The 229,343-nt window shown below is 43.0% G+C and overlaps 1 protein-coding gene across 1 annotated transcript; it reads left to right on the forward strand.

The window, feature by feature from the left end:
* Positions 1 to 14,922: 14,922 nt before the first annotated feature.
* adarb2 (adenosine deaminase RNA specific B2 (inactive)) lies at positions 14,923 to 221,828 on the forward strand (the record flags this gene model as incomplete). The annotated part of the gene is given in 12 exon segments (XM_083995243.1): positions 14,923 to 15,025; positions 25,588 to 25,596; positions 25,599 to 25,676; positions 151,147 to 151,233; positions 152,223 to 153,175; positions 190,861 to 190,975; positions 200,794 to 200,962; positions 204,338 to 204,489; positions 206,544 to 206,712; positions 210,544 to 210,725; positions 218,587 to 218,768; positions 221,628 to 221,828. Coding segments are annotated over 12 exon segments (2,400 nt in total).
* Between the last annotated feature and the right edge of the window lie 7,515 nt (positions 221,829 to 229,343).

The raw sequence follows: 229,343 nt of genomic DNA on the forward strand, positions 1-229,343 counted from the left end.
TACAGCGCCTCTGAAGGTAACTTTAGCCCTCAAGAAAGACGGATGTGGAGGTTTGTCATGCAGGTTTTCTCAGAGCCACGACATAAATCTTGACCGACAGCGGAGAAAAAAGTACAATAAGTTCACGAACACCGTCAACATCACGCACAATTACAGCTCAATTGTCACCGTTTCTCCCGAGAAAAGCAACATGTAAACTAAGTGCACGTGACTTCCTGAAGTTGGGATTGGTGTGATGTCTAATCCTGTTGTTGATGCAGACGGTCGGAGCGACTTTGAGGATGAGCTTACAGGGGTTTGCTGTGAGTTAAAGACTCTCATGCTGTCAGTTATACGTATATAGCTTACCGAGAAACTTCCAAAACATTTTGAAGAGTTGTGGGATTACAGCATTACACGATCTCAACTCTGTGTGTTAGAGTGTGTGTGTGTGTGTGTGTGAGGCGCAGGAATTAGAAAGAGCAAGACAGGCTGAGAGTGCAAGCTGCTTTACTCTCCCTGATAAACATACAGTCCAGACTCAAAGTGTTTGGACTGTTCCACTTTGTTTGTTTGTCTTCGAGCTTTAGCTCAGTTCAGTATGAAATGAAATAACGGGAGACGACGTTTTGTTAAAATGTTGAGTCTCGGCTTTGATGTGAGTGGAGTTACTTCACTATACTGTACAAAGAAACGTGTGGGAGATATTACACTTTTAACACTTAGTGAAGTCTTTTGCACTCATTGGTTCTTTGTATCTTGTGATGGCAGCTTCACTCAGCTCCTGTTTGTTGTACCGCTTTGTTCCAGATCTTCTCCGGTCTCTTCTTTTTTATGATTTTGTGAACTTTTCTATCCGTGGTTTTCCATGGTTTTCCACCTTGTAGTGAATCCTCTGAGGTTCTTAAAGTGTGACATCTTCTTCTCTTGATTGTTGACAGAGACACACGTCTCCGCCTCCATCCTGGAGAGGCTTCTTCACTTGGCTTGTTTCATTTTCTGGTTGTCATGTCAGCGCTTTATTTCCTCTTAGCAGGAACCCAACTGTTGTTTTTTTTCTTTCTTTGCCAAACCAGAAACCTTTGACATCTCTCTGATTGATATTTGCATGTTTTATAATCTTCTTCCTCTCTTGTAGCGTCACCTCAGCGCCCACACAGTTTTCATGGAAACCTGTAACAAATTAAATCTGATGCTTAGCATTTCAGTTCCGTTTCCAGAGAACATGAAGAACAAAAACAAAAGAAACTGTCCTCATACCTGCGGTCGGGACCGTAGATAACACTAAAGGGCAACAGTGTATTGCTTTACACAGTGAAAAACACAACCTGAATCAATTTCACAATTAGCCAGTTCAATGTTTTAATTAAAAAACAACAGTCGCCTTTGAAGAAATCAATTCCAACTAAAGAGGCAAAAGAGAGAATTCCCCTGTCAGTTTCCCATCCCTCAGCACTGTCAATTCAAAGACACGCTCAAAGACGCTGTCGGGCCTTTTCGTCTCTACACATACATTAAGGCATTAAACAGCTGGAGAAAAAAAATGAAACGGCCTCAGTGTTTGTGGGGAGGATTTCTGATATTATCTCTCCTGAGAGTTGAAAGGAGAACCCAAACTAGATATTCACACAGGCAGCGATGTGACTGAGCTGTACAGTACAAATTGTACAGTGTTGTGTTGAATATAGTGTATTTTTAAATATCTCTTAATTGTGTAATAATTCCTTCACTGCAAGATGATTTATTCTTATTCGATAAAAGCAACTTTGATGTTTAAATTTCACACAGTTCTTCTCAATGAAAGTCTGTTTATATGTTTTGTATTCATATTAATGAAACACTTTATGCAGGAAACGTGACGCTAAGTTGTTGCCTGTTGATAAATTTAACACTGGTGGATTGAAATTGTCCGTTTCTCCGTCAGATTACATGGAGAGTCTGGTGTTTGTACTGTATGTGCTCTGACAGGGCTTTGGTTCCCACAGTTATTGATCTGCCAGCTTTAATTTCCATCGACAGTGCCTTTATCCTCCTGCACTTGAGCAACTACACACACACACACTCTCTCTCTCTCTCCATCACATGTTGTCAGCTCCTTCCCTTCCTGAACTCCTCCCGTGTCCATGCATGTCTGGCATGTCAAGTGACAGCCATGCATCCTGGATCCTGCTCAGCTGCTGCCGCTCCCGAGCGCCTTCGTCCATTTTGACGGAGGGGGGCTGCTCACCTCGATGTGTGGTTTAGTGAAGGAGGGTGGTGGGGGCGGGGGGGCGGGGGAGGGAGGGTGGAAACTTCAAACACCGCGGCTCTCTGACGCACGGATAAACCCTGCCTGATGAAAGACTGGAGCTTCAAGAGAAGGAGGAGGTGATGAGCTTAACTTGGGGGATTTAGCAGCTCTGTCTTTCCCTTTCCTGCGTTTTGTCAAACACTGTTTAGCCTTCATGGCTGATTGTTAGTAACAGGGGAAGTAATGACTCTTGTCTTTGATCCATGGAAAATGTTAACACAGGCGTAAATGAAGATATTTGTATATGTGGAGACCGAAACAAGAACATCATGCACATGTGTTCTGCAGAATATAGTTTATAATCAATGTGGTTATTCTAAAATATCATAATCTCTTTAGATATAATAAATGAAAACTTAGATAGAAGAAATAAAACCAAACAAAATGCAAAAAGAGATTCTGTGTTGCAGGTCTGAGGAGGTGTTGTGTGTCTCTACAGTTTGCTGTCCCTGTCCCAGCTGCATGTAAAATGTTTACTACCACCATCTACTGTTCACTTGCAGGAGTTGACTTCTCCACAACCCAGAGAGCACTTTATTCACACGACTCCTTCAGGAATGTGTGAATAAAAAATAAGGACGCAGTCGTGACGGCTGAGAACACGTCGCTCCCTAAGAGACGTTGTGGAAAGTGATTCACTTAAGATGTAAACGTGTGGCCTTCAAGAATGAACATTATCTCTGGTTTAAGTGTTCACGCTATTCAGAAAGAATCAGAAAAATGTGGTTAATCCCTTTCACTCAAAATACAACAAGTTACAATTCTTCTATAAAAAAAACTCCGGCCTTTGTGCCAGATAAAATGCTACGAATGAGTTTTCCGGGTAAAAGTCGTTCATTATTGTCCAAGGTCTCGTGTTAAATAGGATGTCCATTACACACATACTTTAAAAACTTTTCATGAATGCAGTCAGACATAGTTTCACTCACATGATTTTTACTTTTACTATAAGTTAAATATAGATAACTGTGGGCTGCACAAGCGATGGCAAGTTGTACTAAACAGAAGTAGCAGCAGAAGGCAACAGGAGTTGTGAGAAATGTAGAAACAGTAGCAGTGTAGCGTCTCTCGCATATGGACTATCATCTTGTTTTAAAGGTGCATTGCCAATGTGAGTTTCTGGCGAACACACAAACACACACACACTCTGAATCAGCTGCCGTTGACCTGGAGCAGTGATGGACGGACAGAGGAGACGGATATTCAGCAGCGCTCAACTAAATTCATTTCAGTGAGTCACTGCTGCTCAGAGCATCTCTTTGTCACAGCCCCCGGTCTCCTGGGAGCCCTTTAACTCCGGCCTCATCAGAGCCCCACAGAGACCTCTCTGTCAGTCACCCGGTCGCCGACCTCTGATTGGATCAAAGATTGATTACACCCTATTCATGCAGCGCCATCATTGGAGGACAGAAACGCATGCACTGCCGGTCAATGGGGCCTTGTAATCAGTGCCAATGCAGAGAGGTGTCGGCGACATGACGGCCGCGGTGGGGTAGGAAAATCGCTGGGCTGATTTCAGCAGCGCCCGACACATACATACCGAACGGAGCGCTGTAATTTCAGTCCAAATCCAAAACTGCCGTGTCCTCAGTGCATACAAAGTTAATTGCCAAGCAAGGATTCAGTTTGTAAAAAAGCTTTGAGTGATTTCCAGTCGTGTCTGGCAAAAGCAGAGAAAACCGTCCTGTAAAGCTAATCCTCATTAATCTTGAGATGTATTATGTGCACACCACAAGCTTGATGCTCGTTTAGTCAACAACTTCATAATATCATTGCACTACTTAGTCTCATTTCCATGCAAGGAGAAATTCAAAAGCCACAATGCAGTCAGTGCAGCCCCATAACAAGACCATGTCAGTCTGATCATTCCTGCAACATGACAGAGATTCATCAGAAGGATGTTTTAATGATAAAATCCCCACAGCCATCTGTTGGCGTGATGAAATGTCTGGCGCAGACAGAAGATCTGGATGACCTCTCACTATCCACAGGCAGCATATGCTGTTTTTTTTTTTGCAGTGGAGTGAAAGCCACAACCTTTTCCAGTCCTGACGGCCATCAGCAACCTCATAATCATCCAAACCTCATCTGTTACATTCATAAATCCCCACGCCGGTCTGGATTCTTGAGGATTTGCAAAACAGATCGCACCATATGCTACCACGCTTGCACGCGCACGGTCTTGTGAACAAAGACAGCGAAATTAATTAAAACTGTAGCGTGCTCGTTTGATTTCTTTCTCTCTTTTTTTTTTCCTGTAAGACCTGCAAATATCACAGGAAAACAACAACAGCACCCTCTCTGATCTGTTTTATTCCAGGAGGTATTAGAGTTGGAGATAGAGCAGCAATCCACAAGTGCTAAGACTCGAACGTAGCCAAGCTACCAATTCTCCCTGCATTGTGGGATTAAGAAACTCAACTCCTCGCCGAGCCGAGCAGAGCAGAGCGACACGAGAAAAACATCATTGTTACTTTCCGTGCTCGCTGCCACTCACACAGCTGTGACTCTGCAATACTTCAAACGCCTGCAAGACTTAGCGTAATTCTGGATGTTCGCTTTTAAGTGCTAATGGGCTGGATATTAGTGATGTAGTAAAGTGCATGAGTGTGTGTGTGTGTGTGTGTGTGGTACGAGAGGGGAGAGGCCTGTTTGACTTTATGTGGTAGTATCCTTGGTGCGTAAGCGTGTGAGGGGGGAAGAGTGGATGCTGACTGAGATGCTGTTGCACCAAGCAGAGGCAGTTTCAAGGATTACTGTCGGGGCGGAAAAGAGGCAATTAATCTCTGTCTTCCAAATGGGATACAGCTGAGCTTCAAGGCCTTTTTAGATCTTTTTTGGAAATGATAAGCTCCTGTTTACTCATTTTCCCCCATGTGGTCGTGTTGACGGTGACGTGTTGCGAATATGTGTCAGACATCCGAACATGCACGTGAGTATGTGCAATTATAGGTCAGTTAAAAAAGCAGGTTTACTGATTAAACACATTCGTTGGTGTGTTTTTTTTTTTTTTTTTAAAGAGACATGCATGAGAGCACCAATGTTTGTTTGATTTTGTTTTGCTCATTTTCAATTACAGGCAGTTCCCGAGCGGCTGCAGCGTCCTGGGTGCTATCAGTTTGAACAGGATGTTTGAACTAAGAACTAAGCTCTGCTGACATTTAATGTTTTTTTAGTTTTTTTTTTTACTTACGTCCTTGTCTCGCTCTCTGTTGTCAGGTCAAAACCAGAACAGCTCATAATGTCTGCATGAGGTGTACAACAACAAACACAGTGCAAGGAAACGTGCAGTTTGTCCACAGCACAGAGTGAGAGAGAGAGAGAGAGAGAGATTCGTAACTTTCGTGAAATATATGAAATCTGCCGTCGGAGAAGTCGGGGGAGTTTTTCAGCACTGTACATGCCTGACACCAAAACCCCTCTGGGCTGCTGAATTCAGCCTGATCAGACCTGGCATAACAAGCATCTTTACCTTCAGGAGCTCCACAACCGTTCTCTCCATCTGTCTGTGCAGATATAACTCTCCATCCGCCAGATAACACAAACTACAAGAGGATCAAACGGGGAAATCTGTGGCGTGAGCTGCTGCTGGTGAATGTGTTGGTCTCTTTTGTAGCACAAAACACAAAGTGAATTTTGGTTAATAATTGTACATGAACTTATGTATTTTATTGAATCAGACTAAAAACCTGAATTCTCACTTTTTGCATGTGATGTGCGTGCGACAGGCCTGAGGGGAGGGGGCTGAGTTTCCAATGAGGAAGTGCTCTCACTCTGACTTAATATGTTGTGTTGGTCACCTTGTGCATTTTAGCAGTTTTATAACATAACATACATAATGTGAGAAGAAAAACCTCCCATAGCTCACACGTAATAATCTTATAACAGAAGAACTAAAAGGCCAAAACATGTTTATGGGACCTCATTTGAAAGGCAACATCTTCTAGTTTCTGTAAATGTGCTTGGTTTGGATCTGACTATTGGCCTTTTTCCACAGCACAGTTGCAACTCTACTTGGTTCGACTCAGTTTAGGTCATTTTCCCATTACAAGTAGTTCATAGTTCCTCCTTAACGTGGGTGGGGTCGTCATTGCATGGCTGCTACAGTTGCTCCGTCTTGCTCTCTTTTTTGGATCATCAGCTCCAAACGCACTTGTCTGGTTTTCCTGCACAGCACCAATTTAACTCATGTGAAAGAATAACATCAGTCTCGGTACAGATCAGTGGTCGCTGTTGCCGGTGTGTTTTTTAAAAATAGCGGTTTTGAATCTTGTGTCAGATGTTGAGCTCACAACTCTTCCAGGCCAATCAGTGGCCGGCAGTCGGTTGACATCATGTTGAAGTATCTTGACTTGCTTGAAACCCCGGCTGAGACATTACCAAAATTATTGTCTTGTCTTAAAGGGGACATATTATGGAAATATCACTTTTTGAAGGCTGTTGTATGAGAATTGACCTAGGCAGGCTCCCTAGGTTGACATCCATGTGGGTTTACAAGCTGTTCTCTCAGTTGTCTTCCAATGATGTAACTAGGTTTCAAATTTGCATAACCCCACCCCTACCTGGGACCAGTAGAAGGGGCGGGGCAAGTAGTGGTTAATTTGCATTTAAAGGGACAGGCACTGAAACCAGCCATTCTGAACAGGGCTGTTTTGAGGGGGTGAAAAGAGCGGTGATGTTTGATCCTTGGGGGATTTTGACCGAAGCATGTCACAGACATGTGACATGCCATAAAACTTAACCTGAACAATATAAGCTCATACAGTACATGGTATTTAAGTTATCTCATTGCTGAGGCAGAACCAGGTCACAAATAGTTAAGTTATTTCTAATCTGAGGCTCTGACAAAAAATGTCATATTGATGTCAGACTGTTTGGAGAAGGAATCTGTGGCTGGTGAGAAATGGCTCTGATAATTATTTTGGTGACTAAGCTGCAAAAGTATTGGTCATAATTGCTCATAGTCTCTGCTAATAGTTTGTAAGAGCTTGAGTATAAACACAGTGAGGCTTTACAGATGGACTGGTAGGATGGTAAATTGGATTTCCTGTTGTGACGATGTTAAATGTCTCCGACAACCTCTATTGTTTCATTTCGCTTCTTTTTCTAACAAATATGTTTTGAGTTGGGTGTTTCCTGATGTATTTTATTAAACCATCCAATCAAAAACCTATTAAAAATAAAAAGCCTTTACAAAGCCAAAGTATTTACACGTTTTGTAAAAGCACAACATCAACGATCTCTTCTGATTTCGTGGCACGAATGAATTTTTGATTCCGGCCGAACAAAGTGTCTGAATCCGTCATTGTGCGGCAGAACTATTTTTGTGAAATCTCTCCCGCAGCTAAACAGAGATTGAATTTACTTTTATTCTATTCATTTTCTCCTTTCCTGTCTTTCACTGATAAGCCCCCCTCACCACAGAACACAATGGCTCCATTGTACTAAACCACAGAGCTGATAATGTTACGTGACATTAAGGGCAATGATGTTAGTTCCTATTCAGGGAGACATTTTGATTGGAATGTAGACTCACAAAGAGCGCTATAATATTCAATGCTTTCAGAAATTAAGGAATCCAATATTAACACACAATCACCATTGATCTGCACAGACGCAGGCTCTCTATTAGCCTTCATGTCAGGAGATATTTGGTTTTCCAGATAGGGGAAATGTGAAGACTAACTAATGCAGCCCTAATATTAGGAAGATTTAATGATGATCTTATTCACTCATACGTTTTGCAGCAGCAGCAGCAGCAGCAGCAGCAGCATATATCAAGTCAATATGTGGAGTCTTTTGCTTCCAGGACATTGATTTGAAACCTACCCAAGCAATCTATCCACAGCAGCAGCAGACGACGACGACACAGTGAGAATTCCCAATGTCATTCAACTCCTCTGAAGTAGGAACTCAATTGTTTTTCCTCCTCTTTTTATGTATAATAATATTCATATTCTCCTGAACGGCTGACCTGTGAAAAAAGGGGGCTATTTCAGAGCTGTCAGTGCAACGTCTTTATCTCCGCTCTCCAAATGTTGGGGTCAGCCAAGACTTGACGCTCAGCAGACAATTCTCCCAAAGACCTAATGTGATTAATGGGTGTCACTTAAGAGGGGTGGGTGAGGTTGAAAAAGAAAAAAAAAAGAAGTAGAAGAAGAAAAAAGTCATCCAAGGAGATTGTTTCGGAAGAAAAAGGTACATTAGAGGCAGTTCATCAGCAAAATTTACCCCCCTCCCCTCCTCCCAACACCTCTGGCTGTAGCTTTACACTGTAAAATGAAATGTTCAATGTCACCTACAGAGTTTAAATACAGCCCGGGAAAAAATGCAACCTTGAAATGAGGCCTGGGCCAAGAGTTTACAGCAAGCAATTAGCGCCCTTTATGTTGGTGATGTTTGCAAGGTACATTAAGGCATAGCTGGCTCAAATTCCTGACATTGCTATCCCCCCCAAAAAATAGAAAAAAATAAAAAAATACAGCATTCCCTGGCACAACTCCAGCTTTGCAATATTGCCTCCATTTGCCGGCCTCCTTTACCACAGGTGGTGGGGTATTATAACCATGCAAGTGTGTGTGTGTTTTTTTTCTTTAAAAAGACGGTTTCCTCTCACAGCTGTCCTTCGCTTGTCCTCCTCTTTCACTCTGCCGTCCTGCCATCTTTGCATTAGCGGCCCTCTGCAAAACTGGAAAGTGTAAAGTTTGGATCCAAACGAGGACGACGGCCAAAAGCCAAAAGCCTGCCCCCCCCCCCCACACACACACACCTGCTGTTAAAACATTTGTCTATCTGCTTCCTCGATGTAGGCAGATTATACTCACAGCTGGACCCAGATTTCTTATTCATTTTTGCAAAAATCCAGTTTGCCACAAATGTCACTTCCTCTCCTCATCTTGACATCTTTTGAAGCTTGTTTTGATTTTTTTTCATTATTCCGGCGGCAATATTCTGACAATCCAGCCTGTGAAGTATGTTGCTTAAAATGCCTGCCACCTGTTTGAGGCATCTGTTTTCTGGGTTGATTTTTTTTTTTGTTAGTGTTGGGTTTTAAATGGGGATTTTGGAGATAAGGGGGCTGTCATGTTCAAATATGTCATCAGGTTTCTGTTGGGTATCTAAACCATGTGTGCTGTGTTTTACTCCTGGATTTGTTTTGCATTGATTGCATTTGATTTTGCATTTTTTTTTCTGTTTGCTGGAGTGCAAGCACTTTACAATATTGATATCTGTTTGCTTTCTGTATAAAAGTCTCAACATTAATTGTTACAAAACCAACATTTGCCACATGATATTCAAAATCCCAATAAAGTATTAATCATAAAGTAAAAAAAGAAGCCCAGCAGCTTCAGGTAATGTTGATGACAGGGAGCAGCAGGGGATGATCCTACCTGTCTCTTTCAGTGATATTTTTCCGGTGATCCACACCTGAAGCTCTGACGTTAGTGGAAAACATTGTTGTATTTTGTTGGAAAATAATAATTAAACAAATGTTGATTGAGACACAGCAACTTTACAAATCTGTTAAAACACTGCATATAATTCACTTTACTACTGCAACACAACGTAAATCCAGCAGGGACAATTATTATTATTATTATTATGAAACCACAGTTTTAACAATACAACTATAATTAATCACATTAATTAAGACATGTTGAACACCTGATAAGCCGACCACCACCTAAACTAACGGCCCTGACCCACCCACATGGGGGAGGGGAAATGGAAAAGCTTGACGAGGGAGAGGGGGGGGGTCTCCAAGGCCTCCACCTCCACCATGTTAACCAGGCTGGTGGGGTTGATAAGCAGAAAGGAATTACATCATTTCCACCGGGAGGAGAAAACTTAACAACCTCAACTTGTAAAATACATTTATTTTGGGGGGTAATTGGACGTTTGCGTTTCTTTTTTCAATAATTTGCCTGTATTAATCTGCAAAAACAATACAAAGCAGCATAAAGCATTTTAAAGATGTCACTGTTAACACTATACATGTATTTAATATTGCCTTAAACTCTCTTGTGATATAGGACAGCTTCCTCTTCTCTGTCTCTCTACTGCGAGTTAAGAAAAGTAGCTACAGTATTAATTACTGTGTTTTGATTGGAGAGCAACAGATGTATTACCATGGAGACAGTCGTATACCTGCACAGAGACCTGCTGTCAAATGGATTATTCCATTATTAATGAAACAGAGAGGAGAAACAGGTAGTAACAGTGTCTCATACCTTAAAAATCATAATCCAAAAGAGATGGAGGAGGATGAATGTGTCTGAGCAGCGACGTGCTGATTGGTCCGTCTTATCTGTAGATTGCAGGTGTCTGATTTGATCATGGGGGAGAAAAAAAGCAGAGTTGTTGTTGCCATGTGTTTGTTGTAATCTCAGTTAAAATCTAATTCTTTAATCCATAGACATGACATCAAACTAATGCCAAGTGTTAATGGTTGTGGGCTAAATAAGTAAACACAGGAACAGAGAACTGGTTTCATAACTTATAATACTTTTATTTCAGATTCAAATGAACAGATCCTGAAATAAGACATACATTTATATTCAAATGCTGAAAATAAATCAAAATCCAGCATAGACAGTTCAAAAGACATGGTCATAAATCAGGCATTGTTGGTTGAGGAAAAGATGCTATTGCGTTGCATTATGGGAAATGTAGGAAGCAGTCCTTCCCCTTCCCATATTTAAAGTCACAGCTTGGCCTCGAGCTCAATAAAAGACTGACGCAGCCTTTAAACCTTCAGCCTTTAATTACTGAACCTTAGATCATCATTAACCCGATTATAACAGTCATAAACATCCACGTACGCTATAGGTCTTCAACAAAGTACAAGCAATTAATCACCAAGTGTATTGACAGAAGGTGCTCATAACGATTGGAGGCGGATTTCAAGCATCAAATGTCACAAACTCTGGGAAACAGTTAAAAGTTGATTTATTATTAACTGATAAATAAATAATCTTCAGCATCGTTCTACATTATATTTAACTGCAGCATGCAGCTGATTGATAACTGTTTACTTCAACGGTGTTTGGGCACCACTTTGTGTCATTTGCTGTGTTTCTAAGTGCTAACATGCGTCTCACAAATGTTACAGGTCCCCTGTCCCTCATCATACTCATCAAATACACCATCCAACAACTCCAAAACGCTCTCGTGGACACGTTGTGACCTGCACATTCACCACGCTATGAGATAATAATGTAACCCTTTTTTTTAAAGCAGAAGTAAGTGATATATTTGTGTTAATATAAGTCTTAAATAGTTATATCTTCTGACAGCAATCACTTACATAGAGTGTTTGGTCTGAATCACGGGTCTGTCAGTCACTCTGCTCTGCTCTGAGCCGAGGAGAAAACATTTATCGTATCCTACAGTTTTTATCCAATGAGGAGAGAGAACGGCATGCAGGGCTGTGTGTGCAGCCAAGGGACGCCGTGAATGTGGCGACGTAGGGACGAGGACTGTTATGGTGCGTTCAAGGAAACTCGTATTTTTCCGACCATGAAGTCGTACCAGTTCGATCTGGTACGAGTTCACCGGTCGGAAGTTACGAGTGGCCGTTATAGTGACTTTCACCGGTAAAACAGGTCGGAAAAACACGAGTGGGTTGCCTGAAACGCTACAAAGTCGTAAGTTGTGACTTGAAGCTGTAATTTACGATTTCAAAAGCCTGCCTGGAACGCAGCATTAGCGAAAACGACCAGACCACTTACTTCTGCTTTAATGTATGATTTGTCTAAGTATGATATGTGTTGAGTGGGATTGTGGGGATTTCCCAAAAACAAATTTCCGTAAGGACAATAAAGGTCTTTTAAGTTTATTACGAGACAGAGTTGTTTTAGAGGCAAATGCGTGATTTCAAAAGCGCAAGTTCCAAGTATTTGCTTCATGTGTTGTAATGTTACATAATTATACATGATTACTTAATAGCGTGGTGAATGTGCAGGTAACAACTTTTGGAGTTGTTGGATTGTGTATTTGATGAGTATGATGAGGGACAGGGGACCTGTACGATGCTCACGTCTCTGCCCCGCCGATCTCAAGACAACATGCACCGATAATTAAAGGTAATGAACCCACTGCTATGACAGGGATTACGGCAATAGGTAAATTTGCCAAAATGTTAAACTATAGGAAGGAGCTATGCTTAGATTTTTACCTTAATTAAACAGCTTCGGAACAATTGTGATGGTTAAATGGGCGAGTATGAAGGCGCCTCTGACCCGTTGTCCCAGCCCTTGTCTCGGCGGCGCCACGACACAGCGAAAAAGCGACTGCACTTGCATAGCTCCCCTTTGAAACATGGAGCTTTTAAAGACTTGTGTGTTAACAGACGTGCAAACATGTGACCTGCACATACAAGAACAAACACACATGTAGCAGCATGATGATCATCCAGGTTAGTTTGAACCTTCGGTGGGAACTTTGCATCCAAACAACAACTTCTGACCTTGCTGCTGAAGTGTGTGTGTGTGTGTGTGTGCAACTACACGCGCCTCTAACCTGTACCTCCGCCCCACCCATCCTGTTTGCTGTTATCTATGTACGCTCCAGCCCCCCCCCCCCCCCTCCAACCACCAGCACACCTTCATTACTGCCCCAGATAGTGGCATTGGCAACTTGTCACTTGTATTGATTTCTCTTAAACTGCAATTTACATGGATATTTGTGGGCGTCCTGAGGGCAGGCTGCAGCCTGGCAGACGGCCCCGGCCTCCTCTCTCTCTCCCCCCCTCCCTCTCTCTCTCCCTCTCTCCCTCAGGCCGGAAGGAAATGTTTCCACCCAACAACAGAGCCTCAAAGTGACTTTTCAATCTGACATCAGCAAACGTGTCGCCGAGGTTTGTTTTTTCAAAGCCAAAATGGGGAGAGCTGCTTTTTACAGCCAGTGGAAAACAGTTTTTTAATCCTTTTTTTATTTTTAGGAATCATTTACTTACATAAATACAAACTAACACAATAAAACAGGTAGGGAGCCAGCCGGATGACACACAGCAAGCTCTTTGAGGCCTTTACAAATCTGCGTCTCTTTTTTTCCACTGTGCCGGCCACTGTGGCAGTGTGTGCGGCAGCGCCATAGCGCCTCCTCCCAACACACACCTGACCTTCCGCTGCAGAGGCCGAGGGAATAACAACAATAACCTGCAGCTACGGGAAAAAAAAAAAAAAAGCCACAAATGCTTTGTGAAAGCCTCGACACTGCGCTTTCACACAAAAAATGCCAAAATGTCACAATCTTCAAACTTTGCGGCTGCAGCACTCTGTCAGTAGCAGTTTTGTGCTGAAGGTCGCCTGCAAACCCTGCAACCACCCTTTCAAAATAAAAGCAGACATTTATTAAGTCATATATTTTGGTAATTATGAAAATTAGGCTGGTGTAATTATAAAGCGGGAGAGTTAAATAGAATATGTCACACACAGTATATCAAAGATGTGTTTGATGTAAGTGAGTTGTTATTGAATGTGTGGGGAAGCCAGTTAATTGAAAAGCATCTTAGCTCAGTATAATCTTCCTTTGTGGACTTGACAGTGACTTTAGAACAGAGAGCGGCGGGAATGAGAGCGACTTTGCTTCAGATCCATAATCCTGTAAGGAAATTATAAATGACAAAAAAAAAAAAAAAGTACAGCACACAAGGAGAAGAAGGATTCAGAACTGAGTTTGTGTTTTCTGTCTCTTTTTTTTTTTCCTCCTCAGAGTCGAAAATATCCCATCATGCTGTTCTTCAAGCCTGTGTGAGCTTACAGCAGGGTGGCAAACGGAAGCAGCCAGAAACCCATATTCACCCCCCACCCATCCTCCTCATCATCACATGCTGGTAAACAGCCGACCTGCTTAAGTGCCCTTGAGCAAGTATCCCTACCAGGGGTGACCTCTGACCCCCTCCAGTGGAGAGCGGAAGAGAACAGACTTCCCCTGCAGTGTGGAGAAGGGAAAAAAAAAGTGGAGGAACATTGTGGAGGAATAAGTCAAAATGTAAAAAAAGAAAAGAAAAAAAAGAAAGATAGAAAGAAAGAAGAAGCAGCAGCGGGTGAATAAGGGGTGTGGGCTGGTGGGTGTCGCTAGTGATGTCACACCTCCCAGACAGCCAGGATTGGACCCTAATTAGAAAGCTCGGCAGCAAATAGATAGGAGTCCCGCATGATTGAATTCAAAGTGGCTGATGCCAAAAAATTTCTTCAGAGGCGCGCGGGGAAAACTGTGGGAGAGAGAGAGAAAGAGAGGGAGAGAGAGAGAGAGAGAGTGGCGCGCGGACAGACAGGGCGCCGTCAGGTATCGGTGCAGCGGAGAGCGGCGGCTGCACGCGGCGCTGAGGCTGAACAGTCTCCCCGCGAGCTGGAGGCGAGCTGGAGTTTCAGAGGTGATACGCGAACAGCAAGACGCGCTTCCCACCTCCCCCCCAACACCCCCCAACACCTCCCAACACCACCACCACTCCAGGTTTGGAGGGATAAAAAAAAAGGGAAGGAGGGAGAAGCTGAAAATCTAGTCCGAGTCTACGTCAAACCCGAGGACGCTGCTGCTGCGTTACCAGAGAGCAGCGGAGGCTGAAGCGAGACAAGTACAAAGGAGAGTCGAGCCGCCGAGTCCAAGTTATTCCTCCGCTGCTGCTGCGCTGCTGCTGCGCTGCGCTCATGGCATCCGTACTTGGAAACAACAGCCGCGCGTCCGGGGCTCAGGGCGGCCAGGTCAAATGCAAGCTGAAGAAGAGGAGGAGGAGGCGATCGAAGAGAAAAGGTAAAACTTTACAACACTTACTTGTTTTGTTTTGTTTCCCTCCCTTTTCTTTCTTTTTCTTTTTCTTTCTTCCATCTTCCTCCGAGCAGAGGTCGTGCGCACCTTGGCAGCCGGGGCGACTCCTCTCCTCTCCGCTCAGGCGGCACCAGCGGCGGCGGCTGCTGCTGTTTCCTCCTCCTCACACCTCGAAACAGAGCAAAGAGTGAACATAAAGAAATGTCACCTGCTCTGTGAAGGAACAGTAAAAAACAAAACAACAAAAAAACCTCTCGTAGCATCGGCTCTGAATGACGCATTGTCTTCCCCTGCTGAAGCTGAAGCTGAAGTTGCCGCTGCGCTTTATTGTCTGTTCTAAAAGCCTCCAGTGTCTCAGACATCCAGGACCACGGTGATAATAGTTTGAATCAACGCAGCGCGTGTGGGAAGCGGCTCGGTTTTGACCGTTTAACACCAGTTTCTTTTTTTTCTTTTTTTATGCAGAGGAATAAAACGCTACGTGGCACCAGAGCCGTTTAACTTCCTCATTAAAAAGAAGCAGTTCTCTCATTTCTACGTCTTTTGTTAATAACTTAAAGGAATTAAACTCGAGGTTAAGGAGTAAAGTAAAACCCAGCATTCAAACTGCAGCAATTTAATTACATATTACATATAACTGATACCTCGCCTTAGATATTCTTCATACTCTCTCAGAGCTTCTTTCTTTTTCCTGTTGAGTCTTATAGAAACACTTTCTACCTAATTAGAGGCTTGAGCTCCAGAGCTTTAATTCAGCTCCACTCAATACTAAAATAGCTAAAGTTTGAGAATCAGCGGTGGGGCCTGAAACAGAGAGACAGAGGAACTGAAATGTTTTAATTTCAGGTTAATATATTCATTCATATGTTGTGATTTTTTTTATTATTAATTATGAGCTCAGCTGTAAACAGGAGAAGTGTTACTAATGAAGAAGTGCAAGTAATTAAAATGGAAAAGCATCACAAACTGTGACATTTTTCCAGACACTCTTCGTCTTCGTCGTCGTCTCTTTCTGTTTCTGCAGCCGAACTGTAACAGAAGCTGCTGACCGCAGGTTCATGCTCAACAAATCCCACCTCCTCCTCCTCTGCCATTGTGGGAATCAAAGCACACATTTCCATCCTAACACTCTTCAATTTGATGTTCTTTTCTTTTATTTCAAAATTGTCACAATTTACCAGACATTTTTTTAGTTTTTTTTTGTTGTTGTTCACTCACTGTAATTTTTTTTTTCTTTTTTACACCGTGTTATTTCATCTTCACTCCACAGTCAGAAAAATGGAGGGAATGGCATTTTGAAAAGAGATTAACAAGAAAGTTATTTTAGATATGAAACCTTTGATAGCTTAAAGCTGCCTGTAAAGATATTATCCCCCCTCTGATTCAGTCCTCTTGATTATCCCCTGAGGTGTTTTTTTTCTCCTTTTTTTTTGGCTAATTAACAGTAAATTACTCAAACTAAAGCATCAAACCACTTATTTGCTCTGGCAAAAAGCCCCAAACACTCCCAGACTGAGAGTGTGTTATTTCTCTTATTCTAACATTTCCTGGCACCTCCATAAGAAAACGAAGGAAAGAGATCTGAATAAAATATCAACGACACATTTTTTGTTATTTATTTATGGCTGTAACAGACGATAACACAACTGTTTGTGTTGTTTATGCTTGAAGATACTGACGTGCCACCCTCTTCATCGCATTGTGGAATATGGATGAATGCTCGGAGCGTGTTGACGTATCCGACTGCGATTGAATGCATAACGAGCTTTTCATAAACACTTTGCACTTGTCATCAAACTACAAACAGACAACTGCAACCTCATTTCCATAACCTCTTGATTTTTAATAGCCCAAGTAATTGAGACAAGGCAGACAATACATAAAATATAGTGCTGAGGCAAATGTATTTACATAATGGAAAACGACAGAATTGGTTCCACAACATTAAGCATTGCATATGAGTATCACACAAACGCGTGCACATTAGCTGACAGGCCTTCGCCGCGTGCTCCCTCCGAACGGCTAATTTATCAGTGCTGCTGATTCATTCTGATAACACGGGACATTAGGGGCCCAGTTCAGGGGGGACCGGCTGGAAATGAACTGTGTCTTTTAGTGTGGGGGGGGGGGAGAAAGTGCTGATGCTGGTCGCTGACTTCTTCCAAGAGCTGCAGGAGGTTGGATGCTCTGCAGCTGAGACGTTCACTCTGCTCCTGTCCAGTCCTCTGCCTTTTTTTTTCTTCTTTTTTTTAATACCCGTCCCTAAATGTTTCAGAGTAAATCCCACAATTTAGGATTGGAAGATTTTTTTTTTCCCTACTTCAAACTTAAGCACAAATCACATAAAGATTAAACAAGCCTCTTTTTATTTTATATCTTTTATATTCCTTCATCTCAAATGTGATCATCTTGAGATTTCACACAATTATTTTCACAGACCTTAAGGCAGAAAGTCACAGAGGGATTATTGCTTGGCATTTGAGGCTTAATCCCTAGAAAAGGCTGCAGATTATTTGTAGATGGACTCACTAAAACCTGTGTGTGTATGTGTGTGTGTGTGTATTGAGGTTTTTTTTTTTTGGTGAGGCTGTAAGCAGATTCATCATCCTCACAACTTCTACTTTAATTTTTTTTTCTTTCTTTTTTCCTTCCCACCAAACTCTTCTTTGCAATTGTTCATTTCTTTTTTTGGGGGGGGTGGATGGACAAAAACAAATCATTACACAGAGGAGATTACAGGCCGGACTTTGTAGAAATCCCACACTTTCCTAAATCCCGTCAGCTGTGTGTGTTGTGTGTGTGTGTGTGTGCTGCTGTTTGCCAACCAGCTGCCTCCCCGCGTTGTTCACTTCAGTTGCGGACGTACATGTACATACACCTCGCTCTGGATGTGTTTGCCCCCCCTCCCATCCCATCCCACCCCCCACCCTCCACTTTTAAAGCGCAGTGTGTGACCGGTGTCATCGCTCCTAGAAGAAGGATTCATGGACTTACACCGTGTCTAATTAATCACAGTCGATGATGTGATTTACGGTTAACTCTCCAAAGGGACTTCGTCGTCGTCGTCGTCGGCGCCACAAATAAATTCCTTTTTGGAGGTGTGTGACAGTCCAGTGCAGTGATCTACAGGAACATGTGCCATTTTATTTTATTTTATTTATTTATTTTTATTCCTACCTGTCAATCACCACTATCACATGACCTCTGTCCCTCTCATCTGACTTTAAGTGCACCATAAGTACTGTGTGTTTTTTTATGAAGCAAAATGAGCACAGTAGAGATTTATAGACCAACATTTTTATTTTTATATATATTTTATTTTTTACAACCGTACTTATCACCCTGTACTCTGCAGGGCACACTACAGTATATCAGCAAATCATCAAGATACACGCCAAGGGGGGAAACGTGAAAAACACAAAGAGTGTAACATGATTTATGTAGCAATTACTGTTTATGCTGTCGTTGTGAGTGAGGTGGCGGCAGAGGGGTCGGTGTGTGCAGAAAGCACCAGGCGGGGGTGATGGCGGTGGCGGCGTACGGAGGAGAGCAGGGCAGAGGGCGAGGGGGTCATCGCCGTCTAAGGAGGCCGGGGGGGGGACGAGGGGGGGTCGGACACGTTGATGGGCGTCAGGCAGACTCGTCACGGAGGAGGTTCTCTGACTGTCTGACCTGCAGACGAGCAGAGAGGGAGGAAACGCCGGTATCAGCCGCTTCCCCCCGTAGCCGTGGTGACAGTGACAGAGGGAGTGTGGAGGCGAGGGACGAGGAGAGGACTGCGTTAAGGATTTAACTGGTTTTCAAAAAAGATATAAAGATAAGCCAGGTATGTTTTGTAAATTATCTGATTTATTAACAAATCATGTAAAGTGTAGCTTCCATCTCCCAAATCCTGTGTGTTGCAACGTTGTCATGAACTTCTAAAAATAGCTTTGTTGTGGTCAGATGACGACACATGTTTGAGATTACACTACCAGATGTTTTCATGTGCTTCCAGTTGTGATAGCAGTGTTGTATGTAAACACTGAGTTTCATCTCGTTGCTGTCGTACTCTGCAGATGTCTTCGTTTCCATTGAATAAGAAAAATAGTTTGTTTGTAAAAGACTTTGTACAGACGGAAAAGCAGCAGGTTCCCATTGTGGTCCATCACAGAGCACTAAATGAGTGTCTTGCAGTTTTATATGTCACCTTCTGCTGATCTAAAACCCCATATGTCTACGGCTAATGGTGCAAACTGCATGGCATTAAGATACAACTTTGTAGCTGAGTTTGTAATCGGTGCAAACTTGGTTCAGTTGTTTGTTGTGCAGCTTTTATGTCTTTTTCTCGATGCACTGAAACTTAAAGTTGAAGTAAAACTGCAACCTACTGTAAAAGCAATGTGCCCGGTTTGGCATGTCTCCCCTCATTTCCTGTCTGTCTCTCATGTGTCCCAACAACAGTGGGGGGAAAAACAATCTTTAAAAACTGCAGCTTCAAGATTATTTCTTTTCAACTCAAACAGCAGAATTGCAAAGAAATAATACAAACACACAGTTCAGTTCCCACGTGTTAGAGCCTGACTGGCTGCATCAGTATAAAATAAAAAAGCTGCTTGGTGCCAGACAATGCTACAGTGAGATCATATTGAAAAATAGTTCCGTTGAAGTGGAGTGATGTGGTTCAGGAGGAGTTCAGGTGAAATGACCTGCTTAGTTTTTGTCAGTGTCTTAGATTTCCTGTGCTTCGCTGCCAAACGGGTGTAACGGCGCCTGTAAACCTGTCCACATGAGTTGTAATGGTACAGTATATTTCCTGCAACGACCCTGTGTTTACATTCATAAATAAAAACCCTAGTGCAGCAGCAGCAGCAGCAGCAGCAGACAAAGAGCTTTAAATGAAAACACTTCTTGTAAATTGTTCATGCTAATGTGGGTTTGTTTGTTTACAGTGTAGTACAGTACAGTAGGTGGTGGTTTACTGGTTCTTGGAGCAGAGTAGTTCCTCGTGCTGGTGGTTTCCATATCGGGACAGCCCAATGTCACGCAGCCTCTCTGTGTGAGTGTGTGTGTGTGTGTGTGTGAGGCGAGAGGAGCTGCGTTTCCCCAGATGCTCCAGTTTTTAGCCCTGAAACACTTCTGTCACATTTGTTTGTGTTTGTGCTGATAACCGCATTAAGAGCTGCGACAGGAACACCGCTGGCATTTATGAGGTTAATGAAGGTCAGTGCCAACGGAGGCGGCGCGGCGCGGCGCGGCGCGGCGTGGTCTCTCCCTCTGCACATGCACCGCTCTGTGAATTTACAGGCACTTCCTGATTAAGGGTAGCCGTGGCGACAGCGACGGCGGCGGCGGAGGAGTCGCCGGTTTAGGACACAGCGTCCTCTGACTGACTGAGGGAAAAAGGTTTTTACTACTGACTGTCGTCTCTGGAGGCCGCAGATAAAATGACCAAGGAAAAAAAAAAAAGGAATAGCACAACTTTAGCACATTAGCATAATTAGTAATTATCTCGTAATAGTCCCTCTTGGATTTCTTCTTTTTTTTGCAGTGAGGGATTGTACTTAAAGTTCAGGCACGGAAAAACAAAATTTTATCCGGAAAACACACGAGCAGCTGAAAAAGAAAAAGTATATATATTAAAAAAAGCACAGGTAAAATAATAATAATAAAAAAGGTGACACTTAAGTTAATTAGTCTGTTGTTTGACGACTCCCACAGGAGGAGAGATAAAGGTATGACTCACATCACAAATAACTTGTTGCACACCGTTGCCATGACAGCAAAAACAGGAGTTTTACAGTATAGTAATTGTGTTACGCTCTTGTCGAAACATTACACATCACTACTTTTTTGGGGGCATTTAAAAAGGTGTTACACTGATAGAGTTTAACTGTGCTAATGTATGCAACCCAGAGACTGTATCAGTGTGTTAATTTGTTGTGTGTGTGTGCATGTGTGTGTGTGTGTGTGTGTACAGTACAGTACAGTATGTGTTGGTGTACTCCCGTTCACTGCGAGCTGTCAGTCCTCATAAACAGAGATGTAGCGCAGCCAAGTCGGCAGCGTTGTTGCTTCCTGTCAGTGTTTGTGTGTCTGCAGTCCACAACACAACACAACACAACACAACATGAGAGAGAGAGAGAGGGAGAGGGTTGAGGGTTGAGGGTTGAGGGAGCTGCTGCCTCGGATCAGCTGTCAGACAGATTCAGAGTCGGCGTCGGTCGGACTTTTATAGAGAACAAAGTGGAGTCGAAGCGGAGAGTTGCTGCTGGTTGACTGACGGCTCCGACAGTTTGTGACTTTGTGTAACAAGTGTCGACGTTACAACAGTTTAGTTGTCACATGGGAGAAAGAAAAAAAATCTGTGATGTTTGAGGAGCAACATTTGGTTTTTATTCGAAGTGTTGCTTCATATTTGTGTTTTTTAAGCAACCAAAACCATCTTGGTGTTGTTTTTACTTCTCCTCTCTGGAGCTCTGGTAACAACAGGTTGACGAGCCAATCAGGAGACAGGATGCCGTGAAGGCTCTCCTCTGATTGGCTCAGAACTTAGACCACTTATATACATATATATCTATATAAAGTGATTTTACCCTCTCACACTCCTGGATTCTTGAAAAGGTAAAACGTATTTTACTTAATTATTCCCCTATACCTTTTAAAAACTCATCCTGCTTGAACCTCTGTCCTGCAGGATTCACTGTACTGTATTATTACAGTTTTTTCTTTCTCTCTCTTCAGCTTCAGACAGAAACAGTTGTGCAGTGTAGATTAACGGCAGCGCAGCTTGACTCCCACTCTGCAGCACTGATAGGTCAAAACATCTTAACACCATTTAACTGTAGCACCGAGCCTCCAGAGGAACGTTTATTCAGCTTCTGGCACATTTCACTATTTGTTCTAATGGATTTTTCTTTCTGTTTTTTTGGGGCTTGTGGTCCCTTAATAGCCGGCGTATGACAGGAAGAGTGTTTATGAGTTGTGAGCAGTTCATTCATCTCCTCTCAGTCTGTTATTATGTTGGTTTGAATCAGTTTTTATTTTACAGTTTAACCCAGGTCAGAGGAAAGATAGAAAAATATAAACACAATCTTGTGCAACAGGATTAATATTATTATTATTATTTTCTACCCCTAAAATCATGTCGCAACCCATTTGACTCATCCTGCGCCCACTTGTCTGGGTCCTGACCCCCCAGGTTAGAAACCACTGACTTACAGTATGTTTCCAAATGTCGAATAAAATGTCCTTTTCATGCCTGGTCGGCCATCTTCAGACAGGAACCCAGGGCGCCGTCTGCTGTGTCTCCTGACTTTACGTCTGTTAACTCTTTGTTGACCTGCTTCAGTTGTGTTGAGCCAAAGCACAAATTGTTCATTAATCAATTTATTGGTGCAGATTGATGCAAAAGTTGACAAAAAAATCCAACTGCCACAACTTCAATTTGGACATTTTTATTCCAATTTTCTTACATTTCATGAGCTTAACATGTCAAAAAATCAAAAGTATAGACAGCAGATCAACTATTAAAGGGACAACGAGGAATTTTGGAAAAGCGAAGCGTTTTCACACTACATTTATAAGCCTCCGTGCGCACCGTGAAATTCTTTGACCGGTGCAAGACAGACTCATGTTTTCATTCATCAAGAATTAAAGTCAGAGGTACGAAGACGATCACATACCGTCGTAGTTCCAACCATAAACGGCGATTCGGCAGCGTTATTCTCATGACTCGCCACGAAACCGAAAGTAAAGAAACGAGACAAAACGATATATTTATCGAAAATGGGCCCGTTAACAAATGTGGGTAGCGTAGATTCATCCACATTAACGTGAGACTTTTTTATAACCAAATAGAAACTCCTCGTTGTCCCTTTAATTAATACAATATATAGAAACAGCCTGACCTTTCATGAACACAGACAGCTTTAAATCGTAAATCTCCTTTCAGTGTGACTTTTATCAGCTCTATTATTTCCATCCTCGATATGATTCAGTCAAATGTAGCTTTTGACTCATGATATCATCACATCTACAGTCCGACCACCAGCAGCAGCAGCAGCAGCAGCGTTGGAGTTGCCCCACACATCGCGGTGGAAAAACATTTCTCCAGTTTATGATCCTAATTAGCTCTAACTGTGCCGCCGTCCCTGAGTCATCATGCCTGGAGAGAGGCCAGATCATTTGACGCTCTGCAGTTTCACACTTCCTTGATCCCTCTTCTGTCTTTCTTTTTGTTTCTTCTCCCATTTCTCTTGTCAGCAGAGCACACACGTTGTTGTTGTTGCTGTCGTCGTCGTTGTTGTTGTTGTTGTCCTCTGGCTTGCCTTGTGTGTGCTCGCAGCATGGGAGCTGCTACTGTGAAAACTGGACATATTTCATATGCAGAAAATAGCAGAAGTAGAAGGTGTTAGAAATTTGTGCACCAAAAAAAAAGGAAAAAAGTCCAAACTATGGCAAGTCATCCGTGAAATGTGTTTAGCTGCCATTTGAGTGCATTTGAAAATTAAAAATTCCAAACACATGAATGCTCTCGGACGGCATCTGATCAGCTGCTCGACTCCCCAGTGACTTAAAACCTCTGCACCGATGTCAGCTTCATGCTTCAGCCACATGACGGCACAACTGCTCCCCCCCCCACCGCACCAATGTGTGCTGTGCTGCTGTGCTGACATGGCAAAGTTAGCACTGATACCCCGCCTCATATGGAATAATGAAATTGGATGAAGCAGCTTAACCTATCCCTTCCCTCGCCATCAGACTGGGCGCCTATTTGGAGATAACGTTAATGAAGGGGACTTTAGCCAAGAATAGACACGTCTTATTGCTGCAGGGTAGGGGAGTGGGGGTGGGGTGGGGGGGGGGGGTACAGGCGACGAGGAGGGGGTGGGAGCTAACAGCATTTATTTCCATTAATAAGATGGAGCGTTTTACAAGAGGGCCTCTCCCGGGGGCTCTCTCTGGAGGTCGGAGACAATCCTACACCTGAACAACGTCCCGACGAGTTCATTTCACCGAGCCGGCTCCTCTTCCATCCTCTCCTCTTCCTCTCCTGCTGTTCACCTTCACCTGGCTACACACACACACACACACACACACACAACTTCAACTCAAGTGGACACACCACAATCGCTGCTGTCCATCACCGATACGTCGATTTCCTTTATAGGTAATTAATACGAATCTGAGCAGCTGGAGAAGACTGTAGCGTGGTATTACTGTGTGTTACAGTCACTCTAGGTCAGGGGTGACAAAGTCATTTTAGTTCATTGTAGGGGCCACATGCAGCGTAATTTGATCTCAAGTGGAATTAAAATAATAGTATAATAACCTATAAATAACAAGAACTCTAAACTTTTCCCTTTGTTTCAGTGCAAAGAAGTACATTATTAACTGTTTACTGTCCTTTTACAAACTAATTATGAACAACTTGAATCTTCTTGAGTAAAATATGTGCAATTTCAACAATGTTATGTCTCTTCTGTCTTGTATATACTTTTTACACTTGGCAAACTCATCCCGCAGGTCTGAAGTCTGACACCCCTGCTCTAAGTTTTCTGTTCTTGTGATGAACATGTGCTGTTCACTGTTTTTTTAAATGCTCTTTTGGTTTCAGAGAGCAGATAAAGTCTTGATTTATCTCAGTTGCTTGGTTTTACAGTATAGGCTGCAGTGAGCCAGCTAATGCAGTTTACGTTGAGTTGTTTCCTTATGTTTTCCATTTTTTCCTCAGTGTAAATGCAAACAGGTTGGATTTCAGCTTTTGCACAAGTTGAAGCTGAACTATTGTTGCTGCTTTGAAGATGCTGTAGAAATAGTTTGGAGAAACAAAAGAGAAAGAGAGAGAGGAATGCAAAGTGTTTTGTTCCTGCAGTGGTCAAAGTTTAAATGTTTGTCATGTTGTTGTGCAAAAGCCAGAAGCCAAACTGCATGAAAATGTGCATGGAAGTTGAACTGAGTTTAAACAAAAGTCTAAAACCAAACAAACAGGTTGAAAATCCAGACACACACTCTCTCTCTTTACACAGTTACGCTGCTCTCTCTGCAGCTCCAAATGATGCAAAGCATGATGGACCTTCTGTGTCTACTTATGGCCGCTCTGATTGGCCAGTTAGGGGGTTTATCAAACGGACATATTCCTCTTTATAGTTTACCCGCAGAGGATTGTTAAGGCACTAAATGCTAAGTGGTTAGCATTATCTCTCTGCCATAAAGAGATGTGTGTGTGTGTGTGTTTCTGTGTGTGTGTGATGAGCTGTGTGCATGTTGTTTTCCAGCTCTGTGATATTTTCTAGACGAGCAGCGATCTCTTTCACTTCTTCATTCCTCCGTGTGTGGCGGTGCTGGTGGTTGATTCACAAAAATATACTAAGTAATACAGTTGCATCCAGTGCACATTAGATCCATATGGCTGATGGAATTGCTTAATGGCAGATTAGTGCATTGATGATGACGAGCCGCCGCTGCCGCCGCCGCACACATGTGAGCTTTCCCCGCCTGCTTCCATATTCACTTCACATCACACGAGCATTAAATAACAGTTTTTCCTCCTCTTCGCCCTACAGTAAATCCTCTCTCATCCATCGATTCTCGCATCCTTTAGGGGTTCCTTCTAGGAGAGACCGACAGGCTTATCTTGCAAATCCTTTAAAAGGTATTTAGAAAAAAAAAAATCTTTGCCTGCATTAACTCTGTCTGATGTTCTGCGTATCACCGGGCGATGGCCGAGTCGGGAGTTTTTATATACCTCCGGGGGCCGATCCGTTTTCCGATATATACGAAGTCCTGTTTTTCCCCCCTAAGTTCTTAACAGTCACACGGCGTGGTGTTTATTTTCCCCGCTTGCTTTGCCGCCGCCGCTTTTTTTGATTTTGATTTGTACAGCTTGAAGTGGTGGAGCGTAATAGATGTGTTTGCATTTTGCCCGAAAAAACTGAGAGTCCCAATCACTCATCCGTCGCCTTTGATAGCTCAGAGTGTATTTGGCTTCGCCCAGATAAGGCCTGAGTATACATCGAGTCGGATTCAGTTGGATTGTTTGTACACACATGGTGCTTTGGCATGGGTCTGCTTGGATGGGCTTTGGCATGATGGAGAATTTCATCCACATCCCTCCCTCCTTCCCTCCCTCCCTCATCCTCCCTCCCTCCCTGACGATCCCACAGTGGCGCTGTGGGGCTGGAGCTGTCGGTGAAGGGTGAAGGGTGTGTAGGACCCCGGGCTATGAATGTTGCCTTGCGTAAAGGACAAAGAGAGGGTGGAGAGAGAGGGATGTCTCTGGAAAGGAAAATGCTGGCACAGATGAACCGGCGTACTCACCGCCGCCCTTCCACATTTAGACACAAGGTATATTGTGTATATGTCCCCATCAGAGAGACAAAAAAACTAAAATAAAATAACACAGTCCCAATGTCGGCCGGCGTTCCTGTGTGGGAGAGATCCAGCTGTACGTCTGAAGAGCAGCAGTGTTGTCAGCTGCTCAAACAGCTTTGCTTCACTTCAGCTCGAATCTTTCTTCCATTTCTCTGAATAACAACAAGCAGCAGCAGCAGCAGCAGCAGCAGCAGCAGCAAACAACTTCAAATGTCATACAGTATATAAGCAGTCAGGGTGTAAATGAATATGAATGCAAACACACGACGCGCTCTGAACGGATACGAGCAGCCTTGTTTCTCTAGTTAGATTCATTCTTATCCAGTTGACACAATTTGCTACAACAGCATCACTTCTTCTCAGAGTCAAATAGGAACACACACACACACACACACACACACACACCAGTTGATACCGGTTGTATCAGGGTCTCTGATATCGTCTTGTATTTCCTGATCTTTGCTCCTCATCATCATCGGTTTCCTCAGTGTCAGTGTGTAATCCAGGTGCTTGTACAGTGTAGAACCTAACACACTCAAGGAACTTCTACTCTGCTGTGTTTTCACTTGATGATCTATTCCTGATCTCTATTTTCATTTTATGTTATTGACTGTGAAGGGATTGACAGGTTTTGTCAATAGTTTACTCATTTTTCATAACAAATTTCTAGTGAAGCAGCTAATTTAATCAGTTGACTCTCCCCCACATTACGACTCAGCTCCTTTAATAATTAGGTTTTAGTATATTTTATCCCAATTAAAGTCACTGTAACACCACCATTAACACACCATTAAACCAAACAGGACTGGGTGATTTGGTTTAATGATGTTAGCTTCATATTTATGAGGTTTTATTTATGTCATGCATATATATACAATAGGTGCAACCAATTTTTCATAGATGTAGAGTTGATTACTAGCTATTATATACATTATATCACTAATATAATGAATTTAAAGTCCAAACACTTGTGAATTATGTCTGTCTTTATAACTGTCCTTCATTATTAGAGATATACATATTGGATATACATCTAATAATTACAAGTGTTTAGACTTTAAATTAATTTATTTGTGTCAAGAAAAACTTAAAAGAGTAACTAAGTGTCCTGTTACAGAGGCAGCTACAGGTTTTGTTAATATTAATTACATTCACATTAGATGTGCTGCAGAAAACCGTTGAAAATGCTGAAATAGATCAAAACATAAGGTAGCCACAGGGTTTTGTTTTTTAACTCCTGCACAGCTCACACTTTACAGTTAAACGTTTCATTAGCTCCAGATTATATTTAGTTGTTTTCCAAAATACACATCATTTCCCCCTGAATGTCCAGATGTGCTTAATTGAAATCAAAGGAATGAAGTGTTGCAGTGTTCACCGCGTGCCGGGGTTTCTGCCGCTAAAAACGCCGGCTCTGAGCTCAAACTCCAACTTGTGCTGCAGTGAACTCACTGTGCGGAGTGGCAACTGGGTTTAATGATAATAGCCCCTGACGATAGCGGTGATAATCCTCCTGCTATTCCTGCTGACTGCAGAGAGCTGGCGCTTTGTTCTCCGCTCCTTCTATTAGTGTGATGGAAGTTCATTTTAATTTGAATGGACCATCGGTTGGATAAGGAGAGGGAAAAAACGCTCGCTTGGTTGGCCGTGTACGTACGCGTGGTGGTGCAGACCCGCGTGGAAGACAAATCGAGCATGGAGGGAAATATGTGCACATGAGAGGATGCATGCACACACACACAGTCTGTGCTCCCAGACAATGACTCAACAATAGAGAAGTCCCTGCAGGTCAGAGCGGTGACCTCTCCGGGCTGCAGGTGCTATTATCTTCTTGGCACTGGATCCAGGAGAGTTTTCTCCAAACTGTCGGCTGCAACTGACACCAAAACGCCCGACAAAGAAGAACTGGAAACAACACAGGGACAGGAAGCTGCCATGTTGCTCTGAAGGCGCTGTTTGTATAGATGAGATAAGATAAAGTTTATTTGCCATTTGTACATTTGTTAAGGTACATAGGAATTCTTGTGCAGAGGACACTCGTAGGTGAAAGAGTAAAAAATGCGATAAACAAGTGCACACAATTATAAAAAATATGTAGAAGGATATAAAAAATAAATAAATATCAACTGCACCTAAGGATATTGCACATTTCCCATGTCCATGAACATAGGTAGGTGACGTCAGGAGGACTTGTATCAGGGAAGAGCAGCGAGGTGCTGGAGGAGAAACATTTCCCACTTTTATTGAACAGTAAACAACAAGCAACCAGGTTGGAAAAGACTGTGGCATTAAAATGTGTGGGTTGTCGTGTGTGTAAAGTCAGTCGCACATTCCACATTTAAATTACAAAGTCATGTTGTTTTTAAGATTTTTTTAGCCCTGCGGCCCTTCACCCACCTGGGGTGTGAGCTCTCCCAGGAGCAATGCCACAGATTTCAAGGGGAGAAAAAAGAAAAGAACAAAAAATAATAACAATTCTTACAAGCGCTCACCAAAAAACTCAATACATAAATCTTTTTACAAACATGTTTGTCCTCCTGTCACTGTCCTGCCTGTTATATTGTCCGTTACTATTTCAAGTGAAATCACCAGGGCTGTAATTATTCAAGTACTGTAATATTTAGATAAAACTTGTGTCTCATGTGGTAAAGAACGAAACAAGCAACAATAATGAACTTGTATTTCATCCATTCATAATTCCTCCTATTATCCCCACAGTGTGTGTGTGTGTGTGTGCAGTAAATGAGTGTACATGCTTTTTAATCCTCGGTGAATCTCTGATCCTGATCAGATGATTCCCGTGGGATTCTGGGAAACTGAATCTGATCCTGTGGTGAAGGAAGTGGTTGTTTATGAGTGCCAAGTGTGTGTTGTTAATAGAGACAATTTGTGGTTTGTGTAGTGATGATATAAAAGCGGCTTCAGGGGCTTTTTCACACCGACAAGGATTCACCACCTGGACGACATCTTGGCTTTTAGAAATCATTATTTTTTTGTTGCTTATCATAACTTGTACACTACACACACCTTTGTACTGTAGGACACTGGATCTACAGTATAAAACACCGTATGCATTAGTTAGTGCAGTAAAACTCAGTTTTAAGTTGCCATCGTGTCTGAGACAGTTTCCTGTTCTGAGCTGACCCTGGGTTTTCGCAGCAGCAGCAGCAGCTCCCTGTGGCACAGTTGGAGTTTGTCGAGTCCTCGTGTTGGTGCTCAATGGGCAGACAGTATAAACAAGGCTCAGCCCTGGCTCTGTGTGTGTGTGTGTGTGTGTGTGTGTGGGTAGTTTGTCATCACTGTGACTTCAGGGCTATCTAAATAGCAGCGAGCGGGCGCGTTCATCATCACATTCATCCTCACCCGGGTAAGAGATGGATGCCCCACCAGTCCACCAGGTCATGAGTTATCACCCACCAGGGGCTGCTGGTTCATACAGAGGTCAAAGGACCATTTGTCTTCAGGCAAGTATGCCTTTCAGTTTGAGCCCTGAACTGCTTGCACACACACACAGACACACACACACTCCCACTCGTAGCCACAGCCACATACCTGAGGACTCCTCTCTTCCTGCCTGCATCTATTAATTTCATGCTGCCATGTTTTATTTGCTACGTCCTGTTCTGCCAGGTTTACACCTCCTGCAGTTGTCTGATCATTTCTCTTGTGTATGCTGCTTCATGATAATCACACTCAGGCTCGTACTGTACTGTACGTGTTTAAAGGAGTAATATGACATCTAAGAAAAACATTTATTCGCCTGGTTGCTGAGAGCAGGGCATAGGCGGTCGCCTAGAGCGCCATCTGCCCCCAGTCACCCTCAGTAGGCTAATAATTTGCAATGCCCTTCCTTCATGTTCTGTCTTGAAAATAACAAATACTGTACCACAACCTGTTTTAATCTTTCCAAAATTTTAACCCCCCTCTCATGACTCACAATGGTTTGGTCCAACCAACCCCGCTGTGGCCGCAGTCACACACACAGCAGAGGTACCTGCAGTGAGTGCTGACTCAAAGGTGTTTTTTTTGTTTTGTTTTGTTAGAAACACCAGAGTTTAAAGAGGAACTACGCAAGTCTGGTTGCTTTTCCGCTGTTTTGCTAACCCTCCACCTGACCATGTGCATTTGTTTACAATGAAGCCGGCGAAAAATCAATACATGGAGCGGTGGATAACGTTATAAAAAGTTACAATGTGTGTATTTGTGTAGTCTTAACTGTCATAAACAAAAGATTATGGGTTATGGGTAAGAGTGCGTTTGTGTCGCGGTTTTCAGCCATGAGACGCCAGGTGGAAGACAGAGAGCCTCCGTTCTCACTCGTAACAAGTTACATGTCATGTAGTTAACTATCACAATTACTCCGGAGCTTTTTAATTTAGGTTAAAATGTAGCAAAGCCACAGGAAAGATCCTGCTAAATTCCTCTTTAAACTATTTGTGAGGATACTTGTTTGCCTTAAAAAGGGAAACTGTAGTAAAAGGGTGTAAACGAGGATCTAGACGAGTCTTGAATCCATAGTTGAATGGATGTTCCAGGTTTGATTTTTAAGTGCTCACTGAATTTGTTGCAATATTATTACTTTGAATTTGGGGTGCCAGGGAGTAACCTTGCCTAGGGAGCCAAAATGTCTAGAGCCGGCCCTGACTGAGAGTTAGATGAGGCCAACAGGTTGTTAGCTTTGTGTAACTTAGCTTCGCTGATCCTTGTTCCTTATTATACATTTCTGGCAAAGAAAACATTAATATATTTCATTTTCTACCATTACTATGTGATGTCGGTGTAATATTGACGGCTTTAAAGGGCGACACTTTCCAATAAAACATCTCAATCATGATGATCAGAAGGACGCCGCTCTGCTGTATTGTTGTCAGAGCGACGGTGTTAGAGGAGTAGAGCTATGACAGTAAATCAGCCCAAGGGTACACACACAGAGACACACACACACACACACACTAGTACACAATTTACCACAGATTAGCTCTAAAATGAAAAGCCATTTGAATTAGAGCAGGTTTGTTGTTTGTAGATTTTAAATGTCATCATCATCACACCGCCGCTCATTCACAGACGGCCTCGTTGTTTATTATTATAATGATGATGTCAGTGCATTGCGTGTCAGAGCGCACACAGGGGGGAGGCTGGTTTTTAATGTTTTAATGTTTTAATGTGCTTCTCCTCTCTTACAATGATGCCGTAATGGAAATGTGAACACACACACAGACAGATTAGCTGTTAGCCTCAGCAGCGTTATGTAATGAGTCAGAGGGCACAGAGATCGTTTCTTTGTTCAGACGGGAAGAAGAAGACATTATCATTAGTCTGGTTAACAGTGAAGGAACCTGCATCAACACTGAATGGTAAATAAACAAATAAATAGATGCATTGTCTTTCATTTTCCTCCTATTAGACGACTGGTTTTTCCACTCACAGCGAGAATTTACCTTTTCTAACATCAGGCACTTTTCTCCCAGCTGCTAACGTCACCTGCTCAGATAAGATAAAATTACAGGAGACTTCAATGATCCCTGTGTCGCTGCTGCTGCTGCTGCTGCTGCCAGTTGAAACAGGATTATCATGACAATGTGTGTGAGTTAGGGGGATATAAAATTAATATTAAAGCCCAGACCATGTTCAACAGGCGTGGATAAATAAAATGACAAAATACTAATTAATGTTTTACTATGATAAGAAAAAACAACCTGGAGACCAGAGAGGAGGAAATAAAATAAAAAATATAGGCTAGTTTCTACTGTGAGAGATTTATGAGATACTGTACACATGACACGAGTAACTTCATCCCCACTGAGCTTTTATCAGCAATTTACTGGATTTTATTTCACTGTGATTTGATTTTAAGTAAAAACAACTTTTCTTGAGTGATTTACAGTTCAAGTTTTTGTTGAAAATCCTATTTTCAAAGAGTTTTTCATTAGACGTATCAGTGTTTACTAATAGGTTCTGATATAAAATGTAGATTTATAATTAGCAAATGCACTGTAGATTGAAAGTAATGTCCAGTCACATTCCTAATCTATACAACATACACAATAACTGAGACCTAAAGTGTTTATAATGTGTGGATCGGGTCACCGATAACATGTCTGGAGGTTCGATAGAGGAACACACACTGGTTTTATTATATTGCATTTTATTTAATGATGTTTCTAATATGTAAATAGTGAGGACAAAACTATTATTAGAAACACCTCTCACAGTAGTTTAGTCCTCAGTATTAAACGCATAATTTAATTTCCAACGTAATTAACTCAGTAGAATTAGCCATCACACTGTATGGCCTCACACATTTGTCTGTAATAAATCACAAGTCGCCGCAGTAGGACTTTAAATCGCTGTCTGCCTGAAAATGGTCCCTGAAAACAAACTGTAATAATCAGACCATTATATTGTCACGTTCTCTCTCTCTCTCTGCTGCTCATCATCAAACAGCCTCGGCTTCAAGTCCTCCACACACCTGCTTGTTGTCGCCTGCCTCTCTTTGCCAAGATGGTAATCTCATCCTCATTGGCTGGCGCATTTGGCCCAAAACCGCAGCGATTGCCCATTATCGCGCGCTAAGCAGGTGCCGAGACGTATCGCTCCTTGACCACAATGCAGATCCCGCGCCACGCGTACGTCGAGCAATCCATTTTTCAATTTGGTCTCCTGCCTGAGATAAATTAACAGATGTCGATTGATTTTTCCTTCCTGTGCAACTGTGAGCCTTGTTTACACCTGACAGCCAGGGCGTTATACCTGAGTGGCTGTTTCAGAGACGAACGCACATTATAATTAGCGTTTTTTCTTTTTTTTTTTTTTTTTTTTTTAATTAGACTGACAACTGGCAGGAGACTGTGGCGACGGTAACTTTGACATGTTTTACTTTTCTTACCTTTTTCCTCAGCTAATCGACAGATTGCAAAGTGAAAGACGAGGTGTTGCAGTGAGTTAGAAGGCAGAGTGTGTCACGATCACACACACACACACACACACACACACACACACACACACACACACACACACACACACACACACACACACACACACACACACACACACACACACACACACGCACACACAGATAAATGAGTTTCCATTGCTTTTATTATATATTATCACTTGTATGATATCAGAGTTAAGGACATCGCTCTTCATTTCCTCCTCTCTTATTGTACGTCTTAATCATACTAACAACAGCAACAGCAAAGACTTCATTGTCACTTATCTTCCCCCGGAGCGTCAGGCTCAACTTGACGCGATCACAGACCCCCCCTCGCCCCCTCGCCCCCTTGCCCCCCCCACTTCACCCCTGTAGCGCCTTCACAGCCATCTCTGTTCACCAGCTGGTTATTATTGCTAAAAATACGCTTATAAAACTGGTGTAGCCTGGCACCATCACACCCTAATGACGGGAGTCAAGTGGCGCGCGGCAGATATGCCCTCACATGCGCGCTGTCACAAGCCATTTAATTGAACTTGAGAAACTGAGAGCCAGTGCTGCTTTGCTCTAAACCCCCCCAACCCCCCCTCTTACTCCACTTCACCACACACACACACACACACACACACATACACATCCGACCCTTTTCTCTCCCCGCGAGGCGAGATGCACTAATATGCCATCTTTATTGCCATCATCTCAGTGATCATGATAGTTTTCCCATAGTGAAGATCTGATATTATCTCCCCCATGTTCCCTCTTCAGGCTTGTCGAGCTATATTCACTGTTATTATGAGGGGAAGGAAAAACATCAATGTGTAATTTGAGGCTCATTGAAGGTTAACAAGGAACAATTCAGCTGTAAGTAACTGACGGAGAAACTTTAAGGCCCCGAAAACTTCTGTCCGACTTTTTCACTGTAACTTTACTAATGTTCAAAAGTTAGAGTTTAGTTTTAACTTTTTGTCTCGGATTGACCTTAGATAACATGTTCAGTGTTTTCTACATGATCCAGCTCTACTTGAGTCTACTTGTCTCTATAGCTGCTTTCCTACTAAAATGAACTGTTTTTTTAAACAACAGTCGGCATCATTATCATCAGTGTGACAGGAAACAGAAAAGTAAACAATAGAAAGCAGCATACATGTCCTGCCTTTACCCCACGGATCATCTTATTTCGCTGTCTTGTCAGAGCTGTACCATGTTGATTGAGTGCAAACAAAGCGTCTTTGGTGCGGGGTATAAGACGGGACTGGTGTGACATTATCTATGTATTCTTTTTGTGTCTGCTAACTAGCAGGAACCAGAGCTCCAGTCTTTGCCCCTAAAATTTGAGACAGTGCAAGTAAATTTATAATAAACCTACTTGCACATGTGAGACCAGTAAATTTGCTGTTTTTTTTTAACACTGGTGAAACGTGGAAGAGACGACTCAAAGTATCTGGAATGTGTGTGAGGATTATAAATAAAAAGGAAATGTGAATATTTGCTTTGAAAGTTAATTTACAGTGCGCGCCCCTGCATTTTTTAAGTTAGAGGCCACTGTGCTCCCAGTAAAAAAGTTAGTTAGTTAGTTAGTTAGTTAGTTAGTTAGTTAGTTAGTTAGTTAGTCTGCAGCAGATTAAAACCTGTGTCGATTGCAGAGTCGTTTGACGCGGGTGGATGCGTCGGTAGCCGATTGTTAGTAGTTTAAACAGGTGCTTTTTGCCAGTGGGAAAGGGGTATATGTGTCACAGTGTTTGTTACAGACTTGTAACCTGTCCAGGTCGTACCCAGCCACTTGCCCATTGTCAGCTGGGATTGGGGGCAAAACAATGCCAGTGTTGTGTCGATATTTACTGTATGGGTACATTTATTCTATATTTTCTATAGTTTCTCCAGACCACAGTTTCCATAGAGTCTGTCGCTCTCTGCCTCAAACAGAAAATGTCCCCCACGCTCTTCTTCAACTCTAAAAAACTTCAGCTCCCTCTGAACTTCAAGGAGTCAGAAGCTGACAGTCTCCATGCCACTGGTCTTGTTTGCTCGCCGTAGTTATTCAAATAATTCTGGCGGTGATTTTACGTGAGGAATTGAAAATATCTTCTTCACTGCAGACAAACCTGACTGCACCTGCTGGTCCAGAGTGACTACAGCCTGGTTTTAGTAATAAAAACACCACATTTCTACAGTATATGGAAACTCTCCCTCTCCACCCGAGGGAGGTCGGAGGTCAGTGCCAACTACAGAACAACAGCTCCAGACCTGGTCGGGATTCAGCGTCTTGTTCAAGGACGCTTGCCAACACCGGCCCCGGCCAGAAAGCCCATAAACGTCCCATAAAGCCAAGGCATTGTCTCAGGAGCTCCGGCTGCCTTTCAAGTGGTTATCCATCCATGTCTGTGAGCATGTACCCTGCCTGCACCCCTGCTTGGTTACCTGAGTGTGTGTGTGTGTGTTGTCCTGCTAAGAAAGCACAAAAAGAGTTCAGGGAAGGTCTACGGGGAGGAAGCCTGGAAAGTGGAGCAGCGTCGGGTCGCACACACTCACGCGGTGACGGAGCGACGGGGTGATAGATGGAAAATGAGGGTGATTCCAAGGGAGCTGTGCAAGAGACAGGGTAGATAAAGTGAGCATGTTAGTCGTTTGTGTGTGTGTCGACGAGTGTGTGACAGTTGGGACAGCTGCCAGAACATGTGTCCCCCCCCCAAACTCGGAGGTTAGCAGCGGGTATCACACCTGAGCAACCTGAGGGAAAGGAAAGGGGAAACGGAGACATGTTGAAGGAGGTCTGGAGAGGTGGATGATTGAGCTGAGGAGGAGAAGAGGGGTTAAGCACCGGGGTGACAAGCTCTCCTAGTTTAGAGGGCGACAGTTTGATGGATGAAGAGAGAAAAAGAGAGAGAGCTGGAGGAGAGGAAGGAAAAGGTGCAGCGATGGAGTGTGAGTTCGTCTGGAAGGATGGAGAGAAGGAAGGCCAACAAACTGTTTTTTGTTTTGTTCTTGTTTTTTAATTCAGCTTAGATGAGGCTTCCCCTTTGAAGTGTCACTCACTTTTTCTTCCTCACTGCAAAAACTCAAATATTTGTCTTATTTCTAGTCAAAATGTCATTTCTAGTCAAAACAAATCTCATTATACTTAAAATAAGACTCATCACATAAGAAGTTGCTTGTTTTTAGACACTTTTTTTTACTTCTTTCAAGGATATTTTCACTTGAAATAAGTAGAAAAATCTGATAGTGGAGCAAGTTTTTCCTCCTTATTACGAGCACAAAAAACTTGCCTTCACTGGCAGATTTTTCTACTTATTTCAAGTGAAAATTTGTTAGAAACAAGTGAAAATGATCTAAAAACAAGTTAATTTTGAGGTGACGAGTCTTATTTTAAGTGGAAAGAGATTAGTTTTGACTAGAAATGAGACATTTTGACAAGAAATAAGACAAATATTCTTGGAAAGATTTTGAGTTTTTGCAGTGCTTTTAGTGTCCAAGAAGAACAGCAGTCATAAAAGCAGCAGCAGAAAGAGAAGGAGAATAAGAAGAAGAGCGGCTGCAGCCTGTGTACTTCTCAAGGTCCATTGAGTGCAATTACACAGAACAATAGAGACAGCATGGTGCTAGCTGACTGTGCTAAACACTGCTCCTCTCTGACACGAGAGGAGGCAGAGCGGCTGAGCCGGATCGAGATGCGAAGCCTCCAACCCGGCTCCTTTTGTTCTTCCCCCTGTTGTTTCGCGTCGGCGCCGCAGCCAGGAAACGAGGAGGATGGTGGGATTATGTTTGGCTGATTTGAGGCCAATTGCTGGTTTTGCCGGCGCATCAGATGAGAAAGAGGAGGGAAGGGGATGTCAAAGAGAGATGCCGAGCGTCTGTGATTATTAGAGGGGTTGAGAGGGGTGACGGAGGGAGAAGACTAAAGCGTCTCCTCGCTGGGTCTCTCAGCTTGAACATGACAGACACAATCTACGCCGACACGCGCTCCGCCTGGCTGGTGGTCGGGGGCGTCGGAGTGGGTGTTCTGGGCCTTTGATGATGCCTCGCGGTCCCGTCGTTGAAAGTCTGTTGTTGTTGTTGTTGTGACAGCGCGTCGAAATTAACACTCAGCCACGACTGTAACTGCTGAACACGTAGGAAAAAAAAACACAAAATACTGAACTGAACCGTGCACGGTGACGTTTTGCCGGCGTCTTACCTGCTGGAGTGATGTGCAGCTTGTTTTGGGGCTTCCCAGGTGTGTGTGGATCTCTTTCACTTCAGAGCACCAGACTGTTATACTGTTATTTTCCAAACAAATCGCAGCGTAGTCTGTCTGTCTGCTTTAAAGTGGGCGACACCTCTTTTTTTTTTTTCCCAGGTAGGTAGTCTCGGTCGGGTTGTTTAGTCTGCAGTTTGACTGACGGCCAAACAAGTGAAGGCACCGAGCTTAAATAACAGGTTAAAGATGAAAAACACCCAAAGTTTTCACATGCAGGGATCAGACTCTCTGCAGCGTCTTCAACCATTTAAAGCAAAGAAACATTTTGAACCCTGACAAATAAAGTCTTTTCCTGCTTGTTTGACAAATAAAACTGTGTGATGCACCAATCTACATTTTCGTTTTTTGTCTTGCTAGCAAGCAGGAACCAGAGCTCCAGACTTTGCCCTTGAAATTTGAGACAGTGCAAGTAAATTTATAATAAACCTACTTGTGCATGTGCAACCAGTAAATTTTCCTGAAACGTGGAAGGGACGACTCAAAGTATCTCAATGTGTGTGAGTAACATGAATGGAAAAGGAAATGTGAATATTTGTCTTTCAAGTCGATTTATAGTGTTCGCCCCTACATTTTCTGCTTGTTGCTCCTAAAATTTTAAGTTATTAGTATTATTATAACCTTTATTTATTCTCGAAGACCATTGAGGAAAGTCATCATTTGCAATGGTGTCGAGAAAACAACAATTACAGCAAGAAGAACAAAGGTTTACATTAGAAAATATTGGGAAACAAGTAAGAAAAGTTCCATCCATCCATCCATTGTCCGCCGCTTATCCGAGTCCGGGTCGCGGGGGCAGCAGTCGGAGCAGGGATCCCCAGACTTCCCTCTCCCCGGACACTTCCTCCAGCTCTTCCGGGGGGACCCCAAGGCGTTCCCAGGCCAGCCGAGTGACGTAGTCACCCCAGCGTGTCCTGGGTCTTCCTCGGGGCCTCCTCCCGGTGGGACATGCCCGGAACACCTCACAAGGGAGGCGTCCAGGGGGCATCCTATACAGGTGCCCGAGCCACCTCAGCTGACTCCTCTCGATGTGGAGGAGCAGCGGCTCTACTCCGAGCTCCTCCCGGGTGACAGAGCTCCTCACCCTATCTCTAAGGGAGCGCCCCGCCACCCTGCGGAGGAAACTCATTTCGGCCGCTTGTATCCGGGACCCCGTTCTTTCGGTCATGACCCAGAGTTCATGACCATAGGTGAGGGTGGGAACGTAGATCGACCGGTAAATCGAGAGCTTTGCCTTTCGGCTCAGCTCCTTCTTCACCACGACGGACCGATACAATGACCGCATTACTGCGGCCGCCGCACCGATCCGCCTGTCAATCTCGCGCTCCGTTCTCCCCTCACTCGTGAACAAGACCCCGAGATACTTAAACTCCTCCACCTGAGGCAGGAACTCTCCCCCGACCTGGAGGGTGCAAGCCACCTTTTTCCGGTCGAGAACCATGGCCTCGGACTTAGAGGTGCTGATTCTCATCCCAGCTGCTTCACACTCGGCTGCAAACCGCCCCAGTGCATGCTGAAGGTCCTGGCTCGAGGGAGCCAACAAGACCACATCGTCCGCAAAAAGCAGAGATGAGATCAAGTGGCTCCCGAACCGTACCCCCTCCGGCACTTGGCTGCGCCTAGAAATTCTGTCCATAAAGATAATGAACAGAACCGGTGACAAAGGGCAGCCCTGCCGGAGTCCAACACGCACCGGGAACAGGTCTGACTTACTGCCGGCCATGCGAACCAAGCTCCTGCTCCGGTCATACAGGGACCGTACAGCCCTCAGCAGAGGGCCTCCGATCCTATACTCTCGGAGCACCTCCCACAGGATGCCACGTGGGACACGGTCGAAAGCCTTCTCCAGATCCACAAAACACATGTGGACTGGTTGGGCAAACTCCCATGCACCCTCGAGCACCCTGCGGAGGGTGTAGAGCTGGTCCAGCGTTCCACGGCCAGGGCGAAAACCGCATTGTTCCTCCTGAATCCGAGGTTCGACTATCGGCCGAATTCTCCTCTCCAGCACCCTGGAATAGACTTTCCCCGGGAGGCTGAGGAGTGTGATCCCCCGGTAGTTGGAACACACCCTCCGGTCCCCCTTTTTGAAGAGAGGGACCACCACCCCGGTCTGCCAGTCCAGAGGCACTGTCCCCGACTGCCACGCGATGCTGCAGAGGCGTGTCAGCCACGACAGCCCCGCAACATCCAGAGACTTGAGGTACTCAGGGCGGATCTCATCCACCCCCGGTGCCTTGCCACTGAGGAGCTTCCTGACTACCTCAGTGACTTCAGCTTGGGTGATGAATGAATCGACCTCTGAGTCCCCAGCCTCTGCTTCCTCGATGGAAGACGTGTCAGTGGGATTGAGGAGATCCTCGAAGTATTCCTTCCACCGCCCGACGATATCCCCAGTCGAGGTCAACAGCTCCCCTCCTCCACTGTAAACAGTGTTGGCGGAGCACTGCTTCCCCCTCCTGAGGCGCCGGATGGTTTGCCAGAATTTCCTCGAGGCCGACCGGTAGTCCTCCTCCATGGCCTCCCCGAACTTTTCCCAGACCCGAGTTTTTGCTTCCGCGACCGCCCGGGCCGCCGTCCGCTTGGCCTGCCGGTACCCGTCAGCTGCCTCGGGGGTCCCCCGAGCTAGCCAGGCTCGGTAGGACTCCTTCTTCAGCTTGACGGCATCCCTTACTTCCGGGCTCCACCACCGGGTTCGGGGATTGCCGCCACGACAGGCGCCGGAGACCTTACGGCCGCAACTCCGGATGGCCGTGTCAACAATGGAAGTGGAGAACATGGTCCATTCGGACTCAATGTCTCCGGCCTCCCTCGGAATCTGGTCAAAGCTCTCCCGGAGGTGGGAGTTGAAGACCTCCCTGACAGGGGATTCTGCCAGACGTTCCCAGCAGACCCTCACGATACGCTTGGGTCTTCCAGGTCTGACCAGCTTCCTCCCCTGCCAGCGGATCCAACTCACCACCAGGTGGTGATCAGTTGACAGCTCAGCCCCTCTCTTCACCCGAGTGTCCAAGACATACGGCCGGAGGTCAGATGACACGACTACAAAGTCGATCATTGACCTCCGTCCTAGGGTGTCCTGGTGCCACGTGCACTGATGGACACCCTTATGCTCGAACATGGTGTTCGTTATGGACAGACTGTGGCTAGCACAGAAGTCCAATAACAAAACACCGCTCGGGTTCAGATCGGGGAGGCCGTTCCTCCCAATCACACCTCTCCAGGTAACACTGTCGCTGCCCACGTGAGCGTTGAAGTCTCCCAACAGAACGATGGAGTCCCCAGTTGGGGCACTTTCCAGCACCCCTCCCAGGGCCTCCAGGAAGGCCGGGTACTCTGCACTGCCGTTTGGCCCGTAGGCCGAAACGACAGTGAGAGACCTATCCCCGACCCGTAGGCGCAGGGAAGCGACCCTCTCGTTATGCGGGGAGAACTCCAACACATGGCGGCTGAGCTGGGGAGCTATGAGCAAGCCCACACCAGCTCGCCGCCTCTCACCATGGGCAACTCCAGAGTGGAAGAGAGTCCAACCCCTCTCAAGGAGTTGGGTTCCAGAGCCCAGGCTGTGCGTGGAGGTGAGCCCGACTATCTCTAGTCGATACCTCTCAGCCTCCCGCACAAGCTCAGGCTCTTTCCCCCCCAGCGAGGTGACATTCCATGTCCCTAAAGCCAGAGTCGTCATCCGGGGATTGGGTCGCCGGGGCCCCCGCCCACGGCTGCCACCCATATCACACGGCACCTGCCCCTTATGTACCCTCCCGCGGGTGGTGGGCCTACGGGAGGGCGGGCCCACGTCGCTCGTTCGGGCTGCGCCCGGCCGGGTCCCGTGGGCCAAGACCCGGCCACCAGACGCTCGCCTGCGAGCCCCGACCCCAGGCCTGGCTCCAGGGTGGGGCCCCGGTAACGCCAGTCCGGGCGACGTACACGTCCTTGCTGTTACTTTTTTCATAAGGGGCTTTGAACCGCTCTTTGTCTGACCCGTCACCTAGGACCTGTTTGCCTTGGGAGACCCTACCAGGGGCATTAAGCCCCGGACAACATAGCTCCTAGGATCATTCGGGTACTCAAACCCCTCCACCACGGTAAGGTGGCGGTTCAAGGAGGAGAAAAGTTAAGACAGTCAAACAATCTTGATCAGATGCAAGTAAAACAATTACAATCCAGTGAAACCAGGTTTGAGACGTTAGGGGGCCACTGTTGAGTCTGGAGCCCTGAGGAACTAACTCCAAACTAAAGACATGTTGAGTTAGTCAACAGTTAACAATCCTACCTGACTGTTAAATATGCAAACTATGCAGTGGTGATGTGAATCAGCGCTGTCAGTCCAATATTTGATAAATAAATCAAGTCAATCTTGGACCCGATACCTAGTACATATTGGACCGGATCGTTTCCATCTATCAACAGGACTTGCAGAGCGTACGGTTCCTGTCAGACTCAGGTTTTCCCTCTATCACACAAACATACTGCGCTGAAAAAAGAGCCACATTGTCATTCTGGACATTCATTTGTTACTGGGCAACTATCAAACTAATACAGTTCAGTCTGATCCTGGCATTAAGCTCAAAGGATGTTGTCCTGCGGTTGATGCCAACTTCTAATCTCCCTGGTGTAATTTCCCCTCCGGCATCAATAAGGAATCACTGCCTTCATTATAATTTAAAGCAGCACACAGTCACGCCCCCCCATGTACGGCGCTGACACTGCCTTGCCCTTCGGCAGCTATCTAAATAAGCTGTCGTATCAGTAAACACCTCGCTGTTCGTGTTAGGTGTGTGCTCCACTTCCTAAAGAGAGAGGGTATGTCTGCTCTTTGTAATATCACACAGCGCTGTTCGCAGCATATGCTGTATTTTTAATTCAACAAGGGCGTTTTGGAAAAGTCTTGTAGCATGTCATACACTGGGAGCTCGCGGTGGCGTTCCCCCGACGCCGACAGAGAAATCAAACGTAAAATGGAGCACCAGAGCGAGCGAATGAACGAGCGAGCAGCAGATACAGAACAGATGTTTGCGGGAATGTTGACTTTTTGTTTGGCCCCTTATCTTCGACGCTGCCATCCTCCGATAAAGTGAGTGACGGAAGAGGAGAGAATAAAAAACAGAGAGGGAGGGGGAGGAGGAGGAGGAGGAAAACAAAAAAGGGGGGAGAAAAGCTGTGCTGTTGGTAGAACTAAGTGGAGGCAGTGTTGGCAGGCGGGGTGTTCGATGGCAGGAAAGTGGGACAGCCACACAGCTGTGTTTTGGCGTCGAGGGACCCCCCGAGATTGGTGTCACTGTATTTCATTGTCAGGCAGAAGAAAGGGAGAGAAACACTAGAGACATTGTGATGTACAGAGAGAGAGAGGGAGAGAGTGAAGGATCGTGCATGGGGTGAGGCTGGGAGGGAGGGAAAAAAATGAAAATAAAAAGCGAGACAGACCCCGGAGCAGCTGCTCTTATATTACCTGCTGGTGCCGAGTCGACAGGAGAGACGGAGAGAGGTGGTGGTTCAGTCGCAGGGTGTCATTTCAACCGGGTGAGCGCGGAGGAGAACAGCATTTCCCATGATTCAGCTGCTTCCTCTTCTTTTTCACGTGCTGCTGTGCTGACATCTTTAAGATCGGCCTGACAGTTTTGCTCACTGCCTCACAATAAAAAGCTCTTCTGAGTTATATAACACCCGCTGTGATCCGTAAGAATTTACGATCGGCCCATTATTTCATCCTTACAAGGTGATGAATAGGGCGATAAATTCCTGTGGCGGAAGTCACGGCGGGGTCAGGCCTCTTTCTGTGTTAGCTATTTCATGTTTATTTTTTATTTTTACACAGTTATCTGTCAAGGTGAAGTGTTGGGAGTTTAATGCGGCTGAAGCAACAAACTGAGGTCAAACCGACTCTCCTTTGCAGACGTTGCAGAGAAAATCTCACCTTTTTTTTTTTTTCTTTGTCGAGCCAGATGGAGAGGAAACATCCGCCGCAGATCGATGTCTTATCACTCACGCAGCTGCTAAAAGTCGCAGACCCGGGGCGGGGAGTAAATGCGGTGCCATTGTGGCCGTGATTGCTTACCGCAGCACTTGCAGCAGCAGCGGCGGCAGTCGCAGAGAGGCTCTAAGGGACTCGGACAGAGTGAATGATGGCGGGTCTGATTCACACCAGAGCGTAGATATATGGGACAGCTGAGGTGAGGGCAGATAAACTAGACCGAGGAGAGGGAGGGAGGGAGAGGTGAGGGAGGGCCTCTTCACGTCTCATCCCCAGATGTTTCATCTTAAATTATCACCCTCGTTTAGGACCCTACTGTAAGACACTTTCTTTCTTTTTTCTTTTTTTACACCTGAGCCCAGAGGTGCTGTTTAACTTCTCTCACTCCTTCTTTTATCGCAGTAGGCAGAAAAAAGCAAAACAACAGCAGGTGAATGTGGAAAAACAGCCCACCCCTTCCTATAGCACACTGCTGGTAAACAGCGCGTGAACAAGCGAGCTGCAATTTTGAACGCAGCTTTATTTTCCGCCGTTTATTTAAGCCCAAAATGGGTCCTGATGGAGTCATCAGCCCCCACTCGCCGGCTAATGGTTTAATTATGTCCATCTGGAGGAGGCTGGAAAGGGGAGCTCGCCTTACTCTCCAGTCATTCCTCTGGTAATTTGTCTTCCCCCCGCGCGCCCGCTGACTGGCGTGCTGATGGTGCCGAGGAGCGGCGAAGCATTCTGGTGGTGGATCGGCCTCCTGTCTCCTAACGTCTCCTAATGCTTCTGCTGCCTCCGTGGGCGCGCAGCGAGACGCCACGGGCGGCGTTATGCTATGTGATCCCTGACCTTACGGAGGCTAAGCCGGGTTTTCCTAAAAGCGAGTTAGCGCCGCGATCAGCTCTTTATGTGAATGCAGATAAAATCCTCTGTGACTGAGCCATGGAGACTCCACATAAGGCTTAAATGTGATTATTGCTATCTCTTGCATAATAAAGTAATAATCTCACCACACATTTCCACATACTGTACAGTAAATGAATGAACCTTTTTGCTGCACTCTCTGGCCGGATAATGCAACACAACACGCTGATCCAACCTACAGCAGTTACAGGGAAAACAACATGATATCAGAGGAGAGCTACTCAGGAAAACAAATCCTGACTTCAACAACAAATACTGTTGTAGTAAAGAGGAAGAAGTGTAAACACGACCTGATCTCATTCATCTCAAAGGGAAATCTTAACCCTCCTGTTGTCCTCCTGGGTCAAAGAAGGAAGGGAAGGAAGGAAGGAAGGAAGGAAGGAAGGACGAAGGGATAGAAGGAAGGAGGGACAAAGGGAAAGATGGGAGGAAAGAAGGAAGGGTAAAAAGGAAGGAAAGATAGATAGAGAGAGGGAACAAATTGGGTCAAAAAGGAAGGAAGAAGTAAGGACGAAGGAAAAGAAAGAAGGAAGGGGTGGAAAAAGGAATGTGGAAAGAAGGAAGGGAGAAAGGAAGGAAAGATGGAAGGATCGAGGAAGGGAACAGATTGGATCAATTTGACCCAGAAAGACAACAGGAGAGTTAAATCAAATTTTGAGGATTTAGAGCTTAGATTTTACATTTGTATGTTAAATAAAGGTCTGGGTATCGCTACAGATTTACTGAATCGATTCAATTCTGATTCACAAGTTCTCGATTTGATTCGATCTCCAATTCGATTACATTTTGATTCATTTAGAGATATTTCAGTTTTAATACCAGTTTTGCTTGGTTATGATATAGATTTTCACAGAACTAAATGCTGCAAGTTGTGCAAAGATGGTACACTACTAACCTGGTGCAGCAGTTACATTAATGCACATTTATTTAACATGACCCATTACAGAAGTTTATAGTACAACTCTTCAGAACAGTCGTGGGTGATAATTCAAGTACAGTACTGTAATCAATGTGCGCGCTGCTCTGTGATCTTTTCCAAAATCGTGCGAGACTTTGGAATTAGCTACATTAAAAGATCGATCAAAGGATTTTATGAATCGATATCAGATCATTCAAATGAAGATTGATATGAATTGGAAAATCGTTATTTAACCCCGACTGTAGTTGAATATGAAGCTTTGTCCAATTGACGGTTAGTTTAGCTTTGTGTAAAGACTGGAAAGATGGGATAATGGTTAGCCTGGCTCTGTCTATAGATTAAAAACACATTTTGCACTGTTAAGAGATTTAAAGAATCGTTGTGGTGTTCACTAAATGAGCAATGCTAGAATCTGCAGAAGAAAAATGCGAAGGCTCCGTAAACGTGACTTCAGAATTTGAGAGATGATTTAAATTTTGTTTACCCTCCACTGCAGCTGTGTTATAAATCAGTAGAAGAAGAAGAAGTGTTGGGATCAGCAAACAATACTGTAGATTGAGCAGGTAAACAATGTACGGGGAGAAGAAATGACTCTCACATTCATTCGTGAGCTCAAACACTTGACAAACCACAGCATTAACCCTAAAGATGGCACCAACATAAGAAAAATAATTTTAATTTTCTCTCTCTGAACTTTCAGCAGTCTGACCTCTGCTCCCCCGTGTCTCCGTCTCGTCGCCGTACGGATCGGGCTTCACGGCTGGTTTGTACATAATGCTGTTGTCTCATCTGAGGAAGTTTGTTTGAGCTCGGTGGCTTTTGTTAGAACATCATTACTTAGTCGTGCTATTGTCTCAGGCAGAATAAGCTGTATTCCCCTGCCAGGAAGATGACATTGAATTACTTGTTGAGGAACTGGGTCAATAATGAGCATCAGCAGCAACAGTATGTGTGTGTGTGTGTGTGTTAGTTAGAGAGAGGCAGCCTGTCTGCGTTGTGGTAAAACTCACATGACAGATGCAGATACGTCATATATACTGTGTCGGTGTGTTTTCAGGTTTTCTCTCCGTCTCAGATTCTGGGTCACAGTGTCTTGTTTCCGATGGTTCGGTTTAACTGCCAGGTATTATTATTATTGCAGCCATCACTTCAGCAATGCATGCAGAAATGGCTCATTCCTTTTGCAAGGTGATTTAACATTTGAATACGGGGTCTGTTCTGCACAGGTGACCTAGTTACCTTTTTTTTTACTCCTTTTTTTTACTCCTGACAGCACACAGGTTTGAAGGTCGCAACCACGCATTGGGCATAATATGCTGCGAGGGCATAACGGTAAAGTGCTGCGGTCACAGGCTCATGTGTTTTTATCAGCTCCCTCTTTGAATGAAAGGAAAGCGAGTGCTTTAGCTTTAGCTCTCCTTATCTGTTGTTCTCAGTGAGGAAACTATTTCACTGTAGATTTCCTCCTCTGTTTGTCGACTCCTCAGAGGTCGCCGGTGCCACAGCCCCGAAAAAGCAGCTTCCTCCTCCCTCCTTCCTCCTTCCGCCTCCTCCTCCTCTTCGTCTCGCCTGTGTGCATAAATGTGGAGGATTTATCGTTAGCAGATAGGTTTTTCCGCTAATAGACGAGAGCAAGGACGTTGTTCCAGCTCGTCAGCCGTTCTCACCTTCGCTGGCACCTCAAAGAGCACAGTCTTCTGTTTGACATCGCCGCCGATCAAAGGAGGGAAAACACTGTCAACCTGCAGTCTGAGCCTTTGAAAGTTCAAATCACTTCCTTCCTCTGTCTGACAGAAGAAGATGACTTTGATTCCTGGTAAAGGAGCAACGTCTTGGTAAAAACATCTCACTACTTTAATAAACATTGTCAAACACATGGAATTAAGACAATCAGACGTCCTTGGAAACGTTATGTTTGTCTTCAGGTATGGGTATGGGAGCAGCTGCTAATTTAACAATAATAAAAATGCGCCTCATTCATGAACTGTTCTTGAGAACAAATTTGTCCTTAAGTCCCAAGATTTGTGGCATTCACAAATGTTTTCTTACCCAGGATTTGTTCTTAGCTATGAACAAAATCTATGCACACTCAAGAGCATGCACACTTAGGCACATTTGAGAGCTGACACTTGTGCAAAATAATTGATTGTTGCATTTTCTTCTGTTCTACAGTTGTATAATATTATATGATTTGAATTAGAATCATTTTCTTATCATTTATGATGTTTTTTAATAATGATTTAAATTATTTTACAACTCATTGTGGTCTCTTAAGAAACAGTAAAGACACTTAATTCACATCAGTTACAGTATGTTTATTGGGAAGATTTGAGAGCAAACGATTTTTCTTTACTTCGTCAGTAGTGCGTCTAAGAACACGTTAATGAATCTGACGTGGAGTTTTCTTAAGAAATTTCGGAAACCCTTTAATTTACAGGCCGCTAAAATGGCCGCTAAAATAGCCAAGAAATAACAGTCAATTACGAGGACTTCGTGGAGAAAAATTCTGGCCTTTCGCCAAAAAATTCAAAGCATGAAAAGCATGTGTAATCTTTTGCCTTTATCAGGGTATCCGCGGGGTCTTGAAAAGTATTAAAAGGTGATAAATCAATTTGGGGAAAATTAAGACCCTTAAAAAGTATTAAAAAGTCTTTTCCGACTTTATAAAGTCTTAAATTTTGAAGGTATTTTTTCTGAATTAGCTGTCCAAGAGTTTGAGTCCTAAAAAACATTGTGAAAGTGTGTGAATTTATTCATTTTATTAAAAAACAAAGATGAACCGGTACATAAAAAAAGAAAAGAAGATTGTTGTTTTTCTTTTTTGAGAGTGGAGCAATGTTTTTTTGTTTTGTTTTTTGGATAAACTTTGCCTTATCCTAGCCTATTTTGAATTCCGTAGCATCATAGTGGTTTAGAGTCTTTATCACAAATTAAAACTGCATGTTACGTTAAAAGTGTCACTGATGTAAATGGTTACAGCTTGAAGTAGTGGTGAGGTATTGAAAAATATTGAGAAGGTCTTGAAAAAGTCTTAAAAAGGTATTCAAATTAACTTCAAGATCCCTGTATATACCCTGTTTATGAAAAACATGACATTACTATGAAATTGACTGTTATTTCTAGGCTATTTAATGAGATTACTAGGCAATTACTTGTTATTTCTTGGCTTTTTCTTGACATTATCACATAATTTACCAACATTTCTGAAGAATGACTTAAATATGTATTTAAGAAAATACTGAATGAGGCCCAATGATAATTTATCGACCTTCAAAAAGTTTGTAAACTTGCGATTCGGCTGTGGCTGTAGCGAACTGTCAACCAAACACTGACGGGTCTGGTGCTTTCTCTTAGCCTGACCCAGGGAGAGGGTTTGTGGTTAGTGATAAGGACACAGAGGAAGATAAAGCGACAGGAGGAGGAGGAGGAGAAGAGGAAGAGGGGGAGGTGGTTGTGAGGGAGGAGGAGGGGGGAGAGAGAGTTGAAGCACTGTAAGTTGGCAGCCATGGGGGAACGGTATCGGCCTCAATTATGACGGGCAGTGGAGCGCTGCTCAGGAGCAGATGAGCTGAGAGCCGGCCCCGGCGGAAAAGTCAGCGGTTGATAGCTGATAATCCCCGGGAAGAACCGGGACAAACCGGTCACAGATGGAGCCGTCCTATGGTCAGGTGTGACGCCAACGGCTGGCAGTGCTGCTGCAGGGATATGTGGCAAATGGTGGAGGGAAGGAGGGGAAGAGGGGGAAGGTATTTGTGGGGTAAAGAGAGCAGCAGAGTCGGGGTTACTGTGTCAGCCAACATCCACTCTGCTGCTGGAGTTTCTTTGAGCCGGATGGGAGGATGAAAAGAAAACAGTTTCCATGATTTCAGCTTTTTGTTACTTCTCATTATTGACAATATCTGTGATGTTGTAGTACGAGATGAGAGCACACACATTATAAACACTAAAGCACATTGTATGTCCTTGAGGTCAAACACTTGAACTGTTTTTCCTTCCTCATCATGAAGCAAATACTGAAACTATATACAGATAAAATCCAACATTTATCTTTTGTTGATGCACTGCTGTGTTGGTTGGTACGTTACCACCACCTGTTGATTTGTCTCACATGTATGAACACGCTCATTAAAACAAGACTTCATACTGTAGGTTGCTGCATATTAACAAGATCAACCAGTGTTCACACACACATTGTCACTTTCTGTTTGAGGTTTACGACCTTATGTCCGGTTTAAAACCCTCCACATACAGTATGTTCGTCCAAATACACAAAAACAATAACAACATGACAAAGCAGGTTACTCGGGGTGAAGGCTTATAAATCCATGAGAGTCCACCAAAACGTTATAAAACAATCCAGATTTGGAGATTATATACCCGCTCTGTGCAGACGGAGTGGTTCCTCCATTCAATAGAAAAGCTAAATCATTCTTCTTCATATAATCTATGTATTGTCTCCAACGTTTTTAAATAACAGTTGTTCATCATTAAGAGTATATGTGATTATTCCCAAAGCTAAAGATAGTTGCATTTATATTGAGTTTATAATCACATTGATACACTCCTAATGCTGAGGCAGCTGTCTACCTCCCTGTCAGACCTGACACAACCACATCTCATCACTAACATGAATTATCACCTTTTACTTGCCTGAAATCAGGTGTTTCATCTGCCCTACCGTACTGTAATGATCGCTCACTGGGATTTAACACCAGTTTAAGAAAGTGTTCGCTGCTGCAACCTGTTTTCACCTGTTGAAACTTCCAGAAATATCATCCCGGCGCTGCCTCTTGAATACGGAGGAAAACAGCTGCTCTTTGGAGGGAGGAAAAATTCCTTGAGAAAGAAATTGCAGCTCTTTTAAAGGTAAAATGTGTAGGAATTCCCCCCATCTAGCGGTGCGGTTGCATATCTGAACGTATTCTTGATGTTGCATTCACCTGAAATCGGGCAGACGTCAGACAGACAACAGACGCTGCATGTAACAGGATAAACAAGCGTCTATGTAAACAAGTGGTCCGCCAGCACGAGGAAAAACAATACAGGCGTGACAATATGTTGTCATGGTGATGTCGTATTGTTTTACCATCTTCCTCTCGTGGAGTAAAATGACATCCGGTTGGTCTGCCTGACTGCACCTGAATGCAACACCAGTGCCTCCGTCCTTCCTCACACTACACAGTGGTGACAGTTTTAACAGGCCGAGCCCACAGCTCCGCTGAGTTTCCGTGGTTACCTACGGCCACGCTGCCACTCAACGTAAAAAAAATGGCGATGCAACATGGCCGCCTCGGTTCGGTGCGTCGCCCACTTATGTATTTGTAACAACTTGTAACAACTCATTCTAAGGTACGAGAAAGCTTTCATTTGTATGCAGGTGTGATTCGACTTCTGTGAAATACGTATTTATGAAAGCAATATTTGATTTTTACTAATAAAAAGCCAAATAAGTTACACACTGCGGCTTTAAAACACAGCACCACCACCACCAACAAGCGAAACACTTTTTTGAAATTGCATTTCCAGTGAAGACGGCCGTCATAGTTTGTGGCACAAGATTGGATGGAGGCAGTCGCCCAATGCGGGGGGAAAAAAAACAAGCACCCTGCTGCTTTCTCAGCCTCCGCTGCGGTCACTGGCGCTGTGCTGCGTTACCACCTTCTGTCAGTGAAAATGGAGGATATCCAGGTCATCGCTGACACTCCGCCACCCAGCACAGTCAGGGAAAAGGAGCTGCACCAGAAACTGCTTCGTTGGCCTTGTTCAGACAAGAGCTGCACATTTCCATTAGCAGAAAACAGATTTCTTCTTTACCCTTTCTTGTTACTGTTGAAGCAAACATGCAGCCCACCCCCCACCTCAACGTTGTCGCTCCACATATGCTCTTGATGACTCATATAGAGGCGTCTTATAAAAAAAAACATGACGTTTCCTGAGCAAAAAGAAGCAACAAGCCTCGGTCGAATTAATTCTGTGTCACATGCCTGCAGCAAGAAAATAAAAGATGTGTTTCATTGATGTTTTTTTTTTTTTTTTTCTTTTTCTCCCACTGCCATGAATCACAAAGCTGTACTTGAGAGGAAAGTCAAGTACCAAGCATCAATAGGAAATGTCGTTTGGGAAAGGTACTTGTGATAAAAACAGTTCCAACACCTCCTCAAACAGTTATACCCCTGATGAAGTGGAAAGGACTTGTTTTGAGTTGCTCGGGGATGTCCTCAAGTCTGAGCTCATGCTGCTGAAGTTGGAGTATTCAAACAACCGCTGTGTGCTCGTTTTTTTGTTTTGTTTTGTCTTTTCCTCCTCCCATGTAAATGTACTTTGTTGTTATGGTGGATGCAGGATTTCTATTGTCATGGATCAGCAAACTAAAAGTTGTGCATTGACAATCTTTGCTGCTGTGATTAACGCCAAGGTTATTATAGTTTTTATTTCGTTTTTTAGTTTGTTTTTTTATTTCAGTTTAGTTTTAGTTAGTTCAACAAGTGTTCATTTTTATTTTTGAGGAATTTACTAGTTTTTATTTAGTCTCAGTTTTACTTTTTCAGGTTTTAGGAGAAAGCCTCTGTGAGACCTCTGAAGATGAACTTCCAAATCTGTGGGATTTTTCCCTTTTAGTTGCAATGCATCCCATAATGTTCCCATCAGTCCTCATCACGTTACATTCACTCTTATCTACCTGTGGCTTGTACTCCAAGTTGTCCCGCATTGAGCTGTGGCGTTTTTATTCCTGCAACTTTAACTGTCTCTAAGAAAACTACAGCTAAGCTGATGTTATCTGACGTTCAGATTAGTTTTAGTTAGTTTTGCATTGTTCATTGTAGTTTTTATTTAGTTCTCATTTTGGGAAAAATTGTCAATTTTATTTTTATTTCAGATTAATAAATTATTTTTTCACTGCTAGTTTAGTTTTAGTCTTATTTTTTGTTAACTACAGTAATCCTGGTTAACGCAGGTGTTAACAGGACGTCAAGTGTTTGGCGCTTGTCAGTTCTGCCCTTGTTTGTGATTTGTTTTGGTAACTCTTGGATGGAGAAATTACAGATGAAGAGACCAAGGTAAATATTACTAACTACAACTTAGAGTCTAAACATTAACCCTTTATTTTGATTCATGAGAAATAAAGGACATGTGTACGCTGAAATGACTGCTCACAATTAGAACAGACATTAACTTGTTCGAATTTTGCAAAAACATTTATTTGGATATTTATTTTATGTAGATAAACTGACACGTCCAAACACTTCTGGTCATAATTCAGCGCTGCAGCTCAGGATGTGGATGAGATTTTGATATTTTTCCAGTTTGCTGCTCTCAGTCAGTTTTATTTACTCTGAACCAGCTGCTGCTGTTGCTGCTGCAGTGCAGGATCTACTGTATCTCTTGTGTATCGTGAATGGTTACACTCCCTCACACACACACACACACACACACACACACACACACACACACACACACACACACACACACACACACACACACAGATCCAGCTGTGATTGTCCATTAGTTATCAGACAGCAGCATGTCTGCCTGTGCTACCTGGCTCACTTATAACACAACAGCAGAGTCCAATGCAAACATTAGGTTTCTGGGGGACTTCCTCTGTTCGTGTAAAATGCATATGTGTGTGTGTGTATTGTGAATATGTGTGTGTGTGTGTGTGTGTGTGTTATCATTATAGGGGAGCCGAGTCGCCTCATCAGAACACAGATGCGCCCTGATTAAGGGCGAGCGCAGCAATGACAGAACTGCATTAGTGTGATGTATGTGTTGTTAGCCAGCAAGCAGCTAATTCCAAATTTAACACCTGATTCGCACAATGCAGTCACACCTGAGTGCAGGCCAAGATTTACTACCCTTGTCAGACCACTGATGGCTTTTATAAGTAATTTTTCGGAGTCCCCGATTCATTCTCTCACGGCGTCGCTGATAATGAATTATGATTCTGGGTCAGGATTCAGCTTAAAAGCAAAATTATAGTCATTTGGAAACTGGGTTGGCGTCGGAGAGTCACTTCTTCGCTGGAGGGGAACCCCCCCCCCCACACACACACACACACACCTCCTCTTACCTCCCTCCCTCCCTCCCCCATCCGTGAGGTTTTTCTCGAAAGGCAGAAACCAGAAAACTAAAGGCAAAAACACTGTTTTTTCATGCACTGATCAATTTTGAGATTTTGGGCTATTTTTCTTCCTTAACATGTATTCTCTCAGAAAAGTCAAAAGAAATGGTAGAACATCCACATTAAGGTGGTTGTTTTACTTCATTTTGTCTCTTTTGTTGGTAGATTTCTTCTAAATTCGGCAAAAGTTAACATGCTACTGTGGCATACTGTGCTGTGCTTGTTATCTGACCCATGTCATGTCAGGTATCGTTGTAAAGCTCTCTCTCTGCTGAACTATGATGTGGGCTCCAAAAATTGTCATTTCCTCCGTATCCGCAACCAATCGTAAAAGTACAATTTACATTAACAATCTATGGAATTTTACAGTACAAGTCTTTAAAGGCTGTTTTCTCAAAATGAGTTTTTGAGCCCGAAATCTCCACTTCAGCAGCACCTACAGACACCAAACCTTCCAGTTTTATCCCTTTCTATATTCTGAAGGTTTTTACAGAGGGGATTGTTGATATATCATTCACAGCCTGATTATACAACATTTTATTCCTAAAAACATGGCAAAAATATGATTTTTTAGGGCTGGTGACAGTATGTTCTCATTTACAGAGTGATAAAAAGAGATATCCAAAATCCCCTCTGTAAAAACTTCTGACTCTAATATGGCAACAAAATAAAACCAAGAATTTTGCAAGTTGCAAGCATTTTTTTTTTTTTGCAAGCATTTTTCAGATATCGGTTCTGGAAACGTATGCAAATTAGCGCATATTTCATCAGATATTGCCTCATTTACATATTTAAACATCAAATTTGACAAAACTCGTAATGCAAATAATATTTGTCTTAATGAAAGTGATAAACTTGGGAAGTTTCATGGTGATATCTGTTAGTTAAATTTTTTTACCCTATTCACCTATACAGTAGTGTAGACAAATTCATCTTCATTTCAGCCCGATGCAGAGCGAAGTCGACGTTTACACACACACACACACACAACCAGAGAGTTTCCCTCCGCTCACGTACTGGGTGCAGACAAAGCTAACAGGCATCGCAGACAGAGACCTCCCCGCTCCACGCTCACGTCCGTCCCCTGATTCATAATGACAGTGTGTGTGTGAGGTCGTCATGACGGAGAACACGACTCCCGTTCATGTTCGTGTGTGTGTGTGTGTGTGTTTCTGAACAGGTGTATGTGCTGCCTTGTCCCATCTGGCCTTGGTATATTTCCCAACCTGCTATTTGTCCCGTTTTATACCTCTCGCAGTGAAATGGCCATGTGTCGGTGTGTGTGTGTGTGTGTGTGTCGGTGTGTGTGTGTGTGTAGCTGTTAGTGGTGTTGTTCCAGGTCAAGCTGGTCCTGTATAATCACGGTTGTGTCAGCAGCACGACGCTCATCACCGCACAAGGATACCAGCCTCTGACTTTGACCCCCTCCTCGACCTCGCCCACCTTCTCCACACACACACATACATACACACACACACACACACACACGTACACTTATACACACAGGGTTATTATACTGTGTGTGTGTGTGTGTTAAATTAAAACAGTGGCCCTCGTTGCCACAATCGGCTCTGAGATGAGCGGAGGTGACTCAGGTTCAAGGTTCGTGGCGACATCGAGCGTCACTGTTTTGCTGAACGCTGCACTTTCCTCTGTCGTCTCACACGTCGACCAGATGAATTGATTTGTGTCAGCACACGCACACACACACACACACACACACACACACACACATGTACCGTAGTCGGGGAAGCTCAGTTACGGTGAAGAAGCAGCTTTACCTGTAGACTCATGAAGATTCAGCAGTGACTCGGGTGCTAAAGAGACTGAATTAGTTCAATCAGGACAGACTCATTACTACAAAGAGAGACAGGTGAAGACAGGTCAAGATGAAGATGAAATTACATTTATTGTGTATGGCAGACTGTGATTGGATGAATTAGGTGGAGCGAGAGGATGGCGGGAAAACTGGGAAGAGGCTTAAAGAGATCCTCTTCCTGTCTGAACTTTCGCTTAGCTCCATTTCAATTAAAATGAAAAAAGTATGAAAAAAAAAAGATCCACCCATAGAGTTGGTTCCACATTAACATATCTATATCTATATACAGAAATCATAACCTTGGTGAGCTGGTACATTGAATATTGAAAGCTGCATGAAATCGAGCGCAAATTAAAGGGATACTTCACCGAAAATCGATAATTCACCAATTTTCTACTCACCGTCATGCCAAGGAAGGGTTTGGAGAACTTTCGGAGTCATCAAAACGCTTTAGGAGTTCCAGGGGGGGTCCGGCTGGCAGCGGATTTTCATATAATGGCGGCGGATAGAGTTCACTTTTGAATGGTCCAAAACACACACTATGAAACATCCAGATACCTCCATACTGCTCGTCCGTACTGACCCAAGTGTCCTGAAGCCACATCAAAAATCTGTTCTGAATAAATTAATGTGATCTCTGTTTTTAGCCTTGTTGTAGTAGTAGCTCAAACTGTAGTTGTTATGGTTACCAGCTGGATAAATGGTAGAAATACCTGAGTAAAGGTTGTCAGCTATGTTTTATTTTTAACGTACAGTTACTATACAAACGGCTGCTGCATCTGAGCTCATTGGAAATATTTGTTTGCTGCTGTGTGTGCGTTTGCTGCTAAGTGTGTGTGTGTGTGTGTGTGCATCAGTGGAGGCTGGTCTGATTGAGTGTGCAGCTGCATGTCACTTGATTAGCTTACACACAAATGGATGCATACATTCACACACATACACACACACACACACACACACACACCCCTAAAAGTTGTTGTATTTGTTTGTGCCTGTTTTTGTCAGCAAATGTGTTTTCTTTGTGTGTTTGTGTGTGTTTGCGTGCATGCTTGTGTGTGTGTGTGTGTGTGTGTGTGAGAGAGAGCTCCTGCTTGTGTCTGGGTGCGAGTGTGTGAGGATTTGCCTGAGGATAGCAGTCATGCTCCATTAATTAGCACAGCAACCTGCTGACTTTCAAGTGGCAGTGGCAAAATTAACCCTGCATCTCTGAGAGCCGCCTGGAAACGCTCCGTTATTGCAGCCTTGATTACCACACTTAATACTGGGCACACACACACACACATTGTTGCTACATGCATATATAGCACTGTGCACACGCTCATGTGTGTGTTTATGTGCGTGTCGTGCCATCAGATAGCATCTCTCAGCTGGAGATCCCCTGCTGAGCGCCGGGGAGAGAGAAAGAGAGAGAAGGGAAAAAAACGACTGGCTTTCCTTTTGTTAAGAATCCCATCAGATTGGAAAATGCAATCATAACAAAGTGGCAGCTAAATTGTTTTTTTTTTTATTCTTCTTTCTTGAGAGGAGGAGGGGTGACTGTGTGTGTGTGACTGTGTGAGCGGTGGATATGAAATAAACAGATTTCTGATGCATGCGGAGACAGACGACTGTTAAATACTCGCTACATTAACATTTCATATTCAGCAGGAGATCGTCGGGATGCATCCACACTAATACGCTTCAGTTTCAAAAAGTCTACACAAATCTGTATACATTATATATAACGAGATTTTAAACCTCTGAAACTGGGACTTTTGGAAAGTATGGCATCTGCGCAAATTAAGACCTTTACAGACAATGACTTCCTGGTTACATCTGATCAGTCAGGACGCGTTCATCCTGCTGCATTTATCTATGTCAAGAAAACAAGCAGAGGAGAGGAGGCACCGAGCTGATGTGGTGATTGATTACTTGTCCAGGTGGTGGGCGGAGCTTGGTGACTTCTTCCTTGTGACGTCACAAAGTTGCAGAAGTCCGTACGGCTCAGTTTCTGAACACTGGCTGTGTGTTTTTCTCTGACACTTTCTAGGGATGTTCGTTACCCACTTTTTTTCAGACAGAATACTCAGAGTACTCACCGATACCGTGTACCATTACCACGAGTACTAGTATGTGTATATTTATATATGTAGAGATTATAGACATTAAAGGACATGTGGTGTTAAACTTTAGGGCTATAATAATAACCTCATCAGCGTTGTGCATTGATAAGCCCAGCGTCGGCCAGTGGGTTGAGACATTAAACAAGGTTTATTATTTGTTGTGTGTCTGCCCCGACCTGAGTCTGAAGCTGTGGTAATAATTAAGAAGTGGCAGGCCGCTGCTGCGTTAGGTTACATAGCAGAAACCCTGGTATTTGTATAAAGGAATGAAAGAAACTCGATTATTTTGCCTTGAGAATCGGCAGCTGGTTTCGGTATCGTCCCGATCCCGATACCTGGTGTTGGTTCTCACCCATCTCTAAGCGCTTTCACAGAATTAACACCGAACCTAGACCTGGTGTATATTTACACTACACGTGCACATCCACCTTCATACAATGTGGTACCTTTAAAAACAAAAAAAAAGAGAGACTGTTTTGAAATGAAATCGATGAGTGTGGACGAAGCCTCGGGGAGGTGGAGGTGGACGGCTGCTTCTTGACAGCGCTGCTTACTGGAGTTTCGCCGCAGTAACTCACCGATCCTCCTTAAATCGATGATTGAAGTCGAAACACGAGGGTCGGCCTCGAAGTCATAGGTTCTCATATCTGTCAATGGTGCTCCCTCCTCTCCCTCTCACCCCCCCCATCTCCCATCCTCCTCCCCCCTCATCTCCCATCCTCCTCCCAGCATTTGGCTGCCTAAAAGTCTTGCGAGATGTCACCCTGCATTACAGCACCATCCCACACCTCCCTCTGGTACAATTACTGACTGTCAGGATGTGTATTGACCTCACAGTACAGAGCTACACCCAGCGGCTGCCTCACCCCCCCCTCATACTCCATACTCCACATAAACACACACACACACACACACACACACACACACACACACACGGCGCTACATGGGGGAGCGATGCCGACAGCAGCACAAGGTGGAAGAGCTCGGTCTCTGTCTCGGGGCTGTGACTGGTTGTGCTGTTGATTGTTCGTCCTCCGAGGTGAGAGAGTCGCTCTGTGGGAAGATTAATGCTGATTTTCAGCTCCGTTAGTCATAGAGCAGATTTTGTTTATTAAGTTTTTAAAGCCACACTGTGTCATTTTTTTTGTAGAAATTACACATCCTTCCTCTTCACTACAAGTGAGAATTTCAATTAATAAGGAAACGTTCAGAGTGAAATGTTTAATTCACTGCTCTCAGTGTAGTTTTGTTGCTGCTACGACCTCTCCAGGTTTTCTATGAGCAAACAGACATACACACTTTATGACTCTGTGTTTATGCTGTTTAAACACTGCCCTCTAAGTAGCACCAGATCTCTTTATGTTTTAAAATGTTATAGAATAACACCAATGACTCATTCTTAGGGTTGTATTCAAAGATTTTATTATCTTTCATTTTCAATTTCTTAATTATTTGTTAGTAGTTTTGTCTATGAATGGCCAAAATCAGATTCAGGGTTATTCCAAAGTCGATTTTCAATGAGGAATTTAGTTTGCTGCTTCCATGCATAATGATAAAAGATGATTTGCATATGTATCAACAGGTTTTTCAGGTTTTGGATGAAATATTTTGTATGTGTGTGAGTATGGAAATATGCAATAGTTACAGTATAGAAAACTGGTAGCGATTCTTACCAAAGATCCCAAAACTCAAGTATATTTAGTTTCCAAGGGTTTAAAACCAATTAAAACATATACACAAATCATATACTGATTTAATTCATTGACTAATTGTTTCAGAGCGAGAGATATTTTTCTTTCCAGCCTGTTGCGACTCCGTCTCTGTCTGCTCAGCCGTTATAGCTATCACTTTCACTTTCTAACGCCATTTGCTCCGTCATCCGTCCATCTCTTTAAACAAAGCACATTTTTTGCTGCAGGAACTGTTAAAGTTAAACGCATCACTTCCTGTCTGTCTGTCTGTCTGAGCGAAATGGAAAGCCGGAGAGAAACCGTCCCTAATGTTTTGAAGGCGCCTCTTGTGACATCTTGTCCTCACAAATAACAGATTATCACAGTTTTTCTGATGGGATGGGGCTGCAAATATGAAGAAAATAAGAGTGTGCGTGCGTTACTGTGTGTGTTAGTGTGTGTGTGTGTTGAGTGGTGCCATGAGAAGTGGTGTTTGGCTGCTGTCTGCTGTCATCAGTGTGGCTCCTCAGTGAGTGCTGCTGACAGTCGAGCTGGCCCGGGTGCTGTCACATGTCCTTGTCAGTCCACTCAGAGTTCGGGGACGCACCTCGCTATTGTCAGCTTCTATTACCTCTTCACACAAGCACACACACACACACACACACACGCACACATATACACACACATACACACAGACACACACTATCTTCACTCTCAATACAGATTTTGCTTCAAATACGTGCTGCATAAAAACACACAGAGGAATTTCAGTCTCTCTCTTCTATCACACGCCAACGGTGCTTGCACTCTCTAGATTTGTTGCACACACACACATCCTTGTAAAGCTATCTTTGTGAGGACACTCATTGACATAATGTATTCCCTAGCCCCTTACCCTAACCTTAACCATCCAAAACAAATGCCTAACCTTAACCATTACTCTTAATATAAACCTAATTATAACCTCAAGTCTTAACCCTCAAACGGCCCTTGGAAAAATTGAGGACCAGCCAAAATGTCCTCACTTCCCAAAAATACAGTCCTCACTCTGTTGGTTAAAAACTCTTTCCAGTCCTCACAACGTAGTAAGTACAAGAACACACATACACACTTACACACATTTACACACACACACTTCCAGAGGGACCTTGTGACCTTCCCTGTCTGCCCCATCCTGCCCCTGTCCATGTAAAGTGTCAGCTCTCTCATGCCATCCCGCCTTCAGCTGCCGCTCCCTCAGGGCCGGATCAGAACCGCCGTGTTGGGCCGGCCAGCCAGAAATCCCCCCGCCAGCAGTCTGGACGCCGCCGTCACCACTGTTGCTGCTGCTTCTGCTTCTGCCACACATTTACCACCTTTCCCCTTTAGAAATCAGCACCTTAAAGAGGAACTAAGCAGGATTTCTCCCGTGGTTATGCTACATTTTTACCTTTTTTATTAAAAAGCTCCGGAGTAATTGTGATCGTTAAAGCAGAAGTAAGCGATCCGGTGGTTTTGGCTAACTTCCTGTCATCGGATGGAGTTAGCAGTCCCCGCCCTCGTCCCTACGTCACCACATTCACGCGCATCCCTTGGCTGCACACACAGAGAGGACCGCCCCTTTATGCCGTTCTCTCTCCTCATTGGATAAAGGTTGTAGGATACAAGGAAAGTTTTCTCCTTGGTTTACAGCAGAGTTTCGGACCAAACACTCTATATAAGTGATTGCTGTTGGAAGTTATAACTATTTAAGACTTATATTAACACAAATATTCCGCTTACTTCTGCTTTAACTACATGACTTTTGACTTGTTGTGAGTGAGAACGGAGGCTCTCTGTCTTCCACCTGGCGTCTCATGGCTGAAAACCAACCTTGCAACATCAGTGTAGTAGCTACCTGGCCGCCGCCTCGGTGTCCCAGCTCTCGTCTCTGCTGCACCGCGACACAAACACGCTCTGTAACCCGTATTCTTTTGTTTATGATGGTTAAGACTACACAAACACACGCACCGTAACATCGTATATATTATGTAACGTTATCCGGTAGGGCTGGGACGATATGCTTTTCTCCCGATTCGATTCTTCTACGATTTTTTGGATGGCGATTCGATTTAAATTGCGATTCTACGATATTGCGGATTCTCTCGATTTTTAGTCGCATTTTTAACATTTATCTGCACACAAATACTGTAGGAGCCTATAAATGAACATACTCCATTATAAAGTGAACTTAAACCCTTTTCAAAGCCTGTACTCTCTGTATGTAAAAGAGGGTAACAAATACACATTGCACAATATTTAAAAAATTCCAAAAAAAAAAAAAAAAAATTCCAAAATTTTTTTTTTTTTTCAAAAAAATAAATCGATTTTTGACAAAAAAAATCGATTTAAAAATCGTCAAAAAAGATATCGCGATATCTATGTGAATCGATTTTTTCTCCCACCCCTATTATCCGGCGGAAAAGCGAGCAGACTTGCATAGTTCCCCTTTAATTGTCTTATTTTTCCAACACCAATGATAAAGAAGAAGAAGAGGAGAGGAGTCCCAGGGAGAGAGGAGAGGAGCCTGCGCCTGGAACAGTGATTGAAACAACCGAGGGGTGATGCTCGCTTGTCGCCTGAGCTCATTTCCAGACGTTTGGCGTCTAGCGTTCGCGGCACAGATCAGGCTCGCCTCTGGTGGAATATAAAACGTTGCCTTGTCTCGCACTGACAGCAGCGTTGTCACATGAAGACTCAGGAGAAGTCAATAAGGCTGTCGAGTGTTTCACAGGTCCTGCAACTCATCAGATTTGAGTTTTGTTTCGTTTTTTTTTTCTTTCTTTCTTTCTTAAATCCAAATCATTTTCAGTTGTTTTTTTTTTGGGGGGGGAGGGGCGGTTTGGCTCAGTTAGAGTTCAGTGTTTTCTCATTTTGAACTGTCACAACTTGTGAGCATGTGTTCGTGACGTGTGGATGGAGTGTGTGTTATCACGGTGTGGGGATCTACAAAGCCTGGCATCCAATTTCCACACGCTTATACCCAACACACACACACACATACACACACATAATGTTTCTGTCCACGTTTTTTTCCGTTTCCAGTTCAGTAACTTTCCTGGTATGTCTGTTTATCTGAGCACTGATCCATAACTTTTGTATAAATGGCATTACTCCCATGTTCTCGGCGCCCAGTGGAACCACAACTGTGGATTTGATGATCTGATTTAATGAATTTTTAGAAGCTACAAGCTTAAATAAATACAAATATTCATTTGTGTGGATGAGGTCATGTTACAGGGTGATGCCATGACTTTGAATCTATGTTGAAACTTCCTACTGCCCAACTCTCTCCTCTAGTACAGTAGATATGTTTGAGTTGGTGCGATGGCTCTGTCATTTCATTTATATGGATTGACTCTGAATGTTTGTAGTTTTGTGGATTATGAGTAAATATACCTGTACATTTGACAAATCACCCCAGTTCACTCGTATACAAACCGTTGTTCAGCTCCGTTCTTGCTCTCAGTGTGTTGTGTTGGTAAAACCGTGTTGTGTCGCTGTCCGTGGTGCTGAAGTACTTGTATTTTTATAAAAACTCCTCTTCTCATATTAAATTGTTTCTAAAGCGAACATCAAGTTCTCTCGGGACATTTTAAGAGATGTATTGTAGCGCTGTAGAGAGCGACCTCGGTCTCCTGAAGAAGTGGAGCATCTGTTGTTACAGTTCAATGTTGCCTGTTGATCTCTGATTTCCGCCACTACAGCCACTGGTGTATAGTGTATAAACCTTCGCTTTTGCGGTACTAAGATCAAGGACAGTTTATACCCATGTGTTTTTTTGGTACTCATCATTGATAAGCACTAACTCTATTTATAAACTTCATACTAATGAGTGTTCATGCGTTATAAATTAAGAATTCAGTATTTATTAATGCTTAACTAATGCTTAATAGTGTGTACTACTACACATCCTCTCTGCAGAAGCTACTTCAGCCTGCTTGCTTACATTAGTGCGTCCAAACATGTTATCTGAGGCAGCGTTGCATTAAATCAAAACATGTCATTCGATTTAATGATTTAAACGAGTGATTTTACTAATTTCTTGTAGTTTAATATCATCATGTGATGTGGCTCAGGGTATTTTCACCTCTGGCTCCATCCTTCTCTCTTCATCAGTATCCTCCGGTCTTTTTTAGATAAAGATATAAACTCATGTCGCCAACATCTTCTACATTTGCTCGAGGACGACGTCTAGAGATGTTTGTTGTCGGCTGTGGTGACAGACTCTCCTGTGCATCATCAGCAGCAGCAGCAGCAGCAGCACAAGATGTAACTGAAAGTCTTTTTTAATGACTCACAGTCACAGGATCTGACGCTGGTATGATAAGCTAAGTTGGTCATTTAACACATTGACACAAAGTCCAATTATATTTATCAGTAATGGAGAAATCAGAGGATAAAAATTCACCAGAAAAGATCCTGAGTGCAGGAAAAATATATCGAAACAAAGATTTATGATTGTGCCGATTAATATGTTCATCCAGCAGCAGCAGTATCGTGTCAGTCATCAGCCGTCGCTTCACTTAATCATCAGTGATTTAGCTGATAAAAGTGAGTTTTGATGATTTGATAACAAATTATATCAGATGCAGAGAGAGAGAGAGAGACTGGTGTTGAAGAGAGATGTTAGGAGAGGGAAAAAAAGAAAAAAAGAAAAAGAAATACCCCTCAGAGCGACACCACAATAATTAGCATAGCGGGAGAGAGAGGCGCAGTGCGGGAGAGATAATCATAGCGCCTTAATGTCTGCTGAATGCTATTAATCAGCAGCATTACCCATAGTGCCCTGGCTTTTCTTCACAGTTATCTCACGGTGCGGGTTGATGATGAGCCTCCCCTCTTGATCCATAGCCATGTCAGCCTGATGAGTGTGTGTGTGTGTGTGTGTGTGTGTGTGTGTGTGGTTATTTTATGACATTATATTTAAAAAAAATTTCTCCTCCATATCTGTTTTCTTTGTTTCCTCTCTCTCACACACACACACACGTCGGTCTCAGAGGTCCTGAGTGTCTTGGAGAAGCAAACAGGCATCGCTGCCTAATCTGGATAAGTGGCCCAGTGCTGCAGCATGTGTCGATCCGTCCTCCCACAATGCACGGCGTGTGCGGACGGGTTAAATGAGCCGCCGGTTGCCTGGAGGTTTGAGCAGCTCTGGGAGGTTTTCTGACCGGAGCCGATGAAACGCTGAGTGAGAGCAGGGACACTTTTTTATTTTTATTTTGGAGGGGGTGTTACTATAACCTCCTTCCTGAAACGTGCCTTGTTTTACTTCTGCTCCCTTTAGTGTCGTCCTACATTTCCCAGAGTGCTCTTCAGCAGCCTCACAGGACTCGTTCAAATGTCGATTTTTTTTCACACAGGGAAGAGGAAGATGCACTAAGATGTCAAGAGTTTTGCTGTTTTGACAGGAAGAAAAGAAATCAACAGTGTGAAAACACAGCCTGTCTCCGATCTGCACTGAATCCTGGTCTATTGAGGCCCGTGTCACTAGGAAAAACAAAAAAAACTGACATCCTCTTTTATAATAGATTTCTCCCTCTGTCATTGCTTGTCAGTGCTAAACAGGTGAGTAAAAAAGAAGCCCGTGTTCTTTGATTTCAGCCGACTTGACACCAAAAACTTGGCATCCACTGCTGTTGTTTCAGAAGCAGTAAAACATTTTGTCATATCAAACGACAACTGTGGCTGTGAAGCATCTCGACACGACGCTGCCATGTTTCCACCATGTCTGACCAAATATCCACAAAGGAAGCAACGCAAACACTGACAAAAACAGAAAACTGGAGATTCCTTTAGAAATGCGCTACAGCTTCACTGGATGATCAGTAGTTTATCTACAGAAGCTCTGCTCTTTTGCCCTTTTTGATTTTGGATTGTGTCCAGTTTAAATCTGACGGGGGAAAAGAAAAAAAATCACTGAAAAGTTTTTCACGCTCGACTGGAGTGGAAAAAAAGGAAGAAAAATGCAAACTTATGATAGAGGCTGATGGAAACATGCGGAGATCCCTGCGGTGCATCTCGGCCGGACTCACCTCTACACATCATTTATCACTATAAACATTGCTCATTGCTCCCAGCGCAAATATGTTTATTGTTGTCATTCACTCATAGGCCATTTATTTAATGTGTTTTCTCCCCCCCTCTCCCCCTCTCTCTCACTCTCTACATCTCTGTTCATTGTGAGCGGTGAGTGCATTGTGAGGAAATCAAACGCGTATTTAATGATAATGGACTGATGTGCGAGTGAATGGAGGGAAATTGGAACAGAACAGTGTGCTGAATCAGATCCCAACATCTCCAAGGTACAAACATAATAGGAAGTCAAAAATAATGCCTTCGCGCCTCAGCTGTTGTGAATTCTCCTTTTGTCAGTCGGGGCCCGGCCATCTCTGCCATTGTTCTGCTTTTTAGAAAAGGAATTGGATTTTTTCTTTCTCTTTTCTTTTTTTTTTCAGCGTTTTTTTTTCTTTTTTCTTCCTCCTGCCTTGTGTCGGTGGCTGACTTCCCCTCACTCGCCAATGGGCAGACTTAATTAGGACATTTCTGAGTGATTTATTCACAAAAGGACGTTGGCTGTACCTCTGACCAATTCATTTTGAATAGAGAGTGGGGGGGACAATGCCTTTCCCCAGAAATTGCTAATGGCATGTCGGGAAACGTAAGCAATCAAGCCTGTGGTGGGCAGTGATTTATCAAAATAAATTTCGGGCTTTAGATGAACTGCAACCTGTTGTTGTGGTTGTTGTTATTGGTTTTCCAATATGCTCTGATCACTTTAATGAAGTCTGGGGGATTGTGGGAAATCTATAAAATGACTGAACCGACGACCGCAGGGATGGAGAAAAGGTTGCTGTGATTTCAGACATGTCGTTTTCCACTCCACGGTTCCTATAATAAACTGTGTGGAAGCATTGAGACAGTGTAAATGTGTGTGTGTGTGTGTGTGTGGAGCTCGTATGTTGATTCTGTAAAATGACATATTGCCCTTTACCTCACCACAGTGCAAATACTCAATCATGCTAACCAAGTTAATGCAAGTTATTATGGCATTTTGCCAAAACACTCGCACACACACACACAGAGACACGGACTCAGACCGCCATCGTCGCCGTCGCGAAGGGAAAAGGTCAGCGTTTTAATGGCTTTGCTCCCTGTGGTAATCGCCTTTTTGGTTAGCCGTGCAAACTAAATGAAAAGATGTCGGCCCACGTGCGGGGGTTAACCTACGCTGCTCCATTTCAATAAGTGACGTGCCATTAGCCTCGCCCTCCACTGTGAACTCTGTGAAATCGGGTAATCCACTGACTCTCCCCGCTGCCCATCAGCGAGTGGCTGGGGGGAGGAGATTTCCCTATTAAACTCTCATTTCAACCACCATTGTCACAACATGACTCTTCTCCACCATATGGCTGCAGAGCTCGGGGAATGTGTGTGTGTGAGAGTGTGTGTGTGTGAGGACTGGGTTCATCTGATGGACGCACAGTCGGAGCGTGACGTTGTAACGTTCATCGTTATGTACACTTTGGTGTGCTACAGTAAGTGTGCCGAAGGGTTTATGTTAACTCGCTGTGGAAATCGTTGTTAAACAGTTGTTAAGCACCTAAGTCGGTTAAACAAACAAAAGAGCATTAAAAATTAAACAGCGTTTTTTTTTTCAATAATCAGATCCTGGAACAGCAGCAGCAGCGTTTAAAGAACGACTCCGAGCTTCATTTCCACATGTTTTTTCAGTGTAAATGATTGATAACCGTTGGGTGGTTCTTGGTTTACCATTCAATATCAAACAGGGTTTGTGTGAGTTGAGCTAAAAGTGCTTACAAACCTTGTTGCAATACAAGGCCAAAGGCAAGAATGTGTAGTTTAAAGTTGTATTGGGAAAATCTTGATTGAAGTTGGTCTCAAAAAAAAAAACGGACTGTTTTGACGACCACACTCACCAACAACAACTATAAAACAAAGCCCTATGTCAAATTTAGGAAATGTCTTTCACAATAATTATATAATGTAATAAACATACACAAAAAAATATTTAATGCAATTTACTTCAATCTGTCAGATTCAGTCCAATAAATCCAAGTGATGTGTGCGACCAAAAAATTTGGAAATTGTTTGACTTCTGTACAACCCAGAAACATTGTGAGACTAACCAATGGGACCAAATGACTACTGTATGTCAATATAGTTGAACAAAAAACAAAACATTTATAGCTTTTTTGGGGGAAACAAAACATGTTGTAATACTGCAACAGTCAGTCTCAGCAGAAACAGCCATTAAAAAAGCAGTAATTTTTATCTCATAGGACACAGGAGTTGCTCGTCTACTGCTGCCTCCATCAGTTAGTTTTTTGTGGTTAAACATTATTGACTTTTCTTGTAGAGAGTTAGATGAAAAGATCAAGGCTGTAATTGGCTTATCTTATCATGCAAACTAGAAACAAGTTCTGTTCAAACGCAACACCGGCTTCACCAGAGGACCTGCACCCAGAGCTCTTTGCATAATGAATAAGGTGACTGACTGACTCCACTCATGTGTGTGCGGTCTTTTTTTCTTTCTTTTTTTAAGTAAAGGCTGTCGGCATGTCACGCTGCCAGTAAAATGCTGCTGAGTGTAATTGCAGTTTTGGATTTCTTCATGTCTTTATTGAAGAGTGTGGATGTTGCCAGACAAACAAGGCGAGATTAATTCCCCCAAAATCTGCATTCAAGGTTCTAGACATGGAAGAAAAAAAAAAGAAAAAGAAAAAAGCCGAACTAATATGAGTAAATAGAGTAAGACGAGTCCTCTGAATGTACTAAAAGTGCATCGGCGCTCCCCTCCTGCTGCAGCTCAAACCCTCCTGATTGGTTTAAGAATGCACGCTTGCACCGATAATCAGCATAAATCCATGTGGAGAATTTCACAAAGTCCACAAGTGGTGCCCTTCAGGGGGAAAGGAGAGAGGAGTGACAGAGGGGGCTCCGTAGTCAATGTTGTTTCCACACTAGCTGGTGCGCGTCACATCCTAATCCTTCCCCCTGGAACCCAGGCAGCGTTAAACTAGCTGGAATGAGTGCCATGCAGGGAGTAAATGGAGGGAGACGGCCGTCCACAATGGGCCTGGAAAGTGGCTGCTCTTGTAAACGGGAGGATTAGAGGCAGAGAAATCCTCGTCTCCTTGTGTAGGCGTGCCCACAGAGACAAAGCCCAGTGTTTACACTCTTTTTCCCTGCAACCCAGAGTCCTCGAAGCCCCCCCGAGTCCACTGTGTGATCAACTGCAATGTGAGTTAGGACTGAGGGATAAACCACTCGCAGCGTCTCATTGTGTTTATAATATACTGGACCCTGAGCTGCTCTCAGCCGCCTCGTTATCAGCCTGTCTCTCTCCTCTGTCTGTGTTTACACCGCTGTATCTCCACTCCGGCTAGATAAACCAGTGACTTTTCTGGATTCAACTTTGTGAAATATCATGATAACTGTTGCGTGACTTTGGCCTTGTCCACACGAAAACAGAGCTTCACCCAAAATGATCTTTTTCTCCAAGAAATAATCTGCATACACACAGATCCACTGGAAACAACTCAAAATGCTACATATTGCAGGCCTGTGTGGTGCTGTAACGCTGTATCACATAAACAAAGAAGACAGAAAGCTTCCCCGCTGGGAGTCGTTTTAGTGTAAATATGACGATCAATGATGATTTAACAGATGTGAGTCAGCAGCAGTGTCCGAGAAAGTGACAGTAGTCGGCCGTTGTTGTAGTTCTTACATTACGTCATAGACTTTATACGTGTAACGGTGAGTCTCAGGTCACAGGTGAGAGCGGTGGGGGGTATGACATACGATATGATACGATAAACTTTATTGTCCCGCTCAGGGAAAGTTGTCTTGGACTCTGCGCTATGAATGCCTTGACAGCCACAATGACAACAAACAATACATCCTCAGCCATACCAACACCAACAATTACATAACAGTATGGCACATATCCCATAACATAACACAAACATACACCTCTTATATAATACATGCTAAAAAATCACAATAATAGAGCTCTATAAAAATCATTGCACAAACTTCGGCCTCAAGCAGCATTGTTAAAAGATTTGATGGAAGTTCTTGAATGAATTCTTAACACGGCTGAGTTCGCAGTGAGGGAGTCTGTATCGTCTCGTCGGCCCGAGGGTCGGAGGTCATATTCTGAATGAAGAATATGTGAGGGGTCATTTACTATCCTCTGGGCTTGCCTAAGAACAGTTTGTTCGTTTCACAAAAGATCCGTTTTTGGCGTCTTCACGAACACACTGGGGCGGCGTTTTCAGATTTTCCCACTCTGGGACCTGTTTTCACCCCCCCAAAAAATCAGCGAAACGATAAAAACCGTATGCTGATTCATTAAATCTCTTTAGCTGCAGCTTCACCTGTGCAGCAAATGGTAGATTTAAGCATTTATTTAATGTATTCTCAGAGTTTTGTGATTTGTTTCAACAACTCTTGGATGGATTAACGTGAAATTTTGTCATTTCCTTTTTCCTCCGTTTCTATAATCCAATCTAAATCCTACATCCTATATTCTTTTTTTTTTCTCTTCTCTTAGCTCTAATCCTCAGTCGGTTAATAAATCACCTCGTCTCCGTGCCGACTCCCACCTCTCATAACATCTTATTATTATTCCGTCACTCCTCATTCTCACTCTCCAGCACAAATCAAGCAGTTTGTGGCTAATCACACGGCCATCGTCTTTCGCTGTCGCATTAGCACTTTAAAGTGGAGCTCATTAAGTGTCAGACCTCCAGGTCTCTCAGATGAGCAGGTTACAAGCACATTAGCATGTTTCAGCTCTGAACTGCAGCGCTTTAGTTTAGCAGTTTTTAAGCCCCTGAAACTGAGACTTTTGAGACAATAATTGGATTTTAGTCTCGATAGGAAGACGTGATGACACACGGACACAAACACGACCTCCCCCTGTTTCCTTAATTTACCAAATTCAGTCACATGGAGGGAAATAAATGACATTAAACACAGTGGTCATGTGATATTCAGAGATTATTCTGATACCAGGCTGAAATCAAAACATGTTAGTCATCCACATTTACACACCTGACCTGACAAATTGGATCCAGACTTCTTCGAGGGAACGTGGACAAGCATGACTGGAGAAACCAGAGCAGTCCACCACCTCTTTCCAGCCAAACACTTCACTGATGCTCCACTTCCTTTTTTTTCTGCCCTGCTGCACTCTGCTCTTTCTCACCTCCTGCTCCTCCTTCTCCTTCTCCTCATCCCTCCTTTTCATGTCACTCGCTCATTCTTGTCTGTTTGATTTTTTAGCTTTTTTTACCTACTCTGCATCCGCTGCTGCTGCTCTCCTGCTTTTCATCTGCTGCTCTCTACTATTAGCAAATGAAAACGATCGTGCACTACAGTCTCCTTGCATGTTTGCTGTATATTCACACTGTCAATAGATGCATCTCCTTCCTCTTTTTTGGTGGCATTTAAAGTGAGCTGAGAGCAAAAAAAAGGGCTGTGGTGGAGCAGCCAAGCTGCGGGGCCATTGTTGTGAGTCAGCGTGTACAGGTGCATCTCGATAAATTAGAATATTATGGTAAGGTCAATTTCTGGTAGTTCAAGTCAAATCGCCCCAACCAAGTATTGAGTGCATATAAATGGACAGGCTTTTCAGAAGGCCGACATTTCCATTTCCATTTTTTGTTTTGTAATATTCAAATTTTTTGAGATACTGAATTTTAGATCTTCAATAATAGAACGAATCGCCTTGTTGTTTACAACTACTTCCGGGTAGAAAACCAGTATAAGAACAATAGTGACAGACGAGATCTCATTTTTCACGTTACTATATCACCGTTGAGACTAATCTGATGTTTGTAAAGTCTATAAAACCAATGATTGGACAAACATTACTATTTGTGTGTGCACGTTTTTTTAATTAGTCATGGTTATCGTAAATTGGCAGGGAGAACCGTTAGCTACCTGTTTAACTTTAATAACTCAGTGACTCAATAAACAGTCCATGGAAAACAATTTTTTCCAGCAGATATCTTAGTTACAACATGATTGAGCTAACTGGAGTAGTTTCATGTCATGTCCGACAACGGGAGGGTTTTAACAGTTGACGCCCTGATGTTAGCTTAGCTACCGCCGTTAGCTTAGCTACTGCTGTTAGCTTTGCTACTGCTGTGTGCAGCCACTGATGCTTTCTAGACACCTTGATTCCCCAAAACTGAATAAATACCACACATAGCAACACAAAACTGCTTTGGTCTTGCACACAGAAATAGTAATGTGTCTTAAATCATATTAGATTTGTTTAAATTGTGATAGATGTGTCAAAAACATGATAGGCTAGCTAAACTCTCGTCCGTTACTATTGTTCTCATTCAAATTACGTGCTGGTTTTCTACCCGGAAGTAGTTGTAAATAACAAGGCGATTCATCCTATTGTAAGCCATAATCATTACAGATAAAAGAAATTAAATAAATAAAGTTAAGTAAATGTTTCATTCCGTACTAATGGATCTATATCACTTTTTGAATTGAATTACTAACTAAACGAACTAAATAAACTTTTCCATGTTATTCTAATGTATTAAGATGCACAGTAGACACCTGATGGTCTATTGGCAGATCCATACAGCTAACCAGCACCTCATTTTCAGGTCTTGCAGCATCCGATGGCACATAAATAACAGTGCATTTCATTATGATAATGTTAACCTTGTGTTCCCAGTGTGTGTGTGTGTGTGTATGTGTGTATGTCACACAGCACAGCAGACGATGTTTGGTTGATGGAGCCGTTCAGTCTCGTAGAAATGCCCCCCAGAAACACCGTCTGCTAATGTCTCCGCTCTTCCAAGGTGTCTGCACTGAGATACCAGCCGGCCTCCTTCCTCCCTCTTCTTCACTTTCCATTTCCTGCACAACAAAGAGCCGTGAAGCCTCATTCTCAAATTGAAAATTACACACATGCAGCAAACTGGGTTTTTTTTTTCCCAATCACTGCAGGCCTTGGTTGTTGTTTTTTTTGTTTTTTTTTTAATGTGGCATCTAATCAGTGATGCTCCTCAAACATTGTCAAAGATTGGCTCCCAAATGTTCAGAGAGTTACAAAGTATAGTGGAGCGAAACGTCGAACACATGTTCATTAATAACAAGTCTTTGGTGTAAATATGGAAGCTAATCAGACAAACCTCGTCTTATGAGGTAATCAGGAGATACGTGTGCGTGTGTGCATGTGTGTGTGTGTGTATGGGTGCGTCAGTGTGTGTGATGGGGCTCCCAGGTAATTATAGCAGACAGCTGCCATGGCATCCTGGATCAGTCCCACGTCAACAAGCCGCAAACACACACACACACACACACTTGTACGTGTGCACAAAACAGGTCGCACATCAACATGGCATCATTATTAGCGCGCTGATGCCCAGATTTGTTTCATTTTATTCCACGTCTCAGATAAGCCCGAGCAAAAAGAGTGGTGGGCTTGTTGCTTGTACTCGGAGATGAGACGTCGTCGTCGTCGTCGTCGCACCTGCTGCTGCCGCTGAAACCGCCGCCACCGCCGCCGCCGCGGAGCGAAGCGCGGCAGACAGACGGAGCTGTCGAGATAGCAGCTAGACAATCATTTCAGAGCTCACCGTGAAGAGGTGCAGGATGCAGCCGCTGTTAAACAAAACATCCGCTACCTTGTTGTGTACAATGCAAGAGGAGATACTGTAGGACGGCCGCTCGGTTTTAAGAAAAAAGCGGTATATAGTTTTCCAGCTTTATTCTTTCTTTTTCTCCTTTTTTCTTCACAAACCTGATTTTTCTCCCCCTGATCTGTCAGAACACCCTCCCCTCTGTCTTTCCTCCCTCCCTCCCTCCCTCCCTCCCTCCCTCCCTCTCTCCCGTCTGTGCTGTGTTCGCCAGGCTTGGTGTGGTATCATGGCTGCATGCATCATGGACCCGCTAACAAATTACATAGAGTAGCCACTCTGCTTCCCCTCTCACTCAGCTGTCAAGTGGAGCCACTGAAGCATCCTCCCTCCACTCCTCTCCACTTCCACCCATCCATCTATCTATCTATCTCTCTCTCTCCCCATCCAGTCTTTTCCCTCTCTCCTGGCTCACTCCTTCACCTGCTCACTCTTGTGATCCCTCCACCCTCACCCGTCCACCATTTCCCCTTACACACCTGCACCTACACCCGTCACGGCTGCAGCAAAGCAAAGCCAAGCAAAGCAAAGCAGCGATCTCCCTTTTCTTTTCTTCGTCCCTCTCTTCGTCTATCCATCCGTGTATCCATCCCTCTCTCGTTACTTCATCTTTCCCTCCTCTCAGCACTCCATCCTCCCACACAGACTCAGGCTCGTCTACACACTCGGTGTCCTGCTGAGTGTTTGTTAAAGACACTTTTTTCTTTTCTAAAACATTAATTCCACCTCATCATCAACATGAGTCAATAAATGCTAAGCTCAATTACAGCTGCGTCCTGCAAAAAAAGAAAAAAGGTTGTTAGATGTTTAGTGTGATAAAGACAGGAAGAAAAAAAGAAGAAGGATGAGAGATAAAGTGTTTTCTGCCTCAGTAACAACCGTATTCATGGCCTGTTGGCTGCAGGAGGTGAGTAAGCACTTTAGTCATCAAGCACTCACTCACATATAATCCAGCAAAACTTCATTTATTTACACACGATTATCCTTAGAAATGTCTCGAGGTTATAAAGGAAATCTGATAAACCCAGAAAGGACTCACATTGATTACATTACAGGGACCTTTTTGCATCGTGCACCAGTGATACGATCAGCTTGGTGTTCACATGTGAATCGATTGCGCGCTCTCCTTTTTTTTTAAGGGGTTGGAGGAGGAGATTGGATCTGCCTTGTTGTTGAGGCCCACGCTCGGTGCAAATGTGGCTGAACCTGAAGGTGTTCTGAAAGTGAAGGTGGGGTGAAAAGACTATGAACTATGCAAGTCCGGTCGCTTTTTCCTCCGTTTTGCTAACCCACGTGCGTTTGTTTTCAACAATTCGACGAGAAGGCAATCCATGGAACGATGGATAATGTTATTTATCACTGTGGTTCTCAAACGTTTTTACATCAAGGACCCCTAAATTGACACAAATTAGACCATGGACCCCCATTGTGCAGAATTTTGAATACACAAATATCTGTTCTGAGATAGTCAATGTACATTCAAATTAGGGACAATGCCGTGAATTAGTGGTAAAAATTCTCAAAAAAAAAAAGTTTCAAATTAAAAAAAAAAAGTGGTAAGATTTCTGTAAAAAAAAGTTTTAAAAAACTCTCAAAAGTGGTAAAATTTCTAAAAAAAAAAAGTTTAAGAAAAAATAATAATGGAAAAAAGTGAGAAAAATTTCTCAAAAAACTTTAAAAATTCTAGAAAAAAGTGGTCAAATTTCAAGAAAAAGTTTTCATATACACGTTACGACGTGTTAGTTGTGTAACTATATATGTCATAAATAAAAGGTTACAGATTACAGAGTGTGTTTGTGTTATGGTGCCGCAGAGATTGATTGATTGATTGATTGACATCTTTATTGACAACAGACAAATATTTAAAAATGAAAACATACGTCGACACAACTGCTGCCAAAGGGATAAAAACACAAAAAAGCCATCAGCTTATTTCCATTGTGGTCCCTTTAAGATGAGAGCTGGGACACCGGATCGGAGGCGCTGATCCTGCAAGCTTGATTTTCAGCCAAGAGACGCTAGGTGGAAGGCAGAGAGCCTCCATTCTCCCTGTAACAAGTCATTTAACCATCATAATTACTCCGAAGCTGTTTAATAAATGAGTAATTTCAACTTAATAAAGGTAAAAAATCTTGTATAGTTCCTCTTTAAAGTGAAAATTGCCGTGTCCAGACCCCGCTCCTTCACTCCCTGAGCAGCCGTCTCACTCCACAGACACATGAAGCGTAAAAACCAGGGGGAGAGTAAAGTATTCTTCACTTGCCGCTTTAACTTTTGCTGCTTATTAGCTGTAATTTTAGGTTAAAAATAGGCGACACAGCAGCTGATTTTGAGAGCGTTTGATTACCTGCTGGAGGATTTTCTCTCTTCGGGATGCAGGCGGACGGGACAGGCAGCCTGAGCGTCGGTGTCTCATGTCTGACACTGAGATGTCAGCGTTAAACGCAGCGAGCTCAGGCGCTCACGGCAGCAGCAGCAGAGGATGTTGATTAATAGGCCGACGGCGGAGCCCTGACCTCCGAAGGTCGCCGGGTTGTTTCCTGTTGTTTCCCTTTCCCCTGCCACATCACGCACTAAACTCATAACCATATACAAGAACACACACACACAGACACACACACACACGGGGCAGTCAAACGCACCACTGCCTCTGCCACTGTTTCCACCACAGACAATAATCGGTGTATTTACCGGCCACCGAAGAGCTTTGAATATCTGTTGATCTCTCTTGATAAGACGCCTCGGCTTTCATCAGCATGTCACAGCATCACAATACCACAGCTGCTAAATGACAAGTGACCAAGTCCAGGTCATGAATTCAAGATTTCAAGATCCAAGATCGCCTTTATTGTCATTGTATCACAGGAATATACAACTAAAATTTACGAGTACTCCTTGTGTAAGATGCTTATAAGAGAAACATACAAATAAAAATGTTTTATACTGCAGCAGCGATTCACACATTCACATTCACACATATGCAGACATTATGCACATATTAATAAATAGATATAAAAGAAAAAAGCTATTGTTTTTGGTTAGCTTGCTTGATTTATCTTGAAACTGAACCTTTACTAGGGCTGGGTATCGCCACTGATTTCCTGAATTGATTTGATTCCGATTCACAAGGTCCCGATTCGATTTGATATTGATTTATTTAGAGATATCTCAGTTTTAATAATAGCAAATGCTTGACAATGAAAGAGATTTTCACAAAACTAATGTTGCAGATTGTTGCTGTATTACAAAAAAATGTTTGTGTTTACATTAAATTGACAGAAAAGCAGTTACATCAATGCAAGTCTATTCAACATGGCCCACTCAAGAAGAAAACAGTACAACAGCGCAATGGCACACATCAAAACATCAATCTTAGGATTTTATGGATCGATATTGGATCTTTCAAATGAAGATCGATATGAATCGGAAAATCGATTTTTTAAACCGAGCCCTAAGCTTTACTGTATGTAGGGACAGACTGTTTTTATTCAGCAGCGTAGTCGTCATACCTAATGTCCTCCTCGACCTTCTCTGACCTTGATGGCTGCCATCCTGCCCCCCCCACCACCCCCCACCCACCTCTGGTACCTCTCTCACCTCCTGTTTAATAGAGCTGCCCCATTGATATGCATTGCTTTCAGCCAAACAGCAAGTCTTCCTCTTGTCGCTGCCGGTGGGTGGAGTCGTGTAGGTCATGATCCTCCTAAAGCCGGGGACAGAATGAGGAAGCAGCCGTTGGTTTCTGCCCTCGGAGACGCGTGTCGCTACCTGAGCTGGATGCTCTATGGTCTCGGTCTCATGTTGTGTGTGTGTGTGTGTGTTGGTGTGTGTGTGTGTGTGTGTGTGTTGAATCTGCACCTCATCAGTGTCTCTGGATCCCTAACACAAACACCCTCCAACCTTCCAGGTGTGAAGCTGCTGTTCTCCGTTCTGTGGCACAGATGTCTCGCATTATCTCAAAAATATAATGTCTTTTTTCTTTCAACTGAGAAACGTGTTAGACTGTCATTTTTAAATTCCTCTCAGGGCGACTTACGAATTCACACTTAACCCCGTAGCTGTGAAGAAGAACACAAGAGTCGAGCAATCAGAGGTAAATTGGAGTTTGCCTGAGGGATTTAAGCACAAAGATGGCAGCTAAATGCAGTCAGGGGAGAGGGAGGTGTCACCTCGCTATCATCAACACTGAGCAGTTGGTTTCCATTATCTTGGTCTGTGTGGCAAATAATTGATTTTTCATTTGATTTTCACACATTCTAGACAGCAACATTGATACAGACCTTTCTAATTAATGAGACTCTTTTCCCTCCGTTAATAGTGTTTCTATCTGCCACGAGTTACTGGAAATAGTTCAGTCACGAGTATAAAAGTCAGTGTACTGTCTGCTGATGAGAGACAACAGTTTAACTAAATGTGAAGATGCTAAAATGTCAAAAAGGATTTCCACTGGCAGATGTGACCTCACAAAAAACACAAGTCAAATTTAAGACCATTCAAAAAATGAACTGGAACTTGTTTGCCTTTGTTTCTTTGTCTTTGTCAGTTTTCTGGCCTTTTCTTTATGGTTTTCCTGGACAAACTATAGTCACCCTGAAGGGGTGCACTGTGTGTGCACTGAGGTTCATAGTACTCATCTCAACTCAACTCAAATTTTATTTCTACAGCAGTAGCGTAGCCAGAAAAAAGACATTGGGTGTGCACCTGCAAAGACTGGGTGTGCCAAATTTATTTTCAACAAACTGAGCGTTACACCTCCATAAATATTCAAAAGAATTCCAACATTATATGTTGTGTGCGTTCTCATCAGTAATAACAAACCATGTGTTATTCGCTCTCAACAAGCCATAGGCCTTTAACAAGCATCAGACACAGACTGCACATAATGTAACAGTGGCATCATGGCAACCCTGTATGATCATACTTATCTTCTAATCTATATGCAACGCTGAGTAAAAAAAACTGCTTAGTAACTGCTCTTATAGTCAACAGTACAACAGGTCAAAACATTCACACATATGACGTGCTCAAATAAATCAATAACAAAGTCATAAAAAAACACACTTTTGCGTGTCTGGTTAGCGCACACACAATAGGTGATCTACTAAGAGTAACACACTAAATGACAACACGCGCAAACCGCAGTATTTAAATGAGGGTTTTGCGCGTAACCGTTTCCGCCATGGAGAGTGTGGACACAGAGCTGGATGGATACAAACGCAGAATAAAAATTTGATCCGACGCATTAATAGAGAGAGGGACAAATAAACATATTGTGGAGCTGCCTGCAGCATAAGAAACGTGGGAGATTATCTATGAGAAAGTTAAAATGTGGTTGGTAAAACAAGAAGAGAAGAGATGAAGTGAAGAGAAGATGGGGAGATATAGGCCTATGCGACAAAGAACAAAAGAAGATTTTAGTTTATAATAAAACCTCGGCAAACGAGGGAGAGCTGCTCTGATCAGTGTTGAGCAGCAGCTGAGCAGGTAACTGGGAGACCTGCTGTCATTCATTGAGCTGGAGCTGCGCGCTATGGCACGGAGCTCAGGTGGGACACTCGGGCCACTCGGGTCTAAACGCGCTGACCAGATGGATCACGGACGGAGTGAAGGCAGCGGTGACGTCTCTCAGCCCCGGTCCCAGAGCAGAGCAGCCAGGTACTGGAGAGGAGCGCACTGGACGAGAGAGGTGCGGCGTGCGTAACGGCGCTTAAATGACTTTGATCGCATGATCAACAAAACTATTTAACCATCTGAACACAACTACTGGGCTTATCATTCATCACATATGATTATGTAACAGCTTGGCCTGATGGTTTTATATCGCAAAGCAGAAGAGGACAATGATATAGCTGCTTACCTGTGCGCACTGCGCAGCTCTCAATTTAAAGGGCAAGACGGCGTGGCCTGGCCTTGAACTCGTTAATTATTCCATTAGTCCAGTTTCTCCGCAACGCATCACCTGACGGCAATTTTTACAAATGTATTAACTGATCGATAACATGTTAGTAGCTATAGACTATAACAAAAACAAAAAATGCATCAAACTTTTTGGGTGTGCCAGCTTCCTCTGTGGGTGGCACTGGCACACCCTGGCACACCCGTGGCTACGCCAGTGTTCTACAGCACTGCCTCAGTTGCCCAAAGTGCTGCACAACATAAGTGCAGTCCAGTGCCAGTAATATAAATAACATTGGGGGGAAAAAACATAAATTACCAACATAGATTAGCAATAAAAGTTAGGGCAATAAAAACAATCGCTAAAAGTGATTTAAAATGCTTAATATGTGATCTGCAGTTCCTCAGATGGCCACTTGCTGCAGGCTACACAAATGAGCAAATCCAACAGACTCCCATGTTAAAATGTGTGAATTTACTGCAGAATTTAACATGTTTACAGCCTTGTTTAAGTCTCTGTAGCTATTTTCCTCCTTCATGACACCATATGGGAGGTGAGTCTTTTTATAAGTCACTCGTTTAAGTTTAATTAAGGCTTTAAAAAGATCTGCATAATTAAGGTCTGTGGCTGCTTTGAGTGACAGGTGGGTGAGCGTATATAGGCTTGTTACAAAAAATATCAGCTCCACATGGGCCCCGCCTCTTTTTGGATAGGACACTGCCAAGATGGCGACAGCGCAGCAGCCAACTCTGAGCTTCAAAACCGTTCTCAAGAAAGTCTATTACAGAGGATAATTCCATATTTATATACAATAAATGGGCAGAATTTGATGTTGGCTTCATGGTTTTAGAGTTACTTCTGTTAATTCTACACAAGATCTTTGTGGACAATAACTTAAAGAGGAACTATGCAGTAACCCGTGATCTCTTGTTAATGACAGATAAGACTACACAAAAACACATGGTAACATCTTATGATATATAATGTTCGTTGTTGTAAACAAATGCACATGGAGGAGAGGAGGGTTAGCAAACCAGTGGAAAAGCGACCAAACTTGCATAGTTCCTCTTTAACAAAGACATCAAAATTGCGAGTTGCTCCTTTTTCTAATCGACACGGTGTTGATTGCAGTGTAGAGGTTACAACATGCAGAGGCTGTCGGCCCCTTTGGAAACAACTGAAGCGCCCAGTCAAGAACAGTGGTGATTAAAATGTTCGTTTTAAAAAGGACGCTCGGATACTAACGCGACAGAACAGAACTGACTGTTCGCCGGCTCTTGTGGGAACTCGGTGACCTCCTGCAGCAGCGCGCTCCTGCTGCGTGAACTATGCACGGCCGCTGACAGGCCCCCAGAATCTCTCAAATTGCCCAGCGTTTCCCCTGTTGTCCCAAGATGGCCGAGGCCCCCGTTTGCTTGTACCGAGCTGCAGCTGCAGGTAGTAATTACTGATTAGGCTGTGGAAAGTGGGGGACAAATGCACTGTATAATCAGAGAGCCCGTCGACAGTGGGAGCCCTTCACAATGGCTTGTAATTAACAAGATAATTGGTGAGAGATGGCGAAGATTTCTTGAGTTCTTCCTTATTTGCATGTCATTTTGCACAGTGTTCTTTATGACTCCTTTTTCTCATCTGGGAAGGTTGAGGCGCTAATGATACTGTGTCCTACGGTGTGACTCGCTTGTGATGTGGACTCAAACTGAGAGAAGCACCACCACCACCACCAGCAGCGGCGGCGGTGGCGTTGCACCTGTACACTCGCAAAAAGATCATATATTTGTTGTGCGCGCAGTAATTCAGAGTCATTTTGCTATTTACACCGCCGCTCATCGCATTCATATGCAACAAGGCTTTAAGAAGCATTACTTCATCCTGTAAGAAAAGCTTTTCTACATCACAGTTCCTTCTTTTTAGCCGCCGAGGACGAGGACGTCTCCCTCCATATGTATTCATTAGTGTTATTCTTACAATAACTCCAGTAATGAGTGCTCAGGCGGCTTCCCCTTTTTCGAAATACCGTTCAGTACATCACACACTCAGATAGGAAAGATGTTTATCACTCCTTTTCCAATTATATTTCTCCAGATTAAGGTGTCGCTGTGGCACTTGTTTCCTTGACAACGCCATCGTTATTTCACCCTTCTTTCCAAGTACCCTTAATCTGAGCGGATATGAAAACTCTTCATGTGTATTTTTCCCCAGTTAGCCACACTAGCGCTGCCTGTCCAACCTCTTAAGCCCCCACCCACCCACCCACCCATCATGGGGTTTCGTCTTCTTTTTTTTTTCTTTTTTTTGAGCGACTTGAATGGGAAGTGCGGTTGATGCTTGATTTTCCTTTCACTCTCTTCCTCTTCTTGTTCTGATTCTCTCTTCCCACCCACTCGTTGTGAGTTTTCAAGGCGGGGGGGGGGGGGGGGGGGGGGGGGGGGCGCTCCCCCTGTTGAATTTCATATGTGTGGCATTGGCTCCTTAATATGTCGGATTAAAAAAAAGAGCATAGGTGCCAAGAACAAGCACCGTGTGTGTTTATTAGACTGAAAAACACAGAGTAAGAGGGCGCGAGAGAGAGCGAGCGGGGGAAAGGATCTACCTCGGTAAATTGATGAAGCATGAAGGGTGTTAATAATGTATAAGGTTTTCAAAATTCAATCTAAAAAATGTGCGCCGTTGGAAAGAGGAGGAGGAGGGGGAGGAGGAGGGACGGGGGGCAAAAATCCAGAATGACATAAAACGGAGTGTATATTTGACAGGTGACATGATTCTTTTTCGTGTAATTGATTTGCTTTGCCATTTGTTTCCCCCTTTTTTCATCTTTTGTGGAGCATAGGAGGCAGCTGGTGTGATAGATGAACCTTGTGGAGTTCATTTTTCCCCCCTTTCACCCACCTTCCCTCCTTCCTTCCCTCCCTCCACACACACACACACACACACACTGCTGCTGCTGCTGCTGCTGGGTTGCCTCCAGTGCAATGAACAGTGGTGCTTTCCTGTGCAGGTTACGGCAGAATAGTAATGTTTCCCACTCACTAAACATGTGTCTTCCACTTCCACATGTGGATTTGCAGCCCTGGGAGCAAAGTATAGGAAACAATAGGAGTCTGTGTTTGTGTGTGTGTTGTTTTACCCTCCCCCTCTAGTATGTGACCTTTTCAGATGCTTTAAATGCTTCTGTGATGATTCACCGGTGACATTATGTGTTATTACATGCTGTATTTATTTCTAATTATGTTAGAAACACTAATTACTTCCTTTTTTCTCTCTCTTTTTTTTTCATGCTGTGGTTAATGTCGACTTGATCAGGTAAGAACTCCCTTTTAGTTTTGTTGTTTTTGCATGCATAAGTGTGTATGTGTGTGTACACTTGTACAGCTATACATGTGAGGACCAGTTCGAGTTTTAAACCATCAGAGTGAGGACATTTTGGGAAAGTGAGGACATTTTGGATGGTCTTAACTTTCTCAGACCCCTTCCAAGACTTTAAAATAACTAGGTTATTAAAATCAGGTTTAAGTTAGTTAAGAATAATGGTTAAGGTTAGGCATTTGTTTTAGATAGTTAAAGGGATAGTTCAACATTTTGGCAAACTGGCCCATTGCCATAATCCCATAGCAGTAGGTTCGTTACCTTTAATTGTCGGTGCAAGCTATTTTTAGGACGGCGGAGCAGAGCCGTCAGCTACTCAGAGCTACGCTACGGGGCTCATGGGATTTCTTGGTTTCCCTCATCAAACTTATCAAATACACAATCCAGAGTTGTTTTAGAGGTAAATTCATGCAAAACTGCTGATGCGCGCAGTTTTTCAGCAAGCAGTCTCTGCATTTACCTCTAAAACAACTCTGTCTGGTAACGCTCTGTTATTATCTCATAGCGTGGTGAATGTGCAGGTCACAACTTGTCCACCAGAGCGTTTTGGAGTTGTTGGATTGTGTATTTGATGAGTTTGATGAGGGAAACCAAGAAATCCCATTAGCCTCTGTAGCGTAGCTCTGAGCAGCTCTGCTCCGCCGTTCTGAAAATAGCTTGCACCAACAATTAAAGGTACCTACTTCTAAAACTATAGGGATTATGACAATGGGCCAATTTGCCAAAATGTTGAACTATCCCTTTAAGGTTAGGGTAAGGGGCTAGGGAAAAATTATGTCAGTGTGTGTGTCTGTTACACATGTTTTATCATGTCTTGTCACTGTCCGGGTCGAGGTGCACACAGACTCACATCCAGGTCAGCTGCATGTTGTCATACATCATGAACTCCACATGCTGATGTGTTTGTCAGCAGCTGCGAGTTATTACTTACCCATAAAGTATACGGCGTACACGCGGGTCACTGCGTATCACTGTATCTGTGTGTGTAACGTACTCTCTTAGCTTGTGCTTTCTGACTCGAGCATTATCCTCAAGGTTGGTCTGTTTCCCTCAACCCCCCCAACTCCCTGACGCTGAATCATCCGCTCAGTCACTGGTGCTTGTTATTAGATGCCTCTTTGCTCTTCACCTCTTCACTTTCTGAGGAGAAAAGTTGGCGTGGCGTGGGCTGAAACTCCACACACACACACACACACATACACGCTGCTCGGAGCAGATCAAGCATTTTGACAATTAAAGGCTGAAATAGCACAATGTGCAATTGTTCACGCCCATTGTGATTCTGTTTTGTCAGAAAAAGGCAACACGCCCGTGGGTGATAGCCCGCGCTGTCTTTGATTTCTCCCTTTCAGTCAATGTTTTTTTTTTCCTTCCTCCCTCTCTTCCCCCTTTTTTCATCTGCTTTTTTTTCTCTTTTTTCTTTTTTTTTTTCTCTCTCTCCCCTAGAATACTCATTCAATTTTTACTGCGGTATGAGACTGTGAACAGCTTGCGGGGCGGGAGCGCAGTAATTACCACGGTTATGTCAGGCGGAGCTGAGGAACGTAGCCTGGGGAGGAGAAAGGCCACTGTGCGGTGATGGCCCCCCGAAATTAATGGAGAATTGGAAATGAATCAATAGCTAATGAAAATGTGTGTTCACTCTATTACTGCTTTTATGACGGCTGTAGCCTCGGGCGGGGCGCTTTGTCACCCGACTACACAGAGAGTGGTGCCGGCGCCCATTGATGATGTCGCCCCCCCACCACCACCGCCGCCACCCCACGCTCTCTCGCTCTCATCATATTCATCTCTTTGCTGGTTTCTCTCTGTGATGCTCTGTGTGTTTGTCTGAACCGATTCCTCTTCGTCGCTTTCAGCCGCTCTGTTTAATCGAGGTCTGCAAAAAGGAAAAAAAGAAGCTTTATTTCATATTCAAAAGGAACAAATGGTTGTTTGGTGGATGTGAAATGTTAAAGATGTTTGGCTTGTGTTGAGAGAGGCCACGTCGTGAAGCCCTTGTCTCCCTAGTTACTGTTTTTTAAGGCCTGTCGGTGATAACAGTATAACAGTGGCACATTCACCGCTCACTGAGACTCTTAGTAGTAATTTTTTTTTTGTTCCAGGCAAAATGTCAACATCTATTGATAATCCATGCAGAAGACGTGGTAATAAAGGAGCAGCTTTATTTCCCACTGCAGGGTAATTAGCTTTAGCATAATGATGATGATGATGATGATGATGATGATGATGGACAATTTATTTGTGCTCTCTGTAAGTGTAACCTCCGGAAACTCATACCTAGACTGTAGCAGCAGCAGCAGATCGTTTTGTCTTTTAACTGTTGTATGTTTTTCACTATAACAAGATGGCAGACAAGCTTTTAGGGCGCCAAGTGTCATAAAGAGCCGGGGATTGAGGCGCCGAGTGTAAACAGTTCCCCAAAAAATCAGGAAGAGATGATCCACTGACTCAGTTAAAGCAGCATCCAGTGAGTAAATACGACACAATAGGGTTGTCAGGATAACACAGAAAAACGACAGTATATGCATACGAGTCTCGGTGCGGCTACAGTCGAGTTGAACTTGCGGGCCGTTCATTAAGTGATCGCGGCCAGACCTCGATCAGTACACCACAAGTTTGAGCTCATGTAAAACATGACGTGCCAGTATTTTGCATTTTTAATTCTGTGTAGTTTGAGAAGTTGTTGAAGCACAGTGGAGCTGAAATACTTGAAAGTTGTGTGAAACCTTTTTTTTTTTTTTTTTTAAATAAAGTAGTGTATTTAGAAGTAGCAGGGCTCCTACGCAAGTATGGAAAAGTATAGAATTAGATTCCCAGGTCTGGAAAAGCTTGGAGAATGGAAACTATTGTACTATGAAAATGTATTTATCTTAATACTCTGGGTTTGGTCTTATCTGACGTTATTTGGGATAATCATTTTGCTATTGTAGCTACCTAGCTATAATCTCCTGGGAATTATTTGGTGACATAATGGCATACAAATTCAGAATAATGAAAACAAATGATTAATTGCATGATATATTTACATGATAAACATCTATTTACTCTAATGTCACAAATTATTTGAATTTCTTTTACCGAGAATTCTGGAAATTAGGGTCTGGAAGGAGTGTCAAAGGAAGTACATACATGGGTTCGGATCGTGAAAATTATCTGGTATTGGTATCAATTAATGAAATTCTGGTATCATGACAAGCCTAATAGTATCACATGCTGCATGTGTAGTGCAGCGAACAGTAACTTATCACAGTGACTCTGAGGGCTTTAGAGTTCCCCCAACAGGATAAATGCTGTATATAAACAACAGTGCTCTGCTGTTAATGTTGTTTTAAAGAGAAGGAAAAAAAAACACAGGATGAGACGATGAGAGCATCTAGCAGGAAGAAGAGGAAGAGCTCTGTGAGCGGAGGCAGGAACCTTTTTATGTCACTTATCCAGGTTGTAGAGGGACACAGAGCTCAGTGCACATTAGTTGACTGCTCCCCCAGGATTCACAGATCATTTCTCTTCCCTGACATGGTACATGCAGCACTGCCCTGGGGTGCCTGACAGCGCGTGACATCGCCTCCCTGTGTGTGTGTGTGTGTGTGTGTGTGTGTGTGCGTCTACTACTGTATGCTTGCATGTGTGTTTTGCAAAGGGGTCTAAAACCTCAACCCGTCAGCACCTCCTCCTCCTCCTCCTGCAGCCCTCGGGTGTGTGTGTGTCTTTGTTAACACGTTGTGTGATTCTGTAGATAAACACAGACTGCTGCTCCGTCTTCGCTGTAGACACCAGTGAATGTACATACACTAACTCTTCTGCCTGGGGACTTTATTTCAATATCAGCAGCTGTGCAGATCCTTAGTCATTGTTTCAATTTAACGCGTCTCATTGTGTTTTGAGAGGTGTGAGGAGTCAGTTCACTTACACACAGCACCGTCTGGTTTCCATTTAAATCCACTTAAAAAGAATCAATCTATTGACAAATTGCTGGAAGTCTCTTTTTTTCTTTTACTCCATTCTCACTTTATTGTTGCTGCTCTTGAACATCTCATCTTTAGAAATACACAAACTGTCAGCCGCTCGTCGCTGTCGCTATTATGTCGGCCGTGAGTGAGTTTTCTATTGGCCTTATAGTCAAACTCAATCTGTAATAAATAGCTGTTTTGCTCTTCTGTGCATCTGATTGATAGAGTACAGGAGTGATTCATGAAAGCTTTTACTGTATATTTGATGTTCACAAACAGCCTCCGTCTTCTTCTTCTTGTTGTTGTTTTATTCTGATGCACAGAAAATGATCTGTTTTTATTTTCAGCTTTCCTGTAATAATGACAAAAAAAGAGGTGTTAAAGCGAGTGCCTCCTACACAAGACTCTAAAACAAGTGTCTTCTCAGGTCCCAGAGTAAAAAAAGATAGATTATTGTTCAATTAAATGACCACAAATGTGTAAATTTAGCAGCGTGGATGCACTGGTTGGTTACAACACAGAGCTGCAGGTGGCTGGGTCCAGCTGTAATGGAAAAAGTGCCCAGCTTGGCGAGTGAGAGCGGGAATTAAACGGCAGGTTTGTGTAGTCAGCAGTATCACACACAGCCTGCTGTTCCCTATGAATGTTTGTCTGGGCTTGTCGTCAGTCAAAAATGATGTTAAGTGAACTGCACATAATGTGTTTGGAAGGAGCCCAAGAGACTCCTCAGAATTAACGGTGCCCACTTGTGCTCCAAAATATTACAAATGGTCCCGTGGTGTTTATATTTTTTTTGGGGGGGGGGGAGAAAATGATCACTACAGACTCACAAATATGAAGCTCACTCTTCTGAGGCGTGAGCTGCATGTTTCTGGGGGAAAACTAGGGACTGTGTGAAAATTACCGGCACGGGGAGGTGGGATTTAAAAGTGGCAGCGTTATTAATATTATCTACCGTTGTAATAACACAGGATTATTAATTAGAGAGCACATTAGTAGTGGAATTAAACATTTCCACATGTATGTTAACATGATGAATATTTTATCTTAGACTGAATTGAATGTATAATTGAGCGACAATGCTGTAATGGAAACTCAGACCACATCAGCTTAAATACTGCAGCTGCTTTGGCAAACTTGACGCTTCAGCTTAAGCAGGAGAATATGAGCTTTATGAAAAATTCGTAGGAGCTGTCTGCACGAGCGTTGAAACAGGAGGAAGGAGAACAGGCTCTGGAGGAAAATAAAATATACAGTACATCACGTATATTCGGCATTATAAAGAAACATCCCTGCTCTTATAGACGTCTTCACCAGTCATGAGCTCAATGTGCATGAAATACGAAAAAAAAAAAAAACAGCAGAACAAGTGAGAGTGAGTGATTAAACCAGATCCAGAACCCAGTCAGTCTGATCAGAGCTGAGCTATATATAAGACGTTGACACACAGAACATGGCAACACAACGGGACGCTGCTTGACCCAGTTATAATTAATAACTTGCACTGACTCACAGACAATAAACTGACAGTAAACAATGGGATTTTCCCATTGGCTTTTGAATTATTACAGAATATAGAAAAATAAAGTCTGTGACAAACAAAAGTTTACTAAAATCAAAACACCACTTTTATAACTTTTTAAGCGTGAATACAGTCGGCAGAAGTTAAAACGCCAATGTCAAGCTATAAACAAACTACACTTTGGTCACATGACTTCAACATCTCCACTACTAAAACTTCCAAAATGTATTTTGATTCAATTCTCACCTTCTCTACCTCTAAAACAATTCTGTCATTCTGTTATTATCTCATAGCGTGGTGAATGTGCAGGTCACAACTTGTCCACCAGAGCGTTTTGGAGTTGTTGGATTGTGTATTTGATGAGTTTGATGAGGAAAACCAAGAAATCCCATTAGCCTCCATAGCGTAGCTCTGAGCAGCTCACGGCTCTGCTCCGCTGTTGTAAAAACAGCTTGCACCGACAATTAAAGGTAACAAACCTACTCCTAAAACTATAGGGTTTATGGCAATGGGCCAATTTTCCAAAATGTTGAACTATCCCTTTAAAATAAATAACAACTGGAGCATTTATTCAAGTATTTTAAAGACTCAAATGTCAAAAACATGTTCATTAATGTTGGGATCTGAAAGGATCTATATTATTATTAAATATTATTTAAGGCCTCACTCCTGCAGCACTTCTGTCTCTATACCACTTTGTCCGTATCCATGGTAACCTTTTGGATGTGCATGGTTGTGTTGGTGTCGTACGGTTGTTTGGGTTTGTAAGAGGAGGAGGACAGAGGGAGAGTCGCGCCACGTCTGTCCGTCTCTGTTCCCATTAACATGCTGCGGCCGGTCGACCCCGCTGGACCGGAGGAGAGTTGAGGCTCCTCGGGGGTCAAGAGTCCCTCAAGTGAAGAAATTAACCATCCACTGATGTTCCTGGAGAGAGACGGAGAGACGGAGGGAGCGAGGGAGAGGGGGTGGATACAGGGCTAGCTGCTTTATCATGCCACAGAAACCTGCAATCATCCTTGGAGGCAGATTAGTGAGCGGGCCGGTGAGCCTGCGAATACCCTTCACTGCCTGAGCAGGTGGCCTCCCATACCAAGTACAGCACATTAATCCAGTCTGTTAACAAATAAGCAGCACCCGGGCTAATAGAGCACTGCCAGAGGCTTATGTTTCCACCATTACAGAGGGGGGAGACGTTTAATTTGTCTCCACTTTGGACAGGGAGAAGGAGACAGAGGGGAGAAAAAGAGTGAGAGTGTGAGAGAAGAGAGGGATAGAAAGTGATCAGGTCAAATCAGGCAGGGCGACAGGGACTGAGGGAGGAAAAGGAGGAAGGAGGGGAGGGGGAGAGAAGGAGGAGAGCTGAAAGGACAAAAGTAGCTGAAAAAGTGCCCAGCTTGGCGAGTGAGAGCGGGAATTAAACGGCAGGTTTGTGTAGTCAGCAGTATCACACACAGCCTGCTGTTCCCTATGAATGTTTGTCTGGGCTTGTCGTCAGTCAAAAATGATGTTAAGTGAACTGCACATAATGTGTTTGGAAGGAGCCCAAGAGACTCCTCAGAATTAACGGTGCCCACTTGTGCTCCAAAATATTACAAATGGTCCCGTGGTGTTTAAATTTTTTTGGGGGGGGGAAGAGAAAATGATCACTACAGACCCACAAATATGAAACTCACTCTTCTGAGGCGTGAGCTGCATGTTTCTGGGGGAAAACGAGGGACTGTGTGGAAATTACCGGCGCAGGGAGGTGGGATTTAAAAGTGGCAGCGTTATTAATATTATCTACCGTTGTAATAACAAAGGATTATTAATTAGAGAGCACATTAGTAGTGGAATTAAACATTTTCACATGTATGTTAACATGATGAATATTTTATCTTAGACTGAATTGAATGTATAATTGAGCGACAACACTTGATTACAAGCAGCTGATCAAAGTGTGTGCGCATTTGGTGGTTATATGTATATATATGAATCTTGCAGGGCTAATTAGATTGGATATTACAGGTAATAATAATAACTTACCAAAATAAAGGGAAAACAAGTTAAACATAAGATGATCTAGCCTGGATTAAAATCAAACTTTAAATGCATTGATATTTTAAAGGGATAGTTCAACATTTTGTCAAATCGGCCCATTGCCATAATCCCTATAGTCATAGCAGTAGGTTCGTTACCTTTAATTGTCGGTGCAAGCTGTTTTTAGAACGGCGGAGCAGAGCCGCGAGCTGCTCAGAGCTACGCTACAGAGGCTAATGGGATTTCTTGGTTTCTCTCATCAAACTCATCAAATACACAATCCAACAACTCCACAACGCTCTGGTGGACAAGTTGTGACCTGCACATTCACCACGCTATGAGATAATAACACAACGTTACCAGACAGAGTTGTTTTAGAGGTAAATTCATGCAAAACCATTGATTTATTGAGTTTGATGAGGGACACCAAGAAATCCCATGAGCCTCTGTAGCGTAGCTCTGAGCAGCTCGCCGCTCTGCTCCGCTGTTCTAAAAATAGCTTGCACCGACAAATAAAGGTAACGAACCTACTGCTATGTCTATAGGGATTATGGCAATGGGCCAATTTGCCAAAATGTTGAACTATTCTTTTAAGCGAAGCCCAAAACACCAAGGCGCTCTTTCAGAACTAGTTATAAAACTCCTCCCTCTTATGTTTCCCTACTAGTGAACTTTAATGTCTCTGGTCTACAAAGTTTCCTGCCTGATGTGAGCGATCAGTGATGTATTTGTGGACGTCTCCTGTGCGGCGGCGGCGGCGGCGTCCCTTTCCCATGAGGCTTAGTGAGAACTTGAACTTGTCCCCTGCTGTTTGCCTGCCATCCCAGGTGTGTGTGTGTGTGTGTGTGTGTGGTGGGGGGGCACCTGTGCTCACTAATGGTCCTCGCTGACACAACGTTCAGCAGTAATGATCACCTCCCAGGGATTCCCTTCAGTTCGAGCGACGCCTGCGAAGGACAAATCGATAACCGGCCACCGTCGTCGTCCAGGTGACCGCTTTCATCTCCGATTTCCTCTTTTTTGATTTGGATGAACAATTCCAACACATTTGTCGCTCTCGTCTGGTTTCTCTTTTTCTCTCTCTCTCTCTCTCCGACTCGACGTCTGAACAAACAGCAGTTTCCTTGAAGTTGTTTCTTCAGCCGTTGTGTTTGAAGTGTGTAAAGAAACCAGCGACTGTCTGAATGAGCCGCCGCTATAAAACGTGGGAATGAATAGAAGCAAACACACACTGCAGAAACACAAAACGCTCATATTACCGTTCAGGCCCAGGGGGTTGTTTTGGCTTATGAGGGTGCAATATTCCTCCTCTAATCATTTTAACTCAATAGTAATATTGTTTTAATTCATTCAACGGTTTTTCTAAATGCAATTGAAACTAATTTGCCGTTGTATTCTATTACAGTAAACCTCTTTGCCGAAGACTGCGACTGTAAATTGATTTAAAAAAAAAGAAGAAACGTAATATTTGACTACAAGGAGCCATTATTACAAACATTTCAAAGCGGAATGAGAAGCGAGAAGTTCCCAATCCCACAGGAGACACTCGCTTTCAAGTCGGAGGGGAACAAAGTGACAGTGTTCCCTCCTCAGGATGTCTGTCCGAGCTATTTTAGCAATTAGTTGTGGACTTGGTCGCTGATTAGCAATTTCTTCCAGGGCCAAAGCCGGGGCGGTTAGCGGGCCTCTCGTAAATCCCCTCGTCTTCATCAAGCCTTATTTCCTACTAATGAGGTTTATTAGATTACAACTCTACCTCACACGTTTAACAAAAGATTAAATTGGCAGAACTCTGCGGGGAATATGTTTTTGTAATGAGTGAAAGTTAAGGAAATGTGAAGTGCTAAGCAGGAATAAGTCATTGGACATGCTGAACTAGGCCGGGAGGGTCTGAGCGCTCAAAGAGGCACGTAATGCTGTCGGATAGCTCCTAAATGAAAGTGACGTGACAGCACTAATGAGACGGCTTCACATTACGTGTGACTCTTGCCTGGGGGGGGAGAGAACGCATTACAGCTGACTTAATGAGAGGAGATATTGTACACAAGCACTTTTGTAGCTGAGCGATGAGACCGCCGGCCTCGCTGCCGAGGTACAAGCCGCCGCGACAAGCGAGTGGTTTGTTAAAGTGGCTGTCAGGTCGAGCAACAGTTAGCAGCACGCGGCGGCTAAATGCTCATCGCTGTGACCCGAGTGTCGGGGCGAGCGCAGGTCACGTACAGTTACATCCAGAAATGAACAGTGAGGGAATAGAAACACACACTGTGTTAATCTTTAAGGTTGAAATTCAGTGTTTGCACGATTACAACTGCTGCTGTTGTTCCACACTGCATTAATGCATGAGGTTGTAAAGGCCATGTGTTGTATTTAAAGATTAATTACTGAGATATAGAATATGAAAATCAGTTTTGCATAAGTTTAATTAGACATTTAGCTCCAACCTGCAACAGGCATCTCACTCTCTCGTGCACAATAAACCAGTTTTAGCTGCAGCAGAAAGAGCAGCTCATCTCATTTAATTAGCAAACTACAGACAATAATACACACACACACTATTACAGTTTGGTAAAATTGACCTGTTACACATCCTCTTGCAACTTGACATTTGGGTTTAGTTCCTGTGTAAAACCACTGAACACTGTTGTTCTTTTAATTTTATGTAATTTAACTTCCTGAATGTTTATTATTGTAGCCATGATGATAAGAATCATCTACCAGGTTGTATCCGAGCATATAGGGATAACCGACCATGTGTCCGTTTGGGTTGGTTAGATGTTTATCTGTGTGCTTTCCCATTTTGAAACACATCATGCACAGCTTTTGTACACTTTTATACACTGAGTATTCTAGAGATCTTTAGTGTTTTCAGCGTTTTCTTTTTAGAAAATGCACGGAGAAAAAATGTTCTAGCTGATTTATTTTATCACCCAGCTGAACATTTGTCATTGTGAGAGTAAGAAGTGGAACAAAATGCAGATTTTTTTCCATCTATAAATGTAACTTTTTATAACTCCCACTCTTGTGTACACATTGATATACAGCGAAAGTGCCGTTTATCTTTACAACAGCTCGCGGTAATCGTCCTCGGCGTCGTTTAACTCATTATAAATACTGTATGACTTTACAGCCTGGTGCAGCTACACTTCCAATAAAGCCGGGTCTTTACAAGGAGTATTGATAAATTTAGGGAAGACAGTGAGGAGGAGGGAGGGAGGGAGAGAGGGGAGGGAGGGAGGGGGAGGTGTTATCTGTGTGTTGACACCCTGCTCGCTGTGCTCCGGTCAGGCCTCAGTCGTGGTCGTCTGGGGGTGACTGATGGATCTGTAGCATCTATTGACTGGAGAAGAAGAGGAGGAGGAGGAAAAAAGAAAAAAAGAGAGGTTCACAGGGAGGTGTGTGCAGGGGGGGAGGGGGGAGGAGGAGGGAGAAAGGGAGGGAAGGGGGAGATGGAGAGAGGGAGCGGAGGGTATGATCATCTGTCCAGCTCTCCACAAGACACAAGTCACACCTCATTAGTAGGTAGTGGAAAAGAGAACGGCGGTTATGTCTGCCGTGAAAGCACTACTGTCTGACACACAAACACACACACACACACCGACAGACACACACACACACACACACACACACACACACACACACACACACACACACACACACACACACACACACACACACACACACACATACACACTCACTTCTACCCCAATTACCCCTGTCCTGTCCCTTGAGCTGACGGGTTGAGTTATGCTGACAGGCAACACCTCCCCACCTCCCCAACCTCTCCACACGCCCCCCAATAGACAGAGGTGGGGGAGAAAGTCAAAAGAGATGGAGGGAGGATGGATGGGGGGAGAACAGAGGAGGGAGAATAGACAGAGAGGGGGAAAAGAGAAAGGGGGGAGGAGAAGGGGAGAGAAGCCACATCACATCAGGCGGCGCGAGGCAGAATGAAACATGTCTTCCTGTCACCTGCCACACACTGTAAATGGATGGGCCTCGCAATCTCGCCATCAGCGACTTATCTCTGCGGCCCCAAAGTGTAGAGGGAGGGGGAAGAAGAAGAAGAAAAAACAGGAGGAGCAGATAGATAGAGAGAGAGAAAATGGTAGAGAAGAAAAAGAAGAAGTACTCGCCGTAATTTGTTACAATTTCTAAAGACAAATATGACAGCGTGGAATTACTCTGCCACTGTGCAGGCAGTCATTTGCAAATGCGGTAAAGTGCAGGTATTTCTCCACATCCTCTCTACGTCCACAGCCACTTAATCTGCGGCGGCTGCGATCCTCCGCAGCTAGCAGCTCGCTGGTGCTCACTGTAGTGGACGGCCTCCACGGTCCTGGTGGTAGACGACGGCGGCGGTGACTGATGCTCGCTGTTGATGTCGATAGAGAAAGAGAGAGAAGAACGGTAGAAAGGTTTTTGGAGGCTGTATGTGCAATCACAGCTTTTTACCAGGTTGGATTCAACAACTCGAGCCTTTATACAAAGATTGTGTGTGTGTGTTTTTTTTTTTGATTCATCCGTCTTCTGTGATTTCTGACAACATTTAGGAGAACATTACGAACAGGAGTTATTATCTTGTGTAAATAGCAGAGAGCTGTTGACTCAACACTTTGGATTTGATTCGCTCTTAAGTCACAGGGTTTTTTTTGATATTTCACTGCTCTCAAGGCAAAGTCGGCTCAAAACAAACGTGTTGAAGGCAAAAGTATTGAATCTGTTCCACACGGCCGAACTCAGAGGTGGAAATGAATGTAAAAAACAAACAAAAAACAGGGATATTAATTACTCAAACTGTGATAAAGGTACTTGTAGAGTTTCACTGAAAAGCAAAAGAAGTGGTTGTACAATGAATGGAAAAAGAAAACTTAAGAGAAACTTGGATAGAAAGTATACGAAACAAGGTATATAGACAGAAATATAACAATATATAAGTTTATGTATGCCTTGTAGGTTAAGTATAGGGTAAAAGTCTAATAATAGTAATAAAAACAAAAATAATAATGGTTTGCATGTATAGAAAACTGTGCAAAAAGTGTCAGCACTGAAAACTGAGATATATAAATGTATAGATAGACAGAGATGGTTTTGGGGAGCAGAGTTTCCAGAGTGATTGTTCAGTGTGGAAAGAGAAAAGTACATTGATGCCTATAGAATGACTGAGACACAACAGGTTCATACTCAAGTGTACGCTCAGTTTTTATTTGTGACCTTGGACACAGTTTGTCGTCAACAGTTTGCAGAGTTTGTTCATGTGTATGAAGTTTTTGGACACATTCACATTCATCAGCAATTTAGAGTTCGATCAGTTGTCATTTCATTAAATCATCATCATCCATGTTCAGGTGGACACATGGCGTGAACCTAGATGTTGACCAATAGGATGACAGAGCTCTGACGCACTGTTTACACAAAGTGAACATGTGCTTCATGTGCGTAATATAAGTTAATGGTTTTGAGTTGAACACATTGGTTAACGTGATTCTGCAAGAATTTATTCCACTGTGATCGTTTAATCTGACCTGGTGACCATCGTGAAAGACAAAACAATTGTTTAGTCTGAACTCGGCCTAAGTCTGTGATTGGCTCCTGTTTCCCTGTGACTCTGAAGACGGGTGGTGTTACTAATGGATGGATGTTTTGAGGGCTATCATGGACTCACCTGTGTAGAGGAGGTGAGTTCAGAAGAAGAACTCAACCTCTGACTCAGACCTGAATGACACTGTTGTTCAGAAATCTTCACTCACCACCGAGAACTTTTATCTCTCCTCGTCTTGTCGAGACACATTTCTCATTTCAGTTTCTATTCTTCAACAAGTTTCTTTCTTCTCAGCTGCGATGTGAGTGGTTAGCAGCCTCCACCCCGTCCGTCCACCTTCCTGTTTGTGGTGAACGTTTCCATGTGCCGTCAGACAAAACACAGCAGTGCAGGTGTTTGCTTGCATTAACAACAGCGGCGAGAGATGATCTCGCAGCACACGCGGTATTATTAGTGCATCAGACGGTGAGTGATGAGTACAGTCACTGCCTTAATTTATGCATTGCTACTTCGTCTTGTCACCGCTGTTCAGCTCGAAGGATTTTACTTCCACGGTGAGGAAGGCAGGATGAGGAGAGCGAGGGAGAGAGGAGAGGAGAGGAGAGAGGGGAGGAGAAAAAAAATAACAGTGGAAATGTGACTGTAATGCAGCTCGCGAGTGCAAGCGTGGATTTTCTACTTCCTCTCTGACCAAATCCCACCATTTCAGGAGATTAACCTCGGCATGCGATAAATGTTCGACTTCTTCTTCCCCTCCAATTTCCTTGGAGCTAGAAACTCCAGAAGCCAGCGCGGCATGTAAGATAAAAAATGATCACCTAATTCACTCAAGCACAAAATACAATTCTGGAGAGAGGAAGGGAGGAAAAAAAAAAAAAGAAGCAAAAGCGGGCAGAAGAAGAAGAAGAAGAGAAAGAAAAAGAGCGAGGGAGTGTGTCACCGGTGCACTGCCTCACATTGACTGTTCAGAATTCTCCTCGATCAATTATTATTAAATGAAGCACTTATTCAAACGGACCTGTGCATAGCAAATAGGTCGTGGCACCGTTGATTGTCTGTGGAATTTTCTTCTTTTTCTCTTATCCTGCGGGATTAATCGCATTGTTCAGCTCTCTCCCTCTCTCTCTCCCTCTCTCCCTCTCTCCACCCGCCGTTACCCATAGTGCACCTCACATTGGCAGCTGTGCTCAAACGCTGTTGATTGCTGAAGGTGCCCTCTGCAGATTGCCGCTGCCACTAAGCCATTTAAATGGAGTTGTTAATAAAAATGTAGCGATGATTGCCTTCCACTTCCCCCCTCATTTCTGCTTTGGCAGATGGTTGTCGCAAGACTAATGTAGGCGACTGGAGTAGACTTACATGTTGGAGTTGAACTGAAATTAAAATTCGTTTTTTTCCTCAGATCAGAAGTCCGTCTCTATACGTCCTCGGTGTTTGTTACAGTAAGTCTTGGTCAAAAAGAAAGAAGCATAAGCGCACACATCCCTGTTCTCCAGAGGGAAGTGACAGCGTTGATACGTGTAATTTAATTGGTGCAAACCCAGTGTGAGTGAACAGGATCAGCTTCACTTCACAGAGATGCAAAAAAACAGAGACAACAACAAGCAAAAAGTCACATTATTACATTATTAGAGACACAACGAAGAGATAAGACACCGCTGAGAGGAGAAAGAGACGCTAAACAACTACAAAGAGACACAAAACTTACAACAAGGAGTCGCACAGACACAAACTAATAGATGTTAAAATATCAGCAAAATCAAAACAAAGAGACAGAAAAATGATACGGATGAAAAACCGCACGGAAATACAGAGACACAGAGACACAAAAGGGAAACAAAAAGTGATGCAAGACACAAAACAGCTATAAAGAGACACAAAAAAACAAAACAACAAAGTGAGAAGATGATGCAAAATAATACAAACACCTACAGAGACACTAAAAATGACACAACACTTTGTTTTGTCTCCTTCTATGTAGGAGTGCAGAGAAGAGCACTGTCTCATAATCTACACTTAATGTTTATAAAAAAAAACTGCTTTGTCATTGATAAAGTAGATAAGAGAAGTGCGTTAATGTGAGTTAACATCCGACTCGCTGCCTGTTGGTGTCTTCTGATCCGTTCGGGTCTTTTTGCTTTAGCCTGAACGTGCCAGCGCTCGATCGTCGCTCGCTGGCACTCGGCCTCAGAGCTTCATCTGAAAACCTCCCTGGGCCTGTTTATCGCGTCGATGTCATCCAAGACTTTTTTATCAGCCAAAAAGATTTGCCTCTAATGATCTATTAAAGCTTGGATGTGTTTCTCCGCCAGCCCGCTCCTTTCTTCATCTTCTTCGTCTTCTTCTCCTTCTTCTCCTCCCGCTGCTGCTGCATGATGATGATGATCACCGTCTGACTCAGTGGTTAAACAACTTCTACCTACTCGAACAACCCCAACAAAACCCATTGTTTACACAGTAACTGCAATAAAGAACTTTGGTAACACTTTACTTGACGCCTATCTCTATAACGCATTATAACCATACTTATAATGAGTTATAATGCAGTTATAGCACTGTATAACTATAGTTATAAACACTCATAAATGATCATAATGCTTCATAACAATAATCATAACAAGCATAAAGCATTTTACCATGACTTATAAGGTCAGGTATTATAATACATTATAATTGTTAGTAACTCGCTGACAATGCCCACATTGATAATACATTATAAATATAGTTATAATGTGTTGGCTTATAGACATGTATAACTATCATTATAAACACTCACAATAAGCATAACACATTATAGAGCATTATAACTCTATTGTAATACTTGACCTTATAACCCATTATAAAAAATGTATGATGTGGTATGCTTATTGTTATAAAGCGTTATAATAATTTATGAGTGTTTATAATGATAGTCATACACGTTTATAAGCCAATTATAACACATTATAACTATATTTATAATGCATTATGAATGTGGGCATTATCAGCCAGTTACTAACAATTATAACGTATTATAATCCCTGACTTTATAAGTCAAGATAAAATGCTTTATAGTGTGTTATGATTATTGTTAGAAAGCATTATGGTCATTTATGAATGTTTATAACTATAGTTATACAGTGCTATAACTGCATTGTAACTCATTATAAGTATGCGTAATATAATATAATGCGTTATAGAGATAGGTGTCAAATAAAGTGTTACCAGAACTTTTTTTTTCTTTACACAATAGAAAGACGTCAGTGAGTAAATGTGTGTGTGATTAACTGCAAATCACTTCATATGGAGGCGAAGAGGGAAGCAATCACATTTTTACTCTCTCCCTCCCTCTCCCTCTCTCTCTCTCTCTGTGGCTTTTCCTCTCGTGGCCAGAAAAACCTCCTACACAGCTGAGTGATGCATATGGACAAGTAAGTGTTGGACTAATTAATGGCCGGCAAACCAAACTACAGTACGTCCACCGTGGAATAATCTTCCCCCTGACACAACAAGTTAATAAGCCCAGTGGTGACGCAGCCACTAGCGGAGGAGGAGGAGGAGGAGGAGGAGGAGGAGGGCGATAGTGAGTGGGTGGATTATGATGGTGATTAGAAGCAGCAGGTCAGGAGGTGCCCATTGAATTGTCATCAATACCTATGAGATAGGATATCATGGTAAAACAGTGCTTCGTACACACTCCCGCTCTCTCACATCGCCAGTGGGCAGAGGTATTTGAATATTAACAGAGAGGTGGGAAATACATAAACACTCCATCTTGTTGGCAGAGCGTGTTTGTCTGTCCCTGCAGACTGTTGAACGTATGCCACGGCTGTGTCGGCCTGCATCCGCCTGATAAAAGGAGGGAAAAATTACACAGGCGCTCTCTGGCCAGACACTAACATATTCATTAGTGAGGAATGAGTGACTGGGCTGCTGGAAATGTCACCGGGCCAAATGTCTCCCTGGACTAATGACCTCCATGTCTTGCGTCGTGAGTCCTCGTCATATTCTAGACGAGGAGGAGGAGGAAGAGGATGTGTACGAGGAGCTGAGCTGGCGATCAACTTGGCTGTATCACAGTTGTGAAATTAATATTCATACTAGTCGTAGTGCTGAAACGATTCCACAGTTCATTGATCAACGTGTTTGTATTGAAAGAAAACAAACAGATGGTGTAGCAAGTGTTTTAACATTTGGGGCAAATGTCGACTGACCAGGAACAAAATGACTGGGAAAAAACAGAAACAACTGGATGTTATATAGCGGATGAAGTGGAGAGAACACAAAGCTACACACATTACATCTGATCCTCTTCATCCCCTGTTTTAAAGAAGTCATTAAACCGATATTAAGGCCCTTACACACCAGGGACATGATGAATAAAAGACACAAAAGTGTGAAATATTCTGTGGCAAATATTTTGCACCAAAACCATTCCATTCCAAAACCAAACCACCGTTCTTTGCCTCCACATCGTGCCTTAAAGGAGACATATTCTGCCCCTTTTCCACAAATTAAAATAGTTCCTAGGTGTCTTAAAGACATGTCTGTGACATGCTTCGGTCAAAATACCCCATGGATCAAACATCACAGCTCTTTTCATCCGCTCAAAACAGCCCTGTTCAGAACAGCTGGTTTCAGTGCCTGTCCCTTTAAATGCAATTGAACCACTGCTTGCCCCGCCCCTTCTACAGGTCCCAGGTAGGGGTGGGGTCATGCAAATTTGAAAGCTAGTTACATCACTGGAAGACAACTGAGGGAACAGCTCGTTAAACCACGTGGATTTCAACCTAGGGAGCCTGCGCATTCCAGATTTCTTTGTCAATTCTCACATTTTGGGGGCTGGAAGGCAAGACAAACACCTCAATATATGTTAAAGAGCCTTCAAAAAGCGATATTTCCATAATATGTCCCTTTAATATCAAATGCTATAACTGTATTTAACTCTGTCAAAGCTCCACAGGTCAGACTCAAACCTGCGTCACTGCCAGTAGGACTGAGTCTAAACTTTACTAAATCATGCGCTTTTTAACCAACAACAAAGTGTATTATTGTTATTATTATTGCCTTCTGCTCATTAGCTAATCAGCAGTAAACACAAAGTGCAGCAGAGGCTCATGGGAGTTATTGTTATTAGCCCTGCAGCTAATAAACCTTAAACTCCTGACCTGATCGTGTTAGTTTTAGAAGTCAGGAGATCACCAGATTTATTTCCACTTTATTAAAAAACAAAAGGAGCTGGTTCAGTCTGGACCTATCGGCTAATTGCAGCATTAGCATGGATGAAAACACCAAACCTTCATTTGTTCCAGCCTTTAAAACAAGGCCTGTGCTGCAGTTAATTGAATAATTAAAAAAAAGAAGTAGTGTTGTGATGAATTGAATAATCTTCAGTAGCAGCGAGCGAGTGACCCTGGTGGTTCTGCTCTCAGACACTTTATCACAGGTCTGATTTACCGAAGAGCTGCGGAAGATGGCATCTGGTATTTACAGTCAGCGCTTGTTTGTTCACTGAGTAACAGTGTCACATGATATTGTGAATATGAGCTGTGTAAGTTCAGAGTAAAGTGTCATGTTTGGTTTGGAGAGAGAGAGCTGCTGTCTGCTGCCGAGCTTGTTCTCCAGGAGGCCGCCTGCGCCATGGAAACAGCTTCTTTCTTTTCTTTTTTTCTTTTTTTTTGCAAAACAGTGCAGGTTATGAAGTGTCAGGAGGCGTGATGAATAACTCTAATGATCAAGTGTGTGTTCTGGGTCAGAGCAGTTAAAAGCGGTCATGGTTTTGAACAGAACGCAACATGGCAACGACTTGTCCTTGTCGACACCCCGCCGCAGCGAGTTAAAAGCCACACAGGGCCCGTACGTGTTAATACACCTGACAAAACGCTGCCTCGCTGACGGAGCGCTAAAAGCCCCTTCAGAGCGAAGCCAACGGGCCTTTTCCTGCCGCACAGGTGGCTGTCGGCTGCTGCTGTCGGCTCCAATCACGCTGCCTTTCTGCACCACGCTGTTCCTCAAATGCTCAAACCGAGCGAGGCTTTTCTCTCACCGCCGTCGCCACCACCGCTGCTGCTGCCGCCGCCGCTCTCCTCCCCTGTTGTTTTATTCATAGGGCTCAGGGTTCATTTGCCAAGTCCTCTGTTGTAGATTTAAGAAGACAAACAGCACTGCAAATCCACCAGAACAGTGTTAAACTAAATGACATTTTGCTCTGCCGGCTGGCTAATCGTAAAGAAAACGGTGGCGGATCAGCGCTTAAACCTCGTGTCTTCAGGCAGATATCATGCTCAGTATCGCGGAGGGATCCTTTGAAGTGTTTGTTGTCTTCCAGAGGGGCCCCGGAGGAAATGCTTCCCTTTCACACATACATACACACACACACACAGACATACACATGCATGCTTTTACATACAAGCACACACCCTGAGTGAGTGAGAGTTAGTAAATGGAAGCGCAGGCATTAAACAACACAACACAACACAACAACAACATGCCCCTGTGTTGCATATTGGTGGCACTGATGGCGATGATCCCTCTGCTGCTGCAGCACTCGTGTGCTCATGTCTCAGCAGCGGGATTACCTGAGAGAGCCAATAAAAGCATATAAACACACACACACACAGATGCACACTGCTTTTGCACATGCATGCGCACAGCAGGGAAAGTGCATCTGACAAGTTAATGTTCCTACATGCACGGATAGAAAGCAAGTGGCGTGTGTGGATGGCTGGACCTGATGTGCGTATGTGGAAAGCACACACACTCACTCAGAATCACACATACATGTGGCGTAGCTTGAGGCAAGAGGCTATAAAAACATATTAGAAATGAGGAAAACTGCCAGGGAGAAAGCTAACAATAGGGGGGGAGGGAGGGGAACTGTGGGAAGACTCGCTTATCTTTGGGTGAGACTCAACTCTGCAGATTTAGAACGAGGTATCGCTCCAAGAAGAAGGAGAAGAAGAAGGAGAAGATATTAAAAAAAATTGTTTTTAGTCATGGTCGGCCAATTAGTTGTTAGTTCCTGAGTCACATCTGAATGACTGCCATGCGCCTACTCTTTAGTTGCATATTTAGCCCTTAAAGACACATCGCACACAGAAAAGAGAGAAGTCTAAAAAAAAATCAACACTCACACACACACATTAAGTGGTGAAGGCCACCTGTGCCAACATTGTGTGAGTGCTGGCAGGCGCTGGCAGCCACACTTTATGCCGTGATACTCTTAAATAAATTGTTAATAAGCTCGGCAGCGTGGTTAAATGTTTCTATTACTCTCTCAGCGGTGTAAATGAACCGTAAGTGGGTTCGCTGCACAACCGCTGATGATCTGAGGTCGTTGTTGTTTCCTTTCACCAAACTGGCAACCACACTCACCAGGGTTCCCACGCATCTTGGAAAACCTGGAAAATGGTGACCAATATTCCGGTGATGGAAGACACATGGAAAATGAGGTGGAAAAAGTCAAATGTGCTGGGAAAGTTTGAGCTGTCCTGGAAAATTATTTGCCACATCATCATGACATCGGCTACCTGAGCTCAATTCGACTTTTAAAGGCCCCACCAAGCATTTCTGTGCCTAGAAAACCTAGAAAGCTAGCGACTTTGGGTTTATAGTGTTTCCAGTATTGTACTTGTTGTCTCCTGTGCTGAGTAACAGATAGAGGAGCGGCAGAAAGCTGTAGTAGGCCTGGTTTAAAAACAAAAACAGACTGTTTTTGCGATGTTTTATGATACATTTGTTATAATCTCTAAGCATGTAAGAGATTATTTCATAGGTAAATCAGAGTCATAGACTGCACATCTTTAAAGGAGACATATTCTGCCCCTTTTCCACAAATTAAAATAGTTCCCAGGTGTCTTAAAGACATGTCTGTGACATGCTTTGGTCAAAATACCCCAAGGATCAAACAATACAGCTCTTCATCCTGTCAAAACAGCCCATCATCACCACCACTACTTCAAACACTGTGTACTCCACGCTCCTCTCTCCCTCGCACACTGCAATTCTCTGACTCAGCAGCGGCGTCGCCAATTCCTTCTGTTCTTCAAAAAGCGTGTAAATCACGGTACGCCATGGTCAGACTGACCGTAAATTTCTGCACTTTCTCCCGACAGGTTTTGGTTTGATAGATCCCAAATTAGGCGGAGAAAAGCTTGTAAAACCACGTGGATTTCAACCTAGGGAGCCTGAAAATTACAGATTTTTTTGTCAATTCTCGCATTTTGGGGGCCAGAAGGCAAGACAAACACCCAAATGTATGTTAAAGAGCCTTCAAAAAGTGATATTTCCATAATATGTCCCCTTTAAATCAGACGTCTGGGGTTGAGAGAGGACTAAACATAGAAACAAACTGGTTAATAAGGTACAACTGTGGAAAAGAACAACTTCTCCAAAGCATGAATGGGAAGGGGGATGTAGGCTATTAGTGTACGATGTGATAACATGTGATGTCTGTCAGACTGTAGCAGCTTGAAATGTCCGGGAAAATAATTTTGAGAGAAGAGTGGGAACGCTGTCTCACTCTCGCTCTCGCTCCACCCGACTCTGACTCAGTGACAGAAACAACAAACCTCCTGTTGTTTCTTCTCCTCTGGTCCAAACTTAGCAGCATCACGACGGTCGTTGCACATGAAGTGTCCAAAGAAGAGACGTACGTGACGGCGGCAGGTCGACGCCTCTGTCGCTGCCCAGCTGTTTGTCTGTGCAGGGTTGTTATTGTCTATCCATCCATCCATCCATCCATCCATCCATCCATCCATCCATTCATCTATTCATCACTGCCATTTAATGAGATTGCATCGCACATCAAGGTTCATTGGCTGTGTGCACACAAACCCAGATTTAATTAGGCCCCGCCACTGAAACGCTTGCCCCTCGCTCAGCGAATGCAGTAGCTTCACAAAAATAATGACACATTTACATTTAACCACGTAACCTATTTCTAATTAGTCAGTTGGGTTTTGTTTTTTTTCTGTCTTTCTTTCGTCACGATGGCAGAAAGTTCAGCAAAATGACAAACAGATGTATTGCCAATTATCATGCATTCTGAACAGCTCATTATTCCTTCATTTGTTTTCACCGTCATCTACCCAGTTTTTTTTTTTTTTTTTTTGGCTCTTCTAATTTGTACAAGTGAGCTCGTGGAGCAGGACTGAGAGTCGGGAGCTGGCAGGTCCTGAATGCTCCTCCTTGTGTCCTGACTGGCTCAGCAGTTGCACCTCCAGCCAGTTGAAATCAATGGGGGCAGTGGGCAACTGTGGCTCTGTGTGGAGCAGATGGCAGAAGAATGGCCCTTCCTGCTCGCGTGGCACGCTCAGCGACATACAAATCGAGAGCCGGCCACACAGTATCACCAAAGCCAGAGGCCCCTGGTGTAGTGGGGGGGTTGTACGACAAGGGAGACAGGGAGACAGGGTGGTGGAGGTGGTGGGGGGAAGGGTCTCTTCAAACGTATTTCCCTCAGATCTCAAGTTGGATGACTAATCGACTGATAAATACTTGAAATACAAACAGTGGCAGCTGGTGTTGAGTCTACGTGCTGCATTAAAGGAGCGCCAGACATGACCAACAGGCTGGACCCCCCCACCCCCACCCAACCCCCGATCTGAGTGATGACAGTGTCAGAAAGTAAATTTTATAGCTATAATTCAAATATCATAAACAAAGCATTAAAGTTAGAGTTGGAGACCTAATTCTGGAGCATTTTTTATTAAATTGTTTGAAATTCTCTTCACACTCCGATTGCAACCAATTAATTAAATGCTTTTTCACAAAAATGAAAAAAGTCAGTCACCTGTGGGACGGACAATCCTGTAAAAACAGCATCTTGAATATGACGTTAAAGTCAATTGGATCTTCAACGAGTTATGCCGAGGAAAACTCAACGCCAGTGATCCAATGTACCACACTGAGTCTGGTAGGTGGTGATGTAGCTCTAAGCCGGATGATGGATGGTTTATGGTAAGAAAAAGATGGAGGAAAGTTAGCGATGCTGTGCAGTGACAGGCCACAGTATTGCTGAAAACTGCGTCGCTCACATTGGGATTACATTGGGTCGTGCTGTGACACCTTCTTGGCTTCACCTTGATGTGAACCCAACGGCTTGGACTTGAATTGCATATTTTCAAAATGTGGCCTCCTACAACTGTTTTTCCAGAATCTCCAACCCTACCTTCAATTATTTACATGTAGTGTTTAGTGCATTATTAGAAACGGTGGTGAGAAAAACAATACTGTATAGTATCGCAATATTTTCTGGGAGATATTGTATCAATACATAGACGTTTCATACGTTCACTAACAGTTCATAAACAATATTTGGGATATTGCAGAAGGTTTAAAATCACATTAATATAACTATCATGGGGCCCTTTGGCTTAGTTTATACAGTACACCACTTTTATAGTCTTTACAACCTCTTACAGTGCTTTACTCTGCTACTCACATTCATACAGTGCTTTTCCACACACACCGACACAATTTAAGACACTTGTGGACTCGTTGGAGGAGCCGGGGATTGAACGACCAACCTTCTGCAATCTGCTTGACCTCCTCCACACCAGTTAACACATTTATTAGAATGAATACAAATATCAATCTGTACATCTACAAAAAGAAAAGCTGAATTCTGAATGTTATTATAAAATATATGATATGATAAAACATCATATCTGTCCACATTTGGCCTTTCTGTGCTCTGCACTGTAAACCCACATCAACATTTACAACTACTGTACGTAATGAATGGTCGAGGAGCGTTTCATGCATCTGCTGATGATTTATTGCTTTTCCATCGCAGCTGCTTCTTAATTGCTCGACATGCGTGTTAGTGGCAGACTTCGCTGTGGCGGATGGATGGATGACTGCCAGCGTAACTCCGTCACACCTTCGCCCCTCGTGTGTGTTACGCTGTCTTTCGATGCATATTATTCCTTCACTCCTCCCAGTTTTTCCTCCTCTGCCTTCAATCATCGTCTCTCAGTCTGTTCCTCTGTCTGCCTCTCTGTGTTTTTTCTTTCTGGGTTTCTCCCAGCGCCTTTTTTTTTTCGCTGCATCTCAGCGTTTTCTCCCTTTACTCCCCTCCCGTCGCTTTCTTCTTCCAGAGCAACATGTGGCAGGTGCTGAGAGGAAAGAAAAAGCAACAGTGATGAGGGGAAAAAAGTACACTGACACAAAAGCTCCTTCCCCTGAGCTTGCTTGTAGCTGCTGCACACAAAAAAACAAAAAAAACATCAATTACCTCCATGATTGAATGATGTTAGCACAACTCTGAGGATGTCGCCTGTGCTGAGATGAATGGCGTTGCACGACTCGACGTAGATCTCCGTCTCGACTCGACCGTGTTTGTTTTTTTATGCGAATACCGCCTCGCCATCAATAATTATAGCAACCATGTCGCCGTCTGGCTCGGCCTGCCAATCAAACCATGAGAGAGTTACGCACTACAACAACGCTGCAGCAGCATCTGTGTAGTGTAGTAACGGTCTGTGTGTCTCTCAGCCTCAGTACCGACTCCAGCAGCTCCAGTTTCACCAGAGATAAGCTGGCGGCTCTACGCCTGTGGAAGGAGGACAGTGCTGCTGTTACTCCATCACTTGTTGTTTTTCTCCACTGTGCAGTTTGAAGGACAGGTCGCCGCTCTGATTAGAGATGGAATATATTCAACCTAAATTATCTGTATGTTAAAAATTGTCTCAACCACGATCGACTGATGTGGTTTTTTCAGGGCCGATACAGATACCAATTATTAGTAATCAAGGAAACTGATAGGCTAATGGATATTTAGAAACGATATTCATTTGCAGTAAAAATTAAAACTTTGCCGTCAAAATTTTGGAATAACACACCTGGGATTAGACAGGATACAGTATACTGTTTGTTTGTTTTTTGCACACTGTTAAAATCTGTGATAAAAAGACCTTAAAGGGATAGTTCAACATTTTGGCAAATTGGCCTATTGCCATAATCCTTATAGTCTTAGGCTTTCCTTCATCAAACTCATCAAATACACAATCCAACAACTCTGTTTTAGAGGTAAATGCAGAGACTGCTTGCTGAAAAACTGTCCCAGATGGGAATGTGCATCAGCAGTTTTGCATGAATTTACCTCGAAAACAACACTGTCTCGTAACGTTCTGTTATTAACTCATAGTGTGGTGAATGTGCAGGTCACAACTTGCCCACCAGAGCGTTTTGGAGTTGTTGGGTTGTGTATTTGATGAGTTTGATGAGGGAAACCAAAGAAATCCCATGAGCCTCCGTAGCTTAGCTCTGAGCAGCTCGCGGCTCTGCTCCGCCGTTCTTTAAATAGCTTGCACCGACAATTAAAGGTAATGAACCTACTCCTAAAACTATAGGGATTATGGCAATGCCAACATGTTGAACTATCCCTTTAACATTTTTGTAGAATAACACAAACTCTGACACAAATCTTCGAGAGGCAGCTGCATCAGAGCCAAATGACTTATTTAATCAGTTATCGGTGAAAGGAACAAGCCAATAATCGTTCTACTGTATCTCTACCACGTGTATCAACCAATAAACAGGTAATTTTTAATCCTGTTTAATTTCACTGAGTGTGATCGTGATGTTTTTGTCTTATGTCAAAAACCCATGTCAGTACAGATGTAATCCACATCTGGGCAGAGCTGCATGATCAGACAAAAGAGAGACCTGGCAGCAAAGATGTTCAGCTTTACAACACACACACACACACACACACACACACACACACACACACACACACACACACACACACACACATAGACACACACTGCTGTTTCTGTGTGTCTGTGTGTGGCCTCAGCCCAAAAGCTTAGCTTCCCAGTGTCTTGTGGCATGTTTTGGTGCCTGCTCCCACTTTGTCTCTCTGTCAGCCCCCCCACCTCTTCCTCTACCTCCCCTCTCATCTCTATTTGCATATCCGTAGGTACACACACCTTTAGATCGTCTCAGAGTCTGGTATCTTTTCATCCATTTGTCTGTTTGCTCGTGTTCCTTGAATACCGTGCTTGGCGAGGTTGAATGCTAAGTAGCTCTATTCACCGAGAGGTTGGAAGACTTGGCAGACGTGTCATCTGGAGATGGGAAAGGGGGAGAGAAAAAAAAGTTCAGGGTGGTTTAGCATTGTCGAACGAAGGCTTCTGGTAATTTGTGGATGTGCTGTTTAACAGGCGAGTGTTGCAGCCACAGCACATGACTCTGTCGATGGTAATTTTCTGTCAGTCCACCACTTCCTGATCGAAAGAAATATCTCCAGATTTTGTTTATGACACTTTTTTTTAACAGAATTTCAATATTTCCCTGATAACTGGCATGGCCTCCAACATGAATATTTACCAGTTGTCTCACACAGATTCATATGTTTTCTATTGTACAAACAGTCCACATGCACACAAACCGTTTCCACCCATCTGTAACCACAACCTGGCAACACACGACCTGAGTCGAGTGGTGCACACAGCTGCTCCCTGCACCGGGAGGCAGGACGATTAACTACAGGATGAATTCATTGTTGTTAAAGAGGAACTATGCAGGATTTGTAGCTTAACTATGCTACATTTTTACCTTAATTAAACAGCTTTGGAGTAATTGTGATGGTTTAATGAATGACTTAACTTGTTACGAGGGAGAATGGAGGCTCTCTGCCTTCAACGTGCATGTCACTTATTGCATCTCTTGGCTTAAAATCAAACTTCCTGTCCCAGCACTCGTCTCTGCGTATCGCGACACAACAGTAACCCTTAACCCGTAATCTCTTGTTTATCACAGATTAAACTACACAAATATGCACATCGTAACATCGTATATAATATATAACGTTATGTACCGCTCTATTGATTGATCTCTCGCTGGCTTCATTGTAAACAAATGCACATGGCCAGGAGTAGGGTTAGCAAAACAGAGGAAAAACGACCGGACTTGCACAAGCTTAACAAAACTTGTGAATTAGTTTATGGTGAGTTTATGTGATGTTTATCTAATGATAAATGTTCATTTATTGGTTTAATGGAGCTACCACTAACCCTAAATTGGATAAATGTAGCTGTTTGCTATATTGTTTTATGTATAATTTATTCATTTACTTAAAGGAATGACTATAGAAAAGAAAACCTATATTTCTTCCTGTCAAGCACAAGTGAACTACACTCAGCACTGCACCTGAACGCATCTTGTGTAGACGGAGACAGAGGCTGTCATTGTGCTGCTTTCACTGCACCTCTGGTGAACTGAGTTTTGGGTATTGATAAAATCTTAAAGGGTGAAATGTTTTTATGATTTGGCCAAACATTAAATCTGATGATCAGTTTTAGATATTGATAGAAATGTTAAAGGACTGCTTTAAAGGACGTTTAAAGGTTTGGAAAAACAAACTGGACGAACCAGAAGTTTTGACTGTTTTAGTTTAATTTTTCACCTCCTCCACCAAAATACTGCAGGCAGACTGGCCTGATAGCACTTCCTGTAAAGCTCTAGTTAAGACATTTGGCAGGTACAGTAATGTTTACAAGAGGCAAAACAGTGAAATTACCTCAATCTGCACCGGAGTTGACGCTCAAAATATGTCTGCACTAGATAAAGCCCATTATTTCAAAGACAGCCGCATTGTTTGCCCGACACATATAGGCCTACCTTTAGCCAGAGAATGACATTTTGCTGTTCTCTGGCGTTATCAATGTGCGGAACGTCGATAAGGAAAACATGCATTAGGATGCCGACACACAAGGTAATGATAACCTATGCCAATCCTAATAGACTGTCAGAAATCTTGATTGAAATCTCCCGGTTTTGCTCGCTCTAAAAAGCCAATCAGCAGGCCTGCGTTTTTCCTAACGTCTCTCCTGCTTCCCCCCCCCCCCCCCTACCCCCCCCCCCCCCCCCGTTCCTAATGCTCGCTTTTTCAAGGGATGAATATTTGTTTCTGGAAAGTGTGTGTGGCAGTGTTTTTTTTCAGCAATGTGTTGTTGTTGTTTTGCATAATGGCCGAGGGGACGGCGAGTCCTGTGCAGCTCCCGTCCTGCGATCAGGTCATATTGATACCTGACGTACAAGATTTATCATGGTCAGTGCACAACAGTGTTTATCTGGAGTTAAGTATTGCTAACATGCAAACAGATGATTAGAAATTGACCATTTAAGATATAACTTATTTTAAAGGAATAATTCAACACTATAGAGATCCATAATAACAAAAGTGAACACAAAGTCTGGAAGCAGCTAGCATAGGTTGTCCTTATTCTTATCAATCAGCTTGTTATATAGCGATTAAACCAAAGATCCATAGTGAAAATACCACATTACAGGCAGCGGTAATGATACGATGGTTCACACTTCTGGTCTTTTATATAAACGTGTTCATTTCGAGACATTATAACAATGCACAACTCTAGATTATGGTTTGAACTTGCTCCAAAAGCATATAAATGGTAAAAAGAAGTGTTTTTGAGCAGTGAAGTACAAGTTTAATTTCAGTTTAAATGTTAAACGGTTTATTTCCAAACTTCTGCAGCACTGACACCGCTAAAACCAACAGAGAGAGGAGACGTGATGTGAAATCTCGCGAGAGTTCGTTGCTGAGACAGAAGGAGGTCGCAAAAAAGTTAATATTGTAACATTCCTGATCCGTCATTTTGATATCAGACTGACGTGTGGCTTCCGTTTAAAAAAGTTACTTTGGAAAGAATAACATGAGATTCGTTCAACTTCTTGCAACTCTTTTTAACCTCTGCTGGGCTTGTTGGGGTTTACCCGCCAAAATAAAAGCCTTTCAACGAAGAGAGAGAGCGTCTTGGTTTGTTGTAGACGTGCTTTTAATTTAGACATAGTCGTGCTAACAATACCACTGGTGTAAGATAAAGGCTATATTCAACTCAACCATGGTTTCATTTAATTACACTAATTAAATCATGTTAATTGAGTGGTGATTAATTAGACTTGAATACGTTTAAAAAGGCGACATGTGCTGTAGTGTGTATACCACGCTGAATGTAAATGCAGTATTTATATATTCCTCTCAGGAGCCTCTGACCTGTTTATATGTTAATAATCTATGACAACAGTGTCATAAAGTGCTTTTTTTCTTCTTTTTTTTCCTCCTGCTGCCATTCACGTCCTCTTCTTTTGTTTCTCTCCTCTGTCTCACTCTCTTTGCTGTTGCTGACTCGGTGAAGCAGGTAAGACTGTTATTAGCTCTCTCCTTTCAGCTTGTGTGCTTCTCCACTGTGTGCGTTCATGTGCATGTGTATGTGTATGTGTATGTGTGTGTGTCTGCATGTGCCTTTGCTGATGTGTATGTGTGTGTGTGTGTGTCAGAGATGGGTTTAGCTGAGATGAGTAAAGCTGGGTCACATGCTGTCTCTGGTGCTGCTGATATTGCTCCGGCTGTGGGGGGGCTTACAAGGGGCACTGCTGAAAGTGAAAGAATTATGACACACACTCATCATCACCACACACACAAACCCACAACACACACACACACACACACTGCATCCTATAACAGACACTGGGCAGCACACTTTACTCTCACTATTGATTGGTCACAATTGGATGATTCCCGAGTTTCACACTACTGGAGACGACGACAGTGCAACGACGGCGTCCTGCTGTCGCTGCGTTTGAACCGATGACTTTCATTTAAACATACAAATGTTAAATGTTGTTATGTTGTTGTCACGAGGACATGAACAAGTCGGGTTGTTAGCTCAGAGAGCAGCTCAAGAGATGAAGACGAGTTTTGTGCGTTTGTTGAGCCAGTGATGGCGTAACATTTCTTAACGTAACGATAGCTATAGGCATTCAGAGGAGAGTGATGATGTCTGATGTCTTCAGCTGTAGCTATCTGTAGTGACAGTTTGTCATATAAACTCAAATAAACATAACATACATGTTGGGTAATAATCATAAAAAGACAAGTCTGACAAACAAATGAAACAATAAATGGATTAAATAAATGCAATGTTATCAAACATTGTGTAGTGTTAAGACATTTAGAGACATTTTCACATATTTTATCCTAAAACTAAAACTACTTTCCCTCCATTATTTAAATACAACATTGTACAGATTGGAAATATGAGAATATGGTGAAGATCCAGGGTCAAAGGTCAATTTATCTCAAATGTAAATACACAGGATGGGGGAGTGAAAGCTGCATCTTCTCACCTGTTGTAGTGATTTATGTGTCAGATGAATAAACAAACACATAAAACACATTGCATTAATAAAATATGGACAAGTAGTAGTAGTAGTGCCATAAATTAAACTTAGTCCCTGCTATTCTATTATATAGATAGAGGTTGTGAGTGCAGTCACACACTCTGCTCCTTTACATTATGGCTGGTTTACTGTAAATGACATGAGGTGAATCATGTCATTAGGGGAAATGGCCTCAATAGTCTGTTCTCAGACAAAGGAAATACAGTGAGTCGTTCTGTGAATATGCAGCGTTTTTTTCTTCTTCTCGTTCCTGTGTGGTAGAGCTGTCAAATTTCAATTTAAAAACCGGTGCCGTGTGTTGTAACATTATTTCCCACCATAATAGAAAAGGTAACCTGAGGTTACAATCAAATTCCAAATTCAGGCAAAAGGTTTGAAGAGGTTTCAACATGTGGCTGTTATTTCCTAAATGGTAAAAAAGAAGAAGGAGGAAGAAAAAAAAGAAAAAACATAAATGTTCCTTTTCTATTATTTTCTCCCCCCTTTTGTTTCTGCGACATCGTCTGAAGGTTGCGCATTGGGAAGGACCTTAATTAAGATTTCTGTGCCTGGGGCTCTGTTTGCAAGCTGTAGTACATCAGGACCGAGTGAGAGCCAGATACAGATCATTGGCTACCTGGGTCAAGTCATGTGATTAGGAGAAAATATTAACACTTCTCACCATGGCGACCCTTTTGACTTAGCAATCAAATGTGGGAGGAAGGCGGGTAAACTCATTCACCACCTGCCATGGCGTCACTGTGTTTTCTTTTTTCTTTTTTTTCTGTTTCTTGAGGTTGAAATGACCTTTAATTTGAAAAATGTGAAGAGGTTGCGCCGTAGCATTTTCATGGGCGTGAATGTGTTATTGTTTTTCTGTATAAGAGGCATGTAACTGCTGGCACATTTATTGATTGGAACCAGGGGCGGAGTTCACATGGTGGCACGGGGTGGCACCCGCCCACTCTGAGACCTTATTGGCCTCAATCATTGTGGATAGTTATTAATAGATATGATACTGCTGGTGAATGAATGAATGAATGAATTTATATTTATTTGAGTGTCATGCACCAATTAAAGGGATAGTAGCATTTTTTAAAAGTGGGGTTGTATGATCTACAAATAGCCCCTAAGTACTTTAATTGCAGTAGACTCTCTACACTCCTCCCGTTAGCAACCCCAGCCCATAGCCCTGCCCAGAGATTTACAACATACATTGTTGTGAATGGACCCAAAGAAACGGCCTATTTTCCTGGCCTACTGTGTATTTTTTTTCACGTAAAACCTCTTTTAGGCCGCGAAAATAGGCCGTTTCTTTGGGTCCATTCACAACACTGTATGTTGTAAATCTCTGGGCAGGGCTATGGGCTGGCGTTGCTAACGGGAGGAGTGCAGAGAGTCTTCTACTGCAATTAAAGTACTTAGGGGCTATTTGTAGATCATACAACCCCACTTTAAAAAAATGCTACTATCCCTTTAAGGCACCCCGCCTATAAGGGCTTACAAGACACATTTCATATTTAGACAACAAACAAAATCATCAGAGCACAGACAAAACAAAACCCACATGGAATTCACATAAATAATCCACTTTATGAAAGTAGCTGTAGTAAAGACTTATTTTCTGAAGAACCATTCCAACTTTACCTCATCGTCATCAACCCAAAACAATTCAGGCTTCACATTTTGCATTTTCTGAAACAAAAACTGCCTGGCTTCATCATATAACGGACAATGAAACACAAAATGCAGTTGATCCTCGATTACATTTAAATTGCATAATGTGCATAGTCTTTCCTCCTCAGGTACTGAGTTAAACCTACCTACTTCTTTTGCCAGAGGGAGAATCCCAGCCCTCAACTGGGCACATAAAGATCTCTTGGATCTATCCATTGGCAAAGTCACATAGGTATTCTGCTTTAGACTATTTGTTTATCACATAGAGTTAAAAAAAAAGGGTTATAATTTTCAAAATATTATAATTAAAACTGAAAGCTGTGATAATTGATTGTGCTCTAAATGGTGTAGTTGTTGCACAATCGACTGCACCCACAGAAGAGCCAGATGTTGATGAGAGTACGTATTTATCAGCAAATGTGGTTTAACATTAATGTAACGCAATGTTAATGTGATCAACAACAAGACAGAAAAACACATTTTGACTATTTAACTTTTACTCTGGATCTTCCCCCTGATTGGTTCGTTATTATCTGTGAACTATTAATCAACGCTTCTTCCTCCTGCCTCATTTTCATGCTGCAGGAGCGACACACCGGTTGCTCTGGTGGTTGCTGATGTGTTCGGGGCAGATAAACAGATAAAACATTCACACCCTCCAAAGGCAGGTTAATATAGCCGATGATTGACAGCTGGATCACGGTATTGATTGAATCTAGTGTCTTTGTTTTGCAGTACCTCTCTCTCTTTCTCTCTCTCTCTCTGTGCCCTCGCTTCCTTTCCTGTTTGTTTGGTTTTGAAATGCAGGCTGGTTATTACACGGAGAGGAGAGGAGGTTATTGCCTGGTGCGAGGGGGCATTGACTTATAGTGGCCACCTCCCGAGCAGCTCATCTGTCTTGCTCAGCTTCTTCTTGCATCCTCCCTCCCTTCCTCCCCTCCGTCGTCCGTTAGCAGGGGCCCTCTCTCCCTCTCTCCCTCCCTCCCTCCCTCCCTCCCTTGCACATGCATGGGGAGGTGGGCTTGTTTTATGTTGGATCCCACTGTGGTGAAGTCTTCAGCTGATCAGAGCGCAGCGTCGACCTCAACCACACGGAGGACAGAGAGCAAATGTAGCTCATGAATCTTTTAAAGAGGAGCTACGCAGGATTTTTACCGCATTTTAACCTCAATGAAGCAGCTTCAGAGTCCTAGTGCTGGTTAAATAAATGACTTGTAGCTTGTTCCAGGGAGAATGGAGGCTCTCTGCCTTCCACCTATAGCGTCTCTTGGCTGAAAACCAACCATCATCTCGTAATCTCTTGTTTATGACAGATAAGACAACACATTGCAACATTGTATATGATAAATAACGTTAACCACCGCTCCATGGATTGACTTTTCGCCAGCTTCGTTAAAAACAAATGCACATGGCCGGGAGGAGGTTTAGCAAAACAGCGGAAAAGCGACTGGACATGCATAGTTCCTCTTCAAAATAAGCCGTTTTTTGTTTTTCGTATGAGTGAAAGAGTGAAAATTACATAGAAGCCAGAAGAAGCATAATATTGTTCAAATTGCAAGTATTTTTCTCAAAAAATTTCAGGTTGTTCATAACATGTTTTGTAAAAGGAAGTTCATTTGCACTAAATTTAAAGGGAATATTTAGAGTTCTCATCATTTATAGATTATTAAGATACTATTTCACTGGTCCGGCCCACTTGAGATCAAATTGCGCTGTACAGTACATGTATGTGGCTGTTGAACTAAAAATGAGCTTGACACCCCTGACCTAAATCAACAGTCAATGCAGTGAGAAATACTGTACCCACTGTTGATTTTAACAACACTGTTAGATTCAATAAAAACAAGGGGGTCGCTGAGCTGCAGCCTGTAATTCATCATCACCTTCTTCTGCTACGATTTGTAATTCGCTCCTGTGTGATTCTTTTTTTTTTTTTTTTTTTTTTGCTATATTGTCCAAAGCGTCTTCAGATACAGGCGTAATGGGATGTGCAAAAAAAATACTAAGTGTATGGAGGTAGAGAGGGAGGGGGAGAGGAGGGGGACGGCTGGAGCCTAGAAGAGAGAGAGAGAGAGACTGCTATTAGCTGTTAATTCTGAAACAAATTATGCAATTAGCTCTGGCATCAGAATGTAGGCCATGAGAGAGGACAGCGTAACCTTCATGTGATCTGTTCTGCGGTGAGCCAGAGAGAGAGGGAGACGGAGAAAGAGAGGGATGGAGAGAGAGAGAGAGAGAGAGAGAGAGAGAGAGAGAGACCTATTTAATAGGAGAATTTCTTTTACCCGAGCAAAAGAAAAAAAAAACGCTAACAGTATCCATAAGTGCCACTTTAGCTTCCCTTTGAGTGCTTTTCTTTTTCCTATTTATGGAGGGATTTTCATAATGTGTGAGGGTGTGTATATGTGTGTGTATGTGTGTGTATATATATGTGTGTATGTGTGTGTATTTTTTTCTTTTTGAGAATTACTCATGTCCTTAAAACAAAGAGGTAATTTGTCTGTGCATATGAGATAATATTGTCTGGGGAGCAGTGCGATTTGCTGCCCCTGCTTGACTGTGAAACAGAGGGAAGGTGTTGATTTCAAGGTGTGTGTATGTGTATGTGCAGCTCTTTGTAAGCACTGTATGTTTTGTGTGTATGTGTGTGTGTTTCTCCGTGTGTGTGTGTGTGTGTGTAGTAAGCGCCATCAATAAAGGTCTCAAACAGCAGCGGAACCAATTGTAGCTCTACTTAAATGTTTGGCCCGGTTCTCGCTGAGGATTGGTCGTTAGTCTAACACAATCAAATTTGTCCACAGTGAGGAAGTCATTAATTCTAAGTGGACCATTCATTTAATGTTGTTAGGAAGCAGAGAGGCGAGAGTCCCTCGGCATCATCGACGTGTGTGTGTGTGTGTGTGTGTGTGCGTGTGTGTGTGTGTAAAAGACGAAAGCAGCTTCATCGCGACAAACAAGCAACAGATCCCGATGCAGAAGGTTAAACAGCGAGCGTGCAGGGAGGGAAGTCTGTCAACACTCAGATCTTCGCTCGCTGAAGAGGGCGACACTTTCAACGCAGCAGTTTACACGACCTGCAGCTTGGGCGCCAAAACACTCAAGAGTCATGACAGCCTGTGAAAATCATCGCAGTTTAGCTGAAGCATCACTGAGAAAGTACAGAGACGGTTCAGTTTAGTTAAAGGGATAATTCAACATTTTGGCAAATTGGCCCATTCTCATAATCCCTATAGTTTTAGCAGTAGGTTTGTTACCTTTAATTCTCGGTGCAAGCTGTTTTTAGAACGGCGGAGCAGAGCCGTGAGCTGCTCAGAGCTACGCTACGGAGGCTCATGGGATTTCTTGGTTTCCCTCATCAAACTCTTCAAATACACAATCCAACAACTCCAAAAGGCTCTGGTGGACAAGTTGTGACCTGCACATTCACCACGCTATGAGATAATAACAGAACGTTACGAGACAGAGTTGTTTTAGAGGCAAATACAGAGACTGCTTGATGAAAAACTGTCACTGAAGGGAACACGCATCAGCGGTTTTGCATGAATTTATCTCTATAACAACTCTGTCTCGTAACGTTCTGTTATTATCTTGTAGCGTGGTGAATGTGCAGGTCACAACTTGTTCATGAGAGCGTTTTGGAGTTGTTGGATTGTGTATTTGATGAGTTTGATGAGGGAAACCAAAGAAATCCCATTAGCCTCCGTAGCGTAGCTCTGAGCAGCTCGCGGCTCTGCTCCGCCGTTCTAAAAATAGCTTGCACTGACAATTAAAGGTAACGAACCTACTGCTATGACTATAGGGATTATGGCATTGGGCCAATTTGCCCATATTCCTTTAAAGTGGAGGGGAGAAGTAAAATATTAAAGTCCAGTCCGGTCCAGTAGAGGGCGCTACTAAAAGTTAACAACACATCGACCTACCGTTGACCTTTTGAGTGAAATAAGTAGAGGAGGGGACCAAAGTCGAGCTGATTGGACAAACAACAAAACCAAAGAGAATCTGAGAAACGTATTTTCTGTGGTTTTTGTTTATTTACAAAGACTTTTAATGGAAACTCGTCTTATCTCGTTTTCCTTGTTGGTTTCGTCCGCTCCTCCTCCTCATCGTCACAGCAGGAACGATCGATCGATAAGGCCGACGCCCCCCCCCGAGTCCCTCGACTTCACACTGAGCGTCTGGCTTTTATGCGCCATCATCTACCTGGAACTCACTACAAAGCGTTTTTTTCTATTTAACTGAATTTGTTAGTTCCACTTGCACGTTTGAGATATTTAATCTCTCCCTTTCTAAACCTTTTAACTCCTGTTTGTTTTGGTTTAACTGGTATTTTCCCTTCCTACTTGACAGGTTTACATAAAGATGCCTTAGGTTATACATTGTAGAAGGTTTTCACATATCATCGTCACATATTTACATTAGTACGATGACTGGGTGTGTAAAAAATGTATATGTTTATATGTGTAATCATATATACAGTACAAGAAACCAGTCTAATGTGAAGCTTATAGGTTTAATTTTCCCTTATACCAATATAATATTTCTCAAAATGTCCAAGCAGAGAGATTAAGAAACAGGTGGACTACTCTACTGCCTCTTTTTGTTTTTCAGCCCAGTGTGTAGTTTGTTGTGTAGTTTCACTGTGGCTAAAAGCTGCGTGTCACACAGGTTCTGGATAATGATTTGGGATGTTATCAGTGCAGAGCAGCAAAGTAAACAGCAGCACTATCTCCAAAAGGTTAGCCATATGTTAAATCAGTGGCAGGGGACAGGAGGGAGAACAGCTGCTTCCCCCCTGAACACACTATCTGAAACACACACACACTCTCACCCACACACACACTCACACTGCTGCTGCTGTAGTCGTATTGATTATTCTCTGGCATAAGTGTTAAAGGAAATCACAGAAAAATAATAACACAGCCGAACAGACAGAGAGACACTTAAGATTCATCTGGAACGTGAAGTGGCGGCAGCGACTCGTTTGGTGACCAGCGTTCTCATCTTCAAAAAAATATAAAATAAATAAATGAAAAAAAAAACCAGAGGCAGACTCACATGTGGGCGAGACATCTGGAAAGCTGAGCAGACCAGTGATCAAAATCAAGCCAATGTGTAAACAAAACAAGGCGGCCAGCTGTCAGGATGAAAAACTTGTCTTTTTCTTACTGTTTCTGTTTGTTTATATATTTATTTATTTATCAGTTCGACAGTCGAGAGAGAGAAATATTAGAGATACAGTTTTAAATACAGTTGAACTCTGAGCGTTTAAATGCAACAATGATGTGAAAATGAATGAAATGCATAATTATTGTGATGCAGCGTTCGTGTGTAATCACACTGTTATCACGGAATCGTCTTTCATGTCCGACATTTTTTACAGATGATTATCTAATTGGCATACAATTTCACACAGTGGAAAGCTCAAAGACTCCCATTATGCACCACTGCTTAATTAAACTCGCTTTTTTTTTTCTTGCACTCATGAAATCCTGTCACAAAAACCAGCCTTTTCACGATTCCTACATGCGACTAGTCCTCTCTCACGCATAATTGTATTATGGGCTGCATTACATTGTCCCGCTTTAATTCACAGCCCGCGGCTTACAAATTATGAAACAAAGACCGGAGCGTATGTGAGATTCTCTGGTTTCTCAGTCTCGCTTGTTGGCGGCAGCGGCAGCAGCAGAGTCAGTGATTATTCCCTCGATAGGCGGGAACGCGTCGGATCACCTTGTACGACAGAGAAATCAGGACATTTAGACTGTGAACGGAGGCTTTTTCTGCACTTGTGCTGATGATATCGTCTCACAGGTCAAGTTTCCACAACATAAAGAGGTGATAACAACACCTAATTCTCATTATTGATCATTGCAAACATAAAAAAAAAAGTTTTCTGCTTTGTCTTATAGTTTAATTTCCCATGAAATTCAGACTGTGTGTTCAGCCTCAGTGTGGGAGGATCAGAGCAGAGCGAGCCCTCACCGGACTGGAGATATAACATCTTATGAAACAGCAGCATAACCACTCTGTACTGTAGATATATATTTATATAAATGTACTGCATTTTTCCAAGTAACTTTTACTCAGTTTGGATGTTGACCGAAAAAAAAAAAAAAAGTAAATGAACAAAAGGAGAAAAGTCCCTCCTGAAAACAGACTCCATCTCTTTGCCAATTATCAGATCCTGTCTACAGCACACCAGCGAGCAGCAGCAGCAGCAGCAGCAGCAGATAATGTAACAGCTTTGCCGCTGTATTCCTGCTTCATCACCGCTGCCGCCGCCGACATCCACTGCAGCAGAAAAACGCGCATCTGGCACCTCCAACATTCACCACTTAGCTAAATTACATTACTTCTAGCCTAGCGCCTCTAACAAGGTGCTCTGTGTATTTCACTAGTTGGGGAGAGAACATGGCAAGAGACAAAGAAGACGAGTAGCTAACATGGTGTTAACAATTGCTCAGTGAGTTCCTCTGCTTCCCATTACACACACTTTGCGCCTTTTAACCTTGTTAGCGGGCCGCGGCGGTGCGCTGCCCCAGAATGCTTGTTCCGTAATTAAGGGTGGCTCAGGTGCTAGATTTATGGAGATTTGCAGGTCTGTGATTAAAATTGAAATTTAATTCTGGTAATCTGGCGGAGGTGAGGGGAAGAGGAATATTGAATGTGAAAGGGGAAGGGGAAGGGAAAAGGGAAAGGGACGGTTTGGGTGGTTGGCTCGCCACGTATCAGTGGGAGATACTTCACACAGGCTGTTCAAACATGGACTTAAAACAGGCTTATCTCCCCAAAGGTTAATGAGGAGCGGCTGGCTGCGCCTGTTACAGACGCACAACAGAGGTCTCATCTTCTACTTCCACAGTGTTGTGTCAGTCACACACACACTTACACACACAGACACACACACACACACAGAGGCTGGATAAGCTGCAGGCATCACAAGCCCACAGCCTCACTGATAGAATTCTCGTTTCCAATAACATCCTCAGACGACTTAATTACTTTTCCTTTTGATGCGACTCACAAGAATAAGCGGACTCTAGATGAAATCTCTCTGTGCTCCATCTGTGTCTCTCTCTCTCTCTCTCTCTCTCTCTCTCTCTGTCTCTTTCTGCGTCTCTCTCTCCTCACTGATAGCTGATAATATATTTGTGGTGGTATTTTCAGATGAAGTCCTTTTTTTTTTTTCCTGAACTGTCGTGGCTGCAGCTCCTCCTGGAGTGTAACAGTTCATACAGAGCAGCAAACCAGGTGTGGACAGGTCTGGTTGTTTCCTGTGTGCTGGAGGTGGAGCTAAGTGGAGTCAGAGGAAACACTGTAGGCTACTTCCTCTGGACCTGCACAGACAGGGAGAGAGAATACAAGACACACGATCAGTTGAAAAAAACAAAAGTATTGCCATGTATAACTGGACGACTGAAGTGCATGTAAACGCGTTAGTCCGACTAATACCTGACTTCTCCAAATCTGACTAAAACACCCAGATAATTTGATTGGAAACCGATTTTCTTCTGCATGTTTACGCCTTAATTGGACTGAAACTGGACCATGCATGTGCGCATGCTTCACAATAGTAAAGATGATGCAAAGCCAAAAAAAAAAAGCGCTTGGCCTCATGCGTAAAGTTGAGAACTCTAAGTTACTCGTTTATTTTGTTTTTTACTTGACAGTGGTCCGTATTAACTGTCAGTTATTGGATTTTCCCTGTTGCATGTAAACTGGGACAAGGACAGAATTACTAGACTAAAGCATAGCTCGACTTAGTTCGGACCGTATGAGTTTCGCTTTTACCGCGCACTGCTGTCATGCATGCGCACTTCTGTGTGTGTCTGTGTGTGTGTGTGTGAACGCCAATAACGGAGAAAGAGCGCTATGCGGAGATGAATGAACGGAATTATGTTGCGTTGGTCGAGCCAAAAGCCAAAAAATCTATTTGTGGCGCCACAAATAAATGAACGTATGGGAAACACTGGCTTCTCCAGCCGTCCAATCAACACGGGGGATAAGCATCGCACACCAATCAGAGAGTTATCTGAGAGCTTACAGTACACAACAAGCATCGGAGGTGTGGCGTGGGAGCGTGTGAAGGCAATCAGATGCGTGAGTCTCGCGGCGAATGTGTGAGAGTTGGCAGCTCCGCCATTATACCCTACCGACAGACAGAACTACTGCATAACAGGAGACGCAAAAAGAAAATCTTCAGATTCATTCTTTTACTCTGGTTGAATTTGCCTGGAATTGTCCTTTAAACAAGAGTTGATGGTTTTCTCTGCAGCAGCTCGGTGAGAAGAGAAGTTCCTGTGTGTTTATGTGACTACTACGTCAGTTACAATAAAATTCGACACAGTCTCAGCGAAATCCAGTGACTATGGGATGCCGGTTGGCGTTGAGCGGTGTGTTCGTCAGCCTGGCTCAGTCTTTAGGAGGCTCCGGCCCACATCTGGCATCGGTTTGATTGGCGGCGGCCGGACGAGACGCTGCTCCTATCAGGGCTCACACCTCCAGCGGCTGTAGCCAATCACAGCTCAGGATCCACATATCCTACTTGGCATATACACACAGTTCAACATACCTACAGTATAACCCCCACACTCCCCTACTCCCGGGGAAATTCACACATTAATAATGCACTGCAATCTAGACAGAACATCTGCCAACACATTATCTGAAATAAATAACACACCTGCACTCGTGGGGCCGTGTTCAAATAATCTGTGTCCTGTGAAACTGCACCAATAGAAGACAAAGTAATGTTATATTTTACCTCCACCTGCCCCATTTACCATGTTGAAGTGGCTCTTTATTCCCACCGTGCATCTGTATATTTCACTCCATTGTTCCTAAAATGCTGAAATGAATCGAGGCCCCTGACACTCGAGCGCTTCCTGGACGAGCACACGCTGCAGATTTATGTTGATGCCAGAGAGGTGTGTAACTGTGTGTTGTGAATGCACCGCGCTGCGTGAGCCTCAGTGTATGGACGTCCACCTTGTTTTTCACCTGCAGGGGAGCGGGTGGTTGCTCTGTCTTATCAGCACATGGTGGTGTTTAGGCCTGGCAGGGGTGTGTGTGTGTTTGTGTGTGTGTAGTGGAGTGTAGTGAAGTGGGAGTTCCCTGTGTTCCTGTTGCAGTCTGAACTCAACCTTTAGAAATAAATGTGCACATGTTTTTCCACACAGCTATGATGTATACATACGGTACTCACAGAGTTTCATCTAAGAGCAAATAGTTCACATTTTGTGAATTTCACTCTCTGGCTGTTAAGTGGAGAGTTAGATACCACTATTACAGTAGATATTTTAAACATATAGTATGTAGTTGCTGCTGCTTTCTCAATGAAAACAATGGCATTTGGTGACGTTGTGAAATATTGTGTGGCATCATGGGAGTTGTACGTCGTCAGAAAGTTACGAGATGGAGTTGTTGAGTTGATAAATTCATGCAAAACCACTAATGTGCCTTGAAAACAACTCTGTCTCGTAACGTTCTGTTATTATCTCATAGCGTGGTGAATGTGCAGGTCACAACTTGTCCACCAGAGCGTTTTGGAGTTGTTGGATTGTGTATTTGATGAGTTTGATGAGGGAAACCAAGAAATCCCATTAGCCTCAGTAGTGTAGCTCTGAGCAGCTCGCGGCTCTGCTCCGCCATTCTAAAAATAGCTTGCACTGACAATTAAAGGTAACGAACCTACTGCTATGACTATAGGGATGATGGCAATGGGCCAATTTGCCAAAATGTTGAACTATCCCATTAAAACTGGATAAAATTAAATTTAGACTTTTGGCATAAGGTGCAACCAAATGAAACCAACTGTTACCTTAATTAAAGTCACAGATTTTTTGCAGGTATGAGGATTACTTGAATCATTTGGGATGTCAACAGGTCTTGATGACAAATTACTACTGTACAGTAAAATGACAAATTCTGACGATAAATATGACACTGGTTAGATCAAACAGCAGGAAAGAGCCAGTCCAGTCTTACTGGACATACACAGAGGTTGCCTGTGTAACAGTGTGTTATGAGTTATGAGTGAGGTTTGGATCTGCAGATTATGTGACATTAGGACATTAGTTTCTCTCGTTTCCAGTTGTTATGCTAAGATAACCAGCTGTAGCTCCAGGTCGCCTGAAAGTGAATAGGTTTCCTTTTTCCTTCAAACATACTGTAGAAATGTTGAGTACGACCCTTGACAGTGGAAGAGATCGACCTCATTTCCTGTGTAATGAAATTAACGCTCAGTTTCTGCTCCATGATGCTGATGCACATCATTTCCTCCTGCATCTGTAACTTCAGTGTATTTGCATGTGAGTGTGTTATCTAGGGCTTTGTTCTGTGGTCGTGCTGGCAGCGCAGTAGCAGCAGTAGCAGCAGTAGCAGCAGTAGCAGTGGCGGCGGCGGCGGTGGCGTCTCTCTGGCCGCCACTGTGTCAGCCACAGAGATGAATAGCCTTCTGCTCGCGGCCCACTAAGTAATCCAGCCAATGATGAATCGCTGCTCTCACTGACACCCAAATTGGAATCATTGGGTCTGGGAGCCAAAGTAAAAAAAAAAAAAAAAACACACGGAAAAAAAAAAACACAGAGGGCCTCTGGCGGTGGCGTCTAGTCATCTGTTACTGTGTTGCTGCCCAAGGCCGCACAAGGTATCCCCCCCCCTCTGTGTGCGCTAAAGGCCTTCGATAAACAGAAAAGACAAAGGGCCTTTCAGAAATGTGTCACACTCGTATCCTTCCCCATCATAACGGAGCTGCCGTGATATTTTCTGCCTCTGATGTGGCGTTGTTGGACCGATATCTGCAGCCAAGGCCTCAGAAACAGTCAGAATATAGATTTGTTTTAAATCATTTTACATCCTTTAACATTTAAACGCCTCTAAATGTTTTTTTTCCCCCTTCCTTTCCAACACTTCCCACGCTGCAGCAGCAGTTAGCCCACATTCTGCAAGCGGTGGCCTGAGTCTGTTGGCGGCGCATGTAAAACAAATCCCCCAACACAAGGAATGACTTAATGAACTTAATGAGGTTTTCTAATTACAGAGGGAAGTTAGCCCATGTCAAATGGGCCTTTTTCTGCCTTCCTTGACATGGATTAACAGCCAGGCTATTAAATCCAGCCCTACATTACAACAGAGGAGAGGAGTGAAACACAATCAGTCATATCGCGCTGTAATTCTGGCCTACATTCAGAAGCACGTCGCTTCATTTGAACTGAATGGAGCTTGTATTTGTCTTTTTTTTTTCTTTTTTTTGGAGGAGTATAGCCTGAGCGACCCCGAGGCAGAATCTGAACCTCCACTTGAAACCTTCTCAGTGATGTTGAATAGGGAATAAAAAACAGGAATAGAAATGTCTGAAGCATGAAGGCCGTAACCTTCATATTAATGGGTTTCTGGTATAAAACAGACATTATTGCTTCTTCGAGTTCGGACTTGAGTTTCTTTCTTTCTTCCTCCTTCGTCTCACGCTCCTTCATGCCGTCTGCTCCTTTCCTCTGACTTCTCCGTGGTAGGGAGGAGGAGGAGGAGGAGGAGGAGGAGGAGGATGATTTACTTTGTCATCATTAACACATCAAAAGAGCCAAGTGTGTTTTCCAAAGTCATCTGATAACTGATACTCTTTAATGGTGCACTGGAACAGTAATTAATTTCCAAAAACATCCCATTTATTTGTTCTGGAAAGTAAACGCTCCCGCCAAAGCGGCATAAATCCTGTGTGTTGCTGCAGCTCAAATTAATTTACGTGTTGCGTCTCCTCGCATCCTTTGAGAATTTAATTATCTCAGCAAACAGGCTCTGGGTGTGTTGAATATACATCCTATCAGCGGCACAGTCGTAGTGAAGCCGGAGCAAGCACAAGAGACATGTTGTTTTACTCCGACTCTCTGCTGCCTCGTCTCTGTGTCATTCCAGGCAGCCGCTTGTCACGAGCATAAAGACAAAGCTTTTAAAAAAGGAGCAGCAGCAGATGACGGAGGGATAATACCATTGAGTGTCAAATAACACAGCGCAAAAAAAAAAAAAAAAGCAGACGCTAAATACCTCCCACTGGGTCCGTCTATTCCTTTAGCTATGGAGACTCCTCTCCTCGGTTTTCCCTGTTAGCACACTTGATCTGAGTCAATCCAGATGTCTCAGTGCTCGGGATTTCTGAGAGTAGCTTCTGGCAAATGGGGGGCAGACCCACTTTAAGTGACAGTCGCACGGTGATACATCACAGGTGGATACAGGGTTCACATCAGGACTGGGCGAGGATCGGTATCTCTGCAGGCACATTTTTTGAAGATAAGTCTTATTTAGGTGAAGTGTGATGCAGGGTGTGTTGCTCGCTAACAACAGGCCTCAACCCCGGGTGGTACAGTCCTAGTCAACAGTTTTTACTTATGTAGCATTACAAAAAAAAACACTTAAAATGCTTTTTGCAATCTGTTCAACAAACAACACAGTCTGTCCTTAGCCCCCGTCATGCAGATAAAAGCAAAAAAATCCCCATGAACTCCTTTTTAACCGGGTAAAAACGCCCTGTAATGATCAGGTCTGACATGCCAATCTCTCCCTCTGAATTGCTCCAGTGTTGTAGGCAGCAGAGAGAACAAAACAACAAAAGGAAAGGGTGAGAAAATACTTATTATAAAAAAAAAAAACACTGAAGCAAAGTGTTGCAGAGTGAACTAGAAAGATATAAAACTCTCTGGTGGAGTGGAAGCACCAACCAACAGACACAATCCAACAACTCCAAAACGCTCTGGCGGACAAGTTGTGACCTGCACATTCACCACGCTATGAGATAATAACAGAACGTTACCAGACAGAGTTGTTTTAGAGGGAAATACAGAGACTGCTTGTCCCGACGGGAACGTGCATCGGTGGTTTTGCATGAATTTACCTCTAAAACAACTCCGTCTCGTGACGTTCCGTTATTATCTTGTTGGATTGTGTATTTGATGAGTTTGATGAGGGAAACCAAGAAATCACATGAGCCTCCGTAGCGTAGCTCTGAGCAGCTCGCGGCTCTGCTCCGCCGTTCTAAAAACAGTTTGCACCGACAAGTAAAGGTAACGAACCTACTGCTATGACTATAGGGATTATGGCAATGGGCCAATTTGCCAAAATGTTGAACTATCCCTTTAGGTTTAAGACACAAAGAAATGAATAAAAAAGACAAACATTACAACAAGCAATCAAATGATGTCAGCAACAGAGTCATGGAGCAGGAGCTTCTGATCCAACCAAACCATGTTGGCTTCATTTGTGCCGCTACAGACCAAACCTGAGTAAAGATTGTGCTGCAGATACATACATATACGTATTGTATCATAGCAGCATGTATTTTAATGTATTTTGCTTGTGATGCAGATGTTTTGATGTTTGATGTACAGTATTTCTTTGCACAATCTCGACACTCGACTTATGAGTCTGCACAGATCTGACATTTTAAAAATGCTATCGTGAAGTGAAAGCTTCAGTCGACATTAAAAACTTTTTGCTGGACCGATACATCAAACTTTTTCACTGCAGCCAAGTGTGAAATCTTTAGTTTTTTCTTTTACACAATGGAAAATGTTGGTGAAAATACACACGTGGCAGTTTCCTTTAGTCTCTTGTCGTGGCATCAGGAGAAAAGGTTAATGGCGGTCAGGTTGTTCTCATGGAAACCTGGGATTTGTGTTTCGAAAGCTTGATTTTATTTTTTTTCTCCGTTGGTTATTTTTAGACGTGTTTGTGTTTTTGAAGTTGAACTTTGTCAATGAAAGTTTTCTGAATCGTGGCAAATGTGTAAAGCCCGGCAAGAATCATCTGAATTGATTGAATGGTATAAAAAATGAAAGCAGCACACACCCACACACTGAGAAATGGATTTCAGGCTGTTTCTCACATGAATTTTTAAAACTCCAAATCAAACTATAGTCTTCTTATAATAGAGCAAGTCATCAACTTTTAAGTTGAGTTTGCAATACATTGTGCTTTTACCCATTTATATTTTATTGCATATTGATTTCACCCGTGTGAGGAGAGGAAGAGACTCGGACATGTTCCTGCAAATAAAAACCTTTCCCTTATGTTGTTTAGAATAAAAAAAAGGCCAATTCAAATATTAAATCAGGTCTGAGTGACGTACAGGAGTCGAAAATGTGGCAATAAAAGAGTTACGGCGTTCCTGTCATCTTTGTTTTGACAGACGATCCTGGGCACAGCACGCGCGCGCACACATGGCAAACAGCCAGACAAACAGATACACACACTCGTAACAACACAAAGTCAGCATGAGTCGTTGGGGATTTTCTCACAAATCGGCCCCCTAAAGGGAAAGAGGCTGGCATAAATCAGCTGGTGTCAGGGCTACAGACACCCACGGCTCCTTATCACCACACACAGGCGGACACACTCACAGATTGATAGGTAGATAGTGGCTCTGACAGGCAGAGCGACAGGCAGCCAGGTACAGAGGCTTTACAGAGGCAGCACACAGGGCCGAGGCAGGCGGCCGCTGATCGACAGGAAAAAGAGGCAATAACACGGAGCAGAGGCTGTCGCTACAAGGACAGCGGTCACAACTCTCCCAACGCCTGATAACGACCTGATTATCCTCATTAATAAAACTGTAATCATTTACCGGGAGCCAAAGTCACGATGTCTCGCCCTGTGTCGCGTTCTGTTGCACCAGCTAATGCAGCGTCTTATCTATCTGTGAGTCGATCTATTGATCCGCCGATCTGTCAATCTACCCAGCTATCTACGATCTAGCCAGCAGCCGTCCACCGAAGGTTAAAGGTCCCACTGTTATTACAGACATGTGAACTAACCACAGATGTTTAAAGGTCCCATCTTATTACTAACATGTGAAATAACCATAAATGCTGGGCTTTCCTACTGTTAGAACAGCAAGTGAATTAGCCACATATGCTTAAAGGTTAAAGAGCCCACCGTTATTATAACATTTAACTGTCCTACTGTTATTACAGCTACATGAACTAACCACAGATGCTTGACAGTCCTACTGTTATTACAGACACCCAAACTAACCACCGATGATTAAAGGTCCCAGTGTAATTTCAGATACTTGAACTAACCACAGGCGATTAAGCATCCTACTCTTATAACAGATAGGCACTGAAAAATCCCACCTTATTACAAACACATAAACTAACCACAGACATTTAAAAGTCCTACTGTTAGTACAGACCCATGAACTAACCACCTACTATTATTAGAGTTATGTGAACTAATATCAGATGTTCAACTGTCCTATTATTAGTAGGCTACAGACACCAAAACTAACCACAAACCCTTAAAGTCCCAGTGTTATTTCAGGCACTTGAACTAAACACAGACGATTAAACATCCTACTCTTATTACAGGCAAGTGAATTAACCACAGGCACTGAAAGGTCCTACTGTTGAACTAACCAAAGATGCTTGACTATCCTACTTTTCATACAGACACATGAACTAAGCACAGACATTATATTGTCCTATTATTACATATAAGAGTTGTGAATTAACATTGGATGTTGAACAATCCTACTGTTAGTAAAGACTCATGAACTAACCACAGACGCTTGAATGTCCTACTTTCACTACAGTAATGTGAACTAACCGCAGATTCTGGACTGTTCAACGTAAATAAAACTAAATGCATTCGTGTATTTGATAAAAAAACGCCTCCCGGGCCGCGGCTCCGACCTCGACCGCTGCATGGATCTAAACAGACAAAGTCTTGTGCAGCTGTCACGCAGCATTTAGGAGCCACTGTATCATACACAGCTATGTTGGGTAGCAACGCCAAACTCCATTTGTTTCCTCCGATCAGAGTCTACTAGAGCAACACTAAGCTGGTGTTCCATTTCATGGGCTTGTCTGTTTTGGGTCATGCATCAGAAGCAAAATGCTTTGCCTACACAGACAGCGGATAACATCTCTCATCCCATTATTCCCTCTGTAGAAGACGAACACGCGCTCTCTCTCTCTCCTCCTCTGAGCTGTTTCTTGTTTCCTTTTGATAAGTTTCTCTGTCTGAAAGTTCTTACCTCAGTTCTTACCTGATTACACGAGGGAAGATGTCACGACACTCTCTTTCTTTCTTGAAGTCCACAAAACAAGCACAACCTTGAAATGACTAAACGTGTGATATCACTCTAGAAATAGCAGCTATCCATTTGAGAGTGAAGAAATGAAAACAGGAGTGATTCAGAGCTGACGTTTCAGCGAGGAAACGGGGAGGCTCGGCGCTGCAGAGCGGGTTTGACGTCTTCTCACACATTGAAAACACTTCTCTTGGAAATAACAATAATGATATTGTGAGGTTTTTTTTGTTTATTATTATTATTATTATTTGGAGGTTTAGGAGTTGCGTCATAAGTCTCCTAGCAACAAAGCTCTGAGGCTCACTGATGATTCAACTGTGCAAAAAATAATGAGTAAGAGGCAGAGAAGAAAGAGACAGGTACATGGAGGTGGTGATTCAGTGTGGGTGGAGGTCAACTGAGGAACATTAGAAATAAGGTCAATAGACTGATGGTGTGGAACGGTCTCATTAGACTCATTAGAGGCCAAATTATATCCAACCATTAAGGCGTTAAGCTGTGGTTTCTGGAAGTAGCTCGTTTTTATAGAGCAGGACGATTTAGGCTGATGAATCAAGGCCAAAAAAAAAAAAATAGTTCAACAAACTGAAAGATGCTGAAAAACTGAAATAGTGCAGATGTAATAAAGCAGGACAGGTCGTTGCAACCATTACATATCCATTAGATTTGGATTAAAAAGAACAGAAACAGGAAAAACATCCATGTATATAGTTGAATATGCACTAATATGAACTAGCCTCTCTGACTTATTGATTATCTATCTGAGGTTGGTATAGGTTTGAATCTGTGAATGAATCTGAAGTATTAGGAGCCTTAACTGTTCTGTGTATTATTGAACCATACATGACGGTGCTGTCCGTGGTGCTGAAGGAGCTGCAGCCTTTTACTATCAGCTTCATGTTGGATCTATAATATTCTCTGATCTATTTACTGTAAATACTCAGCTGCTCTGTGTTATACTGAGCCAATTTACTCACCTTCACCGTCAAAGAGACAGAGACGCGGAAGACAGATCTGCCTGTTGTATTCCTATAATAATCCTTTGATATTTCTATGATCATTCAACAAAATATTTATTGATTTTTCTAATTTGCAGTGTTCATCATGTGGATTCAGGTGGATCATGTGACTTAAAATGTCCCTGTTTCAAGTTTAAAGCAAAAAGGACACATGAGAAAACCCATCCTGATGTTAAATGTTACAGCAGAGACACACACTACACACACCTGCTGCTCTTTTAGAAATCTCCACACACACACACAAACGTTACAGTTTTTTGCTGCTTCCTTTCCAACCCAGCGTTGAGGGAAGTGGCCCCTCCTAGAAACGTCTCCGCCAGCTTTAGCTGCAAAGCAAAAAAAAAAAAAAAAAGACGACAGAGGAGCAGGAAATGAGCAGCCGGCCTCCCCACAACGAGTCAGGTGTGCTGCAACACTTCAAAGTCAAAAGGAGCCGTGAATGCAGCACAAATGAAGCCTCCGGTGCGCCGATTGAAAAACTTCCACATCTCGGTAATGACCTCACTCTCCTACACGATTACGCGTCATTCATTCGGCTCTCTCTCTCGCTGAGGTGGGAAAGCAGCAGCGGCGCCGGCGGCTTGTGGATTCGACTCTCGCAGGAGGACCGTGTGAATGAGGGTGATGTGGAGTAGTTTTTGGATGAGACTTGACGATGCCCCCCACCTCCCCACCCCCCCTCTCCTTTAGAAGAATAGTCAGCTTTATTTTCCATGTGACGTTTTGCCTTTCATTAGCTCTTTTTTATCTGGAGCTGAAATATGCTGTGATTGCAGCTCCACACTCTGACGCTCACCTTATACAACTCTGAATCCCAGAGCTGGTGCTTTATGTCGGACTGAAATGGTGATAAACTATATGCAGCTAAATTTGGGTCTGTTTTCCCTTAACACTCCCCCCATGCAAGATTAGGTTATATATATGTGTGTGTCTTTAGATATCACCTCCTTAATTTATCTCTTTACAAATATGGAAAAGTCGTAACATGACTTAATCGACCCATGATGTCACAAATCAGAGAAAAAGATCAATGTAAAAACAAACTTTTAAAGGGATAGTTCAACATTTTTGGCAAATTGACCCATTGCCATAATCCCTATAGTCATAGTAGTAGGTTCGTTACCTTTAATTGTCGGTGCAAGCTATTTTTAGAACGGCGGAGCAGAGCCGTGAGCTGCTCAGAGCTACGATAGGGAGGCTCATTGGATTTCTTGGTTTCCCTCATCAAACTCATGAAATACACAATCCAACAACTCCAAAACACTCTGGTGGACAAGTTGTGACCTGCACATTCACCACGCTATGAGATAATAACACAACATTACGAGACAGAGTTGTTTTAGAGGTAAATTCATGCAAAACCACTGATGCGCGTTGCCTTCAGGGACAGTTTTTCAGCAAGCAGTCTCTGCATTTGCCTCGAAAACAACTCGGTCTCGTAACGTTGTGTTATAGTGTGGTGATTATGGCAATGGGCCAATTTGCCAAAAATGTTGAACTATCCCTTTAAGAGCCAAACTGTGCTCAAACATCCAAATAAGATGAAGCGACCCGGAGCAGAAGTTGATCTTAAAATAGTCCGACTTAAACACGGCGATGGGGATACGGAGAAACATTGTAGACGCGATGTGTTCCACGATGACACGACACATACCTTCATCCCAGTGACACTAAATCAAAAGAAATACAGCGAAAACCTTTTACCGTGTTTTGCGTGCTGCTGCTCTATTATTCAGCACACTTCTCAGAAAACGGTGACAGGCTGAGAACTAAAATATGTCTTTTCTCTTCCTCTGTAAACTGTGACTTCATCTGTGAGATTCTTTTTTAGACCGGACGACGTGCACTTGAATGCAACACGCAACTTGTGGAAGAGGCCACAAGTTTCCCTGAAGCACTGGACAAAGTGACCCATTGTGTGTTATATGACATATTTCTACATTTGTTTGCATTGAGGTGTCAGAGCTGTTTGAATCTGGTGCACTTCCTCTCTGAGCAGAGCACGATGTCTCTCTCCCGTCTGCTTCACACACACAAAAAAAGAAAAAAAAACCTCCATTACAGACTTTACAAATTCACTCCATTGAATTACAGGAAATGTCATTTCGTTTGCTCGACCCACTCATGTAGTTTTCAGCTTTTTCTAGATGGATTTGGGCAAATTGGAAAATATTTTTAAGTTACTTTAGAACAAGACTCCCGCTAACACGAGCTTTAACCAAAAAAATGGTAGAAGCTTTTCCCCTTTCCCTCTAAATAAATGTAGAAAAACTGATATTTCTAAGATATTGAGTGCTCTGGAATTTTCCAAGTGCCTTTTCAGCCAGTATTACCACAGCGTCATCCTCCCCTGCAACATTAATGTCATTCTTAAGTAGCCAAGGAAAGTGCTTGTCGTCAGATAAAAGTGTTTTTCCCCCTGAAAAATAGATTTCTGTGCAAGCACCCATCCATTTACATTTCACTGAAAAGCCCCACTTTTCCAGCCCCCTGCCAGTCTCCCTTTCCCCTGTTTTTATTGTATTTTGGATAATATATATATACGTATATCTCCAGAAGTGCATCACATCCCATCCAGTGTGTTTATCCAAAGTCGGATTTTACAAGTATCCTTTTGCGAACAACTCTATATGTTTAATTCTTGGTAATATTCGCAGTGAGATCAGAGACGTATGGCTTCTAGGAAAAAAAAGAAAAGAAAAAGAAAAAGGGACATTAAGACCAACTAACAACCTACCAGACTGAGGCTTAATTTCCAAGTCTGGATGCATCAACATCAAACAGTTCTTTAATTGACTTAGAATCACACTAAATGTAGAGCATAGAATGGGAAAGGGGGTATTATGGGCTGTCAGATTGCATTCATCACGTTCTTCTTCCCCCCTTTTTTCTCCCCCCAACTCTGAGGTTGTATGGAAATCTGAGGCTAAAGCCCCTTTGGGAGCAGATTAATGTTACAGGGGTTGGGAGGAGATAAAATATAGGGTTTATGAAATATACCTTTTGGCCTGTTGATATTTAGCTCATCATCTGTATCCGTTTGGAGATCTCCAGTTCACGGTAACATCTTAGTTTTCAGTTTCCATGACATAATTCATGTTATTTCATCACTTTATAAGGAATATTAGTATTATAAATGACACAGCAGATTATTAAAACACATCTCCATCCATCCTTAACAAAAATACAACATATTTCACACAAAAGCAGACCTTCACTTAGAGCTTGTAAAATTCAGAAAAAGAAAAAACTCTTCCCTTGTAGTAGGTCAGAAATCTATTTTAAAATACAAAGACACGCCACTGTTTAACCAACTGTGTCAGCCTGTAATAGTTTATCATGTTTCTACAGGAGGCAGATTACTTCCAATAACTTTTAAGGCCTCTTTCACATTGAAGACCCTAAACTGACACAAATCAGACCACAGACTCTTAATTTGAAAAGATTACAGTAGGTGAACACTGCAGTATCTCACTTGTGTTCATGTTGCAAGTATCTGCACTTTTCTTTAGTGTTAGAAACTTATAGCACTCACTTTTCTACACTTAAAGAAAAATATTGAACTTTTGTTTCACTACGTTTCTGTGAAGTATTGAAGTGCTCTTACTTTGAAGCAGATTTTTTTTTGTCCAAGGCATGTATTCTCCTTTATTTTGAAACGTTGATAGACCATCACAGGAGGGAGAAAAAAACCCAATCACAGCCAACCACTACAGTGTCAGTCAAGTCCAACAGCCCAGTTTGAACTGCGTTAGATAACGCTGAGGCAGCAGGCAGGACTGATCTGAAGTCTGTGTCTGAAGCTTTAGAAAGTTTCAACGTCCAACATAATAAAAACATGATGTTGAAATAAGAAAGACAGCTTGTTATAATAGTTTTTACATCGCATCCAACAAGATTTTTTTTTCTACAGTTCAGTCACAGTTTGTCTAAAAGCATCTGTTATAATATATAATATCTGTCTGAACACCTTTCAGTTTAATATTTTTTCACCAAGAGGATCCATATTTTAATTCCAGTAATGGAGTAATGTACCCAAGATCCTCAGCTACAGCACAATATAATGTATGAATGAGTCACTGTGTATATTCAATACAACTTTATTCATTTAAATTGAAGCTACAGCTGATTGGATTTATTGTACCAGTTGTTATTTCAGCCATAAAAACCAACAGTTGCTGTGTAGAAATGAGATGAATCTGTTTTCGTCTTTGTTTTGATGGTGAATCTTCCACCTTGACAGCGAAAGCCACCAGTAACTAAGTAAACAGTCAATTATACCTCACACACATAGACGCACACACTGTTTCACACTAATTAAGTCTTTGAAATGTTTAGATTTGTCTTGATCCATGCGTGCGTGTGTGAGTTTTCAGGAGATCTGGAAGTGAAGATGGATCATCTCTCCTCCTCTTCAGGGTTAAGTAGCTGCTTTAAAGTGAAATTCACAAACTCCCCGGACTCTTTTTATTTTTTTCTTCCTCTCCTCCATCACATTTCTTTCTCCCCTCGCTCCCCTCACCCCCCCTCCCCTAAACAGTCAGATGGCTCGAGTGAGCGAGTCCCAAGCGGCCAGCCAGCCGGGCCGCTCCGAAACTTATGACTAGCCATGTTCTTCAAACATCATGCCGCAACCAAAGCATGGCAGGATGACAGATAGTCCCTTCAATATATAGTGACAAACAAATTAGTGCAAAGATGCTTCTCGCTGCATACCAGATGTGTTGGGCTCTGTGGTTCGGAACAGCCGATGAAAAACTGTCCATGTCCCATCTGTGCTTTGCCGGGACCATCGGTGCGGCAATTTGTGCTGAACAAAGTAGTGCAAACAGCCAGCTTGATTATATGTGTCATAATGTGAGGCATAAAACACTGCTGGAGGAGATCACACAGAAGCTTGCAGCTTTATTTGATGAGAGGAGAGAGGAGAGGGAGGAGGCCGTTTAGCAGCAGAGGACAGGATGTAGGTGAAGTAACGAGTGGAGAAAGAGAGAGAGGTGGATGAACAGGATTGAAATGAAATAATGGGGAAAAAATAGGGGAAACAAATTTCTCTCGGAGCTCCTAACACGTTGAATGTGTTTCATATGAAGCTGCACATAAACACAGTGAACTCTCCTTTTTCTGTGTTGCTTTTCCAGCTGCAGCTGCTGTCCAGGCTTGAGGCTGGTGACTGTGACATGCACGGGCCAATTTGTATCTAACCTCACACCTACCTATTGACTCCCCACACGCTCCCAGATTGGAGACCACATGCGGGGTCACACAGCAGCAGCATCTCAGTGCCTTGTCAGCGCGCTGGTGCACTCGCCGCCGAGGCAGGAAACAAGCAACACAATGTTTTCTCCTGCGCCGGCAGGACAGGGTTTCAGCTGCGAGTACATGAATACGATGAAAGTTGAGAGAATTGAATTGAATACAACACAACTTTATTAATCCCAAAGGGCAGTTCAGTTATGCGGCTACCACTGTTACATACATATTCATTCCTTCACACATTGATTCGTTAGTTAAAGAAGACATATTATGCCCCCTTTTCCACAAATTAAAATAGTTCCCAGGTGTCTTAAAGACATGTTTGTGACATGCTTCGGTCAAAATACCCCAAAGATTCTTTTCATCCTCTCAAAACAGCCCAATTAAATTTGCATAGTACCACCCCTACCTGTACCGGTAGAAGGGGCGGGGCAAACAGTGGTTCATTTGCATTTAAAGGGACAGGCACTGAAACCAGCCGTTCTGAACAAGACTGTTTGGAGAGGATGAAAAGAGTTGTGATGTTTGATCCTTGGGGTATTTTGACCAAAGCATGTCACAGACACGTCTCCTTTATTTGCAAATGAACCACTGCTTGCCCCGCCCCTTCTACCGGTCCCAGGTAGGGGTGGTATTATGCAAATTTGAAAACTAATGACATCACTGGAAGACAACCGAGGGAACAGCTCGTAAAACCACATGGATTTCAACCTAGGGAGCCTGCACATTACAGATTTTCTTTGTCAATTCTCACATTTTGGGGGACTGGAAGGCAAGACAAACACTCAAGTAAAGGTTAAAGAGCCTATATATATTTCTGTAATATGTCCCCTTTAAAAGTCAGGTTAAAAGTCAAGCCCCAGAACAGAAACAGCATACATGCTCATATAATACTAAAAGTGAATAAATAGTTAAATAAGAAAGTATTTAACTTGATTAAAGGGAGCAGAGAGAGAATGCATTTTATATCGGTGCTTTGCATTGAGGCTGGTGGCGACGGCGCTGCAGCTCGCTGACAGAAAGAGGGATAACTGTTGGAGGGAGATGAGCAGCGGCGGCAGCAACACACAGTGAGAGGCAGAGACGACGTTCCTGACCTGCTTAGTGTCATTACACCGCAGACTTATCTCGCTGGCGCTGCCTTGTAAATACACTGGAGTGCTTGTTATCAAACGAGAGAGGCGACAAACCTCATCCAGGTTTGAGTCCTCAGCTTCCTCTGCATGCTTGTAAATGAGTCATTCTCATGGATGACAGCCTGCATTAATATTCTGTTAAGGAGGGAAGCGAGCGCGCATTAAATCCGCCACTTATCAGGTAGCGATCGTGATCTGTGAGGAAGTTTTAGCGAAGGAGGGGGGTGAGGTGGGGGACGGGGGGGGAGTCATGCCTGTTTGCTTTTAATTGCCAAAAGGTATTCAGGGAAAAGGACGGGATTCATTCTTGCTGCTTATATATTTCTATTCCCGCTCTGTCTCTGCACCGCCATCCATCATGACATTTCAACTGGGGCTCGGTTCATTTTTAGGGGATGACATGTCGCTCGCCGTGTCGAGTGTTTCTTCACCTTTACTCTTTTCTTCTTGCAGCGCTCCCTCCCAGATGCCGTTATACTCAGGTTGCTAAAAGCTTTTGCTACAGTATCAAACGCACAAAGGCAAAAAATGCAGTGAAAAATTAATATATAAAGCTCATACTCTCATATGAGATGTTACATTAAAAAGCTTTTACCATAGCAGTGTTCTGCAGTGACACGGGGCGTGAGATAAGGCCCCTCGCTACAGTATAACGCCGTCCGCTTGGACCTCTGTGACAATCCACCGCCACGCTGAGCAGGTTCCTTCTGGGCGGTGACGCTCAAGCATGGCGAGTCACCTCTCAGGAGCAATGAGAGTGTACTCGCTGTCAGAGTGGAACAGCAGAAGCACCGAAAAGAAAAAATTGAGTGGCATCAAATTTTCTCCTGTGCCACAGTGTGATTAAGCAATTCACTGTCCACTGGAGTTCAGCTGCTCGTACTCGCACCGTGTTGTTGAGTCGAGAGTTGAGTGAAGTCGCCCTCGCTGCCTACGGATTCAAAAAGGGACTCTGCTACATCTTATCTGTCACTGTGCTATAGAGCAGGGCTAAGCTAAAGTGTTAACAGCTGCAGATGGAGACAGAAAACAGAGATGAAAAGATGGAGAGAGAGAAAATGTAACACCAGTTTAGCACACTAACACATATCAGGCAAAAAAATTAAAATACTTCACTACACCCGCCCTGTGGGAATTGTATTTGTCATCTGTCAGATCTTTTATGCCCAGTTTGATTTCATTTTAGCAACACAAATGTTGTTAGATTAACAAAACCACACACACAAAAAAAAAACAAATGGTTTTTGGCTCCTTCCCCCGACTGGCAACAAAAACCAGAGTCTGTATTGTTATCTAGATTTCTTAATTACGGAGGTCTCTAAAGCACGAGCGTCACAGAGTGAAGCGCTGCACTGAAGCTGTGACTGTGTGACAGCCAGACACACACAGCTCATCACAGGCTCCGAGGGAGTTCTCCTAATAGATCTGAAAGTGCAGTTTGAAGGGACAAGAAGCCGTCGTTTACCGCAGGATTTAAAACACCTGAAATTCACTGAACCACTGTCCAGCAAAGAAGATCTGAGAAGAGTCAGACTGATCTCACATCTGGATGTAAAAAAGTGAAGCTGCACTTTGCATATAAAGCCTGAAAGTGGAGAAACAACTTGGCTCAAGGCTGTTAATTATGTGATAATGTCGAGATATAGCCAAGAAATAACAATTAATTGCATAATAATGTCTAGAAATAGCCTAGAAATGGTCAATTTCATAGAAATGTTGAGAAATATCGCCAAGAAATAACAATTGATTGCGTAGCCCAGAAATAACGGTCAATTGCCAAGGACTTGGTGGAGAAAAATTCTGGCCTTTCCCAAAAAATTCAAAGCATGACAAGCATGTGAAATCCTTTGCCTTTATGAAAAACACGACATTACTATGAAATTGACCATTTCTAGGCTATTTCTAGACATTATGATGCAATTACTTAGGTATTTCTATGCCACTTCTTGATATTACTATGCAATTAATTGTTATTTCTTGGCTATTTCTTGACATTATCATGTTATTAACGGCCTGTAAATTAAAGGGTTACCCAAACTTTTAAATAACAAACTGTTATGTACAGTAGCTCAATTGTCCAAAATGACATCATAGATTAAATGTTTAGATACAGTATACAGTATAACAGATGTTCAGTTGGACTCAAGGATGAACTGATCAGACTTTGACTGTCAGAGGTCAAAGTCACTAAAACCTCATAAAGGAGATTTTTTGGCCAAGAATCCACACACTAATTATGACACAGTTTCACAAGTGTCACATTAATTAATTAAAATGGTGAAACAATGACGTTCGATATCCAAAGGGTCCAAGGTCTGATTCAGATCCACAGGTGAGGCTCCGTTCATTGTCACAATCAACTTTATTGACAGATTGACTCTGTTTGTTAAAGCAGAAGTGAGTGATCCGGTCGTTTTCGCTAATGCTGCGTTCCAGGCAGGCTTTTGAAATCGTAAATTACAGCTTCAAGTCACAACTTACGACTTTGTAGCGTTCCAGGCAACCCACTCGTGTTTTTCCGACCTGTTTTACCGGTGAAAGTCACTATAACGGCCACTCGTAACTTCCGACCGGTGAACTCGTACCAGATCGAACTGGTACCACTTCACGGTCGGAAAAATACGAGTTTCCTTGAACGCACCATAACAGTCCTCGTCGCTACGTCACCACATTCACGGCGTCCCTTGGCTGCACACACAGCCCTGCATGCCGTTCTCTCTCCTCATTGGATAAAAACTGTAGGATACGATAAATGTTTTCTCCTCGGCTCAGAGCAGAGCAGAGGGACTGAGAGACCCGTGTTTCAGTCCAAACACTCTATGTAAGTGATTGCTGTCGGAAGATATAACTATTTAAGACTTATATTAACACAAATATATCACTCACTTCTGCTTTAACATATAATACCTTTCATTACAACTCCTTCTTCTCCTTATTGTCTGAACGAACACAGATGCAAAACGCAACATGACAGGTTTGGTGGAGACACGACTGCGAGGCGGTTAATTTAGTTTTCAGATGTAATTAGTATTTTCTTTTTTACAAAGTTGAATAATTTCTATAAACAGATTCAATTAGAAAAGTTTGAATTCATGGAGAAAATTACTGTGACTTTCAGAGAAGTTTTAATCAGTCTCAATCTAAAAAGGTGTCACACACACACACACACAAGGGTTTTAACATGATTAAATGAAAAGTAAAACCTGCCAACCTGAGCCTTATAGATGAGAAGGAGGAATTAACAAGCAAATAAACAGAAAGTGAGACACTTAGCTGAAGGCGTCAACATGACCGTCCACTCAAATAACTCACATTTAGATAAAAAAAAGCTATAGGTGATGAAACCCGTATGACATTAAACAGCACAACATCTGTTCAGAAACACAACACGGGGGTCGGTGTGTCCATGGCGACCACGCTCTGTCCTTGGCTTCACGGCCCCGGGGAGCAAAATGTAAAGCAGATGGTTTCGGCCACTTCGTCCGTCCTCTCTGCTGCACATAATCGAGTGCTAAACCTCTCTTTTATCAGACGGTCGCCGGTTAAAGGGATAGTTCACCCAAAATTCCCCATCGTGGGATGAATAAAGGCATACTTTACTTTAAGAATTCAAATTTCACTCATTATCTACTCACGCTCAAGTTGACTAAGGGCTGGGAGAAGTTTCAGAGTCCTCTGTGCCTTCTCGGAGTTACAGCGGGGCACCGTGCAGCACTGCATGTCCATATGACGGTTTGCGAACAGAGCTCACTTTTCTTTGTCCAAAAAGACACACAAAAAAACATCCAAATACCTCCATACTGCTCGTCTGTAATGTCCCTCTTGTATTGAAGCCCCGACATGAGAAATTGTTCCGAAAAATATTAAATAAGTCTATATTTTAAGCTTGTTTGTAGCGGAAGCTCCCAGCACTGCTCTTCCTGGTCCGTCCAAATCTCGCGCGATTTGCGGAGCCGTGAACTGGGTGTCAATGCAAATCGCACGAGATTTGCACAGACAAAGGCAAAGCAGTGAACTGAGACACTGGGAGCTTCTGCTACAAACAAGCTTAAAACATAGACTTATTTAATTTTTTTCGGAACAATTTCTCATGTTGGGGCTTCAATACAAGGCGGACATTACAGATGAGCAGCATGGAGGTATTTGGATGTTTTTTGGTGTGTCTTTTTGGACGAAGAAAAGTGATCTCCGTTCGCAACCGTCATATGGACATGCAGTGCTGCACGAAGCCCCCCCGTAACTCAGAGAAGGCACGGAGGACTCTGAAACTTGAACTTTGGGTGAACTATCCCTTTAAATTCCCATTTCTCACAGCAGATTTGTAAAAAAAAGAAAGTATAATTGTAGTTATTTCAGTCGGTTTCAACTTAAAGATAAAAAGTGATTAAACTCTTCAGTGTGGAGTCGTTTTGCTCTGACAGGAAGGAGACACCTGAAGAAGGAAAAAACAAACAAACAAACATATGCTGTCAGTAATTATCACCACTGTAGGCGGTCGACGTGAGCAGGTTTCAGATGACACTTTGTTTTTACACAACAGTTAATGTGCATCAAGCTCAGCATCGAGAACCGACCTGAGAAAAACCCACACTGCAGCAGCATCATCACACACATCTGGAGCAGCTTCTCTCTTCTACCTGTGACAGCGCTGAGCAGCTAAGTGCCTTGAAATTGGGTGCTTCTCTATCCCCCCTTAATTGAGCCCATGTTTCCTTTTCTCTCTCTCTCTCTTCACGTCTTTTCTTTTCATCCGAGCCTCCGCGAGTGTCTGTCGGATGATGACGACGGCGCAGCTGGAATCGGCTGAGAGTCTGCGGGCCTTCGTCTCTGTGCACTTCAACTTTATTTACTTTACAGAGGAAGGTCAAGACTTTACAATATTATAGAGAGAAACCAAACAGTTCCCACGATGAGCAAACACGTAGAGAGAGGAGAGACATGAAGAGGTGGTGGGCAGCAGGCGGGGGTAAGAGGAAGAAAAACATCTCTAACACACACACACACACACTTGTACAGTGTTATATAGACTTGTGTCGCCTCCCACAAGCTGCAACAGAACAATACATGAGTCTCTGCTTCACTGTCAGACCAAACACTGACAAAATCCACCTCTGAGACACTGAACACAGACGAGACTGTTCCCAAATAATTATTATTTACAGTACATCGACATTTATTTCTGTTTGTACAGCGTATCCGCAGGGTCTTGAAAAGTATTAAAAGGTGATAAATCAATTCTGGGAAAATTAAGACCCTTAAAAAGTATTAAAAAGTCTTTTCACAACTTTATAAAGTCTTAAATTTTGAAGGTATTTTTTCTGAATTCGCTGTCCAAGAGTTTGAGTCCTAAAAAACATTGTAAAAGTGTGTGAATTTATTCATTTTATTAAAAAACTAAGATGAACTAGTACATGAAAAAGAAAAGAAGATTATTATTTTGTTTTTTTTGAGAGTGGAGCAATGTTTTGGGGGGGGGGGGGGGTTTGGATAAACTTTGCCTTTGATTTATTGTCCTAGCCTATTTTGAATTCTGTTGTATTATAGTGATCTATAGTCTTTATCACAAACTAAAACTGTTAAGTTAAAAGTGTGACTGATGTAAATGGTTACAGCTTGAAGTGGCGGCGAGGTATTGAAAAAGTCTTAAAAAGGTATTAGAATTAACTTCAAGATTCCTGTATATACCCTGTTGTAGATTCATCATGTCATAAAAGACCTACGGGTACGCAAAGAGGGAACCTGATATAAAACCAATAATCAGGAAGTAACGACCAATGCTGCGTTTGAGACGAGAGGCGCATCATGCCAGAATAACCAAAAACACGGCGGAACGGCTGAAAACATTACAAAGTGCACAAAAACTATTTATAAGAGAACTTTTTAATGTATTTTGGCATTTTAATGCATTTTTAATCAATGTTTTACCGTTGACGGTGAGGTTTGTCAAGTCGGAGCTCCAACTTGAGGTGGCGTTCGATTGCACTTTTTCAACTCAGAGGTCAGAAAGATCTGAGTTCTGACTTGTCTTGAACGCAGCATTAGTAATGAGGGTGCAGGTACGGCTGTGTTTGTTTATTACTAACTCCATTTTTGACAGCTACGGTTGCAACCCCTGAAGTAAACATTACATCATAATGCAAAACAATGATGTGAAGTAAAATCGAAAAGAGAAAAGGAAACAAGGATAGACCTATAACAACAAAAACCATCAGTGATCAGTACAACTTCTAAAAAAAATATTAAAACAAAAAGTTTTTAATGAACATTTTTACTGTCGTCATGGTGATGCATCACCAGCAGACCCCCACAAGAGTCTAACGTGTCCTTGATTGAGCTCCTCCTCCTTCTCAGGATGCCTCCACGTCCAGGTCGTTGCTCCAATCAGAGGAGAACGTCGTCCTTTATGAATGTGTGAGTGCACTGATGTGGTGTAAACAGCTGTGAGTAGAGATCTCAGGTGTTTGTGATGCAGGCGTCTGCTCCGTCTGCACCTGCCTGGATAATTTTGCACTTTGCTGCAGCCTTTTATTTAAGCGGCTCAAGTGTGGCTTTCGATCGGAGTCTTTGCAGGAAGACATTGAGAGAGAGAAAGAGGGCGAGAGTGAGAAACAGTGAGAGAGAAAGAGAGTGAGAGAGAGTCAATGATTTCCCCCAGCGCCCGTTTCAATAGTGTCTCCCGTCGCTCATCTGACCCATTCGTTATGCTGAGCCATGGGGAAATCTGATTGGGCTCATTACTCTCTCTCCTCAGAACTGATACAGGAAGCAAGGAGAGGTAGAGAGAGAAGGAGGGAGGGAGGGAGGGAGAGAGTCTGCAGCTCATTGTGAATGGACACCACCACCACCAGTGTTGTCACTATCAGGAGTGTGTGGCCATCTGCCAAGGCCCTCCCTATCTAACCTGGCTCTCCTCTGCCTCCTTTGTGCGGTGGAAACAAATGAGCAGCGTCTTCTCTCCTCTCTTCTCCTCTCCTCTCTCTCTTTCTGTCTCTCTCTCTCTCCGTGTCCTGGTGCAGTGGGGAGGGGGGAGGGGGGGGGGATGGACGTAGTGAGCTGAGACTATTGGCATGCATTGTCTCGTTCATCCGGCCCCCCACCTCCCTCCCTCCTTCCCTCCGCCGCCGCCTGGTGAATGAGGAGGGATGGATGACAGATAGCGTGAAGGGCACGTAAGGTAACAATGTCCACATCAGTGATGGTACATTTAATGAACTCTGCAATAGGGAGGATTCTTCTTCCCCTCTTTCTCTCCCTCTCTTTCTCTCTCTCAGGTTGTACATTCACATTATCATCTGCCTAAATGTGATCCTGATGTCGTGTAAAGTCACAGGGAGGTGACAAGTTTGGAAACTTAAAAGCTTTTCATACTGCAGACAGAGAAACGTAGTACGACAAACGTGCACACACAGGAAGTTTATACTACACAACAACACACTGTTTGGTCAATAAAAGCTGATTGTGAGTATTTGTTAAATCCCCCACTGCACAGAAGTCTGTTTACATGCGTGTTTACATCACCGTCTCGTATATGTATGTATTTTCCACAATATGCATTTTATTACACCCGCAAACAGACTCTGATGCAGAAGAGTTCGTCTTTCAAATCTCGAGTCTCGACACAGATTCAGGCCTCAATATCTGGGATTTTATGTACTGACAGCCAGTAATACTTCTCCCCGAATGGTTTCACACTGGTTCGCCTGGTTTCTGGTACTGTTAGCTTCTCCATCTTTGGATAAGAAAAATAAAAATGTGTTTTCTTTTTCCACTGGTTCATATTTGTGAACACGGAGTAATGGATTCTGCACTTTACATCAGAGTAAAAGAGCATTGATTTGAGTAAAGTTTTATTAAATATTATAAGATTTACATTAGATTGAGTTAGGGTTAACACAGTGTTTTTCAACCTTTGGGTCGGGACCCCACGTGGGGTCGCCTGGAATTCAAATGAGGTCGCCTGAAATGTGTAGTAATTGATAAAAGAAAATACTGATACAAATATTTTCAAACTAATTATTATTCCTTTTAAAATTATGATTAAAAACACCACACACAATCCTAATCCTTTCTATACTTTCACTTTCTCGAATTTAAATACATCGAGTTCATATAAAATGCAGCATATAGAAATATCGGAGCTGGCGCATCTTGATTGACGGGATCGCCAGAAATTTGTAAAAATGGGGTCATGAGCCGGAAATGGTTGGGAACCACTGAGTTAACAACTTTCCAGTCCAACAAAGTTTTTAAAAATTCCAATTTTCACCCACAGGCCACAGGACATTTAAGACACAACACAACAATTATATTTTCTATAAAGTCTAACAAGTGTTCGGTGTCCTTTAGCGCTGTTAATACTGTTTTAAATGTTCATATGTCAGAGGAATAAACCAGTGGTGTTATTATTATTCTCCTGCAGCCCTCTGTAGTATATTTTAATTTTATAAGGTTAAAAATCTGCTTGTATCTCTGTGAGGAAAATCAATCTGAGTACCACGCAGTGTATATAAACCACAACCTGCCTGTGATGTTGTACACACAGCTCACTCATAAATCAGAGCGAGCTGAGCGCAGAGTGCTTGTGCAGCCGCTTCATGAGCAGCTGTCAGGAAACGATCAGAGGTGGCATTTTCGAGGATGACCTCTAAACTGCACCGCTTACCAGCCGCCGCGCAGTTGATTCAGCATCAGAGTTATTGAAAAAAACATGATGATATTTTTTTTTGCAGTGAATAGCAACTTCCTGAGTCGTTTTTTTAAATGAACTGTGGTCTATTGAAAGGGAGAAGAATTGTTTCGGAGAGGGTTGCTTTGAAATTATACAGACCTGGAGTGCGCTTTAGAGAAAAAGCTCCGTTCTGACTGTGAATTTAGTCATCTGAATAAAAATCCTTCTGAATACAAAATAAAAGAGTCTGTTGAGGCTTTTACACGGCCCAGCGACGGCTTCGACACACAAGCAAAGACTCAGGAACCTGAGGAGAATTTGTTTTTCTTCCTCATGTTATTATTACATATGATTTAAGGATGGCAATGTCATGGCGACGGTCAACTCACTCACTCAGTCAGTCAGGTCTGTGGCTTCACTACTACAGACGTTCATGGTCCCCAGAGGACTGACAGAATGTAATTTACCCACACTGCTGCTGCTGAAACATCCCATAACCTACAGTACAGTTCACCGTGGATTAGCACCACATCAATGATTCCTACGACTTCTCCTTCAGCAGCGCACTTGTGGTTTTAAATTTTAAATGAAACGTCTCAATTACCATGATGTGTGGCTGTTAAGGCTTTCATGTTCCCTCATGTTCTATCTACATAACCCAATATTACCAGGCTGTTTGAATCTGTCCAGTATTTTATGACCCAATATCTACGGTACTAAACTAACAGCATCAACTGGGCTTTGTGTTAAAGGGGACATATAATGTAAATATCACTTTTTGGAAGTTCTTTAACATATATTTGGATGTTTGTCTTGCCTTCCGGCCCCCAAAATGTCAGAATTGACAAAAAAAAAATCTGTAATTTTCAGGCTCTTTAGGTTTAAATCCACGTGGTTTTACGAGCTGTTCCCTCAGTTGTCTGACAATGATGTCATTAGTTTTCAAATTTGCATAATACCACTCCTACCTGTGAGTAAAGGTACAGGTAAATGGGGCGGGGCAAGCAGTGGCTCATTTGCATTTAAAGGGACAGGCACTGAAACCAGTCGTTCTGAACAGGGCTGTTTTGAGAGGATGAAAAGAGCTGTGATGTTTGATCTTTGGGGTATTTTGTCTTTAAGACACCTGGGAACTATTTTAATTTGTGGAAAAGGGGCATAAAATGTCTCCTTTACAGCAAATCTTGCATTGCTAACATGCTAAACTAAGATTAAATACAATACAGTACCTGTTTAAATTCATCTTGTTGCTGTCACTTTGAGCATGTTGGCATGCTATCATAAGCATTTAGCACTGTATCTACAGAGGAACTGTAAACCATTAATATGATCTTTGCTTGGTACAGTACATTGACAGTCAATACTCTTTATCAATAATAAATCCTGATCAGATCTGAATATACAGGATTATTGAAGGGGCTTATGGTCTTGTAAATACATGCAGCAGTAGCATGTTGTAAATCAGCCTGAGGACCAGGCCTGAAGTTTCATTTTGACCAATTTTGCACCAAAAATCAACCATCTCTCACATTTGATAACCAATTAGATCAATCAGCTGTGTTGACACCTGCAGGTTTTTTTTCTCCTCTATCTCATTCATTTATTCTGAAGCAGCTTCTGGTGTTAAAGCTCATGACATATTGTATGTGGTGGTGCGTGCATCTGTTTACACCAGGCGCTGCTATCTCGGTGCCCACTGGGCCTCTTGACTTGGCAGAAGCTGCTGAGTGGGTGGTTCAGACCCCTCGGCGAAACAGGATTATCAAATATACATTACAGGCATTTCGGGCCCCCCCCTCCAGTGTATAAAAGCTTAGGCTCCTGTGTGTTAATTGCCGGCCTCTCTCTGTGTGCTCTGTGATTTCATGCTTGATGTGAACACTTGTCTTTCACGCTACAAAGGAACTGGAAACATTTTATGTACAAATACACGAGCGGACTAGAACGAGCTTCGCCAGCCAACAAGACACTTAAACACTCCTAATTTTTGCCACTTCTGTAAACACACCAGACAGCCATGTTTTTACTGTAAATGGGGCTACGGGGGCTTTAAAAACAATATAGACTGATTTGAAAATGGCCCGGATAATGACCCTGTTGGCCGAGGGAGTCATTTAGGGCCAAATTGCTGCTTGTGTCGGGCTTTAGACCGTAATTAGGTCAGAATGCAAATGCTCGTATTGTGATGTTGGCCCAGGAGGACTAGCACAGCTCCAGCCTCAGTGTTTAGAGTGTATCCATGTGTGTCAGAGTGATTCATTGAGCCCCTCCAGCGCTGCTGAGCTGCTGCGAAGAGTGAGAGAGAGGAAGAGAGGGAGAGAGGAAGAGAGAGAGAGAGCACCGGGGGCCGAGCTCATTCACAACCTTGCGCTGTTATCAAAACATGTTTATTGCACTGTAATGTGGCGCCCCGTTTATGCAGCATTTAGCTGTGTGAAATTGTTCCTTGCTGCAGGGACGACGCCGACGCTGCTGCTGCTGCAGGTCGGTGGTGGTGGTGGTCGGAGGGAGTCTTTTTTCTTTTTTTTTTACTTTATTTTTCAAGTTTTTTTGCACAAAACATAGGTAGCATCAGTGTAATGGACAAAAGTAAGTATGGGTACAATATGATGTGGCTAAATAATACAAATGCTTGCCATGTTGTGCCCTTATAGACACAAAATAAACAACAAAAAAGAAAAAGAAAAAACAAAAGTATATGTACATATACGTATGTCTGTGCACGTGATATCTCGAGTACACTAGTTCGCTTACACCCATATGACTAAATAATCATCTACATGATTATGCATACATACATATGAACACTCGTGAACACAACATGGGGGAACCGTGGGGTTGCGAGTAGGCCATAAGATAAGATAAGAAGACTTTATTGTCCAATGGTTTAAAAACACAGTGGAAATTTGCCTTTGGCATCTTGGTAGTCAGCCAACAGCAACAGCTGGGTACATCCAGCACAGTAACAAGTAAATAAATAAACACATGAAATAAAATAATAACACATGAAATACAACATTACAGTATCATACAACAGCTGCGGTTTCACTGTAGCTCAGAGTTCACCTGAAGATGCTCTGGTTCAGGATATCCACTGCAGACGGCACAAATGACTTTTTGTACCCTGCTTTTTTACGTAGATAAGGAAACTCTGAGCCTCCTTCCTGATGGCATCAAAACAAATGCGGAGTTGAGAGGGTGGGTGGTGTCACACTAAATTTGAGTGGCTTTTTTGGCCATAGAACGATTGTATATTTCCTGAAGCTGCATTTGCTTGTCTCCTGTTATCTTACTGGCCTGGTTAACTACCTGGGTCAACTTACTCCTGTGTCTGACTGGGAGGTTCCCATACCAGGAGATGATATTAAAGGAGAGAACACTCTCCGTGAGTGACCGGTAGACCATGGTCAGGGTTTGTTTACTGGCGTTAAAGCTCTTCAATTGTCTAAGAAGATGCAGCCGCTCTCTAGTCACATACATTACAGCAATATGGTCATAGTTGTTCTTGAAACCAAAATATACAAAGCATTAAGGCTGGTTATAAAGGTCGTAGGGAGTCTTGACCCCGGCCTCACCCTCCAACCTCCCACACTCACCTACATAAACTCATTCTACTTCTATTTCTTCCTCATTCCTCGTGCTTTTTTTCCTACTTCATCACCTCCACCTCCACCGCTGCTGCCTCTTCCTCACCGCTCTCCTTTATTGATCATCAGCTGATGTCAGAGGCAAGAGAGAGGGAGAGAGAGGGAGAGGGGGTTGTAATTAAGGAGCCAGACCGGTCTGTCAATTCTGCTCAGCGCTGCATGGAGAGCACCAGACCAGGCGATGGCCCTAATAGGGCTTCATACTGTAAACAACACGCACACCTGGACAGCAGCAGGCCTCCGGGGAGAAACAGGGAGAGAGCTGCTGTCGGTCGACAAGTTAGAGCTGATAAAGAGAGGAAGTTTATCACCACAGATGTAGTTGGTGAGCAGGGAGGCAGAACCAGACAGAGCTGAGGATGAGAATACATCTAATAGTATACTATGTCGTCTTTTCATGTAGAAAGAAACACACATTTAAGAGGAACTCTGCTGGATTTTCACCTTAACTATGCTACATTTACCTTAATGAAACAGCCTCAGAGTAATTGTGATGGTTAAATGACTTGTTACAGGGAGAATTGAGGCTCTCTGCCTTCCACCTACTGTAGCGTCTCTTGGCTGGAAAACCAACCTTGTAAGATCAGAGCCTCCGACCCGGTGTCTCAGCTCTCATCTCTGCTACACAAACACGCTCTGTAACCCGTAATCTCTTGTTTATGACAGTTCAGACTACACAAATATACACATGGTAACATCGTATAACGTTATGCACCGCTCTATTGATCGCTTTCTCGCCGGCTTCGTTAAAAACAAATGCACATGGCCGAGAGGAGGATTAGCAAAACAGGGGAAAAATGACTGGACTTGCATAGTTTCCCTTTACATAGGAGTTATTCAGCTTTTTTTGTTAATTGCGTGAGTTTTCATTTCATTTCATTTTGATTTATTCCATGTAGTACACATAATCACCATTAATGAAAAGGAACAGGATGAAGAAAAACTTGTAGTACCTGCCCCTTTCTATACTGTAGTTATAATTGCATTGGTTTAATATCAACACCAATATTATACATGGTTCGTCTATCTGTCTTTGCTTTTTTCCCTTCTTTTTCTCTTTCTTCTTATTCTTTTTTGTTTTGAGGATAATTTTCAATGTCAAATCACAACATGGTTTATACACATATATGAATACAGATTACCGACAACTGAAACTTGGTGAATCCAACTTTTAACACACGTACAAACCTCGTGAATGAAAGTGAGATAAAAGATGAGAAAATGCTGTGAAGTCTGAATTTCTTTGTCTGTTTCTCTGTGTGTGTTTTTCCTTGTGTGTGTGTTTGCATGTGCATGTCGGGGGCCAACAACGCCGCCTGCTCCGCGCGGCTTTTAATCGATAAAACTATCAAAACATCTCCGGCGCTGCCCTCTTGTTGACTCTGCATGTCTCTTGTCTCTCCTCCAGAGAAATTCAGTATGCTGTCGGCATTGATCGCTCCCTTCAAGTACATAAGCCCTGGGACCAGCGGTACAGAGGACGAGGACAGTTTAAGTAAGATGCCGCCTCTTTTCTCTTTTCTCTTTTCTCTTTCTTTTCTCTCTGTCTGTCAACACACGGCTGCACTAACTCCCATCGTGGCAGGCCTAATATGGAGATCATCTCTCCGTCACCCACATACACTGTGATTAATTATTTGTGAAATGGGGCTATTTGATTACGCACGGGTGTCAGCCTGTGTGTTAAAGTCTGTATTATCTTATAAAAGTCAGACATTAAAGATTAAAATCTGAGTGTTTGTGATAAATTAGTGATGAGACAGGTACATGCACATCATCATCGTCGTCATCTGGAGCTGCAATCTGCCTCAGCGAATGCCAGCACTTGATCCCAGCCTCCCTTTTCACCATTAACATTCTTGTGGCGAGATCTGAACACCCTATTTTTGTTCATTTCCCATCAGAAATGCAATACGCCACCACTTCGCCGTAACTAGGTTTGAAGAGCGTATCGCAGCTGTTCAGACTTTGCTCTCGCGGAGGATAGAAGTGTGAAATAAAGCAGGCTACAGACGCTTCTCTCATCCTTTTCCTCCGACTGTCTGCCACTCCATGCGATCCCCCTCCCCACCCCACCCCCATTACAAATAGGATTGATGCTTTGTGTTGGCCACAGGGACCAATGTCTCCCACTAGCGAAGCAGATTCAGAACCAATTTGGAGGCAGATTACAGAATGATTTGGCAGATAACATCGCCATTTTTAGGGGATTTGTATTTGGGTTTTAAAACACTTAAATATGATAGAGCCCTGTGGTATGAAGAGGGCCCGGCTCTGGAAGGCGATTGTAGATTTGTTCATTACCATTTCATTGTGTATCAAGTGGCTCAATCTGCCTTGAGAGATTTTCTTTGATTCACTTCGTTCAGGGAGGATAAACCTGAGTGTCACACAGTAATAACTGCTTTTTTCCCCGATTTCATTGTGTTTGTGTGAGTATTTTTCTTTTTTATCACTGCTTCTGTTTTCGTGTTTTCGTGGCAGGTACCAGCAGCGCGGAGGTGAAGGAAAACCGAAACGTCGGCAACCTGGAGGATCGCACCATCGGGCCTGCGGAGTGTCAGTCGCTCTTCTGCTCCGACTCGACGAGAAGCGGCGGCTCGGCTCTGAAGAGGAAGCGGCCGCTGGAGGAAGACAACAAGGGACACTTGTGTCAGCTCCGCCTGATCTATAAGAAACTGTCCTGGTCCGAGGCGCCGAAGAACGCGTTGGTGCAGCTGAACGAGCTGCGGCCGGGCCTGCAGTACCGCGTGGTGTCTCAGACCGGCCCGGTGCACGCGCCCGTCTTCTCCATCGCCGTGGAGGTGAACGGGCTGACGTTCGAAGGCACCGGCCCCACGAAGAAGAAAGCTAAGATGCGGGCGGCGGAGCTGGCCCTCAAGTCCTTCATCCAGTTCCCCAACGCTCCTCAGGCCCACCTCGCCATGGGAAACATCTCCAACCCCTCGGCCGACTTCACCTCGGACCAGGCCGACTTCCCCGACACGCTCTTCAAGGAGTTCGAGGCGTCGCCGTGCGCCGACGGCCTCTCGCTCTGCAGCACGGCGGCCGAGAGCAAACTGCTGTCCAGCGAGCTGCTGAGACACGGCCGGCTGCTGCGCCACACCTTGGACCTGATGGTGCAGGCTCAGCAGCGGCTGGGCGGCATCGTCCCAGAGCCCGACGCCCCCAAGAGCGCCGTGGCGTTGCTGAACGAGCTGAGGCCGGGGCTGCGCTACGCCTGCCTGTCGGAGCAGGCCGAGGGCCGGCGGCTGCGTAGCTTCGTGATGGCGGTGCGCGTGGACGGGCGGATATTCGAGGGATGCGGGCGCAGCAAGAAGCTGGCCAAGACCCAGGCGGCGCAGTGCGCTCTTCAGGCCCTCTTCAACATCAGGACGGCGCCCGAGGGGAGGACGGGCCTCAAAGCCAGCAGGAAGAGTTGTCCTCATTTACCCCAGGTGAGTGCAGACACATCCCCGGCGCCTGTCCTCCGCTAAGCTTCTTTGGCAGCCACTCCACTTCCTACGGGGGCCTGTAATGACCAAAACAGCAGGCGTGCAGCGCAAAGCCAAACACCTTCCAACAAGTAATTAAGGAGGAAAGGAGATAGGAGCTAAACAGAGCGGGGGCGGAAGGAGAAAGAGTGGCAGCACTGATAAAGAGATGTGAAAGCAAGCTGACATTTACCCTTTCAAAAAGTAGTGCGTGCGGTGAAAATACAAATCACAGATCAGTGCAGGGGCGCAGTTGTGTTGTGTTGTGTGCACTCTGCAGAAGCCTGGGTATTGAGTAAACAATATCTGTTTGTGGGTCTATTTAAATAGAAAAGCATGTAAATGAAGCTAATTATTGTCCTTGTGCCTCCGACATAAGAGAAATCTGCATCACGGCCCAAATGAGGTTTTTTTTTTCTCGGTCTTATGTGTTTGTAGAGCTGTAATTGGGAGAGTTTTGTAATTTTGCAAAATCTCCTGTTTCCTCATGTGTGGCATCACAGTGTCTACAAACATTAATTCAATCTGTTGCCCAAAGGAGATAGAAAAGCAAAGAGCATACCAGCAAACAAACCGCCACAATCCCATGCTCATTTACCCAAATATGTAAATAGCAATCAGAGCGAGGAAACTAGTTTTTGAGAAACTTGTAGAAATTGGAGAGCCTAAAGACACAGTGGCTGGATTGGCTGGCACTTGTTGACAGAGCCGTTATAAAAAAACTTCATTTCAGCTGCAGGATTTCATCTAATGCAGACCTGCCCTGAGTAGATAGTCACACCGATTTCGGTTGTTTACTATTGTTTTGCGCTGAGGAGGAACTTTATATCCGTGCCGCCGTCCAGGTCGCTGTCATTGCAGCAGGCGGCTGAAAGTGAAACCGAACATTTTTCCTTCCTCTGTCCTATTACGGCACAAAATAACGTGTAAAGCTTCGCTCTCTTCTCGTCTTAAATGGGGGAAGAAAAAAAAATTAAGCCGTTCACATCCTCTTCCCCCCTAAAGTCGTCCCTTGAAGCCTCCTGTCACCATCTCGTGCTTTCTGCGCGTCCTGTAGGGTATCTGTCGTATTAACATTAGTTTCCAGCCTTGAAGGGAAAAAAAGAACTGGCGAGAGTGTCCTTCCCCTGAGCACGACATCAACCCAACAAACCTGCACATGTTTGCCTGGGAGAAACTTTTTCTTTTTCTCCCCGCTGCCACGGTGTCTAAAAGGATTTTAAGAGGATTTGCCGCACCCGTTTAGTTCCAGAAAGCACTCGCTTGTGGAATTTCTTGAAAGTCAGCCGTGCTGTCTGCCGCCGAGAGGCTCGAGAGGCGCTTTTTATTTTCGTCGCTTAAAGGACAAAGGCACATAAACACACACACACACACACACACACACACACACACACATATGTCTGTACACTACATGCATGTACAAATGAACATGTGACCCAAGGCGTTTGTCTGATACCTGACGTCATGTTTAGGCGTCGGGGGGTTTGAGGGTTGTCATCTGGGTGTAATGCAAACGTTATGGTGGTTTGCCAACTCACTGTATGTGAGCCAACTCGGTCTGTTTTCTTTCCCAGAATTCCCTCTGGCTCCACCTGTAACGGCGTGAAGCGTGACGCCTCGGTGATGTAAACGGTGCCGTGCAGATGTGCAAACCTTTATCTTGAATTTTAAGGTTTTTTTCTCACGTTTATAGGTTTTAATTTGATGAATTTTCATGCATTGATTTGAAAAAAAAGGGGGAAATGTAAATGCAAATCGTGGTTCAACAACTGCAGAGCCAGTTTCTGTTGTAATTGTTTTAGCATTTAGAATTAGTTGCTGTGACAACCGCAGAGGTGACAGAAAACAAGGCCAGACTTTTTAATACGTGGGAGTCTGAGATAAGTGGTTTCTTGTTCGCCGGCTGCTGAAGATATGAACTCTGCCTCCACTGTTTCTGCTTTTTGCCACGTCGGTCTCTCTCCCTGCAGTGAAGTCGACTCAGTCGGTCCTTTGTTACTATTTCAACAATAAGACCCAACCGGGTTATGGTTCTTTTAAAAAAATAAAAAGAAGAGGAAGAAGAAGCAGAAGTGAGTGGTTGAGTTTTCATCAGAAGTGGTAAAAAACATCCAGAGAAAAGTAAAAATGTATAAAACCAGTCATCACCTGAAATATAATCCATATATCACAGCTTTTTTTGTGGATAAATCCTCTTTTTACACCAAAAACAAAAGCTCCAGACTTAAACTGTTTCCACCGTTGTGTTGGTGGAAACTTTGATCAACAACCCGGCTGATCGATTGGTTTCCTCTGTGTGAGGGTCGGAGCGCAGGGTTAGCACAACACTTCCACTTCCACTTTGACAAAATGAACTCAGGGAGCCGGAGAAGGAGAAAAGGGATTCAACTCTTAAACACAGTGATGGTGTGACATGGCTGGATGAATGATTATACTTACACCGTCCCTCAGGAACCCAGAAACCAGGCAGAGCTCTGAGGCTGAAGTAGAAACGGTTCAGATAATTGATCAATCATTTGCTACAGATTGAACAAAAAGCAGTTGGGGTAAACAGCAATGACAGGAGATAGTGATGAGCATGTTTAGCTTTTTATTCTTTGGCATTTTATTGACTGAATAATTGATCATTTAAGAAAGAACATAGATTTTCTGTCTGTTAATGACTTGACACGTAAAAAAACTCAATAAAGCAAATTGATCAAATAAAATTTTACAAGCAAAGAAGTCAACATTAATAACTCCTGAGTTCAAGATAGGAACTGTAGTGGCAAAATGTTTGACGCACAGAAGTGCAGAAGTAAAAAACGACGGTCAAAAGAGAAGCTTTGGTTCACTGGTGGTTTGGTTTATTGCAAAAAATGATAAAGACAAAATAAAAAAGCAGTATGTCCATGTCATGACAGTTCCTGCCACTAAAGGTTTACCAACAAAACATAATTATTCTGTAACTGCAACAAATAAATTAAGGGAACGATGCAAGCGCGGTCGCTTTTCCGCTGTTTTGCTAACCCTCCTCTCGGTCATGTGCATTGGTTTACAAGTGGTGGATCGGTGGATAACGTTATTTATCATATACAATATTACAAAGTGTATATTTGTGTAGTCTTATCTGTCATAAACAAGAGATTACGGGTTACAGGGCGCGTTTGTGTCGCGGTGCTGCAGAGACGAGAGCTGGGACACCGGGTCGGAGGCTCTGATCTTACAAAGTTTGTTTTCATCCAAGAGACGCTAGGTGGAAGGCAGAGAGCCTCCATTCTCCCTGGAACTAGTTATAAGTCATTTATTTAACCAGCACTAGTACTCCACAGCTGTTTAATTAAGGTAAAAATGTAGCATAATTAAGCTAAAAATCCTGCATAGTTCCTCTTTAAATGCGGCTCCGACCAGTCGAAGCATGGAGGATCTGGAATACGTCATCCATCACATTAGCCTGATGTTGTATGAAAAACATTTCGGGGGCCACTGGGGGTCAGGAGGGCCTCTGTGTTTCCCACTTTTAAACCGAGGAAGGAAGAGAGCAGATCCTGTATTAACTCAACAGAATGGAACATGAGGAACTAACTTGTACTGAGCTGAACCAGGAGATCCCCCCCCAACCCCACCCTCCTCTGGATGAAATATTTAAACTCACCTGAAGTGCATGGTGCTGTATTCATCTCAGACCTTCCTGGGTTTCAACATCCATACTTAAGCACACCGGTGCACGACCTCACCTGCAATAGACTCCTTCCTTCCTGCAGCGATATGAAGCCTGTACTTCCCTCCCTCTCTCCCTCCCACGAACAATCACACCAGAAACGAGGCATCGGACCACCGGTCTGCTTGACATTAAAGAGCTATTTATCTTCCAGCAAGGACTTAAATTTTTTATTCCTTCATTTAACCTTTTATTTATCCAGGGAAATCAAGTGAGAACAAGTTCTGCAGAGATGTATTGTCTTACATCGACTTAATTCCACTTATTCGCTCCTGAGAGATGCTCAGTACGACCACGGCCGACTACACCGAGTGTGCAGCTTCGGTTCAGGAAGGAGAGATGAACTCAGCTGATGAGGAGGAACTATCTAACCATAAAGACAGATCTCTAAGAGACTGTGAAAATCATTACGGTGAGGAAAGGGGTGAAATACAATACTGTGAAATACTATTTTATAGAAAAGCAAGACTCACTTTCATTTGATAGTCATATATATACATATTAAGTTTATTAAGATCCCCATTACCTTCTACTTAGCATCTGCTATTCTTCCTGGGGTCTAAATAAATTATATAGTGACGATAAAGAACAACATTCACACTCAACAACTTCAACTAAACAACACCGACATTGGCAATACATGCATGTTTTAAACGTAAAATAACCGACAAGACAAGGCAGTTCTGATTATAATCTTATCGATAAATATAAATATTCATATAATAATATATCAAGATATGTGATATCTCATCATTATTTCTTTGTTAAGGTTTAAGTAATGGAGGTTAGGTTACATTCGTCTCTTGACAAAACTTTGATCCTTTATTATTTATCGCCTTTATTGTTATTAATCAGTCAGTTGGAACTTGTTGCGGTTTAGTCCAATCCAATTTGCCCTATTACAGCCGGCACAGTGATGTGAGAAAAAAGCGCCGGCGTAATCCTGACACCCATTTTACCAAGTGGAATGATTACCCCACTGTTCAGGCCTTGATTGGCCACTTAATCTCCCCTCGCCGTCTCAACACGCTGCAGCGTTGCCAAGTCAACTGAGCCTGAGACTTGTGCGTGCAGCGGCAGGCAGGCGGGCGGGGAGGGAAGTCGTTGGCAGGCCCACGAGGGAGGACGGTGCAGAGGTCAGTGGTCAGGACGCTGCGCTCTGCCACCTCGGATTAAAGTCCATTTGAATAGGGAAATGTGCTCGGCGTCAGAGCTGAATGAAGATGAGGGTTAATGGAGGAAAGACGGTTTGGCTCCGTAAAACGTACAACAGAATATTTTAATTTTTCATCATGCCAGCTCAGATCAAATGTGACTGCATGTTGTCCTTTAAGTTTTTCCCTTTTTTTCCCCCTCTCTCCCGTGGTTCGATATGATTTGATTTAGTTATCTCTAAATGTGAAGCATCACAGATAGAGAAGGATACAGACTGGTCAAGTGGAGTAATTTTCCCTGCCTCTGCCACGGCAAATTGAATATGATTTCAGACACGTGAAGGTGACCCCTGTCAGCGGCTGAGCCTCTCGCAGATTGTTTTCTTTGTCTAATCTCTCCCACTTCTAATCTGTCTCAATATAAACAGCTGTGACAGGCTGATCATTAATTAATATTGCCACAACAAATTAGCGACAGCCATCGCCCAGCCAAGCGCCCTGTCTAAGATAGAAATCCTGCAAGTCCACAAGAGAGAGAGGGAGAGAAGGTGTTAGTGACACATTAGAGAGGAGATGATTAACAGCTTCAGAGACCTTGCAGATAGTGTTACAGCCTCAGCCTGTGGACAGTGATGACAACACACACACACAGTGACAGCCACTGCAGCAGACTGTACTCGCAGCATCAACAGTGATTATCACCATGCTGCTGTTAGTGCTGTGCAAATTGCCTGATAAAACATCTGCATTTATCACGTTATATCAATTCGGTCACATAAAACATCTCTCCAAGTTGTCAAGTGTGAGAATCCTGTATATGTATGAAAAATATATTTAAATCAGCTTTGGACGTGTGATTGGTTGGTGTGTCTTATTCAGTAAATTCATGCAAAAGACTTAAAACAAGCTTTTGAGTTGTGACTTTATGATGTCACAACAAACCAGTCAAAAAAAACTGGACCTGCCATCCCAATTTGCAGGTTTTGGTCTTGAAATATGTTGTGTTTTTATGCAGAGAGACTCTGAGAAATGAGATTTAAAGCTACAATGAGATGTTTTGTGGTTCTAAAACTACAAATATCTCCTCTTCTTATCAATCCACACTCAAGATAAAACATAGGAAAAGTGTAAAATACCGAGCATGTAACATAAATAAATCATTATTTCATGTCAGTGCCCTTTTTTAAATGTTGAACTTTAGTGCTTTATGGTTACTATTGAAAAAATACAGTATACATCTTTGTATTAATGTACTGTTTATGAATGTCCTCACATTGCAGCATTACCTGCATAAATAAAACAATTAAAGTCTCTCATATGAGCATAATTTGAAGAATGCAGGGAATAAGAATAAGTATAACAATAGTTAATTGCACCATTTACCTTGTTGAGTGCATTATTAACATGATGATCATATCATTATCAATGAGCAGCAGGTTGTACTGTAGTAAACTGGAGTCATGTTTGTAAGAGCAGCAGCAGGAACCTGACCTCTGAGCACAAAGGGAATTCCTCATGTGCATCCGAAAAACATCTCATAACAATTTGTCACTTTGTATGCAATACTAACAATAATGATAATAATAATAATGTGAGCAAAAAGCCACAGTTTGCTCCTGGACTGTCAGTCTGCCCTTTTTAGCAGCCACTTACATCATCATGTGGTATTTAAAGCGAAGGCGGCATGGGAGAGTGGGAGATTTGTGTGTGAAATTACCGAACAATAACGTTTCCCCCCCGTCTGAATAGGAGCGCCCCTGTAACACGGGAAAAGGTTAGAATCATCCTCGACTGTCTAATATGTATGCAAAATGTGACCTATGAGGCTGCAGGCTGTTGAATCTAATGTACCGCGTCAGCACGCAGCTTTAAAGGGGGAAAATCCCTCAGCAGGGAGGAATTGAAATGGGGGTTGGTCGGGTCGAGTCACCTCGCATATACAGTAAAACGCCCCTGTAATCTATCCCAAAAGAAGCGTGGCGCTGCTGTCTGCACCTCCGCTACAGTATCCTGACTCAGTGCCACTAAGTCCTCATTGTTTGTGACAGTCCTCCATTCCTTCTTCCTCCCTCCCTCCCTCTCTCCTTCCACCTTTCCCCTCCACGGCCCCGAGCTGTGAGCCAGAGCATGGCTATAATCATTTCTGAAGAACCTCTCACACTTCATTAAAAGCATAATCAAGTTCATTACAATTTCATAGGCGTTCAGGTACCAAATGGCTTCCGATAAATCACGACTATTGGTCCTGTGTGGCTGGCATGTGTAGGTTTATCTCAGGCTCTCAGGCAGGAGAGGGGGGAGGAAGAAGAGGGGGGGGGAAGGGGGAGGAGAGGTCTGGATGTCTGGCCTTTAAATGACCTTCCCGCCTGAAGCGAGGGACCGTACACAGCGAATGGACACATCACTGTTGGCGGATCAGATGACGACAAACAAGCGAGCAGATCCACAGATGTGGCACTAAAAACTAAAATACAACGTGTTAATATTCACTTTGTTTTTTTGTTTTTTTTTATCCTACGTTTCCATCATGTTATCTTTAATGAGCTTTATTTGAAACCCTGGGATTTTAAAATGGATTTGAAATTTAAGAAGAGATACTGTAGAATAGAGATACGATGATGCAAATTAGCCCCCACCTTCTGATGTGTTTTCAGATTTTTAGCCTCCGTGCCGGCAGCAGAAGATATGACACAGATAAACTGATAAAAATCACAGTTTGGAAATAAATAACTCTCCTTTTTTCACTATGTGACAATACAGTGGGAAAGATTTGCTAAAAAATGACTGGTTAGTAGAGAGTCGTGGTTCAAAATGTTTAGTAGCTCTGTGGTTTCGTCACCTGACTTCTTCCTTATTTTGATTCTCTTGTTGTTGTGACGGCCACAAGAGGGCGATGTTACTGTTTTGGGCATTTCCTAAGACAATCGGCGCTGAGTTGGTAGAAGCTGCATCGCATCTCGATGAGGTGCATTTTTATTTGTTAAACTACAGCTCATCAAGCAGATTCTGATTCAAGAATTAGGCTAATAAATTTGGTTTTGCAGTCGTGTTGTAATCCAAGAGGTCTCGTATGTTAAAGGAATTAATATATGAACCGTTGAGGCTCCTTTGATTGTCATTTAGAGATTTAAATCTGCTGTTATCGTGGCCGCTGGTCGGATACCTCTAGGTCATCTCACTCAGTTCGAAACCTTGTTAAGCAAAAAATACCAAACCAGAATCTGCAGTTGTGTTGTTGACTTTTTAACCGGTCCTCCATGTTTGTTTACACTACTACTTATAGCTGTGTTTTCAAGTTTATTTTCCTTCTGCAAAAGAGTCGAAGAGAAAATGTTAAAATTAGATTTGAGAAGAGATTCGTTGACCTCAGACCAGACTTAATTAATACATGTTTATGAGAAACCACCAAGTGGCTGTGAAGTGAAATCTTGGTACGTGTTAGAGGAAACTATTGTTCACTTGTAATATTTACTGTGTTATCAGGCAGTAAGACAAGTAAATGATGAGGAGAAGCAGGAAGGGGGGGGGGGGTTGAGAAAAAAACTGCAGCATCTGCAGAGGAAACGTGTTATGTTGTCTTCACACACAGATCTGATGCGAAGTGGCAAACATTGGGCTGAAATCACATTTCCAGTGACACGTCTCTTAATGTTGTAGCAGCTTGCCTTTTGATCATAACGGAGTTCATCGAGCTTTTACAATTAGTCTACAGAGATGCTGTTAATGTTTCAAAGCCTCCTGAATCTGCTGTTATACAAAACGTCTGAGCTGCTGATCGTTGATCTGGGTTTCCCCACTTTAATAATCGTTATATCCAGAAAACAAAATGTCTATGTGTGTGTTTTGTGAGACACCTACACACAAACACACATCCCCCTGGCACTGATTGTCCCTCTCCACATAGTGCTCACATGCCTGGCTGATCACCTGGACCCACTGGGCCTCCATACACCTCCGTACATGTCTCCCCAGGGGTCCGGACACATCCAAAGCTGAGGCAACATGTCTCATGTTGTTTATATGCTCTGCTCGACTGTGAGCTGAGTTTTTATTCCACACCTTATAGTATTCTGAAATTCTCACCTCTGCATACGTTTCATACGAGATCTCTGGATGTAACTTCACAACAGTAAAGCAGCTGTGTAGAAGCTGTCGTTTCCAATACAATCCATTTTATTTTATTTATTGAGCACTTTTAAAAACAACCAAGTTGACCAAAGTGCTTTACACAGGGATAGAAATAAATAAAATCAACATTCAGTATAGGAGCACACTAAATAAAAGCAGTTAACAGACTAAACATCAATAAGAACGTAAAAGCTGAAGTCTTTGGGTTTCAAACTGTGTTAAAAGCCAAGGAATGTATGTTTTAAGACGTAAATACATAGACTGAGTGGTGCTTTCAATGTCAGAGATTTCCATGTTTATTTAGATGATAGATCAGGTCTAGGTTATATATTAATACTGTGAAAATATAAAAGCCTCACTCTACAGAGAAAATGCAAGAAACTGATCCGCCAAAACTTCCTGTAACTTTGTGATGTCACAACTGAACAGTCAGCTCAGCCCCGCCCACTTGGACTCACCGTCCAGTATGTGCAGGGTTTGGTTTAGCTGAGTGTTTTTACCTGAAATCCACTATATTTTAATTCACTCACTCAGAAAACAATGTCAGCCAATCAGAAGAGAAGCTCAGAGCGTTCTCTCTTCTGATTGGCTGACACCGACCTGTTGTTGCAGACTGTATTACAGTGGTTTTTGGGGATTAAAACCAACATGTTTGGAAACACTCTCACTTATGAATAATAATACCGCTCACTTTTGTATAATAAACTGTTAACATCCTTGTAACACTGAACTGGAGCTCATTGTTACATAAAAATAAAAAACCACACAGTATTTTATTGGATGTTATATGTAGGTGTATTTATTAGCTTGAAGCAGCCATAGCCACTGGTTTGTTGCCTCATAATGTCCACACATGAGATGGGGAGTTAATATTCTTACCAAAACAAGTGCACGTCCACAAATGTTGAAACTTCTCCTATTGGAAAAACTATATACATCTTTGTGTTAGTCTTCTTTTTTTTTTTAAATGTTATTATTATGCTGTTTATCACTGTCTTTCCACATTGCGGCATAGCTACCTGTGTAAATAAAACCCATGAAAGTCTCTCATATGAGCATAATTAGTGCAACACTGGGAATAAACGCAGCCACAGTCATTCATTTTTCTCTTGACTAAATTACCCCAAAGATGAAAATAAAAGGAAAAGCAAAACATCTGTCAGCTCTGTCCTGCTCTGTGGGACCGTACCTCACCTCCCTTGGGGGTGGGGGGGGGGCGGGACAAAATGGGAGAGGCTGGAATAAGTGTGTGTATGTATGTGTGTGTGTGTGTGTGTGTGTGTGTGTGTGTGGATAAAAAGCAAGCTGGCAGGGGGAAGGATGAGAGGCAGGCTGTGGGGGGAGCGAGGGAGGTGAGGATGGATGGAGTGCAGTGGGGGGAAAGAGAGGAAAACCTCAGCGGAACAAAAGACCTTCAGGATTAATTAGGCGTCAGATTGGTTGCAGGGCACTGTGGGAGGAAGGGAGGGAGGGAGGGAGAGAGGGTGAGAGATATACAGGGGAAGAGAAAGAGAAAGAGAGAGGGAGAGTTTAGCATTCTGGGAAGACCTCGTGTCCTCAGCCCTCATATTTCAGCCTCCCTGCCCATGAGTATACAACAGGCAGCTAGTTAAGGCGCTGCGCCTGCAACCACTGTCCACCGGGTTATGGATGGAGCTCCTTCTCCATCTTCATGTATTTTTATGTTATCTAGGCCACAGGAGGAAACACAGAGGTCATATACTGTGTGTAATGCACAGTGTTTACATGATGGTTTTCACATCCTGTGTTAGGGCCACACACATATATCATACAGTACAATGTGCACATGTGTGTTTGGGTTAATAGGTGCCATTTTTCCATGCAGGATTCACTGTGTGTCTCAGCTTTTTTTTTTTTGCAGAAAGCTGAGCTCTGCCAAAATTAGAGGAGCACGAATGCACAGAATAATGCTGCGTTCAAAACAACTCGGGAAAAAAACTAGCTCTGAGTTATAAAAAATGAATTGAAACTCGGAAACTCGGGTATCATTTCAGAGCTCCAACTTTCTGACACGGCAACATCAAAACATGGCGGACATCGTCTTAAACGGTTAGAATTTAGAAATTTTAAGTTATTTGTCGAGGTTTTAATGCATATTAGTATATGAAATACGTTTATATTAAGCTTAGATTGTTGTATTGTGTGAAATTGTGGTCCTCGTATGTAACGGAAATAACGTTTAACGGTTATCTAGGGCTATAACGTTATATGTGCATTCATCTGCAGCGTCTCCTCTCCTCTTCTTTTGCCTCCAAAATATAATTTACTGCTGCATATATTTTTCGTATTCAGCTATGAGCCACAATATGCCAAACTTCCTTCGGGTATCCATGTATTTTTCTCTTCTGAGTTCCTGCAGCGTGAATGCAATGATGTCAGAAGTCGTTGTTTTGAACGCAGCATTTATGCAGCTGAACTCTGACTGAACTTTTTTTTTTACTTTTCACTGCTCTTATCAGCTGATCTTCTTTTTTTTTTTATTATTATTATTTCCTCTTTCTTTTCATAACAACTGCTCCCAGAACAGCTGAATTGCAGATTCAGGTCACAGGTGGTGTCACCTCTAAATATGAGAGGCGGACCCGAAGCTGCCTGTTAATACCGTCTCCGTTGTCATTGTCACAGAGCGGGATGTTTCCCGGGCGACCTTTGATGGCACTCCCTTCCCCACCCCCTTTTCGATACAGGAAGTGCTGAACTCTGCTGCATACGGATGACAGGCAGAGTTCGCCATGAGTCACAATATCCTCGCCCCCGACGTTGTCATCGTCGTCTCTTTGGGGGGAAAAAAAGCACTTAGCAGATCAAATAAAGGCTGTTCTGCAGGCTAGAGCAAATCATGGCTTTAGAGCATTTGTACCAATCATTCACACTATCGCAGAGGTGGTGGCTCACACACACACACACACACACACACACACACACACACACTGCAAGATATCCCAGCAGTGTGAACTTTAGAACAAATTCTCCTGGGTAGATGGGTTGATTAGCCATTCGATTGGCCACACAGAGCAGTGATAAAGCTTTGACAGATGTACCCAAAAAAAAAAAAGAAAAACCACAGCTCACAGCATGAATAGTTATCATATACTTTAGTCAGCGGCTGAAAGGAAAAGTTTTCTCTCCCGGTGACATTTAAGCTTTTAAACTAAGAAAAGTTTGAGCCATCTTGCTGCACTTATCCATCACCTTCACTAAAAAGACGATGAATTGCTAATAAGCGGTGGCGGAGTTGTCCTCACAGTTGCAAAAAAACTTCAGCCGCCACCAATGCAGAAAGCACACACACACACACACACACACACACGCGCTCTGACTTTTAATAGGAGCGGCCGTCGTCCCCCCACCACCACCACCACCACCGCCCTGTTTTTCTGTTTTCCAGACTCCTGCATCCTGGCTGAGGTTCAGGGGCCCGTGCTGCCTCTCCCTGTGCAGGATGATGAACCAGCAGCGTTCCCGCTGATGGAGAAATTAAACACCACAGTCACACACACACGCACAGGCGCAAATAGGTTGACGAGGACAGTTTTTTTTCTGCACTTAAGGCGTAAACAAAAGAAGCTCAGATTGAACATGCCACTGTGAGATATCATAACATCCTTCAGCGTATACTGTATATAGAGAATTAAAAATACATGAATGTAATGTAAAGTCAGTTTCCTGAGACTGATTCTCATCCTATGTCTTGAGTGTCAATTTCCTCCTTTAAGATACATGAATTGATGATTAACTTCATGTGTAGTTGTTTGTAGAGACTTCTGTTTGTCTAATTGCTGCGTGAAATGTCAAGCGTCGTGACATTACGTGTCGTAGAGCCTCGTCGTTTTGCAGTTTTATTTCACGTTGTTGCACATCCAGGTGTAATATCTCCATCAATATACATCCAAGCTTCTCTTAGAATCATCACACATGAAGGTTTTCCACAGATGACCTTTCAACAACTGTGACATAACGTAATGTAACGGACAGTAGCACTGCTGCTAATCCACGCTTTGACCTCTAACCTGCTCTCCAGTGTGTTACAGTGTGCATGTGCAGGTGCTATAGAACAATTGGTGGAAAAGGAATCACAAAAAATAAAATAATAATAATAAAAACACACCATAATCTACAACTTTTAATCTTTAACACAATATTGGCTCCTACACCTTTTTTTTTTTTTTTTTCAATCTCCCACACCCATAATAGCACTCACAGGGGTAGCCTACGCATGACCGCTCACACACGTCATCGTCGTCCACATACAAACAAAAAAAATCTCTTTCCTTTCTCTTTTTTGTTTCTTTTGTCAGTTTCTCCTACTGTATTTGCGTTCTCTTTCTGTTTCCTCCAACAACAACCAAACATCCCGTGTGTTGTCAAGCATCTTTCTCTTCTGAGCCACTTTATAGAAACACATTTACAGCTTTGGCGGCTTGTTTAGATGTGGCAGCTACTTCAAACAAACAACAGCCATGCAGGTTCTCCAGCATCGCTGACATCCTCTCAGCTCTGTTTGGGTTTTTTTTTTTTTCTTTCTTTTTTAAGCTCAGCCTAACTCAGCTGCTGAGGAAGAGATGCATCCTGGGGGCTCAGGGAGGTGGAGAGACGATGATCTCGCTGTCTTTAAAAGTAAACCACTCATTTGTGTCTGTGTCTTTTTCTGATCGCTCCTCAACTCGCTCTCTCTCTCTCTCTCTTCTCTAACATCGCTGTGGCATAAAATTATGAGCCACAGGGGAGGGTGGGAAAAAAAAGACAAGACATGAAAGAGGAATAAAGAAAACAGCTAGTTAAATCTCCTGTACAACGCTTGACATGCATTCATTAGAGCAACTGTCTGACACTTCAGACAGCAGCGAGCGGCGGTGTGTAATTTTCAAAAGGAGGAATAGGCTTAAAAGTAAAACACACACACAGTCACACACACACACACACACACACACACACACACACACACACACACACACAATAGGTATAGACCTTCAGTGTTCTTTGCCTTTTTCTCTCCTCAGTTCGATATTGACTCTGCTTTCACTCTATTGTCATGCCTCTCCTGCTCTCTCTGCTGGCCTACTGCAGGAGCTTATAAAGTGTATGTGTGTGTATGTGCGTGCATGCATGCAACCCTGTGAGCGTGCATGTGCGTGTGTGTGTGTGTGTGTGCACTTGAAAGGTTTTGGCGGAAAGGAAAGAAAAGGTGACAAAAGAGAGCATGTGCATTTGTTACAGTCTATCTGGCGTTCTGCTTACTCTGCAAACGCCACGTGATGGATTTTTAGTAAATGTTAAAAGAGCAGGGGCCACAGACTGATTTTTCTGGCACGCTCAAAAGGCTCTCTCATGCGGTTATTTGCATTCATTTCATCTGCGGGCTGTGAAGTGCATATTATATTGTGTTGCACAGCTGTGTGTGTGTTGTGTGTGTGTGTATGTGTGTGTGTGTGCACAGCAGTTGGCGGTGAGAGGGATCATGCACTGTTTAAGCCTCTTCTGTCAGGGGATGTTTGTTAAAAGCCACATTCATCAGTGCAGAAAAGAGCAGCGCTATTTTCTCCAAAGGGCAGGTAGAAACTTAATAGCGACTGTCTGCAGGATAAACATATCGCTGTTGTTGAGTGAAAACCTCACATCTCTAAAATGTCAAGTTGAACACCAGTGTTTGGAGTTTGACATCCATGTATTTTTCACGGTTTTATTTATTTATTTATTTTTTGACCAGACTGAACAGGGCAGCAGGACAAAGCTCGACTGAGGGTTGACAGGTGGTATTTTTTTACTTTGTGGTTTAGGTATTGAAGCAGACTGAGAGAGTTACTCAGTAAAAGCTGCTGTTTGTTGGCCTCTGTGTTAAAAGTTTTGAGCATTTTTCACCTGCAATCTTGGGTGTGGTAAAAGCATAAGATGGATGTAGCCTCAATGATGTCACCCACAAACTCCACCGTCACCATCGTGGCAGTGAATGACGCAACCAAACTCACGGCTAATCCAAAAATGGGCAGAGAAAGAAAGAGAAAGGACACACATCACCTCTCAAAGCTGCTACACCCTCTATTTTACAAAATTAAAGGGGACATATTATGGAAATATCTTCTTTAAGGCTCTTTAACATATGTTTGGGTGTTTGTCTTGTCTTTCGGCCCCCAAAATGTGAGAATTGACAAAAAAAATATGTAATTTGCAGGCTCCCTAGGTTGAAATCTACGTGGTTTGTGTAGACATTTTAACATGGGAGTCAATGGGGACTGAGTCTGGTGGCAATTTGAGGAACTGCAGTTTTTAGGCACCTCTACTATTGGCTATTACCGTACCGTACCACTTGGGTCGTTTGGTTACACTACTATGTAATGTTCCAACATGCAACCAAACATACATCTCCAACTGAAGTAAAGATTAATGTGCAACAGTGTTTGATCCCAAATAATCTCAAAATATCTTATTATTTATTGATAAATATATTTACCTCAGCCTTGTATAACAATACTTCATAATTCAACACCACCACTACAATATTCAGCACCATACTTTATTGTTTGTGTAAGGAGGCAAAAATTAGCTAGACATTGGAGACAGTTTATGTTGTGACAGTTTTTTTTTATCAACTAAGCTCAATATTTCTGATCCTAAATCATTTCAATAAGTCTAGAAGATTTAATGTAATTTAATGTGTTTTACTTTCAATATGTTTTTTATTCTGTTCTTACACAGTTGTGCCTAAAATATGAACTAATATTCAAAGTCAAAGTATCTTTATTGTCCCAAAACAGGGAAAATGGGTTTGCAGCCAGGAAGGTGCACACAGAGACATTCAAACTCAATACACAGATGGACAACAACAGATAACATAAGATAATGTAACATGACATGGACAGATTAAAGGAACCTATTGTAAGGATAAAATATGATTTAAAAAGTACCGGTAATATATAAATAAATGCACTCATAATGCACATAGAATATTTGACTTAAACCAAAAGCCGATGAGTCATTACATCCACCTCTGCCTCTAAACCAAAGGGTCATTAGCTCAAGACAGAGTTAGCTACCTGTCCGCCATTATTATTTTTTTGTGTTTATTTATTTTTTTAAACCAATCTCCCTCGTGTCAGCGCGGCGCCCCAAACCAACACAACATTGACATTTCCGCATGATCCCTTGTTGACTGTTAGGAATTCAAAAAGAGCACCCCGAGCTATGAATCAAATGTCAGCCACGGTGCTGCGGTGGAACCGTATCAATATCTGATGATGTATGGCTGGCTGTAGGGCCTTCTGGCCACGGCTGCACCCACAGACATGACACGCAGGCCGGTCCACACTTAGTCACCGGCTGAGAGAAGGCCGCTGGATAAATGACTCCTTCAAAAGCCAAACAACTACACACACACACACACAAAGACACACAAAGAAAAAGAAAAAACACAGCAGAAAAAGTCACACTGTGTTTTTCTGTGCTCTCTTGTGAAAAAGTTATTTTTCTTGCTCCAATGATGATTTACAGTAATAACACTGGTGAACTTGTCGTACTCTTTAGCATTAGTATTAGCAGCACATTGTATCCCTTGACAGTAGCTATATGTTTACATGGACACAAATAATCGGAATAAAATATGAATAAATAGAGAGCCTAAGCGGAAGCAGGAAGTAACGGTCACCATGGGACCTCAACTCTGAAAAACTCGCCATTCAAATGAACGGGACTGAAAATTTTATTTCGTGATCCGTTTGAATTGTGCCATGAGAAAAAAATATGTCCTCTACCTGTTTAAAACATCACGTTTCATCCCGAGAAATCAGCAGTTTGTTGTAAAGCTATTGTAGAATAAAATTCAGAAGAATCTGTAACCAGAAAGACTACAGGTCGCGTAGGTGACGTCACACACCAAATGCCGCCCTTTCCCGTGTCAGTTGGTGACGTATTTTCTGTGGGACACAGATCTGTAGTCCGTAGAGCGGTCTTTACACAAAATACATTCTTCTGTTGCCGTTTTATGATAAACGGCTGATTTCTCTTCATGAAACGTGATGTTTTAAACAGGTAGAGCACATATTTTTTTCTCATGGCACAATTCAATCGGATCACGAAATAAAATGTTCAGTCTCATTCATTTGAATGGCGAATTTTTCAGAGTTGAGGTCCCATGGCGCCGTTACTTCCTGCTTCCGCTTAGGCTCTCTATGCCGATATGAATAAAACTGCATTATGTATCCACGTCGATTGGAAATTTTTAATCTGAATGGGCTCATTCAGAAAAGAAAGAAGGGAGGGAAACAACTTAACACAATATTTCTGACTCAAAAACTTTAATAAGTCGAGATGTAATGTAGAATTTTACTTTCAATGTGTGTTTATTCTTCTCTAACACAGTTGGGGCTAAAATCGATACGAATAAATATGAATAAATGCCGATACGAATAAAACTGCATTATGTATCCACGTCGAATGGACTCATTCAGAAAAGAAAGAAGGGAGGGAAACAACATGAAGCATTGCTGTAATGTGAGGGTCCTGCTGTAGCCGTCGACCCCCTCAAATAAAGCGCAGAAGTAGCTGCAGCTTTATTAAAGAGACAACCAGAAACAAAAGTAACATTTGCAGCACACGATATAGATCCATTTTGGTCAGAGGTTGAACAGGCACAAGGTAAACACGAGGCGAGCGTTTGTTTATGGTGGGAAAAGCTTCTTCCACTCACACAACTTCACTGCGCATGTCACAGTGAATTTATTCTGATTAACTGCTTGATGCATGTACAGTACACGCACGTTTTTGTATTTCAAAGTGGAGATTTCCCGATCAAAATGATTATAATCAGATTGTAGAAAAAAAATGCAACCCTGGCTATAGTGAGACAGAGCAGCATCATCTGGAAGCACCAGTGTTTCCCCCTCGTCTGCGCCGTCCTCTAATCCCTGCGCCGAGAGAGGGAAGCGGTGCTTGGCAACAGTCAGACGTTTTGAACGGGGTTTTGAAGTCTCGCTGATTGCCAGGGTCGAGCCCGCCAAAAGAGAGCCGTGGCGGTATATCTTCAAGAGCAGCAGAGATGGAGGCGCGGCCGCTGCGTCTGGGCGGCGGCCCGGCACAGTCGCCCACCCCTCCCTCTCCTTCGCAACGCTTCAGAGGAGACTCTTTCAACACATGAAAGACCGAAGCTAGCTCCCGCCGTCCTCCCAAACACTTTTTTTCCACCTCTCCACGTGTCCAAATGGCAAACACAGTTTTGTGGCTGTTATTATTTCTGCTGCTGGAGGTAAAATATGACTGAATCCAGACAGAAATCCTCTGTTGGGAGATTGAGAATAGAGTTGGGCTGATAAATCTGTGAAGCAGACACGCCACGCCAATATGTGACTTTTATTAAAAAACTCAACGTCCCATACCTCTGTTATGATAGAAGTCCATCTCTGACCACCACAGCTAGTGAATGTTATCTTGTTATGATTATTATTTTATATCAGATGTCTACATGACTAGAAAAAAGAAAAGAGAGTGAGGAGAAGAGAATAAAAGCTGTGTCGTCCCAGGAGCTGCTACCTCACACCACCTTTCAGACAAGACTTCAGTTTTTCATTGTTGTCGAAACGCTGATTCAGAACCAAAGAAGAAGAAAACACAGTTGACACTTTGGGTTCAGGATTCCCTAGTAATGATTAGACAATAAGCTTAAAGGGATAGTACAACATTTTGTCAAATTGGCCCATTGCCATAATCCCACGTAGGTGTGTTACCTTTCTTGGTTTCCCCTCATCAATCTCATCAAATACACAATCCAACAACTCCAAAACGCTCTTGTGGACAAGTTGTGACCTGCACATTCACCACGCTATGAGATAATAACGAAACGTTACCAGACAGAGTTGTTTTAGAGGTAAATGCAGAGACTGCTTGATGAAAAACTGTCCCCAACGGGAACGCACATCAGTGGTTTTGCATGAATTTACCTCTAAAACAACTCTGTCTGGTAACGTTGTGTTATTATCTCATAGCGTGGTGAATGTGCAGGTCACAACTTGTCCACCAGAGCGTTGTGGAGTTGTTGGATTGTGTATTTGATGAGTTTGACGAGGAAAACCAAGAAATCCCATGAGCCTCCGTAGCGTCGCTCTGAGCACCCCAATTTAAGGTAATAAACCTACTCCTAAAACTATAAGGATTATGGCAATGGGCCAATTTGACAAAATGTTAAACTATCTTTCAGATGATGAATGAATAAAGTTGATGTCTGATGTTTTTCTTCCTTACTATACATGTACATATGTATATATAGTGTAAGTAAACGAGCGTCCTGTTATCAGGTGTGACATCTGGTGTGAGACGGAGTTAGAGTGAACAATAAGTAACCATACAGGCTTCCAGCTGTGGGTATATGGCTGTGAAATATGTGAAACACCTCGGTGATAGCATTAATGAGGTTGAGAGTCGACGTCTTTATTCCAGTCTTTATTCCACTTACACACTCTCAGGTTCCTGCAGGCGTTGTTCTGAGGAAATTGGAGCAGACTTTGTCCTGGTTGCTATAGAAATCTTCAGCGTCGATTAACTCGAGTCACTCACATTCACTCACACAGGAAATTCTCCGGTCTCCATGAAGTTTGACTTTTTTTTCTTTTTTTTTTTTCTTTAGTGACAATTAGCTGCATTGGATGAGCACTTACTGGTGATATTGATCTTTCAAAGTGGCTAATAAACTCCCACAGGCAGCTGTCTCGAACGACTCCTGGCTATATAGTGAGTAATATCTGTATAAATAACGTTTCTCCCCCCCCAAACCCCCACTCCTCCGTTCCCTGAGTGACACAGCAGAGGTTGATCTCTCGCTCTGTCTCTGCTGCTGCTGCTGCTGAATCATGTGCAGATTAATGGGAGTTGTGTGAACAGCCCTCAGGGGCCTTTGGAGTGGTGGCCTCCTCCTCCTCCTCCTCCTCCTCCTCCTCCTCCTCCTCCTCCTCCTCCTCCACCTCCATCCTCCATCCTCTCTTAGTCAACTACGTACTGTAGATGATAGACTCTCATTAAATCCTCATGGCTGACCCTCTCATTTCCTCCTCTGTCTTTTTCCTCGTGGCCTCTCTACCTCTCTAAGTGCCTGCCTGCTCATCTCCCTCCCTCCTTCCCTCTCCCTCCTTCCCTCCCTCTCTCTCTCTCCTTCGTCTCTCTCGGGGGTAGGTCATGTTATCTTTTTGCAGGAGTCCCTCTGCTGGCCTTTGGTGCATAATGTATAAAGCCGCTGGTGTGTGTTTTACACTGTGCCTGACATTATTAAGTCGTTTCAGGCATATCGCTGCTTTTATCTCCAACCATGGAGGTTAATCAGAGGGGATTTATACCGAAACGTCTTAGACGCGCTCCAGCTGTTGTCACCCTGAACAGTTTGTCTCCCCTCCTCTTGCTCTTTTTCTCACTCCTCCTCTGCACCCTGCACAGATTTGAAACGACAGATTCAGGAAGATTCAAGTCTAAACTGCTTAGTAAAGCAAATGTGTCATAAAATAATCTTTGAAATGGCAGAACTCCAAGAATGCACGTTTTCAAAGAACCACTGTGTGTTGTCACATATAGTATATATATATTCACCCCAGGAGGGAAATGAAACATGGCTGCAATTCTTATGACATCAACCGTTTCATTGTGTAATCCAATCAAAAATTTAAATGCGAAATAGCGTCTTTGTTAAAAAAAAAAAACGCCTTCAAACTAAAGTTAAATCCCCAGGGTCAGATTTACCGAGGTGCGTTCTGCTGTATTTTATCAACCCGACTCATCGTGTCCTAGTTTGCGCGAGTCATTGCTCATTGCATATGCATTTTAAAGGAGGCATCCTGCAAATACTAGTAGATGTATTAATAGAGGATGATTATGCAGTCCTCTGGGTTTCTGTAAGGTTCTCCAAGGATCCTGAAAACCAGGCGTAAACAGTGCGGAAGGAATTTACAAGTCGCAAAGGAACAGGGAACATGCATCAAACAATGGCTAAAAATGGATTATTAGAAATAAGAATGTGGCATTATGGGCTATTAATGAACATAATATCTGATCACTGCTACACAAACCAATAGTAGGACTTTAATTTGGACATACATGCAACTAAACTTTCCTTTGTTTTTCTCTCTCTGTTATTCTCTGTATATTTTTTCTTTTTCTACATCTCTCTGAGTGTTTTTTATCCTCTGCAGCTGCAAACAGTGTTTTCTCAGTTAATCTGACTCTTAGTTCAACTGTAATAGTTACTGTAACTTCACTTTTATCCACAAAGTCTTTTATTTATGTACTTTCACTGAGTCAATTAAATCAGTAAGCTGAATTATTTATAAGTTACTAATCATAAAAACAATCAGTAGCTGTGTTTTGTATATGAGCTGTAGTATTATCTCTCTATACATCATTATTCTCCATATTTTATCATCCATAAAGTTGAAGTTTGCAGTCGACACATCACTGTAAACAAACATGCAGCAAAGGTCGGCAGCTGAAGTCGAACTGGGGATTTTTCATTGTAACGCTTTACAGGCCACCAGCTGCTTCAGTCCTTTATAATTAAAATATAACCCATATTTACTCTCAGCTATGTTGAATGTGAAGTAATGAGGTCAAACCTCACTGTACTCTCAACAAAGGAGATGGAGGCAGTTGATAAATCAGGGACTCTGAGCGCTGATTAACACACTAGGAAAAAAAAAAAAAAAAAAAACGTAGACGCTCTCCTACGCGACAACGAGGACTCCTCTCTGTTTCCTCCTCTGTGAATACGTCTCATATCTTGACACTGCAGATTAACATTTAACTCCTCCGGCTAATGTCTGCCTTTAAAACCTGCAGCTGAATCAGAAGCAGCTCGGTGAAATGAACACTAGAGATGACGTCGTCCTCTTGAGGGAGGGGAAAAGCCGTTTTTTTTAGAGGGGGAGGGGGAGGAGGTTATTTGAGGATCTGGCAATCACAGTTTCCAGGTTACAACCACACCAAACATGGCGCCACAGATGGGCCGGGCCCTGATAGCGTCGGTGTTGTCATAACTGGCTGTGCTTGTTTGATCAGATGAAGAGAATTTAGACTGATAATGAGTTTTAGAGTCAGTCGCCCTTAACATCTGTGGCTGGTGGTTATGATTCAGTGGCTTCAGCTAGTTTGGCTTGAATGTTAGGGTTTCATTTCCCAAATTAATGTTTGGATTTAGGCTTAAGAGCATTAGTGGCTTTTAGCAGATGTAACCAATCAGGGGACACATGAAGTTAGCTGTGATCAAAGTTTTGAGTTTCACAGATTTCATTTTAGTTTCATGATAAATGCTGCAGCTGACACATGTGTCCTCTGCACAGATAAAACATCTGCCCAACGATCACACATCTATATTCATCAGGGCTTAAACATTTAAAGTCACATTGTCACATTTACACTTGGCCTGTGATCAGAATTCGCTTCTCTGTGAATATTAATAACAAGACAAAGCCCTGAACATGCCAGCATGTTAGCATGCAACATTAACAATGCTCATATGAGGATATGTGGCTGTGTGATGTATATCTTATGGTGTATGTAGCCTAACAGTCAGTTTTCCTGCAAATCCACAGGCATGTCACAAGAGCTAGCTCAAAAAAAGTCAATATTTCATATTCATAAACGGCAATTATGAATGTGAACTCTATTACTAAGTCTATATTTCAGAAAATACCATCTTTTTTATTCTTTTCCAGTAAATCTCCCTTTATCCATCCTTAATCTTCAGTTATGATCACAACAATTAAATTGCACATATTTTAAAAGACTGATATCAGGTGCTTTAACTCAACATGTCGTGTCTTACTTCTTCTTTCAGATCCATTTGACACAATTTGCATAAAACAATCTGCACTGATTTGTCCATAAAAGTCCACTAGTTCCAGGATCTTTGTGTTTCTACTGTTTTTTGGGAGCTGACGAACGGGCCTTTTGGTGCGTCACTGTTGCAAACAAACATTTTACAGTTCAGAGAGGAACATCAATATCTAAAACATATTTCTCTTCTGCTTAAAAAATCAAAAAAGCTGTTGTTGAGATATTTCAGTTCAGACCAACTGACCAGTTATGTGACCGCGGTGGTCATAAATCTCTGCTCTGAGTCGTCTGTGGCCTTTATCGTGTGTTCTGCGTCACGGTTTTAGATGGTTCCTCTACAGAAGATCTGGGCCACAGGGATTGATTATGGCCCCAAGTGGAGAATGAGAAAGAAATAATGATCCACTTCTATGTTTAGCATCATCACTAGGAAGCGGTGTCCTTGGTTTTTTTGGATGAGGCGATCACTCTTGTGGTCGTCGCTCATCCTTGACTCTGATCCGTGAAAAAAACCACGTGTGCCGGGCGTATCGTCTTGGTTTCCACCTTTTCAAGCCTAATGAGGAATCACTGCTTGAGCTCTGCTTTGCTGTTGGAAACCTGTGGTGCCGCCGCGTCGCCCATCTCTCCTCCTCCTTTTTTTTTTTTTTTTTTTTCTAACCCGCAACGGAGGAGAAAGAAGAAGGTGGGGCGAGCCGTGGCAAAGACAGATCAATTGCACAATCTCTGCCACTCGTGCTCTCTCTGGTGCTCCTTCATGTGCCTTTGTTCTCGCTCGCTAACATCAAGCATGTGGTATGAAAGGAGGAAAAAAAATCTTCTCCTCTCATGACGACCACGGCCGTTTGCTGCAGCCGGACCGCCTGATCTGACTGACAAGGCCCCGCTGTGACACACACATACTGCATTTCCTAACCTTTGCTTAAACCTTAACCATCACATCTTGAACTTAAAGAGGAACTATGCAGGATTTGTAGTTTAACGATGCTACATTTTTACCTTTATTTAACAGCTTTGGAGTAATTGTGATGGTTTAATAAATGGCTTAGCTTGCACCACGACACAAACGCGCCCCGTAACCCGTAATCTCTTGTTTATGACAAATTAAACTACACAAATATACACATTGTAACATTGTATATGATATATAACGTTATTTATCGTGCTATTGATTAACTTCTGTTTGTAAACAAATGCACATGGCCGGGAGGAGGGTTAGCAAAACAGCAGAAAAGCGACCAGAGTTATATAGTTCCTCTTTAACTCTAATCCTTGTAGCGCCTGCGCCACATTATGTAACAATGTTGCATTATATAATAATGCAATACATTTTCACCTCATGGTGTAATAACAACGCATTTTGTAATAATCTGCCACATTTTGTAATAAAGCTCTTGAACACAATATGCGATTTTATTTGCTCTACAAGTCAGCCTGGAAACCATGGACCAAATTTTTACCCAGATGCTTTACCTTTCGATGTAGCGTTAGAAAGTGTTTTAACTACCGTAGTTTAGCCCGCAAGTTCATTTTGGAAAAAAGAGCAAGGTTTAGCGAGTGGCTTTCTGTCGCTCTACATACGCCATTGGGTATGATTGATACGACTGGCTATAAGCTACATACAGACGCATTTGATAGACATTGGTAGCTCCCAATAAACAGCTCTGGGCTTTCGTAAACCACGCCTCAAATACGAAAAAATGAACGGGTAGTTGGCACCAAGTTATTACATTTTCTTCATAAAAATAGTGCAAAACCCACATATTGTAATAACTGATGCAATATGTAACAACTTATTACAAAATGCTACAACGTTAATTACATATTGCATTCAAGACTGTGGTGTTAACTTATTACATAATGTGGTGCTACAATCCTAAAAAAAACAAATCTTAACCCTTGTGCAGTCCTCCATTAAAGTGGGATCAGTTTTTGGACCCCATGCCCATAGTAAAACACACACACACACAGGAATCTGCTCCTCGGGCTGCAGGGCCATCTGGCCGCCACACAAGAAAGGTTTGGCCAAAGATAGAGGTGAGATGCTGGAGTGTTTCACAGCACCCTCCACATTTGTGCACAGTTTAACTTGCACTTTGTTGTCGTCGTCACGTGACACCTCGGCATCTTAAAAGCCAAAGAGACAAAAGATCAACCAACTGAAAGAAGATCCAAGTAACAGCCTCTCGCTCACATATACATATATATATATATTATTTTTTTCTTCTTCCTCTTGTGATACAGATCTTGAGGACGGCGAGAGAGAGAGAGAAGCGAAGATTTAGGAGTGAGAGTGATGCAATGTGTCATATTGAGAACAAACAAGAAGGAAATCTGTCTCGCCGCGAGGAGTCTGGGCTTTTTGAGAATCTAAAAAGCTCCCAGAGGCAACGCTTCTACCAAATGAATAGATATCCATTTTCAAAAGCCTCATGCTTGGCGGCGGCGGCAGGCGAGGGACGGGTGGGCTGGTGACGGCGGCGGCGGTGGTGGTGGTGAAGGGAGCGGCGGCGGCGGAGGAGGAGGAGGAGGAGGAGGGGGAAGATATCTAGGCAGAGGGCAGACACTATTAAAACTCGGGAGAATGAATTGTTAAATACCTCTATAAAGAAATATAAGACATGGCCCCGTTTTTATGCTGCCTGGGCCGCTCTGCAGGCAGGTGATAAGGTGGCGAGGGCGGTGGGTTGAAGCGTAGGAGTGTGTGTGTGTGTGTGTGTGTGTGTTTTTCCTGAGGGTGGGGTAAAACCAAGCCCCCACCCACCCAGCCAGCCTGCAGCCCCGAGCATGAGCAGAGATTTCCACCACCACCACGTGAACACGCTCAGTCTTTTACAGACCCAGTTAACTGGCGACGACGTCCGGCGGCGTGCGGCAGCATATGGAGAGTGTTATAGAAGGCCTTAAAATGTAATCACTGATGAATCTGGAGCCGTCGTTTCCCTGTCGGGGCCTCGGTGCTAAAACAATAAATTATACAATTGAGCCACAACAACACACACACACTCTTATCCACACACACACACACACACACACACATACACAGACACACTCATCCCTCCATCACCTCCACCTCCAGCAGCAGCAGCAGCAGCAGCAGCAGCAGCAGCAGCATGCGCAGACTTCTAGGTCAGGCAGCAGCGGAGAAAATTTCCCCGTTGACATTTTGTGTTTCTGGCACAATATTGACTTCAGAGGGACGGCAGCAGGAGGATTGTTGGTGACATTCCCACATTACCTCGGAGAGAGAGACAGAGAGAGAGAGACGCCGAAGTGTTTATGTGCACAAATAGTTGGGGAGGGAGAGGGGATGGATGGATGGATGGATGGGCAGATAGCATAAAATAGGTCAGAAATCGATTTTAAGAGTTTCCTTTTTCAAAAGATAATGATATCTCAACTTGTTTTTAGTTTTCGTCTTCTTAGTAACCCTTTAATTTGCAGGCCGTTAATTACGTAATAATGTCAAGAAATTGCCAAGAAATAACAAGTAATTGCGTCATAATGTCTAGATAAACGGGAGGTTATAGGGGGTCGAGTCCAAGTAATTTGACATATTTGAGTGTTTTTATAAAGAAGTAATGCAATGGTTACTTTTCCTGGTAATTAGGTATATCTTTGTAACTATAACTAACTACTTTTTAAAGTGACATTCCTAACACTGCCAGATTTCCAGTCTCTCTTCTTCTTTTTTTAGCTTTTATACAGGTAACGCTCTGTTTCAGTGTCACTTTTCTCCTCCTTGTCTTTTCCAGTGTGTTAAGGTTAATGGTGTGATGATGTGTGCTACCTTTGTGGCACTAAAAAAGAGAAAGTGGCAAGAAAAAGAAAAAAAAAAAAGAAAAGCTCCAGTTGTTTGTTATTTTTTTTTCCTCCAGACCTTCTCCTTTTGGGATTTGTCTCTCTGTAAGTTTATAAAATGAAATGTGGAAGCACGGGCACAAATGTTTGGCTTGGGTTGAAATATTTTCTGTCGTCTGGACACATCAGTTCCTCAGTTTGTGCAGTAGTTTGTTAACCCTGTACGCTCCTCCTGGCTCTCAGTTTGTTACAACACCACATCTACAATACAAGTTTTGCAACCAGATCTAATTCAGATGAGGTTTACCGTCCAGATCTGGAGCAGAGTGAAGATGTTTCCTGTCTACTGCATTTACATCTTTTCAAAATTCAACCGTGCAATCTGCCTGTGCATGAGGTCAGTTTTATCTTGTTCCTTGCTGCTTCTTCTTCGTCTTGGCTGATTGGGCTCTTCCTGTGATAAATCTCACCCACTGCAGCTGCAGCACTAAGAAAATAGCCGGTGCTTTACTCTTCCTGAGCAGCCCCAGAGGAGTTGCTAAAGTAAATTGGTCAGAATTAATGTAGGAAAGACACCAGGTGGAGGCGAGTAACAACACACAACACAACAGCCACTGCAGCAGTTTTTCCTCCTCCTCCACCACCTGAGATGTGTCCCAAGTGGAGCTCACATCCGTTACCTGAAATAGATTTCCAGACCACGAAGACGAGCTCCCACGTCGTCGTATACAGTACAGTAGCTGTAGCGGTGTAGCGGAGGAGCGTTAACCTTGATGCTCATCCAAGAGGAAGCCGGCCAGACTCAGCCGGGCCCGTCGCGCGCCGTGTGGTGGCAGGTCGCACTGATGTTCTGTCTGACTGAGGAGCGAGAGCCTTGGCCCCGTTTTTCTGCCACATTAGGTCCATACTGAAGGTGGCACTCAACTCCCCCACTGAGGAAAGATGGTGTGTGTATGTAAGTATGTGTGTGTTAAAGGACAATTCCAGGCAAATTCAACCTCTAGTTTCCCCAAATTTTAGGTCTAAAAGAATGATTCTGCAGATTATTTTTTTTAAATCTCCTGTTATGCAGTACTATTGTCTGTCCCCGTATCGCCACAGCAGTGTATAATGGGAGCAGACAGATCTTAGGCTGTTTAGGCTGTTTACATCCCACAAAACCACAATTATTTTTATCAGATGGTTTCAAACGTACACCGAGGGGTTTGTCTACTTTAAGAAAGACAACACGTTTGTAAACGGAGCTGTAATACGAAGTCTCGCGGAGTCTCGCGCAACAGTTGATGCGCTCAGTATGTTTACAGGTAGAATAAACAACAGTCAGATTTACGCTCTGTCCAGTGATGACGTAGTCTAGAAATCTAGCTGCACCCTAGCGGCAGCAGATATATTTGCTCCGTAGGTGGGTCTAGAAAACGAGAAACGAGCCATAGGAACTTTTTGAGTCTCAAACACCGATTGTGTTCACCAATCACAGCGCTCTATCTGTTTAGAGAGCCGTTGGGCGGCTTAACGCGATGACGACATACATTTTAATTGGCTTGTCAGGCTAACGTCATCCTGCTCTTTGCTCTGATTGGTCGTAGCGCTACCCTATTGCTTGTAGAGGCAGTTTGAAAGACAGCCTTCATCCCGCCCCCTGAATTGAGCCGAGGTCTACCGGTCGTTTCCAGACTATACATTTTAGTGATATAGTCTGGCTTGTCAGGCTAGTGATGACGCCCAACCCTGAAAAACTTGCTCGCTCTGTCTCTATCTGGACGACATTTCGCAGCCGCGTCCCGCCCCTTAAACACTTCTTATTGGTTGAAAAGTACACGCTGCTTCCTGTTGACAAGCTAGTTAGCAGAGAGAGGAGAATATAATGAGAGAATTGCATTGAAATGAAAATTTAAAAAGATAAAATAGCGCCTAAAAATAGTGCCAAAAGGTTGTTTACGTCCCTCGATAATTTAATTGGTTTGGATTCTGAACCAATAGGATATACTCACGATAAAATCGTCACGTTCTTTTAGACCTAAAATGTTAGGAAACTAGAGCCCCAGGTTGAATTTGCCTGGAACTGTCCTTTAAGAGGAGGGAACCAGTGAGAGATGTAGGTGTGTGTGTGTGTGTGTGTGTGTGTGTGTGTGTGTGTGTGTGTGTGTGTGTGTGTGTGTGTGTGTGTGTGTGTGTGTGTGTGTGTGTGTGTGTGTGTGTGTGTGTGTGTGTGTGTGTGTGTGTGTGTGTGTGTGTGTGTGTGTGTGTGTGTGTGGATATTAGCCGATGCAAACAGAGACAGGGGGGTTTATTTTGTCAGAGGAAGCAACAGCAGCAGCCTATTTTCCCTCTTTGTGTCATGTGATGTAGATTATGTTGTTTCCTCACTCCGCCTGACAGGATGAGAAAATTATAGGCTCTGACTCACTGTTGGCTTCTGAGTCCTGGCACATCACTGCCCTCTATCACAAAGCAGCATGAGAGAGGGAAGCCTGACAACAGAGGAGGAGGAGGAGGAGGAGGAGGAGGAGGAGGAGGAGGAGGAGGAGGAGGAAGACGAGGAGGAGGATGCAGGGTGGTTAAAGGGAGAAGGGGAGAGCGAGTCTGGAGGGTCGGACTTAAAAAGATGAGGAGAGAAGGGGAGGAAACATGAACTGACAGAGAGGTGAAGGAGGGGAGAGAGGAGGAGGAAGGAAGGAGAGGAGGAAGGGGAGGAAAGGGAGAGCTGGGCTGAGTGCCAGGGTCTATTCCACCTTTGCTCTCCAGGCCTTTCTGAGCTGCCACCTCCTCTCACCTCGGTAATGTCATCAATGAAAAGGGCCTTTAGGAGGGATGGAGGACTTGACTCGGGGTTCAGACTGTGACCGACACCGGCTGACGCTGCCAAGCCAAGCAGGAATCTGTTCAAATTAATTGGATGTCACTTTCAGGTAAAAGGAACAAGGCAGGTTTTTCTTTTCTTTTCTTTTCTTTTTTCTTTCTGTTTCTCGCGCTTCAATACGGCGTCAGAGGAACCGGCAGCTTTTGGGCTAATGAAACACACTCAGTGATCTCAAAACAAGGCTGCTTTCCTTCTCCCTGCTCGAGCGCGACTCAAGGTTTCTACTTCACAGACGCAAAATGTGTCAGTCGTTATAATGAAGACATATAATATGGGCTTTAGTGGGAGTGATTTACCTCAGCTGCACCTACAGTAACAGGCATTTTCATTATTGATTATTAACCTGTTGATTGGACTCTTTTAGTTTATGAAAAGTGAGAAAATATGTTCTGAAGTTTGTTTTTCACAGCTCCGATACAGAGAGACAGCCAAGGCGACTTCTTCAAATGTCCCAATTACCCAAAGATAACAGACAAAAGCAGAAAAAAATCTGGGAATCCATTATCAAAAATGTTGTCAATTATATGAATACTGTTATTTTTCTTTGAAGAATCCATCCTGGGGTGAAGACTGGTGACGAAGTGTCTCAAATCCATCCTAAACCATCTGACGAAGTGTCTCAAATCCATCCTAAACCAACAATCAGATGTCCGTATGATCAGATAAACAGATAATTTATAGAAAAATGTTTAAAAAATCCCTAAAACACTCTTAGGTTTGGTTGAAATCTTCTTGATTTGTGGAACTCCTGTACGACATCTCAAACTTTACATTCAGACTTGTGGTTTCAGCCTTTTTCCAACCTCATTGCCCACTTGATACCCACATTACCCATATTTGTCCCTCACCATTAAAAGTGCATAATAAAGAGTTCCCTCTATTTCTATTATGAACAAAAGGAAGAAAAAACATATATCAGTGTCAGTGTCCACATAAACCCACTGACACTTTTAGACAATTTAGAAAAACTCCTTTAAACGAACACCACTGAAAAACGACTTTTCTCACCTTTTCCACCTTTTGGACTACTCATCTAGAAACTTTAAAATCAGCTTAATTAACTAGTTACAGCCGATAAAGCAAAGAGTTTTTCTTTTCAGATGATAAATTTCAGGGCTAGAGAGATGAGAAAGCTGCTTTTTTTTAATCTGAAACCAAACATCCATCGACTCTGACTAAAAGATTTGATCGTAAACAGCTTGAATCAGTCTGTGATCGACTGGTTTTAGTCGTTTAAAGCAGATTTCATCAGATAACTCACTCTCATTGGAAAAAGTCATTGTGTCTTTGAGATATAAACTCTCCTCGTGAGTCGACTGAGTCTGAACCGATGATGTGAAGAATAGACACGTCCTTCTTCATCATTCTTCCTCTGTCACTGCACAGCGACAGACAAACACCGGCTCATTCAAGCAGAACATAAACAACATGAATTTGAAAGGTCAAAGGTCGACCGTTCGTCTCCTCTTCTTGTTCTTTTCCTTTTCCATCGTTAGGGAACGTTTAACTGAAGGTGACTGGATGCGTTGTCACCGTCGCCACCGCTCTGGAGCTTGACGATCTTTAAGTTCTTCACCGTGTTGTTGACTGTTGGCAGCGTCTCACTTCCTCCTCCTCTTCCTCTGTTGTTGTTGTGTTCAGTGGAAAAGGCCCGAGGCGGACACTGGAGTCAGAGCCTCCGTATGTGCACATGCATACATACACAGGCAGGGCCGGCCCCTGGCATAAACACTCTATGTGGTTGTTTAGGGCCACAGCCGTTAGGTGGGCGGGCCACATGATCAGAAAGGTACCGGGGTTCATTCAAGTCATTTAAACATCCTGAGGTCTGCACGTGCAGCTATGAGCTTTACAGTGGGAGCCACATAGAAATTCCCCTGCCATGCTGCTGCCATGCTGTTCCCATGCTGTTCCCATGAGAGTTCCAGCAGAGCTCCAGCAAAGTCCCAGCAACTGGAGTGACCCCCTCCTTTTCCTGGGTGTGACTAGTTTTTACTGGAACTCCACCCATTCAATGAAATACATGACATGACCAGGAGATGGCGCTTCTCTCACAGAACAGTACATATCGCCAGAGGCGGCATTTAAAGTGCCGCCGCTGGTGGTGAGTGGAAATTCACATAATTCATAGAACCACGAGTACATGTTTGATTTAAGAAGTGAAATTATAACAGACCTAGCTACTGGAGATGCGCTGGCCACTGTTTTATCTGGAAATAAATTGTTGTAGCTAATAATACCTACTGTCAATTTTTTTATCACAATTTATTTACTGTGAATCTACATTTAAATAGGAAAAAACTAAGGGAGTGATGAAAGCCTTTTTAAGATGTTTGCAGTTGCAGGTATTCAGTGCATGCCTTCGACCAGGGAATTAGCATTATCATTGCTCAATCTTTTGTTTGCCCTAATGGGCCACCTATTGGTCACCCATTGTCACACAAATCGCGCAGAGCCTGCAATGGAGCTGGCTGTTCAACTTTGAAGGAGAACCGGGGGAGGGGAGGTTATGTTGGAAGGCTAGCTGGACCAGACTCTCTCCTGAGCAACAACACACTCCAAACCCCTGAACATTCACACCTGCTCCAGAGCATTACCATCTCCAAGCATCCCCCACTGCTTTTCTGATTAGAAAATGAGCAGGTATTTTCTTAGAAGGTCCTGCTTTAAACATTTTTATTTTCATGATTATCTTACATTATTATCAAACAGGATTGCAGATGTTCTGAACATATGGAGTCAGTGCTGGAATTTCATTTAACTCTGTACTTCCTCTGGATTAAATTTATTAATTAAATGTATTGATTTTTCACTATAATTTACTAGTTATAGCACAAGCCTATACTGTCAATCCCCCTATAAACCCCATTCCGATTTGATATCACAACTTCACAAAGTTGAAGACTGCTGCACCTAGTCTAATCTTCGTATGACTGAATTATTCTGCATAAGACCCTGACTAATACTCATAGTAATGCTGCATTAGCATCAAAACAGAGTAGGCTAAATAAAAAATGATCATACATAGTAAAAAATCAGGGGCCCACTTTAGTATTCTTTCAGGGGCCCCAGAATTCCTAGCAACGGCCCTGATTATCTGACTAACTTGCTTATCTCAGTGGACCGGCGGATCAGCTGGTGTGCAGTGCGCGCTGTATAGTCTCTCTCTCTCTCTCTCTCTCTCTCTCTCTCTCTCTCTCTCGCTCTCTCTCTCTCTCTCTCTCGCCCTCTCTCGCCCTCTCTCCCTCTCTCGCCCTCTCTCCATCGCGCTGTACGTCTTCACAAGACACAGGTCGACGTGTGTGGGGTGAGATGGAAATTAGAGCAGAGCGCACCTTCGCTCTCATGTTGAGTTCCATATTAAGACAGGTGCGTCAGTGCCAGTAGATCGCGCGTCAGGCATTTGGCTCTCCTAATGGGAATGGCTGGTTTGACGTGACTTTATCATTAAGAGTGAAAAAAAAAAAAAAAAAGAGAGAGAGAACTGTCAACCACTCTAGACGCGTCAGGTCAGCATAGCGCAGGGGGAGGGATATTAGTATTCTGTGGTGAAAAATACACTCATTCATGAAATTTTATTGAGAATTTTACAGAGGTGCACAGCGCATGTTTACGGTGTCCGACTGTCCGGCGACTCTGACCCCTACACCGCAGCAGCCAGCAACAGACTTTTACAACATAAAAGCATGTGAGCAACATGCATTAATGCGCAATAAAATAAATGTCGGCGTTATGGTTTAATGAGTTGCCATAACGCAACTTGCACAGCCCTAATAAATACACAAATGTAGCCCGTGGCTCTGAGACGTGACTCGCTGTGGTCACTAGAAATTTATTTATTTATTTGCGGATCGGGAGTGAATGAGCAAGCCAGAGATGCACAGCAGATTTCATGGTTGCCGACTGGCAAAAACCGAAAGAGGGGCTTGTAAATAACTGTTTATATTACAGGTTTCACACAAACAAACAAAAAACGTCCAGTAGCCTATGTTTAGTCTCAGCTGTGCCATGACGAGGGCGCACGACGCACAATCATGTGGTTTTAATTTATGATAATTAATTATAATTAATATAATATATTATATTATTATAATTATTTCTCTTTCCTCTTGTTTGAATATAAGGACGGTCACTTAGGACCACACTTTCATTTTACACAGTCTCGTGCGTTTATATTCACGGACACGTTGGCATGTTGTTTATTTATTGGTTAGGGTTTATTTGCGCACCGTATGCTTCAGTGTTACCATTAAAACCACCACAAGGCAACCATTTACTAGAATGCAAATTCTGTAGACAGGTAAACTGCGAGTGATATACATTTTTATTTGTGCTCTGTCGGTGTTTATTTATCTTTGAAGCTACTTATAGATCGCCTGTTTTGGAGGCAATTATAGCAATTCATCTGAGGGAAAAAGAAAGGAGGAGGAAAAGTGATTGACAGATTAACTCGGGTCAAAATCACTGCTCCTCCCCGTGGACAAATGAGACACTGCAGCTGATTTTCACACGGGCTGCAGAGGGGCGTTAACAGTCGTGGCTGCGTTCGCTACGTCATCGCGGGGGATTAAATTATCGCCACGGGCCAAGCGGGAGCCCGTCACGGACCCGCCACGGACCCATCACGGTCCCACAGTGGTCCCACCAGGGACCAGGGGGAACTTCTAGGTGGCTACATCTGTATATGTCATTTGAAGTCAATATTCAGCTTCTTTTATCTCACATTTGAGACATTTGGTGAAAATAGAATGGCAGAATGACAACATTTGTGCTCAAAAAGCAATTTTACAAAATTTCATTTTAGACTTGTTTTCTACACTTATATATTACTGTATTCATATCCTATTTCAAGCACCAAAACAGTTCATTCTCGTGACTGAAGGTGTGTTTTCACAAGGGATATGACATTTTTCAAAAAGCACACCTCAAATTTCCAGCATTTGGCCTAAATTATTTCTTTATACAGTGTTGTAGGACAAACTGGCCTCAGTGTGCTTACAGCGGAGGTTCTAATATTTAGACATAAAACACTTGAGTATTGTTACATCTGCAAGTATCTTAAAAAGATAAATTTAAGAAAATATGTAAAAGTCGAGAAAATGGCCTCAAACCTCAGAGGGAATAAACACGTCTGTATTCAGTTTTAACCAGTGATTTGGTGTTTGCGCTTAGAGTGCAGGGCCACAAACAAAAATCTTGTTTAGGGCCACCAAAATCCTAGGGCCGGCCCTGCACACAGGCACAGACAGGCCACCCACCACACCATAACACGGGCTGCGAGCACCTCCACCGCCGCCGCCGCCGCCACCGACTGTGAGAGTATTTCACAGCCCTGACGAGGGCTATAATGTGCAATATGCTCACTAATTCAGCCGCTCTCTCCCTCCCTGTGCCTTTTTTTCACCCTTAATCTCCCTCCCTCCATCTCTCCTTCTCTCTCCTTCTCTCTCTCTCGCTCTGTGCGTCTGTCACCGCGGCATCTGTTGATGTCCTTTTAGCGACCGGCGGGGCTCAATCTGTCCGAAAGGCCCCACCACTCCGCTGCCACTCTGGTGCCATCTCCCGGTGATCCGTTTATGCTCTACAGTTTGGCGTGAAGGCCGCTGCGAGACTAAGCCCTTAATTACCACTGGAGTAAAGAGCATTAAAGGTTCGCAGGGCTGCGGATATGATCCACACGGCTTTGCAGCGTCTGTCTAACAGCGTGGAACGAGTGGGGAATGTGGGGAGGAGGAGGAGTGTTTGTTGGGCTGAAGAGATCGACAGAAGAAGCCTCGAACGTATCATTTTCTCTTCTTATTAAATCCTCACAATCTGCGTTTGAGAGACCTCGTGGTAGTCCGTGACAACTCCTTCCTCATGGCTTCGTTGGCACAAATAAACGGTTTTTGGGCAGAAAGACGCGGGAGCAGGAAGAAGCCGAGGCTCCGCGTGGCAGATGGCGGAGAGAGTGAAAAACTGATGTAAAAATAATGTCCAACATGTTCCTCCACTTCAGTGAAGCCAGAGAGGAAACAATCAGATTGAGAAGGTTGAGAAGCGTCAAGACTCTTCTTTGGTTACGGAAAATGTTGATATAATATTTGGCCGCGGTCATGATGATGATATTAAAGCCAGAAATGCTGCAAATCGGAAAAATATGTTCAATATTAACTCTCTGTGGGTTTGGTCATTAGATCACAGGCTCAGATAGAGTGAGAGGAAGATAAGAGATGATCGATAATAGATGATCGATAAGTGTCCAACATCTCTCATCTCGCTCTTTCACCTCTGAGTGAAGGAAGCATGAGCACCAATGGGCCACTATACTCTACATTGATACAAAACTGTTGTTTAGATTGTAAATGTGTGAGTTTTAGCTAATTAACATAAATCTAATGAAACAGTTTCTAAGACAAAGTAAAGAAGGATCAAACCAAAAAGAAAAGAAACAATGATGAAGCGTCTTTTCCACTGGTGAGAAACCTGCTAAGACTTGTTAACATTGAGCTTTTGCCAGAGACTCAGAGATGAAATGTGACAGATCCGTTTTACCAGTTTGCACGATGTGTTGCAGCTCGCTCCTCCTCCCCTGAGTCTGTGTGTGTGTGTGTTGAAGTGTGTGTGTGTGTGTGACTTCACCCCCTGCAGTTGTGTGTGTAAGGTCGGAGAACAAGGGCAAAGTTGACTGACAGTGGAAAAGAGGTCAGGCAGCTTTTATTAGCAGGTTTTACCCACTTTTTTTTTTTAAACTGCTCACTTGACTTCATATCATGAGTTCATATCATAACTTTTTTAAATCTACCTTTTATTGCAGATTCTATATTGTATTTGGGGCATCTTTTTAAATGCTCATGTTCATGTTTGTAGTAGGATGTGGGGAGAGGAGGGTACCATAACGGAAAAATTGTGATGGTGGGAATTTCATGCATCGTTGATTTGTTGTGAAAGGTTTTATCATTTACTGTTGTTGATGTCAAGATGAGACATTTGCTGTTTATTCTGTTTTAAACTTAACACAACTTGACTCTAAATTCAGACTAAAGTTCGTATCAGGCAACAACAGCAGAGTTCATACCCCTATGGTCAATTTAACTAGCCTGATGCATCAGCCGCTTACTTCATTACATTTCATATAGCGTCTGAACACGAGCCATAGGGATTCGTTTGCTTCCGGGAGGCGGTTGCTTACATTTGCTTCAACTAATCGCTGCTGCTTGGTGGTCACGTGTGCTATACACCGGTTAAGCTCATAGGTTAATCTTGAGCGCTTGAGTTCAACGTCATCGCCTTCACTTACCCGTCTGTTCGCTGATTGGTCCGTCCGCTCTGGCGGACGGAGCAAACCGAAACGCATTGCTAGTGTCCTGACTACATGTTTGAGGCAAATGAAATTTGCCGGAACCAGTAGGCGGCGCTAGCCTGGCTACAATTTAACCTCTAAAAGAGATGAAGATGTAAATACTGTAGATACTTGCTGGGGTCAACTTTTCTTCTACTCAGGAAGCAGAAAGTGTTTTCCAGTGGGAGACAATGGAGATTAAAGGAATAGTTCACCAAAAACATGAAATTCAGTCATTAGTGACTCACCCTCATGCTGATGAATACTCCGGAGTAGTTTTTTATTCCTCAAAGTGCATCTGGAGACCCGGGCGGCCGGTTTGTAGTCCAACGAAATTCTTATACAGTATGAGAGTCAATAGAGCCCGACACAAAAAGGTCCCTAAAACTACACAAAAATCTTGTAATATTCCTCCTTACTGCTCATCCGCTGCAATCCAAGTGTCCTGAAGGGATATAGTCCAGAATTTACTCGAAACAACGTTATTTAGGACGTTTTTACAGCCTAAACAGTCCTGTATTGAATTTGAAATCAGAGCGCAATACGGTTTAGGCTGTAAAAATGTCCTAAATTATGTCGTTTCGAGTAAACTCTGGACTATATCCCAGAGGACTACAGTAGATGAATTTAATTTTTTGGTGCACTATTCCTTTAAACCTTGTATTACTCAACAAACTGTATGCAAGTCCTGTAACCATAACTACAATGACACATAACAGGGACAAATTTCACTTTTTTTGAACAGGTAAGTTGTCACCCAAACCGTCACAGATTTTAGAGAAGCAGAATATTTTCAGAGCATTGATGAAAAAAAAAAAAAAAAAACCTGTGAAGTCAGAAATTAAGGGAGCGATTGTGTTTTCGCAGGACTTTGCCGATTCAATATTCCACTTGGTGCGGGAGAAGTACCGGTCGCTGGTGGGCGGCTGCAGTCCTGCGCACGCCCGACACAAATCCCTGGCAGGCATCGTAATGACCCGAGGTATGGAAAATTTCATTGACTTTTATATATCACTTTGAATTATTGAAGTGGTGCAATATAGAGAGAGTGAAGGAGGAGGGAAGTAAAAAAAAAAAGGAAAAAAAAGGAGTGGGGAGGAATTCTAGATTGAGAGAGAAAACTGTGAAGTGAAGGTGGAGGGAGGAAGAGTTTCCTCCACAGCGAGCGGTACCTTGGGCTCCTCGTGCAGGAGAGTGTAGTGTACCTTCCTGATGAATTATTGACTACTCAGGGTCTCTGAGGAGAATGAGACATGGTGGTGAGTGTCACTCATCCCCCACCGCACGCTTGGACTCGCTGTTCTCAGGCAGCTCTGACAGCGCTTCCCGACGCCACAGTGGGAATCTTAACTAGATCATCTAAAAACTTAATCTGGAAGCCGAGTGAGGAGGAGGAGGAGGAGGAAGAAGCAGCGTCGCACTGTTGTTCTCCTGCAGCACGAAACAATGAGTTATTACTACACATTTATCTTTCATTGCTTTATTTATCTTTCATGTGTGGCGTTTGTTGCACTTAACATCCCACACACACAAAAACCACAAACAAAACACACATGTCTTACACATGCCCACATAACATAGATAATCTACAAGAAATCTAAAGATGCTGACTTTTTAAAAATGTTTTATTATTTAAAAAGAAACTCAACTTTTTACATAAACAGAACAAAATCATCACAAAAACTAGGTGTTGTTTATCTGTATTGCTTTATATATGTTCAAATAATACAGATTTACACACACAATAAGAGACGGGAAGAAGCCTCAGAGGAGCTTAATCTGTGCCAGACTCTCCAGAGCAAAGATTACATCACATTAATCCAATACAAAAAAAGAAAGGGAAACGCTGGAATGATTAAAACTGAAAAGAAAAGAAATGTAACAATATAAATAATAATTAGGATTAGTCACACATAGCTGTGTGTGTTCGCATGTTAGCTATCACCTGTGCTGGTTGTTTATTTCCAGTAACACCCAGTGCGTTTACATGGACTTGGATTTTTGAGTATCCAGTTTTTGTGTTGATGTATTAAAAAAACAAAGCAGAAAAACACCACAAGCACCTGCACAAGTAAGATGCAACTGTCATAAACCAGGATGGTATTTATCATGTATACAGGGATATGGATAACCATTTTGCCTGTACCTGCCTCCACCAAACTGAAGGCCAATACAAAAACGGAGATGGAGAGGTAGCTGACAGAGGCTGGTTGGTTTGTTTTGAGGTCTGAGCTGCAGGTTGAATAGTGTAAAATAACATCAGAGGTGAGCAGAGCTGGTTTTGAGGCTGTGATGAGTCAGTGGTGCAGGTAAAAAAGGAGGTGACCATGTGAAGAACCTGTAGACCGACCTGCTCTCTTCTAGCTTCAAAGACAAAACGCATGCATGTAAATGTTTCTCATTGCAACAGAGTGGATTAATTAGTGGCTGCTTGTATGAGTCGAGAAGAGCGACAGTGGATAAACGCTGATGGCAGCTGGACGCTGAGCCAGTTTGACCTGCCAACACAGTTTAACTGTGAAGATATGAGGCCGGGCGAAGCCTTCAACTCTCTGCTCTTTGCTTTAAATGTTCGTCAGCTCAGTGCCAGAGAACAGAGGCATCGTTTAAAGGGATAGTTCAACATTTTGGCAAATTGGCCCATTGCCATAATCCTTATAGTCTCAGGAGTAGGTTCATTACTTGTCGGTGCAAGCTATGTTTAGAATGGCGGAGCTGCCCAGAGCTACACTACGGAGGAGGCTAATGGGATTTTTTGGTTTCCCTCATCAAACTCATCAAATACACAATTGCACATTCAACACGCTATGAGATAATAACGAGACATTTAGAGACAGAGTTGTTTTAGAGGCAAATGCAGAGACTGCTTGCTGAAAAACTGCCCCCGACGGGAATGTGCGGTTTTGCATGAGTTTCATTCAAAACGAAGGTCACAACTTGTCCACCAGAGCGTTTAGGAGTTGTTGGATTGTGCATTTGATGAGTTTGATGAAGGAAACCAAGAAATCCCATGAGCCTCCGTAGCGTAGCTCTGAGCAGCTCACGACTCTTCTCCGCCGTTCTAAAAACAGCTTGCACCGACAATTAAAGGTAACGAACCTACTGCTAAAACTATAGGGATTATGGCAATGGGCCAATTTGTCAAAATGTTGAACTATCCCTTTAACATGAGAATACTGAAATAAATATTGGCACATTTCAACATGTGTGTGTTTGGGAAATGACCAAAAATAAAAACAGTCGCCTCAAGAAACGGAGTCAAGATTCAAATAAACAGCTTAATATGAGCCGCTAATGTTTCAAATCTTAGGGCTTTTATTATGTTGTGGGGTTTAATGCACACAGGTCTACACATGTGGAGTGCAGTCACACACACACACACACACACACACACATAGGAGCGTTATCTCCCTGTGTGGCTGCAGGCTGTGTGGGTGCAGGGGTCAGTGAGGAGGGATTGGTATCGCTGCTGTCTTTGGAGTGCTGCAGCTCATCAGTTTAGACTTCAGTGAGACTGGCGCTCATCCTGACCTAATCCAATCCCTCTCTCCTCTCCTCTCCTCTGCCTCCCAGTAATTGCTTCTGTTTGTTTATTAATAGCACACGTTATCTTCAAAGATCCAGACGTAGGGCTGCCAAGTATTCGCAGTGAGGCGGCGGCGGCAGCAGCAGCGGTGGCGGTGTTGGTGGCGTTGATGGTGGAGGTGGTCCGACGGCGTCCGTGCAGTCAGACACCAAACTTGACAGGAACACTGGGGAGTCCTGTTCTGTCTCTCTCTCCCCCCACTCCTCTCTCTTCTCTCTTCTCTTCTCTTCTCTTCTCTCTCTCTGTCTTTCTCTGTGTCTCATTCCTCTGCTTTTGCCTCAAGAATATTAATCAGTATCCGTCTTTGAACCGCAGGCAGACAGCGAACCCCCCCCCCTACACCACCAACCACCACCACCCCACTGAGACAGTTGAGCCCCAACCTGAGTGAGATTAGCCTCGCCACCATGCATGCAGGCTGAGAGCCGCGAGACGACCGCCAAAAGTAAAAAAAAAAAAAAAACAGAAAAAGAAAAAAGAAAAAAAAACGCCCATCGCACATTGTCAAATATGGCGGAAAATCTCATTTGACTCGGTCCGAGATAGCATTGGGTGTGTGGAGATAGTAAACAGTGTTCAGATGTGCTCAGAGACATGAAAAATCAGGAACATCCACATGGAAAATGCAAAAGACACCCCACCGCCTCCCTTTTTTTTTAAAGGACGGGACCAGAGAATCGTCTTCTGAGGATTTTTTTTTTAATTTTATTTTTTTTATTGAGACTCTGGGTGGGAAGAAGAAATACCACAGGGACTCAAAAGACGAGAGATGAGAGCCAAGGGTTTTCAAACAAGTTGATTACAAATGGCAGCGAAGCTACTGTATGGTTCTTTTAGTCTGGATATCCATTTTCAAAAATTGTGGGATTTTCCACTCTCTTTTTTTTTTTTCTTTTCTTTATCTGTTCTTCCGGATGCTGAAAAATGTTTTTAACGTTCAATAATCACATCTGGCAACAAAACAGCTTGCTTAGAGGCAAAAAAAAAAACTGGAAAAAATAGAAAGAAAGAAAGAAAAAGCAGAGATGTGCCCAGGGTGTGTTTGCAGCAGAAAGAGAGAGAGATTTGAGAGCTTCAGTAGCATTTCACAAAGACACCCTTATATGTTCAGAGCAGTTGCCTGTTAAAGCTAATAAAGATTCAACAAGGTGCATTCTCTACTCTTGCCAAGATGTTTCCTCTCTCTCTCTCTCTCTCTCTCTCTCTCTCTCTCTATCTTTATTCTCCTATTCTCTCTCTCCTTCTCTCTTTCTTTTGCTCTGGAAGTGCTGAGCGTTTTCGGTGGAGATTTTCTGCGATTCAGGCGACACGACACGACACGCGCTGGATGACATTCAGCGTAATCATCCGGCATCTTTTGATGAAAGAAGAGGGAAGAAGAAGGAAGAAGAAACACATGAAAGAAAGATACGATTTATGGAGCACACACAACCTAAATGGCATATAAATGAGTTTACTAAAAGTTGACCTTGAAAGCTCATTCTGCTTTAGAAGAAAATGTTTTAACGTCTCCTTTTATGGTGCTCAGAGATAATGGGCGGGCGCCTTATTAGGAAACACCACCACCACCACCTCCTCCTGTTGTATAACCATGGAGAATAAAGGGAGTCTGATAATAGCTCTGTAGTGTCTGTCGATTGCCGTCGCCTTGTGTAATAATGGATCAATGTAAAGTTCATGGACATGTCATTTATAAGGATTTTTTTTCCGGTTTGATGCTCCTCACAGTTCCTAAAGTTTCCATAGTGATGATTAGTTCTCACTTCTCGCTTCTTATCGGTCATTTTAAGGAAGATTTATCCCCTGAGATCCTGCAGATGTTTGCATCAGTTGTGCATCTGAGTCTTGAGTGGTGCACAACAGGTGAGGATCAGCTGTTTCTAGGCTCTGACACAGGTTTCCTTGAGCTGCTGCGGTTTATTCCAGTGGTACAACAACAGTAGACAAAGTTAAAGTTAACCCAAGTCAACACCAGAAAAAAATCTTCATGAATTTAACAAAGACAAACAAACAGAAACAAGATTTAAAAGTGATGAACGGACTTGTTGTTCAACCATTTATTGATTGATTTTGCATGTACTCTCTTTCTCTGATTGAGCCCTCAGGCCACCGTACTTACAGTATCAGTATCAATAACAACAACGCTAATGTCATGTTTTGAATTATTTCTGATATTCTGAATGATGGATTGTTGGAAAGCCGGTGCAGTTCACGGCTCTGATGGCAGCTTTTTAAAAAAAAAATTTCCAAAGCTTGAGCTTGACCCAAAGAAGAGGATAAAAGTGCGGACGCCTCAGGCTCTGCTGCTTACTGTAGATGCTTAAATTGTGAAACTAAACAAAACACAACTCCGCCCACACCACTATATCTTCCCCAGAATGAGGGAATAGATTAGCTCCATAAAATGCTTCTTTATAAAAGAAAAAATGATATTTATATAACTCTACACCTTATCTACAGGTGACCGGAAACACATTTAACAGAGAACAGTCTGCTGCAGGGCTGTGCAATGTAAATCAGCATTAAACACAAACATAAAATAATTACTCAGTGTAAGATTTGATATAAATCTACAAAGATAGGTCAATGTGAATTAGATTAGATTGTTAATAATTTACATCTCTTATATTTAAGAAGCTCCTGTTCTTTCTAGACTTTTTGATTTTTGTTTTTCCCTTCCTTTTTATTTTTCTTATTCCTCTTACTTTTACCTGTTCAGAGCCAAGACCAATGTTAGGTCATAATGTCCCACTAGACTCTATTTTAGTGAAGAAGTGGCACATGGCACAAGATGCACTCACAGTATGGGTGTGCCGAGCATTGTGTTGCCGCACAGCTGGAAACGCGGTGGAGGTTGGAAGGAGGGAATACATTTTTAGTTGCAGGTGTTGACACGAGCCATGAAAAATACAGCGACCTCACTTTCTTCTGCTTTTGAAAGCAGTCGTCGTCCAGTTGTTCTGTCTGTGGCGGCTGGAGCGGTTTGAACCAGATCTACCATAAAATAATAATAAATTTGATTTATATAGCACCTTTCATACAGAAAATGCATCAAACAATTAAAAACAATATTAATCTAAAACGATTAAAGGCGATAAGACAAGTGATAGACATTAGCAGTCATGCAAATAAAAGTTAGCCAGAGTTAAAAACCAAGTTAAGAACAGATAGATTTTTAATTGTGGTTTAAAAATATTAAGATATGTTGCCATTTTTAGATCCCTAACCATATACTTTATTAAAAAGGAAGGTTTTAAGTTTATTCTTGGAAATAGAGAGAGTGTCTGCACCGCGGATTTGGACAAAGGAGGAAACAGGTCGAGCCGTTTGCTTCACACCTGATCTGTAGTCAACGCCCTTATCTTTCTTTTCTTTTTTTGGTGCAGCCAAGTTCAAGTTAGTGTGTTAAACAAAGTCTCAGCCCCACATGCCGTCACAGTGTGTGTTTATACCTCCTGTGTTGCCGTAGAGAGGCGGCGGCAGGGCGTGCTTTGTTTTTCCTGGTGCTGCTGGTGGAGCAGTAGTAGTATATCGTGCAGTATCCAGAGTGTGTTTCAGGTTTGCAGGTCTCGGTCTGTGATGATGTACATGCTCTTCGACAGTGCAGTTATCCCGGGGTGTGACATCTTTGAATCAGCAGTGATAAACAGATGTATTTGTGTGTGAACGGCGCCTCAGGCCTTTGACTCGACTCTACCTTGTTCCTTTTGACCCTTTCTTTTTGTATTTCTGTGATGCAGCTGATTATTCCTGGTTTAAAAACAGAAACCCTGCCTCTGGCTCTCTCTTTCTCTTTCTCTTTCTCTCTCTCTCTCTCTGTCTTTCATTCATCTCTCCTCCACCTCCTCCTCCTCCTCGTCTCTCTCCCCTCCCCTGCAAACTGAAGGCAACCTCAGTGCCAATTTCATGGCAGGGTAGCGAGCAGCGCAGCAGAAATTATCCACTGCAAAATTGATCTAAACAATCGCAAAGTGGAACGGTAAGGAAAAGCAGGAGAATGAAATTGGGAGAGTCTGTTACCTTTTTGAACTCACCTTATCGCAGAGAGGGAGGAATTGTGCTGTGCTGCTTACAGGGAATACCAATAATTCGACTCATGATATAGAGATTTTTATGCTACTGTACAGTCATAAATTTCAAATGTTTTCTGTGCAGCAGTAAGTTTTTTTTCCTCTCTAGACTCACAGTTTTCTAACTACAACAGAAATATTGAAAAGATGCTTTAATAGTTAACAGATCTGAGCGTGTGTATTGACATTTAAAGGTCACATGTTATCTAAAGTGAGATTTCCATGTGTCGTGTGATTATAAAGCAGCTCTATGTTGGGTTTTTAAATGAATACTGTGAAAAGTATCAAAGCCACAGAGAAACACACACACACAGTCTGTTTTCAGAAACTAAGCCGTTAAAACCAGCCGTTACCACTTCCTGTGACTTTGTGATGTCACAACAAAGCCCCGCCCCCTCACCACCTGGACCCACCATCCAACAACTTGCAGGATTTGGTTTCTCTGAGTCTTTTAAACCTGTAATCTGCTCTATTTTTATTGGATCACCCACAAAACAGTCAGCCAATCAGAAGAGGTGCTCACAGCCTCCTCCTCTCTTCTGATTGGCTGACATCGACCTGTTGTTACTATAGCTGTAGAGAGAAGCTTGAATGACCCACGCACGGTACATTTATCACATCTCATGCCGTCAACCTGATGATTTGTTTTATAAAATAAAACAAAAACATATATTTTAAGATGATTCTTAACCAAACTTTTCCTCTGCATTGTTTCTAGACTAGAGGAAAAAGTTGAACTCATTCCACCCTACCTTACTCTTTACTTTCTTCCTTTATCTTCCTTTATACGCTCTTTTTTCCTCAACTGCCCACACGCACACACACACACACACACACGCACACACACACACACACACACACACACACACACACACACACACACACACACACACACACACACACACACACACACACACACACACACACACACACACACACACACTCCTCCCTCCCTCAATCTCTTCCTCCCCTGCCCTCCTTCCATTGTCAGGCCTCTACCGCCACAGTGCCATCTGGGCCGAGGCTGATAAAAGCTCATGTGCCGGGCTGGCGGTGCCTGCGGGTCTGCCAGGAGCCAGCGAAGCCTGACTTTCAGAGGCGATGGGAGAGATTTGTGGCAGCCAAGGAAGGAATTGCATGCCGTTAACGTGCTGATCCAGACAGCCCCACCCCTGTCTATCTGTCAGTCAGCCGGGGCTCTCGCATGGCCCCTGCACCGGCCTTAATCCTCGCCGAGAAAAGAGAAAAAACCAACACGGGACGAGCTGACTTCTGATCTGTGACCTCTCTCATTGCACTTCTTGTTTCATGCCTCTTATCGAGCCATCCCAGTCACAGTTATCTGGACATGTGTCATCAGAGGGGCGGGGGAGGGGGCCCTAAATTAGCCGACACCACACCATCACATCACCTTTTTCTGATATAAAGCATGTGTCCTCAACAGTGTTGTAGTGGTTTTTTTAGCCACACACGCTGCAGTGGTGGAAAGTAACAAGCACATTCACACAAGGATACTTGTTGAGGGATTTCCAGCAGCACATTTATTTGACAGTAGCTGTTGCAGGATTTTTATTATGCTACATTTTTGCCTTAATTTAACAGCTTCCGAGTAACTGTGATGGTTAAATAAATGACTTGTAACTTGTTACAAGGAGAGTGGAGGCTCTCTCTCTGCCTTCCACTTAGCCAACTTTGTAAGATCAGAGCCTCCGACCTGGTATCCCATCTCTCATCTCTGCAGCACCACAACACAAACGCACCCCGTAACCCGTAATTTCTTGTTTATGACAGATCAGACTACACAAATATGGGTTAGCAACGCAGAGGAAAAGCGACTAGACTTGCGTAGTTCCCCTTTAACTCAACAAAAATAAACGAAACAGCAAACCAATAAAATAAAATACAAATGTTCATCACCTGTTCAAATGATCTAGTATGATATCTACCCCTCAGACTTATCTGGGGCTCAACTCAAAGTTGGAAACCACTGGACTTTACTGAACAACTTTACTCTCTATAGCGCCCCCTATCCTGATTCTACATTGAATGCCTTATATCTGCATCCTGATAGTGGACATAACGTATCTAGTCCCACACAGGTGTCCGTAAAATGTCAGCTCAAGTGGCTGCAGATGTTTGAGGCTTCATATGTCAATGACTGACTCATTTCTGCAGCTGTGACGTAAAACACAGAGAAAAGTCCTGATGTGGTCGAATCTCCTGAGGAGACACGAGTCCTGCTAATCACAGAACTGTGGTTGTGGGAAAAAATAAACACTGTTACTGCTGTTTTTCCTCTTAGAGAAGTGATTGCCTCAGTCTCAGGTCTATAGCGTCTAAGATATATGATTTTACTGAAGAGATGCACGCCACTGCATGAAAATACGATGTACAAAATAACTACTTAGTGTTTCTTTTGCTGTGATAAATGCATATTTACTCCTCTCTTTGGCCTCATTCTTTATAACTGTTATTAACGTCGCTCTATCTTCTAAAATATTCACCATACAATTCAATCCAATGAACTTTTATTTGTCCCCAGATGGCACAGAGAGGAGACATTATTTAAAACACACAGATGCACACACAACTACTGTAGTGCAAGACAAAGTGAAGGCAGTAAGAAGAAAAAAAAACAATCATCAATGGTGAAAAAAACCAAACCTGTAATATTTTCTGACACCTCTGGCCCTTTCACATCGGTCAGAATATAATGCAGCAGACGGATGATGAAGTGTCCAAGGCGGCAGCGGCGGCGTCTTCTGGCCTCCTCTGTGTGATTTATGTAGCTTGAAGTCAGACGTGTGATTTATTCATGTGGCCAGACGAGTCGTTATCGATTATGCATACTTACATATATTACAGAGGCGGAAACAATGGCTGCATTTACTGTCTGGGCGCCCTGAGGTTTCACCTTTGGCCACATCATCATCACCACTGCTGCTGGTTTCATGTTAAATTCAGCAATCGAATTAAAAAAAAAAACGGGTGGACGTGTTTTCTAATGATGACAAAAGGAAATGCATTAGGTATTAAAACACTGTTAAGCCTGTGGATAAAGGAATCGATGTAGTCAATGGGACGTATGACAGCACAGTAAGGCCAACGTTTGTCTCTCTGTGTGTGTGTGTGTTTGTTCAACAGGGCTGGACCTACGGCACGCCCAGGTGGTGGCGTTATCCACCGGCACCAAGTGCATAAACGGCGAGTATCTGAGCGACCAGGGACAGGTGGTCAATGACTGTCACGCCGAGGTCACGGCCCGCAGAGCGCTGCTACGCTTCCTCTACTCACAGCTCGAACTCTTCTTAAGGTAAATAGATTTATCCTCAGAGTGTCGTACTTTTTTTTTTAACTTTCTGTGTCATTTACATCCTTAATTCCCTGAAACAGACAGATAACGTCGCTCGGCGGAGGCAGACAGTCGATTGGTCGTCTGAAAGCCCTGGCTCATTATCGACCAATCAGTTTGCTTCTTTGCTGATCAGAGTTATTGATTTTTGACTTGGAACAAAACTTACAGCCAGAAGTTTAAGGAAGTACCTTTGACGCATTCACACATTTTGCATGTAAAGTATTAATCTTAAGTACCCAGAAACTATATATTGTCTTATAGTAAAGGCTTAGGTTTGAAGAGTTTTTAATCCTCTTAACCAAATGTTTTATTATCATTATTATGTTTTATATTTAACATATAAGATCTGTATTTACATTTAAACAACACTCTGCACAGTAAAGTGTCAGAGACTTAAAGAAAGTAAACTTTAGAAACCACTTGTTAATGAAAAAGAAAAGAAATCTAAATATTTTTTGCATTTTCTGCATCCAACATCAATATTTTTTTTTAAATCTATGAGGTCCTTATGACATTTACAGTGAAATTCTGGTAGTGCTAATCCAGTATTGATAATCTAGTAACATACTGTAAGGCTGGTGGTGCTAGATTACTGGCTAATTTACTCCTAGTGTCTCTTTTCTGTAAAGCACAAAACCTGCATTGGTGGAGTTGTCCCCATCGTCTGTATCAAAACTTCTGTCCATGAGTATTAGAATAAAGTTAGAGTAAAGTAAAGTAAAGCACCTAGTTGAGTAAATGTTAATAAGAGTCAGTTAAGTTGCTGCTGCAGCTTTACACACTTTGGTTTTAACATGCATGACACAACTTGCTCGATGCATCACAGTTTGCACAGTGGCATTAAATATCTTGTTTGTTGTGAGTGTGACCTCTCGCTGCGGTGCCAAAAATCGCTCTCCCTCCTCTATAATCGTCCTGGAAACGGCCAGGCTTCGTCCACCAGAGACTTTTCAATAATCAACGAGCCATATGTGCGCCGTCCTCTCGCGCTAACTAAGCATAATATCACACCACTCAACGCTTCAGCTCACGGTCTCAACGGCCTATTTGTTTTTTTAAGTACTTTTTTAAGTGTATGTGCGTCGCGTGGCTTTAAAACCTGCACACACACACACACACCAATGCACACACACACACACACACACATAAAGATTTCTTAGCGGTGTCAAGAGACGGTCTTGATGAGTTTTGACTCCTAACTGCCTCCAGTGCACAAGCATATATTATGTTTTTGAGCTCCCCGGAGGAGCTCGATAGCAAAGCTGATTCATCAGATTAGTGGCGAGAAGTCTAGATCGCTGAATGTCATATTTGCATACACAGCACCGACTTTTTGTCTTAGCACAATGCCGGATGGCAGGTACAGAGACTTTGTGGCTGAGGAAAACGGCTAATGGGGGAAGATAATTCATAATGAAACGACCAAACAAAATGCCACAACTGCCATATTTACACTGAGCGAAAGGACACCGGACACAGAGGAGAGGTTACGTAAAGAGTGCGGCCGTGATTTGCATCGTGATGCATACTTTAAACACATTATGTGTGTATAGGAACTGATGTGTGTGAGCGATGAGACTGATTATGTGTTTCCCAGTCGACCATATTGCAGCTATTCAGTTTATAATTAATGGATGTGGAGCAAAAAAAACTTTCCTAAACTCCATGTGAAGCCTTTAACATGATAATTAATAATTAATTCACGGGAATGAGATTCTGTTTTATAAAAGTCACCATCTCTTATTAATGACTCATGTCCATCAAGTGTGTAATGCTGCACGTGCACATACTGTAAAGCTGATGTAAACTACTGTAGTCTATTTATTTATATGTGAGTCATATTTTTATTGTGTTTCTATATTTTTCTGGTTTGTGTATATTTAAAAAGTGGCAGCAGCTTCATGGATAAACACGAGGTGTTTTTTCCTCGAGGCAAAACATCATCTATCAGTCTTTGCACAGCGTCATATTTACATCCAGCCACAGGCACATTGACGCCTGTGCATTCGTGCCGCACCTGAACAGAAGCTGTGACGGTGTTTACATTCATTTGTCGTAGCTGTTAAATCTCTACGGCAGCTTCAGTTAATGTTCATTTTAGATTCAGTCTTTGTCCTGAGATCAAAAAGTCCATGTCAGCTGTCAGCAATTCACATTTAGTAATTTTACTCAGTCATAATGAAATTAGTCAGCAGCCAAGAAGAAAACAGAAAACTACAGACTCTCATCTGCAAACAGTGCACTAATTTTGCAAATGTTAAAATACACAGCGTAATAACGGGCTTAAAAAACATCAGGTGAGTTTCTGTGGTGTGTGTTTCTGTAGCAACGCTGCGTTGTACAGTATTTGAAGTTTTATCCAAATGTCAACTTGTTTTTGTTTTGTTTTTTTAATCAACCAACTTCCACCGTCGCCATCTTGTTCATTTCCCATCACGATGTCTGTTGTCGGTGTCAGGTTTAAGGTTTGTACATCCCTACTAAGGGATTTATTGGAAACAAACTTACTCCTAAATGCAAAACTCAGGGCAGGGACACGAGAACACAGATGACACCAACACAGGGTATTAACGTAGACGATTGGACAAAGACAAAGGGAGACACTGAGGCTAAATACCCAAGGAAAGACACAGGTGGTGCAATCAGACACAGGTGAGATACATGAGGTAATCAAACGGGCGGGAAACTTAACAAGAAGACTGGAGTAAGAGACAGACTTCAAAGTAAAACAGGAAAACAGGACACAGAACTTCAAAATAACACTGGAATTAACTACACAAAGGAACCCAAAGATAAGACACAGTTACAGTAATTGATCACACAAGACAAGGCTCCTACAGCGTCAGAGTTTAAAGTACAAACTGTAGCTACAACCAGACTGAATATGGCGGTGCGTTCATGGTCCCGGTTTAAAACCATCATATGGAATATCAAATTATATGTTTTAATCAACAATATTATTTGGACGTCTTGTGTTCATCTCATTTATTTGTTGTTTTATATCAAACTATTATTTTTTATCTCAGCCAAATCATTTCATTGATCCCCACAAAGACTCGGATCCATAGGTTAAACCCTCTCCCCTTGTTTCCCTGGGAGACGAGCGGACAGCGTGAGTAATGTCCGGGTCTGGCTGTGACAGCAGGAGAATGGACCGTGGTCACGTCCATCTCCACCTCCGTCTCCGCCTCGCTTCATCACCGGGAAAGAAAAGTGGAAATCTGTTTCCTTTTCTGTGATGAATGGCGCTGCCTCTCTCGTCATCAGTCTCCCTCGCTCTTGTTATTTATTTTTTTTATTTTTTTCTTCTTTTCTCTTTCTTTGTCGCCACAGTAAAAGCCCTGAGGACTGGGAGGAGTCGATATTCGTGCGGCACAAGGAGTGCGGCTTCAGGTTGAGAGACAACGTCCACTTCCACATGTACATCAGCACCTCGCCGTGCGGCGACGGCAGACTCAACTCGCCCTACGAAATCACCACCGACCGTAAGACACCTTGGCTTTCACCTGTTGAAATTTTATTTAAAGGGATAGTTCAACATTTTGGCAAATTGGCCCATTGCCATAATCCCTACAGTTTTAGCAGTAGGTTCATTACCTTTAATTGTCGGTGCAAGCTATTTTTAGAGCGGCGGAGCAGAGCCGTGAGCTGCTCAGAGCTACGCTACGGAGGCTCATGTGATTTCTTGGTTTCCCTCATCAAACTCATCAAATACACAATCCAACAACTCCAAAACGCTCTGGTGGACAAGTTGTGACCTGCACATTCACCACACTATGAGATAATAACACAACGTTACCACACAGAGTTGTTTTAGAGGGAAATTCATGCAAAACCGCTGATGTAAGTTGCTTTCAGGGGCAGTTTTTCAGCAAGCAGACTCTGTATTTCCCTCTAAAACAACTCTGTCTGGTAACGTTGTGTTATTATCTCATAGCGTGGTGAATGTGCAGGTCATAACTTGTCCACCAGAGCGTTTTAGAGTTGTTGGATTGTGTATTTGATGAGTTTGATGAGGGGAAACCAAGAAATCCCATTAGCCTCCGTAGCCTAGCTCTGAGCAGCTCACGGCTCTGCTCCGCCGTTCTAAAAATAGCTTGCACCGACAATTAAAGGTAACGACCCTACTCTGTTGAACTATCCCTTTAATCTCCGACATCACACTCACACTCTCACTCTCTCTCACAACAGATCATTTCCTCCTTTTCCTCCTTTTTTTTTCTCACCGTCGAGGAGCCGACTTCCTTTTCATGTCACACTCCATCTTTGGCCTCTTTCAGCCACACTGTGCTGCTGACTCCATGACATTTTATTATTATTATTGCTTAGGCCCTGAAAATAAACAGGATGTTCATTCATTCAGGTTTTTTCCAGCGTTTTCTTTTTTTTTTTTTCCCTCCAGAGCTCAGTTATGTAACGTGGACCTCAAAATGTATAGATTTCCTCATCTTTCATCACAGTTTGAAGCTGCTGTTGGGCTCTGTGAGTGTGTACACAGCACAGCACATGGTGAGATTTCATGAAACCAGTGGGGATGGAGAGAGAGAAAGAGAGAAAGAGAAAGAGGGAGAGAAAAGACGATGCTGTCAGATCAGAGAAGCCTTTGAACTTGACGTTTTTGGTCATTAAACCTTTTAAATGTTCTGCAGCGCGCGCTCTCTCTCTCTCTCGGAGATTAGAAAATTACTTAGTACCTTTTTCCTGAAATATTTCCGAGCTTAATTTTTAGCTGCTGTCATCAGCCGGAGCAACAACAGCCATGGAGGAAAAAATCCGGAGAAAAGAAAGAGGGAGGAGGGGAGGAGAGGAGAGGGAGAGGCAAAATGGATCAAACAACCAGGCAGTTGTAGAGTTTATTGTTTCCTCTGAAGTATTTTGAGTTTATCTGGTTGATTATTGGCTGATTAACGCCTCCTGGGTCAAGGAAGAAAGGAAGGAAGGACGAAGGGAAAGAAGTAGAAGGAAGGAAGGACAAAGGGAAAGATGGGAGGAAAGAAGGAAGGGAGAAAAAGAGGGAAAGAAAGATGGAGAGAGGGAACAGATTTGTTTAAGTAAGGAAGAAGGGAAAGAAGGAAAGGGAAACGGAAGGAAAAGAAAGAAAGATGGAGGGATAGGGAACAGATTTGCTCGAGGAAGGAAGAAGGGAAAGAAGGAAGGGGAAAGGAAAGGAAAGAAAGATGGAGGGATAGGGAACAGATCAGGTCAATCGGATCAAAAGAGCACGGAAGAAGAAGTAAGGACGGAAGGAAGGAAGGAAGGAAGGAAGGAAGGAAGGAAGGAAGGAAGGAAGGAAGGAAGGAAGGAAGGAAGGAAGGAAGGAAGGAAGGAAGGAAGGAAGGAAGGAAGGAAGGAAGGAAGGAAGGAAGGAAGGGAAAATGGATTGTGGAAAGAAGGAAGGGAGGAAAGGCAGGGAAGAAGGAAGAATGGAGGAAGGGAACAGATTGGGTCAATTTGACCCAGAAGGACAACAGGAGGGTTAAACTGGAAATCGAACGGCGGTGTGGAGTTAACGTGTTGTTGTGTCGTGTTGTGTCGACAGTTCACAGCAGCAGACACCTCATGAGGAAACACCGCAACCACCTGAGGACCAAAATCGAGTCGGGCGAGGGGACGGTGCTGGTCCGGTGTCGGGGGCCGGTCCAGACGTGGGACGGCGTCTTGCAGGGCGAGCAGCTCATCACCATGTCCTGCACAGACAAAATCACCAGGTCAGTGATGAGTCTCGGTTTTAAAGGCGACATATTATGGAAAGAAGGCCTCTTTAACATATATTTGGGTGTTTTTCTTGCCTTCTGGCCCCCAAAATGCAAGAATTGACATAAAAATCTGTAATTTTCAGGCTCCAGAGGTTGAAATCCATGTGGTTTTACAAGCTGTTGTCATCCAATGATGTCATTAGTTTTCACATTTGCATAATACCACCCCTACCTGCGTGTACAGGTAAAGGGGGCGGGGCAAGCAGTCGCTCATTTGCATTTAAAGTGACAGGCACTGAAGCCGTTCTGGATGAAAAGAGCTGTGATGTTTGATCCTTGGGGTATTTTGACCGAAGCATGTCACAGATATGACTTTAAGACACCTGGGAACTATTTAAATTTGTGGAAAAGGGGCATAATATGTCTCCTTTAAAGCTTCTTTACCTTCCTGAGTTTGAACTTGGTGTGAACTTGTTCTTTATGTTCAAAATCAAAGCTCCAACTTCATAGATTTGATCCATCTAATCAGATACAGTGCTGCTTCTTAAAGCTTAAATCTCATTGTATTTATTCCAGCGTGGATTGTGTTAATGTTATAGTGGTGGACAGGGGAAGCTCTGAGCAGACCATAATGAGCAGAGCCACTCATAAAGGGAGATTAGCTCCCATATGAGACGGACTGAGCTGTGTTTAAATAAAGCTTTTCAGACAGAGGTTTGTCTTGATATTTACCTTAACACATCTGTGTGTGTGTGTGTGTGCGTATATGTGAAATCTCCTGTCGTCCTGGTGATGACTATTGATTTCCCATATGTGACTTGAACGACTAATCCCCTTCTAATGAATAAGCGTATTAATCACATGATTGTTTTAATCTGCAGATCTGCAGGGCTCAGTCTGCCCCAGATAAAAATAAAACACACCAAAACATTGTGTGTTTGTGTGTTTAGGTTGTAGATGTCAAAATAAGAGCTGGGTCCTCCAGAAAAAAAAAACAGATTTAAAAAATGCAATTAAGAACAGTGACATTATCTCACCCTAACAGGCAGATGGTCAAATTATATGGGTCAATAATATTTAACGAGAGCCACTAATGGTTCTTACACATCGTCTTCATGTGTGAGGAGTGGATCGCAATGAGATAATAACAGAACGTTACGAGACAGAGTCGTTTTAGAGGTAAATACAGAGACTTTTTGCTGAAAAACTGCCCCCGATGGGAACTTGCATCAGCGGTTTTGCATGAATTTACCTTGAAAACAACTCTGTTTGGTAACGTTCTGTTATTATCTCATAGCGTGGTGAATGTGCAGGTCACAACTTGTCCACCAGAGCGTTTTGGAGTTGTTGGATTGTGTATTTGATGAGTTTGATGAGGGAAACCAAGAAATCCCATAATGAGCCTCCGTAGCGTAGCTCTGAGCAGCTCACAGCTCTGCTCCGCCGTTCTAAAAATAGCTTGCACCGACAATAAAAGGTAACCAACCTATTGCTTTGACTATAGGGGTTATGGCAATGGGCCGATTTGCCAAAATGTTGAACTATCCCTTTAAACTAGTGTTTACCAAAGCCGAAACTTAGCAGAGAGGCTTCTTCTTCTTCTTCTAACTCATCTTCACCTCCTTTGCTGGTGTGATTCGGCCTCGACAGGAACTGAACCCATGAATCCAGCTTAGTAAGCGCCGCACTGTGCCAAGTGAACCATACAGGACCACAGCTGAGCCGGCGTGTGTGTGTGTGTGTGTGTGTGTGTGTGTGTGTGTGTGTGTGTGTGTGTGTGTGTGTGTGTGTGTGTGTGTGTGTGTGTGTGTGTGTGTGTGTGTGTGTGTGTGTGTGAGAGAGAGGTGAACCCTTCTCCTGTGGAGCTGCTGTTAATTTGACCAATTTGATTCAGTTGGCCGGGGCTGGAGATGGTGTGATTAAATCTACCCAGGTCACCAACGGGGGTGAAAGCAATTACTTTACAAAAAAATAGAGTGACGGGGGGAAGGAGGAGAAGGGGACACCCTGCTTTTCTTCCCCTCCCACCAACATTACACCTCCATCCTCGCTGAAGCCAGGCGGCAGACGCTCTCTCTTTGCTCCACAGCCTCCTCCTCCTCCCTCTCCTCCCCTTCTCTCCCTCCCTTTCTCTCTCTTTTTTTTCTTTTTATATCGCTGTAAATGATCGGTGGCCGTCGTTAAAGTGAGTGGGTCACCAAGGGCCAGTTTATCAAGGTCAGGGTGGAGGGTGGAACTGAGAGGAGCTTAGGACCGCCGGCCGACTCAACACACACACACACACACACACACACACACACACTGGTGATGGTGCAATCTTAAACTGATCCCCTGGATACTCTTTTTGTCCTCTGTCACACTTGTTTTGCAACCTCCCATTACTTTTTTATTCCCCCCCACTTCCTTCAGTCCCCTGCACTTTATTATGGTTGGTTCAGCTCGGACCACTGGGGATTTTTAGGATCTTTGCTCCCGTCGTAAACACCTCCGACATGACGCTTCTTCCTCCTTCTCCTCCTCCTCCTCCTCCTCCCGTCAGCGCTCCACCTGACGCTCGTCACGTTGTTTTCTTAAGCCGTGAAGCTCCTCCGCTAATATTAGATCTGAAGTCGACAGCTGGATTTAATTGAGGGGCCTAAATGGCTTTCATATATAACGATGATGTTCTCCATTCCACCGCAGTTTTATGCAGATGAACACATTACTTTAATGGTCGGCGTTTACCGGGGGAGGGAAGAAAGGATAGATGTAGAGAGAGAAAGAGAGGGAGAAGGGGAAAGTCTCTCCTCTCCTCTCTTCTCCTCTCCCCCTCCTCTCTTTAAATTCACACACCTAAGCCAGATGGCTCTTTTCTTGCATGAGATTAGAAGATGTTTCTGATTCACGGCGTCGTCGCCCTCTGGGTAAATTAATATTTCAGGCTAAACTATTTCTGTTTTGTGGTGGAGCAACTGAGGTTGAGCTCCTCCTCCTCCTCCTCCTCCTCCTCCTCCTCCTCCTCCTCTCCTCCTCCTCTCCATCTGAGAAGGAGGGAGGGACAGGTTCCTGCAGGTGAAGCGCACGTGGGCGGACCAACACTTTGATATTAATTGACTGCGAAAAGAAGAAGAAGAAGCCGTAATGACTGATTATTAAGTCTGCAAGAGAGAGAGGAGGGAGGAGGGAGGGGAAAGAAAAAGAAAAAGAAAAGCAAAAGCAGCTAAAGAGACATTGATTAAGAAAAAGAACAGTGATGCGAAATTAGTCGGATAATGTCAAGTCTCTGATTGTGTCTCGCATAAGTTCATTAGTCCGACGTGGCGGAGGAGCACGTAGCTCAGGTACGCAGCAGGTTTCCTCTCTCTCCGCGATAATAAACACAGTCATTATCATTTTCCATCCATAAATTAGCATCTGCTGGATAAATAGACGGGGATTTGAACAGTAGGTGGCACACGACCAGCTGGCTACAGTAGCTATATAGCAGAGGCTGGCAGGATTAGCCCCACAGTGATTTTGTGTCACTGGTGGATCTCCCTAAACACCACACAGACACACACACACACATAGATACACATAGAGACACACACCCCTGAGGCGCTCGCTTGCACCTCCTCGTCCCGCCCGCAGCAGTGCATTAACCTCAGCAGCTCTGATCAACACACACATGCTGATGCGTCGCTCTGTGTAATGAATGCTGATGCACTGACCTTTGGTTGTGGTGATGACGGTTTGTGTGTTTTCTTTCTTTGTGTGTCCGTCCATCACGTCCCACATCAAGATAACGATCAAATTGTTTTTACCTGTTATTGACGCTCTGCTCCTCCCTCTCTCTCCTCCCTCCTTCCCTCCTCTGTCCTGAAGGTGGAACGTGCTCGGCCTGCAGGGGGCGCTGCTGAGTCACTTCGTGGAGCCGGTTTACCTGCACAGCGTCACCGTGGGCAGCCTGCGCCACACCGGTCACCTGGGCCGAGTCCTGAACCAGCGGCAGGAGCGCCTCGGCCCGCTGCCCGCCACCTACAGACGCAACCAGCCCCTGCTCAGCGGTACGACTGCAACTGCATCACACACACACACACACACACACACACGCTTAGGGCTGGGTATCAATCAAAGATTTTCGATACCGGTTCCTGAACGATACTTTTTTCGATACCAATTTTATAATATCCGTTCTGAAAAAATTTAAATTACATTACACATTACGGTACAAATCTTGAGTTGTATTTTTCTATTCCAACCAGCAGCTTTTCTAAGGCTCAACAGGTAGATCACCCTGGCATGTGTTACAACTACATTGCAGTCACTTTATTTAGATGAATTTTGCAACCTGAAAATATTACTTAGAACCACATTCATACATAATTTTTGTAGTTGAGGCAAGGCAATTTTATTTGTAAAGCCTGTTTTTTACCAACAGTTTGTCTCAAAGGGCTTTACATGGCATCACAACAACATCCTCTGTCCTTAGACCCTCACATCCACTGAGGAAAAACTCCATAGAAAACCCTTTTAACAGGAAAAATCGGAGTAACCTCAGGGTGAGCAACAGAGGAGGGATCCCTCACCCAGGATGGACAGACGTGCAATAGATGTTGTTATAGACAAGACAGTTTACAGTTTATGACACAGAATGTGCAAAATATGGAAATGACACATTAAGGTTTTTAAATAGGCTAAGGGTTTATGATTTGTTGGGGGAAAATGCAAAAAGTGTTACAACTGTCCCTGGTCTCACCTGAACATGGCTGTCAGGTAGGCCTATTAATAGAATAAAATAATAATAATAACAGTGACTACGTGGTGGCCGGCCGTTCTGTGATCCTCCAGAACACACAGATGGTTGGTCCGCCCCTCTGTACAGTTACACTTGCGCTCCAGAAACTTGGCACCGAAAGACAGGGCATGTTTTGATACTCGGTACTACCGAAGCATTTCGGTCGGTGCCACAAAAGAACCGAAGTTCGGTACCCAGCCCTACACAAGCTTTCACATTGTTATATTTGTACAGCTACAGCACCAAACCACAACATCCAGTATCTCAGTGTCACTCAACAGTTTCTACCAGGAGCTGCTGCACTTTGTGACAGTGAAGAGGAGAAACTGTCAGTAACAGGAAGACGTTTCTGAAATAAAAACCCACCAGACTCAGGATGGGTTGACGACGTCTTCATCACCTGGTTGCTATGCTACAGAGAGATCTTTTTCTGTTTCCTCCAAGGTTAGGAATTAGGATTAGGATTAAGATTAGGGTTAAGAGTGAAGTTTGAGTTAAACCACAGCTGAATGCTACAGGATGAAGCAAACCATATTAAACATTACTGATTAGAAGTCAATTCAGTTTTATTTCATAGCAACAAAACATAATTCACATTATCTTAAAGCACTTTACAGTAAGGATGGGAAGATTAACCGATACGTATCGATACACGGGCGCGGGCGGATGCAATCTTTGAAAAACGTTGAGATGCATCGGTCAATAAAAGTTTGCATCAGTAAAAATCAATGTTTTTATCATTGAGTGTTTTCTGCATTTATTTGTACATGAAACTGACCAGATAGGATGTTATTTGACATTTTTACTCCGTCTGAATAAGATCTATGTTACATGCACAGCGGATGTATGTGGTTAGGGTTAAAGTCAAGACCTTTAACTTAATTACAGAGATAAAAACAAGGTTTTATGTTACTGTTTGGACTGAAAATGACATGACAGACAAGAAATAATAGTTTAAAAATGTAACAAAAGAATAAATAAAACAAAAATGAAAAGAATAGTGGTGAAAGAGAAATTGTCAAACACTTGTTAACTTGTTTTACGCATTTGAAAAGGAGTGGGGAGCAGAAAAATCTTATTTAATCCCACCTTTTGTCCAAAAATAATTAGTTTGATAACTTCCTCGTACACAAAGTCAAATATTTACAACTTTATTTATCAGTTATTTACAGTTCATTGACAAGAGTTTTAATCTCTGTGAAGCAGGAGCTCACCTGTCGTCGTCGTGAGTGTTTTGCAGAGACTCTTTTGTCCCGGTCTCTCTTCTCTCTCTGTCTGTCTGAACTCATCTACTGTCAGAGATTTCTCTTCATAAAAAAAATGTCGAATCCAGACCAGATGAACACACACACACACACATGCTTAACAAACCCCTGCTACTCCGCCCGTTGCGTTGTGGCAGCGAGACAAGCAACAAGCTAAGAAGTTGTCTGGCACGTCTGCTGCTCCGCGGAGACCTCCGGCTTTTTTCCGTCTGTAGTGAAGATGAATGCTGGATGAGGATCTGAATGACACCCAACTTGTAGAAAGTGCATCGTGCATCAGCCATCACTTCAGATCTAGGCCAGTCGCAGGCAGCCGAGCAGAGTGACAGGGATGCTGCACGGCGATGTAGGACACGTTTAGCTGCTGCTGCGGCGCCATTGATAAGAACAAAAGACGAAGCGACAGTCACATACAAGACAGAAAAGAAAAGAAAAGAAAAGACAAAAAAAGACATTATTATATCATGTCGAATGCACACAGCCGATACATCTACATCTAATACCGTATTTCTGTCAGGTTTCAAGTGCACTTCTTGAAGGGCACAGGAACTCTTTGCGTTGCAGGGCTCTGCTCCGGGTAATTGGTTGCCATGAGGATGAATATTTTGTGAGGCCTATCCTCATCAAGATTGATAATTGTGCTGAATTGTCCTCTGGTGATGATGATAGCCGGGTTGAATTCATCACCGAGGCTCCCGACCGCAGCCCGCCGACGACGAGCATTTCTCATGATTTGTTCAATGGCTCTTTTGAACGGAAGTCATTTGACTTGTCTGGATCGGGAAGTTGGGTTTTTTTTTTTTTTTTTGATTTTTACAAGCTGCAGTTAATATTTGGAGAACAGCGCTCAGGTATGATGCATTCGTTCATCATTCACACTTACTTATAGGTATTAAGTTGTTCACTGAAGCCGGAGGTAAGCACAGAGTTTTGTTTAATGACTTTATCCAACACCTAACGAAGAACGTACAGCTCCTGCTTCGATGACGGTGTGGACATGGGTTTTAAACAGACGTGCACTGCAAAAACGACACCGAATGTGAGGAGAAAATGACTTAATAACAGTGAAATTATTTTAACTTTATCAGAAATTGTTATCAGAAAAGTGTTTGAGGCTGGTTTTAGATCAAATGACTTGATAGTAGGACATCAGTAAATCACAGGGGCTGTAATGTAAACGTATATGCACCAAAGTCACCAAAACTTTGCATATCGATGGAAACACAAGAAAATTAATTACTAATTTCAGTGAAAACTTCTCCATTTCAGTTTCATATGATGATAATGTTACTTTAAACAAATTGTCTCATCTTGAATTGAGACCTAAACCCAGAACTGGTCCTTTATCTCTTAACGTATGTCTTTAACTGTTCAACTGCACATTGAACAGGATATAAATGTATGAATGTTTAATGTGTCACCAAAGTTTGAGCAGTGAGAATCTGTCACAGCCTTGATATAAAAATGTATTGTATCTTTAAGGGAAAAAGAAAAGTACAGATTGGAGACCGGACTAAGGCATAAAAGACAAATTCATGATCAATTTAAGAAGACGGCCTGAATTCATTCAATCTCATATCTCATAATCTCATCTCGTATTCCCAGATCTGAGATTGTAAATCTGTAGAAACACATTTGCAGTGTGTGTGTGTGTGTGTGTGCGTGCGTGTGTGTGTCCCAAACTGTCAGATCTTTACACCTGCAGCAGCTTCTGCTTCTGAAGGGTGAAAGAAGGGTGGATGAAGGGGAAGGAAGATGGACAGACGGAGGAGATGGCCACAGACCAAATCAATGTAATCACAGCCCTGAGCCCATTCAATCTGAAGGGAGTCGGGACAGAGAGAGAGAGAGAGAGAGAAGGAAAGACGGAGGGGATGGGGGGAGGCAGGAAGGGAATAAGGAAAAGAGAGAGCGAGAGCTTTTATTCAGATGTCTGTGTGTGTGCATATCTGCCCCCACCTTCCTCTCATCTCCTCCTCCATCCTTTCATCGCTTCTGATGAGCTCCCCGGCTATTGTGTGTCCAGGGTTATTTTAAAAGCAACACCCCTGGAGGGAAAAAAAAAATTCCTGGGGATCGCAGAAGCCCCCCCATCCCCTCTCACTCCCCCTCTACCCCCCCTCGTCTTATCGCGCCGAGCCAAAGCCGACTCCACCTGAACTGCTGAACACCCGAGGGCCAAACACATCGATGGGGCCGACTCGTCCTTCGTCCTGCTGTTTCACTTTCACCACAGCTTGAACAGGAAGTGTGGCGACTAAGGCTTTTGTTGTTTTCGGGGATAAGACGAATCAGAACAACAACGACAGCAGATAAAGGAAACTTTAATAATGGCCGCCACGAGGGCAAAAGGCAAAAGGCTCGTTTCCCAGCTGCCACTGGTGGATGAATACATATTGTAACCACATACACTACTTCCCCCTGAAAACGCTTTATTAATTGTGAATAAGAAGCCACAGAGGCAGGTTGTGTTCGTTTTGGCAGACAGAGGGCGCTGGAGAGCAGCCTGACACTAACACTACTTAAAGGGATAGTTCAACATTTTTCCATAATCCCTATAGTCATCATAGCAGTAGGTTCGTTACCTTTAATTGTCGGTGCAAGCTATTTGTAGAACGGCGGAGCAGAGCCGTGAGCTGCTCAGAGCTACGCTACGGAGGCTCATGGTGGGATTTCTTGGTTTCCCTCATCAAACTCATCAAATACACAATCCAACAACTCCAAAACGCGCTGGTGGACAAGTTGTGACCTGCACATTCACCACACTATGAGATAAAAATGTAACATAATGAGACAGAGTTGTTTTAGCCGGATCTACTTTCCAGACGTGGCTGATGAAGCCCACTGGGCGCGTTGCTTTATACTTTTAATTTCAATAATAAATCAGTATTGAAATGACCACATTGTGTGCGGTGGAACTCCTTCCTTTCTTCATGGACTCATTTCCTGACACCACCGGCACCAATGTGAGGATCTAATCTGTGCGGTGCAGGACAATCTCCCCTTTCTCAATAATATATTGTTAATGATACAAAGAGTGAGTCGGCCTTCAGCATATTTTCCTACAGCAACAATTACATGGTCAAAATGCATGAAAACAGATAGATTTGTCAGTTTTTTTGTTTTGTTTTTTATTCACAAACACACTAGAGATTTGAATGACTCATACAGTACTGTACAACCAAACAAAAACCAGCTCACTGTTAGAGAAGACAGCAGCTCCACTTTATTGGTTATAGTTAAATATTTTGTATTGAATGTACTGTATTATAAGTGCTGTATAAATGTGTTTGTGGCAGTGGGGTTGTGTTTTTTTCACACACCTGTTGCTGCATCACTCCTCCCTCTGCTGCTCCACCCGCATGAGAACGAGTTGAAAACCTCACAGCAGCAGCACAATAACACAGGATGGATGCAATATGTACATATAAACGCACACACACACACACACACACTGGTGTATTGTTGCTCCACAGCAGCCTCAGATATTAAACCACTGCTGTGTGTATGTGTGTGTGTACTGTACAGCCATGAATCCCATAACCAAAGGCTCTAATTCTGCCTCTTTCATGTCTGCCAAACACTTCCCAGAAGAGAAATTGATCAAGTCTTCAATGAGGGAAAAATCAAATTGGCTATTACAGAAACAGAGGAAGTCAAGTCCATTGAAGGGATGAAATGAGCCATGAATGGAGCGGGAGAAAAGGGGGGAAAAAAGGCAGGATGGATAGGAGGGTCTTTTGTTCAAAGAGGTGCGTCTGCACAAGAGAGGAGAGATGGGTAATAAGAGACTTGGAGGATTGTTACCGTGGCAGGCAATTCATTCAGGCTCTAAGGAGCTGCAGAGAAGAAGAGCCGAGGCTGGCGAATGAATGGGAGAGCGAGGACGGGGAAAGGGGAAAACGAGCGTGGCGACGGGAGCGATGATCTGAAGGCATGTATTGTGGTTATTGTACGTCAGATATTGTACTATAACAAGCTGTCAGTCAGACGCCGAGATCACAGGCAACTGTTGTTCAGACGAAATAACCTGCCTGCCGATCTTCTCCCCATGAATCGACCCAATATAATAAATAACTGGGTTGGAAGTCGAGGTGAGATCCGAGATGCTGTTGTTCCCCTCCTGCAGACAGTTTTTCACAGACAAAGAGTGGATTTAATGTGTTGAAGTGTTGTTTGTGGCGCCAGCGTGACATTTATTACTCCTCCTAACGTTTCCTCCAACGGCAACAAGCAACAAGTTACTGTGATAAAAAAAAAAACACAACACAACGTGTGGTGCAGTAAGTAATGTGGTCAAAGATCAGCCAATAGGAAGGTGAAACCAAATCCTGCAAGGTTGAGTGGTCGGTCCAGGTGGGCGGGGCTTCGTGACTGCTTAGTTGTGACATCACAAAGTCACTATAAAGGCCTGACGGTTTGGTTTTAAAGGGCCAGTGTGTAAAAAATGGGGGGAAAACGGTGACATACAGTATAGTGCTCAAATGCTAGATTGCAGCGCTTCCTCCTCCTCCTTCTTTCCTTCCGCCTTCTTCTTTGTTCTTCTTCGTATTGATGCACGCAAAACTCGACTAGCTGGATTTTCCGTTCGAGCTGCCGTACAAACATGGCGGCTACAAGATGGCGACACTCTCCATAGCAAGACCCTTGCTAGATGTAGATATAAAAGAATAATGATAAGGCTACGAAAACCAAACCAATTTTATTTTATAGTGATTATACACTTATACAAATATATATTCAATAGATTTGCCAAATATGACACACTGGACCTTTAAGGCTCAGTTTCTGAAGAGTCAGGGTTGCACGGAGTTACCATGACAACCAGAGAAAACTCCAGCACATGTAAAACCACAACTTGTAATTTTTTTTCTTCCACTGAGTAGATGTGTGTTTTCATCCATGTCTGTCTCTTTGTTTATTAATTATGCAAAAAAAAACTAAGCTACTGATGTGGTTAAAGCTCCAGGAATCTCTAGGCTACTAGGCTACTCTCCAAAACATTTAAGGAAAAAGATTTTTTTTTCTCTTCACATTTCATAAATTAAATAATAACTTTTGAATATTGTTTTTTAAAATCAAACAAATTACTGATGCTGAGATCTGTGAGTTTGTAGAAAGTCAAAGCAAACATGTGACTAACTTCTATATACGGTAGTTTCACTTTGACTGTGATTAAATTACAACATAAATGTATTATTAATTAACATTATGTTAGCTGTATATTAACTGCTAAAAAAAAAAGCAGTATTATTGCTCCATGAAAACCAAAGAAACCGGCACATATATTGATCACCGTGGAGAGTTCCTGTAAAAATAAATGTAAAGTAAAATAAAAATGAATGAAAATGTATCACTGCAGGAAACTTCTTCCACGCTTCATCCTCGACCCGACCAGTACAGTGTGTGGTTCAATACTTTCTTCTGCTTCAGGCTCAGTCACAGCACAGTCGAGTGTCTTCAAAAAAAAACCTCAAACGCTGAATCAAAAAATTTCACTCTTACCCAGAATGCACTGGAAAACACCTGCAGAGCCGCCTCTCCAGGACGTTATTTGCCTGCATGGTCTTTGTGACTTGAGATAATATTTACAGTGCACATAGGTGGAAACACTCAAACACAACGTTAACTGCTGGGACCCAAGTGCACACATAGAGACACACACACTGGTTATGTGCTTGATTGTGTAGCACTAGGCCCAAGTTGACTCGGCTTTTTTTGCACTGCTTGCAGGCAGGAAGAAGGAAGGTCAAATGAAAACAGGAAAAACACACTTTATTTTTTGTCCTCATGAGTTCATTATGTTTGGAAACACTTTGATCTGTGTTGTGTTGACGTGTTGTGTTGTGTTGTGTTTGGCTGCAGGTCTGAGCAGTGCGGAGTATCAGCAGCCAGGAAAGGCCTCGTGCGTGAGCATCAACTGGACGCTGGGCGACACGCAGGTGGAGGTGGTGAACACGGCCACGGGACGAAGACGGGACTCGGGGACGCCGTCACGTCTCTGCAAACACGCCCTGTTCACGCGCTGGAGCAGACTGTACCGCAAGGTGAGGACACACACACACACACACACACACACACACACACGCACGCACGCACGCACGCACGCACACACACACACACACACACACACACACACACACACACACACACACACACACACACACAAGTGGAGAGTAAATGACATTTAGAGCAACACTTCTGGTTTGTGTCTGGGTTTTTATTCGAGGCAGGAAAATAATACAAAGACGGTGTCCGGTGATTGACAGGTGCCACATTTCCATGATGGAGACGAGCGTGAACTCACTGCGAGCTGAAGCATCCGCACCAAAAATGAGCCACTGCCAAAGAAAGTATCGGGTCATTTTGTAAAAAAAAAAACAAAAAAAAAAAACTCAAGGCTGTGCAGAAAAAAATAAACCCTGTTAACAACTGACTGAAAGGATTTGGCTCCGAAACATCCAGCCATGAAAATAAAAGAAACAAAAGCAACATGTTCTGTGGAAACAACTGATAATTTTCTCATTTCAAGACAATTTTCAGATGAGAGATGATTTTTTTGTTCACACAACCCCCTGGGGGACCAAAAAAAAAACCTAAGAAAAAACTTTTTTAAAACTTCCCTATAACTTTTTTTAAATTGTGGACCAATTTTGAAAAGGAAGAGTTTCTAATACAAAAAAAATGTAAAAATAAAATTAAAAAATTGATGAAAATGTTTTTGTAAAAAAATACTAATAATAATATGGAAACTTTCACCATTTTTTTTTTTTTTTTTTTGTAATTTGTTTGAATTTTTTTTCTTTTGTAAAAAAAAATCAAAAAGAGAATACACATTTCCTTTCAGGGTTTTTGTTTTCTGTTTTTACAGACAAATTAAAATTTGGAAACGTAATTTGCACTTACCTAGTAGCATAGGTTTAAAAATGTATAAAAACATTTTGTATAGTGTAAGTAGACAAATAATATCATTGTCGTTAACAAAAGTGAAGTATAACTTTAAATATTAATCAAAAACTTCCTCTTAGTGTCTTTTATTTGCTGGTTTATTGCATTGGTTCAGTGTAACTATAAATAATGTCTCACCTTTACGAATAAACGACTGTTTGACCATCACACACTGTAAAACTGAAACATAAACCACAGAGATCTGAGTCAACGTCCACTCAGTCAAACCAAGGAATCCATTGATAAACCCATCGGCCGTCCCCGGCAACAACATCTGCTCTTATCAAAATAATAAAAAAAGCCGTCAGCTCTGAGGATCTTTTGCTCGGCAGCACACGGACCGAACCACTTGGCACTTTTCATTTCCGCTGAGAAACTTTATGTAACAGACAGCGGCTGCGTCGCCAAATGGCGGCCGTTAAAGCATAATGACTATGAAACCATAATTATTTGGAGAAGTACTCGAGGAGGCCCCCACCTTAAGTGCTCCCCGCGCGCGCCGCCGTATATGAAGGGGGCCACGCAAGAGCAGTCGCACTAATCTCCAAAAGAAACTTCATCTCTCCCTCTCTTTCTCTCTTTCTCTCTCTTTCTTTCTTTCTCTCTTTCTTGTCTCTTCGCCGATCTTCATTGTTTCCCCTCGCGACAATAGAAATGCACAAAAAGCACAGAGAATGTTCAATTGCTTGTGAAATTTAAATGGGGAGATTACACAGCTGTTGAAGCCCCCCCTCTTTCCTCCCTTTCCTCCCCCACCCTCACCTCCTCCCAACCCCACCCCATAATGCATTTGTGCCGGCTCATTCGTTTTGTTTTGCTCTCCCTCTCCTCCCTCCTCCATCCTTCCCTCCTTCCCTCCTTCCTTCACCACGAAACCTTTACCCTCTTTGCCCCTTCCAGGGTTCTCAATCTTCTCTTGAAATCATTTTCCAGCACTTTTCCAGGACATTTCCAGCTGCTACACACTAACACATCCCCCGTCCCATTCCATAATACATAATAATCATAATAAACCAAACCAAACCAAACCAAACCAAACCAATCTCATTCTCTCTCCCAGAAGTCTGATTTAAAGCTGTGCAGTCTTTGGCTCTTACTTATCAATGCAATAATAGCTTACATGCTTAGAAATTAAGACAAATTTATCATGAAAACAACGCAGAAACATGTTGTTTTTGTTTTTAAACCACACCTATAACAGCTCTCTGTCACTATCTATATGTCCCTCATCAGAGAAGACAACAGGTCCAATACTGGAAACACTCATCAACTCAATATAGTAGCTATAATATAGTTTTCTCGCTAGGAACTTCTTTGGGAAAGAAATCCTTGGTGGGGTCTGAAAAAGAGAGCTCTGGTAGCTGATGTCATGATGTGATAAAATATTAATTTTCTAGGACGACATTTGACTATTTTTCTCAATTTCCATGTGTTTTCCATGACTGGAAAATTGGTCGCAGTACATACCGGGGAACATAGGACTTTTTTTCAAAAAAAGGGTCCTATGTTCCCCACTGTTGCTGGTCGATGGACTCTCTCTACCTATCTGGACTCTATCTATCTGGCCTGTCTAGCCTCTACCTGGTCTTTTTACTAAACTTAACCAACTCCTTTCTTCATTGCCTAAACACAACCAATGGGACAATTAGCCTACACTTTTCACTCAAAGTCACAACTCAACTTCTCACTCAAAAATAGGCAAAAATATGCCAAGTCACTCACAACTCCACTTCCAGGTATGGGTACAAAAAATGCATGTTCCCCGGGTCCTTTTGGGGAAAAGTGGGGAACATAGGACCATTTTTCTAAAAAAGGGTCCTATGTTCCCCTGTCCCATACAAAGTGGGGAACATAGGACCCGGGAACATAGGGATGATCCCAATTGTTCAACCATTTTCCAGGTTTTCCACCTGCCGGCTTCACTCTTCTCTTTTCTCTCTTCTCTTCTCTCTCTCCAGCTCGGGGTTCACCATGCATCCGACTCAGCGGTGGCGGCGGCGGCATCGGACCGTCAGCTGATGTACTGCGAGGCCAAGATGGCGGTGCGTCCGTACCAGACGGTGAAGCAGCAGTGGTTCAGGTCTCTGCAGGAATCGGGCCTCGGCACCTGGGTGAAGAAACCGCCCGAGCAGGAACAGTTCCTACTGGCAGTGGTCTGAAGACGAAGCAAAGCGAAGCAAAGCAAAGCGAGCGTGAGAGCGAGTGTGTGTGTGTGAAAAAGACATAGAGAGTGTGTGAGTGTGTGTGTGAGTGTGTGTGTGTGTGTTTGTTTAACCTTTATTTTTTTAGAGTAAGACTCCAAATCTTCACACCTGGACCTCTGAGGATCTCAGCTCCTCCGTCACAACTACAGAGAAAAAAAGGGACAAAAAAAAAGAAAAGATGGACTTCCTTTAAACCCACAAACACACATTTATAAGCAAACACACACCTAAAGACCCCTCCCCTTTTCCCCTTCTCCCCCCTCACACCCCCCCCCCCCCCCACCTCACCGCTCACTCTCTCTCTCTCTCTCTCTCTCTCTCTGTCTCTCCGGCTGTCAGGGAGGGAAGGGTGGGGTAACCTTGAGCAGAATGAAAGGCAGCCGCTATCTTGTCATCAGCTATTTCCGGGCCCCAAGGCTCCCGCTGAGGAGCAGAGCCACGGGGGAGAGAGAGAGAGAGAGACAGAAAGAGGGAGAGAGAGAGTGAAGGGGGGAGAAAAGGAGAGAGAGAGAGGGAGAGAGTGAGGGGGGGAGAAAAGGAGAGAGAGAGAGGGAGAGAAGGAGAGAAGGAGAGGTCCACGTCCAATTACCGGCCCTGTCAGGGTGACGGCTGATAGAGGAAGAAGGAAAGGAAAGAGTGAGAAAAGGAGAAGGACAGGACCATTGCTTCAGACCAGCCCTCCCCCTCCCCCTCCTCCTCCCTTCCTCACCTCCTCCTCCTCCTTCTTCACCTTCCTCTTCCTCATTTCTATCTTTGTCCTCCCTCTCTCTCTGACTCACCCTTTGACTCCCTGACTTTCCTCTCCTTTTGTCTCCATCTCTTCGCCCTTCTTTTCCATTTCCTCCACCTATTTCCCTCACCTCCTCTTTGTCACTCCCCCCCCCCTCTCTCTTTTACTCCCTCCCTCCCTCCCTCCCCCTCTTCTCCCTCCCTCCCTCACCTGCCTTTCAAGCGCGGCAGAGTTCACCACGACACGACGACAGGTTAATACACCCTCTCTCTCTCCTTCTCTCTTTTTTCCTCACCCCACTGAGTAGCGAGAGGGAGAAGCTACATAAACGCCGCCATTACGGCTCAAATAAGTACAAGTGGAGGTGATGATGGAGGAAAAGGTGGGTGAGGGGGCAACAAGGGGGGTATTTTCCCCTTTCTTTCTTTCTTTCTTTCTTTCTTTCTTTCTTTCTTTCTTTCTTTCTTTCTTTCTTTCTTTCTTTCTCTTTATACTAAATTTATTTCCTTCGACCTCACCTCTCCATCCCGTCGCGGCCTGTTTCCTGTTTCCTCACCTCAGTGGAAGTCGCCGATAAGAGCGAGTTTCATTCAGCGATCGAGGCCTCGCTGACCTCATCGACGACGACTACTCGCACCGCCATTTTCTTTTTGTGTGTGTGTCACGACCGCCCTGCAGATTTTTTACCCCACACCACGACCACATCTGCCCCATCAGAGGAGGTTTTTTTTATTTTCAGAAGCCATTTCCAACACATGTAGGAGTTAAAGATTAACAATGCAAGGTGACTGACCATGTAAATTTGTACCTCACAATATTTTTAAGTCTTTGCATATTTCATGATGTGAACATGTGTGTGTGTGTGTGTGTGTGTTTCGATGCAGCTAAATGTTTCTGTTCATTATGATCATGACTGTGTTGTTCTTTCCGTCACTGCTGTTATTCTCTTCAAGGCGTTTTAGAAACTGCCACCAGCTCGGCTCAGCTCAGCTCAGTCGCCTCAGTCACATCTGAGTATAGTGAGAGTGACACCTAGTGGTGCATTGTGGGAAAGGTTACGAGCTCCAGCGAGGAGGGAATGAGCTTTAAGTGGAGGTCAGTGTGTGTGAGGGAGATGATTTTACACACAAGAGCTGAAAACTTGACCCACATCTGAGTTTGTTTAGCAATTTTTATATTTATTTCAATTAAAAGTAACACAATATTGTGTAATCAGAAGGTTTACAGAGCTGTAAATGTGATAAAAATCTGTTTTTTTAGTCCCTAATAATAATACTTAGAATTTAAAGTATCTATCAAGCATTAAATATTAAGTTTGGAAGAAAAAAAATGTTATTTATCAGGGGTTTAATGGTCAAAATGGTCAAAACAATGATCAAATGGTCAAAAACAAAGCCATTTGCATGTGGTTTGATCAGATTTTAACTGACTGATGTAATTGGTCCAATTTAAGTTTTTCCTGAATCCACAGAGTTAAACCAGTGCAGAAGAAAAATGATTATGTGAAATAACCTAAACTTTCCAATTTTAGCAGAAAATGTTCCATCTTTGTCGGACCTCATTACTCATGGTAGGAAGAAGAAGACGCTGACTGAGAAAAGTAAATTGAGTCTATAAATTATTTTTTCCCTCAACGCTGAGCAGGTGTGATGGGTCAAAGACGACACCACTGAAAAATATATTTTAGTTATAAATTTTATTTTAGTAGCTCATGATTTTTATGTCTAATTTACTGTATATCTCTGTGTGACAATTTAGGAGCTTTTCTATGTCACTGGCTCTAAGCCAATCAGAACAGAGGAAGCTCTGGAGTCTCTCTTCTGATTGGCTGAGACTGTTTTCTGAATGATCAAAGAAACATAATAGTAGATTTCAGGTAAACACACAGAAAAAAAATCAAAACTCTGAAATGTTTTGGGGAGGATGGGTCCAGGTGGTGGGCGGGGCTTGTCTTGCCTGCTTTGTTATGACATCACAAAGTTACAGGAAGTGAAACAGCTCAGTTTCTGAATACAGGCTGTGTGCGTTTCTCTGTGGACTGAAGCTTTGATACTTTCACAGTATTAATATTAGAACCTAGAGCTGCTTTATAATTAAAAAACACATGGAAATTTCACTTTTTTTTTTTTTTTTTTTAGAAAATAGGACCTTTAAGATTTTGACACCGGACCAGAAAACACAGTGCGACAGTGAGTGAACTTATTGGGTTGATGATGATCTGGCCTCGGCTTGTGGCAGCTTCAGAAAACAAAACACAAACACTGAGAGTCAGTTTTTCAGGAACTCATTATTATATTATCGTCTGATTCTTTGTTTACACCTGAACGTAGCAGTGGAAAAGCGTGAATCTGTTTTCCCACAAAGTGTCAAAGATCAGATTTTTTTTCTTCGTCTGCTGCTGTCGTGCGACGATGATGCGTTTGTGGCTCCATAACATTTAAACACACAACATACATTATTATGACATTGTTCGTCAACATGCAGCACACCACCACGTCTTCTGGCGGCTGCGTTAGCCGTCGAAAACAGATTTACAGATTTATTTTGACAGATAATAAATAAATATAAGGCATGTCTGAATGGCAATATTGTATCTACGAGTGTACATATGTATAGAAGATGTTGACAAAGACGTGAAAGAGAAGTGTGTCTATGATGTAAATTTAAAGTATATGAAGAATTGCTGCTAAGATCTGTAAATTGCACTTCAGTAACAAATAAAAAGTGAATGTTTGTACTGTATATGTGAATAAAACCACAAAATCTTGTAATTTTATCTCGTCTTGACAGTTTTTTTTGATTCAGCGGATGTTGATGTCACGACATTAAATGTGTAATATTGTGTCTGTGGGTGGGGGAAAAAATGGAAATAATGAGCCAATTTTTATGGTGTTGGTTTCCACTTTATACCAGCTTCACAATCACCTTTCTATTGGCAGCTCGCGGCCCCCCAGGAGCATCCAGGCAAATATTGAAGAGGCCTCCCCCCCTCCCAAGGGAAATCCATGGGGAAATGGTTATCTCTCCGTTAGGCTCGGTGGCAGGACCAGCCACCAAATTAGCCCGGAGGAAGAAGGAAGGCGAGGATGAAGAGGAGGAGAGATGGAGGGGAGAAACGCCTCCTCCTCAGCAGCATCCTCCCTTCCCTTCCCTTCCTCACCTCCCCGAGGCTGTGGACTCGGACTATGTGCTCCACAATAAACATCATAATTGACAATTTGCTCCGGTGGCTGGTCACGAGCAGCCGGCAATAATCTAATGGACGAGGACAGAGACAGAGAGAGACAGTGTCACTCTGAGTGTGTGACATCCCGCACCTCTCTCTGTCTCAACATGAGAGGGAGAGAGAAGTAGGTTGTTTTATTTTGTATAGTGCCGATTCATAATCTGCATCATCTCAGGAGTGGACGCCTGTAAAACCAAACCATTCCCTCAGAGAGCAAACAGACAGAGGAGGAGGAACAACTTCCTTTACCTGAGTGGAAACAACAGTTATACTCACAGGTGATGGTCATAAAGACAATAGTGTTAGTGGTTTATTGTTATTATTGTAATACGGGTTGAAAAACTTGCTGAAATAAACTTTCCAGATCACATTACATTGATTTTACTATGGACTTTTATTTTGTAACATGGCAGGAAATGGGTAACCCTCAGTTGTAAACAGGAAGTGCACATGGTGAGAGATTTTTTCTGGTGTTGTACACTTTATCTTTCTGTTTATATTCAATGTATGTATATATATATATCGTTTCCTTATCATTTGGGGGATAGGCTATATAATTTCCCTCTTGGGATCAATAAAGTATCAGATTCTGTTCATAGAAATTGAAAACATATTTCTGCAGGTGAATTTTTTTTATTTTTTTTATTATCTTTCCCATCTCATTACCCCTTGGGATGTTTTGGATCTGATCAGATCCTCCTTTAATTCAACAGGTGAGTAATAAAGAGGCTAATAAGACGTTTTACTGACATTAGACATTCATATGTAAACATCTCCACTTCAGTTTAATGTTCAATAACTCATAACGATGTAAATAAAATAAATATCATTCTACTTTAACACAATATTTTAGACTTAAAGCTCCTCTGGATCATATGGAGGTACATTTGTGTCTTTATTATTCAATCAAAAAAAAAAGAAGCTATTTTTAATCACATAAAAACTCACTTCGATTAAAGACTTTTTTGAAGTGAAGTCTGTTTTGATTGAAAATATCTTTTTTTGATTGAATAATAAAGACACAAATGTACCTCCATAGGATCTAAGTTTGGTCTCCAACACTCTTTTATTCACAAATAACATGTTTGACACTAAGACTCCAGCAGCAAACATCTGTTTAATTCAGCAACCTCAAAACTTTAACAATTTGTTAAAGTTACCTGAAGTTAAGGTTGCTAGGCAACAGGAGTAAGCCCTCACCTGAGGAAGCAAAGAAAGACTCAGGTTCTTGTTAAGACGACATATCTGAACTGAAACAGCCGGTTTAAATCTACATAACAAAGGATAAACACCAGGTGAGATCTGAACCTTCCCTTAAAATAAAGTTCCTGTTCACACAAATACACCTCATCGTTTCACTCTCATTAACACCAGAAGTTCGTTAAACCCAGAGGATAAGTTGCGACTAAGGATCTATACCATTGAAAAGTGAATATATGTATAGAAAAAAGAAAAAAAAAGGTGTTAAGTAAGATGAAAAAGAGACACGAGAGCCTGGGAAAAGGAAATCACACATTTTTATTGGAAAGTGTCAGAGAGCACGTACCCGTCACAATAAGGTATGCAAAGTAGATCACATAATGAAGTTGGAGGTGAATGTGATTCGCTACAATGAAGCGAAGCCTATCCACTTTTTTTTTAATATATATATATTTTTTTTTTACACCCGTCCAATCTGGCACGCAGTAATTTAATGTATCAATCCAAAAAATCATATTTCCTCCGAAGTTAGAATTCATATGTGGGGGCACAAATCGGACTTTGCCTTTTTCTTTTTCTACCTTGCAGATTAAAATGACAGCGATACCAGTGGGCGCCAAATTGAGTTCCCTGAATGAAACAGGAGTAAAAATCCTATCTGCTCGGCAGCAGTGGAACACAATTAGTTATTTAACAAGCATTTGGAAAAGTGCATTGATGCTCAGATGGATAAGGCTAATGCAACGTTTTCAATGCAATGGTATATAAGGCATTTCTACAAGTCATTACAGTTTTCTTTTTTCTTTTTTTTACACTGCAAAAAAAAAAAAAATCTATCCCCCCCTGCTTCTATTGTGAGTAGAAACAGCAAGTGAAGTGTCGTTTGAAGCCAAACTCCCGGGGTAGGTTATGCATACCTACAGTATGTATGTATATATGTATGTATATGTACACCGAGTTACAGCTACGACTCTCTCACACACGCACACATACACTGAAATAAGTTAAACATCTGTAGATCGATAAACGACAGCAATGACTTCATCATGTTCATGTTTGGGATATTGCACGAGTGGCACGAGGAGAAAGAAAGAAAGAAAGAAAGAAAAGAGAAAGAGATAATTAACCGTAGTTAATCTCAGACTGAGATTCACTGATTTTCTGGAGCACCAGAGACGACGAAGAGGAGAAGGAGCAGCGCAGTTATTGCTTCTTTTATTTATATATTTTTTTGAGGATGAAGAGTGTTTGGAGAAAAAAAAAAAAAAAAGGTGTTAGAGGTAAAAGTGTAAACACCATAACTTGATATCGACGGGTTGTTCGACAGTAATCAACATGTTCACTTATAGGGGAAAGCTCAGGCTACAGGAGGATGAATGATAAAAAAAAATGAAAAAAATGATTCACGGACGTCTAGAGAGGATTTATGAGACGTTGTTTTCCTGTTATTGCTCTGCTCTTGACACTTTTGCAACCTGATAGAAAAAAAAAAAGGCAAAAATGGAGCAAAACTCTTAAAAAAAGAGAAGAAAATAAATAAAAAATAAAATAAAATAAAAGACTGTAAACATGGAACAAGGCAAAGTTACAGTATCTTAAGTTTTGTACGTTTCAAACACAAGAGGCTGCGCTGTGAACTGAAAGCATCTTAAAATAATAGGCAAAGAGTCGAATCTCTGTTCACACATAGATTAAGACGACTCCGACTCTGAATCTGATATGTTTGGCTCCACGTTAAGGAAATAATTCACTAAAAGAATAATAATAACAATAATAATAATTAAAAAAAAGGTTTCACAGAAGACACAGTCGCTGCATGAGGCCACAACTTATATAACAATATACACATAAAGTCTTTAAAACCATATAATCTACACACACAGTCCTGGCCTTTTTTGTAAATTGTTCTCCGCTTCACTTTTTACATTTAGTAACATTCGCTCACACGATCCCGATACGTTTTATTTTTAATCCACATGCAGGAGCGTCGGTTCAGCAGTAACTTAAAAAAACAAAACACACACAGACACACAGATACAGACACACACAGCAGTGATGTGAGCAGCAGCCTGAGACTCAAATACACACTTCAACAACAGAGAGACTACAGGTGAACGGGTCAGCTCTTAAAGCCACGTCACGAATCACAATCCACATGCTATATAAGTGAGTGAGGGGGAGGGGGTTTGGTGGTGGTGGTGGTGGTGGTGGTGGGAGGGGATCGAACACGCAACGGCCTCGCACACGCTCACACACGCGGTTTAAAAGTGTTGTTGCACGGTGGAAGATCAGGAGACGTTCTGCTGATTTAGAC

The sequence above is a fragment of the Trachurus trachurus genome (assembly GCF_905171665.1).
Source record: "Trachurus trachurus genome assembly, chromosome: 20".
Lineage (NCBI taxonomy): Eukaryota > Metazoa > Chordata > Actinopteri > Carangiformes > Carangidae > Trachurus > Trachurus trachurus.